The sequence below is a fragment of the Rhea pennata genome, chromosome 1 (genome assembly GCF_028389875.1).
Source record: "Rhea pennata isolate bPtePen1 chromosome 1, bPtePen1.pri, whole genome shotgun sequence".
In the NCBI taxonomy this organism is placed as follows: domain Eukaryota; kingdom Metazoa; phylum Chordata; class Aves; order Rheiformes; family Rheidae; genus Rhea; species Rhea pennata.
Window position 1 is genome coordinate 189,222,121 of NC_084663.1, and position 288,358 is coordinate 189,510,478.

Sequence of the window (288,358 nt, forward strand, 5' to 3'; positions counted from 1 at the left end):
ATCACCAAAAAGATATTTATCATTACAAAGGAGTGTAAATTTTTGCAAGAGCTCTTTTTCCTCCAGAAATTGCTGATTTGTCAAGAGAGAAACGTTTCTGGGAACATGTGTCATTTGACAAATCTTCTTGGGTTGTCTGCCAAGTTTTGTGCTTAGCTCCTTGGCTGATGGCACCAAGCTAGGATGACTCTTGGGCTTCCAGAGGAAGGTACTAGCTGACTGTCCAAGTCCAACAGTCAAGGCAGGCAGCTGGCCCATCAGCCTGGAAGGATCATGTGCTCCAGGCACTGGATTTGAGTCTGGAATTCAGTCTGGCAAGGGATGTCAAGGACAACAGGAAGGGCTTCTTCAAATACATCAGTAGCAAAAGGAGGACTAGGGAAAATGTGGGCCCACTACTGAATGGGGCGGGGGCCCTGGTGACAAGGAATACAGAGAAGGCAGAACTACTGAATGCCTTCTTTGCTTCAACCTTCACTGCTAAGGGCAGCCCCCAGGAATCCTGCAGCCTCCATGTGAGGGAGGAAGTCCAGAAAAGGGAAGACTTTCCTTTGGTTGATGAGGATGGGATTAGAGACCTTCCGGGCAGGCTGGACATCCACAAATCCATGGGCCCAGATGGGATGCACCCATGGGTACTGAGAAAGCTGGTGGATGTTGCTGCCAGGCCACTCTCCATCATCTTGGAACGGTCCTGGAGAACTGGAGAGGTGCCTGAGGACTGGAAGAAAGCCAGTGTCACTCCAGTCTTCAAGAAGGGCAAGAAGGAGGACCCAGGCAACTACAGGCCAGTCAGCCTCCTCTCCATCCCTGCAAAGGTGATGGAACAGCTCATTCTGGATGTCATCTCCAGGCATATGGAGGAGAAGAAGGTGATCGGGAGTATCCAGCATGGATTCACCAAAGGGAAATCCTGCTTAACCAACTTGAGAGCCTTCTGTGATGGAAATAGTGGCTGGGTAGATGAGGGGAGAGCAGTGGATGTTGTGTACCTTGACTTCAGCAAGGCTTTTGACACTGTCTCCCATAACATCCTCCTAGAGAAGCTCAGGCAGTGTGGGTTAGACGGGTGGATGGTGAGGTGGATTGAGAAGTGGCTGAAAGGCAGAGCTCAGAGGGTCGTCATCAGTGGTGTGGAGTCCAGTTGGAGGCCTGTGGCTAGTGGCTTCTGCCAGGGCTCAGTCCTGGGTCCCATCCTGTTCAACTTGTTCATCAGTGACCTGGATGAGGGGACAGAGTGCCTCCTCAGCAAGTTTGCTGATGGTACCAAGCTGGGAGGAGTGGCTGATACTCCTGAGGGCTGTGCTGCCATTCAGGGAGACCTGGAGAGGCTGGAGAGTTGGGCAGAGAGGAACCTCCTGAGGTTCAACAAGGGCAAGTGCGGAGTCCTGCACCTAGGGAGAAATAACCCTGGGCACCAGTACGAGCTGGGGGCCGACCTGGTGGAGAGCAGCTCTGCAGAGAAGGACCTGGGAGTGCTGGTGCATGACAGGTTGACCATGATCCAGCAATGTGTCCTTGTGGCCAAGAAGGCCAATGGTCTCCTGGTGTGCATCGGGAAGAGTGTTGCCAGGAGGTGGAGGGAGGTGATCCTGCCCTTCTCCACAGCCCTCGTGAGGCCTCATCTCGAGTACTCTGTCCAGTTCTGTGCTCCCCAGGAAAGAAGAGACATGGAGCTCCTGGAGAGAGTCCAGTGTAGGGCTACAAAGATGATCAGAGGGCTGGAGCACCTGCCCTATGAGGAACGGCTGTGAGAGCTGGGCCTCTTCAGCCTGGGGAAGAGAAGCCTGAGGGGGGATCTTATCAATGTGGACAAGTACCTGAAGGGGGGGTGTCAAGGGGGTGGGTTCAAACTCTTTTCAGTTGTCACGTGTGACAGGACAAGAAGCAATGGGCATAAATTGAAGCACAGGAAGTTCCGCCTGAGCGTGAGGGGGAATTTCTTCCCTGTGAGAGTGACGGAGCACTGGACCAGGTTGCCCAGAGAGGTTGTGAAGCCTCCTTCTCTGGAGATCTTCAAGGCCGACCTGGATGCAACCCTATCTACCATGCTCTAGGTGACCCTGCTGAGCAGGGGTGTTGGACTAGATGACCTCCGGAGGTCCCTTCCAACCTTAACAATTCTATGATTCTATGATTGGTGCTAGATCCTCATATTGGATCTTCTCCAAGACCTGGATGGCCCTCCTTCATTTTATAGCTATTCTGCAGCAGTGTGACAGTATCATTTGGCAGCTTGTCATCCCATAAAACATACTTCATTTTGCCCACATTTGGCATGCCAGTGAAGACTGATCCTCCAGACACAATAATATATGTGGTGATGATCAAATCTGGGGACATGTTTTCAAGTCTTTTCCTCATTTGGGATCTTCTATAGAGGTTTCCAAGCCTTTATTGAGAGGCCTAAGAGGGAAGCCTCATTCCCTGCTGCTTTTTAAGGTCTGTGATTTGCAGGCTGTTTCCCATTGTGTTTTCTAAGTAAATACAGGTAGATTTCCAAAATAATGTGCCATTTTGAAATGAGACTCTGAAACTCTTTAACTATAAAAAATATTATCTTAGCTAAAACAAATTGAAAAACTAGCACATATTTATAAATGTCTTTAATCCCAATTCAGATTAGTTATCTATTGGTAAAACGTTCAAACTTTCTCTCCAAATTTTAGCCCATTTTAGTAGTCAGCATTCACATGGATCATAATGAAAGATATGCTGTGCTTGAAACTTCACTACTCAGCTGTTAAAGACTACCAGACAACCTAAATAAAGAAAAAATATGAAGAATTTGAATTTTTGAAAATGAAATCCACATTTTGTGTGAAGCTGTGCTACACTTTCCAGAAACATTCTGGTTTGTTACTTTCAAGATATCATTTTTAAATTAAACTTGAAGAAAATAAATTTTGAAAGGCTACATAATTTTGTGTTCAGAGTTGAGAAGGTATGAGAATCATAGAGCTATTTATAATGGAATTTCGGAATAAATTATTAAATAAAAAGCACATTCCTGTAAACTCAAATATCTGCTTAGACTGGAATACAGATCTTTTGTAATTATTCTTCCTTTGTTGCCTTTAAATGTTTCAAACTAAAAACCCATGAACGTAATACTATATAAATCCTGAAATAAGGAGTGAGTGTCAGAAAAAACAATAGCTAACAGATTTCTTAGTGTGTTGAAAAATAAAGATACTTCCTGAACAAAAGACTTACTTTTTCGAGGTTTGATGGGTTTTTTTTGTTTTGACCAATATAAGTTGAGCTTTTGGGAGAAATTGGAGAGAACTGGATTCCTGGTTTTGTGAGAGATTCTTCAGCTGGATTTCTTTTTTTTTTTTCTGTTCTAAACTGGAACAAGATCAAAGAAGGTATAGTTTCTTATTAAACTAAATTCTAAGGGAAAAACAAAAGTTCTCACTCCGGACTAATTAGCATTATTTTTTTATTCATTTAATCTTTTAAAAATTTGGTCCAAGTCTGGATCTTTCACAGCACTTACCTCTTGTCAGCCAGTGATTCAAGGTAAAAGTTACCTTAATTAGATTTCTGACAGAGAAGAAAGATCCATTGGGGGTCGAGGAGTGAAAAGAAAACAAAGAAAAGAAGAACGAAAGGGAAGGATAAACAACAAATGGAATTTTCCAGAAGTTATACCCAGTGCATATTTTTGCCGCTATAGCTGGTGCAAATCAAAGTTCTTCACTCTTCTTGAAACTGCTTTAATTTATACAGAATGATCTGAAATAAAGAAAAAAGCATTTTCAAAATCCCAAAGTATACTGATTCACAACAAACTGCCAAAATCAAATTGATGCTTTTCCTGGCAATCTGTCACCGCTACTTAATTACCTTTAACACATCCTAACAAAGTGTTTCTTTGCCCAAGGACATTGAATGTTTGTGTGATGCTGTCTTCTGATTTTTATTCTTTGAAATAAAAGTACTTCATGACAAAAATCAGGTTCACAAGTTTATCAGCCACTTACATACAGTATGTTGTATCCTCTGTACAGTTAAATAACTGGCATTATGATTTCTTTCAGAAAAAAATACATCTTTTTATATCTTGGCACTCTGTGGTATCTTCTTTCATCTCTGTTGGCATCTCAATGAATAAAGTATGTAAACCCAATAATCTTTAGAATTTTGGTCAATTCTTTACTTTCTGGAATGTTTTCTGTTGAATTGCAGGGTCCAGAAACAGCAAAATCCAGATCCAAGACACTGTACACTTTCTGTACAGGCCTATTTCATGATTACCGCTCTCCCAGTTGATCAGATCTAGTCCTCAGCTCCTGTCTCTGGTTATCCCTGTCCACCTGGATGTCACCTAGCTCAGGATACCAGCACATGCTGTTGAAGAAGATGCAGGAGTCACACTCCCTATAATTTTGATTTCCAGTGACAGGATATCCATAGCCTGTGTTCAGAAGGGAGGTGTCAGTTGTGCGGACTGAGCAGGAATCCTTGAAAACTGTAGGAGCTGGGAAGATGGGAGGTAAGGACTGCTGACAAGCTGGGATTTTTCAAGGATCACTTTGTGTCAACGAGAGAACATTTGCAGGCAGATTGATCTGGAAAGCAAAGAGAAGCAGAAGGTTGATGCAGAAATATTTAGGATTTCAACTCCTCCCTATCTTTTTCCTTTAACGCAAGGGAACTCTTGTGGGTGTGTAAGTTTTGCGGTCTTACTGCTGCTTCCTTTTGTCACCATGCAATAGCATCATTTCAGAGTTGTTCCAAGGTGGATGTTTTATTGAGAGGATGAAACCCTGCAATATGCCAGAAGTGATAGACATTTGGGTTTTTTCCACATCTTCTGCAGACCAGGGCTTTCATCTATCTCTCCATTCAATCTCAGTGCCTGGAGAGTGGAGGAGGGACAGTTCTTACTTGACAACCTTACACAAGAACAGAGATGGGTCACTTATCAACAGGGTAAATTTCTGGCTATCCTAGCACCTACCACAAATTCCCAGTGCTAGAGCTTGTGCTGGATTTGCAATGTTCTTGTAGCAATTAACTAGTCTTTAGGAAGCCACTTGCTGATACACTCCTATCTCTTGAGCTATCTCCTGAGAGTCTTCAGGGATCCAGATCTTTGAGGAAAGCAGGAGCTAGGGAAGGATGATTTCTTAAATATTTCCATGATAATGTCTGTTGTACTTGTCAAGAGCTAACATTGCATCTTTTTGTCACTTTAGCCAGTACTCTAAAAGAGTAATGTGAGGATAATTCTCTTCTATGACTTCAGAGAACAGCTGTTTATTAGATGTGTCAAATTAGGCAAATTTTTACCTCAAATGGTGCTTTGTAAGCAAGTTTACCCGTGCTGCTTTAAACAAATTAATAAATGATATTAATTTGCCAGCTAATACGAATTGATAGGTTATTACCTAGTGAAATATTAGTACATGCAGGAGATTAGAAACCAGTTACTGGACTCATGCCAGGCAGACATGGAAAGATAATGCAGTTCTCAGTGGCAGTCTGCTCTCTTGCATCCACAGAGGTATGAATTGTTAATCAGCAGCATAATCATGTAGCTCTATGTTATGGTATTGCCACCACCAGTAACAGGCCATAAGTTTTGTATTGAGTTTGCAAAGCCTCAGGGCTGAGCCTCAAAAGGTATTAAAAATCAAACAAGAATGTCTCTTAGCCAACAGGATCTTTAAGCAATAGACTAAACTCATCCCTGGATTTCCTTACTCTCCTGGACATAGTAATGTTTATTATCTTTTCATAAAAAAGACTGGAAGGTGATATTGGATCTTATGTCCTCAGTTTTGTTAACCTTGAAGTGTTCAGATTTTAAAGCTCACAACAAGTCCATAAAACGCTTGCTTTTCTCAAGTTTATGTAGACTCAAATAAAATGAGTAAATACATCAAAATAATTGACTTTGCAGGCTATAATCTATTACCCTTACAAGTCATCATCTATCACAAGCAAAGGTAATTTATCAACGTCAGAGAAAAACTGGCATTACTCCAGTCAGGATAAATTCTGCACAGACCGTCATAAAACCATCTTACTCCCTTTAATCAGCACATAATAGTAAATGAAGATAGAAAACAATGATGTTTCTTTCTTTAGCTGCAAATTAAGGAGAAAGAAAAAGACTACAGAATGTTAATACTGGAGTGCAAGGGACACAGCTCAGTTGTGAATGTCAAATGTAGTATGCAGCATTTATTCTAAAGGCCTATGAACTAAAAAAAAAAAAAAAGGCTGTCAAAAATGAAGGACAGCTCATCTATTTGGAAATGCTAACTGCATTAGATTTTCGGTTACTGGAAACAGGCAAGATAGTCAAAAGCAATTGGACATATAAATGAAAGGAGAAAATTAAATCCATTAGCTACACTTTGAGCTTGGTCTGCCTTCTAATGATAGTGCTTGTACTTTAGCAGCGTGACTCTTAGTTCAGTGGAGTGACTCTAGAATAAGTAATGGCAATAAGAGACTATTCAAGATTTTTATATGTAGACCAGAGGAGGTTCCAATTACTATGACCAACTTATTCTGCTGTAGCATTTTTCCCTTCATTAAAAGCAACAACAATTTCTCTACTTTTTCTGGATAAAAATAAGCAGTCATAATTTGCACAGTATATTTATCAGTATAGGGTAGTGACAGCCAGCCTGCTGGATATTGGTCATGATGCTTAGTAGAAATTTTTGTCAAGCAGAAACTCTCTGAGCCTTCACGTTTCTAAAAAGTTTGTCTTGCACAAGGACCAAGTGCCATTTTGACACTCATACTTCATATTGCTGAAATATTCACTGTGGTAGCTGTTTAAAGATATACCTTTAATGGATTATTTTATTTTCCTCTTTCCTTTTTATCTGTTCTGACTCCAGTTAAAACTAAATTCTACAGACAACAGAGGATTGACAGCTTTTGGGTGAGAAAAAAAGAAAGAATCTCAGAAGATATGATTTTAACACTGGACTGAAATCAATAATCTCAGTAAGTTTTATGAGCTGCTATGAATAGATGCAACACATTCATTGTAACAGAAAACTACCAAATAAATCAAGTCTTTAATTTTGAAGTACAACTTACTCATTTAAGTAAATTGAGAGGGAACTTTTGACATTATGGCAACCTGCCTATTAGAAGACAAGTTATGTAAAGGTATGTAAGTGAAAATAATCATATGTTCTGCTTTCTGTATTCTATCACCTGTGTTGGGGAGGAAAGGCCCTCTGAACAAAGCAAGTGAGTGAGGGAGCCTCCTCTACAAGATAGAAATTATTAGTATTTGGCAGTAGGAAGAATGTTACAGCTATAGTTCCTCAAAATAAACCTTAGTCCTGGTCATCTTCCCTTTTTTCCTCTCTCTCTTTTTTTTTTTTTTTTTTAATAAAATCAGATTTTCATTTTCATTCTATTTTGCTTAAATAGCTAATCTACCTTTTTTCACATCCACCGCTGTTTGTGTTTCACTTCTGCCAGCTGTTTAATGATCATTAACCCAGGTGACTGATTTCAAGGCTCGTTATAGCACTGACTTTGCATGCAATTCCACAGGACACGTCTCTCCCTCTGTTCTCCCCACACCCATGTGTGAACATTTCCATGAACATTTCTGTTCTTTACCTGGTAGTAATGTTGGTCACTAGACTCTTCTATGAGCTGATTAAATTCACTAAAATATCAGAAAGAAATTTTTTAGTCATAAAAAAGTAGAATGTTTTTATAAATATAGTGAGTTGCCTTTCATCCAAATTCATTCTCTTAACTAGTTGAATATTCAGGAAGGGGCTAAAAAGGGGGTAGAATCAGAGATTAAAATGCATTTGAGCTAGTTATGGAGTCATGGACTAGCTGTGTTTTTTTATATCAAATGTGAATAACTTCTGATTTTCTTCTTTTCTCTTTCAAAAGTAATATTAATGACTGACAGAGAAGGTAGAGTAAGAGCTGGATCAAAATCTTAGTATATCAGTATAAGTGCTTTTGCTTTTGAAAATATGTGGTGAGAAATTGTTTAACACTGTGAAAACTCTGTAGCTAATTGTAATCCACAACAATCTAGTTTGCAAATATTTTACACAAATCTGCCCAAAAAATAGCTTGTAGTGCATGTAACAGATCCAAAGACATGGACTTTTCCAATGGCTTCCTCTAAAAATCAATAAATTCTACCTCTCATATAAACCCTCTCCAGAATATGCCTACATCAGCGTAAACCTTCCACATAAGAAAGATAACTATAATTTACCGTATGAAAAAGGTCCACAGAACAACATGCCTACCTTCAAAGAGTAAGCTACTTTCGAAAGCACGTCACAGAAAGTTGTGGTAGACATGAAGGCCTTCTGATCCCAGTGCATTTTTCTAAATGAGACAATATTTTATCAATTTTAGAACAACTTTCCCTCAATAAGAAAACTCTTAAAGTAGATAGATTCTGTCTTTGAATAAACCAACCAAAAGCATATTAAAAGTCACTCATTCTCAGAAAGGGTACTGCCATTAATAGCACTTCCCTGCCTATCACATGCTCTCCTAACCCAAAACTTACATGTAAAGCTATTAGTCAGTTGCAATCTATCATGAGAAAAGATTGCATCTTAAACATCCCCTGACATGGTTTACTTCGTGATCAGAAGCAAATTTCTGTGGGCCAATATATGCCAGATTTGACTATCTCAACTTCACAACCATATAATAAACTTTCCTTTCCCAGTAATCATACTTTCAGGATTTATTGAGCCTGAACAGTCATATCTGAGAAGATAATAAATTTTATTCAGACATCAAAAGCCCCCAGGAAAACTACATGGATGAACAAGCAATATGAAAGCTTCAGAATGAAATCACTAAGACTACTAATGAAATGCAGAATACCCATACCTATGGGAGAACATTCTGACATGACTACTCAGAATATGATCTCTTGATTCCGATCCTCCAAAAACTTTCAAAAGATATGTCTTGGAACTAAAATTCACAATTCAAAATGGGCAATATAACCAGGAACAGCAGTTCCATCTCATGTAATAACTTTCCTTATATCCCCACCTTTCTGAATGTGTCACTTACCAAAAGTGTTAATTACACGGTCTTCTCTGTCATCCAGACAGCATAATAATCTTCCCAGTTCTGAGCTTGTTGTTGTTGCTCCAGCCAGTTACTAATCGCCCCTTGTCTTTAAGCTATTTTAATTGAGTAACCAATTTTGGTTGGAATCTCCATCCCTGCAAAGGTGATGGAACAGCTCATTCTGGATGTCATCTCCAGGCATATGGAGGAGAAGAAGGTGATCGGGAGTAGCCAGCATGGATTCACCAAGGGGAAATCCTGCTTAACCAATCCGATAGCCTTCCATGATGGAATGAGTGGCTGGGTAGATGAGGGCAGAGCAGTGGACATTGTGTACCTTGACTTCAGCAAGGCTTTTGACACTGTCTCCCATAACATCCTCCTAGAGAAGCTCAGGCAGTGTGGGTTAGACAGGTGGGCAGTGAGGTGGATTGAGAAGTGGCTGAAAGGCAGAGCTCCGAGGGTCGTCATCAGTGGTGTGGAGTCCAGTTGGAGGCCTGTGGCTAGTGGCTTCTGCCAGGGCTCAGTCCTGGGTCCCATCCTGTTCAACTTGTTCATCAGTGACCTGGATGAGGGGACAGAGTGCCTCCTCAGCAAGTCTGCTGATGATCCCAAGCTGGGAGGAGTGGCTGATACTCCTGAGGGCTGTGCTGCCATTCAGGGAGACCTGGAGAGGCTGGAGAGTTGGGCAGAGAGGAACCTCCTGAGGTTCAGCAAGGGCAAGTGCAGAGTCCTGCACCTAGGGAGAAATAACCCTGGGCACCAGTACGAGCTGGGGGCTGACCTGGTGGAGAGCAGCTCTGCAGAGAAGGACCTGGGAGTGCTGGTGGATGACAAGTTGACCATGAGGCAGCAATGTGCCCTTGTGGCCAAGAAGGCCAATGGTGTCCTGGGGTGCCTTAGGAAGAGTGTTGCCAGCAGGCAGAGGGAGGTGATCCTGCCCCTCTCCTCATCCCTGGTGAGGCCTCATCTCAAGTCCTGTGTCCAGTTCTGGGCTCCCCAGGACAACAGAGACATGGAGCTCCTGGAGAGAGTCCAGCGTAGGGCTACAAAGATGATCAGAGGGCTGGAGCACCTGCCCTATGAGGAACGGCTGTGAGAGCTGGGCCTCTTCAGCCTGGGGAAGAGAAGCCTGAGGGGGGATCTTATCAATGTGGACAAGTACCTGAAGGGGGGGTGTCAAGGGGACAGGGACAAACTCTTTTCAGTTGTCCCATGTGACAGGACAAGAGGCAATGGGCAGAAATTGAAGCACAGGAAGTTCCGCCTGAGCGTGAGGGGGAATTTCTTCCCTGTGAGAGTGACCGAGCACTGGGACAGGTTGCCCAGAGAGGTTGTGGAGTCTCCTTCTCTGGAGATCTTCAACGCCCGCCTGGATGCAACCCTGTTTAACATGCTCTAGGTGACCCTGCTTGAGCATGGAGGTTGGACTGGATGATCTCTGGGGGTCCCTTCCAACCTTAACAATTCTATAATTCTAATCAGACAGTGGTTTTCAACCTGTACTTAGCTTTGAATTTTATTTCTTCCATTTCAAACCCAAAGAAGGGGCTCTGTGTCTAAAAACTTGTCTGAATTTCCAACTGTATAAATTGATCTAATAAAAAAAGAACTCTTCCTTCTAAGCCTATTTCACTGGTATGAGAACTGAAGTCTGATGGTACATGCACCACAACTAAGTTTGTACAAGTCAATGACCAATAACACACTGACTGAACTATACTGTTATAGTATTATCTTTTAAATTTTTACTTCTAATTTTAGATAATCAATGCTATATTATGTTCATAACAATGTCTAATATAAATAATCATTCTTAAGAAAAAATGTTGTCACATTCATCTTTGTCAGACATGAAGACTATTGTTACATATCTAAATTATTGTCTTTGATTTTATGCTGATGTTTAAGAATAAATTGTATTCTTAATCACTCATTTTTAATCCTCCACATATAACTGAAACTCAAACAATCTGATCCTAAATCTTCTGATGTTATATTTTACTCACAATGATAAATCACTGTTCTTGCTCTTAGTCTGCTGTTCCAGGATGTGAAAAAAACAAATCTGATAAAACCATGAATAAATTGCACTATTTCTATGTTTGGAAAGACTATTAAACTTAGAGAAAATGATTTATTTACATAATTTAAAGAAACCCACATTTGTATTCTTTAAAAAGTATGGCTCATCTTTATTCTAGTCTATAGGAATTTACAGCTAAAAACAGCTCTAAAAACTTATCAGCAAGACTCATTTTGACTGAAAAAGTATTTCTGAAGTTACTGTATCAGAAAATGTAAGCATAATCATATTTTAATTAGATTGAAATGTAACTGTGGTACAAAAATAGGTCAACCTCTAAAATTAGATTGTATGAAGTTATAGATGCGTGAAAATCAGTTTTGTGTTTTAATAATTACATTTGAAACAATATAGTGATATGTTGTAATTATAGTTTAAAGTACTAACTTCCTTCAAAGGTACACGAGGAGAAAGAAGGCACACATATTCAAAAGGTTTTTCAAACATTATTAAGTTTCATGTTGTCTAATTTGATCATGGGCTCCACTCTGCTAGACTTCTGCATGTTAAACCATTTATTATAAGAGGCTCTTCCAAGACTAAACCTCTCAGCCTGACTAAAAGCATTAATATCAGTCCTCATTTAGAACATAATTACCTAATTGTGATTTGTTTCCATACTTGCTATTTAATATGAAAACAATATATTTTTCTATTCATATTTTCATTTTTGACATTTTCAATTCCGTAATACATTTTTTTCCAGCATTTTAGCGCCTCATTTTAGCATTTAAAATAAGAACTTTGTACTCATCTGAAAAGTAAATTAATTGCAAAGGTAAATACAGACATATCGAGTAAGAAACTAGGTTCAAGGTATGAAGGAGCTTGAAAAACTGGGTTTTATAATCATATTGGTATTACAGAACTGAGAACCTTTCCTAGTTTCAGTGTCTGCAGGCATGCCCTGATAACATCTTGCATCACAGCCTCCATGGAGGAGACATCATATTTGTTACTATAATTGAGGACTGATTCCACAGTCTGTCACGGTACGCATTAGTCAGTAAGTCTAAATGCAACCTATGTGACTGCTGGAAGCTATTACAAACTTAACGTTCAAAAACACAACTAGTTTTCAAGACAAATTCAGCATGAAATCTAGATCACATTAACTTCCCACAGATCATAATAAAGCCTATAGAGGTAAATATGAATCCATGACATTTAAAGTGAAGGGTATTGAATTCATTGAATGACATGACATTTAAAGTGAATACTACTGAATACTGTGTATTCAGAACTACAATATATACTATCATGGTACATATTATCATTCATACTATATAACATAGTATTACAGTATTATTATACTGTATTATTATACTGTAATATAATATAATTATATTCTATAGCGTTTGGAGAGTGGATCAACTCCTTTCAGCCACTGAAAAAAAATCCAAACCACTGACTTTTCTCCCCGAGTTAAAAGATAAAAGCATACACTTTTTGCACACAGATGAGTTGTGCCTCACATTGCCTCACACATGCTTTTTCTCCTCATACAAAAAATTTCCCTCTCACACCGTTTGACCTTCACTACTAACATCTTAGCTTTGCCTACTACTGATGGTGATGATGACACAGCCTTCCACATGTGACAGAAAGTTCATGTCTTCTAAAGAATTGAGGAAAACCTAAAAGTCTTTAGCCGACATCACAGCTCTTCTTTTAGAGGCACCTTTCCAGCATACAAACTAGCTGTTGAGCTCAGCTTTTGCTCTTCTGAGATCTAACTAAACTCTTCCTCCTGCTCCTGTAGAGAGCAACTGCCCTGCCCTAGAAGATGATGACAGAAATGAGGAGGAGTGGCAGGTGGACAGATGAAGGAAGAGCAAGGCCTACCTTCAACCCCTTTTGGGAAACCATCAGTAATGGCTATATCTGATATTATGCCCATTTCATCCTCAAATCACCTTCAGCTGAATTTTCTTCATTAAGTTAAATTCCGTACTTTTCAAACCAAAGGCTTCCTTCTATCCTGGTAATGAAATGAGACCTCACTTTACTACCATACTCACAGCTCTCAATTGCCTCATATGAGAGTAATTTTTTTAATGTGTTGTCCTTGAGACAGATAGATATCAATACTCATGCTCTGGGACAGAGAGTCTCTAAGTCTTTCTTCTCCAAATCACATCTCTTTGTGTTTGATGTTAACAGAGAGGTAGGTGACCAGGAAACTGGGCAAAACTTAAATCTTCCCATTTGGTCATGCTAATACAATTCACTACTTTTTACATCTGGCTAGTGCTTCAGAAGATAAGCCTATACATTGTGAAAAAGCTAGGACAAATTCTATAACCTAAATTAATCTCTTTAGATGTAAGAGTGTACCCCTGTGGAAAAGTCATGCAAGGTTACAACACTTCCTCCCCAGATTTGTTTTATTTTATTTTGGGTTTTTTTTTATTTGTTTGACTTTTAGCCTGGGTGAGATGTGGGAATGTTTTTGAAATTTTTGAAAATTTTAGTAGAATAAGAAATATGACTCTGTGCTCAGTACTTTGCCCATCACTGAGTCATTGACATATGAGTATTGCCTCAGAAGATATCATCCTGAAACATTTTAAAGTATTCATTTTACTTTAAGGTTGTGGAATCCCTTGGTCCCATCTCGGCTGTAAACAGCATTTTTAATATCAAAACTGAGCCAGTTTGAAACATTTTGTTCTCACTGTCAGGAGGGACTGAATTTAAAAGTGCTAGCAAGCCAACACCTGCTAGGAGTAAAAGATAGGCTGAATTTATAGGCCAGATTTGTTCTTCAATGCATCTGGGAGATGTGGTAAATCTATGATAGGCTGCTCTACAGTTCCTGGGAGAAAATACACATAATGCAATAGTATTAGAAGAGGGAAATACCCGCAATGTGGACAGAGTAATTCTTTCAGTGGGGTTATGGTTAAGGGATAAGCTAAGTCCTTGGACATTTTGAGATGGAATTTCTTTATACTTAGACTGGTTAAAATGTAGAAGTGAGCTGCATAAATCAGTTTTAGAAGAAATGGAGTACATTTACAGGGAAAAAAAAACAGAGGCTTCAGTAACATGTTTGATTCAGAGGTGTGGTTGATGAGATCAGATTTATATTTGTATTTCTCAGACAGGATGAGGGCCAGTGAATCATGACATTTCTCTAATGTCAATGAAACATATATTTTAAAGGTGTTAAAGTGGTTGTTTTCTTCTGACTCTCCATGAGATAGAAAACTTCATGCTGAGAGAATTGACTTCCCATAATATGTCTGCCAAATAAGCAAAGTATTTTTCTTTAGATATGATTTGAGATTTCACTATTATGAATATTATATTTTCCACACTCAAATACTGAAGCTCTTAAAAATCTTTCTCTTTTATATGTAGTTATACATAGCCCCCCCATGTGAGGGTCACAGTCCAAAAAAAAAATTTTTTATCTGAATAGCAAATCCAGCTGCATGCAGTCTCATTGCTTCATTATCTTTCCTAAGTCCCTCCCTTAAATACTCTTCTGCCAAGTTGTCCATTGAAAGAAAACAAAATATAGATAACAGGTTTTCTATGATCACATTCATCATGCTGATGAGTTAATATTTATCCTTGTGTTCTCCCTATTCATTTCATTAATCCACCTGTAGAGAGGTAGGCATACCCTAGATAACTTTAAATACAGAATGGATGGTGCAGGCTTCAGTGAAATCTCCAGAAGCGTTGTGAGGATCCTGGATATGTGCCCAGGTTGCTGATATATGCTGAAATCAATGGTGAATGTCATTATTGCTGTTATTTTCCATATTACTTATATTAAATCTGGCATTGTAGAAAATGCAATATAATCATATGTCTTCCTGCACTGTACATAAAACCCCAGAGCCATCAATACAGAGATAATCTCTTTATTAGATATTGGCAGAGTATCTATCTTTAACCTCTTGGGATTGGCATACTTCTTCAATTGCTGCTAAGAAGTACAGGATGAAGTTATTTTAAATCCTAGAAACACAATCTAAGAAGAAGACAATATTAGAAAATATAAACCCACTATGGGGGCACAGAGACACCACTGTCAGACTAGGTGGAAATAATCAGTACAGCTATTCATTTTATTGGATAGGTCACAGGCTCCTGTGAGCATTTCAGAAACCCGTGGGGTCATCTCTGACAGGCAAATTGCTGGATGGCATCTGTTTAAGTAGTGTTGGAAATAAAATATGGTATTTGTTTTCCTGTTATTCTAATTAATAGCCTTGATAGCATGCTAATTATATAATATTCAGATTCATTAAAAAAAGCAAAGCAAATACAGACATGTCTGCCCTTTTCTGCCTGTTGCTACTTAAATTCTGCAGAGAGACATACAGTTAATGATTCTGTTTCATAAATTTTAAATTATAATGTTCTTCCATTTTTGGAGACATATTCTTCTCATTCACTGTTCCTCTTCATTATTATCCTCTTCTCTGGAGGTCAGCAGAGAAAACAACTAAATGATTTATAATTGAGGTGTTGAAGTGATACTTAATGTAGTAAAAATTCAGGGTATTTCTCATCAAAGTAGAGAAGGGTAGAACTGGTATAAGATACACAAAACTTCTGTTTCACATTCTGAGTCCAAGAGAGTCTTTGTATTTAGCAATCTTTTCCCAATCAGAAATTTTACTGCTATCTGTCTTTCATCAGGTCCATAAATTCAGGCTCAGAGCCAGGTTCTCAGCTAGAGTATCTGTAGAGCTCCTTTGACTGAATTTAGCATGTATGTTGACAACCGTTGTACAACATTGTCTGGCAAGTTAAACATCGTTTTTTTGGCTCCTGACTTCTAAATCTCATAATTATCAATATGAAGAGCTAATTAAAATGGCAAAATCAGCTGTCACAGCTACCTATGAAACTGTACACAATCCTCTGACATGGCAATGGCTAGATTTCAGCTTGGATGACAATAACACACTTTCTAAAAAGCATCATTATTGGTGACTTAGAATAGCTGGTATAGGTGCAGGCTACATTCATTCCAGTATGAATGAAACATTCCATCACAGGTAGTTTGTTTAAACAGATATGGCTGATGATAGATTTTTGTCCCTCATAACAGCTGTTTATTTTTCATTGGAAAACCAAGTGTTGAAAATATTTGAAATATTTGAAAACAGGTATTTTCATACGGAAAAGCTATGACAGCCTTTACCTCAATAGTAAAAGAAGTTTACATGCTTTCTGTTATTGCTATCCTCCATATGACAGTCACTGACTAGGATGCACTTTGCTATAACGCACTAGTGCATGCCTTTTCTGGGACTTCTATCTTTAGCGACTCATTTAAGACTGAGTCTGACTGGAGAATGTAACCAGAAGAGGAAAGTGGGGACATCAAGAAATCACACTGCATCTGCTGTGACAGAAGCATTCCTAAACTAAAATATTTAAGTTTTCAGTTAATGACATGAGATTTAAATGTGCATTTCTTCTATATTCTTTTTAGTTTAAAATTTCCATGTAAGCCAGTCTGTTTTGAATAAAAATGCAAATGCATCAAAAACTTATTTTCCACTAGGAAAATACTGGTGGTGGTGGTGGGTTATTATTTTTTTTTTTACTACAAAGTGTAGACACGTCTTTCTGGAAAAGAACATGGGAGAATTGCCTTGGAAGATGCAGTTCTATGGACTATTTTTACAATGGCAGAACCAAAAAAATGTTCCTTTGCACACTCCTATGAATCTCACTTTAATGACAACTTATTCCCAACATATTCTGCATTTTTAAGAGATTCTAAAGGACATGACATGACTTCTTTAGCTTCTCCGCCATTCTGAGACAGAAAGGACGTTATAGTTATATCTAGTCATAATTCTTTTTTATGTAATACAAGTTACATTAACAAAAAAACTCTATAAAAAGCCTTAGAAAAGACTCTGTAACAACAGTTGCCATTTTCACAAAATTGTTAAGATGTTCTTTAAGAACATTTAAGTCAATTTAACTTTAATAACTTAATAAAACCATACTGAGCAATTCTCATTGTTTTACTGACTTGTAGGTATAAGAACAATTAAAGATATTTTCAAACTATTTTGTTAATCCCTTTGATAGATATGATCAGATTTTCAACTTGTGAAAGACATTTATTTTTTGAAGTAACTAATTATAATATGACATTATAATGTGACACTTATTTAACTGATGACTAAAAAATACCCGAACAGGTTCTACTAATCTCAGTGGCCTTAGGACCGGGCTCTACATAAAGTGTGGTATTGTAAATTTCTTTAGCACATAAGTAATATATAAAAGATTATTGTAATAAAATTCCTGTCATCAAAATCTTCATAAATATTTTATTCCATATGTTTCAGGATATGTAGCTTGTTGATAATATGTGGAAGTGTAAAATCTTTCAGAAATATTTTCTTATGTAGACTGGAAACCCAAAGATTTCAAATTTTTCCCCTACTTTTTCTATGACTGTTTTTGTAGCTCCACTGAATGTATTTTCTAAATTCAGTATTACTTCTAAAACATTCCAGTCTTGGATCTCTATAAATTCTCTCCTACGCAATCCATGTCAGACATGTCTGTCTTTTTTTCAATCATATTGCAAAAAGGAATTTTTACATGTATGTTTTCAAATGCTTTTTGCAAGCTTTTTGAAGCCTACAGATTTCAAAACGTTTTTCTCAACATCTGGAACTACCTGTTTTAATCCATATTTAGTCAGGCAGAGGTGGTATACCCCCTTACGTATTAACTTCTAGAGTTAAAATACTGGTGCTTAAGAAGTGTTCCATCCATACTGTCTTTAAATGATTTCATCTATCACTTTCTTGCCAATTTATTATGTACGGAATGATAAGGAAGCTAAAACACTCATGATCAGTCCTTCCTGTGACAGAATGATCCCAGACCTCCCAGACCTTCAGGAATGGTTCCAGTAGCTGGAGGAAGGAATCAGGCTTTTGCTGGTTTAGATCTGACTCTGAGGAAGTGATTGAGAATGTGGAGATGGAAAGCAGCAATTTCAACACAAAGAGTCATGACTGTAAAAAAAAAAAAAAAAAAAAAAAGAAAAAGAAAAAAAAAGAAAGATAAAAAACAAAAAGAGGAAGCAGCTTCAGAAAGTCAGATTTCCACGTACTTGGGAACAAGGTGAGAGCTGCCAGGATGTCATTGCAAGGGATAGCACAGTTCAGATGAGCAAGTAGTTGTTAAGGAGAAGCAGTATTTAGTGTTCAGTGGAAAATTACCATTTTTGTTACACACTACTGTTGCAGTTCCAAAAGACATTAACTAACACTCATAAAAAAAAGGGGGCTCAAAAGACACAGTACTGAGGATGCTTACAAAAGGTTAGTGCAAGCTTGCTGCAACAAAATCAAGAAAACAGAGATGCAGAATGAAATATATAAAGAAGCATAAAAATTAGAAAGAGCACAATAAATGCATTAGAAAAGGCATGGAAGTATAGATATTTTACTTTTTAACAAAGACAAACAATGGACTGTTGACATGGAGAAGAATTAATGTCCTTTTTTGTCTTTTTGATTGTCTTTGTTGATTAAAACCTCTATAAAAAATAATGATAACTGTACATTCAACACAGTTAAAATTAACAACATGATGTCAAAACAGAAAAATAATGTTTTAAAAAATTTAGAGGCGTCTACAGAAGTACACTAGTTATTTTTGAGAAAGAGTAAAATGGAGGATCTAGAGATTTATAGATCATGCAGACGAGTTTCCATATGCAGATGGAAACTGCAGCAAATCATGCAATGTTAAATTCGTAAGTATTCACACATACTTGGTGATAAGTGAAGATAAGAATGAGTGAGAATGTGAATTCACAATAATTTATTATACCAGTTACATACAATTTTCTTTTTAATACAACTCACAGAGCTCTGGATGGGAGAAAAGTAGATGATGTGACAGATGTTGACTTGAGTAAGACTTTAATCTTTTTCAAATTATGTTTGAAGACAAAAGAAAAGACTATGAAGTGATCATTAAAGTTATCAATTAAGTTATGGTGCAGTTATCATTAAAATTTGGAATTATGCTGTTGTCATTAGAAAACAGCTGTCAGCTTGGTGTATTCTATATAGCAAGCATGTTGCAGTATGACTCAGAACAAGTTATACTTTAATGGGAGAACTTATGCCCAGATTTTGGACCCACGCCTTAAGAAATTGTAGACAAGATAGAAGGAGTATGAAAAAGAGAAAAACAAAATGATAAGAAAACAAGATATCTGAGCAGAGCATGGATGGGTTTGGTTGTGACCTAGACAAACAACCAGAAGTGACGTGACCATGTCACTGAAAAGAAGTCACTCTTATTTCATCTCCTTGTTCCTAAAGGGCAGGATGAACTGCACTCAACTTATTTTGCAGAAAATCTGATTTAGGAGAAATATTAGTAAAAATAATAAGGTTAGTTAAAGCACTAAAGCAAATTGCATCAGGAGATCATCAAATACCTATCAAAAAGGATTTTCAAGAACTAATTAAGCAAACATATGGAAGGGTGTCATCTACAGGGTACACCTGATCCTGTCTTAGAATACAGGATGAACTTCAGGGCTTCTTGCAGTTCTCTTTAGCTCTACATTTTTATGATTCTACTTATAATGAGCTTCAACATCAAATTGCTTTCACAGAGTAAGAAAAAATGACCCAAGTGTCAAATTTCCTACACTGATTTATGCTAATGTAATCAGTTTAGTAACTGGTATTGCTCCCGAGAAGACAAAACATGGACAGGAAAAGGAATATAATTTTGACCTAAAGTCTATCCTAGTTAAATGTTTTTCCCAGTATTATGATTATTTATTCTGACTTTAACCTTATAAGTAAACATTCAGCTTTATGGAGATCTGAGAAATATTCATAGTCCTTATTCACAGCATCCAGAGTGAAAAGAGGAAAGGACTACACCTGATTTCCTGGTAAGAAATAAAATAACTATTACAATGTTTCAGGCTTTTGTTGTTGTTGCCCCCCCACCACATTAACTAACAAATATTTACTGTATAATACTGGATCACACAATTTTATTCTTGTTCTTGAAATATGATCTTTTCTTTCTTTCCTACGTGTAAGATCTAACTTGCTATGTGATACCTTTTAGCGATAAAATAAGAAGGACATCAGTTAAATATTGGCTTGTAAGAAGTAGCTGGATTTTCCATTCTAGTGAACAGTAAGGAATTTGGCAAAGCTGTTCACAAAAGCTGTTTGGCCAACGATGCAGAGGAACACAGGAGCAGTGGAGAGTCTGACACTCTCCTCTCTCCTACCTTCCATGCAGTGGGGGGCAGGGGAAAAAAAAAAAAAAGAAGAAGAAGAAGAAGAAAAGAAAAAGACTGAATGACAATCTTCTGTTGATATGTCAAGTAATTTGTGTCTGATTGTTTCTAATACACTTACTATAATCACCTCCCTCTTTTGTAACATCTTCTAAGGTGTGTTTCATGGCTACCATCATCATCATGTCCCTCCTCAGACCCAGAAGTTTCCTATCCAGCTGTTTCTGGACATGATGCGCCAGCAGGCTCATATTCCTCTCGCGTTCTGTGTAAATTCATTCCTACATGGGTCTTTCTCCTCTGTGTGGTTAGTGGAAACTTGCAGGTGCTGTTCCCATGAGATAATAGGTTGTTAACAGGTATGTGGCAGCAGGAGTCTACGCTTGGGGCCCTGGTTTTGTATAACTCTTATATATGAATATTTTTTAATTGTCTTAGACTCTGATTTACAGTTAGTATTTTCAAATGTCTGGCAGTTTTTTCAGTATCACAGACTTATCCATAGAAAAGTCCTGAATTAAATTCTTTTGTAAAACAATAATATTTAGAAAAGCATTAGATTTCTAAAGCATTGCTTCTAATATCAGGATATACTTTCATCACCAACTCTAAGACAAGTTACTGTCATTTCACTGTAAAGATAGAAATAGAATATTTAATATATATTTTCCAACACAGTCAGTAAGATGAAGTCATCGTAATTATTACAGCATAGCAAGAATGCTTCTGTTAAGTGATGGGATATAACAATGTGTGCTTTGGTGATCTATATTAATCTCATCGACTTGTCTGTAGTATATATCTCACACAGTTATTGAGACACTGTTGAGACACTGGACTTTTTTTTTTATTTGTCTATAAATTGAAATAGCAGTTTTAAGCAAGTTGCTGAAACTCTTCTGTTCCCTTTCTCCATCCTCATGCTGGCTCCTAAGTATAACCTTCTAATGTGCTTTAAATAATTCACAGAACATGACCCCTGCTGATGCCAGAGGAGGATATGCTGAGAGGCATTATAGTTTCCATTGGAAACTATACAAAGGTCTGTAGTTTTGCATGGGAACATGCAAATTTTACATGGAGTTCAGCAAATCTGACCGTCACACAGACCTGATAACAACTAGTGAAGTTTTTAAAACCCTAGGTCAGAATAATTTATGCCAATTCACTTATATATTCCATTGGCTCCATCAATGCTGGAAAGAGGAGGGTGGAGTTCTTGTTAGCATATTTTGGTTGCCAGTATTGCCTGTGTTTTTATCCCTTGAGCTTGTCCTGTTTATCCTTCAGAAACTCATCCAAGCAAATTGGAAATGTTTTATATTTGTTGTCGTGATTCATCAGATTTTGCTTTTCCCCCCAATAGCAAAGAACATATATTGTGTAAGATTCGCATATCTTCACCTCCAACCATCGTAAGTGTCCTTTTTATCCTTAGGACTGTGGATAGCAAAAATCATAGCAAAAATCATGAAAATTTTACACTGTGGTTGATAAAGCAGTCCCTGCCTTCACCATCATCCTGGCTGAGCACCATTATCAATAGTTCCTGGATCATGACAGCTTTTCTGAACAATTCAAAAATTGTTCCTTATTGCCTTCAAAATTTCAGATTTATTTTTTTTACCGTGATGAAACAATTATCTTCCATCATCCAACAGTCCCCTCCAAAAACTCACTCAACTTGACAGTATCAGTGAAAGAGGAAGAACCCTCACATTCATAAATGATCACTCAGTCATGTGAAGACTGATTCCTGTTACTGTATAGAAGGAAGTGACTATTGCCTGAAGAAAATATGCAAGCACGAGAAGGACAGTTTTGACTTACTGTATATGTATGTCACATACATTGCAGAGGTGTCAAATCATGCTAAATGACCACAGTTCAAAAGTAGGTCTAGCTAGGTTTGGAGGTAAGTGTTGTTTGGTTGATCATCCTTTGGCTAAGGGATGGTCTCAGAGGAAAGAAGTGACTAGTTTTATTCCCTTATCACTTTAATTCCTCACTTTCATATCGTTGTTACTGTCTTATCCTCTAAACAAATCTGCTCCTTTCCCACATTTCTTGTGAAATCTCTGCTACCCTACATACTCTGGCTGATCAAATAGTGATTTTAATAAAAACTGGGCTTTTATGGGTTTTGGATTTTTGCCAGAATCCATCCACTGATGCCTAGAATTTCTCTGCCCACTATTGCCTAGAATTTTTCCTGGAATTGATCAAAAATATTTTGAAAGTTGATTGCCTTAAACAAAAATGTCCCTTGCTTAGACGGCCAAATAAGTTATAGCGAGAGCTTTGAGAAATTAGCTTGTCTATGCACGTATGCACTGAACTAACATTCTTGAGGCACTGTTAAAAATACACTCATCGGTGGAATTGTTCCTAGCAATGGGATCCTTGGAGGGAAATCCTGATGGATAATTGCATTTTGCATGTCACAAATATCTTTGAGGTTCGGTTGAATGTGAGATTCCTCCTGCCTTACTCAGTTGTGTATAGTTGCTGTGTTATTTTTAATGACTACCTCTGTCTCCTGTTTTTAATACAGACATCTGTATTTTGTTGATGAGAAAAGTCATGTCTCTGTGGATTCTTTTCGAGAAGCATGACTCTCATTAACATGCAAAAGCAGTAAATTTTTTATGAAAGGTGAAATAAAATATTTTTTTCTTTTTCTTGTGAATGAAGGAGCTCTTATTTGTTAGTTATAACTGTATTATTCTGATCAGGATTTTTCCACTAAATATAAAATAGAACAGTAATGTCCGTGTTCAGTAATGTTTACAACTTAAACAAGTAAAAAGAACTCAGATAAGCAAGTTCTCTAAAAAGGAAAGATACAAGTAAAACTTAATAAATTGATGTGTTTTTGTTAGCTTATTATTCCATATTTCTTTCAGGCATAAAGAGGCAGAAGGCCAAAAAAGAGCAAGAGGCATGTGGTAAGAAGTTCTTCTACATACCTTCCTTCAAAGATACATTGAACAGAGTCTTGCCATCAGCAACAACAAAACATGTAATCCCAATATTTTGCAAGATACAACATATTTCCAAAATTCTTTAGTAAAATGGCTATGGAGACTATTTAAAAGTGATCTTCATCAGCAGTATTTGAAGTTATACTATTTGTCAGTGGAACGGTCCCTGAACTGTAGAGCATTTCGTTTCATCAAACAATCAATAGCCTAGAAACAGAGTTAAAATGCTGGCATAACCCATGCCTTGTGTCAATGTTACAAGCACATCCCTTAGAAAACAACCCAATCCTCACAGGACAGATCAGTCAAACATTTAGCGTTGCACAAGGGACTGTGGAAGAATATTAAAAATTTGGGCACAAGTTATCTAGAGAAAAGCCATATTCATCCCAGTGCTCCCTTCACGTTTGCTTCATTCCCTTCAGAAGTTTGATTATAAACATGTATATGGTATTGGGGGGGGGGGGGATCATCCTCAGCATTTTGTATCCCACTATGATATGATAGTAATGGATGCTGTCTCACATCTGCAAGTTCATCATTCATATTTCTGGGTAACCATTTGCATGTACAAATCCTTCTTTAACAAGACAATCCCTGTCTGTGAATTGGGCCCTAAAAATCACTACGATAAACTTACCACAGCTCTGGTACTTAACGATGCTCTAGGTCTAGACTTCTCTATCATTTTGGTCATCATTACCCCATCAGTCATCACTTTTATCTTTTGAATTTTTGAAAATTTGATATTAGAAGGAAACAGAGATATCATTTGTAGTTCTACAAAACTACAAATAAATTAACTAACTACAAAAAATAATTGAAGTTTAACTTCTGAGGTCATCAGAGGTGTCATTTAGTGTGCATTTCTCATGGTGCTTGCTGACTATTTTGTTCTTGACCAGGCTGTGTGGCTCTCCAGCTGAAACAGATTTGCTTTCATTTCGTAGGAATATATATTCTTTTAAAAAATGATAAAATGTTTCAATATTTTTGTTTAATATTCTATTTAACCAAATATTGACTAGGTAAACTAGTAATGCTATCACTGATATAAGCTATTCTTTTTCTTTCTTGATATTTTATTTGCTATAGTTTATATTATTTCCCTGAGACAGTCTAGGGATTGATATTGCCTTCCAGGCAGCCCTATTTTTTTCCATACATTTTGCTTGCGGCCAGCTGATAATCACTGATTCTTTCCAAATTTCTATCATGTTTTTTTCTTCTGACTGTGCCAAACTAGATGAATTATTAAGAGCTATTCAGTTATGTTATTCATAACATCTGAGTGAAAGGGCTTCACTCACCTTTATACAGGGCAAAGGATATGGCAGATAAGTATATTTTCTCAGTAATGTATTTTTAAGTATTAGTTGGCTTTACAATGGGCAGTATTCCAAAAAATTATGAAGTGTGCTTTTCATAATTAAATATATTTTCCTTAAACTTTCTCACCAGCCACAGTAAGACTAGTATTTCAACCAATTGCTGACACACTGCATTCCCTACACAGTCTTTTTGTTTCGTTTTGCTTTCTTGTCTTTCACTGCTATTTTTAAACTGCCATTACTTCCCTAAATTCACAGATTATGAGGCCAAAAGGGATTTTCATAATCACCTCACCTCAGTTAAATCTTTCTAATCAAAAGAATGTCTACAAAAAAATAATTTCAATTCCTAACTTCATGGAATAAGTGTTTGAAAGCAGAATTTCTGAATGAAGACTAAACATTTCAGAATTCACCCAAAAGACAAAAAGAATGAGTTATGCCACTGTAAAATAGTGCAAGCATTCCATGACAGATGTCTAAAAATGGCTTTACCACAGTGTCGATACCCTCAGCTGCCCCCTCAGGTCCTCCTGCCTTGAGTCTTAAAGCACGGAGAGGTGCTGGATCCAGGCTGGAGCCTTGAGCCCATGGGAGATGCGTTGTGGGGTCTGGCTGAGTCCCTGGCTTCCCAGGCTCCTGGGGCAGACAGCACCTGAACTGCAGTTTCAGGGGCTGCCTGTTTTCTCCATGGTGGGGGCAGTCAGCATAACCCACCAGACAATCTGCAGGAAAACAGGGCAGACCAACCCCCAAATTTTCATCAGAAGTTCCTTGAAAGTTGCAGTAAACTTCAACATTTTAATGACTAAGCAACTTCCAACACCAATATTTCCCATTACAAAAGACTTCCAAACAGCTCTGCACCAGAAAAGATGGACAATAATTGCTAGAAGCGTGAGAAGTCCTTAGGTATCAGGTTTAAAGTCTTAAGCATCCTTAGGCAAATATTTGTTCTATTCATGAAAGGCGGAGGTGGTCATAGGGGTATCATTGTAACTAACAAGTGGCACCTGGTCATCACTTGACACCAGATACGCTCAGGGGGATTCTTTTAATACAAAGCATATGCTCCATAGATCTGGGAAATATGGGCATACAATACTGGTTTTTCTCCATCCATTCTGATGTTTGCATGTACACACACACAAACACACACATGGTTCTACATATATGCTTACACAATAGATTTACTCATGCTTGGTTAAAAACTAGTTTATGATTTTTCAGAGAGAGAGAGAGAGAGAGAAGAATTCTTGTCCTTTAAATTGGAATATTGAGTTAATTTATATTTAAATAAAGCAACACAATGATTGGTATTTTGTATATATATATGTGTGTGTGCTTATTGCCTATCAAACCAGAAGTGTCTAAGGGAAAAAGTAAGAATAGGAAAAATAGTGAAAAAAAAATATGCAACAATGGAAAAGAATTAGAAGAATAAGTATTTTCTTCTCTTACACAGCTAAAATTTTGACAGTTTTATAATGCATTAATGATTTAACATAATTCTGTGTAAATACGTGCAATCATCCATTTAATAATGTATGAACAAAACATAAATATTCTGACCCTGAAACATTTTTATGTTAAAATATTTTAAAATGAAATCAAAGATTTTAAATATATAAAATTTGAAGTAATCACTAAACTATATAAAATACAAAATAAAATCAATTAGACCAAAATGTGCTCTTTAATATTTGCAATTACTTCATGTAAATAAAGGCTACTTACGCAGAAATAAATCTACACAAATATCTTGTGATGGGTATTGGTGTCTTCAACATGAAAGAAATAAAATGAACTATTAGATCTCTAACATATTGTAACATTCATTCTTAGGATAATGAGGCATTTCTATGGCTTTATTTATCAGAGTATTTGCCAAGTAAGTAACAGAAATATCCCCTCTGAAATAAAAAAAAATCTATGAAGAAATAAACAACAAATATTGTTGCTCTGAATTGCAATAAATGAGCATGACAGACACCTCAAATATACTCTGTTTCAAATAATCTCAACCATATCTAGGTCACAGAATCACACAATCGGTAAGACTGGGATGAACCTCTGGAGATCATCCAGTCCAATACCCCTGCTCAGCAGAGCCACCTACAGCATGTTAGACAGGGTTGCATCCAGGCGGGCCTTGAAGATCTCCAGAGAAGGAGACTCCACAACCTCTCTGGGCAACCTGTCCCAGTGCTCGGTCACTCTCACAGGGAAGAAATTCCCCCTCACGCTCAGGCGGAACTTCCTGTGCTTCAATTTCTGCCCATTGCCTCTTGTCCTGTCACATGGGACAACTGAAAAGAGTTTGAACCCATCCCCTTGACACCCTCCCTTCAGGTACTTGTCCACATTGATAAGATCCCCCCTCAGGCTTCTCTTCCCCAGGCTAAACAGACCCAGCTCTCGCAGCCGTTCCTCATAGGGCAGGTGCTCCAGCACTCTGATCATCTTTGTAGCCCTACGCTGGACTCTCTCCAGGAGCTCCATGTCTCTTCTTTCCTGGGGAGCACAGAACTGAACACAGCACTCAAGATGAGGCCTCACCAGGGCTGAGGAGAGGGGCAGGATCACCTCCCTCCACCTCCTGGCAACACTCTTCCCAATGCACCCCAGGACATCATTGGCCTTCTTGGCCACAAGGGCACATGGCTGCCTCATGGTCAACCTGTCATGCACCAGCACTCCCAGGTCCTTCTCTGCAGAGCTGCTCTCCACAAGGTCAGTCCCCAGCATAGGGTTATTTCTCCCTAGGTGCAGGACTCTGTACTTGCCCTTGTTGAACCTCAGGAGGTTCCTCTCTGCCCAGCTCTCCAGCCTCTCCAGGTCTCCCTGAATGGCAGCACAGCCCTCAGGTGTGTCAGCCACTCCTCCCAGCTTGGGATCATCAGCAAACTTGCTGAGGAGGCACTCTGTCCCCTCATCCAGGTCACTGATGAACAAGTTGAACAGGATGGGACCCAGGACTGAGCCCTGGCAGAAGCCACTAGCCACAGGCCTCCAACTAGACTCCACGCCACTGATGACGACCCTCGGAGCTCTGCCTTTCAGCCACTTCTCAATCCACCTCACCATCCACTCGTCTAACCCACACTGCCTGAGCTTCTCTAGGAGGATGTTATGGGAGACAGTGTCAAAAGCCTTGCTGAAGTCAAGGTACACAATGTCCACTGCTCTCCCTTCGTCTACCCAGACACTCATTCCATCATGGAAGGTTATCAGGTGGGTTAAGCAGGATTTCCCCTTGGTGAATCCATGCTGGATACTCCTGATCACCTTCTTCTCCTCCATATGCCTGAAGATGACATCCAGAAGGAGCTGTTCCATCACCTTTGCAGGGATGGAGGGGAGGCTGACCGGCCTGTAGTTACCTGGGTCCTCCTTCTTGCTCTTCTTGAAGACTGGAGTGACTCTGGCTTTCTTCCAGTCCTCAGGCACCTCTCCAGTTCTCCAGGACCTTTCCAAGATGATGGAGAGTGGCCTGGCAGCAACATCCGCCAGCTCCCTCAGTACCCGTGGGTGCATCCCACCCGGCACATGGATTTGTGGATGTCTAGCCTGCCCAGAAGGTCTCTAATCCTATCCTCCTTGACCAAGGGAAAGTCTTCCTTTCTCTGGACTTTCTCCCTCATGTCCAGGCTCTGGGATTCTTGAGGGCTGCCCTTAGCAGTGAAGGCTGAAGCAAAGAAGGCTTTGAGTAACTCTGCCGTATCCGTATCCTTCATCACCAGGGCCCCCACCCCATTCAGTGGTGGGCCCACATTTTCCCCAGTCTTTCTCTTGCTACTAATGTATTTGAATAAGGTCCAGGAGTGAACAGTGGAAATGCATTTGAGGAAATGAGTATAACCAGATAGAAGAAGTAGAGCATAGAACCATTATTATTATAACGGAACTATGATCATTCATGCCTGGTAGGTTCAGTTATTCATCACAGATCAATTTAACAGACCAACATATACATATAATGTCCTTAGAGTAGGCATTTTGCTACAAATAGATGACAAAATTAAAATAGGTGAGAAAAAGGGCAGAGAGAGAGGGTGAGTAAACACTGGGTACAGTTTTGCGTAGTTTGATGAAGCTAGTTAGAGTTGTCCAAAACAGAGCCAAAAAAATGAGCTGGAAACTAAACCACATGCACGATTGGAGTCCAGCGTCTAAGCTGTGACTCCCTGACTCTTTCATTTAGCACATTTTCTATTATAGTTATATTCATGTGCCAGTATATACGACTGTCTTAAAAACAATAAAGAAAAACACACGTTAGTTGTTATCTGTGGTTTTCTGCATTTGTTTAGAGAGCGAAAAAAGCTCGCTCTTTGTTGCACTCCTGGGCCTTGCTTAGGAGATCATCCATGTAACATAAACGTTGACTTATGATGGATTTTCTTCTTTGAGTGAACCAAAGAGTTCCTCTCACAACAAAATTCTGCCGTGACTGTTGACATGGACAAGGACATGGACTGCGTCATCCAGTCTGGCACCCTGAGGAGGATGCCTTTATTGGTAAATGTGTAACTTCCGTGGTTATATCTTTCTTTAAACATCTACATGTACCTTGTGTGTTTCTATGTATCATTAATGACATAAGATGAAATCTTATAAAAAAATCCCTTGTCAGTATACGGTTAATTTTTGAACAGAGCATTTTAAATAGTTTGATACTGTCTTCACACAGATTGAGAAGCAGACTGGGAAACATGTTCATTAATGATCTGGCTCCTCCTAGATCACGGGTTGGAGGTTGACTAAGGAAGATTAATGAAGAAAAACAGAAAAGAATAAAGCAATAAACACTTTCATTTGTATCTTTAACTAGAATATTTCAGGTGAGACAGCAAGGCATCAGACAGAATGCTAGAACTGAAACGTATTTTTATTATGTAAAGAGATTTTAATCTCAGGAAGCCCCCCCCCCTTTTTTTTCTTCAGCTCCTCTGTCATTTTCCAAGATGGATTTATTTTTCATTGCTGACATGCTTTTACAAGTGACAGAAAATGGCCAACTCTCAGAATATAGATCATATTCTGTTATCACAGAAGATTTATTTCTCAGCTTAAACTGGCAAGGCGCAGCAGGTGGTGACTGAGGCCGTTTCCATGAAAGGCAGTTGTGGATTTAGCTTCCTCCAAACTGTCCCGTGAGCTTCAGTAGCTCTCAAAAACATTTCTGAAAATACACCTGAAAATAATACTTCAAAGCAATGTGTCAAACAAAGTAGCAAAATTAAAGCATATATTTGAAGCATACGTACTAAGATCAACGAAGTGTGAATTTCAAAATTACTTGATCTGCTCTTGGTGAAAAAAATTCTTGTCTAAACAGTGTTTGATCATTTGGTAGAAGACAAGTTAAGCTGTGAGAGAGAATACCACTGGGGTGGAAATTTTCTGTTTCCTTAAATAAAATCATTCTCTATATAATGTTTGATCCCAGACTTAAAGAGCCAGGAAAGTTCAGACATGTGTGTGTGATTTATATTACCTTGCAGGGCTATTAATAATACATTTGGCCTTTAAAATGCCATAGTATTCTCTATCTTCCTGTGACAAAGAATCGACAACAATATGGTATATACTATCCACGGTGAATGTTTTTTTGGAATAAGAAGAAAGTTGAATGGGGAAACTTGGATGAAATCTATACAAAGAAAAGATTTACCTTATCTTAAATTGTAGGAAAGTGTAATTGGAGATGTGGTCTATGTGTGAGCCAGGTGCTGCACAGGCAGTCAGTAGCTGGTTGTGGGTGATCAGGAGGGAGGCAGCAACCAGAGCTACAGACCCAAATGCTTGTCCTTGACATCCGGGTTTCTGAGAGGAAAAACAGTTGCAGTCAGTAATTCTCTGCTGGTTGGAGATGGAGAAGCTCATCTTATTTTGCTGGCATGATGTCTGTGGATGTACTGTCTAACAGGAATCCAACAAGTTGCAAAAAATGTTTCAGATCCACCCAGCCCTCCGACTGTTACTGCCTGATGCTTGTCTGAATGATCATTAAATACTTTAGCAAGATTAATAAGACAGTAGAGATACTATTTTTGTCAATGGGCAGATACAGAGTCACTCTGAACAAGGGGCAAAAAGAGATAAAAGAAGAGTCTCTTGAACATCTCAGATGCCTCTATATTGATACAAGAAGCACAGAGGGGGAAAATAAGCAGAAGATACAAGTCGTAGTACTTTAATTAGCTTATCAGACACTTGATGGCATAATTTTCTGACAAGATGATTAACACAGATGTTTACAGCTTGCCTGGATAGGAGAGGAGAATATTTATTTGTATATAACTGCTCAACAATATAGATATGTAACTGAAGGAATTGGGTAATCCAGAGAAGATAAAACTTAGATTAAATATGAAAACATTTTTTAAGTATGCATATGAAGTCTACAGAAATTAATCAGATAAGCTGTTTCCATGGAACCTGAATGAAGCGGTTTAGATTGCAATAGAAGGAATTCTTATAGATTTGAGGAAAATCTTTCTACTAATAATGATAGTTGAGCACTAGTATAGTTTAGCTGGTAGGACTGTGATATTTCCATCTCAAAAACAGTTTAGAGTTTCACGAGAATCTGTCATGAATAGTTTGGGGATGGTCATTTCTGCTTTAGGTTGCTTTAGGTTCAGGAGAATGCAATAAATAACTTCTCTGGATCTTAATTTCTCCAAGGACTCAGCTTGTATAAATGCCATTAGAGAGAAGCGGATGAGGCCAATTTTTTTGTCCTTGCTGGTAACCAACCAGTCACCCCCTAAATCTGTTTGGTGCTTAGTAGAGCAACCAACACAGCACTCCTGCTCCTCGCAGCCCCAGAAGGCTCCTCCCTGGGAAGAGGCTGCAGCTATGAGCCCTGGCACGTACTCCATGACTTACAGAGGCATTTGAGGTGCCAGCACAGAGTTCAGATCTAGGTTTTCCTGCCATCTGAGTACTCTTTACCTCTGTTAATATAACTGTCTAGTTACTGCATCTTTATTTTTAAAATTCTGCCAGCTGAAGTTGGAAATCGACCCGAGTGCAACTCTGAGCCCCTCCTGCCTCACTGTGCCTCTCACGGCTGCTGCTGCTGCTCCTGGCTCCAGTAGCCTTCTCCAGGGGCTGATAAACCAGTACCAAAGTGAGTAATGTCACCCAAGGCAGGAAAATAATTAAGGACACTTTTTCACCATGACCGTAGGCCTGTCTTCTGTCTAATAGCACAAATCAAAACCAAGTGCTATCTGGCACCAATGTCTCCTGGGTCAGACAGACAGGCAGAATTAACAACCTCCATCTGTGGGAAAATGTAACCTAACTATACCTTCTTCACAACATCTTCTTTGTTTATTGCAAGGAAATTATGTTTTTCTTTTTTCTCTCCATGGGCCATTTCTTTCCACTGGCAGCAGCCTATTAAGAGTAATCAGGTAGAGGTTTGATTTAGTTTAGAGATTTATTGCCTCTATATTAAATATATGAATTTCATAACCAATCAGACCTCAATGGTCTTCCAAGATACAAATAAGACATGAGATCATCAGATAAATATTTCTTTAAAAGCAGCTTTCTAATTATCATTTTATGTTGTTTCTATTGATTATTTTGGAAAACATTGCTTAGGAGAGAAAGAAGGAAAGATCTTTCTTCATCCATGTGTGGCATCTGAAAGCAGCTTGTGAATGAGAATTTTTCTAGGGTGACAGAAGATATAGTTCTTACACTCTAAAATGATTCAACATTAAAACTAAATGATGACAAACACAATTATTTTAGCAGAGGAAAAGGTCTCTATAGACATAAAATTATTATAAAAATCACTACAAAGAAATAAAATCATCTAAGAGTCACAGGATCTCACTAATTAGAAAATTTGATTTTTCCATACTTCAGGTAATCTCTCATACTTTGAGTAAATTTCTCTTTTTTTGAAAAACTATTCATAATTTTTAACATGAATAATAAAACCTGGGAATTCTTGAAATTCATTACAATCACTTGAACAAATGATACAATTATATAGAAAAGTATTCCCACCCATAAAATTATCTTAGAGGAAAAAAAAAGAAAAAAAAAAGGAAAGATCTCTAGTAATTCATGACATGCTACATTATGCATTTAAGATAAAGTCTTTGGGTGGCAGTGGAGAAAAGCATCTCAGTGTAAATGCTAGTATTATACTTTATGGAAACAGTATCTACAAAGCTTCAGAATGTAGTCATTGATATTGCTTTTGGATCTCCATATTCTGATCTTTTTTTTTTTTTTCATATTTCCAAGTCCTTTTTCCATGCCTAGTCTTAGTGGATAAAATCAAGGGTTAGCTGTTGCAAATCATAATTAATATCACCAGTGCTCCACTGGTTTACACAAGAAGAGACTATTCTAATGCACTGAAGAGTCCTTTGCGTAATGAGTGAACTTATTTACTGTTCTTCTGCAACACCAAAATGTATGACTTTAGTAGCCTCCAAATATTGCCTTTAGTGTCTACTCAAATTATTTGAACAGCTGGTAAAAATATTTCTCAGCCTTAGAGAATCATCATGAGTAAAGTTGGGTAATTATTATAAATATATTCCCATAATTATTATAGATATATTCCCATTATCTCTCAATCTGATATTAAAGTATATTTACATTAATTGCATTTTCTCCTTTTGTTTGCTTATCTACTTGATTATTCTAGTTATCATAGTCAAAGTCAGGAATTTTCAGAAATTTAGAATATTTTAAAAGAATAAAACAGGATGTTTTATTGAGAAAAAATGTACTCAAGGACTGATCTGGGATGAACAAGAGTTATTCCTGAAATGCATTAAAAAACTAATTTTGAATAAAGAATTTCAAACAGTTGGAATAGTCAGGTAGCTTGTTCACCATGAAACATTTTCTCAGTTCTAGCTCTGATGTCTAATTAATATTGATTGTAGTGTATTTATAGTCCCTCAGAAAGGCGATCCAGTAAGTCCTCTGAAATCCACAGGAGGTATACAGAATAAGACAGCACAATCCAAATTATATTCACACCATATTCTCCTGCTTCACATAAATCCTCAGTTGAAAAATGGTGTCATGAAATGCAATTACTCCCTTACTGTAGCTCTCTAAATTGCTGATCCCATCTCAAAATCTGATAGGACTAACTTTTCTTAGCGGAAGACGTGATCCTTCTTAATCATCATACTATGTTCAGGTTATGGTACCCAGAGACATAAACCATAGCTGCCTGTCCAAGCCACATGACCCTAATCCCGGTCATGACAGTTTTGTGGGCGAATGAAGAATGAACTGACCCCCCTCACACATTCTCCATAAACTATATGACTCCTACTCATAGAATCATAGAATCAGTAAGGTTGGAAGGGACCTCTGGAGATCATCTAGTCCAACACCCCTGCTCAGCAGGGTCACCTAGAGCATGGTAGATAGGGTTGCATCCAGGCGGGCCTTGAAGATCTCCAGAGAAGGAGACTCCACAACCTCTCTGGGCAACCTGTGCCAGTGCTCCGTCACTCTCACAGGGAAGAAATTCCCCCTCACACTCAGGCGGAACTTCCTGTGCTTCAATTTCTGCCCATTGCCTCTTGTCCTGTCACATGGGACAACTGAAAAGAGTTTGAACCCATCCCCTTGACACCCTCCCTTCAGGTACTTGTCCACATTGATAAGATCCCCCCTCAGGCTTCTCTTCCCCAGGCTGAAGAGGCCCAGCTCTCACAGCCGTTCCTCATAGGGCAGGTGCTCCAGCACTCTGATCATCTTTGTAGCCCTACGCTGGACTCTCTCCAGGAGCTCCATGTCTCTCTTGTCCTGGGGAGCACAGAACTGGACACAGCACTTGAGATGAGGCCTCCCCAGGGCTGAGGAGAGGGGCAGGATCACCTCCCTCCACCTCCTGGCAACACTCTTCCTAAGGCACCCCAGGACACCATTGGCCTTCTTGGCCACAAGGGCACATTGCTGCCTCATGGTCAACTTGTCATCCACCAGCACTCCCAGGTCCTTCTCTGCAGAGCTGCTCTCCACAAGGTCTGTCCCCAGCATAGGTGCAGGACTCTGTACTTGCCCTTGTTGAACCTCAGGAGGTTCCTCTCTGCCCAGCTCTCCAGCCTCTCCAGGTCTCCCTGAATGGCAGCACAGCCCTCAGGTGTATCAGCCACTCCTCCCAGCTTGGGATCATCAGCAAACTTGCTGAGGAGGCACTCTGTCCCCTCATCCAGGTCACTGATGAACAAGTTGAACAGGATGGGACCCAGGACTGAGCCCTGGCAGAAGCCACTAGCCACAGGCCTCCAACTAGACTCCACGCCACTGATGACGACCCTTGGAGCTCTGCCTTTCAGCCACTTCTCAATCCACCTCACCATCCACTCGTCTAACCCACACTGCCTGAGCTTCTCTACGAGGATGTTATGGGAGACAGTGTCAAAAGCCTTGCTGAAGTCAAGGTACACAATGTCCACTGCTCTCCCTTCGTCTACCCAGACACTCATTCCATCATGGAAGGTTATCAGGTGGGTTAAGCAGGATTTCCCCTTGGTGAATCCATGCTGGATACTCCTGATCACCTTCTTCTCCTCCATATGCCTGAAGATGACATCCAGAAGGAGCTGTTCCATCACCTTTGCAGGGATGGAGGGGAGGCTGACCGGCCTGTAGTTACCTGGGTCCTCCTTCTTGCTCTTCTTGAAGACTGGAGTGACTCTGGCTTTCTTCCAGTCCTCAGGCACCTCTCCAGTTCTCCAGGACCTTTCCAAGATGATGGAGAGTGGCCTGGCAGCAACATCTGCCAGCTCCCTCAGTACCCGTGGGTGCATCCCACCCGGCACATGGATTTGTGGATGTCTAGCCTGCCCAGAAGGTCTCTAATCCTATCCTCCTTGACCAAGGGAAAGTCTTCCTTTCTCTGGACTTTCTCCCTCATGTCCAGGCTCTGGGATTCTTGAGGGCTGCCCTTAGCAGTGAAGGCTGAAGCAAAGAAGGCATTCAGTAATTCTGCCTTCTCTGTATCCCTTGTCAACAGGGCCCCTGCTCCATTCAGTAGCGGGCTCACATTTTCCCTGTTCCTCCTCTTGCTGCTGATGTATTTGAAGAAGCCCTTCCTGTTGTCCTTGACATCCCTTGCCAGAGTCAATTCCAGCTGGGCTTTAGCCTTCCTTGACACATCTCTACATACTCTGACTGCATTCCTGTAATTCTCCCAAGTAGCCTGTCCCCTCTTCCACATTCTGTGTACTTTCTTCTTCTGTCTGAATTTGGCCAAGAGCTCCTTGCTCACCCATGCAGGCCTCCTGCCACTTTTGCTGCACTTCTTCCTCATAGGGATGCAGTGCTCTTGAGCCTGGAGGAAGTGATGTTTGAATACTAGCCATCTCTCCTGGACCCCCCTTCCTTCTAGGGTCTTATCCCATGGGATTCTTCCAATTAGGTCTCTGAAAGAAATGAAAGAATAAAATGAAAGAATGAAATGAAAGAATGAAATGAAAGAATGAAATGAAAGAAATCATTGCTTGCAAAGAAAAATGGATCTTGAGTTAAAGGAAGCAGCAGAGATGACGTAACTGCAGCTAGTGTATGGAAAAGAAAGAAGTTTTATGGAGAAATACACAGAGGTCCTAGTGGACAACAAGTTGACCATTTGCCAACAATGTGCCCTTGTGGCCAAGACGGCCAATGGGATCCTGGGGTTCATTAGGAAGAGTGTTGCCAGCAGGTTGAAGGAGGTGATCCTGCCTCTCTCCTCAGCCCTGGTGAGGCCTCATCTTGAGTGCTGTGTTCAGTTCTGTGCTCCCCAGTACAAGAGAGATATGGAGCTCCTGGAGATTCTCACCTATACATGAAGGCTGGGACTGTTCAGCCTGGAGAAGAGAAGGCTCGGGGGGATCTTATAAATGTATAAAGTATCTGAAGGAAGGGTGTAGATAGAATGGGGACAGACTCTTTTCAGTGGTGCTAAGCAACAGAACAAGAAGCAATGGGCACAAACTGAAACACAGAACATCAGGAAAACTGAACACGTGGAAAAACTTTTTTACAGTGAGGGTAACAGAGCACTGGAACAGGTTACCCAGACAGGTTATGGAGTCTCCTTCCTTGGAGACATTCAAAAGCCATCTGGATGCAGTCCTGGGTAATGTGCTATAGGCAAACCTGCTTGAGCAGCGGGGTGGACTTGATGATCTCCAGAGGTTCCTTCCAACCTCAACCATTCTGTGATTCTGTGAAGGCCACATCTATTCTTTCTCTCTTTGAGCTACAAGGATGGAATTCATTGCAGATGTTTATACAAAAGCTACGTGCCATGTCCTATCTTTATAGTCATTGAAGAAAAACAGGCACTCCTATGGAAAGATTCATCTCATTTATGAAAATATATTGTTTAAACATTTTCTGTACATTAATTACTGTGCAGCTCATATGGAAGGAAGATCTCTCATATGTAGAGAACTGTACTGTATATTTTTAACATCTAGTGATGTGGATCTCACAACAGGTCTTAGGAACTAAATGGAAACTGGGTACCTACGAAAGCAGGATCTAAGCACCATAATAAGGGCCAAACTCTCTAGAGGCTCCAGGATCAGAAGGAGATGACAGTTTGACTGTGATAGACCGCTACTTTCTTGATCCTTAGTAGTAATTCTATCATAGTATTGTTTTTCCAGGGTATTCATCTGTGCATCATAAGTAGAGGAAAAGATTCAACCTCATTTTAACAGAAGAACAAGGCACATATGCTATGTGATCTACCTTTGGTGGGTGGTGGGACTTTGTAGCATTCAAAACGACACTATCTGATTCATCGAACAAACTAAGAAGTCTCTCACTGACCTCTGAGCTACCTCCAGACATCCATCAATCAGTCAACTTTATGTATTTGCTATCCAGTTCCTCACACCTTGCATACTGGCCCTGGTCCCTCACAAATCTAAGCCACTTGCTGCTCTTTCTCAGGGGCTCCTGGCAATCACATATTATATTATAAACTATTCTTGCCTGAACTAGTCTGCCTTGTCTGCAGCACAAACAGCAGTGACCAGAGGCAGAGAACAGTGAGCAAAGCTATAGTTCCTTGCTGTCATGCTGTTGGTGATTCAAGTATCAAGAGACTAAAGGTCTGTGTACTAAATAAGACACACCAAGCCCAAAATACCCAGAAAGATGACATCTTCTACAATAGACTTTCACCAAACCTATCAAATCAACAACTCTATCACTATTTTATGGTCAGCACAGTGTCAGAGAAGGCAACAAATAGAAATAAAATATTGATAAACTTTTCTCCATCCGCAAAAAAATACTTTGTTACAGAGACACACACATATCCATACCTATATATATGACACACATTTTTTCCCAAAAGATTGTACATGATTTTTGTTCTTTTACTTAACATTGAGTCTGAGACTCCACAAAGTACAGGTACATTTGAGAGTAGGACAAAAAGAAAGAAATGGGTAAAATGAATTCTTGCCATGAGCCTGTTTCACGCCTCTTGCAGATGTGTAGGAGTGGAATGGTGTGCACCTTACACATCTGTGCAAAGATCGCAAGTTGTCTCCACAGCACCATCTATCGGTCTTTCATTGACTATAAATCATGCTACGGAAAACACACCTAGAAACTATATAACTCAGAGCTGAGGCAATATAGCCATTCTCTGTACACTTTCTCTTTTCCCCACCCCAGTTTCTATCACTTCTTTTCAGATAATACAAGTTAATATTTATGTGCACAACTTACCGAAGTGACAGGGGAATATAATGGCATGCATTTATCTTCAGATAAATAGAAGTTATCTCTGCCAGAATTTCTCATTAAGCAACGTCCTGAAAATCTATGCAACAAATTATCCTGCCTTTTGGTTGCACATAACCAAATGCTATCTAAATTTCTTTCCAAGATTAACATCACTTGAGGAATACAATACCAAAAATGTAGTTCAGTACTTCATTAAGTAATTTAAAATTGAGTAAGCCCATTTGATATTATTCTGTCAAAAAAGGGGAAAAAGAAAGAAAGCTCCTGTGACACTCTAAAATAACAATAAAAGCATGAACCAATTCTATTTTGGTTTGTTTTTGCTCAGCTGTATACAAGGATAAGGGACCTGGCAAAGGATATTGTTTCCGATGTGAAATAAAAACAATTTAAATCTTTAAATATTCTTTAATTTCTTTCTGATACACTCCTCCTCTCCTAATGGCATGATTATGACCTACTATAAATATATATATATATAATAATTAAGCTTAAATGTTAGTGACTCTCAGTATGCAAAGCAAGACTGATGATTTGCAATCCTTTACACAGAGAGATACCAGCTTTCAGTGCTTTATGTTCATGAAGAAGTCTAAAACAAGGATAACTATTGTTATCTAAAATGCAGAATCAGTGCTGCACCCATTCTAGGCAAATCTTGCTACGTTGTTTTTATTAACTAGGGATTTAATGGTTTTCCAGACTTCTATGGCTTCTTCCTAGGTACAGAGTGCACATTCAGAATAGTATGATAAATAAATAGAATTTCCACATCACAAGAAAACAGAATCTCAGAAACATCACAAAGGAAGTACTTACAAGGTAGGGACAGAACCTGTATCTCAGGCCTGAATATCTTCCATACTCTACTTGGTCTAATGTCCTTCTGCAAATGAGTGGATTTAATACACTTTCTAAGGCTAATACACCTTCAACACACCCCACCAACAAACTGAACTGTTGCTATTTTGCAGACTATAAGAAACAGATCACTACTGTACTGTAAAAGCTATATATTTTAAAATGTATTGTACATATTCCCCACATATTAAAAGCCTTACTGATTAATTTGTTCTTCTGAAAGAGAGGAAAGAAGTGAGAAGGGATATATTTTTAAAAGCTTGAGAAATTTGTCTGTGATTGCCATTTAAATCAGTTTTGCATCAATATTTGTTCTAAACACAGATCATGAAAAAAGTACGTCTGTTTTATCCATATATTAATTGAAAAAGGAAGTAATAAAACTGCCTTTAGGAAGGTTTTCTCTTGCCTAGTACTGCTTTAGGCACTGTGTATTATCTGGTCTGAGATGTATTTAACTCACTCTTTCAAACTGATGCAGATGTAAGACCTGGTCACACTTGGCAGGCCTGCGTGGGGTCTGCACGAATCCTAGGGAATCTGAAGTGGTGCCAATGGTCAGGCAACTGAATTCCACATTTAAAGTTCTTGTACTAAAGCAGAATGGCTACAAGCTGAATTCCTGTGCTCACACAGTGCTCTACCAGCTTTTATGGGTCTCTATCCAAAGGGAGGAATCCACCATACCCAGTCATAAAGATAAGGATAGAAATTTAGAACACCCCTTGCTAAGACAAAAGCTGATTAATTCTCCAACTTCTGATGAATAAATGTTAGCTATCTCTTTACAATTATCTTTATATAGCTATAAAATACGGAACTATAGGTCTATAACTCAAATGCCTCTTGCTTAGTCAAAACAAGCCCAATACAACCAAATACTTCTGAAAAGTTACATTACCTTACTATCCTGATGTCTAGGTTCCCTCCAGTTTGTTTACACCACTTAGCTAGAGCAAAACAATTTTTTCTTATAAGTTACATTCCTATCAATACATTGTGGAAAGTCTATGCCCTTTTTTTGAACCATTTTTTTTGCAACAGCTTTGCATGCCTCACTCTCTCTGAGTGTGTGTTCCATTATAATCTCCAAACTTTTCCTACCTAGTTGTCTGAGTTTGTAGGAACATTCTTTTTTGAAGTGCTTTGCAATTACTCTGCTGTCCTCACATGTTATTTCAAAGTAATTTTAATATGATTTATTTGAGAGGCATTCCCCTTCATGTTTTCAGCTGTTCCTCTTCATTAAGACAAAATCAAATTGATTGGTGATTGATGGTTTGAGATAGACCTCTCTTTTGAAACCCTGTTTTATCTCCTGCTAGAGACTTTTGACATGTCTGTCACCTCCTTTAGGTGGTCATAAACACACTCTTGGCAATATAACGTTGCCTTCTTTCTTTTTTCTTTCCTGAACATCCTGTACCCTTCTATATCAACACTCCAATCCTTTGATTTATCTTACAAAGTCTCTGTCTTGCCAATTAAGTTATAGCTTTGCTTGTGTAGCAAGACATCTAGTTCTTTCTGTTTATTCCACATACTCCTAGAGATAGCTAAAATGTTTGGCTAGTTGCCCTGAAATTCTGCCTCTTGTTTCCCTTTATCTCTCAACTGAAATATCCTATCCATTTCCTGGATTTCAAATGCTTTATCCAGTTACCTTTCTTACAAACACAAGTAAAGGTTTCTACTCTTTCAGAAAAGGAGAAAGGGATCATCGTTTAGGGTTATGTTCTCTTCTTTGTCTTCAATAAGCTTTGCTTTGCCATCACTGATTTAATATCTTTGTCATGTAATTGTAAGGGTTCAAAAACCTAATTTCATGCATCTACAATGCTGACGTTTATGTGTGAACTAGGGGTCTGACCTCCCATTAAAGTCAGCCTATGCATAGGTGTCCAGCACCATGTCAGATGATACAGAGTACCTGATCTAACCTCCAGAAAGATACAGGTCACCTGTAGGACAAGTGTTTGTCAAGGTAAGCCAAGACAAATCCTATCTGTCAGCCTTTTGTAGGCACCTTGGATAACTCTGGATACTCCAAGGGGGCACGAGGCATCTCTCTTCAGGTGTTTTACCCCTCCTCAGTACAGTGCCTAAAGACTAGCTCATCCTGAAGTTAAACCCCACACTCAATCAGCTGAACTTTTCTCTAAGGTCCTGTGAGACTGTACTAAATAGATTTCCGTTATCTCTAAAGAAGCTTAGACACTTAGCAGCTCAAGTGTGGGCACCTAAATTTAGATGTCTACAGTCTGGAGCCGAATTCCACTCTCTATGACTCTAGCTTTGGGTCTGATTCGTTAAACCTGTACTTTCCTAAAACTACTGCTACACTGAAAGACTGTGCCAGAAAAATCTCAAAAATGTAACAGTTGGGTGTTCTGAAAGAATTTAAGTGCTCACTGGGAAGCATAGACATCTGAGAGTAATCATGGAGGACTAAAATTAAATGGCTCTGAAAAATACCAGAAATTTAAAGGATGTTATTCTACAATTTATTAGAAAATTGCAAAAGAAAGCAGGAAAACTTTAGTGTACCAACATCCACCCTATGATGGCAGAATAATAATTTTAAATCATCCAAAAACTCTGGGAAGAGGCAGAAAGAAGGAGTTTGCAGCATGTCAGTAAAATTAACAGATGTGAATTCTGGAGAACTGACAAATGTAGGTAGAGAAAGGAAATTTAATTGGTTGTTTTACATTAAAAATATAAACTGTTGGGATTTAAACAGTAATAAAATAGGATATTTACCTAAAATTCTGCATATCCCTACTGTAATCAGTAAAAAAAAAAGAAAAAAAAAGAAAAAGAAAGAAAGAAAAAAAGAAAAAAAGAAAAAAAAAAGAAAAAAAGAAAAAAAGAAAAAAAGAAAAAAAGAAAAAAAGAAAAAAAGAAAGAAAAAAAAGTCCCCCCCCCCCCCCAAACAGTTTAACTGCAAATAAAGTTAGGGATCCACTTTATTTCACTGAAATACAAAAAGTAAATATCCTCTCAGCTGAATATCTTGAAGCCTTGAGAAAATCAGGTGAGGACCTGGATTATGCTGCCTGTGACCTGAAACTAAGATTGACCAAATACCAAAATTCTGTATTGGAAATCTTTTTCAATAATGCACTTGTGTTTGGCCTCGTCCCCCCCCCCCCTTTTTTTTTTTTTTTTTAATTAAAAACAAAAATAAACAGGAAATGTAGTTCAAGATGTTGGTCACTTGGCTTAGAATGTGAGCCTGAGGCTAAGGGTCCCACAGCCGAGGTCACTACTTGCCTGCTTTAAGTACAGAGCGACTAGTTATTTGTGCCTCTGGATCAATCTCTCTTCGTCTACTTCTCCCTCCTTTCACACATGCCTCTCTCCTTCTCTTTTCTCTTTTCTCACCCTTTCCCCCTGCTAAACCTTCATAAGAACAATTTTTTCCTCAAAACCTTCATAATATGTTTCATTAAAAATGAAATATTTCTGCTTTTTTCCCCTCTTTCATAAATTCTACATGTTCCTCATTAAAAAAAAAAATGATTTTTTTTTTTTTTTAGTCTGTAGCCTCGGAAACTTTGGCTTTGACTAATGGTATTTAAGTACATAAATGGCAATACACTGACTTGTGTGGAAGGAAAGACTTAATATTATGGAATGCCTGTTGTGGGATGGCAAGAAAAATTTACCCCTTGCAGAAAGTTCTGGCAGGGGAAAATGCATGGCCTGTAACAATAGAATTAATGGGATTAATTTGCTAAAGATTTCACAAATTAGAGTAATAAAGAGAAAAAAATGATAATCTTTAATTTTTGTAACAATATAGTAGAAATAAATGTACAAAAAATTCTGAAGTGCAGTGAGAGATACTATTGTACCGTGTGATTTCTCATTTTATATTATTTTATTAATAATTATAAAAATCAATAAAATTTTGTTTTAAATTATATGAAAACTATATGTACCTAAGGAAGTCTTCTGCCATTATCCTTTATTAACAACAATAACAACAAAGTTTTAATGAAATTATTAAATTGCTTATTTCAAATAATTGCTCTAAATTCCCTTCTAATACATGTAAATATCCTAGTGACAATTTCACAGTCTTTCATGCTATGAACTTTCATGTCACTAGTAGAAAAAAGCTTTCCTTAATAATAATAATAAAAAAAAAAAAAAAAAAAAAAAGATGCTGTGGTACTAAGGCACCTATTATTTGGCATTATGCAAATCTGGTTAACATTCCTGCATTGCTTTTTCTTCCATCTCTAAAATAAAGATAATCTTTTCAGGTAAACTGATTCGATTCCATTGATTTTCATAAAGTTGTGCTGATTTACACATGCTGCAGATGTTCTTACTTGTACCCTAGAAGTATTAGAAGGCTAAGTCAATTAGTATTTGCTAAATGCTTCAGAGTTTTCATATTTGTCAAGCTGCCTTTAATCTTTGTTTTTCTCTGTTTAGTGGTTCATGAAATAAAACAAGACATACACCCTAGTGATATTTGCACAAACTGCAGAGAAAAGAAAGAGAGAGAAAAAAAACACAGTATGCTTGATATTTCAGATTTATAATATTAAACTGAACTACAAATGGCCAGGTAGTGGGAATGCATCAGTTTATGTTCTGAGGAGAGCAGTGCAAGATGAGAGTGGAAATAGAGAAGGTCCCAAGGGAACCTAATTTGGTGTGACACTGCAAGCAGATTAAGTGAAGGCCCAGTCATGCTCTTGTCATACAACCTCTAAAACCTCAGAATGTGATACAGGATTCACAGACTGTTTAATTTTCCCCCTATCTCTCTCTCTCTCCCTGGCACAGTATTTATTCCTGAGAAACATTTGGCATCTAGCTACATGCTAGGAATATCAGCATACACTCAGAACATTACAAAGATACAGACCCCACTATCCAGAATCAGAGATAAAATTCTGTTTGCTTCATTCTCATCTGAGTTAGACCACAGAGATTTTATCTGAACATTAGTTTAACTAGGAATTATCATCATTGGCAAGATCCACAGGAAACTGCTAAAGGGTTATCATATGTGAGATGTCAGAAAGTGTAAAGTACATTCATAGTACCATGTTCCATTTGCCCCGAAAAAAAAAGAAATCTCACAGTGATATACATAAGAAGATGTAAGAATACTGTTAGCTATAGAAATATTTGCCTGTGATAAATTAAACACAGTACACTCAAAATAGAACTCGGCTGCTCAAGATTTACCAGGGAGAGGCATAGAGGAAAAAAACCACTTTCTGCCCTGCAAGTGAACAGCCACTACCTCTGAAAGTAAGTCTGGTCTACACTCGCAGTCTGTAGTCTCAGTAGCGCTGAGAGCTGAATGCACAGTGAGTACAAATACTACAGTAACACCCAGATCTTCTCTCCCTAGCAATTCCAGTGCAAGGTAATGGGTAGCCTCCTCCATACTTCATGACAGGCTGTCTTTGCAGCAAGGTATCCCTCCTTACCTAAATCTCTCTCCTCACCTTTGTGTATATATGGGTATATGATTATGTATATATATACGTACATACCACCTATGTGTACATGTGCGTTGCGTTAAGGTGTGGATCAGCCTTCCAAAACAGCTGTTTTCATCTGGCATTTGATCTGCCTTTGAATCAGTGTGTGATGATCTCATGAGTTCAGCTTACATCTTTTAGGAAGGGCCAGGCACAGACCTGTTACTGTGCTTCTGCAGTGCCACCGGGCAGTTGCAATAGGCAGTTTTCTGAACAGCTCCCCAAAGGAGCCCAGATCTTAATGGTAACTAATTTTGGCCAATTCTAAAATATGAATTCCAGAGATTCACACAGAAGTAGTCTAATGCAGAAGGCTAACCCTGGCAATAGTGGAAGTCCTAGGAGAAAATCCAGGAGGCATTTTCACCGCTCAGCTCCTACTGCACATGATGCAGAACAGCTGCATCATTGCTCCCTTTTCCTCTGCTGCCTGTTGAGGTCTGGTGCTTGTACAGATAGCCAGCTGCCTTTGAGAGTGGTGTGGTCGGCACCCCCTTAGCACTGGTTGCAATGGCATTTTCAGGGCTGTGTGCTTGGCTGGTTCTCGAAGTGTTTTGCTCCTCAGTGCACCAGAGTCGCTTCTAGAGATACAGTGAGGCTCAGCGCGAGGGATACTTCCACATTTTGCATTTTTTTTTTTTTTTTTTTTTTGCATCACCCTGCATCCTCCGCCCACCCTTGGACTGGCTTGCTACCTGCGCCCTTCTACGTGCCCCAGGCAGTAGCAGGGGCATGGGCACAGCAGGTGGCTCCTGGCCTCTGCTGCCCTTTTCTTGTGCCTCCCTCCTCCACCTTTGCAGGAACCAAACACCCCAGAGACGCTTAGAAACCCCAAAGTGGTGCTTTGGGGTTTCAGGCAGGTGGGGAGCATCTCTGCAGGGTGGTCCGTGCTCGGCGGGGAAGGCAAGCTAAGGCGAGGGCAGCGAGGCAGAGCTGCAGCCCCACAGTCAGCTCAGTCACAGTTACTGCAGGGGACCCAGTGTCCCCTAGCACCTGCCGTGTCCACACGTGAGCACAGTGTCCAAGACCAAACAGGTTGTAAAAAAAAGGACTTAGATTTCTTGTGGTGTCTTCTCAGCATCTCTGTCTCTACACGTTGTGTCTTTTTTTCTCTACAGTTTTCAAGCTCGTGCTTGTAAGTTCTGTCTGAATTTTAAGGAAAGGTAAAATAAAGTGGGGAAACGATCTCTAGCCTCGTTTCCTCTGGTCTGGCGAGGACGGCAGAGCGCAGAGCTGCGGTCCGAGTCCGGTGCGCAGCGCGCACGCCTCCGAGGACAGACCCAAGCTGTTTGCGCCGAGCGCTGCCGGTCTTTTTGCCGGCTGCAAAGGTGTCTCGGCAAAGTTTCTTTGGAGCCGACGGCGGTATGTTTCTATTTAACGGGGTGCCCAGCGGTACACCTGGGAGAGAAAGCCTCACTCCATCGCTAGACGGCTGTTCGCTCCCCGCGGGGCCGATATTCCGGCGGACGCTCCGCAGCGGAGGCGCCGCGAAGAGGCAGAGCGGGCGGAGGCGAAAGGTGCCGCCGGGCGGCGGGGAAGGCGCCCGCAGGGCGCGGAGCCCTGCGCGGAGGCGCCCGCGGTGCGCGGCGCGGCCGCAGGGGGGCGCTGCTGGGCGGCGCAGGCGGCGTCCTGCGCGGGAGCGGCGCGGCCGCGCAGCGGCGGGGCGGCGAGGGCAGCGCGCGCTGCTGCGGAGACGGCGCGGCCGCGCAGCCCCGAGCACCGGCGGCGAGACGCGGCTCCTCCGAGGCGGACATTCCCGCTGGCCCGAGGGGGAGAGGGTCGCCTGGGAGGGAGCCCCCGGGTTTAGCCCTTTTGCACTCTTTCTTTTTCCCTTTTTTTATTTTTTATTTTTTTATTATTATTATTTCCCTCATGCCCTGCAGCCTGTGCTCCAGCGGGAAACATCGCATCGGAAGGAACTGTTACTTTTTACAGCCAGCATGAGATTCCCCGATGGAATAAGGAGATGCCACACTAAGCAGCCCGGGGAGAATTTGCCTCTCATCTGTTGCACCGGGGCAAGGTGGCCGGCGCGGCTCCCGCGGCTGGAGGCGATGGAGACCCTCTGACTCCTGGGGGGGGTGTGTGTGTGTGTGTGTGTGTGTCCGACAGCGTGTCCGCGTCTGTGGCAAAGATGAAGAAAATAAAGTAAAAAAGGGGAAAAGTGGCTGAGATAGACGACCGCCAGTGAAATAAAGCAAACATCTTTTAAAGGGATTTATTTTACAAGAGGAATTGAAAGGGGTACTTCCAAGGGAAAATGTGACCTGTTACTAGCGTTGAAGGAAGATGCCGGCTGTCAACGCATGCACCTAAACCAAGTAAGTTCTCATCAACTCTGATATATTTTCCTTCCGACTCCTTGGTTCCCTTCCCGTCCCTCTGCAAAGAAGTCCCTAGGACGGTATGAGCTAACTTTTGCGCCGCCACAAGCATGGAGCGACTAAGACGCTGGGTACCTTCTTGGTTATAGCTCAGGGGAACGCTAACACCCCGTCCTTTCCCTTCGGCGTGATAAACGCGTGTTGTTGTTGCTGCTGCCGCCGCTTTTCCCTCGTGGGAAGCAACATCCCTCGGTGACGGCGGGTGAAGCGTGACACCTGCAGGGCAGCGCAGCGCCGGGGCCGCGGGCCGGGGGGAGCGCTGCGCGGGCGGCCCCGCTCCGCCGGCGGCCGGGAGACTTCCCGCGTCGAGATTTGCCCCCGGGGCAAAGGGAGATTTGCCCCGGGCGATGGTGGGGGGCCGCCCTGTGACGCTCGGATCCTGCGTGGGAACCTTGGCGCTGCCGAGGTCCCCGGAGGGAGGAGGAATGCCAGGTCGCTGTGAGAAAAGCGTGATGAAAAGAGCTGTAAAATGACTCCTAGGGGCAATCAGACTGGCTGGCGGGATTTCACCTGTGCACAGGATTTGCATTTGCAAGATCCGGAGTGTTTTGGTGATGGGACGGTTGCCACAATCTTGTTAAAAGAAGCAGTTGATGTTCAGGAACCTTAAACGCTGACAGAAAATTATACATTGCAAAAAGACAGAATTGTAATAAAATTTCCTGCAATTGGCAAGACCTACAGTTTTGTTAACTTAATATTCCCCCCTCCCCTTTTTAAAAAAAACAAGGAAATGTAATTTACATACTTTTGTTTTACTGGAATCAAATGAGTGATTCCCTGTTAGCATGGCAACCAAAATCTATAGTTTTCTAAGCATGCCTCATAAATGAGATGATACTTTCAATACTAAAACACCTTTCAGGTGGAAGTAAATAAAATCATGTTTCCATTCTATGCCTTCCTTCCAGAGAATGAATATGCCTCAAAAATGAATGAAAAGATGATAAAACAGAGATTATACAACATTTTCAGAGAAAGTAATACAGAATGGGAAATAGTTTATTGTAAGTCTACACACTAAACTAAGTGACTGCAGAGCACATTTAAATCCGGACTACTTCAAATGCAGTCTATGCTGCAGTGGTATAGGGTATTTCAGTTTTCATATGAATTTCTCCAAAGCCCAGACCTGGATGGACTAACAAAGTTATCTGTCCAAAATATCCAGATTTTCCATAACTTAACTTAATTCAAATTAGGAAAACTTTTATTTACAGATAGAGAAGCCAAACACCAGGGTAGGACTGCTTTAGAACTGTCTTAGAATGGCAGTCTTTGAATTTACAGAAGATCTCACTTTACACCTCTTCTTCAGGCAAGGCTCAGGATTAGACTTTCTCCTTTCAATACAAAAACAGCCAAAACTTTCACAGCACAGTTTGTTTTTCCTTTCCTTCTGCACTGGAAAAACTTATTTCTGCTTGCAGAAGGATTAGGTTCCTTACTATAGTTTTTTGTGTTTTTCTTCTGCTGTTCAGACTTCAGAACAGATGAAACTGCCTTTGGAAAAAAGCAAAACATAAATATGTCTGTCTTTTAAATTTAACTTCAGTCACTTATTCTGACACTATATATAGTAGTCATTGCCTTAAAATAACTCCATAAAGAAATTCCATTTCTTCTTATCTCATCTTATTTTTAGCCAAATGCTGCTAGCTGAAATTGAAAGTCAGCTGAGGTCACTCCAAATCTGGTACAATTTTACTTATCTTCTTGAATATGCCTGCTGAAAATATTATGTCCTAAGCAATATGATTCCACTCTTGATGAAAGCGAATTTGCATTACTTCAGTATGAACAACCCAACAACTATTTATTGGAAGATGAGCATAGAGAAAGCTGTCAAGGAATTAGATTCTCACCTTTGGATACGTGTGTGTAGTGCCTCACTTAGATGACAAATAAAAATGAGCATGACCGTTCCTCCCAGCACCTGGGATCTGTCTCCATTCCAGGACACTCCGTAATCTGTCACCTTCTTTCTGGGACCTGAATCACTGGCACGAGGTGGCAAAACGAACAGGGAAAACCTTGTGAAGCATCTCTGTCTGCTCTGTTGAATTGGCTGTACTGGTAATCAGTCCTAAAAAGGACCAAATTCATTTTGAAAATGGTAACTAAGCCAGCATGAGTTGTAGACATGGATAAGCAACATATAGCAGGAAGAAAAATCTCTGTTATAATCTATTTCAAGAAAAAGCAGGCAAGAACAGAGGAAGCAGTGACTGCGTTGTTCTATTCAGAGTCAAACACTTAGTGACTTTATGAGTGTCAGATTTACCATTACCTTTTCTGTTCAGATATAAGTTGTATTGGTTTGTAGGCTGGCTACTTTTTCTAGCATAATTTTTTAAATTACTGAAAGCAGGTTGAAGGTAAAACTTTGTCTGTAAAACAGCTTGCTGTAACCATATTTTGTGTAAACAAACAATATTCCGGAAATGATCTGTTTTTGAAGCCCTGAGTCCACTGAGGCAGATAAAAGAAAAGAGACTTGCCCTTCCTCTGATTTTAAGTATAGTGTAGCTTTTGTATAATATCAGAATCAATGGTGCCAGAATCCTCATGTCCACTGCGGTTTGTTGCAGAACAAATTGTCCTGTTTAAACATATTTTATTTTTTAAGGTGTTATATAATGAAAACAGATACAGGATGAGCAAATTTTAAGCTTCTTTTTTTGTAATTCTGTGATTCTGTGATTCTGTAACAGATATGCTGGCAGAAATCATTCATAGGTACATTAGCTTTCTGTCAGACTGACATTTGAAACGGGTAAAATACGAACATCTGGAAATAAGAGGCAATTGCTTTGCATAGTGATGTTTAGAAGGTATTTAAAGGTTTTTAGTGTGCTGCACAGAAAGCAACAAATACACCTGCTATACTAAATCATTTTCATTTGTCACAGAGCTGGTCTTTTCAAACTTCTGTCTGGGTTTGAGTTCTGAATGTACTCTTTGACTTTTTACAGACATTTATTCCTAATTTAGGTAGCAACTGGTGTGAGACAAGAACTGCAAAGAACGTTGGATAAAACTTATCTTTTTTTCAGCTAAGCTATTTTCAGTGGATTGTGGGTGGAAGGGGAGAGAGGAAAAGCTCCTTAAATTTTGGTGAATTTTACAAATGTCTAAGAGTTTGATCCAGTTAAATTTCACCTTTAAAGTCTATAGCAGCTTCTGCAATTTCTTGGACATTGAACCAGTGCAGGATACACTCCCTAGAAAAGCTTCTCTTGTGCCTGTGAATGTCAGATGAATGATTTGAATATTATGATAATACTAAATCTGAAATGTTATGTAATGAGTAGAGGGGAACAATAGAAGGATTTTTTTTTTTTATTAGGATTTCCTAGGCCAGAGGAAAGGGATAATTAAGGGATAAGGAATGTTTAAGGGATAATTTGCACATACTGTGGAAAGCTGAGCCTGCAGTGTATGAGGATCAAGCAGCCGTTCCACAGAAAGACAAAGGCCCCATCCTACCGTGGCTGCTTGGGTGGTTGATGGGTGGCCAAGCCCTGTGGTAGTGCCCACTCTGCTCTCTTCGAATCCTGCTTCAGCACATACAGACCAAGAAAACCAATACTAAGGGCCCTGTGTGTTGGTCAGTCATGCAAAGTGCAGTTGAGTTGTCCATAGAAAAGTGCATTATGTCATTTTAGTAGACTTAAGGCATCTTACTATCTTAAGCCCTGATTGCTAACTGCAGCTATAGAAGGGCACCAATCTCTTACAGATCTTGTTTCATGTAGGCCAGCCTTCTGGGGCTACCTCTGGTACCCTGAACTGGTGGCTTGAATTGACATGAGATACGTATGTGTTGGCTACAGTGAGCCTGTAGTCTCTCCCCCCACCTTTGCCAAAGACAGGAAGGTGCAAGCAGAGAGTGAAGCATTCTCCCCATTTTTTAGAGTAGAACACACATCCTCTAGAAATGTCAATCTCTTTCTGCTAATTATGCAGCAAGACTTGGTCATCTGAGATGAGAGACCTAATGTAAGCTAGGTTAGCTGAATCCCAACTGTGCAGAACGGGCTTTGGTAGTACAGCATAAAGGTCAGTAGTAACATCAAGGACTAATGGTTGCTATAATCAGGCTAAAATGCAGATTAAAAAAAGAAAAATGCACATAAATAATGCACGTGCACTAAACCATTATGCCATCTTAAAAACAATCCATAAATAACATAATCTTCCAATTGACTGTTTGACATACACTTCTGGGAGGTTGCCAGCAGCCACCTCTACAATCTGGTTTCCTTACCCAGGATTCTTCAAAACACATAGTCTCATGCCAAGTGGCAATAAATACTTAAAACATTTGTCTCTTTCCAGCTCAGGTGTCCAGGCTTATGTCCATTACAGATAGGGAGCAGCTATCAGAAGCCCAACAGCTTCCTCTGTGCCATGGAGGTAGCAGGGATGCTTCTAACCTGGGCCATAAAGCATGAGAGGAGCAGCAGTTCAATACTACATCCAGCCACAATGTACTGTGGGAAGTTGGCCTGGCCTGACAGCTTTATCATTCATTATAGACACAAGCATTTGGCCAGTAAGGCCTTTTCTGACAGTAGTTTCTGTACTAGATGGACTGAGAATTGAAATTTCTGACTTTAGCCACCATTTAATCCAAGTGTTCACTCACATCACAGGATGTTAGGAAATCTTGAAAAACCAATGCAATTCCATTCTTCTTCATCAGATTAATCAACAGACTTTTGTCTGTCTCACCTCTGTGTTGCTCTAAATTAGGAGAAGGTGCATGCTAGAGGGTAGTCTTGTGAAGATGAAAACTGAAATATAGCATACAGATTGTCTTTAGCAGATTAGCAGTTTGGTATCAGATCTGAGTGTACTGGACTTGAAGAGAGAGTGCCAAATCATTATCATCTGTATTTAAGCATTAAATCTTTTCTAAAGAAAGAAATACTTTAAATTTAATTTCCCGTTGTTAATAAATATTTTATTTTGTGCATTGATTTGTTATTACCATTTTCATTTTAAAAATGGAACAGACCATCATGTTTTTTGAGTACAGGAACTGACAATAGGACTGTAGCAGAAGATACTTGGCTATATTGAGTCTCATTCAACATTCCTCTCAGTAAATATGCATAGAGCGATTTCTGTCAAAAACATTTTTACTGACAAATCTTGAAAAGATTTAAAAAGAGATTTTTGCGCCAAAGATCGGATTCGTTTTACCTAACCACCATAAATTTGATTGCCTATTCTAACCCAACCCTTCGTGTTCCCTGTCTAGTCACTACAGGGATACACGTACCCCTAGTGGGCAAATTAGTCCATCTAATTCATACACCTAACACAGAATGGGAAGAATCACTTCCTGCAGGTGTTTATTTTTGCCGATTGCTGTTGGACTAAATGCCTAAATTTCACACAACTAAAATTAGGTGAGATTAATCTTACCCGAACTATGTCAAAAGAAAATAAAACTGCATTCATCGGGAACAGAAAGCAGAAGTCTGTTTTCTTCTGAACTATTTCAAGGTCCTACTGACCTTCATGGTACCAGTGGTACCTATATTATAATCATAACTATATGAGAAGAATGTGCTAAATTAATTTAAATAGCCCATTGCCTGTTCTCAGATCTCTCTCTCTCTTTTTTTTTTTTTTTTTTTTAAGTCTGTAGTTGGACCGGGTAGCTGGAATATACCTTGTAATGGTGCTAAGGTAAATGGGAGAGTCGACTAGCCCCTTTGTAGACAAAGCACCCACTGACCTGGTGCCCAGGTCCTGCTGCCTGTCTGTGTAAGACTCTCTTCCTGCATGATGGAGCAAAAGCAAGCGAATGAATGGTCTCCACCTTGCCATTCCTACAATTTACCTTTGTCTACCAAATACATAATTACAAAGGAAATTGTCTTTCACAAATGATATCATTGCTTTAATCTCTGTTCATACAGAAATGTTTGTTATCAAAACACTTCAAAATAAATCCTCCTGCTAAGCTTCAGTGCTGACTGCTGCATACATCCTGCTTATCTTCCACTGGAAAAGAACTAAAATATCCCATTTGCATTTTACTTATTCTGACACTATTTTATTTTAAATTGGGAGAGATGTTTACCATTTGTTTTTGATGATAATCACTTAAAGTGATTAGAGCTGCAATCAGCTAACAAAAGTCAATCCCTTTAACTTGTTTATGCTGGCATAGTGAGTTTGTTTTTCAAATGTGATTTGTTTTATAGTACAGTTGCACCTGCAAAGTACTAGTGTCTGTTTTAAAAACATGCTTTTTTTCTTATGGTAACTTTAATTATCTAGTAGATACCATACAGAGGAATTCTTTGGCTATGCATAAGACCAAAACCAAGGTACTTGTAGAATAGTTTTTCTGATTTGCATTTGCATTAGCTAACTACAACATTGCCATTCAAAAGCCAATCAATAATTGCTAATCTTTGGATTCATTTAGATACTTTAATTAGATGTCTGAGTCAAAGTTAGTCTTTATAGTCAGTAGAAAGAACCTGGTAACTTTGTAGGTTGACTCATCCGGCCTATCTTAAATGAGGTTAATGCCCTCTGCAGGCTGTGCATTTTTTCCCATTTGCAGTAAAGGAAGACTTGGGTGTCAAACCAGCCTCTGATGACCATTTTTTGTCTTGTTAGGTCAGTGAAGATGAATATCACCTTTTATTTTTAAAATTTCCTTAATCAAAGTACTACATAGTGCCACAGAATGATTAATAAAGCTTCATAATGCTGATATGAAGAGTATGTTACACACATTGTTTTCAGTCGGATTAGGAAGCTATACCCAATGCCATTGAGGTCACATGTTGCAAATTAATAGCCTAGATAGGTATATGTACTAAGTCCTGTGCTCTAGCTACTCAATGATTTTTCCTGTAAAAGACATCAGGCTTAGTACAGAGTAAGTGCAAAATTATATTTTGGTCTACACGATTACATAAAAATGTTTTATTCATGGTTGTTTAACATAGCGATCTTAACTTTGAGCATATTTGTTTATGCACTCAAGCCAATTATACCAAATATTGAAATGATTTGAGATGATAAAGTGTGTTTATTGCTGCAGTATCTTAATGTATAACTAAACTTCCATATAACTGTTTTTTTTTTTTTGTTGTTGTTTTTTGTTTTTCTTGAGGATGTACTTCTTCCACAATGCTCAATACAAGAATGCTGACCAGGGGTTCAAATCTCCCCTCTTTCTCTGTTCAACTTTGTTCAGGCAAGAGAGGCAGGGGACGTTCAGTGAGCTGGGTGCATTTCAGCGGTCGGGCACTGGTCCAGCCCTAGAGCTCACACTGACTTACTGAACTGGCTGACAGCACACACACGCATTTGTGGGGAATGGTTAGGATGAGAGGATTTCTCACTCGGCCCCAGAGTGCTTCCTCTTCACCCACTTCTTCAAAACAACCATCATTTAGGAACTGACTTTGCTGGCTTTAGGCCAGTCAGGAACTTTCTTCCATCTGAAGAATTCCTTTGGGTTAACTGCAGATGGATCTGGCTTTTTAGATCTTTATAATTCAAAAAATAACCAGTAGAATTTGGACATATGCCTTCCGTCCATTCTGTCATTATATTGTGTTAAAGGAACCTTACTCTCTTAAGAGGCCATTTATTTCCTTGCTCAATCCTCCAGTGAAGCACCACGTTGTTTTACCAGTGTTGACTTACTGATGGGCCTTTGTGCTTTTGCCCCTTGTTAATGTCAGATTTCCCACCCACTTGCTCAGTATGTTAAGTCCAGAAATTGTGAGTTCTTGGCTGACTGTTCGAAAGGTAAGGAGGGCATGAATGAGACTCCAAGGAGGTGACAAATATATTCCATTTCAAAACAAATGGATTAAATAATAGCATTTTAATTTCAAGTAAGTCACATAAATGAAGTACAGCAAAGACCATGACTTTGGTAAGAAACACAAGCTCATTCAAATAGGTCAGTTGTACTTTGTCTGTGATGTCCCTATTGACATTTAGCTAATAGACATCTTTGATGGCTTCATTTCCTCTAGAAGCAGTTTGGTAGACAGTGAGCTGGGGTAAAATTAACACTTTCATTATTTTAATCATTCTATTGGTGTTCTCTTGCCTAACGACCCTTATTCTTGTTTTACACTTTCATCAAATCCTTTATTCATAAACAAATACTAAAATTAAAAGTTACTTAAAACAATCAACAGCCCATAGTGTCAAAGCATTATAATCAACATGATTTTGTAGAGAAAAATACTACCTATACTTTGTTATTAAAGCCTTGATTCAAGAAAGTATTTAAACTTAAGTAAGTTTTGGTGTTCTGCTGAAAGCAGTGCTTCATATGATGCTTCTTGATAGGACATTCACCTTACTCCTTTCCTAAGTATGAACATTTGCCTGATCCAGGCTTAAGGGCTATCATTGGGAAGTTCAGATGAAAATTTTGTATGTGATAACAAACTACACAAGTGCATATACAGAATCCAACATCACTTTAGGAATTTCATATGGGATGGAATTATGTTAAGAATTTTTTCCACCACGCATATTTGCATTCTTCTTTGGGTGTGATACTTTGATTAACAGAGATACGGCTCTACATTTGATTTTTTTTCCATTCCTTTATCATAGAAGACTAAAAAACTCCTTTTACTTTCTGCTTTTATTATACAGTTAGCTGTCATTTAACAAGCCCATTTTTTATAGCCAAAGATGCCAAATTCAAACACACTTTCAGCAGCTAATGGTTCTAAAATCTCACAGGCTCTCTGCTTTTTAATTTGTTTCACTATTTATTTATTTAATTTTGGTGTACAAATAAAGGCTTAGGGAAATGTGAAAATCACAGGTGAATTAAAAATGATGATGATGAATAGTCAAAGTCTTTTGAAATTCTAGTATCCTAATGTGAAATTTCATAAAATACAAAATGAAATAATTGTTTCTTCTTTTATCATATCCCATTCACACATGCATTCATTCAGGTGGAAGATATCCTTTTGTAGATTTGCCCCCTTTGATGCAGAAGAGTAATGCTTTGGTAGCTTCTTGTTTCTTTTCAATAATTTAACAGTTTATGAAAAACATACTGGGCTTCATTCCCCACTCCAATGCAATTACAAATTGTGGAAAATTCAGTTCAAAATCTTGTTTTTATTTACTATTTTAGAAAAATATGTAGGCCTAAGACCTTAGTTTGTTTATTTCCATTGCAACTGCGCATGGTTGCCACCTACCCCTGCCCTGTGTAATGTTGGGAGGGCTCTATACATCACTTTTCTGTTGCTGCTCATATACTTTATTATACTGAATCTTTAGATAGAGAGAAGCAATGAATTTTTCACTGTTTTAAGTGTATTGATACAGTTGACAAGGGCTACAATCCCACTGCATCTGCGAATAAGAATCCCTGTATCCTTTTGTTGCTGGGAAATGAATTGTAAGAATGAAAATGAAGCAGGCTATCATACCTAGAATTTTAAATCAAATCTCTTTTAAAAAAATTAAAACATTCAGGAACCATTCTGAACAGGTTTTGATAGCATTGGCACAAAACTGATCACTGATTCAAGACAAGCTCATCAGAGGAAAAAAAATCAGTCTTCAAAATCACTCTTTGGATGATTATTATCAGAAGTTTAGTGTTCTTCAATATGTTCTTATTCACATTTCCATTAAATCACATATATTTATTTAAATTTAAATGTTTTTCCTCATATTCAGGTGGAACTTCCTGTGTTTAAGTTTGTGCCCATTGCCTCGTGTCCTATCATTTGACACCACTGAAAAGAATCTGTCCCCATCGTATTGCCACCCTCCCTTCAGGTACTTGTACACATCGATAAGATCCCCCCTCAGTCTTCTCTTCCCCAGGTTAAACAGGCCCAGCTTGCACAGCCTTTCCTCACAGGGGAGATGCTCCAGCCCTCTGATCACATTCATCTAAATCTAACAATAACATCTTTAAGCATTTGATCCTCAAATGAACTGTACACGGCAGCTGTCAGGGAAAGCTTCTGAAAAGAGGCAAGATACCCTACTGCTATGCAGCTTCCTCCAGAAAACCTGCTTCTGACAGACACCCTAACATGCAGCACAGGAAAACAAAAGGCAGCTGCCCCTGCCTGTTTTTGCCTGGGCCTGTAATGTAGTTGCACAGAATGACTGTATAAGGGACAAAGGACAGAGGAGACAAAGACAGCTAATCCCTCTTACTCCGTATAACCATGTTTGAGTTGATCACATACTGATACTCAGCAATTATTTTTCAGATCTTGAGCTTATGTGCTTAGAAAGTAGTTTCAAAGTTTTGGAAACTATCACACAGAAAAGTTAGATGACCCTAATTCATTAATGTCTGGCATTAATAGATCAAGTTCCTTTGAGTACTAGCTAATAACTCATGCACTGGAATTGGTAACTTCCCAAATCAAAAAGGGGAAAATGCTAATACCAAGAAAAAAAGAATAAAACACACGGATTTGACCTGGGCTGCCAGGTTATAAACAGAGATGGTAGCCAAAAGGTATAGATAAAGTAGACCTGCTAGTTCAAGTGAAGTCAAAAGCAGCTTTTCCGAATAAGATATCTATCTTGCAGATCCATTTTACCTGAGGTCCATAATGTGGGCTGTTTTCTTCATTAGGTAGTTGGTGTTCACAGACATGTCTTTACAGAGTATTGTCCTCTTTTATTATTCTTCAGCTTATCTCCTTATTACTTAAAATTGTATATTCCATTTTTAATCACTATGATTATTTTGCTGTGTCATATTGAAGAAAAGATGTGAGCTCCGTTCCAGTGTTGGAATACAGATAGACCATGAGGAAATGGGACTCACTCACTGTCCTTCAGCTGTCTAAACATTTACTGCCAATAGGAAGAAGCAGACTAGCCCTCTTCAAGGGCAGATCATATCCCAGAGGTTGAAACAACTTCTGAAAGGTTTGTGATGTGTGAAAAAGACTAAATAACCCTAGCTTAGTATCTCTAGACTCCTGCTGTTGAATTCTGCTCCTCATCAGAGGGCAAGAGTTGCATAAAAGAGAGACAAGTGCAATCTCTCCCCTTTCCCTCCTTTGTCCTTCTGGGATTCATTATCTGTAACAAACGTGACTGAACTAAAAGAAATAGATACAACACCCCCAAGTGCCCTATGCTACTATAAAACCAGAAGAGGACATTTCCAAAATGCTTTTATAATTTTTTATTATCTACACAAAAGAGAAATAGAGTTGCTACAAGATTAAATGTGTAAAATGGATTAGAGAAGAGAACAGAAAGCAGTAGTCATTAAGACCAGTTTAAAAGAAGGTTTAGCAGCTGTACAATTCCAAAAGATTAAGAGATTGTTTAAATACAAACCATGGTATAGGAGGAAACACACCAGGGAAAAGAGAAAAACAGAAGAGATTCTGAAGAGGTTTTGAGAGTAGAAAACACCATGGTTTGCTGAAGAGGGAAGAGGTGACTTGAAGTAGAGGATTAAAGATTAAGTAGTGCAGTAAAGGCAGAGTGCAGTGAGCCAAAAACACTACGAAAAGAAGTCTCTCTTTCAGTGACTAATGTAGATGACAGTGCAATGAGTAGCAGGAATTTGAGAAATAGTAGTTTTCAGGATGTACAGTAACGAGCTAATGAATTGCATTCATAATGTAGCAAAAATGTTGTTTCGCTTACACTTGTGTGTCTTCATAGCTCTCTGAACTATGGTATCTGGTATATTTAAACAGAAATCCTAGGTTCATGAACTAATTTATAGTTCCTTTAACTCCAGACTTGCAAAGATTTATTCCATGCACTGTGAGTGACCTCCTACCCATCTAAGTCAAAGTTTGTTTTGCCACTGACTTCAGCTGTGACATTACCTCTTCCACTGAGAAGTCCTAATGCCTTCAGTATTTTAGGAGGTGTCAAGATTGAAAGAGACTACAAATGATAGTCTGTGTTATTGGAGTGTTGGCAGTTGAGGATGGAACATTTTACCATAGATCATTTTTGAGATTTTGCATGAAAAAAATCAAAGGGTACATGAGAATGTATTTAAAGTTGCCTGGGAAAGCACAGAGAAAAACAAATTGTGATGATATCACTAGAGCCTTAAATAACATTATCTGAGTGACACCAGTTTCCAAAAGTCAGCTATATAGTATCATGGAGATAATTGCTGAAATGCAGCAGTCTTGGCAGTTGTTGAGAACTAAATGAATTATACATTTGAGTGATACAAAAATCCAAATGGCCTTTAATTCTTAAAATAGTCTCTAGTTGTTGAGTAAGAAGCAGCACAAACTAAGATCTATCCAGAGTCTTGGCAATCAAGCATGAGCAAGTCCAAACAAAAAAAGGAGCTAAAGGTCTCTTAAAATAAACGTGTTTCTCTTCAACAGATAGATGAAGATGGACAAAGGAAATAAATATTTTTAAAATAAAATCAATTCATAGAATCATAGAATGTTGGAGGTTGGGAGGGACCTTTGGAGATTATATAGGCCCACCCTCTGCTCAAGAAGGATCACCTAGAACAGGGAGCCCGGGATCTTGTCCAGATGACTTTTAGATACCTCCAAAGTTGGAATTTCCACAACCTCTCTGGGCAACCTGAGGGTGACTGTGCTCAGTCACCCTCACTATAAAAAAGTTCTTTGTTAGATTTAGATGGAGCTTCCTGTGATTCATTTTGTGCCTGTTGCCTTTTGTCCTGTCACTGGGACAGGACAAAAGAAGAATCTGGCTCTGTCTGCTTTACTCCCTCCCTTCAGATATTGAAACACGTTGATAAGATCTCCCTCAGTTTCCCCTTCTCCATGCTGAACAGTCCCAGCTTTCAGCCTATCCTCTGACAGATGTTCCAGTTCCTTAATCATCTTAGTAGCCCTTTGCTGGACTTGTCCCAGTAGCTCCATGTCTCTCTTGTACTGAGGGGCCCAGAATTGAACTCAGCACTCCAGATGTGGCCTCACTGGGTGTGAGTAGAGGGGAAGGATCACCTCTGTCAAGGTGCTGGGAATGCTCTGCCTAATGTGGCCCAAGAGCGACTTCTTCTTTGCCACCAGGGCACATTGTTGGTTCATGGTCAACTTGTTGTCCACTAGGACCCCCATATCATTCTCTGCAGTGTTGATTTCCAGCAGATCAGGCTCCAGGCTGTACTGCTGCATGAGGTTACTCCTCCCTATGTGCAGAATCACACTTCCCTTTGTTAAACTTTATGAGACTCCTTTCTGCCCATGTCTCCAGTCTGTCAAGGCCCCTCTGAATGGCAACACAGTCCTCTGGTGCATCAGCAACTCCTCCCAGTTCTGTATAATCAGCAAAACTGGTGATTATACAGAACCTAGTATTAGAAGAACTCAGTATTATAACACAGTATTAGAAGATCCAGTAGCGGGTACACCACAAGTTCCTGGCCTCCAGCTAGACTTTGTGCCACTGAGCACAACCCTCTGAGCTCTGCCATTTAGCCAGTTCTCAATCCACCTCACTGTCTGCTCGTCTAGCCCGCGTTTCCTGAGCTTGCCTATAAACATGTTATGGGAGATAGTGTTAAAAGCCTTACTGAAGTCAAGGCAGACAACATCCACTGCTCTTCTCTCATCTACACAGCCAGTTATTCCATTGTAGAAGGCTATATCAGGTTGGTTAAGCATGATTTTCCCTTTGTGAATCCATGCTGATTATTTCTGATGACCTTCCTGTCCTTCATGGGCCTGGAAATAGTGTCCAGAATAAGCTGCTTCATCACCTTTCTGGGGATCAAGATTAGGATGACTGAGTTGTAGTTCCCTGGTTCCTCCTTCTTGCCCTTTTTGAAGACAGGAGTGACACACACACACCTTACACACCTCTCCTGATTGCCATGACCTCTCAAAGATGATTGAGTGGAATAGCAATGAATAACATCGATCAACTCACTTAGCATTCATGGGTGCATCCCATCAAGGCTCATGGACTTGTGGATGTCCAGTTTGCTTCAGTGATCCCTAACCAAATCCTCCTCCACCCAGCGAAAGCCTTCCTTTATCCAAATTTCTCTCTGGTCTCTGAGGCCTAGGATTTCTGAAGGACAATCTTACCAGTAAAGACTGATGCAAAGGTGGTATTCAGTATCTCTGCCTTCTCTGTATCATTTGTCATCAGGGCCCCTGCTCCATTCAGTAGCAGGCCCACATTTCCTTACTTTCCTTTTGCTTTCACTTTCAAAATGAAACTCCTATTTTATGTGTTAACTGTTCTTGATATTTTGCGTTTTTTAAAGTTCTGTAAAAATATTGTTGATATTTCTTGTAGGGAAGTATTGATTTTTCAGGTTAATGGTATGTAAAGCTCAATATTTTGGTAACAGTTCAAACTTACACAGTGAATAATAAGCTATGGTGGGTTAAAACTTGGAAGATAATAATTAATTTCCTGAAATCAAGAAAATTACCTCTGTTGAAGGTAATATGTTTTTCTGCTAACTTTACTGTAGCCACAGCCTTACTATATCTGATTAAATCCATTCAGACCTATTAGTTTGTGTTTGAAAGTGACCAAAAGCATATTTCTAGATTGGAGTACAGTAACGGAGGAGGTATATACTTTCTCGTAGTACTCTTCCATATTCCAACTGCTTCAAACTCAAGATCTTCCTTGACCAGATATGGTTTCTGTGTGCTTGGTAATCCTCAGCCGATTTTTCTTTCACGAGCTTATCTAGTCTTCAGTGCAACCCATTTGCACTTTCAGCATCTACCGAATCCTTCAGCAATGAATTCCAAAAGTCACCGAATGAAGACTCACCAGTTCCTGTTTGTCTTGAATCTGGTTCCTGCTGCCTTCATTTGATAGCTCATAGACCTAGCACCTGTTTTACACTCTAATTACATGCATCACAAAGTTACACTCCTTCTTTTTCCTCAAACTTGAAGTGTAATTTCAGTATACATTACACAGACCTATATTACATCTTCCATTTGTCACTTTTTTACAGACTGAAGATTTCTGGCTTACTTAGTCATTCCAGCTTTGGAAGCTTTTCTGTAAGTTAAAGCATCCTGTTGCCATTCTCTGAATGTTTTCCAGTACCACTAGCTCCCTTTTGAGATGAAGAGACCAGAAATGTATGTTCAATCCTTTGTCACTCTGAACCCAAAGACACACATACATTGCCATTTGTATGAGTGAAGCAAATTCTGTTTGACAGAAAATGGGTACATTAAATAGAGAAAAATCTTTTTTTCTTTTAAAAACTGTGACTCCGAATTCTTTGCTTTGCCACTATAACTTTTATAGTATTATAGTATACATAACATATATATATATACACTATATATATACACACACTATATATATACACAGTATTATAACTTTTTCAATAATAAAGTGAGAGTTACAGAATATTATATTTTTCTTTTTCCTGTAGCCAACTTGGTAGCTGAGACATGTGGGAATGTAACTGGTCATGACTCATTTAAGCTTAGACAAGAAAAGAAGATTCATAAAATAACTGCTATTTTGTTTATGGAAGACTATGTCAACGCTGGGACCGTAACTTTCATTCTTCTATTTGAAATGAAGATCGAACAGCTCTGTAAAACCAGAAACCATTATCTTCTGGAAATGCTTGCTAATAGTAGTAATCAGTTGTTTTAATTCCTATACAAGTATTAAAATTCTGCTTATTACTCACAGCAGCGTATGTGTCTAAGGTAAATTGTACAAAGACTTTCATTATTCACTTGGGCTTTCACTGTTTTTTCACTCTAATAATTTACTACCCTGTTGAACTTGTCATTTTGAGTTTGTTAAAAACACATCTCAGTCGGGCTTGAGCAATTATAAATTTAAGAGAATAGGAATTTACTGACTCATTTAATACTGAGAATAAGAACAAGGAGCCTACCCGCTGAGCCATTCAGAATCCACAGTTCTTTTCTCTGTTTTACACTCTAATTACATGTATCACGAAGTTACAATCCCTCTTTTTCCTCAAACTTGAAGTGTAATTTCAGTACACATTTTTTTTTCCTTTCAAGTCATCCAAGGAAAATGGGTAACTTACTTCTCTTTTGACATTGACAAAAACATCATCCAGTCACATGCTAGAGAGGTTCTGATTTTCATCGGACCAGCGTTTGACAACTTTGCACATGCAAAAGGGTTGACAGTTCTGTAACACTGTCTTTGTATTACATATGAACAGCCAAAGTACAGGGAAGGCTAGGAGGGCCAAAGCCACACAGGGAGCCTGTGGATGAGCTATTTTCAAACTTTCAGGAATACTATTAACCTGGGAAATATTTCTCTGTCTACCTTTACCACCCAGTTCTATAATCTAGTTTTTAATTACATGCAGTACAAAAATTATATGATTCTGTTATGCATATCTGTGGCATAACATTAAGGATGATAATCTTGTAACCACATATTCCATGAAATCAGTAACTCTGGTAACTGCTGTATGATTTGAAAATAGCCTTTGTGCTTTTCATTTTGTGTTGTGTTGCAGGGTTCTTTTCTTATCATCGCCTGCATTGCAAAATTCATTATAGTAAGAGCTAATACTGTGCTCTTCAGCTTCCTGGGCAGAAGATAACATGTGGGCCGTTCATACCCTGGATTAACTTCTTATAACTTAATGTGATGTCTTCCCTGATCCAGTCAGGCAATTCAAAGTGTCTGTTTAGTGCAAATGATGCATCCAAGGTTATTTTATAAAGTCTTGGTTACCCTGGATAAATCTTAATCCCTAGTTGCTTTCTCCTTTGGTGAATCCAGGTTCCTTGGAAAGGCTGCTGCTACCTCATTGTTTAAAATCCTCTTGATCATTTATTAAAATTCATCATTCCTTTTGTGATGACAGCTACAGACTCTGGCTAGAGCTCTGGTGAGCCTCAGGCTAATCTAATGCTTGACCCACCGAACTGATGATATTAGTTCACAAATAGCTCTCCTCACATTAGCTCTTAGTGTTTCTGCAAACAAGAGCTCTCATTTCTGATTAACTAATTTCTCACTTTTCTTCTTGATGTCATTGTATTTCTCTGCCATGGTCCAAAGCAGATGTTGTTTACCTTGAAGAATCACTTTTCCTTATGGCATGGCTATTATTAACAGTAATGACAGTATGACAGGGATCAGTCACAACATTGCCTAGATTTTATTTAGTCCTACAAAGATGAAGAGCAAAATAGACATCCAAATTTTTAATTATTCATCAGAGTAAAATACTAAATGTATTGCCATTTGAAGTACAATCATGAAAAGTATTTATACATACATTTTAGAAGTAATTGCAACAACACTGATTATCTTGTATAAGAGAGTTAATATACATATATTATATTGACAATAGAGGTTGAGTCATAGACTAGCAGCATCCAGGAGAAGACAGCAATCCTATCAGCTGGCCCAGATACACTTTGTGCTCCATCAGCAGAGCCAGAAGTGCAGCTAATGGAGGAACAAACCCCAAAGATAGGCAGCGCTATTGGAAATATATTCCCAAGCATGGCATCTGGATGTTGCAGCTGCCAAATATTGCCTGTTTATATTCATCACAAATGTTAATTCTGTCACTGGAAAGGAAGACAGCAGTCTTAGGAGAACATGGTGGTGATGCAGCCTTCTGAAGTGCAGTGCATACATTAAGGGAGATGAGGCTGTGCTTCATTCTCATTATCAGGCTGTGCACTTATGAGGTGTAGCTAATAATTATTGTCTTGGAGAAAACTGATCATACCATAAAGGGACATACAAACTGCAAGTGAGTATGGTTGCACTGTGCATTTCACTTAGCTGATTATAATAAGAAAAATACCCAAAAGAAGAGTAATGTTATGGTTTTGTCATAGCGCTTTTAGGGTATTATAATAGAAAGAGTTAAGAACTAAGAGACGATGTAGATCAAAAATATTGCCAAACATTCCTTCCAAATCAAAGACTGTACTAGACTTACAGCAGTGAACTGTGTAATAAAAACACAGTAGTATGTAGGTGGTATCAGTTCTGCAATTCATATCCAGTAAATTTTATTTCACTTTTATTTAAGAAAGAAGAATACTTTCAATGGCAAATAAATGTCATAGTATAACCTAGGGATGAGCTTCTAGAAATGGTGCTATATTGCTTATTATTTATAGCCAAGGAAACTAACATTAAAAAAAATATATACATAGCTTATTTGAAAATAATCACATCCATATTGTTCATATGGGTGATGGTAAGTCCCTGCACACCTGCAAACTTCAATGAACTTTTTCCTAAATAATTGCTTAAGAAAGATGCTGTCCTCTGCATTTGATAAAATTACCCAAGTAATTTTAGAGAAGAGATTCATTTTTGAATGAAAAAACGTCCTTTTATTAACAGCTGTTATTAAAAAAAGCATTTTTCTTGCATCAACAGCTGCAGCTTTCAGTAACTGACTTTCAGCCTATCTCTGGACATTTTAACTTAAGCTTTAGAAGTTGTTTAAATGTTTCATAAGACAAGAGCAATTGGTCTGTAATTTTGAAAAGCTCTGCGCACTGGGCAGGGTGAAGATGAAGTAACCACATAACATTTTAAAATTCTTTTTGTTTAATTACCTCAGCACACTGCAGCATGTATAAATACAATGAAATACGCATACATGTACACTGTAGCGCAGCAGTTCAGTCACTTAAGAATAAAATCCTGTTCTGCAAAATGGGCTCCCCACTCATTCTTTTCTCTGTCGCAGTGAGTGTGCTCATATGAGCGTGAACAGTCATATCAAACTATCCGCAGAAGTTTCCGGCTTTGATGACTTCAATTAGAATTAGTCTAATTAGTCAGTTATTGCTGCTGGTAAAGCAGTAGAGAACATCAACTGCTGTACAAAACGAATGGGGAAAAAGTAGCTACCTGCATTGTAGGGAACAGAACAAACGAACGAACAAACATTTAAACACTTGCAGTTGTGTCAACCTCTACTTACGCATTTCTGATTACAGCACAGTGAGTGCTAGCTAGCCTCCAAAAAGTCTTCCCATGGAATTTCTCCAAAGGTTCCTTTTTTTTTTTTTTTTTTTTTTTTAACTAGGAGTCTCTGAGCCATATGGAATTTCTTTGGCACTGCAATTATCTAGCAAAAAATCGATGGCTCCAAATGTGAACACATAAAAAGTAGTCTATGATGCAAAGGAAAAAAATGTATATGTTTAAATTCCTGCTTTCCTATTTCTCCACCAAGACTGCTAACGTTATTTTGGCTGCACTTAATAAAAGGAAATTGTTGTAATCTGGTGAAAAATCATTTTCTCAAAAGCAAGCGTTTCCTCACTATTATTTGTTCAAAAGTTAATTTGAATTTTGTTTGAGCTTATGTTATGACCTCAATTCAACTTTATTTCTGTGAAAATTTTGTGCAGCTGAGCTTTCTTGTCCTGAATACTCAGGCAGTAGACTTAAAACCAGTTCTTCATGGACTTTCCTGACTGTAGGAGCTATGTTCGTTTTGTCAAGGAAGAGAGACAATACCCTCTGACCACAAGAAGTACATTTACAAAAATCATGCCTACAACTCTGTCTGGTTACTAATGACAGATGTTGATCTAAATCATTCTTAAAATACATTCAATGATGGTGACTCCTCACCTTTTCCTTCATTATAATTACAATTAGAGAGTTTTTCTTTACTATCAGAAGTTGAAATGAATAATTCAAAGAAGAGAATAAATAATGAATGAAATATATGAATGTACATTTCAAAGAATTGATACATTTAAGATAATTAATACTATGTGCATAGATATTCTGCAGTCAGGCTGAAAGGTCAGTGGAGACTCTTAGAAACTTTCTACTGTGCTCTAATGATAATACTGCGTCTCTCATTGTGGGGGCATCCTTTATGTGAGTCTAAAAGGAATTTTAAAATATCTCAGTTTTAGTATATATTATTTCTTGAGTCTTTAAAATATTTTTAATTAGATAAAAGCAGAGCTGTTGTGCTGGTTCAGTATGCCTATGTGCAGAGGTGACATATGTACAAGTAGGTCCAATGGCTTCATCCTAAAACCACTCTAACCTGTGAATGTCTGTGAATGTTGGCTTCGCTTTGAGTTTTGAATGAGGTCACTCCACAATTTCTTCATTAAATTACGTAACATCAATATTGGACATCATTCTTCCAAAAGGAATTAGAATAATACCTTTTTTTGTCTGCAGTCGTTGTCCTCTGGTAAATCAGTTTCACAATCCTTATTCTCCAAGTGAGTCACTGGATGAGGTGACTCACCCAGTCTTGCCAAACAGCAGCTTGAATTCCAGCCCAATATGTTACTCAGCAGGTAACTGAACAGAGGTATAGCTATTCTGATGTCTTTTGTTCCCCTTCTTAAAAGCCTCTCCTAAGCACATATTACATAATCACAATCAGACTTCACACTGATGCAATAAGAATTGTGACTATATATATGTATATATATAGTTCTCTAATGTGGGTCTGCATTCATGAGTTGTCTTAATCAGCCTTATAATATCTATAAATATCTGTATCTTTTTGTCCTTTTGCATGGACATGAGGGGGAAATGAGCCATTCCTCTGGAACTATGAATTTGTCTTTCTGAAAAAAGAGCTTGCAGTTTATTCATGGTGAACTCAAAGGTCCTTCAACTTTGATAATGTAGGAAGAAATAAGTGAAAAAAAGTGTTAAAAATTCCCTAAAATTGTTAATAGAGAGGTAAGTTACATGTGCCAAATACAGATTTAATTCCTCTTAATAGGCTACATTGTTTACATTTCAGATGGAATTTGCTTTTCAGTTACATTAAAAGTTATCTTTATACTGTGGTCTTGTAATAAAATAAACCTCATCTTATGCAGGAAGAAATTCTCCTTGGATTACTTTACATTTAAGGTGTTGCTGTTTGCATTTAAGGATCTGAAAATGTGGCACAATTTTCTTGATATCCAGTACATGATTTTGGGCTAAATTCTGGCATGTAGCATGTTGATCATTTTTGTTTTGTTTGAGCTTTTTTTTAGCTTTTCAGGATGTGGTGACCAGGGAGTGGTGTAAAGGCAAACCAGTAAAACGGATAGCTAATAAGTAAATTTAGGCAAGAAAATGTCCTGAAATAACAGTCACAGAATCACAGAATGGCTGAGGTTGTAGCTGGAAAGGACCTCTAGAGATCATCTGGTCCAACCTCCCTGATCGAGCTACAACAGGTTGCCCAGGAGCAACTTAGTTCTGAGTATCTCCAAGGATGGCAACACCACAACCTCTCAGGGCAACCTTTTCCAGTGTTCAACCACCCTTACAATAAAAAAGTGTCTGCTTATGGCTCTGTAGAGCATCACTTCATGTAAAGTGGTGCAACTTGACAGAAGATGAGATTGCTTTAATAAGCCAAGCACATTCAGTTTTTTATGTTACTACACTGTGCATTCACAGCATTACTCCTAATGGTTGTGTAGGGTAAATCCCTGAGAGTGTATTTAAATCCCGTTGAAGTCATTCACTGCTGCTGGTTGTGCTTGCAGGGTCAGGCAGTGGTGTATGTCCCAGAGGCACTCACATGTGCACACAGAGGACACTAACATGACTGGACACACAGACTGCCACAGACGGAGAGCTGCCTTTAACAGCTCTCACATAAGCATACACACACATTGCCCAGGCCCCTCACCTTCGGGATTGAAGCTCAGTGGTGAAACACACCCATCCTCACTCTAGATTCACAAACATGCCCACAATCATGGATCTCTTGAATATCAGCATGGGCTCTCAGCCCATCCAATATCCATGCCAGGACGCTTGGCTACCTTACACATTTTGTATGGCTCATCCTACTCACCAACTAGTCCAGCTTGATTTTGCTAGCAAAATATATGCATGCACTTACACATTTTTCTCACAAGCACCCCCACAATCACAGATCCTTTGAATATCAGAACAGGCTCTCAGCCTGCCTCATATCCATGCCCAGACCCCAGACTTCTTTTCCACTTCTAGCTCAGGCCTTGAGATCCTACTCCCCTAGTCCATCTTGAAGTTTGCTAGTGAATTACACGTATACATCCAAGGAAATTTTGTTAAATTCACTATAATATAAACACACTGAAGAAAATATAAACATGCTGAGTTCCTCCAGTCAGTGGCCCTTCCACCTCTCACACATGCACAGCTGTGCTGGTCTTGCACACCCATCCCTCCAGCTGCTGGCACTTCAAACACATGGGCCCGATGGCCCCTGATCCCTCTCCAGTTTCTGACACTCAGACCCTCACTTGCTCTGGTTGCTGGCATCACAGACGCATGGGACACTGTGACTCATGGTCCAGCACCAGTGGCTGGCACTTGATTTCACTCACTTTGGTCTCTCCTGTTGCTGGCACTCAGACCTTGAAGTACTCACACATGGGATAGAGAGTAAGTTACACAGAAAGATGATTAAGAAAGGATTTAATGAGAAGACAGGATAGATTGTGGTGATCAGATACAGGGCTCAGTCAGACAAACGTATGGTCCCACAGTCTGCCTAAATGTGAGTGGCCCTGTGGCTTCCCCCTCTTCTCTCTTTTCCCATAGTTGTTCCTCCTCAATTCCCCTAATGCCCCTTTTCCCCATCTTTGGTCTTTCCCCTAAGCATATCGTAAGAAGTTCCACATAGTTCCATAGGCCTCCTGCCCCAATATCCCATAACATTCGTGTTAGCATTGTTTCCTCCTTCTTATCACTTACAAAGTTGGGGTTGACCCTCTTCAAGGCTGTGCCTGCATAATTTCTTAATGGTTCATCAGTGAGTGGCTGAAGAGCTCTTCATCAAGAGGTCTTCATCACTGCCTCTGTTATCACCTGCTGGTCGGGTATGTTTATCCGTGTGTTTTATTTATCCCTTTCCTTGTTTGTTATTTCTTTTATACTGAATAGTCCTTAACCAAATGGTGTCACATTCCACATACCCTTCCAGGAGGTAGCATGCTGTTTGTTCAGACATTCAGGTGAACAAACCTAGTTGGTAAAGTGCATGTCTCCCTGCCTGGAGTGACAGCAGTTGCAGATGTAGATAGGATCTGGGGGAGCAGTAGTGAAGGCTAAATGGCCAGCAAAAAGGTTAGATCCAGTTGAGATCCCCTTCTCCTCCGGAGGGAGCTCAGCTTGGGGTTCCCTCACTGGAGCAGTTCCCAAGGGACAGGCCACCACAGAAACAGTGAAGATTCTTAAAAGCATGTTCAGTCTAAAATATCAGAGAGCTGGAGTTTTATTTCAAGTAAAGCTGTTAAATATGCAGTTTTAAATTCTTCCAGAAACTGATGCATCTGGAGAACTAGCATTTTACACTTTCATATTCTCCCTTCTTCCTTTCTGAGGCTTCTTTAGCTTTGTCCAGACTGCATTGCATTGTTTAGTGATAGCAATTGAGTTGTTGGCTCTCGTAAGATGATGAAGTACTTGGAAAATTTCATCTAGTGTGGCTGGTCCACTCTTGCAATAAAATATAATTTCATTTTCCTGGCTAATTTACAATTGGAGAAACAGATCTGCTTGGGTAATAGCTATTTTCCTTTGCTGCTGCTACAACTAGATTGTTTTTTCTCAGTATAGCGTGTTCAAATGTGTCTGGCGATTTTAAATTCAACCAAATGCAACAATATACTCTCATAAATATCTTGTAGGTTTTGCATGTGAAATAAGCTGAAAGTGCTGTACTTCCCTGATGGGGGATGCAGATACTAAGGTTCAGAAGGGGTAGAGGAGGAAGGAAATAAGGGAATAGGGCTTCTCTTGCATGGAATAGTAAGAAGCACATGGCACAGACAGTGTTCTTAATGTCTGCTTGTCCTTCCCTTTTCCATGCAGTAAATCCATGATTGACTTTTCATCCAAAGGACAGTAAACAATTTAAGTAAAATGAAACATAGTCTTGTCTTTCACATTTGGACTAAGATTTTAGAGAGAGAAGTTCACCTCCCACTGGGCTGTCAGCTGCCTTTGTGCCCCTGGGCAAGTTAATACAGATTCTGCCTCAGACTTCATCTGTAAAACAGAGATAATCCCTTCTTCAAGGAAGAATTTCATCTGGGATTTGTTGGTTTATGAATACCAGAATACAACAAAACCATTAGCTGGAAATAAGAACATCAGCATCATGTCCTTTTGAGAGGATCTGCTGTCAGCACTGCTATAGGCAGGGATACGCTTAAGTTAGCAAGCACTTAAAGACAAAGCTGAAATGAGTTGCATTTTTGTTGCTTGTATTTCCAACTGTTTTTGAAGTTAGACTTCTCATAGTGACTGTGAAACCTAGAATCATATTTTCTAGATAAAAAGTGATATAATTCCTTTATTGTTTATTATGTTTTCCTGAGTAATAACAGCATGAACTGCAGAAGGTCCCTAAACATACATTTTATAGCAACTACACTTTGAAGACATCACTGCTGTGTTATTTCATTTTTCTGTATTTGAATGCGCATGATATGTAAGGAAAGGTTATTTCCTTTAAAAATAATTAAAAGAACAGAAAGGGAATGAAAATGAATGCTACAAGCTTTCCTTCTCAAGGATCTAACTTCTACTGCTTCTAATACCTTCAGTTAAAGTGTTCCAATAACTTCCATTAGGAGGCTAAAATAATACAGCATCTTACCTTTATTTGAGCTGCAATTTCACTCCACATTATAGTAAATTATGGAAAATGTAGAGGTTTTTGTTCAACATTTATTTGTTTTCTCTGTGACTGTTCCTCAATATGTAACCTAAAAATGTCATTTCTAATCAGATTTTACAGTTAGATACTGTGTTTAATTTTTACATTATTTACAATAATTAGTAGAGAAGACCTCTATCTTCTACTAATGTTTTCCTTGTCAAAATACTTTTGACTAGACTGAGACTATTTATTATTGCTACTTATGCTTGGTTGATTTGCAATTCACATAATCCTGCAGCCTATATTCTTCAGGCAATGAAAACCAAGGCACATCTGAGACAATTTTTAACCAAATAAACCAAAAAATAAACAAACAAACACAATTCCCATTTTTTGAAGTAATCTTCACAGCCAGGTTGTCAGCAAACACAGTGTGAAGTATTAGACACAATCCTTGGCTCAAGCTGTTTGGTGCTTTGCAGATAGGAAAACTAATTTGTAAATTAATTTCCAGCATGAGGCATCTGAGCATTCCCTAGCCTTGCAGAGAAAAGTCTCTTGCAGAGCAGCAAGACACATTTCACCTCTGATGAAGAATGGCTTTTGTGAAGAGCAGGTTAGCCTGAGCAATGGGTCTCTGTGCCTTGTAATCAGAACTGCTTAATTATTTGTCATAGGACTTAAGTCATTAAAAAAAAATAATAATAAAATATCTGTTAGTTGAAGTTGCTGGCAACTTTGGTAGAATCCCACATCAGCTCTAAAACATTTTGGACCAGTGTTGAGCCTGGAGAAATGAGCAGTGTGAAGCCTCATAAAGTTCCACATGAGGAAGTGCAGAGTCCTTCACCTAGGGAGAAATAACTCTATGCACCAGTACAGACTGGGGGCTGACCTGCTGGAAAGCAGCTCTGCAGAGCAGGTTGTGGGGTCCTGGTGGACAACAAGTTGACCATAAGCCAGCAATGTGCCTTGTTGAGAAATGAGGCTAACGGTATCCTGGACTTCAGAAGAGTGTTGCCAGCAGGTCAAAGGAGGTGATCCTTCCCCTCTACTCTGCCCTAGTAAGGCCATGTCTGGAGTACAGTGTTCAGTTCTGGGCTCCCCAGTACAAGAGAGACATGGAGCTACTGGAGAGAATCCAGCTCAGGGCTACAAAGATGATTAGGGCACTGGAACATTTCTCCTATGAGGAAAGGCTGAGAGAGCTCGACCTGTGTAGCCTGGAAAAGAGAAGACTGAGAGGGGATCTTATCAATGTGTACAAGATGAGATGGGGACAGACTATTTTTAGTGGTGTCCAGTGAAAGGATCAACAGCAACAGGCACAAACTGAAATACAAGAAGTTCCATATGAATATGAGGAAAAACTTCTTTATGGTGCGGATGATAGAGCACTGGAACAGAGAGGTTGTGGAGTCTCCGTTCTGGGAGGTATTCAAAGCCTGACCAGACAGGTTTGATCTAGCTGCTCAAGGTGACCCTTCTTAAGCAGACAGGTGGGTCTAAATAATCTCCAGAGGTCCCTTCCAATCTCAACCATTCTGTGATTCTGTATATTCATTTATCCACCTCTCTAGACAAGGTACAAAACATCAAAACAATCAAGGGCTTATTTATATTAATTGCAGAGATTATGATGCCTAGGGAGGAAAATCTATGGAATTCCTCTGCATAGAAGTATCCGGCAGGGAGAAACTCAAGTGGTGCTTGGCCCAAGGAGTGAAGTGAGGTCCTCAACAGAGTCCTTGTCCTTCTGTCCCTGTCCTCAGAGCTCAGAACTCAGAAGGAGGGTTGCAATTATGTTGCCCATGTGAGTGTGACCATCAGGCAGAAGCTGATGTTTCAGCTAAGCTCCACCAATAAGCAGAGCCAGGAAGAAGGCTATTCCTCCAAAACTAGAGGGCATCCTCCCCTCTAGCCTCAGCAATTCAGAGGTTACTGCTTTTTTTAACAGCACTTTATAGAGAGTTTATAGAGTTCCTTTAACGATACTGCTGTGGTGCTTTTTGCAGTGTATCACAGGCTTTTTGTTAATTCTGTCTTCTTTATGAAGGTCTCTGCCTGAACAAAACACCTACTGAGGAAATGAATCAGCATTGCACGACTTGGCTCTTGGTTTATTTCAGACAGTTAAACATGGCCCCATGGGATTTTATTTTTTGAATTTCTAGTTCCATAAAGTGTAATGAACCTTACCTGAGGGCACTTTATGCAGATCGTCTGAATCTTTTATAGCTGCTATTTACATATTTTATATGAAAAACCTTGAATATGAAGTTCTTGTAACTCCATTGGTCCAAGAAATGTGAAGATTATAAAAGAAAGACATCGACTTCCTTGCAAAAACTAGCAAATCCCTGCCATGCAAACATACACATGTGCACACACAAGTAGAAGCTTTTATTAATTAGTTGTCATTTATAATAGAATATTTCCGCAGCAAGAGGTACCCAACTTACACTCCTATTGCATGAAAGACAGAAATTTCTTTTAATATGATATTGTATGTACATGGCTTAATATATTCTCTTGAAGAACTAGCACAAAATGTTATGTACACCATATATAAGACTAAAGTCATATATAAGCCTTAAAGACATATATGTTACTAAAATCTTATGTTTCATTCACAAGTCTTTTTAGTGTCACAGAGATGTGGATTTATTTCAGCCTTTTATAATACAATTGAGATAGGTTTTTCTCTAAATCTGTAGTCCATAATGGATTGGTCATAATTTCTGTTACTATATATATATGTATATGTATGTATACATATATATGTACGTATATATGTCTCCCAATAGGAATGTAGACCTGTTATGTGATAGGAGAATTTCTAGTACTGATATTTTTCAGATTGTACATATTACATTTTGTTCTGTGTCCAAAGATTGTGGTGGCGTGTACTTAACAAGTGAAAAGTTAAAAGAATATACATGATTGCATCTGAAATAAATTATGAAACAGAAAGTAATGAATAATTCATTCTGATGATGAGACTCATGAATTTCTCTTCAATGTAAATCAAAGTGAGTAAAATTTAAGTACAGTAAAAATGAGAAGTCAGGTGAGAATTGTTTCCAACATTTAATGGAATGATCTATATCAGAATTGTGTCTGAATGGTATCTTGAATAAAACCTACAGAGGGAGGTTAATACTTTCACAGTATTTAAATAATCAAATTTGAGATTTTTTGAACAATAGTTAAAAAAACTATTTTATTTCTGAATTTCATTTTAAAATTATGCAAATACATCGTTAAGGTCGTGAAGGATTGTAACAGCTTTTTTTCCCCCTTGATTAATCAACATGTTCTCTCTCCCCACACTTCTATTTCACAGCATTTCGTCTTCTTGGAGAATATTAAGTAATCTCATTTGGAATGAAGTCCAGTTTTGAAATTTTAAAATCCACTGCAAAATGGCATTTCAATCCTTAGCAGAGTCTTAGTCTGTCATTAAGTAATGACCCTGAACTAGCAGACCTTGTCAACATCTAAAGCTTGCAGTTTTCATCCTACTTTTTGGCAGTACACTGTAGAATAATCTGTAAACTGCAAGAGTTGATTAGCACATTCATTAGCTGTTTGGAATATTGACACATTAATGACAAAGTTTTAATGTAATTTTAATTATGAATTATTGACATAAAACATTGTCAGAATGGAAGCCCACAAAGAAAAGAAGGCCTAAATAATATATTTGCACCGACTTACTATTACAGGTATGATGCATTTCAAGTAGACTTTCTGGGTAGAGGGTGAAGCTACCATCTCTAGCATGGATTTTTCATGTTATTATATTTTTTCTGCAAAATTACTTAGTGCTAAGTAGTAGAAAGCAGATAAGCAGAGTAATGAGGGATAAATTGGATGCACATTCATGTAAATTAGCATATATTTCATAAGAAGTGCAATGCCAGAGGCTCTGTGGCTCTGAGTTGAAGGTTTTCTCTACTGAGAGAGCAAAGGAAAGGCAAAAGTAAATACATAGACAGTTTGTTCACATTAGCATTATTTTCCTGAATGTCTCCTTGGGTTGTTTCTGCCCTGGGGAAGAGAGCAGAGATTAACTAGTATCATTTAAATGTTATAGCCTCTCCCTCTGCCCTGAGCAGGGTTGAATTAAATGGTGCTTGGAGCTCTGTGTGCAGCAATAGTTCCTGCTTGGAGCTAAACCAAACTGTAGCAAGTGGCTACACTGGAAAATTCAAGAACAAAATGTCTAATGAAAATTTAACTTTTGAATACACTGAAGAAGGAGAAGGAGAGGAAGAAATACCATAGCACCAGGAAGAAAGTTTATATTTATTGGCAGATCTGGCCACATGGTGCCACAAGCTGGAGCTACATTCATAACCACACTTCTCACCATGTCTGTTGAAACTCAACAGGTTTCAATACCACTCTGTAAGAAACTTCATACTCACATCACAGGTTAGGGGTCCATTTTTAATACACAGATATTAAATAAATTCAGAAGTAAATATATATTTTTACATATATTAACATAGCATACTGTTTTCATTCAGAGAGGGAATAGTGAGTGTAATTTATTGTAGATGATAATGGCTGGATTTATCTTCTCCCACACAAAGGAAATCAGCAAAGCTGAAATTGTTACTGAAACTTTAATGATGTATTTCCTCAGCCTCCAATTTTCAGGTGTTTTTTCCCCAGTAACTTTCTCAACTTCTATTGTTCATCCGTGAAATAGGTATGGTATGGAAGAACTACTACAACAACGCTTTAAAAAAAGCTTATCTAAGCTAGTAGTACCTGCTACTAGTAATTTATACCCTTAAGCCTATGTGAACAATATAGAAGTATTTCTTTGCTCAAAACTTTTTGTCATGTTTTCTAGCAAGCAGAAACATGTACAAAACCACTTCTGTGGAAGCTGATGAAATATCTCGAGTACCAGTAAAGCTGCTGATCTCAAATCTAATTTCGATCAAGACAGAAGAATAAACATGTCTTAGAGGTCATCTTGAAAAACTCCTGAGGTCAGAAAATGTAGTATAATCTAGCTTACACTTGCTGACACACAGCTTTGATCAAGTAGAAGTTATCTTATCTTCCACTAGGAAGAAATACTATAAAAAGTGGTTCTACAGTTTACTACAGTAATTTCAACTACACACATTGTTTATTTTGGACAATTTTAATGGAACTTAAAACCCACTGTGGCGATCCTTTCCCAGGCCTGACTTGATCTTAAAAATTAGAGCTGAAAAGACACTTATTTCCAACACTAATGTGTTCCGCTTTCACATCACTTCCTGAATCAACACCATCTACATCTTATTTAAAAGATATTCCAACAAAAAAAGAAATGTCAGTTGATTCCCACCTGGTGAGACAAAATTTTACAGTCATTAATTGGAAGCAAAAATTGATCTGTTTTTCTTGTGATTTAAGAACTGTGCCAAATGCCATACATAAAGAACCATAGGTAAAAAATGTCATACTTGATGTTCTGTGTTATATTGCAGCTATTTATAAATACCCTTAGCAATCATGCAGTTATTTAGCTTTGTTCCATATTACATTAAGTAATTAAGGTGTACCAATAAGAGTCAGTCAGAGTTTCTAGTTTAAGATCCTATTTTCAGGATTGCATTCAGTAATGCTCATTTTGAGAGGACATAATGTATCCACTCAGCAAGTAAATATCACTGATCCAATTTTTTAAAAAATAATGTCAATTTTGGAGAAGTTTATTAAGTACAGAGTCTCTAACACACAAAGAAGAAAAGTTTGAATTTTGACAAGATCCACAAAGAAGGATGAAAAGATTTAATTATTAGAATTGGATAGCGACATGGAAGACATAGATAGCTATCTTCAGTCATTACAAAGACATTTTGCTTAACTTTGGAAAGTTGTCTATTAAAGCATTTTACTCACATATTTATGTCATTGAGGTGGGTGAAAAAGGCTATACCCAGCAGTAAACACAGCTATTCTTGCAACATGTTATGGCAGCAGATGAGTGCTTTTGTTGGCAGAGATTATGTCATTGAGGGGGAACTGGAATTGTTTGGGATGAAGAGTCGCCTGCAACATGAGACGAATTCCACATTCCAGTCTTCAGTAATGATACATCCATCCAGAATACAGTTTTTAAATGGAAAATAGTGATTGTTCTGGGGCTTTCCTCCTAAATTGTCTTGTTCCTGCATGATACTGAAGATTTTATTTCTCCACACTTTCTCTAGTCTTCCATGAATTGCACTATTCTGTCACTATTCTGCAGCTGGTTATCCCAACTGCTGGTTGGGATCCAAACTCCCTGACCCATCATACTGGATCACCTGCTTCCCTCTCTGAAGGTCTCCTGGATTGTTCTCCAGCCCCTTGCAGACCTGAATGAGTTGCAGCTTCCAGCATGAACTCATTTCCTTTGTATCAGTTCACACTCATCATGAACATTGTCTGATTCCAGTTCATTACTGAATATATTTTAATTTGAAATAGTGATTGAGTAGAAGTTCATTAGAAAAACAAAGCTGTTGTTCCACCCTGATTTAAAAGAGGTTGATGATTCTCACAACAAAATGACTGTCTTCGTGGAAGAATCTTCTGTGCTTAAAAACAAACAGGTAACTTGCAATGGAATAAATAAGAAGCAAGGATTTTTTTTTTTTTTTAATTTGTTGTCAGAGTGTGTCATCTGGTTAACCAGGAGCTTTTTATGGTACTACAAGGAAGAAACTGTGATATATTAGAGATCTTGAGATTTTGTTACATAGTAGCTGCACATTGTGTAGAAGTTATAAGGGCAGAACTGTTTCTAAACAAAATGTTTTTTTGTAATCTTCCATGTGGCCTTAGCTGCTCTTTAGGGCAGTTGTGTGGGAATGAAAAGGCTTAGTGCTGAAGGATCGGATCCAAAAATAGAAGAGGAATACTTCTGTACATAAGCAACCATCTGAAGGACAAAGCCTAATGATGAATGTCATTATTAAAACTAGAAAATGATGATAGAAATGACACTGAAGTATTCCTTTCTGGAAACACCTTATGTCTTCAGTAAGACAGGGTCCTGGGGAAACTCTGTGGAAAGCAGTGAAATTGAAGGTAGTAAGTTGAAGTTTCGCTCCACCGGATTTCAAAGCTTCAATGCACATTCCATTACAGCAGAAACTCTGATAATCCATCCTACTAGCTACTCGTATGACCACATTATTTGCAAAGACAAAACTTAAACCTGCAGAAGATGAGATCTGAAATTTGCTCTTTCAAAATTATATCAGTTAAAAATCTTAAGTAACAAAGGTATATTTTTAACTCCAAATAATTATTCACAATCGCTCTCCTATCTCGAGGACTGTTCTTTTTAAATGATACGAAAGAATACTCTGATGACGTCTCAGCCTCCAAGGCTTCTTTCTGTAGTCGTGCTATGTGGGCAGATGTTGATGTTTCAGTTTATAAGGCGAAGGGTCATGGAATGTTTTGAGTCTTAATTTAGGCCCAGGAACGAGCCCTGCAGCCGCTTGGGAAGAATATTCTCAGCTGAGAACCAAAACATTCCACGGTCCTTAACAAAACGAAAGATCAACATCTGACCTTCACACAGTGGCATGAATGAAAGATTTAAAATCCGAGAACAGTTTTAGAACCGAGTTCTCTAATGTGCCCGAGGCTGTCGTTTAGTTAAGCTGCTTCGTACAGTGACTCAATAATTTTAAGTCACATGCTGTTCCAGGGACATTATGTTTATCTAAGTATGTTTTCTGAGTGGTCGTCATTCTCCTTGTATAGCAATTAATTGCTCCTTCTAGATAATCTGTCTCAAACATAGAAAGTTTTCACTCAGTAACTTAGAGAAGCCATCATTTTCGATTGAACAGAGGCCTTGCAGGCAAGGTCAGATAAGGGCCAAAGCAGTCAGTGCATACTTATTTCACAAGAAATGAAAATTAAAGCAAAGTTTTCTAAAATATACTGTAGTATTATCTCCCAAAACTGGTAATAGAATGCAATGCTTTTATGCATGAATAAAACTGGATGCCATTTTATGTTAAGATTCAAGCTGAAAATAATTTATAAATTATTAATATTAGGTGTGTCACAAAATTTTTTATAAATGTAACTGTTGAAGTTGTTACAGATGGTAATATTAATTCTAGTGAGCTAATCAACTCAAGATCTATAAAACTGCATACTATAGATTTAAGTGATCATCTATCTAAACCACATTTTAACATATTAATAATAATTCTTCTACTGCCATTCATCACTTTTTACGACCCACATGGAAAGAGTTTGTGGATTAAATCCATCTTCTGGATAACAAAGATGGATCCTACTCCACTTAAGCACATCTAAACCTAATCAATTTGGCTTCAGCCTTGTTTTGTAGCCACCAAGATTTCTAGAAAGAATTCGTCTATTGCCAAGGCAAGTATCTGAGATATGTAGGAGGAATCTCCCTCTGCAGTGGCCTGTTTCACTACACTGACTAGAAGACTAGAAGTTAACTGCTTAGTCAACTAAATTTGACTAGGTCTAGTTCAGACAATTAAATTTAGACAACTAAACTTAGGTGGGAGGAATCTCTCCACGACAGTTTTCGTGCTGGTTAGAAATGATCTCACTGTTGTGGGCAAAGACGAAACTGGCTCTTTATCTCAACGAGACAGAAAACAGTTTCAGGACCTCATGGGGAAGCTTGCACAGTTCCTCTGTTCAGTGATTGCTTTGAGCAGCTGCCAGAGGCTGGGATTCATCATTCCAGTACGTTCTTCAAGCAATTCGCTTTAAAACTGATAGTCATTTCACTGACATCCTGTCATGATTAGATGCTTTTCCTTGCCTGCATCTTCTTGTTCAGGGTGAAATAGCGTAAACTGCACTGCTCTGTATATACTTACAATGTGAATTAATAATCTAGAATCGGGAAGAGTACATAAAAAAATCTCAGTTCTTTTTTCTAAGTATGATTCTTGCATGGTATGTGATATTGAGCATTGTGGCTCTATTTCATTTTTCTTACATCATCTATTGCAGTATAGAGTAAATTTTGCAATAATTGGTGTGACAGCTTTGCATTTCCGATATTAACTTATAGGTATCACAATAACACAAATTTTATTTGTTATAAGTAATTAGGAATTTTTTATTTGCCAACTAGCCCTATGGAAGGTGCAGTTCAGAACAGCTCATTTTAGTTAAGTTTCTTCTTCAGTTATGAACTCAGGATGGAGAAGTTAAAAATACCTACCAGCTGTCTAAGAAAAGCTTAGAATTTTGCACTTGACACCTGACCAGTGTGAGATGGAGAGTAATAGTCTTTCAGGAGTATTACTTACTTGTAATGCATTATCTTGATCCAAGGAGACAGCCCCTTCCCTTCTTTATTAGAAGTTTGATGGAATAGACCTTGGAGGTTCATTATTCTGGAAATGTCTAGCTTTTTTTTTTAGGACATAACTGCATCCACTTTAAAGGTTATTTAAGCATCAGGAAACACCTCCCATCCCTTTTTCATGGCAATATACTATACTACTTGACATCTTTACTGTCATCTTCCAATTGCATTTTGCAAGCTATGGAAGTAGAAGATTCAAATCATTTGAACTTTACAGAGGTTTGTATTTTCGTCCATGCTGAGGATGTGCTTGATTCATTTGATCCCTGTACTTTAGAATACATCCATGTCTAATGAAGCAAACATTAAAAGAACAAGGTTACATGATGTGAGGAGCTATTTTTAGAGTTCTTTTAGTAATAATCAGGAATAGTATCACAATACAGTGCAGCTTCATTTAGGAATTTTGTAGGTGGTTGTGTGGAGAACATTATCTTAAGAAAAAGAACATATGAGGCCTCTTTATTCAGACTCAGAGTAGTGGTAACAGCTAAGGAGATTTACTTCTGGATTTAAAAGGCCATGTGGTAATTAATTCCGCAACCTCTATGGTTTTCTAGATAATAGAGGTGGTTCTGACTTGCAAATGAATGTAAGTGATTGAAAATAGTCCTTAATTATTGTTCTTAAGAGACTTCTCTGGAGATACTTTGAGCATAAATAGTTTTGCCTTGTTTTACCATTTGAAGCAATATTTCACTACCAAATCTGATTTGCAGAATTTCGGAAGAACAGTTATAAAGGCCAATGTATAATATGTTATTGCCTATGTCGTTCTGTTTTATATCATGGTTTAACAAAATTCAAGAAACAGTTGCAGAAGTTTGTTTTCAATAAAGAAAGGAGAAAAAGAGAGCTAGCTGTAGATGAGGCTCTCTTGACTTGTTCTGGAGGTCAGTAAAAATCAGCATAGAGATTAACAACTATAATTCAAAAAATCTGTATTGCCATCCAAAATAGAAAGATTTTTACTTTATTAACTCGGATATCTTGTTTATTCAACCTGTATTGTACAATGCATAGCAAGCACAAATCTTATTTCTTTTTAATGAATTTTCAGAATCAGTAATACAAACTGTCAGAGAAAGACTCTGTTAAGCCTAATTATAATGGAAGAAGAGTTTTTAGGGCAAAGCATACTATTCTATAATTATCAGTTAATTTTCTCTATTTATAGATAATGTTATAAATACGGACATATTCAGATTAAAATGTTCTTGTAATTTTAACACTGTAGGTGGTAAAAGGCACGTCTAGAAATGCTCTTCTCACAGGAAGGTTTCTATTTTATTTATTTTCTATACTGACCCAACTGGTCCCGAAGTCAGAACCAGAGATTTACTTTTCCAGCTGAGTGAGGTAAGCAGTACCCTATGGCATCATACCCTTATCTATTCTCTCCAGTCTAGGCAATTTTGAATCTCTTCTTCACTGGCACAATCCAGAAGGAACTATTGCAGCTACAATGAATTGTTTCATGTAAGGAGCATACCCTCAAAGTGAATCTCCTCTTCCTGCTCTGCTTAGACTGACGTTGCGGAGTAGCCTGGGAACACATGGATGAGAGCCCTTCCAGAGAACACTAAACCAAAACACAGTCTCTAGGAGCACACCTAACACACTCCAGCTGCTAGCACTCAGCTCAGAGGACCATAATAGAGCATGCCTGCAGTAAAACCCCTAAAATACAGAGTTCTCAGCACAGCAGGATTTTCTGTTTTATTCCAGAGGTCTAGTCCTGTTGTGCTTCATTGTTTGCTAAGGCAGACACAATCTTAACATATCTCTTCCTCTAGTCCTCACAGCAAGAAAAAATAACACTTCTTAAGCCCTAGTGGGTTGTCCTGACTCCCTGGAGGTAGTTTGCTTCCAGGCTCTTGAAAGGAGCACAAAGTAGGTCTCAGTGAGCAAACTGGTGACATCCTTATGCCTTGGTTCTGTCACACATGGTTCTGCCCTAGGAAGTGTTTTTCTTAATATATCCTAGACAGTAGGGCTCTTGTTTTGGAAGGCACAGGTACACCTGCACCTACTTCCTCTTTGGTGTTTGTTCTTTATCAGATTGGCTTTACAGAGTGAAAAGCAATGTTGAAGTGTTTATTTTAGCAGTTACTCAGCTGCTCTCATCGAATCCAAATGGACTTGTTTGCTAAAGTAGAGCTGGTCACCGGCCAGTTTGATTTCTTATTTCTGCCTTCTCACCTCACACAAAGTGAAGTTTGGCAGATAGGCTACTAAGCGTCTAACAGTTTTCTCAAGATGACTGACTTGATTTCTTATATTCTCTTTCTTTCTTTCTTTCTTTTTGGGGGGAGGAGGAGAGATGCATGAAATGAAAAGTTAATTGAAGAAGTTTGGAGCTAAAGATAAGGATAAAGATTCATGCTTAAGAAGTGGCAGATGAACTAGAAGTCTTCTTGTGCTGTCACCAACTGAAAATATGACAGCAACAAGTTGTGAATGCAGTGGAAAGCATTGTTCTTTGTTCCCTTGCAAAAGGTACATATGTAACCTGTATATCTCAAATCTTTCTAGTTAATAGATGTAATAGATGAAAATCGCTAGACTGCACAGCTGTGAATAAGCAGGCGGCTAGTGAAATTTGCTTAAGTAGGTCATGGTGGGTATAATTAGAAATACTGAGATGAAATTAAGCCATGGAAAATATCAGCTGAATATCAGGGAAGTATTTTGAATAGGAGAGTGTTTTGGACTGTGAAACTTCTTCCCTGTGTTGAAATACTTGCATTTTATTCATGTTTTATATTTTATACTGTTGGAAGATGGACAAGAGACAACTTTTTTTGCCTTTCTAATGTGATATGATAATTATGTATCTATGATAATTATTGGGAAATCTTGATGCCCTTGATTCAATCCTAGCAGTATTCATCTCACGTGGGGCAAACAATGAGCCAAATATTGTAGATCAGAAATAGCCAGATGGCAGCCCAGAAGGCCTCTGACGTCTGCTCAAATGAGGAGTAACAAGGTACCAAACTGTAGGATAATGACACCCTGTCACCTGCTAGCACTTAGTGTCGAAACAAAAACTTTCATTGCCCCAAAAGTGGAGCAATGCCGGCAACAGCCTTGTACGTGCCAAGTGATGACTGCTAGTGCATCATCTATTCATTTTCTGATCAGACATAGATTTAATTCGGGACAGTCTTGATGGTTAGCATTGACAAGTGCATGCTACACTCCAGCTCATGTCAGGAGAGGCACAGGCCTCTCCCACATACATCAACGTAGTGCCAGCATCTTCTTTGAGGTCTCAATCTCTACTGACCTAAGGGAGATCAGACCTACTCCTTTCAGCCCTCTAACCCTGTGTGAAGCTTTTTATAAAAACTGCATAGTCAAGGAGTGGTTTGACAGTAACACCCTCAGTGCTGCAGCTGCCTTGCTGCACACTGTATGCATTCCTTCTTCCCCAGTGGACATCCAAGCCCAGTATGCTCCTTGGCTCTTCCTAATGACTAACCTGGCAGAGGACACCTGCTGCTGATGTAGTCTGTATCCTGCTTGTCATGACTGTCACTTGACCCTGTTCAGGGACCTATTTTTCCCCTCTTCTGGCATTTTACATCCACTTACCACAGGTTTGAGGAGACTCTGAGTGGCCACAGGGAGAATCTGTGAGGTGGAATTTGCACTACCACTCTGAGACACAGGATTGCTTACTGTTACTGTGGAGATCACTGCAGTTCAGAATAAATATTTCTGAAGAGAAGGAGAGGGCTTTATTACTGGTTGTTTTTTCTGCCTTGCAGTTGACCTTACATTTTCAGGCAATTACCTTGATTAGGTTCTTTCTGACATGCCACTGTGCAATAACCAATGAAACTACTCAGCATAGGAGGAGATTCTAAATTATACTACACTTGAATTAGTCTCACTTGTCTCACTATCTAAGCAGCTTTGAATGTGATTAGTCTAGAAACAGATCCACCTCTGGAAAAAAAAAAGGTTTTTTGTCATCTGCATAGTTACTGTGACATTAAAACTCTTCCAGTCATTCCTTGCATTGGGCACTCAGTCAGAATACTTACAAACTGCAGTTTTGTTTTCCGCCCTTTTTGAGGTAGTAAGTGTACAGAAGGATGTGCCCTTCATGAACATACTGTCCCAGGTTATCTGATAGCCTTTATTTTTTGCTTCTGTAAAAATCACGTCAAATTTTCCAATTTTTGCTCTTTCTCAAACGAAATGTTCTTTCCATTCATAAGCATTCATTCTAAATGGGATGGTTTAAAGTTTTTTGTCTGCGTCCCCTCTCACAGCTCTAGCAAAAGATTATCAACTGTTTTTATGATGGATAATGATACATTAACAGTTACTGATAAATTGACAATTCCAGTACATCTGGAATTGTAGCCCTCAATGGAAAGAGTGACATTATGTACTTTTCACGGAATCACAGAGCAGCTGAAGTTGGAAGTGAACTTTGGAGATCATCCAGTACAGTGCCCTGCTGAAAGCAGGGTCAACTACAGCAGGTTGTCTAGTTGGGTTTTGAATATCTCCAAGGATAGAAACTCCACAAGCTCTCTGGGAAACCTGTTCCAGTGCTCAGTCACCCTCAGAGAAAAAAAGTGCTTTCTTATGTTTAAATGGAGTTTCCTGTGTTTCAGTTTGTGCCTGCTGCATCTCATCCCATCACTGGGCACTCCTGAGAAGAGTCTAGACTCATCCTCTTTATTTGCTCCCATTAGTCATTTATACACATTAATAAGATCCCCTCTGAGCCTTTTCTTCTCCAGGCTGAATTGGCCTAGCTCTCTCAGCCTTCCCTCATACGAGAGATGTTCCAGTTCTGTAATCATCTCTGTGGTCCTTTACTGGACTCACTGCAGTAGCTTCATGTCTCTCTTGTACTGGGGAGCCCAGAACTTCACATAGCTCTCCAGATGTGGCCTCATCAAAGCTGAGTAGAGGGACAGGATCATCTCTCTCAGTCTCCTAACAATGCTTTCCTTCTAACAATGCTTCCAAAATGCTGTTGGCCTCCTTTCCCACAAGAGCATGTTGATGGCTCATGTTCTGCTTGTTGTCCGCCAGAACCCCTACATACTTTGCTGCAGAGCTCCTTTCCAGCAGGTCAGCCCCCAGCCTGTCCTGGTGCATGAAGTTATTCCTCCCTAGGTGCAGGACTCTGCACTTCCCTTTATTGGACTTCATGAGGTTCCTCTGTGTCCACCTCTCCAGCTTGTGAAGGTCCCTCTGGCAGCACAGCCCTCTGGTGTATCAGCCATTCTTCCCGAGTTTGTATCATGTGCATTTTACATTTCCAGAAGAAGAAATCCTTCATGTTAATCATAATATCAGTGCACTAACCAATTTCAGTGGTGTGTAGTGTTCAGTGTAGCTGGCTGTGGCTGATTTCATAGCGATTTGAGCCTTGTGTGAGAACTCAGCCCAGCAATGACTGATGGAGATCCCTGGTGAGGACACCAGGTGACAGTTCAGATGTAGGGAGATGATGGTTATAGTGCATGTTACTGAGACCAAGTGGGCTAGCTGTAATTTCAAGGATGATATTACTGTCAGGTGAGAATAATCTGTTCTTTATTTTGTTAACACACCCAGTGGAAATGGGATTTATAATGGATTAATTAATTTTTCATTAATTTTTCAGCAATTTCTTTGCAGTTTCTTTTGGGCCTTTACCGTTCTTCTTATATACCTACTCCAGATACCTATTTTCTTTAATCAGGACCTGATATGTCCACTCTTAGGGAGCTGGAGGACAATTTTCTCTGTTGCTTTGCTTTTCTCTTTTGCTCTAGCATGTTTTCCTGGCAACTCAGATGCACCTTGTCATGTGGCTTTGTCTTCTGTCTTGCATTGACTTGGAACCTGAAGTCAAGTTATTTGATGTTGATCCTCTAATGTTCCAAAATCTACATGTAAACATTTTCAGATGGGTTCTGATTTTAGAAAATATGATCTTCCAAGAAACCTTCATCAGCTTATATGGAACCTGGTGAATGCTAGCTTTTAAAATCATGTTAAAAGGTACTTAACTAAGTGCTTATATTCGTGATATTTTAGAACAGTAGTGTTGATTTTTTTAAGCATTCAACCTGATATCATGTTAGCATAACAGTCTAATAATCTACTAGTTAAAGTATAAAATGCTGTAGCTACCCCATATTATTTAAACATATATTGTCTTTACATACTCAGTGTTTTGTTTTTTTAATATATATAAAATGAAGTAGCCTACTCCCTAATTCCAAGCATAAATCTGAATGATTGCTTTTTAAATAAGAGAAGTGTAAACTTGGCGTAAGTGAGAGCAAAATTAATCCCCTGTTAATTGAAAATCAGGACAAGTTGTATTTTCCATAGTAAAAGTTTACTACATTAATGATTTATTTCCTATTTCCATTCTTTGTCAAATATAGTTTCCCTGTGAATACCATACAACAATAATTATGTGCTTGGGAGAAGAGCCATTATTTAGGATAAAGGACATTAAAACTGATTGAAATATAAAATTAGAAGTATTAGGTAATCTTAAGAATAAGTTCCATATTTTTCATTGTGGATTCCAGAAGACTGTGCATTCAACTTCTAGTCTATTAAAAATAAATTCATTATTATACTTGTCTAATGACAAAACTGAATACAAATTTGGACTTAGGTCAGAAATATGCTGCTAAGTGACTACTGAGTAACTAGATTTATTGTTAAGATTTTCTGGTTATCTGCTTTGCAGGATTTTTATAGAAAACTTCCTGTAATATGTATGGTGACATACCATTTTATAACCTTTCTACCCAAGGAAGACTGTACAAAATCTCTGAAAGGTACTCAGTCTGAGGAATAAGAAGCAATACAGATGGATCAGTGAAATGCTGGGTCTGGCATACTTAACTCTGTCATAATTATGCCACTTCCAAGACCCTGGGTCTGGGGTCATATGTTCCAGTTCACCTACTGCTGGGTCAGAAATCTGTGGAGCACTGCATAGACATGCCTGTGTTAAATCAGTGAAACTACAGGAGAGTTGAGTTTTCTGGTTTCACCACCTTCTTGTAATGAGAATTCTCTCTTTTTACTATTTATATTTTTAACTCCTATTTATTGGGAAACTCTTCAGGGTCTTCTAATTCTGAACTGTGATTTGTGTACATGAGTACAAAAGTAATGCAGGCAGATTTCTGAAAATAAATGTTCGCATGTATTTAGCTGCCTTATACAATGCCTCATTAAAATATTCATTAGGGCATGTTCTGTGCTATACATTTAAATGTCCTGAGTGACATGAAACTATCATTTATGACTTCTGATCAAACTTGTGGCTTTCTATTCTAGTCTTTGAAGTCTTTATTGCTACAAGGGCAAGAAGCGGTTAGTCATCATATATGAATAGAATTTATATAGAACAAACTTTATAATTATTTTTGTCAGGCTTTGATCTAGTTCATTATTTGGTTTTGATATTAAGCTAGTTAACTAAATTAAAGTTTTGATTTATTTCAATCAAATACTTTTGTTGGGATTTATAACCAACAGGCAACCATCCTTTTAGAGATTGCATAACTGTTTTTTGTATTGTGTCTAAATAATCTGATGGTGGAACATTGTCTGATATTGAGTCTAATTGATTTGCATTGATCTGAATTTGATTTTGATTTGATCATTATAATTCTTTATGCTAGAGTTAGCACAATATTATTAGTAACTGAGCTTAAATGCTAAGTTTTTCTGCTTTTATTTTTTTATATAGCCTTTTAGTAAAGTATATTAAAAGGCACTGACTGACGTTTCTCTGAATAAATAGTGTGAGGGTAGAACCCTTAAGGTTCTGAGTGGATACAGGCCAATGCATACAAGACTGATAATTTCTCTCTAGTTGGTCTTTATTTCTTAAAAACTTTTGCTTTTCTTTAATTCAGTGTCTTTCAGGGCTCCCCTCAAGATACACATGCTGTTCTGACTGCAGCAGCCAGTAATAAAAAGTTTACATGAGCGTATGTGGTTGTACACAGATATCTTCACAGATGGCTCTTTATCAGCTATAAACACTAGAAAGTGTTTTAAGTTGTCTTTGGGGTGGCTTAGCTTGTGCATCTGGAAATGGACCCACATTTGAGTGTTTTCCTTAGCATGTCTTCACTAAATGTGTTTGGGCAATCTGCCCACAACCTCCCTTTTGTGGCCAAACTGCATGCTGCTTGAAGCGTCACCATGTAAAGCATGGGAGGACATGTCGATCGGCACATAAACACATCCTGAAGTCGCTGCCACTTGTAGCATAACTCCCTCAAGCAATACTTCAGAAAGAGCCTTGTCCTGTATTTACCAAGCTACTCTGCTTCTCCTCCCCTTTCCTTTTGTACCCTTTCTCTCATCTGCCCAACCACACTTTGATATCTCCGCAAAAAATATGTACTTATTTCTTCTCTCATGCTTTCCTTGTTTGGAGGAGCTCTGCTTGCCTTCTCCCTAAGAAGAGGGGACAGCATGCTCCTGCCTCATTTGGGAAATGTCATGCTGTGCAAGTGCTGCAGGAATATATCCACAGAGCAGAAGGACAGTGCTACTGTAGGAAATGCTGCAAAAATTCTGTGTAGCCAGATGACACTGAAAGGCTTTCTCTTGGAAATGATTTTGGAGAGCTCCTCAGATTTACTCAGGAGAATAACACCAGCCAAGGAGACAGGGAGGTCAGCTGAATTGGATGGTGCATTCACTCGTTAAGAACATTATCTGTGTTATGGCCTTCTCTGTCCTTCCCATCCCAAACTGGCTACTTGCTACTGTAGGCTGAGCTGACATCATTCATACTCCATGTTTTCAAAGAGCAAGTTCAGATCAATCAGTGGAAAGCAGTCCGTCTCTCCTTCACTCCAGCAGTATGCATATGGTTCAGTGCTTCAGTTCTCCCTTCTGGCAGCAGCAAATACTCCAGCTTTCAGCCTCATTTGCTGACTTTCTTGAGGATGTTAGCATACTGCTGCTTATCAGCAAGAGGTAAACATACACCTTTTTTTTTTTTTTTCCAAGGAGTGCATCTTTCTAGTTTGAATAAAACTAGGAAGATGAGCTAATTTCACAAGTACTAGAAAGCAGTTACCATCTCATGATGCTTCCATGAGCTTGAGTTACTCATTTTTTTTCATTCACATAGCCACTTGAGTTTACTCTAAGTTAAGGGAGAGTGGACTTCACATTAACTGTGTTTGAAGAAGCAAGTTCTTGAACACCTCTGCTGATTTTAACAATTATGCAGTTTTGCAACACCGAGTGCCTATCCTCAAATCGTCTTACTCCTATATGATCCCTTGATCTCTACATCTCATTTCTAATCCCTCTCTGGAATATTTTTCCCCTAACCTAGTAAAGCTGATCTTCTGGCATTTCTTAAGCCTCAGTCAGATAACAATCCTGGACATAAAGGTTGCTGTTTTAAGAAGAACCTGTTGTTCCCAGCCAAGATCTGATGTGATGTCAACCCTAGGAGATGAAAGTTTCTTATCATTTGGTGCAGTCCGTGTGAATTTCCAGAAAATGCTTACACGCTATAGAAAAAACTATGTTTTAGAAGCAAAATATTGCTATAAAATTGCACCCTGTCTTCAAATTGACACAAAACCATCTAAGCAAGTAATCCATGTCACTATGTTAAAAGTTTATCGCATTCAGTGTCAGTATTTCATTCTCCTGGGACTTGATCTTTTAAGTTGTTAATGTAAGAAGCTGGTAGAATTTCATCTGTCATATATCCGTTGTGCCTCATACTCTGGGAGTTGTTGGGTCTAACTGATGCTCTACCTTACTGATTGTGAAGCCAGAATATATACGCAGACAGCATGACAGCCTATCTCCCATCATCCACTGACATGTGTATCCTATGTTGTGTTCTTTCCTTTACTGCAGCTTCGATTGCAGGTTATTATAAGCTGGAGCACAAACAAGAGATCTGAGCTGTATTCCAAATTAATTAACAGCCTCATAAGGAGCATACAGCATATTAACCTATCTGGTTTATTTCCTGCATGCACAGCTCCATGTTAAAATCCAAATTGCTACTTTCTCTATCATTAGCTTTCAAGTCTGAACATGATCATAGTGCTAACAATAAAAAATGAATTTCAGGAGACCTTATAGATTGTATTGTCAGCTATAAAAACAGTAAAATAAGAATGTAAAATACCCATGGGCAGTGGAACTTAATTACCTATGCCTGAAATTGTTAGAGTAGACCATGGAATGGTTTTGACTCAGGCCAATTAGCATTTTCCAAGCACTGTTTAGGAGGTAGGAGGGACCACAAATCATTCTCAGTACACGTTTTTCATTCAGGTATTCTATTTTGTGACAGAGAGAGTTTTACCAGTATGGATAGAGCCTGTGCAGTTCACCTCAGTGCTACAGAAGCTGCAGGCATGTTTAATTTTCTAGTCCAGACCAGTATGATGCTGGGTTCAGAAATCAAAGGTTATCTGCATTTCTTCTGTTCTTGTTCAAATCTAACAATATGTTCTGGTGTCTGGAAGTGAAGGAACTCCACACTTCCCTTGAACTGAGATTTATAAGAGAAGTCGTACTTTCAAAAATTCCCTTTGAATGTCTGTTTTACTGTGTCTCAGATAGGATCCTGTGTCAGATTAAAGCTGGCCTGTCACAGATCTATTTTAGAAAGAAAATTTAATACTTTAATGAATAAAATAAATGTCAGAAACTTTCCTTTGTCTTAAAAAGTACATATAAAATAATTTGAGAACATCACAGAAAAATCGTAGTGTTATTCACTTGTCACAAACGTGCTGGTTTCCTGAGCAGGGCACCTCCATAGATACTTCTTACCAAGTTTTACCTTTTTCTCACAAATAGTCTGAAAAGCAAGCTTGGGAACAAAATCAGAGGCCTTTGCTGACATCATAGAGAAAGTTATAGTATAATAATGTTATAGTAAATCTAATTCAGTGAGCAGTGGAAATAGAGTGTCTGTCAAAGAGTAGCATCAGTGAGGCTTTCAGGAGCTGTATATATGGATACTATGGAGCACATCTGTGTTCATCCAGCTTCCTAATTGCAATGTTGCTGATTGTCTGCTGAAGGAGAAATGTTGTCCCTGCCTGTCTTTCCTTTAAGAGGGTTATGACAAGTAAACACAATTACTCCAGCAGAGTGGTTTATCAAAGAGGTGCTTGGTACTGCCCATCGGTCACTGTCTGATTCCCTGGGTGCGCCCCAGTACGATGTTGTTTGAGGATGGGCAACAGCGTGCATGGGAATGCAGGCCAAGGTTCCCCTGGAAAAATACTGAGGATATAATCATGTACTTAGAGACAGCATATAATGCAGAAGTAGAAGTTGAGTAAAACCCAAGGAATGTTGAATGCATTTTTTGGAGCTTTGGCTTTGATCAAGAAACTTCTGACTAGCTCTGGGTATAATGTGTGTGTGTATATATGTACATGATACCACAGCAGAAAGTAATTTCCAGTGATTTATTTTATTATCAATGGAATGAATAACATCAGCTTCTCTTAAAAGTATTACACCACAAACAGTGATAAACAGAATAGAAAGGGTAAAGTTCTAAAAACAAGACAAAATGTTGCTATACCTCTTGAATAACAATGTACAAAAAATACAGTCCTGTATCACTTGAAATGGTGGGCTGCAGCTGGAGTGAATGAAATTATTTCTGCTGTGAAAGAAATCTATTTTCATAATAGTGGCATCCCCCAGGGCTCAGCATTGGGTCCCATCCTGTTCAACTTTCTCATCAATGATCTGGATGAGGGGTCTGAGTGCCTCCTCAGCAAGTTTGCCAATGATCCCAAGCTGGGAGGAGTGACTGACACACCTGAGGGCTGTGCTGCCATTCAGAGAGACCTGGAGAGGCTGGAGAGTTGGGCAGAGAGAAACCTCATGAGGTTCAACAAGGGCAAGAGCAGAGTCCTGCACCTAGGGAGAAATAACCCTAGGCACCAGTACAAGCTGAGGGCTGACCTGGTGGAGAGCAGCTCTGCAGAGAAGGACCTGGGAGTGCTGGTGGATGACAGGTTGACCATGAGCCAGCAATGTGCCCTTGTGGCCAGGAAGGCGAATGGTGTCCTGGGGTGCATTGGGAAGAGTGTTGCCAGGAGGTGGAGGGAGGTGATCCTGCCCCTCTCCTCAGCCCTGGGGAGGACTCATCTCAAGTGCTGTGTCCAGTTCTGGGCTCCCCAGGACAAGAGAGACATGGAGCTCCTGGAGAGAGTCCAGCGTAGGGCTACAAAGATGATCAGAGGGCTGGAGCATCTGCCCTATGAGGAATGGCTGCGAGAGCTGGGCCTCTTCATCCTGGGGAAGAGAAGCCTGAGGGGGGATCTTATCAATGTGTACAAGTACCTGAAGGGAGGGTGTCAAGGGGATGGGGACAAACTCTTTTCAGTTGTCCCATGTGACAGGACAAGAGGCAATGGGCAGAAATTGAAGCACAGGAAGTTCCACCTGACCGTGAGGGGGAATTTCTTCCCTGTGAGAGTGACAGAGCACTGGGACAGGTTGCCCAGAGAGGTTGTGGAGTCTCCTTCTCTGGAGCTCTTCAAGAGATGCAACCCTGGATGCAACCCTGTCTACCATGCTCTAAGTGACCCTGCTGAGCAAGAGTGTTGGACTAGATGACCTCCAGAGGTCCCTTCCAACCTTACTGATTCTATGATTCTCTAAGACTGAGTTCACTATCAAAGTATTATGTTTTTATTTATCTATTTATCTATCTATTTATTTATTCTTCTGAGATGCTGGTGATATTTCCCTCACAGCTCCAGAAGGCAAGAAGCACTGTATAAATAGTGTATTACTACGCTTTGGTAGGCACAATTGCTGTAGGTCAATGACAGCTGACTAACTTGATCAATACCTTTTCTTCCAATATCATAGTCATTTTTTTTTCCTTTAATACTAGATTCTGAAAGAAAGAGAGCCACTTGAAAAGTCAATAGCTCAGTAGTTACCAGGCCCTTCTCATATAAGAGTTAAATAAGGTTCTCCTTCTTTTCAAGGGACTACATATTCCAGGTCTTTGAAAAGTTTCTGACAAATAAAAACTTTCTACTGGAAATAATACTTAAATGCTGAAAAAGTGGCTGTATTGATAAGCCTCTTCACTATTTATGATCACTAGTGTATACAAAACTCTCAGCTTTCTGAAACCCAGTTTACCCTCTGACATTAGTTTGCTTCCTTTCATCTAAAGCAATCCACCAAGTTTCTTTTAAAATAAAGGTTAACCCAAAGGTGCCCTGGACTTTTTTTTAAGTTACAAGCTCAAAATGTAGCTGCAATTTTTACTTCCAAACAAAAAACAAAAAAAAAAAAAAAAAAAAAGATTTAAAAATGATGTGTAGAAAATCATTCTGAACCTAATTTACTTAATCATCAGTTCAAAAAGGAAATATAGTAACCGGGAGCCTATGAACAAGGCAGAAAGGATTGATCCACACAGCTAAGTAGGTTTTAGAGGTCACAAAGTGCAATAACACGAGAGTAGTCATCAATCAAGCTGAGGAAGCATTTGAAAGGGAAATTAAAGTTAAATTAGTTTTAACCATGTTAATAGAGGGTATGACTTTTCCCATCCTAGTGTAGCTGTCTTAAGTCAGAAGAATCACATTCAAGAGGTGCCTTACCCTCAGCTGTAAACTCTGAGAACAGAAATCAGCTGCCTAAGCAGACTCTAGGGGTTAGGGCTGTTCGAGATGCCCAGGACATCAGCCCAGGCCTGGGAGTGGTGACAGGATCTCCAGGAGCCCGGTGCCCTTTGGAGAAACAGTGGAAGATGGAATAAGATATCCTATACAATATAAAAATATGACAACAGATGTCAATGTTTAATTATTTAAAATGTTTAAATAGATGAACTGTGTACCTAAAATAGAGATGACTCTTCCATAGGAGGTTGCCTCTGTCAGAAACATCCCCTACCATTGGAGATATCCTAAAATATTCTGCCTGGCCTTCTATCATCGGCAATGACCTGACTCTATAACTCAATAGATCCATTCTATTTCTTGTTTTATAATTGCTTGGGTTATAGGTAAACCTTTTACTAATTGTGAGCTGCAATATTTTGTACATATAATACTGTATTTTTAAAAGTTATGCCTTTAATGGATCTTAAGATATGGATATGCAACACACAACATAGTCAAAATAATAGGATGAAAGTCATTGAGTAATTTGTTAAATGATTAATGTAACATTAAACAATATTTTTAATGTTATTTGTTCAATCATTTTTACAGATAATTTGGTAATTTATAATAGTATTTTCAGTACTACTAAAGTTATAAAAATAGCATAAACTATCTGACCCTCTGATCCTGATATGTTTTTTTGTTGTTGTTGTTGTTATGGGAAAATTAGGCTCAGTGCTCTATTACTTTGTATTGTTGAACTTTCAAAACATGTATATTTTCAGCAGTGACATAATAATCTGGAAGAGATTATTTTGAAAGGAATACCTTTTCTTTTTCCATGCAGTAAGACCTTTTTTTTTTGTATAAATTACAATCCTAAAACATGTAGCAGCTGAGTTTACAGTTAGTCACCACAAATTTCAAAATATTCTGTGCATGTTTTACAAATAGGCAGAAATTATCCTAGTTATTCAGGTATTCCAAAGGTGTAATATTTTATATAATCTTTTCATATGAAGCATGTTAGAAACTAAGTATCATCATTGCACAGCATGATGTTATTATTTTTTAATCCTTTAATTGTTATAATTAACTGCCTTCTCTGGATTAGTAGATAATTTGCATCTCGAAGGAACCCTATGTATCTTGCCACTGTGGAAAAGCTTTGTGGTAGGATAGTTGACTCTTGAATGCCAATAGCTCAATAATGTTAGGCATCCTTTATCAAATAAGGTTTGTACTTCTGGATATTTTACTTGTGCTTTTTCTGTTCTATATTATATATCTATATTATATCTGTATTATATGACAGTTCAAAAAAAGGAAAGTGTTGGTCAATCTTTTGAAATAAACTTTTGAAATAAGTACTGATATTTCTTCAAACTGATCAAAGGAACCTATGTTGTTCTTACTCATCTCAGACTAGATTCATCTAAATTCTGAATAAATTTTGTTAGATGTGGTGCATGTCTTCACTCTGCCTACTCAGGATTAGGGGGATGGCAGGAAACAAAAACATTGAAGATTATTATTATTATTTTTTTTTGTCATAAGCTTGTTTCCCAGTCCCTTATTCCTCTCATCAAGTTCTATAAGGAGACACAGGACCATAAAAATTCCTCCAGGATTTGAAATTGAGCCCCATGAATCTGAATATTCAGATGGCTCAGGTACAATCTGTTACACCAGGCATTTATGGGCTTCTGGTTGTAATGAGTTTCTTATGGGGGATTATATTCCTATTTTCAAGGCAAGTTATTTTGCTTTTATCCCTTGTCCAAAATATTTGTATTAGATATATAGATTCTATGGAAATTATAATTCCACTTTTACTTAGTTTTGCACCTTAAGTTGTCAATTTTCTTTTATCTCACTCCTACTGATCTAGTGTGCCAGATTACTTGTTTCTTCAAACTCCCGGTCCTGCAGAGCAACTCAAAGCAAATAGATACATTCCTTACCTCTGCTTGCTACCTCTAGCTCTTAGTGAAGCTCTCACATAATGATGCTATAAATCTGTCATACAGATATTTACATGTGATAGCATGGTATCCTCTGTCATGCAACACTCTCTACCCATAGATAAAGTAAGTATTTACATTCTTTTGTAAACACCCAATGAACCATTACCTTTTATATATGTATCATCATCCAGAAGTATATTGTATCAAGAATTAATCTGTGCATTCTAATTTCATATAAACATATTTTTAATTAAGATTAAATCTTATTTAAGGCTGATTGCTTCCAGGAAGTGGGAAGGACAAGAGAGAAAGACTAAAAGAGGACAGCTATTTAGAAGGATGAACATGTCTGTCTAATGTATCTCATGTGAGAGAGACAAACTAAGCTTAGATCTAATTTTCCCCATTCAAGAATCATGAAGAAGTAAATACAAGAGATTCCAGAAAGTGTTCTCCTTAGGGCTTGTTATGAAGCAATAACAGAGTTCTTCCTCTGACTTATCATAAGAACAAAGACAACAAAAAAATCACCTAAATATAATCATAATGGATACCATCTGTAAATCACTGTGCTCTTCTTCTACCATAAGAATCTTCATTATGCCTAATTTCACTGATTCAAATTAAATAGTACTTTAACTCCCAAGAAACTGGGAGGCATCTATCCATTCATTTTTTATTGTGCTTTCAAGAGAGAAGACCTTTTAGCAATAATCTCCCAGTTTCAGCCACTCAATTTCCTCCAGCAGTCTTAAGGAACTCTTTGTAGATAATAGGAAATTGAATAATGTTTGTACGTTAATGCAGTCAGTAGAATTTAGCTACTCAGCTATTCAGCTATTCAGCTGACCAAATGTAAGTGTCTATTTTAGGGTAGTATGAATAGATACCTCGGCTGCATTGACTTAACTGACCAGAACAACATTCAATTATCCTCTTACAAGCACTGAACATGCCATAGGGTTATCCAAAACATATCTCTGTGGAACTGATAGATATGAAATAGACCTTATAGAGACCTAAGTCGTTCTGAAGTGGCAGCTGGAGGCCAGGCAGGATGCCCTTCAGCATCTCAGACGAGACGTCTGTAGGTGGGAAATGCCTGAATTCTGATGATTGCAAAGGGATTGTAGAAACCTACCTTTCATCTAAATATCTACATATAAACACACCTATGTTTAGGATTGCTAATCTAGAAATGAATAACTTTCGATTACCCACATCCTTTTATTTCTTCTTTAACTGAACTTGTAATTTCGAAAAGCAAGAGAATAAAATGAAAACTGATAAAATATAGTGCATTGAAAATGAATATGTGGTATCTTTGTTTCAGGGACACATAATGGTACAATAGATATGTACTTTATTTTATTTAGAGTTAGAATAACACAACATAATCCATCTATTGGGCAAACTCTAGTGGCCCAGAGTACAGACCAATACCAACCACCTTGGAGGGGGAACTGGGAAACATTTTGTTTGCAAAGGATTGCAATTGCTCAGTTGTTATATATGAGTGCAGAGGGGCATTCTTTCTAATGCTTCTCCTTTTCTGTTACTTTTGTACCTCAAATCCTGTTGATCTGCTCTGGAAAACAAAGAAAATACTTCAGTAATAGCCTTGATGCTTACCTCTCACTGCACTGCATAAGCAGAATGGAACAGACTTCTAGGCTTCTCACAATGTCAAATGACATTTTTGATCGATTAGAACCTCACAATAAAAAAAAAATATATATTTTCCAAATTAGGATTTAAACAGTGAATTTATTTATTTTTGTCTAGAGGCAATGGAGGAAAAGGCATGTTACCCAAACTTGCATTGTCAGCTGAAAAAAATTACAAGAGACTACAATTCTTTGGCTAACAAGCTGTACTACCTGTAATTGAGCTGCAGGAGAATAGGAAAATTAATTTCTTGTGTAACCTGGCCTTTTAAGCCACAGTTTCCTTTCTTCCCCCCCCCTCCCCCTACTTAGGTAGTAGAAATAGCTAGGAGAAAATCATCCTGTTGGACAAAATTAAAGAATTATTTTGCATGTTCTTGGACAAAATACATGGAATAAAAACAGAGGCATGAAATGGTTTATAATCTGTAAGCTTTCAGAGCTATTTTTGTTGTTTCATTGTGTCAATATTCATTCTAGTTTAGATTTAAATAGTTCAGAATCAAACGCATGGTCATTATCTACTAGTCCTCAGGATTTTCAAGTACTTCAAACTTACATGGATTTTATTTTTCCTTTTAGGCTCTGAATTCTAACTTATGTGTAAGCAAGTGTTGCCTGGAAAAGCATTTTGTATTAATACTTTTCTATTAGCATAAGATTGAATCAAAATCATAGTAAGACAATTCACTGCTGACCCGTGCAAGCTGGGACCATCTCAGGTAAGTTGGGAGAAAATAATTTTTGGTAAAAGCGTACTGCAGAAGGAGAGTCCTATGTCTAATAACTATTCCAGTAATTACTCCAGCTCGGTCATGTTCTTTCTGCCCAGCCTAAGGAAACAAATAAGAAGACTCAGCTGTTCAAACACAAGCATCTAGTGTCAAGACTACCAGAGGTATTCACCCATAGCCAAGGTGTACACAGCTCTTGTGAAAGTCCCCTGCCCTGCTGGAGCCCAGAGGGCTTACCTACTGCATCTCAGATAGCACTAGGCACCTTTAGTGGGCAACTGAACTGGTCTCTAAGTGACATAACCACTACCACAACCAAGCTTAAAAAGTTTAAGTGTCCTATCGTCTGCTGAGCAGCAGTAACTATGTGTAAGCATGATATTGAATTGTGGCAAATGTGAGGTAACAGAACTTAATGAAGAAATTAACTGTAGTGGAGCTACTTATTTGGTGCAAGTTACATCATATAATCTCTTGCTTGCCACAGGTTTGAGAAATATGTGCAAGTGAAAGGTCTACTGACAGATATGCTTTCCTTTGGTAATTTGCAACAACATGGTTATATGTTTTCTTTTCCTTTTTTTGCTGGTGATCTCACAAGTTCATTAGATATAGACTATTTGTATGTGTTTCAATAGTGCTTTCAGAATGAGTTTTAAATGGTTTTATGTTGCAGGTATTAATTTGGTATACTGTACCCCAAAAATACATTATTGATTCAATAATTCTTTTCATATTTCAGAGACAAAGTATTATAATGGCATAAAATATGGCCCAGTTCTACTACAAGAGAAGTGTCAATGCTCCCTACAGAGATCGCATCCCTCTTCGTATTGTACGAGCAGAATCGGAACTGTCCCATTCAGAGAAAGCCTATCTGAATGCTGTGGAGAAAGGAGATTATGCCAGTGTGAAGAAAGCTCTTGAGGAAGCAGAAATTTATTTCAAGATCAATATTAACTGCATTGATCCCCTGGGAAGAACTGCACTCCTGATTGCTATTGAAAACGAGAACCTTGAGCTCATTGAGCTGCTCCTAAGCTTTAATGTATACGTGGGAGATGCCCTGTTGCATGCCATAAGAAAGGAGGTAGTTGGCGCCGTGGAGCTGCTGTTGAACCACAAGAAGCCCAGCGGGGAGAAACAGGTATGTGCAGGATTTCCTTTAGATAGGTAGTCTGCTGTAATGAGAAGAGATGAACTCTGCAAAGGGAGTAAGCAAAAGAAGAAGAAGAAAAAAAATCCTCATCCTCAAACACATGCATTTGAAGTCAGCAAATCAATGTTTTTGATGCCGTATGTATCACAGTCATTTGTGTTTAAACATCTGTGCCATTCAGTAAAATCTGCGTAGGTCTCAAGGCTTATTGGTTTAATATGGTTAAGTCACATGAGAGCTATCTCCAACACATAAGGATAAAATTGACCTCCATCTTTTTTGCTCCTCAGTCTGAATGACGAGGTCTTCCATGTACAGTGGAGTGAAATGGTAACTGTAAGGCCAGAATCAGGCTTACGCTTCACTGATTACTCACAAAACTCCTATTTGGAAGACTGTGCAGTAAGAAAGTCAGAGCTTTACATTCGTAATAAACTCACTCAGGAAGATCTGGAAGTTGATAATATAGTTAGGTTTTTGCTTATAAGATTTCTGATGGTTTTAAAAAAGAATGATCTGCTGACTGCCACCTTTTAAGCATAGTTTGCGCTGAGACTGCCACATAAGCTCTCCTTATTTGTTTTACAGCCAAATAAAACAAATTTAGATAAACTTGTTTTACTTTGCACTGAATTAGGCAAATAACATCCATGCAGTCACTTATCACATCTCAGCTAAAGAGGAAGGAAAAGAAGAGAACAGTTAAGTGTTAACTTCCAACCAATCTGACAGTCTTGCCAGGGAATGTCCCTTTTCCAGCCTATCCAGGCAGTCTGTCCTCCCAATATTAGTGGGAAATGCTCATTCATTTGAAAAACACAACTCAATCCGGAGAGACTAGCAGTGGCAAAATATGGGTCCATTTGAATTAATTGTGAAACTCCCATTGAAGTCAGTGAATATTTCAGCCCCTCTATGAGGAGGTTAGCATTTCTCTACTCTGCAAGAGACGCTATGAGACATGATCCAGTTGCTTAGAACTTCAGCCCTGTCTGCGATAGTCTTTCTTCTGGTCAGGTACAGATAAAAACTCCTTTCCCTTTCTTGTCTTCTCTAAAAGGATAAATCACTATATACACACTGTCTCATTCCTAGTAAATATGATACCTACTCTAATTCCCCTTGCAGTGCTCTGAGATGGCTCTAGGAGGTAGACAGCCTCTTGCACATCCTTCTCATTTTGAGAAACTAGTGAGATGGGATAACACAGCCCATAATTTCCAATATTCTTAGGCGTCCTCCAGAATGAAAAGACCTATAAATAGTTTTAAGGTTGTATTATATTTTCATCCATCTCATTTCATATATTATAGCTATTGTATTAATGCATTTCAATGAATAGTATGTTGAAATGGTTAGAGCCCTTTCATATATAATGCATACAATGTACTTTAATTACAGTATCATGTAATTGCTATGGATAGACTTGCAGATGATAGATAAAGAGTGTAATTTTTGATGATAAAATAATATGAATACTATGCTTTTTTGCTATAGGAAGAAAGAAATATTGTGTCTTGTACAAATATGCCTGCCTGCCTTCTCTTCTAGAGACTAAAAGCAGAGCTCTTTTATAGGACAACAGACTTATGCCACAGGAAGGGGAATAAAACTAGATTCACTTTATTTTTGCTCATTTCATTATTTCTCAACCTGCAGTACAGACAGGAATACAATATATGGGAGGAAGGACATTTCAGCATGCAATGCACTAGGATCCAGAAAGCTTGGTGAGAGGCCCTGTGCCAAGTCACTTAAACCAGCACTCTCCATTTTGCATCCTCTATAATAGTTTTTATAATAGAGTAGAGTTCATCTTTTTTAACAGTGGCCATCCAAAGTTATCTATTTACTCTGCTCTGGTAGTCTAGGCTCCCCTTTCAGTCAGTGGAGAAAAACTGAGATCTCCTGAGAGCAATTCATGCTGCCTTTCTTCATGACTTCTCTTAAGATGAGACTATAAAGCGGTTGCTTTCTGGACTGGCTATAGAGAGAGCCTAGCAATTTGCTTTGCATAAGATGCCTAAATTTCAGACTGTTCCTTAGACTTCAAGGACTTCTTTCTGATAGGTGCCACAGCTACTAACTAATTACTAAATTGCTAATTAATAGCTTAAGTAATGTTCTCACTTCAGAGCTGTACTTGCTGAGGCTCTGCCTATTAGCGTAAAGCATACAGATCATGAATTATTTGAACAGAGAAACATCTCTACTTGGGCTAGGCCTGACCATTGCAAAAGCCAATAGCTGCATGCAAGCAAGTGCTTGCAAAGTGACCAGTGAGCTTTAAACAAACTGCTGTTTGCATTCACATGCCATTGTTTGCACTGAGGACTCAAATACCTCTAATTTTATATGAATTTTGTTTATTTTCAGGAACTGGTCATTCTGCATGTAAATTACATTTAAGTATTTTGCTGCAGTGTAGCAGATACAACTGTATCTATTTAGCATAATCAAAAGTACAATGCTGGCTGAGAGTTCATTACAATGATCTAAAGATATAAAATATGGATAAAATATTTATATCTTTAGTATTTGGACTGAAGTCCATCTGAAACTCTCCATTTCAAACTACAGCTTGATGTTCTTACATTACTTTTGTTATTTGTAAATATTTTTCCTACTGTTTAGATGATTCATGTTCAGACTCTGTGTTTTTAATAACATGATAGCTTTGTCTGTTTGGTTTTCCAACTTCTTTGTGTAAAGTTGGTCATGTGTGGTAAAATCCTGGCCCCTTGAAGTTAGTGGGAGTTTTGCCATTGATTTCAGCGAGGTCAAGATTTCACCCTTTTTTTTTTTTTTGTTGTTTTTTGCCCTTGTTGAAAAGCCATTCACAGAGAAGACAGATGAATATAGAATAAAAAAAAAATGTATTTGAAGAACACTGCCAAGCTCAAGAAACAGTTTGGTTTCACAAATATTTTCATCAGTGATGAAAGTTACGAGCATTCAAATAAAGAAAAGACTAATGACTCATGATTTACAGTTATGAACTAGCTATCACTGGGTTTTTTATTCATGATGATAATATAATGAGTATCAGGCATAGCTAACTTCAGCTTCAGCCTCATAAAATAATATGATTATATTTGTAAAACATTTTTTAAACATAGAATTTCATGCATAAGGCAAGAGCTCATTGCAAATGTCAGAAATCTTGAAAAAGTTTCAGCTTATATCAGCAGAAAGCTATAGCTCTTCAGGAGAACTGAAATGTATTCTTTTGAAGTTGTTCTTTTTCCCAAAATTTCATTCTTTGAAAACGTTTAAATAGTTAAAAACATAAGGAAAATTGTGTAAACAAAATGTTAATTTGGAACAAGAATCAATACATTTAATTGAAATAATATATTATTTTTGCGTTTTTGTGAATATTTTCCAACCAACATCTTTATATAGGTACCCCTGAATCTTCTTCTTAAATACTCTCCCCCTCAGAAACATTTTCAGGACATTTTACTCAGATCTTGTTAAAGTTGTATTTAAACTCTCTAGTCTGCTAAATGTTCAGATACTATTCTGTAGCCAATATCCACATGTAATATGCTGTGTATTTCAAAGAACACATGTATTACAGTGGTTTTAAGCTGATTATTGGTATATGGATATATCTGGTGCCATCTGGTGACTACAGATAAGGCATATATATATATCAGTATTGAATTGTGTTCAACTGTTACTCTGTTTGTGAGTGAGGCTTTTGTGGTACACATTAAAATAATTCAGGAAAAGGTCATTTTGTCACTTACATATTTTCTACACTTTTTAGCTCCACCAGCTGCTAGAGAATATGTAAAAGAGAATAACAGAATTTAAGGTGAATGAGTTGAGGAAACTTATCCAGCACTTTCAAATTACCAGTTTTTCAAAGCCATATGTCCCAAATTATCTGCCAAGATACTTATTGCTTATCCTGATGGATAGCTGAATGCCAAATTAAGAGGAAAAAAAGCTGTTCTTTAGAATTTAGATCTGCAGAAGAATTTTCTATCTTGTTAAATTGCACACAACACCCACAAACATGTAATAAGGTAGCTAGGCAGTGTAATTACATGGAATACAGTATCTTTATTCAAGTCGCGACATGCTTTTCTGTTTGAGGAACTCAGGCGTTGATCTCTAGCTATTTGACTGCCTAGATATGCATGTATATTCAAGAAGACCGAAGGAGAGTGGTAGTTGTTTCTTAAGGATGCTACAAAGCGCATAGTAAAGCTGAAATTTCACAATTTAAAACTTGAATCTGTGTAGCACTACATTACCTGACAGTCTAGATTTAGATCTTGGGAACATGACTGCAATGTTTACTGGCATTGCCTGGCTAGCAGAAGCACATGGTAGCACTTTTATGCCTCTCTGTCAACTATTAGATGTTGATCTTGTTGCACTGTGGGTATTTTTATGGGTGGACACCCTGGGGACAGCTTTCTGCAGATGTCTGAAAAACACCGTGCTAATTACTGAACTGCCTTTTGCAAACATAAGAAAATTACTAGCAGAGGGAAAACTTTAGGACCAGGAGCAAAGTGATTATAGTGATTATGTCTGTGGCTCACTTCTTCCTTGGTGTGGAAGTTAATTAACATGAAAATGCTGCTGGGCACTGAGAGAGGGCTGCTGTAAGAAGAGGAAAGCTGAGAAACTCTTGATTCCCGCAGCTCTGTTCTTCTTGGTTTGGAATTGAAAAGCTAATAGCCACCAAGGCAGTGTGGGAGGTAAATCTGCTGTATCAAAGATGCTCAGTCTGTGAAAGGTCTGGACACATGGATCAGACATCATGCTTGCACTGTCTTCCCCATCTATGCTGGTGTCTGCAGTGAGACTTCTATCCCTGTCTCCTGCCCACTGTCCAGACAAGTTTCTTTATTAATAAGAAGATCTTTTCATCTGTCATGCATCTGTCCTTTGTACATCACTGCTTCATTTCTAGGACATCTGGCAGGGTGCATGACGTACACATTTTTCATAGCTCTTGTTTGATCAACATTATGTGAACTGTCAATCCTATCAGTTAGTGTATACTTTCTGGCTTATGAAACCTTTGTCTAAATTGCTTCCATTACTCTATAGCTGCAGGAATGTTGTGAAATGTGTATTTCTTTTTTTATGAAGGAGAGAGAGACGGTTTTTAAGATCAGCTAGCCTGATCTCTACTTTCCTCCTCATCTTCAGCTTCCTTTTGTGTGCTGTGATATCACACTATATGCAGAAAGAAAGGAGAAGCAGCTGACAGAGGGCTAGGATTAGGAAGTGGAAAAGAGGTCATAGGCACTCTCTGCACCTTTTGTAGCCACTCTCCTGGAAAAATTAAGATGGTCATGTCATAAAATACTTTATGCAAAATCTCTGTCTTCTACTTGCTATGCTATGGAATGCTCTTCATGTTGGATTTCTATGTATGTCTCATATTCTGAATCTCCACTTCCACCACTTGCTAATTCTCACAGACTAGGTCATGGCCCCTACCAGTCAGTGACAAGAAAATCAGGACTGAGCCCCCCACAATGTGTATTTCTAACATTTTTGGCCTCTAAAAATGTGGGTCTATAGAATAGATGGTTTTATTTTATTGATTTTCATTGATTTTCCTTTGCACTGTCTCAAAGGCCCAAGAAGTGTTAACTGAAATGTGTCTGTTAAATATTGGGAAGAAATTGAAGGATTTATGAAAACAGACAAAACCCCAACTGCTGAAACAAAAAGTGCAGAAAGGTGTTTCTGTGGGACTGGTAGATATGCAATGTATTCCCTGGAGAGGGGGGTGTGGAATATCAGTACTAGAGATGGGGTAAAAAAGGGTGGGTATAGTCACCATTTTCTCTGCAAATAAACAGATAAGTAACCCTTCATCTTCTTCAGCAGTGTCTCTGCTCATGGCAGGCTTTATGACTGGAGTATTCCTGAGAGGAGAATGAAGGGAGGGTATGTTTTAATCTTAATCTTGAGGGAAACGGGCTAAAAGAGAATTAGAGGTAAAGGTTTGATGAAAGGGGCTAAGGTTAGTAAGCTGTGATTATATGCTTTTTTGTTATGAGGAGGACAACATCTGGTAGGCAAGGGTTAGATGAGAAGAGAGATATTAAGAAGATGGCACCTCTGATACTAGATGCATAACACACATGATGCCATTCAGGTAACCCAGCCAAATACATTCTAATGCTACTGTAAGTGACATGCACAATGCATATCAGGTGGTGCCATGGACATTTTGGCTATGTATGAATGAGAGGATCTGGAGAACTGTGGAGTTCCTGGCCCAGGTGTGTGTGATGGCAGTGTCCTGACCCAGGGAGGTACTGCACCTTAGTGTTCAAAGAACGGGAAAAAAAGAAGGACTGGTTGGAGATGTGAAGTTCTGAGCAGCCTTGGCTGCAGTGATCATAAGATTGTGGAGTTCAGGATCCTGCAAAGAGGAAGCAAGGAAATAAGTAAGATTGCAACCCTGGACTTCAGAAGAGCAAAATTTGGCCTCCTCAGGAACCTACTTGGAGTAGGTTACGGCCTGGGGAAGAGAAGACTGAGAGGGGATCTTATCAGTGTGTATAAGTACCTGGAGGGAGGGTGTCAAGGGGATGGGGCTGAACTCTTTTCAGTGGTGCCCAGCAACAGGACAAGAAGCAATGGGCACAAACTGAAAAACAGAAAGTTCTACCTGAGTATGAGGAAAAACTTCTTTACTGTGAGAGTAACAGAGCACTGGAACAGGTTGCCCAGAGAGGCTGTGGAGTCTCCTCTGGAGATACTTAAAAGCTGTCTGGATGCAATCCTGTGCAACATGCTCTAGGTGTCCCTTCTTGAACAAAGGGGTTGGACTAGATGATCTCTAAAGGTCCCTTCCAACCTCAACCATTCTGTGATTCTGTGAAAGCTACAGAAGGGTCTGGCCAGCTCTCTGCTTGGGATGACAGGTAGACCAGCACCTCAGGGCATGCTGTGGCATTTACAGTAAATTTGTAGCCACTGTGAACTCCTGGACAACAAGAATCATTTAGGCAAGATCAGTGGGAGAGCTTCCTATGCTGGGATTTTTTGGGCAGGGTGTGGGAGGGGACGTTTTGTTGCTGTCACAGGCTAAAGCTATATTTTATAAATTTTGACATATTTAGCTAATTGATAATTATTTGGAATGGAGGAAGGCAGAAGAGAAGAGGAGGTGTTGACAATACAAGTTGTGTCTCACTTGAATCTACTGTATGCAGTTCTGATTAGAAGAAACAATGATTGGTTATATGTCAAAATGTGTCTCAGCTTCTCATTTTTTAATAGTGCTGCCATGTAGTTCTGGTGAGAATGCAAGCATGAGAAGGAACAGTCTAGGGGACGAACTGCTCTTGTGTGTGGGTATGTCAAGGACGTTGTACAGTATAGTTTCTAAGTCCCTGGCACAGGCTGTCACATGGATGTTCAGGTACCCATCTAAACTGTCTGGGAAGGGACACAGACAGCAAGGCTAGACAGCTTTGCTGGAAAAGTGCTTTCAGTCTGGCAGCATTCACAGAAGTAGATTAAAGGCTTAAAGGTGAAAAATTAGGAGACAATGTGAAAGCTGCAAAGGGCCTATGGAGTACCTTTCTATCCCTGAGATTCTGCAATTCTTTAACAGTGACTGGATCTGACAATGCTTTTAGCTACTGAGAACCTCTGCACTGTCCTTATCACCCATTCTGGTCCTTTCATGGCTCTTGGCATCCATAAACTTCCTGAAATTGTCCCTTTAGGAAAGAAGAGTCTCAGGTCCTGAGATAGCCAGTGCTGTTCCCTGGAGTGGTGCTCATAGCCTGACTTCACTCTCAATCAGGTTCCTCTAAGTATATGCAGAGAATTCAGTCAGCTTCAGCCCATTATTTTCCTTTCTCACCCTGTGGGACAACCACAGTCTAGTCAGTGTGGATTGTAATGGAGAGGACTGACAGACTCTTACATCTAGCTAGTTTTGACTGAAGGTCCCATTCAGCTGCAGTGGTCTTAAACTATGAAGATGTTTGGCCAGCTGTCTTAAGAAATTAATACAAATTTTCACCTAGTTATAGATCTTGGATTTACACTGGTGCAGCTGAGGCAGAAAGAGAAAGATTTTAATAGCATCATATGATGTTTTGTTTTTTTCTTACCAATATCTATTTCTCTGTTATCTTTCGAAAATATCAGTCACAATAGCTCATGTAATGTATTTAATCTATTAAGATTAAAGTATTGCTTTTGTTTTGGGAATGTCTCCCACAGAAGCTCATGAACTAAGTGCCATTTTTAATATTCTGATTAATGGCAGTCTAGCTAGTAATGAGTATGGAGGAGGGAATATAAAGCTATTTTGTTGGGCTTGAAGTACAAAGCCTTGAAGTGGAATGTGAGGGCACAAAGTTCATTCTTCCCACTCCTAGATGCCTGAGTAGGTAGCTGAGTATTTTTCTCCCAGTGGCATCTGATTAATTGGAATTCCCTGATAGGTTTTAAAATATTGATAGATAGAGATGAATGTGAGAGGTTGTGTCAGGGATATTTCGGTTTATTAATGGAGTAGATAAAGTAGCATATCCACATGTTCAGTCTTTCATATAATCATTTAGGCACGTGAAAAAAACATATAGCTCTAAGGGAGAGTTGTATCATAAAAGTGAGGCTGTTTTTTACATAGTAGATGAAGATATGGATTTTCAAAATTATTATTCTGTGATTATTTAGAGGCATGCCAACTGATTTTAAGTGGCACATATGTGTCATAACATCTTGGCAATAAACCCAAATTATCTGTTTTTATGCATCAGTGGTAGGGTGGGAAGCTGTATAGAAAAACCTGTGACAATAACTAAAGAAAGATTTTAGAAGTTGATATTGCTAGTGTCATCAAATAGACTTGCTGGCAATATTGAATTCTGAGGGTAAGAAATGTGTTCTACAATATGCATCCATCACCTCATTATGAATGCTAAATCGTACGTTCCAAAGCTAAAGCTGTGGCAAAAGAAGCATGTCAAAATGTGGCGGAATGTGATAGCTTCCCGACCTGTACAAAATGATGGGCCATTTTGTTATCAGCAACATAAAAAATCTGACTCGCAGGATTCTTGCTAGATTCTTGGCAGGTAGCATTACTGATGGTGGTTTAAACCACCTGTGACTCTTATCCTCAGTTCTAATAGTTTTCAGAGCTTCAGAAAAGTTTGGTAATGACAAATATAAGTTTAAGTCATAGACAACTGGTGACAAACCTGTCACCAGATTTGCCAAGAATTATTAATGGCTTTTCTGTTATTATTTGCTGGCTTTTCCACACTTCTAATTTTCAGCTTATGCTGCAGATGAAAACACTTTTCTGCCACAAAGAGATGAGTGTAGACTAACAGTAATCCTTTGAAAACCTCAAATAAAACAAAATCTTTAATAGGTTCTTGCAAAACTGAAGAAAAGTTGGATTTCTCCTTAACACGTTACATTTTGAGTTCTACCTTCCTTTTCCTTTGTTTCACATTTATTATTTTTATTATGACCATCACTTTACAGCACAAACCGAAGTTTACAGTTAGAGTAGTAGGGACAGCATACAAATACAAAGAAAAAATGTCCAAAATGTCAGTATTCCACAACTACTCTTTGGTAATGTGATCTGGAATTCATTTTGCCAAACTTACCTGGTTTTGCTTTCTGACAACTCAACAACAGAGTTGCAGCTATTGATTTTAATACCTTTTCTATTCTTGAATACAGGTTAAGCGTCAGCTCTGACAGCAGTGGTATAAATCTGTGATATTAAGACCAATGAGAGGCTCAAAAATCGAACCTTCCTGACTGAGGTACAGTCTTGTCTTTAGAGGTCTCAGATATCTAAAGTAATTCTAGATGCTTATGTTTAGGCATCTAAGTCACTCCTTAAATGTCCACATGCAAGCAAGATATCTGAGCTCCCATTAAGATCAATGAAGATCTTGTCAACGCAGTCTGCTGACTAAATGTGAGTGTCTACTTCAGGCTGAAAAAGAAATAGTTCTCTGGACTCTATTAACTGTATCAACTAAGGGCTGGATTTGGATGCCTACAAGTAGTTGCCAAGTGATGTGTGAGACATTCTAGGCTATCTCAGAAATGTATGTTGGCCTGGAAGTTATGACACAGGGTCTGGGAGACCTGAGGCATTCTGGAGTTGTAGCTGGAAGGCAGCCAAGACACCCAGAGGTATCTGAAATAGCACTAGACACCTAGAGGTGTGTAGCTGAGCTGAGCCCTAGATTTCCACTGTATAACAGAACCTTAAACACCTAGCTCACATATAGAGCCTATAATCAGGTGTTCGGATCTGAAGATGAATTTGAATGGCACTTCAGAGGTCCATCTATCACATATCCTTGGTCTGACTGTAGCTGGTGAGACTTCTTTGTAGCACAACATCAGAGAGACCTTTCCTTGAAAAAAAAAAAAAAAAAAAAAGACTCTTTTAAAGGTATAGAAATTACAGTATTCCAGATAATACAATATTGTAATCTGGTGCTCTGAAAAATATTTTCCAAGAGCCTTCCTAGATAGTTCTTCCTGATTTCCTAGCCACTGTGCTGAAATACTTTTTTCTGGAATTGCCTGTAGACATACATCTTAAATGAGTTGTGTGTAAGGAAGAGTAAAATTTGAAGGACTTTTTCAGAGTGACAAGTAGTCTTTAAGAGTCAGACATGCAGTCTTCCCTAATAATCTCTAGAATAAATGGCTTTCTAAACCTTCAACCATAGGAAATTCTTGTGGAAATAAATAAAAAAAAAAAAAAAAAAAAAAAGACCTGCTACTGTTAGGGAGCTTGTGTATGCAAGGCCTGCAACACTCCATCACTAACTTTGTTTTTTGTTACAGGGCATTTCTTGTCAAGTTGTTCTGTGAGCAGTGAAATTTATGAAATCTGATTTCTCTGCAGCTATGCACCTCGTGATTGAATTACCCTTGTTTTTAGTAAGTTCATCAAAGCTTTTTAAGAGGCTGATGCATTCATAATATCCTCTTTTGTATGATTTCTCTAGTATCTAGCAATACAGTTGAGCTCACACTCCAGAATTTTCTGCAGGTTTCATTCATTCATCTCTGTAGTATTTTGTAGGAAATCTGCAGGAATTTAATATCTCTGGTACCCCTTCATGCTAAAATTCACCTGAAACAGCCCAATAAATTCAAAAGTCATAATGAGATGACTGGCAGAGTCAATTAACATGATTATAAAGGCTTCCATTTTTTACAAGACTATCAATTTATCCTGGCTATTTACTAACAATTCTCTAGATAGAGGATACACATATGTCACATACTACACTGGCAAAAATGTTTTAATTGCTCTTTCTACCCATGTCAGGATCCATATCTTCCACATCATCACCCCAGACTGACAGAAGGTAAACTTATTTCCACTTCCAGTTCAGCTATTAAAACACTACTGAAAGTTCATCATTAAAGATTATCTAAGACCACGGGTTTGTCACAATGTGCAAAGCCCTCTGGCAGAATAAAAAAGAAGTTAGAAACACCCATCCTCAAAGCCTTGCATTTCATATTACTTACTGCCCAGATGCAGCAGACTATTTGTAGATGTCAAAAATTTTTCCACCATTTTTATTTGCTACTCATCAGCTCTGTGACATCAACCAGAAGTGCAAACAAGCTGGCTGACAAGATGAAATTTCTCTTCCCTGCTCATTTAAGCTCTTCTTATAAAGTCCCTGTTACTACTATGCACTAGACAGATTAAAAATAAATTTTCGTAGGCTCAAGGAAAAAAAAAAAAACTTTTCTGTATCCCAGACCACATTAGGATTTCCTTTTTACCCATTCAGTAGTAAGATGTACTGGGTGTATGAGATCTGTACAGATCAAGGTCTGTATTAAAGAGTAAGCCAAGAGAAGTATCACTGAGAAAAGTCAAACTCTAAATGAGAATGATCACAGTATTAAAGGATTTGACCCAATCCATTCTCCTTGGCAACAGTTTCAACTGAACTCTTTTTCTAAGGAATTACCCTAGACTACCTATGACACACTACCCTGCTGCTGGTCTTCCAGTGTATTAGACAGGACATAATAATGGCAGCCTCCCACATATTCTCCTGTGATCAATTTGTAATGAGAAAAAGGGGGATTTTTGATTTCAAACAGTCTTCTTTTGGTTACTACTCCATCTTCCCAAAATCTCAGTCAGTAGGATTATTCAGTCAGTACTGATTCTTACATGCAGGGAGGATCTCAAAAATGTCTTCATTTAAGGAATTGAATACAGTTGAAAGTATCATCAAACCTTTAAAAAAATTCAGCTGTCAAGCTTTGTCTCTTGAAGCAAGTTCCATTTTTCACTGAGAGCATAGTTGCAAGACCTTTCGTTTCCTCTAATTACTGCACGAACAAGTTCTGGTTTTATTCTGCCAAAGTCTGAAAACTTACGATTCAAAAACTAGAGCTGTAGCTAACTAGCTGAATTATTGAATAACATACTAGGAATAACATACTAATGGAACAGTGCACTATGATGTTCCTCTGCCTCTTCTGCAGGTTTATAGTTTGAGTATCCCTGCCATATCCTTTTGCATTCATTCCACATAATATTTTGTAAATAAATTAAAAAAAATTCCTTAAATGTCTTTCAAATTTCCCTAATTCCCACTTTGTTCTTTAAGAGAATAGCTTTTTTAATTTTCTCAGACAAGAAGGTGTACTTCCCAGGCATGCAGATATCTCAAATAATTTTGCAATGCTAAAGAATTGTAATTAGCTGCAAAGAAGTTCAGCCAATTGCCACCTCTCCCTTTGAGATGCTTGTATCTCCTGAACAGATGGTTGATCCCTAGAGAAGCCACTAATCCATTATTGGTTTTTTTCCAGAAATGTTTTCAAAAAACTCTTATTCTTAACTTAGCCAGTGGATCACCATTTTTGTTTCTAGATCCCTGAAGCCTGAGAAAAAGGATCCAGCTTAGATTCTAAAAAGTTTTTTTTTAACATTTATCTCAAGATCTCACTGGAGAAGCAAAATTTCCTCTTGTCTCCCCAGTTAGCCCTTTAAGCCATCTTAGGAAAAGGCAAAAACAAAGGAAAATCAAGAGCTTTCCTTCCCTTCTGTAACTGAACCAGAAAACCCGGGACCTCAGAAAATGGAATGTCAGACATAAAGTTTACTAAAATGATTTTGTCTTTATGAATGATTTTACCTTTGAGAAAAAAATCTGTGCTTCCATTTAAAAACATTCAGTTGAAAAGGACCTACGTGTACTCTGAACATTCAGGAAGTTTTGATATTTACTTCTCAGGTCATACTTTGAAAGAGGCTTGTATGAGCTATGTTATGAAGTGACAGAAACAATCTGAGTTTTCCTTTAATCATTTCCATAATGCAATCTTATATTACCTGATGTATTTTTCCAAACCATTTTCATTTTCCTCTTTCACTGATCCCGAGTGAAAAGAATACTGTTCGCTTGTCATTTTTCATTTTGAGCACTCCAGCAATGCTCAGAATTCCTATCTTAGAAACTCTGCTTTAGCTAGTTTCAAAAAAGTATATGGTGAGAGAGCACCATGACAGTTAGCAGCAGCTGGAAAAAAAAATGCAAAATATGCTAATGGTCGCTTACAGAGTATCTGCTTCTAAGTCATTCCCAGTCCTTGCTCAAGCTATTGACATTGACTGAAGGAAGGACACAGGCATCCATTAATAACATTCACAGGAAAACATTAATTTAAAATGACCATTTTTTACATACAGGCTATATCTTGGATCAGCTCCCAGAGCTATAAAGAGAAAAAGAAGGAGAAATAAAGTGCTGAGGGATTCTTCCAGAGCTATAAGAAGAAAAGGGAGAAGGGAAAGAAAAGTGCTGAAGGCTTCTTCTGTCATCAGTCACACCCAAGAAATGCATGTCCCAAATATATCAAGTCAAGTCTTTCTCTAGTTATTAAACATAATAACTGGAAACTATTATCAATTAATTTTACAATATTTTCTTTCATTTTCTATTCCTCTTTTTCAAATAAATGGAAAACTACATTTTTTCATCTCAGATAGGTTCCTGAAACAAATTATCAGATTATCATCCTACTTGTAAACACCTAGAAGAACACTAGGGGATGAATAGCAGCCTACTTGATTTTTTCAAGAACAAATCTCATGATATCAATATAATTTTCGTTCATGAACAGGTAAAAACTCTCTGTATTTCAAGGAAAAAGAAATGTATGTCATATAGCTGTAGTTTTGTTCCCATTAGGAACTGACATACAAAATATCTAAGAAAGAAGACTGAAGCAATACTTACTGGAAAACCATACTCAGGGTACTTGTCAGCAGTTCTCTGTAAAGCAGGAAGAATTAATCAAGCAGAAGGATGAAATGAGCAATTCTGCAGGGATCCATCCTAGTCAGTGCACTCATTCACAACCTTTAGGATGAAATAGAGTGGGCATGTTAAATTTGTAGACAACAGAAAGCTGAAGTGGGAATCAGAAAGCTGTTGCAGGACAGAATTAGAATTCACGATGACCTTTGCAAACAGAGTAAATGTCTTTTATAAAAAACATAAAAATTGAATAAGGATAAATGTAAGGTTTTAAGTAAGCCTAAATAATCAACCAAATATAACCTGAGAAAGAAAATTATTAAGATAGTTTTGCAGGAAACAATTAGGAGATTAAAATAAGACTAACCGAAAATGACTGGACAATACCATACTACTTTCAAAAAGGCAAAAATATTTGGTGACATCAGAAAGAGTATTATCTATAAGATCCTCTGTTATACTCAGAAGTAGAAAGGAATGTGTAGAAAGAAAAAAGAAAGCTCAGAAAAATAGAAAACACATCCCATAAGGAAAGTCTGAAGGGACTGAGGTTGAGAAGAGCAAATTGAAGGCAGAGTAAAGAAATTGTGTATCTTCTGTGTTCACGTTTTACAGAACAAGACATTATGGGCGTAAATAGCACATAGGTAAAAAGTAGTTACATATCAGGAAAAGTTCTCAAATAACTGGGAAATGAGTTGCCTGGAAAGTGTGCAAAAAATGTATCTAGCCATCACTGCAGGTCTTTGAAGAACAGATTGGTCACATATCTTCCAGGAATGATCTAGGCATAGTTATCATGTTTTGGGCTGAGGAAGGTGAGTAAGACCTTTTCAGAGTTCCTTCCTCCCATTTTCTATTGTATAGTGGTTCAATCACTGAAGTCTTTTACACTGTTTGGTTTCAATGTTCTACTGTTGTATTAAGCATATATTGCTATTTGTATCATGGTGTGATACAAATCATCCTCATTGCTTAGAAAAGCAATGTTGGTTTCACTGAATTACTAAATGTTATTGCAATTCTTCTTCTTAGTATATGGCATAAGTGCTTTTTGTGCAATGTGGCTGGCACAGAAATTGGAAGTCATCAGTCCGTGCTGTGACTATTAAGAAATACAAATTGATTCAGCTGTAATAGTATGACCATGAAAAAGCAATAGAAAACCATTGGCTCAAATCTTACAGTAGGTTAAGTGTAACTGATACAAAAAAGAAAAACTCTGAGTTTTTGAAAACTCAGCTTGTACTTGGATAAAACAGAATGAAAGCAATTCAGACCTGTACAGTGAACTTTGCAAAATTTCTATAAACATGAAAAGGCAAGCACTAAATTCTCTTTAAATGTGAGAGGGATTTATTACCAGCAACAGTAGACTGACATCCCTGTTCCCAGTTGTGTCCCAACCAAGCTGAAAGTAAATTTGGGGCAAAATAAATGGGCTAGATATTTCATAAGCCACTAGTCTAACTAACTGGGGAGAAGTTAGTTGTTAACCTTTGCTAATGATAATGTATATTAGCAGCAAGTAGGGACATTTAAGCCTGGTCCTCAGAAATATTTACAGTGCTTGTGGTGCATATGAAGAATGGCTTGTGGGACAGGCAAAAAAAGATTGCTCTCTGCCCTTGCAAAAGGGCAGAATAGACAAAAAGCAAACTTCTAGAGGTAACACATTTTGTATTAACTGTTAACACATTTTTCTCATAAACTCTGGAAAACTGACCAGAATGCTGAATCCCAATATTCTAAGTCATGCCAGTCTTGCATCTCACAGGCACGGGTTAGGAGACATGAGATATAGCTAAATTCAAGATAGGTATTAATATGAGATTGCACAGAAACCAAGTTTTGAGCTAGTTCAGAGCAAGGGTAGACATGGCTTGTGTCTGATAGGTAAAATAAGTTGGGCCATATGCTAAGGCGGGTATTTACACTTACCTTTCCTAACTTCAGCAATCTGAAGTTACCTTTTCTGAGTTGCTTATTGAAGGTCATCTCTTTTAGAAACCTTTCTTGGCTGACTTGAAAAATAATATTATTTAATAATAAAATATTAAATATACTTCATAAAATTAAAACTTAGAATTTTAATAATCAAATTATATAATTATAATAATTTGATCTGAAACAAAAAAGCAGTGGACATTGTGTACCTTGATTTCAGCAAGGCTTTTGACACTCTCTCCCAAAACATCCTTCTAGATAAGCTCAGGCAGTGTGGGTTAGATGAGTGGACAGTGAGGTGGATTGAGAAGTGGCTGAAAGGCAGAGCTCCGAGGGTCGTCATCAGTGGTGTGGAGTCCAGTTGGAGGCCTGTGGCTAGTGGTGTCCCCCAGGACTCAGTACTGGGTCCCATCCTGTTCAACTTGTTCATCAATGACCTGGATGAGGGGACAGAGTGCCTCCTCAGCAAGTTTGCTGATGATCCCAAGCTGGGGGGAGTGGCTGACACACCTGAGGGCTGTGCTGCCATTCAGAGAGACCTGGACAGGCTGGAGAGTTGGGCAGGGAGGAACCTCATGAGGTTCAACAAGGGCAAGTGCAGAGACCTACACCTCAGAAAAAATAACCCCAGGCACCAGTACAAGCTGTGGGCTGACCTTGTGGAGAGTAGCTCTGCAGAGAAAGACCGGGAGTGCTGGTGGATGACAGGTTGACCATGAGCTAGCCATGTGCCGTTGTGGCCAAGAAGGCCAATGGTCTCCTGGGGTGCATTAGGAAGAGTATTGCCAGGAGGTGGAGGGAGGTGATCCTGCCCCTCTCCTCAGCCCTGGGGAGGCCTCATCTCGAGTCCTGTGTCCAGTTCTGGGCTCCCCAGGACAAGAGAGACATGGAGCTACTGGAGAGAGTCCAGCGTAGGGCTACGAAGATGATCAGAGGGCTGGAGCACCTGCCCTATGAGGAACGGCTGCGAGAGCTGGGCCTCTTCAGCCTGGGGAAGAGAAGCCTGAGGGGGGATCTTATCAATGTGTACAAGTACCTGAAGGGAGGGTGTCAAGGGGATGGGGACAAACTCTTTTCAGTTGTCCCGTGTGACAGGACAAGAAGCAGTGGGCAGAAATTGAAGCACAGGAAGTTCCTCCTGAACGTGAGGGGGAATTTCTTCCCTATGAGAGTGACAGAGCACTGGCACAGGTTGCCCAGAGAGGTTGTGGAGTCTCCTTCTCTGGAGATCTTCAAGGCCCGCCTGGATGCAACCCTGTCTACCATGCATGACGGTGCTTGAGCAGGGGTGTTGGACTAGATGATCTCCAGATCCAGGTCCAGTAAGGCTGGTCTCTTCCAGCCTTACTGATTCTGTGATTTTGTGATTCTGTGAAAATGTTGGAGAATTGGTCCTTTCTATTGTTAAATTGTAGGCAAATTTTTATGTGAAGTAAGGTTTCAAAATGCAGAGAAAGCCTACAGTCTTTTGCTGAAATATGTCCACATAGAAATATTTGATATTTTAAATTATTACTATATTTGACTAAATCATCTTGCAAAATTCAATTTGAGTCCATAACTGGAATTACATCCTGGGTAAATAAAGCATTTACTTAAAAACATGTACCCAACTGGAAAAAGAAAAGAAAGAGATGCTCTGCCAATGCAACCTATAAGATAGTGGCAGAACTGGGAATAAAACTAAAGTGTCATGAGATCCAGGTGAGTTTTCAAGGTCCTATTGGCTTAAGTAAGATTTGTTTGGTTTGATCCCCTGAAGAAATTTGCCACTTTTTCTGTTCATGACATAGTTTGATTTCTGACAAAAGATGCTTCCACCTCAAAGGTGTAATCCAGACAAGCTTTCCCACCAGAAAGCCTGAGCTTGTTGTTGGGATATCGTTTGGACTAATCAATTCATCTATTTTGCTATTATACACATCCTGTAATTTAGCACAGGTGGGGGTTTTTATGGCCTTAGATGCCTAGCATTTAGAATTTCAATTTGAGGCCCAAGTATATTTTATTTAAGAAACAATATTTTAATATTTTAAACATACTTTAATGAAGAATCTGTATTTTATTTAAGATTCAAGAAGGTATGCATTACTTACCTGGAAATATGTACTGTCACATTTTCATCATCTCTGTTCCTTTTAAGCATAGTCCAGTAAAAAGAAAACTGAAAGATGAGCGTTAAACATCTTGACTGTATTGACCATACCTGGGGTTTTGAATATGTTGAAGGACATTGTTTACAATGAAATCTTAAGTGCTGGACCCATATAGGCTGCATTTCAGATGTTTAATTAGTATTCAAAGTGTGCATTCTTAACAAGTTGCAATAACTCTAACAAATTTCATTTGATGTTTTAAGTTACTGCACACTTACATTTAGTACCCTGACTGTTGTCAGTTGACTTACAACTACTTAGAGCAAAGATTAGGGTTTTTGTATATGTCCATTTCCTGGAAAAAACTCTTAAACATGGAGGAAGAATTCTGTAAAAGAAAAGAAAATACCTCAGTGGCACAGGAAGTGTGTGGCACTTCTCTCGTCTAATAATTTAGAAAATGTAATGAGTCAGAGGACAATAAACAAGTTGAGCCCTTCTCAAGGAGGCCAGAGAAGCTGCCTATGGAAAGCAGAGAATGAAAGTAAGCCAGATGGATTTTATATGGCTTGTACTACACACACTACTCTGAAATGATGCTTTCTCTGAGCTGGACTTGGCAACTTCCAGCCACTTGGCTGCCTGACATGCTTGGTAGCAGAACAACATGCCAGCTGTGCAAGAGCACAGTGAGTACCAGGGACAGGGAGCAGGACCTGCTGCCAGATCTGAGGCCACCACTTTAAGTCTGCTGTTTGTACAGATTTGTGAGGATAGGTTCAGCATGGCTTTCAGGATACACTACATGCAGACCGTTTCAGTTATTTGGCCACAAAGTTCAAGTTATAATCTGAGAGTTTATCAGTGATTTTAGTGCATATGAAATGTATTGGGGCAGGGGATATTTTGAACACTGCCACGTGGAACTACTCCCATAATTGTAATCAAGGAGTATTTTAGCTGATTAATAATAATGTGAGCCCAAATAAGGGACACAGTAAAGTAAAAACAAGAACCAGAAAACTGTATCTGCATAGAGATAACCTGCATGTTGTGTACTCTACTGAAATTTATGGAGTTCAGCATTTTCAAGGTGCTTGGCTGATGACAGCAGCAGTAGAACAATGGTGCTCAAACAACAGATGAGCTTGATGACACACCTTTTTACATGAGAAAAGACAAATTTCTGCATCTTGATATCTGACATATATCCTGTTTTTCTTTGCTTTGTTTTTTTTTTCTTCTTTTTTGACAACATGATGACATGACTTGGTCATTTAATCTCCTTGCAGCTATTGCAAGACCTAGTCTCCTAAAAAAAAAAAAAAAAAAAAAAAAAAAAAAAAGAGAGAGAGAGAGAGAAAGAAGAAGAAGAAGAAGAAAAAAAGTACCTCCCCCCTCCTCTCTTCCCCCTTTCTCCTCCCAGGTAATTCTAAGTATATAAGCAAAGACAACAACTAGGCAAGCTAAGTAGGAATGAAACTGTTCAGGTGAAAAGGGAAAAATTTGCTTTACCTGGATTCTGAACTTTCATACATAAAAATCAGGTAAACACACACTGCAGTTTTCAGTCTTTCTATTAAGATATGGCAATAATGAGGGCCATATGAGAATTTAGCTGGAGACATGGATGTACCTGGGGTTTCATTTCCTTCTCTTCCAAACTGTCATCTTTTTTTCTATTTCTTGAATATCTAACAGATCTTCACAAATGCATCTCTCTACCTTGATGTTATATTACTAGGGAAAGAAAATATCTCAGTCCTTACTGATATTAATTTAGAACAGATTTCTCCTTCTGGGGAAGCAAAGGGACTTCCCTTTCCACAGATTATACTTGGAACATAAACACATATTTTGGAGGGCTGCTCTACTTGGTATCTAAAAAATTGTTAGTCATCTAAGTCAAGCTGACTCACTCCCACTTACAGTAAGCACAGGGGAAAGGAATGCAACAAAAAATATGTCCTTGAGCATTGAAATGTACAGACTTTGAGATGTTCTTTCTTTTTTCTATTTCTTTCTTTTTTTTAATTTTTGGTGCACTCATCCTCATACAGTCATGTATGCAAGAATGCAGTGCCCAAGCTTCTTTGCTTAGCCCTATAAATAATGTTGAAGTAGGAAAACTTTAATAAAGTGTGAGAAGGAAAAAAATAATTTGACCTTTCTAAGTTTAAGCAGCCTCACATTTGACGTATTAACTCCAAAGTGTATCATGTATTCGAACTCTTGCTAAGCCTTCCAGAGTTGCAGTGACAGTCGGTGACTGTAAGACCTGCTAGCTTCCCTTCTCCTAGGATTTGCGACGAGTGGTGGTAGTGGATGACTCCATGCTGCGGGGGACAGAGGGGCCTATCTGCCGACCTGACCCCTCCTCTAGAGAGGTTTGCTGCCTGCCGGGGGCGAGGATACGGGATGTGACTGAAAGGCTACCAAGGCTTGTCCGCTCATCAGATTGCTACCTTCTGCTGCCCTTTCATGTGGGTGCTAACGATACAGAGAACAAACTAGAGACAATCAGGGAAGACTTCAAGGCCTTGGGCATGGTGGTCAAGAGTCTGGGAGCCCAGGTGGTCTTCTCATCGGTCCTGCCGATTAGGGGGAGACGTAGGAAGAGGAACAGGAAGATTTCCCAAATTAACAACTGTCTATGCCATTGGTGTTGGCAACAGGGTTTTGGATTCTGTGACCATGGAGCACTATTTGAAGATCAACAACTGGTGGGAAGAGATGGGATTCACCTAACCAAGCGGGGCACATTTGCCTTTGCAAACAGGTTGGCCAGCCTAGTAAAGAGGGCTTTAAACTAGATAGGAGGGGAGAGGGAGGTGTCATATGGATAGGGAAAACAACAAAACACAAGTTGGGTTGGGGGGCCTTGTGCCCTTGTGGCCAAGAAGGCCAATGGTCTCCTGGGGTGCATTAGGAAGAGTGTTGCCAGCAGGTGGAGGGAAGTGATCCTGCCCCTCTCCTCAGCCCTGGGGAGGCCTCATCTCGAATCCTGTGTCCAGTTCTGGGCTCCCCAGGACAAGAGAGACATGGAGCTACTGGAGAGAGTCCAGCATAGGGCTACAAAGATGATCAGAAGGCTGGAGCATCTGCCCTATGAGGAACAGCTGCGAGAGCTGGGCCTGTTTAGCCTGGGGAAGAGAAGACTGAGGGGGGATCTTATCAATGTGGACAAGTACCTGAAGGGAGGGTGTCAAGGGGACGGGGGCAAACTCTTTTCAGTTTTCCCATGTGACAGGAGAAGAGGCAATGGGCAGAAACTGAAGCACAGGAAGTTCACCGTGAGGGGGGATTTCTTCCCTGTGAGAGTGACATAGCACTGGCACAGGTTGCCCAGAGAGGTTGCAGAGTTTCCTTCTCTGGAGATCTTCAAGGCCCGCCTGGATGCAACCCTGTCTACCATGCTCTAAGTGACCCTGCTGAACAGGAGGATTGGACTAGTTTATCTCCAGAGGTCCCTTCCAACCTTACTGATTCTATGATTCTATGATTTTATGATTCTATGATTTAAAGAAGATTCATATGTTTTCTGTGAGTGTTCTGTCAAGGCTTTAGAATGTGTAACTGATTTCAGTAAGTGCTGGTTATTTATTTTGGCTTGTTTCTCAGTAATTATAAAGTAAAATTCATTGCAAGTCTGATGACTTCAGAGCAAGTACTTTGGGTCAACAGTTAAATACTGAAATGTTCTGAGTGCCATGAGAGCAGGCAGAACTTCAGAAGTTAAGTACTATGTTATGCTCTAGATGAGGGAATAATTTGACCTTGTTGTTTCAGCATGCTATATATCTGCAGGTAGAATGAGCGGAAAATCTTAAAATAGGAGGTGGAGGATCAGGGGTTAAAGTCATGTGTAATAAAAGTCATGGTCTTAGGGTTTGCCATTTAAGTTTAAATGTTTCTGTAAGTTAAGGCTGAAATGATCCAATATACACTTCTATATTTGGGTAAATTGTGATGGTATGAATTCCAAAATGTGTGCATCAGCATTATAGCTGAGTTACTTCAGGATGAAAGATTCTGATAAGCTGTGAGAAATCCAAACAGCTTTTGAGATAATGGACCCCATATACAAGTCAATCATTTTAATGCTATGTTGTTTGAAGCTGTGTCTCTGCTAACATTTCAGAGAAGATTGAAGTTAATGATGTTTAAAGATAGCGTTAGGTTCTGGCAGGACTGGAAGCAAATATTACAGTCAGAAAGAACAAAACTAATAACATGCCAAGTGACACAGGAATACCCTAAGCAGTCCACTGACTGAATTTGGAGTTATTTGTTTGTATCCTCGAGTTTTCTACCCTTCTGGTACTTTAGTCTCTGGCTCTCTGAATTTAGGGCCAAGAGGTAGTTTCATTAGTTGTGGCAAATGCTCTCAAACAGCTAAAGTCTTCTTCCCAGTAAATCCTTGTTCAGATACCAAAAAGTATTGGTCTCTGTAAGCATTTTCATCTCTTTCCAGCATTGCCTAAAAAGCATTGACTATAATTGCAATTTAGACTGCAGGAAAAGTGCATAAATGTATTTGCATGTGTGTATGGATACACACTCTCTTCTCTACATAATATATAAGTAAAAGAGAAGATAAGTCTAAGGCTAAAACAAGTAATGAGGCTCAAGGGTTGGAAATGGGTCTCATTTACCCCACCGACATCACATGTAGGTTAGAAAGCAGATGTGGGTTTTATGCCCCAGGCCATGTTGGACCGGAATAATGAAGTGATCTAGACATGTGGGATTCCCCAGGGCACTCCACACTGTTCAGCCTGGAGGTGACAGATGACTCAGAGATGCTCTGAAAGCTTCCAGCATTATAAGAAACTTAACAGAGTAGCGTAGACATAGCCAGAGAGTTTTCTGAGAAGGCACGTGCTAAGGTTTTTATTGTCCTAATACCAGGCATAGTGCACAGATCTTCTGCTTCTTCCCCTATCTGAATGTTTTCCCAGCTGTACCTTCAGTATATTTTCAGCTGAGTTCCTTACTTCCTGAGTAATTTTAAACCCATGTTTCTCTGTATGCCTGCACACTACATGAAGGCATTACTTTTCATCTGTATTTGTGTAAGAAAGAGAAAATCAAAAGAGAACTTGCTCAGCAGCTGCTTAGGTAGACACCATTGGTTGTAAACATCTCTCATTAGTCTATAGGGAGGATGGTGAAGAATGCTAATAATGTCCGGTAGCTGTATCTGCGTGCAGCTGTGATGGTGGGTGGGCTAGCTCAGACGTTCCTGCACTAAAATAGACTCTATGCCAGCCTTCACCATTGCTGCACAGCCAAGTGTGCATGTTTGTGTGCGTGGGAAGGCAGAAATGAATTTTTTCCTATTGACTCCACCCACATACCTTCCCAGAATCTGGTACACATATTCCAGGTCAGCCATGTGCTATGGCCAGTCAGAGAATATTTTCCCTAGAGATGTGTGATTACACACCTGAAGGCTGTTTCTGCAGTCTTTCCACCACATTTTGCATGAATAAGTGCCATCTCCCAAAGTAATTCTCTCATTCAGCTAATTAGTGCTTTAGGCCTCTGTTTTACAGCCCACACACATAGCAGCTCTTATACATGGAAGCAGTCCCATTGAAGGAACATGAGTTGTTTTACATGTAGAAGAGCTAAAAAAATGTACAAAATACACAAAGTGTCTCCATTAGAGGAAGAAAAAATAGATTTACAAACTACCATTTCTTTTTGGCTTAATATGTTCTGTTTCTCTTTTCCCCTGAGTTTATGCTTGATTCTGTGCATTTCATTTTGTCTCCCACTTCTTTTCCTCCAAGACTAAACATTGTTCCAACTCTTTCTAACACTGTTCTTCTCACATCATTTGCCTGTTTCTTATTAACTTCTCTTCTTTGCTATTTGTGATTTTTTCCAGCTGGCAAAGAGGCCATTCTGTTGCCGTAAGACTTCTTTCAGATATCTTTTTGTCCCTCCAGTGGTCATGTATTTCCTTAGAGTTAAGACAACATTTTAGCCAAACATTTTCTCTTTTCTCCTCTTCAAAGAGCATCACTCAAACATCTAGCTGGTTTCTTGTAACATGATAAAAAAGTTACACTGTGCAGCCACTTCCAGAATGGTTGCAAAGCCAGAATGATAGTACTGTGAAGAGCTGTTCAAATTGTTCAGCAATGTGCTATTCAAATTGTTGTGCCGAATTTACTGATAAAAATACCGCATCTTTTCCTAACAGCCGTGCAAGTCTGTAAATACCAAGCAGTCCTGTGCTGTCATTACTCCAATCTGTACGGTAGAATTGCTAAATAGGCTCTGATGTGTGAATCTTGCTAGTGAGCAGAGATTCACAAAGAAATCACTTCATTTTCAGCATCAGCTGGTAATGCTAGCAAGTGTTTTTTTGTGTACTTTGCATATTGTGTTGAAAAATTATTGTTGCAATCCTGTGCAATGTGCTTGAGGTGACCTTACTTGAGCCTACTTGGATTAGGTGATCTCCAGAGGTCCCTTCCAACCTCAGCCATTCTGTGATTCTGTGAAAATAATGACTTTCAGATTGAAAAAGCTAGAAATGGAATAAAGAGATGTTGTGCTTGTTGGCTTACTCAACTAATTGACACAGTAGTGAATAGATTGAAAAAGCAAATAAGTCCTGAAATTAAGCTAAAATTGAGAAATAAAAGAGAAATGGTTTAGGATGTAGGATAATGGAATAATAAAGAAGGAAAAGTGTTACAGACTGAAGAATCAAATGAGTGTAAGAGACTTAAGAGAGAAATTATTTCACTGTATAGAGTTGTATCAGACTCATTAACTTGGATTAATACTGATGTCTTTTTATAGCTGATTTAGATTGAGTTTGCAGGTTATCAAGCTATGGATCAAAGGTGATTATATGTGGTGCTGCCAGTACCACTTCACTGATTGACATTGGCAAATTACACTTGTATGACTTCATCATACTAGTTTAATCAGCTGTCTTGATCAGGGAAAGAATTTAGACTCTGATATTGTAAAATATTGAAACAAACTTTAAGTGAAAGAACTTACAGTCCTTTGTTATAGAATACAGAAACACGTCAGAGGATTGAAAATACAGAAATACACACCAGAAGAGGACCTAAACGTTCTCTTCTGCTTTTTCCTCCCTGGGAGCTCCATGCTACTAACTCTCCCATTTTCTTGAAAAATGAGTTTGCATGAGTGCATATGTGAATGTACAACTGAGCCTTAGGATTTTAGGTTCCTTGCTGTAGGTCTCTATGCAATCATGTTTCAGACCATCTCCTTAAGAAAATGTATCTTTTCTTTCTCATTTACTTTACCATTTTATTTTATAATTTTGCCATTTTTTTTACTTTGTCATTTTATTCTATAACTCTAGCTAGTCTGCATCTCTTTGAGAGAATCCTGTTTCTTTGAGAGAATCATGATTATTTCTCCATGATTCTCTCTTCTTTTTAAAACTACAGAAAACAATTCTGTCTGCTTGCAGCTGGCAATTCAAGGGACTTGATAGGAATGTTTGTGTCTGACTATTCGTTGCATAGCTAATCCTTTGCTCTAACAAACTGTTGCCCATGGGCTGTTTATGTACAAACAGGTTTTATGAAAAATCTCACTCTGTTTGCAATAATTTATTAATTGCAAAGAGGTAATATTAACTAATCAAATTGTTACATTTAAAGTGTTTCCATCAACTCTGGCCAGAAGCAAAGCTCTATCCATAGAGGTAATAACTGGTAAGCTTGCAGCTTAATTTTTTGTAGCTGTTGTTCAATTAAGAGGCCTGTGAGTGTTTCTACCTTGTCTTACAGGTGCCACCAATACTTCTGGACAAGCAGTTCTCAGAATTTACACCAGATATCACACCCATTATTCTGGCTGCCCACACAAACAACTATGAAATCATCAAGCTCCTTGTGCAGAAAGGGGTCTCAGTGCCCCGGCCCCATGAGGTCCGCTGCAACTGCGTTGAATGTGTCTCAAGTTCAGACGTGGACAGCCTTCGCCATTCTCGATCCAGGCTTAATATCTACAAGGCTCTGGCAAGCCCGTCCTTGATTGCTTTGTCCAGTGAGGATCCTTTCCTTACTGCTTTCCAGTTGAGTTGGGAGCTGCAGGAACTGAGTAAAGTAGAAAACGAATTTAAGTCAGAGTATGAGGAACTGTCACGGCAATGCAAGCAATTTGCAAAAGATCTTCTGGATCAGACACGGAGTTCCAGGGAATTGGAAATTATTCTTAATTATAGAGATGATAATAGCTTGATAGAAGAACAAAGTGGTAACGATCTTGCAAGATTGAAACTGGCAATTAAGTACCGTCAAAAAGAGGTGAGTATGTCAGAGAATATTTAAGCGTATTTAGTAGTAGTAATGTGATAGATAATAGCCTGAAAGACATCCTTTTAACTGAGACAAATTACTGCTTATCTTTTTTGTTCTACAGGGTCTCTTCTTTTTTTTATATTTTTAATTAGACAAATTTGAGAAGCTGTTATGGTTTAATAATATCAGAATTTGAAATGTTCTATTATAGCTCAGATCCAAAGAGACTTTTTTTTTCCTTTGCACCTGAACAGACACTGTCTCCAGTAGTTCTGCACTGAGCTCCTTTTCAATAATAGGATCAGAAATATGCACAACACTCTTCAAAATAGTTTTTCTATAATTGTGTCTGACAGAAAAAGGAGGCTCTGTGTTTACACACTTATAAAATAATGTAGCTACCTCCACAGAGATGTTTCTTCAGAAAGTAGCTATTATTATGAAGAAATACTGAAATATAAGAATAATAGCAATGTGTGACTCTCCAGAATTTTGATATTCAGGTTGATTTTGCATAAATATTTCAAATGGAGATGCTTGTCTATTGGTTTTCAAGATAGTTAAAAATTCTTGAGTTAGCTAAACTCGTGCAGATATTTAATGAGAATCAGGGGATATCTGCCTATATTTTAAAAAATATTAAAGTTCTTATGTGCATGAAGAAGTGAAGGAATCTAGACAGAAAGATGTGTAAGGAAAACAGTTCTCATGAGATTTCCAAAAATTCTTCACATGATCCCTGATAGAAATTATATCAGAATGTGCTTTATCATCTCATTTGGCACCTTTACATTCATAATCAGCTGAAATTAAATAAGTGTTATTTGCTTATTTTAAAACATAGCAAATGCTTCTGTTTCTTAGTTTATCTAGCACTATTAAGTCTCTATTCTGCAATATGTAATAGTTAATGTATTCATACCTTAAGTACGTAAGAAGGGTTTTCAGAAACAATAATTAAATGAGTAACAATTGTGTTGTACATTTGAAATACCATTTAGTAATGCTAAGATAATGCTAAGAAGTTATCATTAAGGTAAGGACCTGCTGATACCCTACTTGAAAAATATCTGAATTCGTCACTGATTCCATATGTCTTCTAATAAAGGGTGTTTTTCCTTGAGGAAATGTATTATATTATTTTATATTTAATAGTGTATATTAAGCAATATATTCTCTGCCTTTGTAAATTACTTTTATATGGTGCAGTTGCAGACCCTTCTAACAACTATCATTTATGTACCTTGAGACACAAATCCTGCATTATAACATATAGTCCTATAGTCATTTAATAAATGCTAGCTTTTTTGGAGACTTCTTCAGAAAATCTCCATTTTCCAAAATATTCCTTCATTAAAATTAAGTTCTGACTTCTCATGGGTTTTTTTTGAAAAGCAGGATACATAACTTCACTTTCTTAATTTGAGACACAGACAGTGAGAGTCATCTCTAAGGAGAAATGGTTTTTATAGTGCTATCTGATTCCCAGGCCTAATTAAATTATAGTAATACAGATGATTACACTATATTGACTCTTTGTAATAGCAAACATTAAAGCAATACTGATTTTCAGTGCAACAGTTCCAAATGAGTGAATCTTTTATATTTTACATATATTTTTCATTTCTATAAATATTTCCCCCTATCTCTGCCCTTTTCCGTCTCCTTGAAGTAAAGTGAGATTTTATTAGATTTCTTTGTTCTGTTCCTAAATGTATTTGCCTACTGGATGCTGGCTTAATCAGTAGCCACCTCAAGTGATCAAACAGTTTATTTCTGATCTTTATAATAATATTTGGGTAAGTCCAGCTCAGAAGACCAAGAAACTTGCATTAGGTGACAGCAAGACACATGCATGTGCTCTCACACACATCTCACAAGCACCCCCACAGCCCCAGCAGGCTCTCAGCTCACCTCCTATCCATGCCTGGACCCGTGGCTGCCTTATCTATCCCTGGCTCAGGTGTTGAGTCTTCCCAGGGGTGGATCTCCTTCTCATCAGCTAGTCCCCCTTGACTTTTGCAAGTGAATTACACACACACACACACACACACTCAGGATTACATTCCCTGGAGGGAATACAAGCCTAGTCAGCTGCTTGTAGATCTGGAGACACTGTGACCCATGGCCCCTGCTTCAGTTGCTGGCACTCAGACCTCACAGAACTCACATATGGGAGAGAGAGTAAGATTACAAGGAAAATAGTTAAGAAAAGGGTTTAATAGGAAGACAGGATAAACTGTGTTGACCCTCTTCAAGGCTGTGCCTGAGCCGTCCCTTAGAGGCCCGTGAGTCAAGGGGCTGAAGAGTTCTGCTCTTCGTTATTGTCTCCCTTGTCACTGACTTGTTAATGTTTGTGTGTCTGTGTGTTTATCACTTCTCTTGTTACTTGTTTTTTCTTTTACGTTGAATATTCCTTCACCTGATAATTAATGAACTAGATGCTCTCACATTCCACATTCACTTACTCTATGACCATCTAAGGTAAGCTTCATGGCAAGCAGCAGAGGTAACACATAAATTTTCTTTAAAAGAGAATGAGAGCAAAAAGAAAAACATGGGCTGGATTTTAACTAGCCTATTAATATATTCTGTTGAATTTAACCTGCTTAAAAATACTGGGTTTGGGTATTCAGCCTGCTCCTGCCTGTGTGTCTCAAGCACCAGGAGTCAGTTCTCCACCACATACCTTTCTATTCTAACAGAAGCAAACACAGATTTGGGGGGTTGATACTATCAGTTCTAAAATTTTTTCTTCTTTCTTTTAACTTACCTGCTGTCTCATAAAGCAGAACAAAACAGATGAGAATGCATATGCTTCTCTTTTTAACTTACCAACCATCCCTAATATCGCAATTTTCAATCACATTATTATCAAAGGATGTTGTAATGCTATGTTAAGATTGAGGTGAAAACTATGTGAGTAACTGCAGTAATGAAGCCACAACTCAAAGTAACAAAATAATGAGGAGTAAGGATAAGTGTAATAGGAACATATAGTTTCTTAGGTTACTTACACAATTGCTCAAGAGTTAAAGATTTTTTTTTTTTCAATTTGAAAATAAACCCAAAAAGTATTAGCAGTAATTCCTAAGTAGTTCCTAAGCATTACTAAGCAAGCAAGTATGAAACATATATTATAACTAAATTGTGTAAAGGATTGAAGTAGACTTTGGATAATATAACTCAGTTTAATCTCAAAGACACAAGATTTGGAAGGAAAGGAGGACAAATGAATGATGAAGAATTTTGGTAATGTAAAGAAGAAAAGCTTGACAAATGCAGGAAAGATAATGCCAAGGAGCTTACAAAATGGCAAGGTATTTGATCAAATATAGATTTAAAAGTACCTTGTCATGAATAAGAAAAGACCCTTTAAAAGCAAGTTATTAAGTAGTGTTCACTGTACTAGTCTGCAAGCCGCTGGTACCACCAGTATATCTATGAATATCGAGAGTGTCCACATTCTCAGAGCTGTCTGCATTATTTTCGGTGAGCAGTTTCCATTCCTTTCACATCTGGCACCAGACTGTGATCATCTCATTCAGATGCTGTCAAAAGGCCTCTCAGCAGTATCTCTTCTCAGCTCGTGGAGTCATGTCAGAGGGAGCCTGCCATGTATTACTAAGGGAGCAATCTCACTGATGAAACCCAGCTCTCTTCTTTCATTAATAAATAACAAACTTGAGAGACACTTGCAGTTTCAAGTCTACACTGCAGAATGAGGTCTGGCAAGACTATGGAGAATACCTGTTTTGAGTTAGCTGACAGACCCAGAGAGTATGTGTCAGTGTGCATTTCTTGTGTGCTTATCTGCAACTTTGCTTTAGCAGAGCATATGGGTTAGAACACCCAAGGAACTTTTTTTTTTTTTTTTTTTCCTGTTTGTTTTGCACCACTGGTGCTATTCGACTGTAACCGAAGACACATTGCTGATGCTTAGGGTGCCTGTTTCTGACACCTCCTGTTGCTAGGTTACAATTAGCAGCAGGCAGGAGATGCTCTCCGAAGCCATACAACACTCTGCTTTGTGCAGAAACATTTCATTGTCTAATCCTCTGCTGTATCGTATTCTCACAGCTAAGGGAGAGTTTCATTTAAAAAGGCTTAGAGGTTGTTTGTCATTTACACTTCCATTCTGCTGGATTCTTGGCACACAATGGACAATGACAAATAGTTTTCTATTTTCCCGAATCAAGTAAAAATGTTATCTGATTCAAGTACAGTTTAATTCAAGGATGTAGAAGGCAATCCCCAATTCTGTATATGATTTACAAGCAAAAGTTATGCTGCATTTAATAATCCTCATACATCATTCTGAGTTCAAGTAAATTGGAAAACCTTGGGATAACAATGCACTTAAGTAGCAGAGAACGGTAGCAGTCTTTAACAAGTAGCAGGTAGTCCTCTTTCTTTGCCACTGACTGCAAAATGCATGTTTGGTCTCATATATTTTGAAAGCTTGTAGTAAAGAAATGGCAAAAGGACCAGAGTGTCTCTCGCTCTTCAATTAGGTTTGTTGTAGATTTGTTTTACCACTGTGCTTCTGTTTAGGGATTACACATGCATCTGCACACATGGGGAAAAATGCCTGCTAAACTGTATGTTTACAGTTTTCCCACAAATGTGAAACAAAGAATGAGGAGGTTAATAGAGTTACAGTAACTTTGTTAGTACTATTTAAAGACTTATACTGCTAATTTTTATCACTGTCATGTTTTGCCCTATGCTAAATGATTTAAGCTATAGTGGTATGACTTCACACACTATCTGCTATACTGCAGGGTATGGTTGTGTATCATTATCAGTAGGACTATCTTATTTTGCTTTGTTCTTAGATGTTCTGATATCAGCACTGCAGAAATATGAAATTTTGAATACAGCTGAGACCCTTTTTTCACTTCACTTTTCAAATGAATAGACTTTTTTCTTTTTTTTTTCTTTTCCATTCTTGTTTTACTCTAACCATCTTCCCCTTCCTCAGTATGTACAAAATTAAATTACTTTCCTTGATCTTGTTTCATATAGCAGCAATGTTTGGAGGAAAAAAAAAAAATTCTACACTACTCACTATGAGTGAGAAAACCTCAGCTTTCCAGAGAAGGTCAAGTGAGAAATCAAAAGCAACAGCCTAACCTGAAGGCAGAGCTAGCATCTGTGAGGCTAGAAAACAATAACAAGAAACAGCAATGGACTTTTTGAAGATTAGGAAGATAAATACAGTTCATATTTTAAAAGCTGGAAGAAGTAAATGGCCTTTAAGGCAAGCTTTCAAGCCCATTAACAACATAAAAAGGGAGAATCCTAAACAAAGTCCTCAGAGCTTTCCTGACGACTTTACAGTAAATATTAAGTCTTACAGAAAATCCTTTTTTCAAGGAACGTTTCAAGAGAAACACTAATTTATGCTGATGTTAGTAAAACTGTTTACGAAGTGACTGGATGATGAGGTCTGTATTGATACAAGTAGGTCAGAAGTGCTGGGGTCCTAGCCTCCACCTTGGCTCATAGAAAAGGGTTTATTTTGAAAAAAAAGCAGGTTTCAGAACCCCTAAAAAGGAAGGCAAAACAACATGTTGTTGTTTAATAAGCAGTTTTTATTTTGATGATACAATGTTTTGGAGGACTGCCCTCTATTTTGCAAAGATTTATCATCAAGTTTGCTGGGGATAGAAGAGACCTACTGCTTGACTGAATAGTGCGCAGTTGTGTGTATTACAGTGCATTTCTGGGATAATTCAGTTAAAATCGTTTTTGCCAATCTACCTAAGGTGAATTCTCACAGTTTTTCTCTAACTAGCATTTGAATTGGATTCAGAGTAACTGTTTATGAGATATGCAGGTCATTTCTGTTTCTTTCTGTCAATCATTTCATTCAGAGAGTTCAGCCATTTTGAGGTAACTGCTTCCACCTAAAAAGTAGTGCCGAAACACTTGATATCAACAGAATTTAAAGTATGTTACAATCTGCACGTTTCAGTTTGACATTCTTGATTCATTTTAATAAGTATTATTCTGCCATCTTTAAAAACTCGTGTAAACACATGGATTGTTTAGCACCCCTGCGTGGTTATGTTTCATGTTTAGGTGTGAATAAGGAAACCATCACTAAATTTGCTACACATTACGTTTAGTAGGGAAGCTTTTGCTGGTCGTGAATTGAATTTTTTTTTTTAAGGCTTAGCTTAAAATATCAAATAATGTTAAATCTTTGCATCTCTTTCCAGTTGATTTCTCTAGAGCTGAAATGTCAATATTTAACAAAAATTCAGCTGCCTAAAAACTAAGAAAACTCTCCAAAATGACTCTTGCTCTCTTCTAAAAATTAATAGCAGGCCCTGATGCCGCTTTTATTTTTTTCCTTATTTGTTAGTACTGCAGAACTGGCATAGAGACAAAGAGAGAGAGAGAGAAAGAGAGGGTTTTGACAATTGAAAAGGGGTAAAGATATTCAGATTTAACAAGAGATCTGTCTTTATTAATGAGAGAGACTTCAAGGAAAAGAGTGTCCAACTAATTTGCTCACTTATTCTCAGGCAGACAAGAAGTAAAATAGGAAGAATCCCCCACAAAAGTTCCCCCATTGAATAATAAAACAAATTTCATGGATCAGCTACCAGCTACTCTGGTGTGCTTCCATCAAACACACACTGAGGATTACTGATGCAAACAAAATCACTGAATTATTAATTGGTTAATTAAATCTTAAATACAATAATACTAAATTCATACTTTATAAATCATTTTTTGTTATCAAAATAAATGGGGATGCAGAATAAAAAGATTTGTCGCTAATTATTAAGACATTTGTCTGTTTGTTCTTGTTCAGAAGATCATTCATAAAAATCAAATCATTAGTTCCTCAATAGTTTTCCATGAAAATACAGTGTCATTGGAATGGAAATGTTTCACAATAATGTCACATATTCAGGGAAAATTTCAGTGAAAACATGTCAAATCATTTCAATTTTGTCATTTCATTTAGATGTCTGAACACTGCATTTCACAAAGTAGAGGTTTTTTTGACTGTAGTTTCTTCGTACTTTACTTGCGCTTTAATATTTTGACAGTGTCATGTTTATATTTAATATCATCCATATGATATTCTTTTATAAAGCCATATAAATATGAACAAAATCAAACATTATTTTTTATCAAAATTAAATATTTCAGCAATGGCTAGAGAAGATAATTTGAAACTACTGAAATAAAAAGTTGTCATGTTCTCAGTAATGTGGCTTAATGTTTAAATGGTCATTCTGTTGGAAATGACTTCTCATTCTGATTGGGGATGTAAAATCCATCTGGAAATACTGGAAATTTCCACAAATCTCTTCTGGTAATGATAAAACATAAGGCAAGCTTTGCAAGTGACTCAGAGATGAGAATTTCCCTTTCACACCACAGATTGATTTTGAGTAGTTTTAGTAGCCATTATAATGAATTTCTCATTAAAATTCTTTCAGATGCAAAAGTCTGAATTATTGACTATGCAGTTAGGAATGACTTGAGGAACAGCATCTAAGGATTATCCTTTGTTTAAAAAAGATCTGAACAATAAGCAGAAACACTGCAGCCATGTGTTAGGCAGTCACTATAGCTATGCAAGCATTTGTCAAAAGAATGGAAAGATGCAGTGAGAAGGCTCCATGTAAAGAAAAAAGAAAACACAAAAATCTCATTTGGATAGTATTTGGACATTTTTAACACTGGAGGAAGATGTGTTTAGTCTATCAATCCCATAACTGCGAGAAATGAAGTATGCAAGTTTGGGTCCATGTCTCCAAAATGCCCATTTCTGCAGACTCTCAGACATAGTATTCAAAAAGTTTGATAAACATTTTGCCAGGCAAGAACAAGGTACTCTAAAACAGGTCATATATTTGCTTTGTAAATCATGTAAAATCTCTGTGTTTATAGATAAAGACTCCACAGATTGTTAAATAGCATAAATTATGTAAGTAGCTTATCTGCTGCATAGCCTTAAAGTCTTGCTATAATTGGCTATCTATTACCTCAGGACTGAAAAAAGTTTAGGTGCCTCAGTGGAAGCTGTCATTGTTACTAGAAAAAAATAGTTTTTAATCACAGGGTGGGAGTCCATCTGCTTAACACAGGCATTTAATTGTGCCTAAATTTTAAATGCATGGCAAACAGTCCTCCTTATGCATGTGAGCAAATTCCTTATAAGGTCAAAAGAGAGAAGTACGCCCGGAGGGAGATCCTGTCTCTTAAGATAAGACATCCAAGTTTATTCCAAAGATGTCTCTCTCTCCTCCCTTAGGTGGGTAAAGAGCTTGAACACTTGAATAACTACTTCACTAAGCACTGAAAATTTAGATGAGAGTTAGACACCTTGTTGCATCAACCACAATTTCTACCCTGTGGCAACACAGAGTTCAGCTTCTGAGGGCTAAGAGCCCACATAACGGGAAATGAATCTCAGCATTAACTTCTTAATGATGTCTCAGAAGGCATCTATAACCTCTGAATGCTCTACACCACATACAAACTACAGCCATCTCATCACAGTTCTAGTTAAACTGTTAATGAACTGATACCAGTGTCTTTTCCTTTCAGACACTTGGTGGAAATAAGTATGTTAGAGAGACTAAGACCTGCTGTTAATAAAGTACAGCAGCATTCTCCCATTTCAGTTCCTTCTCTGTATCTTCCTTAGAAGAAAATTTGCTGTGATATCTGCCTCGAGCAGAAATAACCAGTAGTGCATAGCCATAACCAACAGTGCACAGCCCTTATGTTGGGATGTGTTGGCAGCAATACAATTTGGATTTTAAGTTTGAGGCTGTCACTGCTAATGAACCTATAAACTCCCTTGTATACCTGGGATAGATTTTGCCCAGTGAGGTAATTTTTCCTCTGCACAATCCTGAATTACTGGCTTAATGAACAAAATTTTGGAGAGGGGAACAAAAACTTTAACAAGGTGGAAAAATAACACATAAGCTTTCATTTTAAGTGTACAACTAAAATGACAGGAACTTTACAGCCCTCTTTCTTCTCACCACATGCTTACTGGGGGTTTGACTCTTCCTCCCTGACCCCAGCAGGAACATTTAACCCGCTGTTCAGACCAGTTAGTTTTGGTGGGTGATGAGGCCCAGTCTAAGCTGAGCAGAGTCACGGTGGTATTTGCTTGGGGTAACTGGCCCCATGCCTCCCATGGCCTCCATTAGCCACTCCTGACTCCTGCAACCTCCTTCCCAGCACAGCACCTCACTTTGTACACCTGCCAGCCGTGCTTCACTCCACCCCTAACTGCCAGGCACTCATGCGAAGCCCAAGAGCTTCAAATAACTTTTGTTATTTCAGCTCCTAGAAACTCACTTCTAGCATTTGGAGCTCATATAGTCATCTAACTCACTCTAACTTGAATTTTCAACTTCTTTGTTTCTCACCTCCTGGAACAATCTTAAGCAACCTGTCTGCTCTCACATATCTTGGAGGCTCCTAAAGAAAGTCTTCTGTCCTCCTTTTCAAGATCTAACCTTTCTATGCCTGTACTGGGAGCTGTTGGCTTAAGATAGAGTAACTACTCAACACAGTTAACATAGACACATTTAAATAGTCAGATGGCTGAAACTTCCTCACATAGTTTCAGTGGAAATTTTTTCCTCACTTGGCAGAGCTCCCTCCTTTAAGAGAACTGATGATTAAAAAATAGAACAAGACAGGCAAAGCAAATGTTTTAGGCTTGTCTGTTGGTTCTTTCCATTTACCTCCCCCTTGTTCCATCAGATATTCATAGACCATTCTTCTTTTCCCTCTCTACCCTTTGTTTTTACTGTAGGCCTTAGTAATATAAACATAAAATAGTAAAGACTTTCTTCATCCATTGCTTCTGTGAATATGTACATCCATTATCAAATATAAGATTTATGAGAAGAAGAAACTCCAGTTATATGAACTCACTCTTATGCCTCTCAAGAGCTCAGGTCTTTATTCAAACTTGCAAGTAGAGAATAAAGCTTTCTAAACTTGGCAGCTCCAGGAGTTAAAGTAGAGCATGTCAGAGAGGTGGTGTGTATGGCACTGGTATTGCAATCAGGAGTTTACGTTTGTGAAAGTCATATAGCTTTCAAGCTTGACTGCAGTAATATGAACTTCTAGAGGATCTTTCATACTGAAAAGAAAATGTTCACACAAAATATTAACAAGTCCTTTCTTCAGAAGCACTTGGCTTTCTTCTGCAAAGAACAGGGTGACATTCCCCCCACAACTTCAGTCCCTGTTCACCAGATCATCTTCAATCCATCTCCTTTGGCATGGTCCAGCAATGTCTACCATTCTCCTGTGATCCACTTCCTTCTAACCTAAGACATAATAAATTCTAATGAGCAAGGGAAGGAGAAGGAAGAGGAAATTGCCAGCACTCTGATAATGCTTGTTTGAACTTTGAGCTTGCACAATCCATTATTTCATCAATAACTCTGAATGCTGGAAATAGCTTTCAGATAATAGTTTGGATCGATGGAGACATCTGATAAAATAAAAAAAGCCAGGATACTCTAATTACATTCTTTTGATATTGTCTCAACAGTTTTTCCTTGTGATGCATTTAAACATCTTTTTTATGAGTACACTCCAGGAATCCTAACATCCATATCTATTTCCTCTTCACCTTTTGTCCCCCTATTTTTTTTGGTAACATTCCCTGCTCTACTTTCTGAATTGCAGTGGCTTCTGCCTTCTTTGCCCTATCCACAAAGACAAAATTTCCTGCAAATATTCCTGGGTCTCATCCACTGCTTTGCCTCCCAAGAAGAGAGGGCACAGATTTGTGGCAGCAGGAGGCAGAAGGAGCTTGAGACAGGAACAATCTTTCCTTATGATGACCCTGAGGAATACAGTGTCTCAGGCCACTGCAGTCTCAGGCACTTCTGTTGAATGTTGCATCTTGTTTTCCCTGATTTAGTGACTCCGTCTTGGGAGACAAAGCACAGGAAACAGGATTCCTACACACAAAAATCCTTATAAAGAAGCACCAATCATAAAAGGAAACTTGTCTCATTTCCCAGGCTCAGTTACAGAACAGACAGTATGGCTAAGCAGACTTGGCAGTGGGTTTCATTCCTCCTTCTGTTGCTAACTTCCTCCCTGGTTTTGGAAAAATTATTGAATATTAGATTCACAAATGGTATTTAACTATCTGAAGCTTTCATCTAAAATTATAAATATGTAAACTCCCTAACTACTTAAAAATTTAGTGGAATAATTATTTGAATAGCTATCTGCATCTTCTGGCTATTCATGCAGTCCCTGATCCCCAAAAGGACTCCCAAAGGGGACCCTGAAAGCCCTCCTCTGTCCAAGGAGGTGCGATGCCAACACCCCTACTCCAAGAGTGTCTCAATTCATCCTGACCTGGGATAGTCTCAGTCCTTTCTGATGAAGCTGAAACATGTGCTTCCGATCAGACTGCAAGGTGGACTTTGGGGTATACTTAACCTACCGTCTGTACGTAGCTTCAGGGCTCTGACATCTGTTCCCACTTCATTTCTCTAGGTGGATTTTAGGCCACGGTCTTTTCCAGAGGACCTAGTACTCTGATGTGTATGCAGCAGTGCTTCTTCAGCCGCTTGTTCCCCTTTATTACTGGGACTATAAGATCTTTGGGATAAAGAATTCCTATTACAGGTTTTCTGCTATGACCAGCACAATCAGGCATAGGCATACCATGCCTGGGCTTGTACATGCTGTTGCAACATCATGATAGTAATAATTACACTGTAATGCTGATTGCAGCTCATAATGCTTCTGTGCTTCTGTGCGCCTTCCCTTTTGTGAATAATAGTTCTTAATTTTCCATTAAAATTTTGCAAAACATGTACATGTGATTATGGCTTTTGAGGGCAAAATTCCAGAAAACTTTGCTGTTGTTTATTACAAACAGCTTCAGTTGTCTGGAAATCAACCCATCAAAATCTGTTAAGTACTGCTGGGGAGACAGAAGGAAGGGTTAAAAAAGAACAGGCAGCATGCTGAGTTTTACTGAAAGGTTGTGAAAAGCTTGATAGTGTTGCTGCTTTATGAAATTAGTTTTATTTCATTAGTATGATTCACAGATATGGAATACAAACATTTTTTTCTGCTTCTGTGTTGCTTAACTTTCCAGATATTTTCAATTGCATTTATATAGAACTTGTTTTATAGGACCTGACACAAGGTATGTTGAAACAGAATAAGGAGAGGAGAGCGCTGAACACGTTTCTTTTTAATTAACTTTTACGTTATACAGTAAATTCATCCTCACAATAATGAAAGTAGAACAATTAACAAGGTATGTATGCTGCAAGGCTTCTGCTGTCACATGCAAGAACAGATCTGCTCATCAGATATGCAACTACTTTAAATTTGCTTTATTTTTTCTACATAAGCAAAAGCTCAGCAAATCTGGGAAAGGAATTGAGTTTGTAAACTCACCTTGGCTTTTACACTCAGCATTAGAGGTATTCTTTTTCAACAGATTTCCCTTCTACAGTAACCCATATTTTCTGTGCCCTGCATTCCTGTGCAGATGTCTCAGATATTCTAAAAGGGCATCTAAAAGGTGTAGGACGTATATGAATCGAGACCTCTTTAGAGTCTATTTGTTGTTGTTTACATGTAAGGCAGGTGTTTGAGCTCCTGTAACAATCAATAATACAGTCAGCAGGTCCTAGAGCATGATTCAGCTAAACAGCCTCTGGAGAGCAACTTAAGTTCCCAAAGACAGGTGCGTAGTGCTATTTGAGATGTTCTAAGCTATCTGAGATGTAAACAGATCTAGCAGATATGACTCAAGAGCTACAGTGAATATATGCCCTTCTGGACAAGAAACTGGAGGCCAAAACATTTGGTGTCTGCATGTGGGTAACTGAATTATATCTCCAGTTATATACTTCAGAGTGAACTGAATTTGTTCCTAGGAGCCATTGACTATATTAACTAGATAATCACTGAAAATGGGAGTAGGACACATCTACCTATAGATATCTAAATTTAGGTATTTCAGCCTCAAACCTACCCCATGGTAGTCATCCATGGAGGGGAATGGCTACTTCTAGAATATAATTCTCTTCACTTAGTTGTAAATGAGATTATTTGCACCTTGGAGCTGCCTTTTTCTCCCTATTGATAGGTGGAGAGAAAACCAGGTGAGTATCTTATACCACTTTTTCTATAGCTAAAGTTATAATGGAAGTAAATCCCCTTTGAGTGTCTAATTTTGCAGAATTTGGAGTTTCTCTGGGATGTTGCCGGCATGGAGGAAAATGCCTTTTGACACCTTCATTGTATACTGTCACTTGCCCCTGTATACTATATACAACATCATACTGAGAATTTTTCTAAGAGAACATGGTCATGCAGTTGTGTAATTCTGTAAGGACCTTGACTATCCAGTCAAGCTTTGTCACTTACCAGTATTCTTGACCAGTTCCATGCAGCTACATATCCATTCTGGAGGGGTTTATTTCCACATCCTCTACACAAATGATTGAGCAGCATCTCAATGGTGCCAGTTACCTAAGCTGATGTGTTTCTTTGACTCATCTCCATTTCTCCTGACACAATGGAGCTACTAGTATTTCCACCTAAGTTTTTCTTTTTTTCTTTTCTTTTTTTTTCATTTTTGGCTTGACTTCTGTAATCTGCAGGATCTTCAAATAGGTTGATTTATTCTTCTTTTCTGGCTTTAGTTCATATTCTGCCATTCTAATTTTATATTTACTGTTTGCATTATTTTATCAATTTCAGATACTTCACTAGAGAAAAATGCAAACTTTCAGCAGGGGAAAAGGTTAGAGAGATGACCGTTGAGCCACTTTGCAAAAATAAGATGTTCTGAGGAAGGATTTTAAGAAAGTGAAAGATCTTTTGCCATGAACAGGCTCAATGGTGGTGAGCTCTTGTAAACAAGAAGCAAGGAGACGAGGAAGGGAGGATGTCACAGAAAGCTCTGAAGAGCAAGGGAAAGCCAAAGGTGAATGTGTATAAATAAGAGTAGAAATGAATCCTGAGAAGAACATTCTCTGGAATGTTCTTACTATAGGGTCCTGGGCAACATGCTTTAGGTCACTCTGCCTGAGCAGAGGGATTGGACTAGATAATCTCCAGAGGTCCCTTCCAACCTCAGTCGTTCTGTGATTCTGTGATTACGTTATGTCTTTTTTACTTTGAGTGTGTTTCATTCCTGAAGGATATTGTAATATGTGTGCAGGCCCTTAACATACTTAGGATAGAAATGATCAATACAGACTATCAGCAAGTAGAAATTGCTGAAGTTTTAGAAGCTGCAACATGTCTGTGCTCTATTGCCCAAGCACAAAATCTGGCTCATTATGTTTTTACATGGCTGAAGAGGAAAAAGGAGCTTTTTACTTTGCCTGTTGTGTAGAAAAGATAATAATATTTAATTACTAGGGTAATATATTCATTTAAATTAGAGGCTGTTCTAAATAGGTAACCTGAAGGGCTTATTTAGCAGCTCTGCTATGGCTCACAAAAAGACATGACTCAGTAACACAGCATTTGGCACTGAGCCAAGTTGAAAGTGTAACAGAAGTTAAAAAAGGTTTGATTCCATACTAATATAATTATTTTGGGATTTTGATTTTTTTTCTGTCCTAAAAAGATGTAGAAAGAAACTAGAAATAACCATTTCTGCAGAATTTTTGTGCTATGAGGCCCTGTGTCATTCCATCTAGCCTCAAGTATTTAACTAAGGTAGCCATCTGAGGAGCCTAGCCTATGTCTCTTCATGGTTGATAGGAAGAGACAGACATCTCCAGACAGCAATTCAGACCATGTCAGGATAATATCTTTTTTTGTACCACCTGTAATAATTCCGCTGATTTTAGAGGGGCAGAGGTTAAGCAAATTTGTTTTTTAAAGAATTGGTAAAATTCCTTAAGAAGAATAGCACATCATACCACATACGAGGTAGGTAACAATGGTTTTAAGCTGATTTTTGGTGGCCTGGATATTCTGTTGTTCTGAGAATTGGAAAGGCCTCTGAAGCTGAAACAGATGAATCTTGAGGGCCTGTTTACTGGAATCTGTTTGGCAGTTTAAGATACACTCTCCCTTCTGACACACCACTTGCTCTTCAGGGATCTGCCTTAGTAGATGAGTTCAAAGCAAAACTATGTTTCCACTGGAGACTTATCTATACTATTTATACAGTCACATACTCAGACACGGGCTTAGACCAAGCTTTAGGGCTTTTTGGAGGGAAAAATCTTGAACATTTTATTACTTTAATTATCTTGTATTAGGTACAAGATCTCATCTGTGCACTCTGGACAGGTTGTATTTGGCTTACAGAATTGGTCTCAGATCAGCACCTCCTAAACAGTATTAGTGCTCCAGAATCCAAGATACTTACAGCTTTTCCACCAACAATTTAAATAGAAAATATGCATGCATCAAAGTTCTCTGGACTACTGTCCATTCTCAGACCCGCTCTTTACTTTTGCCTGAAACTTCCCTTTCACCACCATAACCCGTGCACCTACCTATCATTATTTCTAAAGCTGGGAACATGTAGTGAGCTTATTCAAAATCAAAGTAAAAATCCTGAAATAAAAGCAAAAGCTCTTAAGGATACTGAAAATTCTTTTCTTTCATTCCATGTGGCCCTATTCTCAATGAAAATATGTTAGTCAAATAACATCAGAGGTAAGTAGCATAATCACACTTGAAAAGAGAGAGGTCATCACCATTTCTGTTAGCCAGTTAAGTTTGGGTCTTCCTAACCTGGCTGTGAAAGTATCTTTTTATGCTGTACTGAGCCTTGGCAAAAGTGGTCTAGGAGTGGGAGCGCATTTTGTTCCCTGTGACAGGTCTTTCCAGATATAATCAGTTCAAATTAATGTATGCAAAAAATGATTAAATAAGACCTTGTTGATACTTAATTGAAGTATATTCAGTTGAAGAAAATTAAATGTTGTATTGTGACTTTTCCAGATAGAATATACATACTCAACCATATATTTTTCCCCAGGAGTGAAATACAATTATTTAGTGACAGAAGTAATAGTAGTGATAGTAACTGATAATTAACACAACGTATCATTTAGAAAATGTGAATTATTCTTTGTCTTCCAACATGTTACTTGTTATCATGCTATCACCTCAAAACCGTTAGGTAAAAATGATTATGCTATAATTTTCAAGTGGAAAAATAAGGCAAAGAAGTTACTCCTTTCTGCTTTCCTTCTTTCACAAATGCAACTAGTACAAATTGACTATAGTCCTTACACAGTAGTTCTGCCAAAATAAATATAAATATTACTCTCTCTGACTTGGGTCCTTTGGCTTGTATCCTCACCAAATTTCCCTGAAAAAGCTGGGTTTTGTAACAAGGCCAGAAAGTTCAGTACTTCAGAGAAAGAATAATGTTTTCCTGAAACAGCAGTGAGATATATCTGTCATCAGGTCTTCTTTTCAAAACAGGAGGTGAGTTTTTGCCATCATAAGCATCATAGTTTGAGAATTAAGGATTCTATGTCAGTTCAATGCATGATGGGATTTTACAAAAAACCTGACGTTAGATTATCATTGAAATTCTAAAATGCAGTACTAAGGGAGCTTGTAGTTAAAAGTTACAGTTATACTGTCTCTGGTTCCCTGTGCATTTACGATATGGTTTAGTTAACACTGTAGTTTAGGTACCCTAGTACAGATTGTTTTGGCTGCCATCCTTTCTGCCTTTCACTGAAGTGTTTGAATACTGAATAAATCAGTTTTGTGGTGACAATGGAGACTGGAATCAAAAGCGCTTCAGCCTATTTCAGGATTGAACCTTACTGGTGTAGAATAGGCAAAAATAAGGAATAAGAGGAGCAGAGATCTCACCATCGTTACCAAAGTGCTATTTAGGGAGTAAATTTAAGAGGAGTGTTTGGTAAATAAGAGATCTTGTTTTCCCGATTATTTCATTTGATGGGATTAGTATCAGGCCTTTACAGCTGCCGGCTGAATGCTGTGGAGAAGGATAGACACTGAGCAGTGGTCTAACTCGCAAGGTATAACCAAGAATCACAGAATCACAGAATCATAGAATCAGTAAGGTTGGAAGGGACCTCTGGAGATAAACTAGTCCAACCCCCCTGCTCAGCAGGGTCACCTAGAGCATGTTAGACAGGGTTGCATCCAGGCGGGCCTTGAAGATCTCCAGAGAAGGAGACTCCACAACCTCTCTGGGCAACCTGTGCCAGTGCTCCGTCACTCTCACAGGGAAGAAATTCTTCCTTATATTCAGGTCAATATATAAGGCCAAGCCTGCCTGTGGATCAAGGCAGGAGTCTTGCTGGCTTGTTTCTTTATAGCCTGTATGTTTTGCTCAAGTGCAAGGGATGGGAAGGGTATATGCACAATCTAAATTTAAATTGCACTTCATATTGCATCTTCGATGTTTCTGTTGGTTTGCTTGGAACATTTTATCAGTCTGTTGCTATTATCTTTTACTATACAATAAGTTCCTTTATCATTTATTATAATAACTGCCTTAGTTCAGAATAAATTTCCGTATAAGGAACCATGATTTCATGCATATGATCAGGATACATTTGTTCTAATACAAAAGGCAAGTGCAAAGAAAATGAAAGTGAATATTCCTTCAGAGTACCAGTGACCTATATTTCAGAAGGGTTAAATATCAGCTGTTTCTTAGAAGCGTACCCTTTCTTACTTGCTGGGGCATTCATGCAGGCAGTGGCAACAGCCTGTGGTGTACATTTCTCTTCTGCTGAGCAATCTGTTATGGTTTCTCGAGGAAGAATGTGTCCTCAAATTCTCAGGGGCCAAAATGCAGCATTTGCTTATGCCATTCCATATACACGATATACCTCTTCCACTGCTATTGCTTTTTGTAAATTGTCAGTTTCTTCCGCATTTTTAAATAAAATACATTTATTTGCCTGGAACTATAATCCAGTGAGGTCTTTTTCATCTCCATAAGAAATGTCTGTGGAAGCTTGGCAGACAAACATATCTGGGCCTTCTGAGTTGTGAGGTTCCTAGGGGTCTGCAATCAATTTTAGAAAAGCCAGTCTAACACAGAAATATATCACATAAGAAAGTAAAACCTTGTAAAGAGAATTGGTCTTTGAGACTTTGTACTACTAAATAAAAGCAGAACAAGGTCCATACCCTGGCCCTGAGACCAAGTGACACAAAGGGATTCAAATCGAAACTAGCTAGGGTAAGCTGCAGATTTGTTTTGTGTAGGGTCAGCTAGAGATGTCAGAACTGGAGATTTTATTACATAGGTAGTGTGGATGGCTGGGGCCCAGTGATCAAACTCGGTCACTATTTCATTTCTCAGTGTGGATACAGCCTGAAAATAGCCCTAAAAATAGTAGCCCTAAAAGTGATACATATGCAAAAGCTGTAATAAAGCAGATTTTTTATTGATTCTTTCATTTTTTCTTATCTTATACCATGAAAGAAACCAGCCGTGTTCAGGTGTCTCTCAGTACTGAGAACACTGAAAGTAGCTCCAGCATTTCATTGTTCCTACTCACCTTCCTACTGTTAACTACAAAGCTTTGAAAGGAAAAAAGCTACCCAAGGACTATTGTTTTTTCTCCAGGCTGGCAGGTGCCCGGTACACATAATTTTATTACCAGCTATAGTAGATATCTTCCAGTTATGGGAAAGCATAAAAGGGATGGTAGAATTTCTTAGATCTGTTCTCAGTGGGATATTTTCTTGAGCCACAACCTGTCCCAAGTGTGAAAAAGCTTTCAGAGAGCAGGGCTTTCAGCTGAGCAATTATACTCCCTTTAATCCTTTCCAAGATTGATATTCTGTGTTTAAACACAGAAGCTGTACAGTGGCAGCTGTCAGTTGGCCATCCAAGAACAGTCCCTCTGAACTTACGTAAGGCAAAACTAGGAAGAAAGGTGAATTGCACAGATAATGAACTGATTGAAAACCATCATCTCAGAAGACCAGAAGGAAGGTTTCATGAAGGCAACACTTGTAATAGTGACAGATATAATTTATGCATCTGCTATAGAATCATTATGAAACATATTTCTCTCCTGCAAATTATCTCAGAATAATGCTCATTGCCAAAGACCTATCATTTCAGCTTAGTCTTTATGCAGTAACTAGGTGATTAATTTGATTTCTCAACATTTAACATTCTCAGATAAACACATGGCCAAGTTAAACAAGAGGAACAAGTAAAAGATGAAAAGTATCTGAAGAGAAAGAAAAGCAGACTGAGTAACTATATGCAGTCTGTTTATGTATATTAACGGAACTACAAAGCCAGACCTCCCTGCAACATGGTAATAGATAACTTTCAAAAGGAAGTATGCAGTTTATCACTTTAATTAAAATATCTTTGAAATCAGTCTGTTTTTTATTTTCCCCTGATGCCTGTATTCAGTCAGCCTTCAGATGAGTATTATGCTTTTCCAAGAGCTGGATTCACACTGATTTCAGGGAACTTTGGCATCTTCAGTTCCACACAAGCTTGACATAATAAACAGCCAGTTTTAAAGAAAGTGGGAAACCTTGGACTTCAACATGACTCATTTGCTGGATCTCTTACCACTTGACTAGAACAGTATAAGCTTGGAGTCAGTTATAGGAGCTGTGCCAATCCATTTTTCACATCAGGATGCAAGATAGTACTTTATGAGCTGAGCTAGCAGACTGAAACCCAAATTTGCATCATGGTAATGGAGGGTGATTATTATTGTTTTTACAGGAAAAAAAAATACAGCTGATTTAAAAATCAAATAACTTGACAAAATATCACTGCTCCAAGAAGAGTGTCTCCACATGGACAGGTAAATAGCCTAACAATGGAGAAAAGGAGATAATAAAAAACATAGAATAAAAAAAATACTGTCATCCTGTTTCTTCCAATTATCTCAATACCCTGCTCAGGTCTGAAAGGATGTCAAAAAGTGGAAAATGAAGCTAGCAGTGTCTCCTTACCTGCTTTTGGTCCCTGCAACAAACTAGATAAATAAAGAGTGATACCTATAGAAATTTTCAGATAAACAAGTATTACCTAGAAGAGGAACATAGCTTTTTCAGTCGCTTTCCTACCTTTCCCTCACTGAAAGCTATTCCCAGCTACACTTTTTCCCCCGTGAAACTCACACTGCTTTCTGTGCTTCAGTTGCTTTCAAGATATTTGAAACTTCATGAACTTTGAGAAGTTGGTTGACTGATTTGTAGTTTTTCCTTCTGGCAATACGTCAGCTGTGAAAAGTTGACAAAATGGTACAACAAGCTGCATATGAGAGTGCTCCTTGATTCCATCATCGAGTGGGACTGTAATTAACTCAGATTCTTACTCCTTCTGGCTGGCTGGTTAATGCTTAGACGTCTTTCTAGTATAGGACATAAAAACAGCTTAGATGTAGGAAACGTTACTGGTAATTGCCAATTGGTTCAGAGTTTGTTTCTTTGAACAATCCCTGGCTGACAGTGGCTGTTTATTCCAAAAGTGGTTTGAGGGGATAGCATGATTTACATGAACTATATGCTATGAACAATGTAGTTATTTCTATCTGTTTTAATAATATAAAGTCATATAGAATATGTACTACTTTCAGTCTATAAACAGGAACATATACTTAATAAATTATAAACGTTCTATTTTCTCATTGAAAATAAGAAATAATGTCTGTTCTTTTATTGGTTAATTTATTTTGTAGAAAATATTAGTGCAGACAGCAATTTTTTATTGTCGGGTGTATCTGAAGACCTCTTTTTTCCCTCACATGATGCATAGATTACTACAGTACAAATGTGTGGAATAGCTGAAGCAGTTTTGTTTATTTGGCAATATATCTCAATGATACGAAGTAGACAGGCTCTACCTCTGTTCAAAGGGAATAACCAGTTGTGAAAAAGATCCATGTAACAACTAATATTCCTGGGAAAGTGATTCAATCCTAAATAAATAAATTCAAACCCATAAATTCTATTACCCTAGCATTACTAAGAATTTTGTTTCCACAAAAGATGCTGCATAGCTTAATGCAATAGTATATATAGGATCATATTAAAATATTTGGTTGGAAGATACATATCAAGATCATCTGGTCCAACTTCCTGCCAAACAAAACTTTGATTTAACATCAAAGTTAAATCAGGTTGCTCAGGAATTTGTCTAGTCAAGTTTTGAATATTTCCAAAGCTGGAGATTCTGCATCTCTCTGGCAGCATGTGCCAGTCTTTAACTGCTCTCATCAGGAAGAATATTTTCCATAAATTAAACCAGAACTTTCCTTGCTGCAACTTGCAAGCATCCTCTTCTTTTCATTGTGCTCTCCTGAGAAAAGCATTCTTCTGCCTATAACCTCCTTTTCATTAGTGGAAGACAGCATTTAGCCCTTCCTCACCTCCCCATTATTCTTCTCTTTTTCAGGCTGAACACAGTCAGCACCTTTTTGTCTTCTTGCATATTATGTGATCCTTCCCTATAACCCCTTGAAGGGTCCTATTGGACTCACTCCACTTTGCCAATGTCTCTCTTGTGGTGGGGGGGACCCAAAACTGGACATAATAGGGTCTCCTCTGCAAAGACCGCTCCCCAGAGAGTCAGTCCCAGCCTGTACTATTGTGAAGAGTTATTCTGTCCCATATGCAGGACTTTACATATAAATATCAGTCTCATTTCCTAATTTGCTATGTAGAGAAATACACCAGCTAGATATGACAAAACGGTGACCTAATGTAATTGACAGAAAAAAAATCATATTATGTTATCTCTGCAGATACTTTTTAATTGTCTTTCTCTACAAAATATTATGAATTGTGATAAGTCTAATACTTACACAGAATGAAACTAGATGTACTTCACTAGCTTTGAAGTTTTATATACTCATCCCAAAACCAACAGCGATTCACTGTACAACTGGGAAGTCTATCAAAGCTATTCATGCATAACTGGTTCCTAAGAACTACATCCCATTTTCAGTGTCCAGTGCCTTTTTTAAGCAATTAATCAGAATCACTCCAATTATAGATAAGTCTTGACTTATTTAATAATTGTTTATTAATTTTCTGTGTGCTGAATCATTTTACTGGCAATAGCAATGAATCAAATGAAGAGCCCATGCTTGGGTTGATATGGCAGAAAGGAAAATCAAAATGTTCAAATTAAAAACTCCAGTCTCTTTATATAATAATGTTCATTAATCCTTTCAAGGAAGCATTTTAGAGTCTTCACTTTTTTCCTTTGTTTTCTTTCTCCTCATACTCTGTGATCAGCAGTAGGATAATTATAATAAGAAAACTCCAGCATCATATTCTGATCTTAGTGACAGCAGTGTGAACTCCAAACTTTATGATGAAGGTGCCTGTGTTGTGAATATGTTTTGTTATAGGGAGCTGATCTGAATTTAATTGTCCCAACAATACATGAGCTGATTTGCTCTAGTGCTCTAATCTCCAGTTAGGTGGCTAGTTCCCTTACTGAGGAAGCCACAGGCAGAACAGAAGGAAGATGACCTGGTGGTCTGCTTCCTACTAAAATCATGATCATGATGCTGGTCTGCTCCAGATGGCATTAGACTTGAACAGGATGGATATGAGAAGATTCACAATAATTGGTACAGAAATTGGGGATTCTGGCCTGAGGCAAAAAACAGACAGTATAAATATACCCAAAGGAGTCCAGAACATGGTCACTAGCTTTTAGAAGGGAAAATGTAATGCTGATCCAGTCAACCAAGTTAAAGCATTTAAACTGCAATTAAATGTCATTTGCCTTAATGAGCTAGTCCTCCTAGAGTTAGTACCTAAGTCTACAAATATAATCTGTAGATATAGAGAAAATAGTGCACTGAAGATATAATGACATCTCTAGAGGGTAAAACAGTCTAACAAAATCAGGAGTTTATTTAATGAGACTGGACTTCAAACTATCATTACTGCCAAGCAAATATACTTTTCACTACTAGTAGACAGAGAATTTTGACATCTAAGTTTGAAGTTAAAATAACTAGAAAAGCTTGAGTTTTCATAAAATATCTGGGAAATATGTAAAATATGAAAAATAAAAATGTTCTATAGAGAGAAAAAGTCAATGGATATGATTCATGCTGAACTGCAGTGCAACCATTGAAAAATGTGTATGACAAAATAGCAGACCTCAGTACTAATTTTCCTACTGGTTTTGACTGGCATGGGAGTGCAAACAGCACAGTGGAGAATCTGGTCTGTGGTTTTAAAAAAAATGCCATTAAGAAACTTGATGATAATCATTAACTTTTGCCTCCTCTCCCTCAAAAGATCCTCTTTAAAATTCACTCATTAGAGAATGATATCAGGGATAGATGTTTGTGTTGTACTGTACAGTTACACCCAGCATATATAAAGAAGTCAAAAAGGAAATTATTTTCCTTTGACACCTTTCAATTTCTAGATGAGATATCACTTTCTTTTTACATATTATATACACTAAACCATCTTCTGAGCTCAAAATGGGAATTTAATCTGGATCTTGCATTTTGTTAGATTGCATCATAGGTGTAAAAATGAATGCTCCATTATATATGCTTTTATGATATCTTTGTGTAGTTCATAATGCAATGAAATAGGTACTTCAAGGTGCTAGCATGTTACAAAGAAGGAAAATGTTATAACTGATGGAAAATATATTATTTGTAAAAATACAATCTATACTTAATAGGATTGCTTACATTTTTTCTTTATGATTTCTATTGACTGTGGGACATGCTACAGTACTATAGAAGATTATAGATCACATTTAATCAGCAGTAAAAATGAAACTTGGGATGTGGGTGTGCTTGACTATCACTCAAATTAGACTCTGCTATTACTTATACCAGATTGTTGATACAGTAAATAATTTCTGATTTTTACCAGTCTCAGGGAGGAGCCAATTCCCAGATCACAACTGAGAGAATGAATATAAAAACATTTTCAGAAGGGCAGGCTCTGTGAAGGATCTAAGATGTGCAACCAGGAATAATCATTACAGAAGAATCCCTCACATAATTACAAACTGCTGGAAGCTAGTAGAAGCCATTGTAATGTGAAAATAAAAACATGCTAATTGCTAATTATACAGAGACAATGTCAAAGTCAAATAACATACAGCACAGTTCCAACAATACAAAAGATACTTCAAATACCTCAACTGTAAAATCTCCAGTTAAGGAAGAAAAAATATACCACAGTGAAAATATTTTGGCATAGGCAAAGCAGAAATGGCAAAATAATGTCACAGTGTATTTCTATTTCTATTAGTTATAAAATACTTGTGTAAAATATTTTTTAAAATATTTTTTAAGCCCCAGTTCACCAGATGACTCATATGTGTACTTAGCTTTAGCATATGATTATCGTAGATGGGGTTCTGTAGGGATTTCTTGTAGTGTATGTATATGGCTAACAGAACTCAGGACTGTAAAGAAAAGGCTACAATGAAGAGACAGACTTTTTGTTGCTTCAGAAAAATTTCCACTAACCATGCCAATAGTGTTATTAGATTTTTTAAAAATAGCTTGAAACTGGGTATCTGGATCTCTGAGAAATGCAGCATATCATCTGCATATACTGTTTTATGGTTTCTTTTATAGACCCCTGCCTGCTCTACTAGGACAGCTTCCATAATGAGAATTAGGGTGAGAATTATCTTTATAGTCAGAGAATCCTGCTAGTGATAAATCTGTCCTGCCATACTGTAACAGCCACAATTTGAGGAAAAGTATGAGAACTAATTTCTTTTAAAAATCTAATATGAAAAGCTTACTCGTTTATAATTACACTTTCACAATTTTCTGAATGTACAGAAAAACTTTTGTATTCAGAAAGTCATCTTTGTGGAAACAAACATGGATTTGTTGGATGCTGAGAAGAAAGAGTAAAATACTTCATCTGGGGGCTAGTCCATGAATTAAACTTCTACAGTAGTCAACCTAGACACTAGTTTGTGTCTAACCAAGCCAACTGAGGTGAAAAATTTTGTAAGGAAGACTCCCTTTAAAAAGTTGGCAACAGATAAGTTAGAAACCATCTGCTCTAATCAAGTGCAGTATTATTCTAGATATTTGTATCTTGAAATAAACATCCTGAAACCTTACAAATGCATTTTTCCTAATGGAAGAGAACATTATGTTACTCTTCTGTAAAGCTATTTTCAGGATTCTTAGAGTATGAGTAGATTTTCTTTTCTTTCACAACAGTTGGAGTCAGCTTTAGTGCTAGTATCTGGTAAGCAAATACATCTCTGCTAAGGACACTGGCATTTCATGAAGATACAACAGGTATGAATTTGGCTTAGGTTAAGATTTTCTGACAAGATCCAGACATGTATAGAAAGATGCATGCTGACTTTCATTTAGTTCCAGACTAAATAACATTTTCTCCTGCTAGGCATCCCAGCCTGTTCAAGAACTCTTTCATAAGTTACCTATTATTCATCTCAAATAAGAACTTGATCCCTGTGGTTATAAATGTTATCAAAAACATCAAATTCAAAACTTAAAGTGTGTGTGATTAGAATTCAAATCAAATTTTTGGTGAAATGGACTATTTTATTATTTAGTAAGTCAAACAAGTTTCGGCATAGCTGCATTAAGTCTTCAACTATTGATTTAATCTAATGTATTCATGTGTGTAATATGAGAAGAAAAATATGTTTCTTTTTCTTCTGTTCTCTAAAAAAAAAAAAAAAAAAAAGTCTGTCTTTGATGTGTATGTTGCTTCTTTTTTATCACTCTTATCGCAAGTCTAGCACGCTGCTATTCTCTGTCCTCTTTGTAAATGAAAGCATATAGGAAAAACAGTAACTAGTGATCAAAGAAAATGTGACAAAAAAGCTTGGAATATACCTAAAGCTCTTTCAAAAGCTAGATGAAAAATATGAAATATTTATTGACTTTTCATTTTTTCAAAAGAATCTTTTAAGGATCACGCTTTAAAAATGGGAACTAGATCATGGAAAACAGACAGACCATAAAAGATTATACAGGATAAAAATATAACCTGACAAAGATTAGTGAAGCAAAACAGCACTGGGAATTTTTAGTGCTTAGTTCATATTGTGCAAACATTATGTAATATTCTGTAAAAGTTCTGTTTTGTGTTCAGGTATGTAAACCTGTTTTGTGGAGAATTAACAGGGAACATACTGAGGATAGTTCAATTTTGGCCATGAAACTTAGTTTCACTGTTTACAGATTTCAGTTATGCTTTTGTAATGAACAGCATGCTTTTCATTTTTGTAATGACTTTCACTTGATGTTCTGCAAATTCTGTACAAGTGTTGCTGTATTCTTTGCAAATTTCAATTTGAATTTGAAACGGTTTTGAGGTATCTGTTTTTTACAGTCCCTTCTCTCCTTGTGTACTTTAATGATGGGGAAGCCAAGCTTTATTGTGAAAAGTGAATTTCAGGGGCTTCATACTATGCTTTTCACATTGAAGGAAGGGCAGTCTGATGCAGTCCTGTTTTACTGGTAATACCAGTATGAGTGGATTTGCACAGGCTATGGATTTTTTTTATATCTACCCAAAAGCTATTTATTATAAGTCCCTGCAAGCAATGTAGCATGGAAATAACTTAATAGCAGTAGTATAGAAATAACTATCTTCCTTTCCTCTTCTCTCCATAGTTTGTTGCCCAGCCCAACTGCCAGCAGCTGCTTGCATCCCGCTGGTATGACGAGTTCCCTGGATGGAGGAGGCGACACTGGGCTGTGAAGATGTTGACATGTGTTGTGATAGGACTCCTTTTTCCAGTCTTTTCCGTTTGCTACCTGATAGCTCCCAAAAGCCCATTAGGGCTGTTCATCAGAAAGCCATTTATCAAATTTATCTGCCATACTGCATCCTACTTGACTTTCCTATTCCTGCTGTTGCTTGCCTCCCAGCATATTGACAGGTCTGACCTGAACATGCAGGGACCACCACCAACCATCGTCGAGTGGATGATATTACCGTGGGTCCTGGGTAAATGTATTACTAAAGAAAATACAATGAAAAGTGTTTTGACCCTTGCAATTCTACCAAGCATTCCTGAGGCAGGAAGATTAATACTGGAGTATTGTATCGTACAGTATTGTCCTACTCTCCAATACTTAGGGAGAGTAATAGACTACTCAGGCAGAGTTTAAAAATTCAGAGTTTAACCATTCAGTAGTACTGCTGACATATTACACTGAGAGAAACAAAAAGACATCAGGGGTTCCTTCCTGGTGATTGATCTGAACCATGAAACATAAATATTTTTCAGCTTTTTAATATCTGTAGAGAAATTGTTCAGATTCTTTTAAATGTCCTTTATTATTTTTTAAAAGGGCTTATTTACTTCTATGCTTTGGCAATTATTTTCATGTAATAGGAAGGAACAGTGTCATCTGCAGAGTGTTATCACTAACCTTGGTTATTTATGAAGGTAAAGCATGTTTCTAATATCAAAAACCCACTTATTGCAAATAGTGTTGATCCAGTGTGTTTTTTTTTTCATTAAAATATGCATGCAGAGCCATTTACTTTGCAAAATCATTGATGAGAACTGGTCAAGCAATTTCAAACAATATCTTCTCATCAGAAGGAATAAGAGAATCCCCTAGCATTTTTAAAAGGGAAAAAAATACCCCTCTGTACTGCTAGTTTAAAATAAACATTTCAATTTGGATTTACTGAAATCCTTTTTTGTTTGGATCATGTAAACCTTGAATGTCTGACTGTACATTTACTCTGTCCTACTGGACTATACTATCCTAGGTCCTCTCTGTTCTTGCATGTCCTCCCTGCTAGATGGTATCCCTCTTGGCATGCTTCCCTGTTCCTCATTTCATTCAGTGTAAGTTGATTTCCAACTACAACCAAGCTAGGCCAAATATACCCTGTGTGGACCAAGATGAAATTGTACAAAGAAGGACACGATAGGTTTAATCACAGGAATTTAAATCTGATATCTTTATTCAAATTGTCATCACATAGACAAGTTCATGTACACACTTTTTCAAAATATTCTAATTGGTTTTTAACACTGTTAGCTTCCCGTTAAGATGCTCCTTCTCTACACTTTCATGACTTTTCCTAGACATCTGGCTTTTTTAGAACAAACAAGCTGACAAGGCTCTTGGCACCATCAATGATATAATTTATGGTGTTGAATTTATAATACGCTAATTGGCAGTGCCTGATATTTCAGAGGAGAGTGAGTCAGTGGCTTTTCTGCTATATGTTCCTCAGTAGAGCACTTTCCCACTGAGGGGAAGCAGGAGGTAGGACTACATCTGTCTTTCATTTAAGCAAACAAATCTGCATGACCTATAACCCTGTGTCTGTATTCCTACTTATTGGGAAGCTCTCAAAAGGACTTGGCTGCCATAAATGAGCTGCCTTCTGGGATTTTTCTCCATGATAGCGCAGCATAACCCATGTTCCCAACACCATCCTTCACTGCTGTGAGGTGTGTTGTCCTTTGCTAGGTAAACATTGCTACTAACATTAAATATATATATATATATATATAGTGTTATTATTGAAAAGGAATTATTCTGGCAGGCTGATCAGAGCACCATTTTATACTGACATGCCAACCCAACGTCAGTGCTTGAGATTCACTTTTAAATAACAAAAATATCTCACCACCATATTTGCTCATTTTTGTACCATATAAGGAATTTTTGTACCAAATATTTGTACAAAATAAGGAACCAATACAAAGCTCATTAGTCTGATACATTGTTTCCTTAGAAATAAATGCTCCAACACTGGAGCAAAGCAAGGGTCTGCTCTGCAGGAGTCTGTCCTATACCTAGAGGTGAAAGTAGAAGCTTTGCTGTCTGGTGTTCCAAAATACCAGGTAGTGAATATTCACCCAGCTTTCACAGTATCCTGAGATTAAAGGATAATAGGAACAAATGCATAGCTGACACACAGACCCCTGCCACTCCAAAGTGAGTCAAACAGCTTATGGTTAATCTATACTGGGATGTTCAAAGAAATGTGTGTTTTCCAAAATCTTTTGCATCTAAAATGATATATTTATGATCTTTAACCTTTGGCTCAAAGGCAGCATGTTGTGTCAAAGACATTTGCTCACAGCCTACCAAACGCGGCAGAAAAAACAAATTACGATGTTGCCTGTGGACCTGCTGGTCCACTTCAGAGATCTCTGACAAAGACCGCAAATGTTGGACAACTGAGTGTATCTTTTCATAATGCCTTTAATGGTTCTTTGTTGCTTCCAGTTTCAAACTTGTTGAATTCAGCTTTGCAGTGTCTTTGCCCACACAGATAATAAGGCTCTGGATTCATCCATTGTAATTTCAGGAAATTCGTTAGGTACCAACGTTCCTTGTATGATCAAAGGAGGCAGACAGGCATCCCTACAGGACACTTCAGATCACAGATGAGCCCCTGAATGTGTCCATTTCTCTTCACCAGCTGCAGAGAGAGCTGAGAAGGAGGCCCTAAATGTAGTCAAAACCTCTACTACTAAATGCTATTTGCATTTTCACATACAAATATAAAATATTTGTATAAAATTATACAAATATAAATGTTATCTATGGCTCCTGTTAATAAAGGAAAAAGTTTTATCAAGTCATAATCAATAAGCTAAGAGTAGTTTCCTGGCTACAGTTTAACCTGTCATCTCACCTCTCTATACTATATAGTTAAGCAGTATCCTTAAAAACAATAAACGTAGCACTTGAATTACATGAGGGAGCCTAAGACAGAAAGGTGCAGAGATATATATGTGCATTTTCTAGATGTAGATGAAAAGTGTTGAAGTGTGAGACAAAACTAGTGCAGCTCTAGGGTAGTAGTTTCGCTCAGAAATCGGGAATGTAACCAAGCAAACACTTTTCCCAAAGCAAAGGTTATCTTGGAGCAGCTACCACACCTCAAAGCTATTAACATATTGAACAATAGAATTATTTTTTTTCCTTTCATTAAAATAGCTCCGCATGTAATTTGCATTTTAATTGCTACTTCTCTTAACCTGAATAGAGCAAGAAGAGTTATAGCTTCCAATCTTCTCTTTAACATGAATTTCAGCATAATATACCTCATAGAACTTAAGAAGTTTCAAGACTGTCCATAACTATCTAAGCTCTCCAAAAATCAAACAGTAATTACCATTTGCCTACTACTATGCAAAAGAAAGGTGAATGTGCGTAATTATCACATATGAAAAGTGTCATTAGAGTAGGAAGTTCAGAGGAAAAACCTGTATTGGGCTACATTTCCATGGAGATTATCAATTTTATATTTTTAAAAAGCCACTTAAGGAAACTTTCAAATGATTTTTTTTTTATTATTTTATGCAATTAGATGATTACACAGGTGGTATTATATGTAGTGATTATCTGTGGAATAAGTCAGTATAATAAGGTTAATACTATAGCTTAAAGAAACAATTGTGGAAATGTTTCCAGGTGAGAGCAGGAATCTGCTGTCCTGGAACTTAAACACATGTGAAAAAAAACCCCAAGATTTTGCTGGTGAGGAGAATAAAATTGGTTCTTCTTAATAGCTTTTAATTCAGGTCTCCCAAGTGTGTCAGATGCTTCATAATATGGAAACATTGGCCTGTTTCTTGTACTGAAGAACCTATTACCTTTGAAGAAAGTAATGAAAAGAGCAAACTCATGGGTGAAAGAGTGAGGAAGAACAATATTTTCCATCAACCAGTTCCTGAGTGGCCTTTTTGCATGATAACAGTGATGCAAAGGGGAAGTGAAAAAAGGCCCATCCTCACCCTGTAGGAGCCTTGACTGCAGCTCACATAAGGATCACATTGATCCTTATAGACTTGCCACAACTGCTTCAGTCTGCCCTAAGTCCTCACCTTGGATGTAGCAGTGTCCATATTAAAATTTCTCTGAGTGGACAGTCAGCTCACCAGGGTCAGCTGAGAAAGCTGACAACCAGCTGTATGGACTCGGTGCTTAGCAGATATGGTTGAAAAGCTCTTTTGCCAGTTGTTCAGGGTAGCTGTAGCAATGGACATTTGGGGGCAATTTTGTTTTGATAAGATTTATGCTCTTTTATGAGCATGTTTAAATTAAATGTCCATCATAATTATGTTGTTCAGAATATTGCCTGGGAAAGGAATGCAGCCTTACTAGATCTTTTTAACAATGTGTTCCCTATCTGTTCTTTCTGTCAGTGTTTCATATAGATTATTAGAGTATGTGAATCTATAGAGAATGTAGATGTCTGCTAACAGTGAATACTGCACATATTTTTGGTCAAAAAACTTCTAAGTGGACCATATGAGATCATATACTCTTGTTCGTACTGAGCAAAAAGTACTCTAAAATGATAGCACGGCATGCCACTTCAGAATGAACTGTGTGTAGATGTGGCAAACAAACCGCACAACATAAGTTAAATTTGGTCAAGAAAGTCTTGTGTAAAAAAATTGAACAGTTAGTACTAATTGAATTGAATTGTACTCTGCTCAGGGAGCAGAGATAACGGATAATATGGCCAACATGATGAAATGGTATATAACCAGTATTAACAAATCCGTTCAGTGGAGGAAAATAAACCCAGACAAAGCTGGAACACAGGTTCAGACATAAAGAATAATAATGCACATAATGACCACTCAAAGCTACGTGGTCCAACCTACCACTCAGCAAAAGCTAACTTCAAAGATGGATCTGGTTGCTCAGGCCTTGGTCCAGTCCAGCCTTGTAAATCTCCAAGGTTGGAGGTTGCACTGCCTCTTTCAGCAACTTGTGCTGGTGATTAACCACTGGTGAACTGTTTTTCTGGTATTCAGTTGGAATTTCTCATGCTGTAACGCGTGACCATTACCTTTTGTCCTTCCACTCTGCATGCACTTCTGGGACAATTCTGGCTTGACCTACCTGCAACTGTAGAAGACAACAGTTAGCAGATACTTATTAGTCTTCTCTTCTCTAGACTGAACAAGCCAAGCTCCCTCTTCTTGTACATCATATGCTGCAGCCCTCTCATCAGCTTGATGGTTTTCCACTAAATTCACTCCAATTGATTAATATCTCTTTTTTTATTGAGGGTCCCAAAACTGGACTCACATGTTGTTTATTTAATCAATGGGAGAGCCACTTGTCAGGACTGCCTAAGCTTGCCATAACAGAATTTTCACTCAGTTGCTTGTAGCTTTACCAAATTTTAAATATTTGATATGAGTATTTTCTATGTAGATGAGTTTATTCCTTTGTTGTCATTGCTGTTGGCTAATATGTGTACATTTGTGTGTGTAAAATTTACATAGAATGATCTTGCCATTTCCAAAAATACTTTGATTATTACAAAAAATTCAGAATTTTCCTTTGGGAAAACTCTTTCCGTGACCTCCAATTCAAAATGAGTGGCCTTACTGTGCTGTTGCTATTGCAGTAAAAAATCTACCCAAAATTTGAAAAGCCTTTGGAAATGTGTCTTTCATCTAAAACGGAACTGCAGACTGTGCTTTAGCAACTGAATGCCATCCACAGGGTCATAATCAGCCATAATCAGTGGCTCTTAATCACAGTGACAGAAGTGCGATTTCTGGTTTAGGCAATTCCTAAACTTAGCAAACCTGGAAGTTGGAAGAGCCTTTTTTTTTTTTTTTTTTTTTTTTTTTTTTCCCTATCCTCAAATCCTTTCCCTAAGCATTTACTGCATCTACTACAATTGAGTCAGGGCTTAGGCTAGGTTGATTATTGCTCTGGCCTGATCTTTACTGGCCTTTTACAGTGTATAAATAGAGTATAGAAAATAAAGGGAATTCCCTTCCTTATTAGTTATGGCAAACTTCCCTCACACAGACAAAATCTTAGAACTGCAAACAAGCACTCTGTTTTTACAGTACGATATAAAAAGATCATATATAGGCAAGTATTCAACTGAACAAGATGTTTTAACGCAGCCAGAATATTATACGGTTGGAATCAGGTTTTGGCAAGATCTTGATAAATTTTTTGAATCTCAGGCCTGTTTTCAGTTGAGTAATATTGAGCTTGCTCTGCTAATATTGAAGTGTTTCACATTTTAGCATTACAATCACATAGCTTAACAGATAAGAAGGATACAGTGTCTGCTGCAAAGCCTAACTTTGATGCCTTTGTTTCTTAATAGGCGCCCCAGCAAAGAGGCTAAAGACACTTGGTGGGTTTTGCAGCTTCTTTAATTATCTTGCTTTCAGTTTGCCTCTCTCCCATTTTTTTAGCAGGAGTAATGAATGTTTCTCCCCACCACCATTATGCATTTCCTAGCTCTCTCCCATCATGGAGGTTCAGTCTTCCCTCAGACAGAGAAAAGACTCAAATGCAAATGTCCTATCTCCTTTCAAAGTATTTTAATCATAAAGCTGTTGTGCCAAAGGTTGACACTTCTCTTGGGGAAAACATTTTAAGTGCTTCAGGAAAGGAAGGCATTTTAAACTCTGAAATTCAGTCTCACAGAGACGACTGATGTTCTGAGAGAGGCTCCTAAGTGATGGTGAAACCTACTGTTTGAGACTCATTCCTCTTTCCAGTTCCTGCTGACCCTCTTGGCCAAGCTGTCCTCACACTCAGCATTCATAGTTGTGGAACTCAGCCAGGCACTTGAAACTCAGATTTTGCAATTTAGGGGAATTTAAGTGTCTTGATCTGTGAATTCTGCTTTCAGTACTGTGCACTTAATTAAAGCTGTTGAACCACAGAGTATTTCCATCACTAAACTCCTTCATGGAACTGGGGTCCCAGGCATGAAGTTTAGATCCTCAGTGTTAAGACCTACAAATCCTTACACGCCTATTAATAAGGGAGAAGGGGAAGGGCATAGCTTCCTACATCCCTCAGTGTCGCTTCTGGGTTTGCACAGAGCTGCCTCTGTGAGAAAGCCCGAGCTGAGCTCTGTCTTAGTGCATGGGCCTAGCATATGAATTAGAACCTTAAATTAAAGCAAATATAAAGAAAGCAATTCAGATGCCTATAGCAAGGCACCTGGTCCCAGTTTTGAACTCTTTGAGCATCTGAGATACTCACAGAGAGCTTGCGGTTATGATAAAAAACGTACAGGAAACCTGTGTCTTTTCTGTCAATGTATGGAGTGGCCAGCTTGTAGATCCTAGAACATCTTAAATGGCACTTGACACCATTCGATCTGTTCCGAAAGTACAGCCTCTTTCATGTCTTCTCAAAATGATGATAATTACATGTACATACGTGTCCACTGGCACAGAAAGCTTAGATGTGTGGTGTGAACCTGAAGCAGTTTGTACAATCATCCTGGATGAATTTGAATTTTACTAACATCTCTGGCCAAGTCATATTGAACATAAAAATTTATCCAGCGTTATAATTTATTTTCAGATAAAATCCAGGAAATATCATCTTAGATATTCTTTCTTGGTTTATATTTCCAGTATTTACCAAAACCTGTTTTATAGAAAGATAAAATGTGAAGACAAAGGGTTGATAAAATTAAGATAGCTATAATAGATTGCATCTTCTTTAATCTTCCCCCGTGATAATGAACTACAGTTCTTTTTCATTCGAGAACTTGCAAAGAATTTCAAAAGACTGTTTAAAAAATGCTAATTACACATCTTGCTTTGGGCATTTATAAGAGTACTGCAAAGTTCAGACTTCTTGTTATTTAAATTCTGAAGGAAAGCATCTCTTCCAAAGATACTGGCAAATGGTTAAGTGAACAACTATCCCACTCAGATAAGCACCTTACTGCATAAGTAATCAAGCAAGTGAACAAACTGATGCTGTGGGATTGGGTGGTAAAATGGAACCATAAATATTTGAGGGGCTATTCAATGCTGATTGTCCAAACTGTGTGACCTTGCTAGTACTTGCCTTGTGTTCAATACATATATATACAGTAATTCATAATACCATGCCTAGACCAGTCTCATTTGCATCTGAACAGTGTTTCTTAAAAACATGACTTTCCATGAACACAAGAATAAACACATCACAGCTAAAAATTCTCAGCTCAGACAAAGTATAGTCCATCTAAGAAAATCTAATGCTCCATAATCTTTTTATTGTTCTTTACCCTTCCACTATGCTGCAGAGGCATTAATAAAACTCATCTTCACTGCCCCTGTGAGGAAAAGAATCAAGTTGAATTTTACAGATAAGAAAGTGAAGTCAAAGAGTGAATTGAGTATTCTCAGTGATGAGCTGTATGCACAGATTATTTAAACAATGAATTCTCAGACTTAGCTCACTTGGATATCACAATCCTGCAAAGGCAGCTGGGACATATATGGTGTCTCTGGCAGCGTTACTCTCAGATTTTTGCCTGACATGACAGAGGACCCAGATACCATGTATATGTGTTATTGTTCCTCTCTCAAAAACCTGTTTCATTATTCCCAGGGAAAAAGTAGGTGGTCTGCTTTTTTGATTTTGGGTATGTTACTTTGAAATATCTGTCTTCTGTTGACAAAATACATCCTAGAGACTGGGAACCCCTGGATTACACCAGGATGCCTCTTGAGGTTACCTCTTATCATCTTCATATCCCTTCAGCAAAGATCTGTTTGTCAGACCAGATATTAAATAGAAGAGATATTTCAAGGCTTATCAAGCGCCCATTGAATTCCCTGGGATGACTTCCCTTCGCTTCAGAGAGCTCTACATCATTAGCAGCTTCTCTCACTTTTTGTTGTTGGGGGTGTGTTGTACCTGTGAAAACTTCTAGGTCCCATTGTAGAGCAAAGTTGAGTTTGCCAGTTAAATGATTTTACAGTCCAGTGAAAATATATTTTCCAAAAAACATAGTGAAAGGTTGTTGTTGAAGTTGATGTGCAGATATTCACCCTGAGGAGCCTCTTGCTTCCCATCACGTACTGGCAAAGAATAAAAATAGCACAGAGAAACCAACCTTTTGTGAGAAAGGTGAGGCCAAAACTAGCTAGGGATCCACAAATCTTTTTTTTTTTTTAAAAAAAAAAAAAAAAAAAAAAAAAAGAAGGATAGTTCAAAATACTGCTTTTGTGTTCCTGCCTTTGACAAATCTTGGCATTATTATTTACAAGGACACATTAATCATCATTAGATTTATAAAGAATGGAAGGCAGTTTTCCAAATGTTTGTGTTGTGGATGGGATAACATTTTTGTGAATTTCCACAGTTGCCTGAAAACTTGTTTAATTTTTGAGTTGCTCAAGATTTAGTACCAGATAGGAAGTTAGCCAAGGTGTATCTAGGATTTTGTCTTACAACTTAATGCCACCTTTCAATGGATTTGGGAAGGGAATTCTTTGTTTGTTGTTTGTTCATTTTGCATGAGAATGAGAGAGGTGTTTCATAAGAGTAAAACCATAGGTAGCTCCGTGAACTGATTATGAATTCAATCAGGACAGATTCAGACTTTTTGCCATTTGAAAGTTATCTGTCAGCCTGCATAAGGAGATTTTTTTGTCTAACCTCAGGCTTTATTCAAAAGGGCAGAGAATATTTCTAAGAGTATTGAGCTGTTCCCCTGCTCAGAGTTGCAAAATATGAATTTGCAAATAGAATCTTGCTTTATGAATAGAAAAATACGTCCATATTTTTAAAAAGATATTTCAATGTTTAATGTCCAAAGATTTCAGGATTGGAATTGTAGTTTTGAAATCTAAGTGCATTGATAAGTGCACTGCTCTATTTAGTTTCTTAATTAACTAATATTTTTAATACAAATACTTACATGTGCATACACACACACACATAATATAGCTATAGATAAAAATATAAAATAAAAGCTAGTGTTATCAGTACATATATATTGATGTATACATACAAAACTACACATTGCTCATTGTAGTATAAAATATATACTATTCAGTTCTTAAGATTGACTTTTTGAAAGTATGAACTAATCTGAATGAAAAATTGATCTTTAAAAATAATATTTTTCTAAGAAATTTATTATTTTAATATCTTGTTCTTCAATAAGACAGTATTTTAACTTTACACATCTTGTTGGCTTGGGCAAAACATTTTTTACAATGTGCAGGGTTTGTTTTAGTAAAAGGAACATTTTCATTTTAGTTCAGAAATGTTCACTGCAAAATGAAAATATATGTAACTCATAGGTTCCATTTTTTTCTCAAAAATTATTTTATCAGATTTATTTTAGTTCCTTTTTTTTATACCAGATAAACTAGACTTATATCAAATAGTTGTACTGATCAACTTGCTAATGTAATCCCTCCCAGTGCTGTAAAAAACTTTCCAGTGGTGTCTGTCATTCATAGAGACTTATGCGGTCTGTGGGATTACTGCCCTGACTTTAGATCTATTTTATCCCATTAAAACTATGAGATGTTCAAGCAAATTTATTTCTATCATCTCAACCTGCTTCACAATGTCCATGTTATTATTTCTTTCTTACTACTTCTACATCTAGTTATAAACAATGGCAACAAATGTTTAAAAGTCTCACTTTCAATTTATGTAATTTAAGTCCCTATTCCACAAGAGTAGAAGAGTATGTTGATTCTTTCATATTAAAAGGAAATAAATCATAAAAGCAGCATGATGAGGCAGTGGAGAGGTGGGGGTTTTCTTCACCTTTTCATTTTCCTGCCCTTTCCTGATTTTCCCAGTGAATGTAACAGGAAAAACTTGGCATTTTATGTCAGAATTTGTGGAAAGAAGAGCTGATTTCTCTCCTTCCTCCCAACCCTTCATTCTTGTATAAAGTTCTTTGTTATAGTTATGATTTACAACAGAATTTCAAGACCTCTGGCTGTGTAAATGTAAGCTTCAAAATGGCAAATTAATCCCAAACAAGGTAACTTGGAATCTCTGAGGCTGCTTGTTCAGAGTAGCTCCATCAATTGGGCCTTCAAGAAGTCTTCAACTTTGCAGAAAAACTCTGGGATTTCAGAGTACAATTTTGTACGATGACTCTCCAGACAGACTTGGGAGGACCTACAGGGCTCCAGAAATCCCAATTCTTTGAGCATTCATTGCTTCAGTGAAACATCATTCGGGGTACCTAGCAATAGAGACCTGACAACTCCAAAAACTGACCTCAGCTTTCAGCATGGGCTTCCCCTGAAGTTGTGGATTTTGGTAATCTGTCTTGGACTTCTTACTTTCCAAGATTTCCCTTTTAAAAAAGTATTAGGTACCTGACATATCTGAGAATTTCTACTATGCATGCATGAATTGTGTGTCTGTCACGAATATAACATCCATTTGTCTGGAATGTGAGTCTCAAACCTAGTCACTTGACACCCAGAGCAGTAGCATCACCAAAGCCATCTCCTGGCTCCAAATCCTGTCTCAGTAGCAGGGGCCCTGACACTTTTGAAAGCCAAGGTTAGAGCCCCCCAGACTCTCATCTCTAAAGCAATGAAAGTGCTCAAAAACAGCGTACCTATGGATTTTCTGTGGAGGGCTGAAGCCTTGGATCTCCCAAAGCTTGAGGAGGACACCTGACAGGGTTGTCTAGGAACAATGGAATCTCCAGAGGTCTGCCACAAGTTTTGGATTCATCACTGAATCAGAGATGCGACATTTGGAGTTCTGTGAACCAACATTTTTTAAATGAATTTCTGCTTCACTAAAGAGTTTCCATTCACTCTTTCACTAACCTATATGAGCAGCAGACATCAAGGCTGAGATTCATCTGACCATACGTAGACATCTGTAGTGTGGAGTCTACCTATGAGCCAGCCTCTAGAATTGATTTTCTCTCTCCATTGACTATAAGAGCAATCTAGGGTGACTAGCTCAGATGGAGCTGTTAGCACAGCAAATAACTAAAAGTAGGTAAGAGAAATCTCGTCATTAACTTCCTTGCTCCATGACCTCTATACTGAAGGTCAGCTGCTAAAGAGAAAAGAACAATTAGGACTTAATGGAAAAAGTCTTCTCCACTACAGTCAGTGAAAGATTCAGGCCAGCTTCAGGTCTCTGGAGTACCATAAGATCTCAGTAACTATGTTTATCTACAGAGTTTTCATTTAGATGGTTTGACTGGAAAGAAAAACTAAACTATCATATCTCTAGTATGATCAACAAAAATGTTGGATTTCCAGTTTTCCATAATTGATTGGTTAAAAAGAAAAAGGTCTGCAACAGAATGAACTCCCAAAATGCCTTGTACTAGAAAAAAATAATTAGAACCATCAATATTAATATGTCAAAGTGTACTCTGAGAACTTCAAGCTGATACATGACTTTGGTAGTGCTGATAGTTTGGTTTAGTAGTTTCTCATTTATGATTATCAGTTTTACAACAGCCATATAGTCTCTTCCACAAGAATCCTTTAACAGGTCAATATTTCTCTGTTAATGTCAACTTTTGCAATTATATTTTCATATTTTCTTAAATCCAAGAAGTGCTGGGAACAACAGTCTGGCTTTTGACTTACAAAACAAATCAAACGTAGAAGCATTAGTCAGCATTTATTTTTTTGGCTGTACATAATTCTATTATATTTTAATCAGTGCTGTCAAAGCATATGATGCTGAGCAACACTCTTACAGAGAATAGCCCGGCTGTATTTGTGTCAGTTCCCCTCTTTTGCTGTTCGTGAATCATGGGATTATCTCAGCAGAAGACTTTCCTGAAATTACTGTTTTCCTTTAATTGTTTGTCTTATTAGTCATCCCACTCTATTTTTGCTCTGTTTTTAAAGCATATTTTTGATGAAATACTTAACTGTGATGAATGAGAAAAGAGTTTATTTAGTTCTATTAATATGTTTATGGATCTCTGAAAAGTCTTCTTATTTGGGAATTTTTCTGTCAGTGTAACTCTCTGCTTTCTGAGCCTGAGTCGTCTTCCAGGTATCAAGATCCTGAGGAACTGTATTCTAACACTGAGGCTTTGGGATCATAATCCTCATTAAACGGTCTTTGGTCCTGGGCCTCCTCTAAGCCACATCTCAGGGTCCTGTGGTGTAATGGTTATTTTTATATGCCATTCTGTGGTTTGAGTAGAGGTAGTTCAAGGTAGTGTCTGAAACGTGAGCAGTATATTGCAGCCCACAAAATGGGTATTTTTATGATCTGGTGCTGAAGAGTCATGTCTATGGTGCATCAAATGAGCAAGCAGGGATATTTGCAGCTCCATGGCCTGCTCGTTGAAGGCTGACAGGGACTGTGGAGGGAAGGGGAAACCAGATCTGCTCTAGTCTTGTCATATGGTGTGTTGGGAATGATCAGCTCCTTGAAGAGTAGATGATTACATGCAAGGCTAAAACTGACAGACATTTAACAGCCTGCCAAGTGGCCCTGCAAAGGGTCATTCCCTTCATGATGGCACTCAGGCAGTTTAACAACAACTGTGTTACTGGATATTGACTCCTCTCATGCAATAATATCCCACTCTTTCCCAGTTTTGAATCATCGCACTTGACTGAAAACAAACATTTTTTTCTTAAAAGTGCTATATTTTGTGCATCAGTTTGATCTGATCATCTAAAGGTAGATCTACAGTCAGCCTAATATGTGGACAGGAGGATGGGCTTGTCCCACTTTCTGCTCGATGAGTTCCCACCACGCTCCTTTCCAAAACGTGTTTCTGCAGTTTTATAGACAGCTAAAATTACATGACAATGTAGCTGAAAGTGAACCTTACTAAAATAAACTATGTTGGAGTAGTTGGATGATTTGGATACTCCCAGTGTATGATTACTCATGATGCTAACACATAGGAGCAAGGTAGAAGTGTGGCTGAGATCTGCAGGGGTAAGCTAGTGAGGAAGGGAAGCTTTCCTTTCTAAAGCCAGGACTGAAGTCAAAACACTACAAAATGAAACTGTACTACTTCCATCTTCCTTATCCCTCTTTCTCACCAAAACACTACCTGGCACAAATAAAAATACACAACAGATTTCCTCCTAGAGATCATCTGAGATAACACACAAGTTTTCTATGCGGTCAACTAAAAGATGATTAAGTAAAAATGGTAAAGTTTAAAGTCAAGCCCAGAACAGAGCAATGTAGGACTCTATATGCTCCTATATGAAATGTTAAACATTTTCTAAAGCAACATGTGATAACCAGGTGATGAAAAGACGTGTTGAATTGTGTCTCAGCATCTACAGGAGCAGTCTCTTTTGTCATAAATGTTGCATCCTTATTGATTACAAAGAAAGAAAGAAATTACTTTAAAAAAGAATTGTGAAAAATGTGAAAGTGCCATTGGCATTATTAACTAAAAAACTCTGTAGATATACACACAAAATGCATCTAAATGTTCCATGGTTGTTTGTGTGCTTTAACATTTCATATTATACAATAATGTGATGTATCCTTCTCAGAGAGGGTTTAATGTTTATAACATTAAAGAATCTCCGCACTGTTGTCTCAGGAGCTGAGACCATTTCAGACAACTTGCAGTATTTTCAACTGGGGTTGAATATTTCTGTACCACTTTGTGTCCAGAACAATGTATGCTCTGCACACCTGAAAACAGTTTCCATTCCTTCAGGTCCCAAAGGAAAGAACTAACTTAAAATATTCTACTGATGACACTGGTCTTTCCTATGAAAAGGAAGGCTTTATTTTGACATCGGCAACGACAATAGAAATTCTCTTCCTGACAGTGTTAGTTCCAGTTGAAATAAACTGATGAATTGGCTTGGTTCCTGCAATCATGAAGATTCTAGCTTGAATTGCATTGCAGCAGAAATCCAAAGGCAGAGGTGGCAGTGGTGAATGGTTTTGAGACCCTTTTTATACTTACTAGGATGTAAAAGAAAAACAGATCGAAGGAAGCCAAAGAAATTGTCCTGTACCTGCATAAGATTTTTTGTCTTGATTAACAAGTTAGTTTGAAAACATTAATTAGAAAATAAATTTTCACCTAAGTGCATTCAGGCAATTAATCCATGTTCATTTTATAGTTGATGTAAGGAAACTAAATCCATTGTGAGATAAGTGTCTAGAATAGTTATAGCCTTTTTTGGTTAATATTCATGCTTAATGAATTATGTTCTATTCACAGGTTTTATCTGGGGTGAAATTAAACAGATGTGGGATGGTGGACTACAGGACTACATTCATGACTGGTGGAACCTCATGGATTTTGTAATGAACTCCTTATACTTAGCAACAATCTCTTTGAAAATTGTTGCATTTTCAAAGGTAATTTTTTCAGATAAATATTAAAAATAACTGAGATTATGCTTCTTTAAACTTTCTTCTATATTTGATGATTTCTTAGGCTTAACAATGCATATATAGATATATGATGTGGTTATTGAATCTTCTTCATCTACAATGAGAAGATAAACCAGGATAAGTGTAAGCTACAGAGTGGGGTTATATCTTTTTCTTTCTAGGTCCAGGCAATCTTTTGTTATCTGATTCTGAGTAATCATCATATTACCATGTTCTTACTAGTATTCAGTGTGGGCAGTATTTAGTGTTTGCAGAAAATTATGTTTTGTGTTGGTCTTTTCCTATTTTTCAGTGAGAAGTTATTACTATGAAGGCAATTTAACTCGCCATGTGTAACTTCAGGATATGGATATGTTCCTTTCTCACCATTTTAATAGACTTTTTATGAATATCTTTATATTTCCACTGTTTGAAATTTCTTCCAGCAAAATAACTCTTCTTTCCAAAACTGGGGAATGAGTTGTTTTGTATGTATTCAAAATGAATCCATAATATCAAGGAAACCTCTTGCAAAAATGAAATATTTGTGTCACAAAGTGGTTCCAAATGTAGGGAAAGCACATCTGAAAGGAATAAAACCATTTCTTGGCATCTGTCATGAAGGTCTCATCACATTCAGTAAAAATAACAAGCCCATTTTTACTGGCCATTTCTATCAGTGTTATATTTCAGTTGTTTCAAGATGACTGCCACAAGCTACCCCACATGCATGGAACAAGAATCTTCTCTGCCAAGGTCCTTTTGGCTCAGAAGAGAAGAGGAGGCAGCCGTTAAGTAGCTGGTTACAGCTCTCTCTTCTCAAAACCACAGCTGCTCTGGGTGCAGCATAAGCTTATGGCAATATAGGAGCTTTTATCTCACCATTTGGTGACTATCCATAAGGGTCTGCGTGTCAGCTCCCGGACTGCATACCTTTGGAAACTTTCTCGGCATGGAAAGTATGGGGAGATCTGCCATTTAAAGCTGATGAAACAGCTTTTTACACACAAGGATGCCTTAGTCTGCAGTGGATGGAAAATAAATAGTGTAGCCATGTAACAAAACATTTGAAAATGCATCTCTCCAAAGCATTGTAAATTGCTAATTATTCACTTTAGAATAATATTGATTAGAAGTCATTATAATCCTTTCATCTCCCAGACAGTTTCTGTTTGCAGTAATCAGATTCCAAGGTGACAGTATCTGGGATATACATGCTTCCATTACTCTCCAAATTAGTGCTTGCATGACAGTCATAATCAACATGATTCATAAAGCATTATATTTGGCTTTGAAGCTATTATTGTTTTACTACCTGTGAAATGGTGCACCTAAATACCTTTTTGCTTTTTTTAAAATAGCCTCAATTCTAGTAAACAGTTGAAACACTGCATATAAAAGAAAGATGTATTAAGACAATAATGCAAGCATAACTTATTAACTAGGCACATTGGTTTTGAATACCTACAACAGAGCTCCCTGTGTGTACGCTAGATAAGGTTGGTTGAGAGGATTCCAAATGTAATCAGTACTTTTTGATACATAGCTTTTATCTTCATTTGCTAAGATTTGCACAACAGGTTTTTCTAAAATACAAGTTTTCTTTACTTACTGAATCACACTTATAAATCCAGATCTTAATCATCATCCAAGAAATCATTTTAACTAACTCCCTTCAGAGTCCCCTCATACAATCCACTTGTGTGGTAGATGTTCCCAGGGGAAAAAAATGGTTTTTGTTCATTCAAAGCTCTCTGATGGACAGCAGTTAAGCAGGTAAATATTATTTACAGCAGCTGGTGGGCCAATATAAATTACACCAAAAAGTGTGATTTCAGGATGAGGGAACTATGACAATAACTCAGTTACCTGCTACAAATAGGATGAGTACATCTCATATATTTCAAAGGCCTGTACTTTTTGTCTGATTTTACATCAAAATGCAGAGTCTTTTTAAATTATCTGGTGTATCCACTGAAAATGTTCTCTCTATGATAAATAGCGTGATTATAAACAGTGTTTTATGTGAGTACAAGGTAAGTAATTTTAAGCAACATATCTGTTTTGGTGGAGGGTTATAAATATAAATAATTGTACTCTAAAACAAATAGCTCTTTTTTATGTTTTTGAAGGATAGTCTATTTTGTACTGATGTGTCAAGTTAGTGCAATGTCAACTCACATGCAGACCCTGCTGGCTTTATTTATTTGTTAAACCTGAGCATAGGACCCAGCGCTGTTTGTTTCCAGCTCTGCTAGAGACTGCAGACAGTTCACTTTACTGATCATGTGAGTCTTGGGCATTGACATGAAATGCTGTCTCATTCTATCATGTAGTATGGAAACAGGTTCCTACTCAAGGCAGGAACTCTGAAAAGTAACTAAAAATACATATCTGGCTCCATAATTATTGTCTTAATGGCAATAAATGTCAGATCTGCTCTGCCTAGTAGTAAATAAGATAAAATTTCTCTTCTGTTTCCAGTTCTGCAGAAGCTGACATATTCTTATCCCTTTACAATGTAAGTTGATTTTGACTGTTGTTTTATCAGCTTCACAGATCCAATGTTCATTTACACATAAAGATTAACTCTCATAAGAAAAATTCTAGATTCCACTCCTCAATCTAATTACTATTTTAAAGGTCTGTGCTAACCCCCTGCCTTTCCTACTGCTGCTCTGAAATGCAGCATAATGAAAAAATTGGGGCATACATTTTAAAATAGGAAGAATTCACATTCACATATGACCTTTCAGAAAAGGCTTTAAAGGTATTTTCCTAAAGTGGATAAAATTATTTAACCTTTTTTCATTATCAGAAACAAGAGGCTTACATTTGGTCAAGGTCAGACAGTCTGATAAACATTCAGGAAGCCTAATTTATATTTCTCTTTGATCTCTCTTGGTCATCTACAATTCATGACTGTTATCCTAATGAGACAACAATGATCACCTATTTTCTCACAAATGGCTCAGATAAAAGATTTGCATTTGAATTCCTTTGAATACAAATCAGGAATTGTTATCTTTTATTCCCTGGGTGACATATATTCATCATATATTTGCTTTGAAGCTCTACTGTTTGATGCTCAGTTCACTTTTTGCTCTTTTTAAATTTTCCACTGGTGTGCCACATTCATTTTTCTTCAACCAACCAGTTGACTATAGATATATTATTTGCTGTCTTCTTTCCACTGGAATATTTCACAGATCATTTCTGAATCTACTTTGCAGGTCTTCACCTTTTTCACTGCTTTTCATCCTACTATTTCCAGTCTCTTAACATCTCTCTTCAAAACTGAAAAATAGCCCTCACCATCATGAAACTTTCTTTCCCTATATCTGCATGTAGAAAGGACTTAGATCCAAGAAGGGTAGAATCAATTAAGCCAAAATAACAGAAATATGCTTCTCTTTGACACAGAAGAGATCATTTGATCTTTTCTTGTTTGGATAATAATAACGGAGGGGTATTTTGTTTAGTCAGAGTGGGTTGTGTTGACTGTTTTTGACAGTGTGTTGAAATAGGAGATTGTGAGGTAAGGTTAGGTTGACATTGAAGATTTTGATGAGAATGTTTGAAGGCCGCTATGACCCTGAAATCTAAGGACTTTATACTGAAATGAGCTGATTTTTAGCCATGGAAGATAATACAACCTCAATGAATATATGATAACATCAAAAGCATTATGGGACATAAACTACACATTGTGTTGAATGAATATATTAAGTTAGACAAAAGAAAACAGAAAAAAGCATGTTTTGCAGGTTAATTATTTTGTGCTTAGTTATAACAACTGTTGGCCATACTGTACCACCAGACAAAGAAGATGTGAGTTTTAAAATTATAAAGGACTGATAAGAAAGATTGGTTTTGCCAAAGCTCTTCTTCTAATATTAACAAAAAGAATGCCGATTTCTTATCATAAGTTCAGCTGAAATAAATTCATGCATTTTGCAATAACTAGAATGTCTTTATTAAGATTAAGAACCCTTTAGAACTTGAGAGAGTATGAGACCCTGTTCTAGCATGGAGCAATGAAAAGGTAGGGGGAATCAATCCATGGGTCTTATTTTTCTTCTTTCTCTGATATTCACATTTCTAATCAAATAACAGTTTCATTCTTATTTTATCATTTCTAGATTTCACCATCTTATTCATTATTTTTTGATCTCAAAATAATCTGTGCTTTTTTTTTTAACCTCTGTCATCTTGTCCCTGTACCAATCATCTCATCACAATTAGCTTGCTACCCAATACACATTCACTTGCATTTCAGTCCATATCAAAAATACAATCTTTTCTTCTCCCCTTCGTTGACCTCCTTAACCTTGTCATTTTTTTTCTTTTTTTTTTTAGAAAATGTTAGATAGCGTTTATCTTGCCAAACTACTTTCTAGATATCTGAATAGCCTCTACTCTACCCCAATTCGTTATATAATAAAGGAAGATAACGTTAAGGGGCATCTCATATGACTTACTTCAGATATTTGCTTTCCTTTTACTCTAGAAATGCCCGTTTCTCTCTGCTGACTATGAAAGGAGTTGACAGAGAGTCAGATGCAGCTGTCTACATCTGATCAGTTGAATCTTTTCCTTGCTCCCTTACAGTGTCATAGCTATCCTTGTTCATTGTAGTTTCATGACTTCCTCATGAAAGTACTTATTTAGATTTTTTTCTTAGCTTCTACTCTTTTTTCCCAGTCATTTAATTTCCTTGAAATCTGCTACTATACACCTGCACCTAAAATATGCCTGCATTTTGAAGCTTTTTGATTCTCTACAAAGAACTCCATCTCCTCCTATTTTCAGATGTCTTCCTAAAACCTTGCTTCATCAGTACATTTTCCCTTATTCAGCCCTACCACGTGTTCTTTGGTTTAATCTGAACATATAGTGCACTGTGCAGTACCTAATCTTTGCACTGTTACTTAATTGTAACATTAGTGTTAACTGTGCCCAGTTACTTAATAGATGCAAGTTTTTATATACCAGGGTTGTAAAGCACTATCAGAATTCACAGTAATATACTGTATAGCATTGTTCAAACAAAGACACAGAAAAGCTGCTGAGGAGTTTGCACCTCTCTTTTCTCAATAGATCTTGTAAATGTTTCCCTCTTCATTTTCTTCTTGCCTTTATCTTTTAACTATCTCTGGAAAATCAGTTTTGTTTTCTCTTAGCTATTACTTCATCACCAGTCTTGAATAAATCAGAACAGAGCTGAAGGGCAATAGCAGGTGACGCAGAATAGCATTTCTCTTGGACCTACAATGTCAAATGCAATAAAATGTGGTTTTACAACATGGTCAGTATCAGAAAGGATACACTAATAGGCAAAGTGTTGACCTGTGACTCCAGCAGGACCAGGTTTAATTCCTTGCTCTATAGAGAATGCCTGAAACACAAGGCAAACTGATTCTTAATGCTATAATGGGCTATAATTTTCCAGTTTTACAGTTCTCATCTTAAAATCCACAAAATTGTCAAATGTTGTGGCTGCTTGTGTATAAGTAAAGAAAACTACCAGAGATTGATCCAGGGCACTGGGACTCTGATCTATGCCACCAGACAGAGTAAGCCAGGCATGGGGCAGTCTGGTGCCACCTGCCACTGTCCCAGACCATCCCCAGTCCTAGCCAGAAATTTGAAAGCACTTACCCTTCTTTGAAGGATAAGTGTGGCGTGGAAATACTGTGATGGCTGGCTATGCTGTTTCATCTAGCCTCAGTGACAGGGAAAGGTCCCTCTGCTTACTTCTACTAAGGGCACAGAGTGTGATGGCTCTGAAGGCTGCATCTGGGTGGCCCAGACTCAGCAAAGATGCACTCTTTTAACTGTGCTTCACGTTATATTATCCCATGGGTTTAGAGTGCTTCCTAGCATAGATTGAAAGCATACCTCTCTCCTCTGATATGTTCTATAAAACATGTTCTATTAATTAGACCCAATAAATAATAATGAGCCTGCAACAGTAGTTAAGTTAGTTCAAAGCAATATCTTTCATCTTCAAAAAAATTGTTGGTAGAACTGGAACAATAAAGAGCCACAGTTCCAAGGATCAGTCTGTTTTATAATGAGATGAATAAGCAGTTTGCCATGGTTCATTAATAAACAGCTTTTTCATCATTAGTCCAGTGCTAACAATTAAGAAATATATATTTATTCCTCGATAAAATATTTTCTTTCTCTTGCCAAACTTTTTGCAGGTTTCTATCCCTCATTGGCTTGTCTGCACTCTTCTTCTCCAAAGAAGTAATTTAGCAGATTTTGCAGCTAAAAATTTCTATAATTCTAAAATCTAGATGTTCAAAACAGATTTCTTTTGTTTTCTGCCAGAATGTTTAGACATTCTGACGTTTATTTTAGTAAAAATCATAACCAAATGAAAAACACAGGCAACAAAGGAGAAAGCATAGGCCATCCTGCAGACAAAAAGGAAGGATAAGTGCAAAGATATCAGTCATTTTTGGCTTTCTTAACATAAAAAAAAAATCTCCTGAAGACATTTTACTTCTCCAAAGAAAGAGCTTTATTTTTTATTGTGCAAATGAATTAAATGGCTCCTAGGGAAACTAACACACTCGTTTGTGCATAAAAATGGAGGAGTAATTTTTCTCCCTTCTGTTTGTTTTCAGTATAGTGGGTTAGTTCCACGAGAGAGCTGGGACATGTGGCATCCAACACTGGTGGCTGAGGCACTGTTTGCAATTGCAAACATCTTCAGTTCCCTACGCTTGATCTCACTGTTCACTGCAAATTCTCACCTGGGACCTCTGCAAATATCTCTAGGAAGAATGTTGCTGGACATTTTGAAGTTTCTCTTCATATACTGCCTCGTGCTGCTAGCTTTTGCAAATGGCTTGAACCAGCTGTACTTCTACTATGAGACAAATGAACCTGACAGCTGCAAAGGAATACGATGTGATAAGCAGAATAATGCATTTTCAACGTAAGTGACTGATCTCTTTCTTTATCACCCCCCCCCAATTTTACTCACTTAGATGCTGTCTTTAGGAAAGAGGCTGTCTTTTTTTTTTCTCTCTCTCTCTCTATTTGCATTAAAGTGACATCCTGACAGGCAGTCCCAAGAGTCACCATAATACAAGAAATATATATTAATATTACATCAGTCTTTGATAATGTTCATTCTATACCACAATGAAGTCTGTACTACTGAAAATATTTCAAAAGATAAAAAATAAAATGGAGAGGAGGGGAAGACTATATGAGATTAGAGAATACATACTTAGAACTAAAAAAGAAAAAAAAGTCAGCAACTTAAAGTTCCCTTGTCCAGGCAACTGTTGTTATCTATTTCTTCTGTGTCTCCTTGTGGGCATTAAATGAGGCTGATGTTCTAAAACATGAAGATTTCTTGCACACCTGACAAATTGAGGCAGGAAAAAGAAATCAGTCCAGGCTTTTGTTGACCCTTATTCTCTTCCAAATGCTCAAATGATGTATTATTTCTGTTTAAAACTTTTTCTTTCATTTCAAAAAAAAAAAAAAAAAAAAAAAAAAAACTTGATTGAGTCTGTTCTATAATACATTTTAGTAACAAAACATTATCAAGTTAATACTAGTTTTCTAACTGATCATTCAACTTCCAATCTGAATTGAACTCTTAAAGTAAATACTTACACGTTCTCTATTACCTTTGATGAACCCTGTCTAGACTGCTTTTAAAAGGTACTTGTTATCCATGGCATCCTTCTCAAAGCAAACAATTCAGTAAAAATAACATTTACCTTTTATATCATCTTTGTCATCAAGTTAGTTGACAAAGTAACTTTGCTCAGACGCAGCATATTTATCATTTTGCTTATTAACAACATCTTACCCAGGTCTGAGATCTAACATTTGAGTGGATGTAGCTATGTGATCTGAACAGAGCAGCACAAGACAGGAACCTTTCAGAACTGACCGTTGAGGGAAGCAATACTATTCACCTGGGAAATGAAAGATATTGAGGACACTCTACTGGGTTGCTTGGTAGTTACTTTTTGTAGATTATATCACGTAGTGGGGAGAGGGCCAAAGTGTTACGTTTTGCCTGATTCTGGGTGGTGGGTTCTCCACGTGCCGGACTGCACAGGGAGGTACAAGTCCCAGTCGTCCAGGAGCCTCCCCTGCTGCTGTCCCCTGTGCCACGGGGCAACGACGCCGGCCCACACATGCTCCCCAAGGTAACCTCCTGCTGCTGGTGTCCACGGTGAAGGAGCAGGACAGAGGCCATGGAGAAAGCCTCTTCCAGTGAATGTGAGATGTGAGATCAGACAAATAGAAAACCTTGCCCAGCACTTCTCAGGAGCAAAGGGGCTAACCAGGGCCCAAACCTATCACTCTGTGGCACAGCTGTACATTGTACAAAAGTGAAATTATGTCAAGCAGAGGATATTTTAAAGTTGCATGTTGTTATTTAGCTTCCTAGTTGCTGTCCCAAACATCCCTAAGAGGAAATTATATCATTTAGTTGTAAAAGCACAATGCCTTTTGAGAGTGGCATATTTATCTTTTTAACGTCTTCAGTCTTCACAGGACCAAACATATGCTAATGATATTAATGTCCTTGTAATTCCAGAACTCCTTTTATCTCAATGGTCCTCAACACACAGCATAAATTGCAGAAGCTGTCAATATCAAATATTTATGAAGATACCCCAAACATTTTAACCCCCTGCTGAAAGAGTCATTGAGCTGCTTTAGGGGCCTTGTTCTACCCCCTAAAGTCCAAGCAAAGGGTTAAAATGCAAAGGTATCCAAAATAAGATATCTAAAACTGTATTTTTCCTTCAGAAACTTTGATACAATCATCCTTTCACTCACACACTCAGATATAGATTCAGTCATTGTAAATATAGAGGCTTAGATCTGAAACATTTAGTCAGTGTTTCCTCAGAAAGCTATGTCCATAGATATTGTCTATATTGTGACAAATATCATCCATCTCAATCAAATGAAGGACTTTGTGAGTATGAGGAAAAACTGAGGAGTCTGGAAAGTATATGTTTTTTTATTACATGTCTATACCTTCTGGGTTTTATTTTTCAGATTGTTTGAAACGCTGCAGTCTTTATTCTGGTCTATATTTGGACTCATCAATCTGTATGTGACCAATGTGAAAGCGAGGCATGAATTTACTGAATTTGTTGGGGCTACTATGTTTGGTACATATAATGTAATCTCTCTGGTTGTTCTACTCAACATGCTAATAGCCATGATGAATAATTCGTACCAGCTTATTGCTGTAAGTTATTCCTTATCCTTTGATCATTTTCAGTATATACCTGTTCCTACTCCTTGTTTTTTTTTTTTTTTTTAATTTTATTTTTATTTTTTTATTTTTTATTTTTTCCTGTTAGTAAAACTTTTAGGTACAGAACATAGGGACAAATTCTCTGATTTGTTCTGATTCTTTCACATTATTCTGGAAAGGCAGAGAAACCAAACCACAGCTGGATTTGTCCAGATATGAATTTTCCCAGAATTCTGAATAATGAAGAGGAAGCTGTAATGCAGAAGCCATCTTCTGCGTGCAGAAGTCTTGGAGCTGTTGGCAGGTGACATAGATGGTATCAGTCCCCACTCTGCATAGTGCAGGGCCGGGCCTGAGAAACAGAATCTGCCACAAATGGTCCTCTCCCTACTTTAATTTTAATACTTTATATCAATTAAACTTTAAAAGGCTGTTATTTTTGCAGACTACACCTCAAATCCAGTTTAATGTTCTGTTGGAATTCTTACCTTGCCTGAAAATACATTGAACAGAAATTGGATGCCAAACAGGGCAGTTTTGGAACTCCCTGCCATCTCAGACTAACGTAACTGAGTCTTCTTAATGCTTAAAGCATTTTAATTTTAAAGGAAAATTTAATAAAATATTCATAACAGGTTGAGATACTCAAATTAATATCATCTATAAAGTATTAAATTACTCTCTTTGCCATCTCCTCTTTTTTAAAAATACAATTTGTTTTAGAAATGGTAAACTCCTGATTTGGAGAATACAATTGCTGAAGCTCCTATGTAAATACTAGCTGTATGAATTTCATATAATCTCCTGCTAACTGAGTTTGCAAAAGAGCACTGATTTCAGATTTGATGATGACCCATCCACAAGCCAAAAAAAAAAAAAAAAAAAAAGCCATCTTGTTTAATGAAAACTATTTTTATTCTTGTCAGAGCTATTGCCTTACTTTTATTTCTCAACTGTCTATTAATGAGATTAATGACATTAAACACTGATTCTTCATATGATAACTCAAATATGATCATGCTTAAAACAAGAAAATAAAAGAAAGATTCACATTCCTAAGATTTTAAAATGTATTTTTTTCTAATCTTCAAAGAAATTATGAAATTTTCCACAAAAGAAATTTAACCACACATGTATATGCAATGATAGTTGGCAAGGTATAGTAGACTAAATTATGACAGATTAGTATTCATCAAAACCCACACTGCAGGCTGAATAGTTTTCGTACTAGAGCTTCTAAATTACTGATTACTGTATATTGACATAAATATTAAAATCTAGCACTAGATCTGTAGTTTTGCCCAAATCTAGTATTAGTACTTTAAACGTTGTATTCAGTTGCTAGGATTTAGCAATCTTTTTTAGCCATGATCTTATTTTTCATTTTATACTTGTCCAAAATTATACAATATTATATAGAATCCAAAAGAAAGATAATTTCAATTGAAAAAAAGCTATTCAAAATACATAGCTCTGATATAGGAAAAGAATGAAGATACTCAATTTATCATTTTTAAGTAGCCTCCTGACTTATTGGATAACCAATCTTTGAATTTATGGGGCTAACAATTACTGAGATAATACATGAGACTTACAGACTTGTTGAAGTTGCTGCACAGAAGACTAATTAAACTGTTCTATGTAGGATAATGGTGAGTTGGTTTTATAACAAAGCAGCTCAGAAATGTAGCATTTTTCTGCTTGTAATTATCCTTGTTGTCTGAGAGACTTAATTATTTAAAAGCCTCTAGCTAGAAAAAGAGGTTGAAAGTGGTATATACTGTACACATACAATATCCAAAGACTCTCTCTAGTGGAGTAAAGTAACTTAAGCTTTTAAATCTTGTTAAAGATTTTTCTGTCACAGTAAAGAATGTATTTTAACAAGAAAATTCATTAGTATTTCAAGTAACTTCTAGTTTTAGAACCTTTGTAAAGGTTTGTTTCACTGCCATAATCACAGCAATATGTGAGTTGTTTTCTTGTATGCAGGATCATGCAGACATTGAGTGGAAGTTTGCTCGAACAAAACTCTGGATGAGTTACTTTGAAGAAGGAGGGACTCTGCCTACTCCTTTCAATGTCATACCAAGCCCAAAGTCCCTCTGGTATCTGATCAAATGGTTATGGAGGCATCTGTGCAAGAAAAAAATTCGAAGAAAACCTGAAAGTTTTGGAACAATAGGGGTAAGTAAGTCCTGTGTTTTATATGAGTTAATAATAATTATGGCAGGAAATTATAGGTTTTATTATGTATATATATATATATAAAAATATATATATTATATATGTATATATATATTCATGTCAATGTATTTGACTGATGAAAAAGCATCATTAGATTTCAGTGGGGCAATATGATTGTGCCCCGTCTACAGATAATGACAGAAAGATTAAAAGTAATACAAATATCAGAGATCAAAGATTTGGGTTCTCATCAGTGGCATAGAGTCTCGTTGGAGGTTTATGGGTAGTGGAGTCCCCCAGGGCTCAGTACTGGTCCCATCCTGTTCAACTTCTTCATCAGTGACCTGGGTGAGGGGACAGAGTGCCTCCTCAGCAAGTTTGCTGGTGATACCAAGCTGGGGGGAGTGGCTGACACACCTGAGGGCTGTGCTGCCATTCAGAGAGACCTGGACAGGCTGGAGAGTTGGGCAGAGAGGAACCTCCTGAGGTTCAACAAGGGCAAGTGCAGAGTCCTGCACCTAGGGAGAAATAACCCCAGGCACCAGTACAAGCTGGGGGCAGACCTTGTGGAGAGCAGCTCTGCAGAGAAGGATCTGGGAGTGCTGGTGGATGACAAGTTGACCATGAGCCAGCAATGTGCACTTATGGCCAGGAAGGCGAATGGTCTCCTGGGGTGCCTTAGGAAGAGTGTTGGCAGCAGGTGGAGGGAGGTGATCCTGCCCCTCTCCTCAGCCCTGTGGAGGCCTCATCTCAAGTCCTGTGTCCAGTTCTGGGCTCCCCAGGACAAGAGAGACATGGAGCTACTGGAGAGAGTCCAGCGTAGGGCTACAAAGATGATCAGAGGGCTGGAGCACCTGCCCTATGAGGAACGGCTGCGAGAGTTGGGCCTCTTCAGCCTGGGGAAGAGAAGCCTGAGGGGGGATCTTATCAATGTGTACAAGTACCTGAAGGGAGGGAGTCAAGGGGACAGGGACAAACTCTTTTCAGTTGTCCCATGTGACAGGACAAGAGGCAATGGTCAGAAACTGAAGCACAGGAAGTTCTGCCTGAGCGTGAGGGGGAATTTCTTCCCTGTGAGAGTGACGGAGCACTGGGACAGGTTGCCCAGAGAGGTTGTGGAGTCTCCTTCTCTGGAGATCTTCAAGGCCCACCTGGATGCAACCTTGTCTAATATGTTCTAGGTGACCCTGCTTGAGCAGAGAGGTTGGATTAGATGATTTCCAGAGGCCCCTTCCAACCTTAACCATTCTATGATTCTGTGATTTATGTCTGCCTACCAATCCCAGAGGTCCTTGATGATCTCCAGGTTAAGTATTATACTTCAAGTATCATTGAAATATTACAAACCCTCAGAGAGAAATATAGAGAATTTACCATGTTTTTTTTTTCTCTCTCTCTCTTTCACTTTTTCTCTCTTTCTCTCTCTCTGTATAATGAAATGGGTTTACCATTAAAATATTTTTAATAAAAGCTATTCCAATTAAAGAAAGAACATTTTGAAAATTAACAGCACTTCCCTAGATTTACTTACTTGAATTTGGAGGTAGAGTTTTCCTCTTTAGCTGTTTGTCTCAGAATCACATTAGTGCCGTATTCTAAATGTACTGATTAGTTGGAGATTTCTAGGGAAGGAAAGGGGTGGAGAAAGGCACACAACAAGAGCAGGATTAGTTCATTAGGAGCAGGATTCAGGATTCATTTTGGATTCAGCAGATATCTGTGTAATATCTTAGCCACAGGCTTTCTCTGTTAGCTGGAGCAGGTGAAATAGATCTGGACTTGTTCCCCTTGCTTTATCCAGTTGAGAAACCTGTTATCAGCACAGTTTTTCAATACTGCCAGTGGAAATACTCAGGCAATAACCTAACCTGCAGACAAATAAATCTCTAGAAGTGTTTTATTCATTGCCCGTAAAGTGCACTCTCCACTCACTCACCTGCATTTAGGCAAGTCCAGCATAAAGAAACTCATCGTGGATAAAATGTTGATAATGGCACTTCCCCCACCCACACCACAGGGATTTATAAGAATAAATGTTTTAAAGTGTGTTAAGAGCTCAGATAGAATAACATTAAGTGAGAGTGTGAGAGTCTCGCATGAGGGTAAAAGGGAGGAGAAAGATCTTTATGCTGTTTAGTCCTTATGCAGTTTAACCTAGTACCAACTCATTTCAGAAAACCGGAAGAGAAGATACGATTCTTTTCTGGGCCATTACTCTAGAGATCTTTCTTTCTTCCCTGTATTTTCTTCCCAGTATCTTGAGAACTGAACTGAAATAAAGACTCTCCCTACTTTTTCTCCTTTCATATCCTGTCATTTAGTTTAATCACGAGATGTATCTAGAGGAACAAGTTCACAGAGGTAAACAGACTTACGATAAGGAGGAAGTGTGACCTATACAACGAATTCACATTTCCCAAGCTGATGAATGAATTTTGCCCTTACAGAGAGCTCCTGACCAGGCTTATGCCAGAATCCTGATCTTGTTGGGCAATATCTACACTGAGAAAGAAAAATATACTTGACTTAGCTGTCATACTTGTAGGTAGGAAAGAAAGAGCTAGAAGATGAATCTTAAAAGCATAAGCATTAAAAAAACTAGCAATAGAATGCAAAAAAGAAAATTGTGAAAAAATGTGAAAATTGATATTAGAAAAGAAATCAAGATAGAAAAATACTGATCTAGGCAGAAATAAAAATAAAAGACCTGAATTGAGAGTAAATGATGAAAAGTTTCAAGAATAAAATGTCACAGTGTAACACAGGAGGGGAAAAAAGCAAGTGCAGAAAGCAGCTAGAGGAAAAATGGTGAGATTTTGCTTAAAGGAGAAACAAGCGAGGAGAGTGATATACTTGCATGTGTGGGAGAATGGCAATGCTTCTAGACATTTGTTAAGCATTTGGTAGGGATGATTAGTGAGTATAGACTGATAGAATGGCATTAAAATTAATGGAGTGCTGCCAGTTTATAGGAGCTGAGGATCTAGAGTGGGTTAACACAATGCCCCTGTTTGACTGGGACAGATCAAAAATACCTTTGCATATGCCAACAAAACCTTCAGAACAATGTTGTCTTTTAGACTTTTTATCTAGGATAAGGGGTTTTTTTTTGTTTGTTTGTTTGTTTTTCCCCCATTGTTTCCCTCTCAAACCACAGTTCTGGGAATGAACTCATTCCTAAATCTGCAGAAGGAGAAAGAGAGGGTCCTGTGTACTGAATTATTTGGCAAGGAAAGGGGTTCAGAAAGATCATCCACTTTTTCCTGAGGCTACCTCCTTTCTGAGGTATACAAATACCAGCTGCTAGTAATCAGCAGCTTGGGTTTTAGAAAACTGCTGCAACAAAGGGTCAAAAGGCAGTGGGTATATACATAGAACAGGTTGGGAATTCTACATATAATTTTCCTTTTCTAATTAAAAAAAAATACAAATTCCTCAAAACAAAAGTTTTTCATACAGGTATACCACTTTCAAACAAGCTTTTGTTGGAAAAGATTTTTTAGCTTCAGGATGGAATTTGTGATCACAGAGAAAAGGAGAACATTCTAAGAATAGCAAATAGCTTGGGAGACCCAGGTTTACTTCCATTCTCCAGTGAATATTTAATTATTTATAACAACCATAACAGCTTTGACAGGAGAGATTTCCCATCTCAAAATAGCTAAGACCTGGGGAGAAAGGTGCTCTCTTGGGAGAACAGAAGAGAAGGAGCTGAACCTGGATTCACTATAAAGAAGCTGGACTGATGAATCAGGGCTGCTAACTGTTGAACTGTTTGAGAGCAGAGGACATGGGGGGAAGTACAGATTTAGGATATTTCTTAATATGTGTACAGTAAACTTAAAAAGATTTTGATCTAGAGAAAAAAGTGGCAATCCCAAAGTTCTGTGAGACGATACAACCATATTCCTCCCTCAGTTTCACTACAGAATAACTATTTAGCTATAAGTATAGCTGAAATTATTCTTAAGTCTGCTCATCAGCTGAGCCTCCATAGCAACAACAATTCCAGCTACCTTGAAAGTAAGCGGCCACGGTTGACCAGCCAGATTTAGTCTATCCATCTGGGCATCTCATAAAACTAATAAGGTCTTCAGCTAGTTCCTCATACATAACAGAAACCCTATTAGAGCTTCCAGAATTGGGAACATCTTACGATTTCTAGGCCCAGTTTCCAGGTTCCAAAATGGGATATGATGTGGGTATGCTCTATGCATCCTACTTTCCACATATGAAAAATCTGTCCATAGCTGCCATTTGAGAGCCATGACTCACTCCAGCAGTCCTGTCTATGCATGGTTTGTATAGACGTAAATCAGATGCTGCTAACAGATTTTTTCCCAACAAAGAGCTTAAGTCATTGAAGAAACAATGGTCATACCGTAGTGATCTTGGAGTTTGTCCCAGAGGAACATCCTGCTCTCTGGATTTGAAAAAGTTATTTCCATCACCCACAGCTGAATCTCAGGTTCCTGGAACTTTGTCAATTATCCATACAAACTATGTCAGAAATTAGGTTTAAAAATCTTTATATCCTTGCAACTGTTTTCAGTTGTCCCATGCGACAGGACAAGAGGCACTGGGAAAGAGAGATTGAAGCACAGGAAGTTCCGCCTGAACGTGAGGGGGAATTTCTTCACTGTGAGAGTGATGGAGCACTGGCACAGGTTGCCCAGAGAGGTGGTGGAGTCTCCTTCTCAGGAGATCTTCAAAGCCCGATCTGGATGCAACCTGTATAACATGCTGTAGGTGACCCTGCTTGAGCAGTGGGGTTGGACTAGATGATCTAGAGAGGTCCCTTCCAACCTTACTGATTATATGATGCTATGAAATGAATGCCTTTTGTTCAAAAGATCTTAGTTGACACTCTCTGACTCTGGGTCACTGGACTCTCACCAGTAATAACTCTGGCCTCAGAGCTACAAAATGAGATTTGCTTGAACCTGCTTCTTTTCAGTGAGTCCTGCAGTATGAGGTCCAATACCTTCCCTATGGCCCATGTTGGGAATAAAAGCTTTAGATTTCATTTCAGGCTCACTTTCTCACATTGGCTAAATGGATGTATGGATATCATATTGCCTGTGAGGTGCAACTGAGATTTCAAAACATTTTGCTCTGAAGCATCTACATGCTTAGAGAGGAAACTCTAATCAACAGTGATGTACTATAGTGATTTCCAGTATAAAGAACAATAATGGTTTTCCAAGGGCTGAGTCAGTGCTAAAGGATAGAAAACAGATGATAGACAGAATATATCTCGCCAGCATTTTTAGGGAATCAGGCATGATGTTTGGGTAAAATAAATTAGCGTCAAAAAGCCAAAAAAACATGAGCTAGAAATGAATCAAGAGTGTATAAATATGTTACCCAACAATCCACTATAAAACAAAAGGAAATTAAAAGAAAAAAAGAAAGATAACAACATCAACAAGAACAGAAAACCTTGAAAAAACTTGAAAGGGCATTATTTGCATGTAGAACTGGTAAAGAAAGTATTCAGTGCCAGGATCATTTACAACAGACATGCCAGTGGAAGGATTTATGTGTCTCATACAAAGAAGAAAAATGTCAGTAGAGATAACTATAGCAGGATTGCTTGGGAGGACCATCTACTGTGCTGTCGCAGGAAAGAACAGTGTCTGCAGGGAAGTGAGGTGCCTCTGAAGAAAGCTGACTAATTGCATTCTCCTTGAATGTCAGTCCTCCGTTCCTGGCATCATTTGGTGTGCTGGGACAGGCAAAGCAGTGGGGTGGTGGAATCAAAGGTGGCTTTCTCAACTGATGAGACCTTTCTCTATGGGATTAGGCTGCCCAGCCATGCTGATCGAAGCTCCTCTAGCCGCAGGTTGCTGACAGCACAGGAAGGCCAAGATGTTCACATGTAATTTACTAGCACTTCAGCTCTGTTAATAATCAAGGAGAGATCTTTTACCTTTTCTGATTTCAGCACCTTCTTATTTTCTGTCATTTTGACACATCCCAAGTACGCAGCATTTTCTTTAGCTATTATCACAAAGTATCTCCTACACTTAAAACTCTGAAATAACAGCGTGTGCTGCTCTTTGAGCTATATATAGTAGCTCTGTTAACTTTGTCAGCTCACCTTTGCAAAAGCCAGATAATTAATGCAATTTCTATTGGCTGAAGTTTTCTTCACTAACCGATGTCTTTGGGTGTCTCAAGGCTACTCCTCTTGGTGATCTGAAATCTATTCCTGTTTCTAAAAGGAAGAGAAATGAGAAAAGAATCTCAAATCCCAAATGGAATAAATTGTACTATTTTCCTCAATTATATTCAATTTTGTGTCTAAAGAGTCACCAAAAAGTGGTGACAGTGATGATAAGTGGTTCTTTTACCCATAATTTTTAATATTTCAGGGGAGACGATGGAAAAGATTTGCTGGGCATATCTTAAGTATTTTCTTGTGTGGCTGACATTTATATAAACAATTACCTCTTTTATAGCTATCCATTTTTTTATGCCAGTTCTCCAAACATCCTACATGATGATTATGATTTGTCATAGAAAATCTTCCTTTCTCTTGTCTTAGCCTTTTTTCTCCATGTGGAAAAGGCTGCAACTAAATTAATACAATTATTTTACATTTTCTCTGTAATATATTATTATAATGCATTATTGAAAATTAAGGGAAAAAATAGTTTCTTCTACATGGAATGGAAAGCAGTAATGTGGAGCCTGCTTATTGCCAAGGACTGACTGTCGGGAAGACCTTATTGATAACACAGATGAGCTCTTACCTTTTTCCTAAGATGCTTCCATTTAAATTGAGGAACATATCCCCTGACTTCAAACAATCTTTACATTCTCTAGACCTTTATCACAAAGTTCTTTGAGGTCAAAGACAGACATTAAATTTGAGTGCCTGATTTATAAAAGATATTTTTGATAAAACATACAAGAAAAGGAATTTAACACTGTTTTAGTTAGTTTTTTCAAAACTAAACAGATTTTTTTTTCCAAACAGTAGAAATTACTAGCAACACAGGAAGACTAAAGTAATTATCATTGCTAGTAAAAATATTATTAAAGCTTCCTAAATTAAATTAGTATCCCCTTTTTATAAGTGATAAAAGATAAGTACCTCCCTTTAATTTCATGATCTCATAGATATTATCACCATGAGACTGTGTCTTCCTTCCATTATTATTTTATGTGCAGATTTAAATTTTACTCCTTTGTCAGTCACAGTTTTCCACACTTCTTCATACACATAGCATAGTGGTTGCCTGAAACAAATTGGGAACATCCACAAGTTAGACTATGAGCAGGTAGAGAAAAACAGTGAAACAGTGTAACTGAGAGCTAAATAAGGATGATATGAGTGTTAATTCTATTTGCTTTACAATAAGTGGCTTAATTTTCATATATGCTTAAGCAAGGTTTCATTCTGCTTTGAGAGGGAAGCCAAAGGAGGTTATGAACTGGAGATTGAATCTGAACATTTAAATAGGAGCTAGAGTAATGATGGGAACAAGTTTGATGGGTTATTTTATGCATATTTGCCTGTGTAGTGTGTATATGTCTGTGTATGCACATACACTATTAAACACATTCTTTTTCATCTTCTCAGTGTTCTGAGTTGAAAACAAACGTAAGAGCAGTGCAACTGTCCTGGACACTCTGCTATACAGATAAATTTGTTCGCATAGCCATCCAAAATCTGAGTTTTTAACATTTAACCTTAAAAGATTAGCCTTCTTTTTCTGGGAGTTTCACAATTGGTTTTAAAAAATGGTAAGTCAGATCTTCTTGCTATGGGCCCAGAATTTAATCCTCTGCATTTGCTTTGCATTTCACTATAAAGTAAAGCAGAGCAGACAGCTACTGCAGAAAGTATCCTGCAAGGTAAGAGTCAGCATTTGTTTTATTTATTGGAATTATTAGCTCTACCTGAACTGAAGTGTATTTCAAATACATTTTAGAGTGTTTTTCTCTTTATCTGTGAGTCAGATCTGTTACAGCATGCACTAGTATTCCTCAGACGCTCCTGGTGTTCTCTCAGCAGGAATGAAACACCTCCATCGTGTGGCCAGCTGTGAAATATCAGAAAATTAAAACTGGTTAAGGACTGTTGAAGGGAGGGTCTTGGTCTTGCCAGTGCTAACTTGCCCTCCCTAGACACGTGGGGGTGGATAGGCACTCCCTGCCGTCCCCCTGTAAAACATGATGAATTTCCATCGTCTCTTTGGGTGGGTGACATAAAATGCAAAAAACATGATCCAGAAAAACACTGAAAATCAGATGCCTAGTCAGATGAAGCCATTCTACACCATGTCTGTTCAAAGCAATTAGGAAGCACTGATGTTTCTGTTCACTTTTTCCAAGCCCAACCATACAGCTACCTCATTTCTGAAATTAATTGCAAACAAGAAATCAACCATAAAGTGGAAACCAACTCCAAGTATAGGAAAATTGTTAATTGTAAGTAACTTGCCAATGGATTGCAAGCAAAAGAAGATGACAGAACACCTTATTGAACCTGGCTCATTATGTAACTGAGGTCAATTTTATTGAGTCCCTCAGATTTAATTAATTCTCTTTTAAGGTGTCTTAAGTGTTCTGCTTTGTGGAAGTGCAGCCAATAGTTAGACACACACTTCTCTTGCTAGCAGTGTGGATAGTAGATATAAGAAGCCAATAAAAATAGTAAGTCTCTCTGTCACCAATCAGGAATAACTGAGGTAGAGAATAAAGAGAGATATCATTCAATGTGTTATTGAGAACAGCAGTAGTTCATGCACTAAGTAATTCAGAGCTTTTTTCCCCCATCTTCTTTTGGAGACCGCTTAGATCTGGCAGATCGGGCACTTTGTTGTAGACTATACTGTGCTTTCATCTTGCCAAGCTTCTTTTTGCTGTTCTTCTTCAGTTACTACTCCTCTGGTCTCTCCCTCCTTAATTACACCAATCTCTGCAATGCGTAGCTAAGGTTCTCTCTCCCATACTCGTCTGTGTGAGTAATTGTTTTATTTTTTTATGTTTTTAGCAGGGAACTAAGCAGGAAATTTTCTCTTTTATATAGTTTTACACCTCGGGTATGGAATAGCTCTATCTTAAATGAGACATTAGGAAACATTCCAACTGTTTTGCACAAACTACCTTTTTTTTTGAGTTCTTCTAAGTTCTTCTAATATCCTTTAATCTGTGCAGATGAGTGACATGGTCAGTGTTCCCCTTTATCGCAGATCAGTGACTTTAGGCTCTGTAAGCATACACCTGCCCTCCCCACCAGCCCTTGTCAATGCTGGAATAGCAGCACATTGATGAAAACGTAGAAAATTCACTTTTTCTTTCCAATGACAACAGTATCTCTTCTGCATAACTTTTGACAGGCTTTGCTCCAACACTGCTACTTTTCAACAGACTTTGAAGCATCCTTCTCAGCCTGCTAGATACCACAGACTGCACAGACCGGCTGTTTTACCATGCTTTATGTATTTTACTACCACTGTAACCAGACAAGGATTCATGCTTTGTTTTTTTTCTCTTTTTTTTTTTTTTTCCCCTAGAGGCGTGCGGCTGACAATCTGAGAAGACATCATCAATATCAGGTAAAGGCCTGTGTTAATATTTTAGGCAATTAATTTTCTATGTCTCCAAAAAGATATTTGAGATGGGGGGCAGGAGGAAGGAAGAAGGAAATTCACCAGAAAGAAACAAACAAAACAAACAAACAAACAAACAAATAAAAAATTAATTCATCCCCAGCAAAAGGAGTGCAAACTTTTGGTGAGGAAACAATAGCATTTGGGAAGTAGGGTTGTCTATTTAGAGTAATAGTATTTTTCCTGCTGTAAAATAGATTATTCCCCCCCCCCCCCAAAAAAAAAAAAAGTCCTGCTTCTCTGCCTGAGATTCAACAGCACCATATGTTCAGCTAACTGGCACACTCCATCAGAATCTGATCTTGATCTCTTCCTCTCTAGCTCTAGTCTCCCGGAGACTACTGCCCCTTAATAATCCCTCTGCCCAGCTCTGTTCTTCCTCTGATTCCTTCTTGCTTCAGCCTCTTAGCCTCTCTCTCTCTCTTTTTTTTTTTTTTTTTTTTTTGGGGGGGGGGATTATTTAGTTTAGGGATTACTTTCAGATTTATGTTCTATTACTGTTGTGTTAAAAAAAGTTCGGAGGCTAACCAAGATGTGGGTCGTATGCTTGAAACTTTGGCAATAAATAAATTCCATATGAGAAATGACTATATAAACAGAGACTTTCCAACCTGAAAAAGAGACAGCTGTGGAGAGTATAATAGGAGGTCTATAAAATCATGGAGAATGTGAACACAGAGCAGCTGTTTAGCATCTCTCTTCAAACCAACTACCAATGTATGGCTGCATTAGTAAGAACATAGGCAGCATTTTGAGGGAAGTGATTATTCTCCTCTGTCCAGCAACTGTTAGACTTCATCTGAAGCATACTGTCCTGTTTTGGGCCCCTCACTACAAGAAAGATGTTGACAAATTGGAACAAGTCCAGTGGAGGGCCACCAAGATGGTGAGAGGTCTGACATAAAAGGAGAAGTAGAGATCTGTGTTTGTTCAGCCTGGAGTAGGTTAAGCAGAGATCTAATTACTGTCTTGAGCTACGTAGCTGGCGGTTACAGGGAAAATGAAGCCAGATTTCTCTTGGAGGTGCACAGCAAAAGAAAAAGAGGCAACGGACAAAAGTGGCAGCAAGGGAAATTCTGATTAGATGCAAGAAAAATTGTCATCATAATGAGGGTGGTTAAGCGCTAGAAAAAGTTCCTCGGAAAGCCTGTGGCTTCTCCACCCTTGGAAATATTCAGCACTTGACTGGACTCAACCCTGAGCAATCTGACACAATTTCAGAGGCAGCCCAGCTTGGGGTGAGGGGCCAACTATATTAGACATCCCTTCAACTTAAATAATAATTCTTAGAATTCATAGATAATTCTTAGAAGCAGGAGGCATCAGAGGAAACAATTAGAACAGGTTAAAAATAAGCAAAAGCCCAAAAGGAGTCTTCCGTCTGTACCATGGAATTCATTGGCAGAGGACTTGTGGATGTGTAGAGTTTACACAAGTCCAAAATAGACAGGGAAAACCTGTCACAGATCGTTAAACCAAGAGCTGTCATTTTTGATTCAGGAAGTCCCCAAATCTCAGCTCACAGGAGAGTTGGGAGAATATAGCAGGAAATAACATCATTCAACTGCACTAGGCTTATCCTCCTCATGAGGCATCAGCAACTGATCACTGTCAGAAGACAAGATATTGGCTTGTGATATACCTTTACTCTAACCCAATACAATCATTCTTAGGATAACGAATATCACCATTCTCTTTCAAAAAGCATACCAATTTTTTAACCAGATCAAAGATTTGTACATTTTTTGTCATGTTTTAAAAAAAGCAAAGTCAGAGGTCAGTGAATGCAGGTTTAGTAACTATTACAAAGGAAACTAATGTAATATTTTATATTTTTAGGAAGTTATGAGAAATCTGGTTAAGCGATATGTAGCAGCAATGATAAGAGATGCCAAAACTGAAGAAGGACTGACAGAAGAAAATTTTAAGGTACATATTTATTTACATGTTAATTTGTGCTTTAATAAGATATTAGATGCGTCTGTGAAGCACATTTCTCACACTATCCAGCTGTACAAGTAGCATTAAACTTTTTTTTTAGAACAGTGTATATGTCCTGATCAACCGCACACAGATACTATTGTTCGTGGACTGCAGCAAGTCTCCTTATTTCTTTAGCTGGAGAGAAAATCAATTTTATTTGCTAGTTCAAATTGTGTCCATGTAAAGGGATGCCAAAGGGGGCTAAGTGTGTGCAACAATATAGTTGTTAAAGCAAGATGCAAGTACTTTCAGCAACTTAGGAAATATGCATTATCTTCTATAGAGTGCTGCTGTGCATTTACATATAGAACACTTTTTCTGTGGCTTAATAAATGGAAACCTTAAACAAGCTAAACAAACCTGAACAAATATTAAAATCTATTGACACAGATAAAATTATCAGGGTCATATGAACCACAGCTTTTACATCTGTCACTGCATATTTCAAGCATCAAAGAGTTTTCATACTATTGTTTCCGCAAACACCAAATATCATCCAAAATGATATTCACCTGCCACAGCTTAGGCACTCTGAAAACGAAGTCAGAGTCTGGGCTAGTTGTTCCATTATCCCTTTGCAGAAAATGAAGAGAAACTGGCATCTCCTGAAGGCGATGTGTCTTCTCCTGAGGCAGGCATTTATGAGACAGGTTCCACTGGCATAAAGGCATAAAGATAATTAGTTCTTAGATGTCCAGCTATCAAGCATCTAGGGTAAATGAAATAAGTTCTACCTGCAGTTCCTGTGTGCTACTCACAGGGAAGTATGTATGTGTGTAGATACATGCAAGTGTGTGTTTGTGTGTAGGAGGCTATTAACAGCTGGTCAAAATACTGTACTTACAATGGGATAACACTGTCCAGTAGATGGCTGTAAGTCTTCAAGTTATCCAGACTCCTTTCTCTACCACTGTCTGATTTCTGCAAGTAGTCAAGGGCAACCCACATTTCCTCTCAAGTTTCACCCTAATGAAATTGTTGATCACACTTCTACCTCTCTTGAAAGTAGTGAGGATGCACTAGACAGAGTTTGCAAAGTACCATGAAGACGTTGGGCATCACCCATATGTTAAAGTTTATTACTGATGCCTACCATAACCCCCTTTCATCTTTTTTTTTTTTTTTTTGTTGTTATTACAAGAGTAAAAGTCATATTAGATTTCATTTTCTACTGTTATCTATTTCTTCCTAAATTTTAGGAGTTAAAACAAGATATTTCCAGCTTTCGTTTTGAAGTCTTGGGTTTGTTAAAAGGAAGCAAGCTATCTAATTTGCAGAATCCAAAGATGAACAAAGAAACCGACTCCCTGTCAGAAACCGAAGAGAAGAGCGAGAATGAGGGGAACAAGAAAGGAAAGAAAAAGGCCTTCAGTCTTTTTGACATAACAACGATGATTCACCCAAGATCAGCCACTATTGCCTCTGAAGCACATAATGTAAGCAATGGCTCAGCAATGATGGTGTCAGAGTCCACTAAGGAGAAACAAAAGCGGGTGAATTTTGTAACAGACATAAAAAATTTTGGATTATTTCACAGACGATCAAAAACAAACTCAGTGGAGCAGAGTACAAATAAAATATATACTGTTTCTGAAGAAGTTTCTCGTCAACAGGCTGAAGAACAATGTGAGAAAACTGCTGAACTGGAAGAAGAAGAACTGACCATGAACTGTGAATTAAGCATCCAAAGTCCTGATGGAAAGGGCATGTTATCCAAGTCACAAAATCATAACAACTCTTCAGATTCACAGGATGAGGGAAGTATTTGTGCTTCAGAAACTGAGAAAATGAAGTTAGAAAACTCAGAACCGGCAACACCACAGGATCAGCTGGACAAGGAGCTGGACATTTATGTTGACTGTGATGAGAAACATGAAACAATCGATCAGGGTGACTATGTGATAACAAGGTTGTGATGCATATAGGAGGAAGCATTTACAAATATATATATTTTGCATAGTGCTTTTGGGGAGAAATGTTTTAAGAATTATATTAGCAAATGCAGAATTACACTTTAAAGTACTCAACTGTGGCACATGATCTTGTAACATAGTAGTCAAGGGAAAGATAACAAGGGGACCTTCTGTTTTGTAGCCTGCTTTAGCTTTCACAATTTGTTTTACATTTTTTAATAAATGGAAGCATCTTGTATTCTTGTACTGTTGCAATAACCCACAGAAACTTTTTAGCTATCTTTTTCAATTACAACAAATGCAATTTCTCTCATATGATAGTTAACTCCTATGATAAATATTTTTCTATGCAAATAAAAAGTAGCTTAAGAGACTTGTAAGCCTTTATTTAACTTTATAGATTCTTAAAGATTCTGGGTAATGTAATACTCATAAGCGGTTCCTGTCAACACAATACATGTTAATGTATTAGAACCATTTATTTAAATTGCTAGAAGCTTGGTTTGCTTCAAAAGCTATAAAAAAATAAAAACATAAAATATATTATTTTATTTATTGAAAGAACATGAATACTTGTAAATTATGAATGATTGCTCTATTTGGTTATTTAATTACAGCCTCCCCTTGCAGCAATAGGATTATGACCCTTCCTGATACTGTTGTTAGAAATGCCTTTGCAGGATTTGAAGATTGTATAAAAGTGTTTCTTTCCTTATAGCAAAAGAAATATTTGTGGCTTGCTAAAAATTGATGACGGATTATTCCCCAGGAATCCGTAATCAGAACAGCTACTGCTTCTTTAACCATTTATTTTTCTAAATGTAGACAACCTATGCACTTTAATGTTCAACTGCTTATTAGCTTCTGCCTTCACAATACACTTGTATTTGCTAAGAGCAAGATGTTTCAGGACTAAACAGACAATGATCCCCAGAGTACTTGGAAAAATATGGTTATTTGCTGAGAAGTTTTTAAAGGTAAACCTTAAAAAAGTTTCTTGGACAGTTTCAGAGCTTGGGGAACCTGATTGGAGGTTTTATAACAAATACTTAGACATTTAAATGTATAAAGAAAACCTAACAGTATTTTTCATAACTGATGAGTGACTTATTGTCTTAGTCAAAAACAGTATTTTTAAAATTAAACAGTCTGTTTCTTTTTAATCTGTGACTGGTGTTCTACATTATTAAAACGTAAGTTCACAACTGACCTAAGAAAGATCACCCTCCAACTCCCACCACCATTCAGTCCCTTTCTCCTCCCATGGAAACATGAATACATTGCACCAGTGTGGTCATTTCATTCTTAACTTCCATAGCCTTGTTACAATATATCTTATAATTCATATTAGCCTATAGGAAAGGTCCTCCAGATGCATAGAGTACACTTAGATCTTATAACCCTAGCACTACAAAACAAGCATGACATGAGGACAAAGCAGGTGCAATACCTGACAAGTAACTCCCACTTCATAACAGTTGATCTGTAGCCATAGTATTCTGGATCTAAACTATCCTGGAACTGAACTGAGTTTTGAAAACACATACAATCCCCTTCCATCTCTATACTTTGGGGTGAGTTTCCCTGTTCTACTTTACACACACTGCATTCCTTCTGAGCTCACATACCAAGAGCTTCTTTCCTTTACATCTACCTGTGCTATGGCACATAGGAGTAAATTAGTTGAATCACAATGAAAAGTGTGAGAGGTAACTGGGAAATAGTTTGTATAGCTTTGCAACAATGCGTTCACACTGCATCTGATTACTAAGATATTGTTGATTTCCACCTTAATTTCTTAACATCTCTGTGGACCTCCTCCCCCTCACTCCTCTCTACTTGTCCATCCTTAGATTGTGAGCTCCTTGGGGCAGGGACTATGGCTTTTCTGTTTGGGAAGCACCTGGCTTATTATAAGCGTCATGAGAAATAAATAATAATAATAATGGTGGAATACATTCATATCATTTTTACTAGGTCAGCTCTTTCAAAGAGTAAAAGGGGATCATTCTCTTTTATATAGTAACATTTGTGCTAAGAATGACATAAAGTCAATGTGCCACATACAAATTTTGCCACAAAGCTCTCCATATTCCAATTAATCGTCCTTCTCCATTACTGATTTCATGAAACATTCACATCACATTTTATAAACTACCCAAAAGACAGTCTTATGAAATACAACTTCCAATTGTTCAGCATTTCAAGGCATTAGAATTTTGTCCAAATTCCAAGTGGTTTACTGTCAATATTAGGCTTTTCAGAATGTTCAAAAAAATTTTTAAAATGATAACTTTTGACTTGCTAGTACAGAAAAAAAAATGTCTGCCCTTTGCATTCTCATCAGCTGCTGGGGAAACAAGCAGAGTGCAGACAGCACAGAAGGACTGTTCTACCCTGGCATCGCTGGCTTGAATTCTGGCACCTTTGTCCTCCCAAGCACGGTGGGTCTAAGCCAAAACCCATGGAAATAAGTGTTTCTATCTAAACTGGTTTGGCTTCTACTCTCTCCAAATCAAATATTGCGTTGCAGTCAGAGATCAGTGATGCAAGGACTATGTGCTATGTCTTCAAAAGGAAACTGCAAGAGCTGCTTCTGACTCTGCTTCACCCCAGGAAGTGTTTCACGTGCTTCACTGTGCCATCAGGGTGGTCCTCAATGACACCGCAGTGGTGGGACTCCTGTACATGCATGAGTGGAACTTGAATTGCAGGGTTCTGGGAGTGGGCAGCAGCCCACTATGCAATTTGTGTGGTAGGATACCACCAGCGAGCGAGTTAGGTGTCTCTCAAAAAGAAGCCATGGCTCTGCAGCTGGGGTTAATCTTTTTTTTTTTTTTTTTTTTTTTTCTTTCTTTCTTTCTTTCTTTCTTTTTGGTCCACAAAGCACAAAGTGAGGCTTTTACCTTTGGACATACGTTTGGTATGTGCCAAATGTCTCACACATCCTGTTTATATGAAGCATTTGGCACACAACATCCATTTATTTTCTTTGTTTTGGATCCTCAAAACATGAAAAGGAATTGAACTCATGTCTCCTGCATCAAATTAAGCTCACTAGCCACTAGATTTAATATTTAAGAAGTCACCTTGTTTAGATAAGTGTAAAAAAAAAATGGAAAATGGAACAGAGGTGGCTCCTCCTCACATTAAAAAAAAAAAAAAAAAAAAAAAAAAAAGCTTTTTACCTTCATGAGCATAGGACTGTAAGAGACTTCAGTCATACAAGATACTTCTGTTTTATCACTAGCAATTCCATCACATACTTCTCCTTGTAAATCAATCAAATCCTCCTTTTGGAAAGAATTTCAATCCACTGCTGTTTTTAAATACAGTTATAAAATGTTTATACTCATAAATCACGTTTACTACTTATAGTCATACTCTTAGGGGCCACCATTGCCTTTTAACTTTATAGTTTTTCTCTGACTAATATTTATTCCTCTAGTTGTACTCTCCTCCCTCAGCCTGGGGATTCTTTGGGTTTAGTCTAAGCAAAATAGGCTATTTTAATTTTCTCTGATACTTTCAGCTCTCTTTAGTTACACATTTCAGTTACAATCAAGTGCTGCACGTTAGGTGTTGCGGTGCTCAGTACTGCTGTCGCCCTGCTGATGATGCCTTTAGCCCTTCGTCCTCTAGCAGCCTTTCACTGTGGGAAAAGGTTGGTACATTCAGAGGCCAGCACGTCTCACCGTTTCAAACTCCTGCCTTAGGACTGTCTTTGGGAAAAGTCCTTGCCCCTTCCACACAACTCCCCAATAGCCGATGTTAGGTGAAGAGAATAATAATTCCACAATGCCCTTCTTAACTATCTTTTCTCTCTCTCCTGTTTTTTCTAGCTTGTTGGTAATACTACTGTATTTTATACCAGAGTTGTGCTTGCAAATAGGAACAGATGAGCGTTCAAGATGCAGTATTTCAGCTTCCAGAAAGGCGGTGTCACTAAAGAGGTCACCATTACTAATATCCTCTAGTCTGGAAATTCGTAATACAATCTCACACCAGCAGAACTCGTGGGATATTACTGCATGAGTGCAAGAGTTAATTTATAATATCTTGCATACCTTTCATTAAATAAAATAGAAAAAGAATAGCACCATCTATATTCGTTTCATGTGCTCAAATTTTAACAAAAAATGGGAATTACAATAAAATTATTTCATTAATGTTTAAACAAGTTATAAAAGTCTGTGGTTATTGATGAAGATAAAATAACCTAGAAATCCAAGTGTTCAATTTTAGCAGCTTGGTGAAAAGACTTTTTCCCCTCACAGACCTGTAAGAGAAAATCTTTACAGACTGAGCTTTACGATTTTTTTTTATCAATGTAATTAATACTCTTAGCACATCTGAAAACATTCAACTAATCTTTCATGAATTTAACAGACAGCATAAATTGCTCCTTCAATGTGGTCAAGTGAGAAGAGTAACTGCAAAATAACTTATTCTAGTTAATGACTAATGGTTTTAGTATGCAAAATGGGACAAGAAGGGAGAGGCATACATCATTTTTTTTTTTGAAAGTGTCAAATGTGAATTTAAATAAATATCGTAAGTATTCACACACATTCAAAGAGATTCACAAAGTCTTACACAAATGCTCTCTTCCACAATAACTTTCATTCCTTTTCCTTCCTCTCACCCCCCCCCTTTTTTTTTTTTTTTTTTTTTTTTTTAGGAGAGAACCTGTCACTACACCAATAAAGGTATACACCTTACATTTTTCCACTACGTTTTTGAAAGTAGATAATAAGGCCCAATAGTACAATGTTTTATGTTGCATCATCTGTGGTATAACCTGGGACCTTATGTCCACATGATTATAGAACAGTTTACTGTGAAATACCTTAAGTAGTTTTTTTTTTTTTTTTTTTAGATGAAGTATGTATGATACTGAGATATAACATCCAGCCATAATATAAACATGAATACCCACAGCCAGATACCAGACCATGGAAATCAGCTTCCTCTGTGACTAATTTAACTGAACACATCAGAAGATGTATCTGAATATATCAAGAAAAAGAAGTAAGCAGAAAGGAAAAATTGAGATACTTTTTATAAAATTAGAGTTAGTAGTCTCAATTCAAAAGTATCCTCAATTCCTTCTTATTAGAGTAAAATTAAGATTTCTCATTATTCAGCACCCATTTCTTCAATTTTATAGTTATTTTGATTGCTTTGAGGGACAGTGAAACATTGTATTTGATTGAGAGGCGGTAAATCAAGAGACTATTTGGGGAAACCTCATCTGAGGGGCGATTCTACGGTTTTTATAAAATTGTAACTCCACAAGATATAAAAGCTCCCTGTCAGCTTTCCAAATGAATTTACAGTTCTTGAATTATTTGGCTCAGATCGGAAATCAGATCCACATGGGGCAGCCATCAGGATTTCAGCCCCAGAGAAATGTGCTCTTCTCATTGTAAGAGTCTGCACTAATGATGTGCTTTCAGGAGAGAGGCCCAGTTAGGATAACTTGTAATTTAATAGTAGCAGCTAAATAATAGCAACAATGCAAAAAAAGGACAAACATAGTAAGTTGAGGGGAAAAAAAAAAAAAAAAAAAAAAAAGAGGAAAAAGAAAACGTTTCAGTACAGAAACAATAGACTTCTACCTTAAATAGACTAATCCAAAACATCGGTCCAGACATTTAGACTTTTAGAAGGTCACATTCAAACCTCAAAGTTGGCTCAAATCTCCATAGAGAAAAGAGTAATGAAAAAGTTTATTCATTAAGGACTATGAATAGTGGGGAATGAGCTCCTTACTTTGGTACCTATTGCTTTGTTTTTTTGTCTTCTGTTTCTGCTGAACACAAATAACCTCTGAAACCTGAAGTATTCCAACACACACGCCCTGAAACTGATAAAGAGAGAACCAGATGTATAATACTCAGCCAAGATTTATTCAGTGTGGTCGGAATAAGTAAGCGATGAAATAAGATTGAGTGAAGGCAAATTAATAACCTGAAACTAGCTATTAAGACTGTAAAAGACAAAAGTTTTTATAAGAACCTGGGGAAAAAAATTACAATTTCCCTGGGAAATTAATTTTCTACCTTAAGGTAGTATTAAAATCTCATTTGACATAAACTCATAAGTCATACACTCATCTTGGATTTTCTTACTGATTTTCTGCGACGCTGTCAACAGTGTCAAAGAAAACATAATACTATTGACTTATATTATTTCTGGACCATGTCAAAATGACTCAGTTTATTTTCTTCCCTGGCCCATGTTTCTTTCCAAATGTGAAGAACAGGGAAGGAATACAATCAGAGGAAATACTTTATTTGCTTCAAGTCCTAATGTTACAGACTAGAGTAACTCATCCTACCCTTCCAACCTTTTGGTTAAGTCTATTAAAATATAGGTATTTTAATTAGTCTATTAAAAATGAGGTAACTCATCCTAGGAGTAGGAACATTTCCAGAGCAAGATAAAGTAACTCATCTTGGTATATTTGTTTAAATAGGTGTGCTGAAAGCTTTGGAAGTAAATCACAATGTTATTACTATGTATTATTGCTATATCTACAGGCCCAGTCTGCTGCCTATTGGAAATATTTATATTTTCAGCTAATGCAGTTTGATGCAAGGCTACATGCTGAACTGCATGATATGAATAGGAAAGCTATACAACAGTACCCATATTATGTGAGTGGTAATATATCACAATGAGCAGAACTTACGGGAAAAATACTAGGTTACTAAGTCTCTTCCCCGCACCTGTTTTGGGAACCAAATGAAGTCATTTAGCAGAAGTTCTTTGAAATTAATTCAATCATTAAATGACATAGATGAATATCATACATACCTCTGTGTTCATTTGGTTCTTTCTTTTTTAGACTTCTCCCTGCTATTCCACTTTTTCTTTCCTTGTACTTTATACACCTATTTATTAATGATTCTTTCTCTCCTTCTATACTCAGTCCTTCCGTAGCTCTTCTTCTTCTTCTATCACTTCTTCTCCTGTTTCACATCTCTGTCTCTTTTCATACTTTCTTTTCTTCCTGTCTTCCATATTCACTCAGTCAAGTCATTCCTCCACACAGTAGTAGATCACAGAATGGTAAGGTTGGAAGGGACCTCTGGAGATCATCTAGTCCAACCCTCAGCGTAGCCTATACAGGGATTGAACCTGCAACCTTGGCATTAGCAGCACCATACTCTAACCAACTGAGCTAAACCTGTAGTCTATTCCCTCTTCATTTATCACCAAAAATGCAACAATTCTTTCAGACTGATTAATCTGCTTTTCATCTCACATGTTATGTGGCCAAAAGAGGTAATTTTTAAATTACCCACAGCCTTTTTGAATGCCCACAGCCTTCTTTGAATCAGCACAAGATAACGGGATTTTCTGCATCTTGAACTGGTGCAAAGAATCATTTCTTCCACCTTAAATCTACTTTTTTCCACATGTCAGAGAGTCACAATATTATGTGACCCTGTTGTCAACCAAATTTGGGTATTTTTTTAAATAGACACTCCAAATATTGAAGAGTACTGGAAAACCTTAAGCTGAAAATGAACAAAATCATATCCAGCTGAAACTGCAGCTGGAATTTACCTCCAATGCAGTTTGGTTAAGACAGTCAATTTAATACACCTACTCACACAATAGGGCCAACTGTTTTTTAATGAGGACAAACAATCAGGATTTGGAATTATATTTCATCATTATAATTTATGGCCTGGGATCTATTTTGTGTTTCACATTTTTCTATCTTAACTTCATGCTGATGCCTTGAGAATCAATTCAGCTAATGGAAAGAGGAAGTGAGCATGAAAATGCATAACACATTTCCACATTTTTAGGATAATCTGTTAATTGATCTTTGTTTCTTTGTAAGCCCTTTAAGATACAATTGAGTCTTAAAAACTAAATTGAAATAACCTTTTATTTTATTATTTTTTTTTTTTTAGTTTTATACTTTATACTTTCCCACAAATACTTTATCCTCCCACTCCATGGGAATAGAGGTTATACATGGGAACAGAAATATCTTGTATTTTGATAGTGTATTTTCTGCTGTTCTTCATGTTTTATTTGTTAATCATGACCTTGTGATCTTTGTATTTTTCCAGTAAATGACTTGGGCTTGTTTAGCATGTGCTTTTTGATTGGGAATCAAGGCAGTGAACAAGCATATATTCTTAACATCTAAACACACCACCTAATATCTCTACCATCTTTTTATGTAGTTTCTTGAAGTGATCACAAAAGAGAAATTAATGCTTGCTTTACTGCACTGTCTGTGACTGTTAACTAAATAAAATACTGAAAATTAAAAATTTCATCATTGTATCTTCAAGCTGATTTAGGCATTTCCATTAAAAACATGAAGATAATCTTTTACCTTTTTGTTTAGCGCTTAAGCTTCCTTCACAGCATATGGGGAGAAAGAAATTAAATCTCAAGCATTCCTCTATCAACTCCCCTCGATTACTCTGGGGCAAGCCTCTCACTCTCAGATATACTGTAAGAGAAGCTTAGCTGTCCCAAGTCCCACGTAAGCACCCTTAACAATTTGTCCATTTCTTCTTATACAAAAAAAGATATTTTACAATGCAGACAACCTCTAATAGGAGAACTTGAGAAAGATATTCATTAATATCAAATAGTTTGGTTGTTTTACCTTTTTTCTCAGATAAGATTAAGAGAAGACTTCACATACTAGGGACTACAATGGGATCTTATCATGGTAGCAGCAGCAAGCAACTATTTCTCCCCAGATTACCAAAGTTTTCTCAACATTAACCTATTCTGGTATGAAAGACAAAAGTATAACCCAGATGTACTGGAAAAACACATAGATGGGCAAGAGATTCTGTCCCTCTGGCATAATAGACTTGAACAGTGCCTTAGCCCAGGCATGAAGTCAATACCTATTGATGGGTTCTTCACCTGCAAAGAGCTAACTTAGGAACAGCTGTGAAAGCAGCATCTCCACTGTGAACTTGAGCACATAAATATTTATTGTAGCCTCCCAATCCTAATCATTAAATCACTGGAAATATAAATATATCAGATGTTGAGCATTCATTCAAATAATGTAGCAAAAAACTAAGAGGCAGCTTGAATTTATCTGTCCCTGTCCTTGCTTTTGCTTTGAACAAAGATTTGGGGTGTTTATGTATGTGTAATGTCCCGTGATAGCAGAAGGAGTTGGACACAGGACATGGTGTTCCAAACACATGACATGGTGTTTGCCGCATTATATGAGAAATAGCTATTTGGCTTAGCGTTGACTATAAAAAAAATGAATTTATGAAGAGTGTTTGGTGATTAATTTTTGCCGCCTCTCCATTTTTAAATTCCTATTAGTTTTTGATAGAAATGTGTAAAGTTTTGATGCTCACCAAGAATGACTTCTTACCTATTTTTATCACTTCAGTGTTATAAAATCTCAAATGGAATTTTCATACCTTTATACACAGACCCCAGGTCTAACGTTATGTATAAGAAGTATAGAACATCTAACAGTCTTGAATACTTTCACAAAACAGTATATTTAAAAAACAGATAAAAAAGATTATAGGTCAAAATAAGTGTTTTATACACACCTACAGCATGTAGATCCAGAAAAATAAATGAGGCATTTGAGTAACTTTATAGGTCTGAGCCCAAGGCACTTGGAAGTCTAAGCCCTATTTACAAAACAGTTTTGGGCAGAAACAGAAAAGTCAGTTTGACTTTTTATTCTAAGTCTTGGAATAAATTAGCCTGAAAAACATGACTTCTATTTATTCCAATAATTTAATATTTTGTAAATTCTGCTCTCACTGACTCTTATTCAAGTTTCAGAAAACAAACACCACAGTGCTCAGCTTTGCATGTATTAGTACTCACAGTGAACATGTAACTGGATTGAACTATGGAACTGGATTGAATGTACATATGCAGTTTCTCCTTGTAAGAGGACCAAGCTTATTTCATTTTTATATTGCTAAATTGATGCTAATTGCTCAATGAAGCAACAGAAGTCTCTCTGAACTCTAATGCAGGACCCTAACAACTACTCAGCTGTCTGAATTTAAAAATACTGGAATCTTCAGGAAAAAGGCAGTGAGCTGCTATTAGTTTCTCATGTCAAAAGATCAGTATGACTTAGCCTCATATAATCAAATACAGAATATTTTAAATCTCAAGTGTGCTTTGCTTTATCAAACTCAGAGGAAATATTCCCTCCCAAAAATTATCTAGAATTTTAATAGAAAGCTAGAGGTTTCTGCTGTGATGGTCAGAGGCTGTTGAGGATTTGTGCTAAATAGTTTGTTCTGATGTTTCCGAGATTTTTTTTACCCTTAGTGTAGACAGCCTCTGAGAAACACCATGAATGTGAAGTATAATTCTCCTTTATAGAAAAGGTTCCAGAAATTCTTGAATATTGTTCATTATCTACCTTCTGAGGTAAGTACACACTACCAGCAAGACTCATTTCTGCCTTTATAATGAAATTCTGCAAAAATTATTTGGTCTCACATCCCCAGGGTCATACAGGAGTCTAGCTTGACAGTGATCATGGCTCATTTTTCTTTTTATGTCGTGTCATACAGAATTCTCCTTCTTCTTTCAGGGCCTCTTTTTACGCAGTTGTTATGGTAAAGCAGAATTTATGCACAGGCCTTGCTGGGAATCCATCTTTAGATACAAAATGTCGTATTTCCTAAATATCAACAGTGTGAATACCCTGTATTTTGCCAGTACAGAGATACATTATTTCAGCTTGTAACAATACGTTTCTTATCCATCTCTTCCTTCTCTATCTTCTGGACAAGTATTTTTGATTAATTCTCAGATGCTGTGATAACATTTAAAGCTTTGATTACCTGTGGGACAATCAAGTTCGTTAAATTTCTCAGTCACATTCATTTTCAGAGTTTCTTGTTGTCCCTAACTCAGTTTTGCATCATTGATTCCGGAGGTAGCCATATGGTGCTATGCAGATCAGAAAATCACTCTTGCACAATTTAATTTTGTCTGCTTCCTGCTCTAAGTCAAAACAAGAGCACAACAATGTAAGTAGCAAATTTGGGGCATTCCACAATCTGATCCTACTGTTAACACTGAGAGTAGAGCAAAAAGGGACAATGTAACTTTACTTATAGGACTTACATTTAAATTAACCAAAGACATTGCTGCCATAAAGTCTTCATGCCACTCATTACATCACATAGGTGTGGAAAAAATCTTTCACTTTACAGCTAGAAAAAGGAATTCAGGACATTTTAAAAGAAATTTATTAAATTCTCAATTCCTCCGTATAACTGAGGTAAAGGGGAAAAGGAGTGAAATAATTAAAGCTTTTAAGGAGCTACATAATTAAAATGTTATTCTTCTTTCAGGCTGTGTCTGAAATGATATGAGAAAAATATTTAAGATATTAGTGCCCTAGAAAGTCAGAGCAGGGGGGATCTTAGTTTAAATAAATAGCCTTTAAATACACCGAGTTGAGAAGAAAGACAGTATTAGGGTTTGAAGGGTTTTTTTAAAACACTACAGTAATTTTGAATTAAACTTTTACCACTTCACATGCAGTTTTTAAATATGAGTGTAATAATTTACTTTGTAATTGTAATTTATAATACATAATTATATGGCTATTTCTCTTATTGCTCAGGTCATGCATCTTCTGTGAGTTGACTGTGACTGGTTCATTATTCAAAATTATCCAAGTGAATAAATCATTGGATACACTTTGGTCTGCAGACTGTGTATGTGCACTTTCTTTTGCATAATCAATATCAAAAATTGAGCTATCATCTGGTGTATAGCAATTCTTTACAGTAGAAGGAAAGCGTCTGGCTGCTAATATGATTGTATTTGATTGTATTTTATTCTTAATTTGTGCATTGTTTTACAGATGTAAAACTATATAAAACTAGGCTTATTTTCTCTACAGAATTTCCTCAATTTATTAACAAAATTGGAGAATAAGGAGGAAGTTTAATCCCGAGAGCAGTGTCAAAAGGTCCCATCAAAGTCAGGCTGCCATCACAGCCCTTCTCTCACTCACTTCCCTGTGGATGATCTCAGGATCACCTGCTTGAGATTTTCTGTTTATGGGAAGCAGTATGTCTAGTTTCTCCACAGGTTGAAACCATCCATCCCTGAGAGGGATCTCCGTCCAGCATGATCAGTTCCTCTTCCATGAAGAAGACAAGCGAAGCACCTGATTGTTCCTGCCTGTGCAATTCTCTCTTAGATTGGCATGTGCTTTCCCTTATTAATAAGTGAGCACAAGAAGAGTTTTGTGCATCTGCAGAAATTAAGCAACTTGTAAATGCCTTGAACTCTGTGCTATTTCTATTGCAATAGATTTTATTTTCCAGGTAATCTGTAATTGTTGCTATGGACAATGATATAATAGCAGGCTTTTTTAAAACAACCATTATTAACAGGATAGACTGTAATGGCTCATTTAAAGCTCTTTCCATTCATTATGTCAGAGGATACTTAGTTACATCCTACAGGACCCCTGCCATAGATAACTATAAGTTTTCTTTGAGACATTACTATTATTCCAGCATCTAGCCGTAGAGAAATGTTTACTTCACCAATCAGTAACCTGAGAAGGCTATAATGGGCAAAACAAATGAGGGTACACGCTCTGTCCTCAAACATAACATGCTTTAATAGAGTAGGTGCCTTTGAATTCCTTTTTCTTGTTTATGTGTGGTCGCTTATTTTTAATCTGAACCAACTACAGGTCAGCTATAAAGCTGAAGAATAAAAAAGTTTAGCTTATTTTTTTTTTTAAAAAAAATCCTGCTAAATTTAGGGTGCTTCTCGGAAAACAATTTTAAAATATTCAACTATAAAATGTTTAATCATTTTTCCATTTATCTTACATTAAACTGCTACTAAACTTTTTGTTAACTGCACACGGAACTCCTCTCACTTCTATCTGGTTTGTGTAATAAGTTTAGTCTTCAGATTTTTATGACCTTGTCTGTGACACTTAGAAGCACTTATGAAATATAGTAGTTAGAGAAAGGGCAAATGCAAGACATCCGATCGAAATAAACTGTTGCATTCAGTTTCCATTTATAATTTGCTGATCCCAAGCCACAGCACTGGCCCAGACTCAAGAAAGGGCAGCTCTGATGATTCATAGTAATCCCAAGGGCTGTCTGAGTAACTTCGTAAGAATACAGCACTCTAGAGCCATACATACCTCCTCAGCCACAGCTTTTGCTCTGAGGGCAGCAAGAGTAGTGGCAACAGATCTTCTTCCCCGCTGCTTTTGACGAGCCCTTGATGGTTTATAGGAAGGGAATGTTCAGCCCTTCCTAAAAGAACTGACTTTGAACTTAGATAGTGAGCTCCAGTTAGCAGATAAAATCCCACATCTCATATAGGCAAAGCAGGTTTTAATCACACAAGGAGATGAACAGATGAATCTGTTGTTACAACCACACCCACATTTCTTATTGACTAGAAAAACTAATTCACTTTCTTTTAGAGTCAGACAGACTGTGGTTACTCACGAATAATAAGAATATTGCAAATGACTTTAAATTTCCTATTTATTTTATTGCCAAATGTCTTCACATTTTAAGGATTGTTTAGCGTACGCATAGGCTTTCTCAGCTGAAGAGTCTAACAGTTTCTTAAGAATGGTATTGACAGGCATGACATGCAAATCTTCATGTGTACAGGTTTGGTCACCAGTCCAGCAATGACATCCATGCAGTCATGATCTTCCCACCTCACAATCTCTGATTTGATGACTGACAGCTGACAGAAAGGAGGAATTCCAAAACTGGGAGCTTGAATCATGCATCAGGAGTTAAAAAGCTTCACTCTGCAGCTGAAACTAGAGCAAACATCTCTGTGGTCTGCACACAAACCTAACACACATAACACACACCTCTGTAAAAGGTGCCAACAATGTCATTACAATCCAAGAAAAGAACAAAGTTCATCGCCATAACTGTACTAATTTACTTTCAATAATCTTTCTATGAAAACCATCTAATTAGTATCAGCTGTTTCCAGAATCTGTTTCTGCAAGAAATCTTGCCTGTAGAAATAATCACATAGTCATTACCAGCTGGCATAAAATCTTATATCCAATAATGATTGACAAGCTTTAGCCTTGAATTTAATAGGAAAATATATAAAACAATGCTTGGGAACTAAATATAAGCCATAGCTTGCCTGATTTCTTTGATAATATATATATATGAATTTAATTTTTCATTTCATAAACCATACAGCTCCAGAGTAACTAGCTGCTGAAAAGAGATACCTAGAAAGAAACTCTGTGCTCAGACAGTTGCATGAATTAAGATCTCGTGGAGAAGAAAATCCCTCAGGACATCCTGGAATTTAAATTCAAACAAATGCACTTTTGGCTTCAAACATAGATAATTTAAAAAAAAAATAAAGACTAAAAATATTATCAGGAGAATCAAATTCTATTCATAACATAAACCATCATTTCTAGTGACAAGTAATACTATGCATATCTTGGATGGGAGCAATAGACATTTCTCCATGATGGAAAAAAGATGTTGAGTGAAACTTGAGGGCACCAAAATTAAAACTATTAGAATCACATTGTTTTGGCTCAGCACAATTTACATCTCTCATTGTCACAATGTATCACAGAAACTGGGATTTAATATAATTAAAGACACATACTCATGTCCATCTCTGAGGTTTTCTAGGTTATGAAATTCTCTACACTGCTATTGTACAAAGAGTAATAACGCTGGCAATTAGCTGCATTTTTCTTTTAAATCTTGGAATATTTTGACAGTACTGCATGTATTTTCTTTGTTTTCTCTATTTTGTACCACCATATGTTGGACATATTAAAACTTTTCTATGAAATGTACAATCAGAATTTAAAAATAATCTAGAGAATTTGGAGGGGTGTTTAAATTTCTGTTATTAATGAAGAAACTTCAATGCTGTATGCACTCATAAGCAAGGTCATGCTAAACAAAATTAAGAAAGAAAACAAAAAAGGAAAGCTGATGAAGCAACTAACCCTGGATACTACTTCCAGACACGTGAAGAACAACAGGGTGACTCAGGGTAGTCAGCATGGAGGATTTATGAAGGGGAAACCACATTTAATCAATCTGATAGCTTTCTGTAATGAGACGACCAACTCACTATAGATATCTGTAGATTATAGATAGAGGGAACAACAGTGGATGAGGAACAACAGTGGAGATTGTTTATCTTGACTTCAGCAAGGCTTTTGATGCTGTCTCCAATAACAACCTCATAGATAAACCGATGAAGTGAGAGCTATGTAAGTGGATAGTGAGGTGGACTGAAAACTAGCTGAACTGCTGGGCTCAGAGGACTGTGATCAGTAGCATGGGGTCAGCAGTGGTGTAACCTGGTGGTCGATAATGGGGCTAATGCTGTTAATAACCTCATTAATGATGTGGATAATGGGACTAAATGCACCTGCAGCAAGTTTTCAAATTATACAAAACAGGAAGGAAGGGCTGATAAACTAGATGGTTGCACTACTACTCAGAGAGATCTCAACTGGCTGGAGAAATGGGCCAACAGGCATCCCATGGAGTTCAACAAATGGAAGTGTCGAGTCCCGCACCTGGGGAAGAATAACCCCAAGCGCCAGTACAGACTGGGGGCTGATAGCTCAACAGCAGCTTGCAGAGAAAGACTTGGAATTCCTCATGGACAAGTTGGCCACAAGGCAGAAATCTGCCCTTGTGGCAAAGTGAAAAAGTGTCCTGGGCTGCATCCTGGAAGAGCAGGATGTCAAGCTAGCATGTCAAGAGAGAAGATACTTCCCTTCTATTCAGCCCTGGTGAGGCCACATCTTGAGTGCACTGCTGGGCTCCTCAGTTCATGTTTAACTGACCTAATAGCCTTCTATGATGAGATGACAAGCTCAGTGGATGAGGAGACAACAGTGGAGATTATTTATCTTGACTTCAGTAAGACTTTCAACACTATCTCCCAAAACATCCTCATAGACAAGCTGATGAAGTTTGAGCAGAATTTACTAGAGTGAGTCCAGCAAAGGGCTATGAAGATGATTAAGGAACTAGAGCATCTATTATATGAGGAAAGCTTCAGAGAGCTCAGGCTGTTGAGCCTGGAGAAGAGATGGTTTACAGGGGTGCTTATCAATGGGCATAAATATCTGATGGGAGAGTGTAAAGAGGATGAAGTCAGATTCTTCTCAGTGGTGCCCAGTGACAGGATGAGAGACAACAGGCACAAACCGAAACCCAGGAAATTCCATTTAAACATACAGAAGCACATTTTTTACAATGAGTGTGGTCGAACACTGGAACAGATTTTGAGAATTTTTTTGGAGATATTCAGCTGGACAACCCGACTATTCAACCCAACTGGACATGATCCTTGGTAACCGAGAAAACAAATAAAAAAATAAAACAAAAAAACAAAAAAAACAACTCATGACCTGGTTTAATGTTCTCTGAGACCTCTTTGTTCTTCAAGTGAAGGGATCTGAAAGAAAAAGTAAAATACTCCACTCAGCTGAAGTGACTCAGAGAGGTACTCAGATATCTAAGTAACAGAGATCATCTAACCTGCAGATCCTACGTTTTCTGTAGATACTCCTTCCCTGGCTTTGAACTAGCTAACTTGTGTCCAGATAGTAAGTGCAACTGCATGGAGTTCCATGTAAGACGTGGAGCAACTCCGCACTGTTTAAGGAAATGACAACTGCTAGACTCTTGGACAAACCAACACTGTTGTCGTTTCCCTAAAAAGCACAGTTAGACAAATATTCTAGCCTGCTACTGACGGTACATAATACTGCAGAACGACATGTTTGTCCCTATGTTGTCATTTAATGACATCTGTTTGGGATGCTCTGTGGTTTTCCTATGGGAGATAAAGAGTAGCCATGTATGGCATCAGAGGCCAGTTTTCTGTCTTCCCTCTCTCCTAAATCTTTGTCTGAGTCCTTAACGGTAGAGTGGAGGTACTGCAGACAGAAATTAGACATTTCAAAAGCTTCTATTTTTTGAACTTCTGAATATCAGATGAAAAATCTAGTTCTGTTTATTATGGTATTGTAAGTAAAGGTATTGTAAGTTTACTAAACTCTGTATGCACTTAGCTTCCCAGATAACAGGGCTTCAGAAGCTGGATAATGCCCACTGATGCATATCTCATATCTATACTCACGTCGAAGGTCCAAGAGTTCAAGGTTCTTTTCTTCAGTTTTGCCAATAGCAGTGTGAGCTTTAAGGAAAGTCTGAGTAAGGCATCAGCATAAATTTGCAGTTCCTCTGTAATGACAGAAAACCCACACACAGACACATTTCTCATTAAATGTCAGCAGTGTGTATAAAATTATGGTGTGAACTTTATACAAAATTTGGATTGACTATAATTTCTTTTGACAGACTGATTCTCATTTATACTTCTTTCATTTTAAATTACTCTGGAAGTCTTATGGGTGGGCTTACTTAAAATGTGTAGAGGTTTATTTCATTTCCACTTTAGCCATCTTGATACTGCCAGAGAGAGCTGTGTGAATTAGGAGGAGGCCTTAAGTGTTTTTAAGTAGTGGTGTGGCAAGGGCAAAGCATTTGGAAGTACTGCTAAAAATGACACAGCAAAGCATTATTAATTCTTATGCTTATACCTTTTTTTTAGAAACACAGACCAATCGTAGTATCTTCACTCTTCTGGTTTTGCTCTCTATCCTATTTGACTCCAGGTTTTAATTACAAATGGGAGGGTTATCATATCCAAATTAAGGCCTGCATGAGAAGAATATAGGGTGAAACTCCAAATAACCTCATATTAAAAAGACTTGTAATTGATCATTACTCATACTAGAATTATCTGGTATTATTCAAACTAGAATTAGAGAACATTTCTCAGTTAGAAGTAATACAAGACAAAATATTGATCAAGTATTGTTCCATACAACTTTGATGGTATGTTCACATCAAAAACAGTATATCTCAAAGAGGAGCCTGAAACAAAGCATCCAGACTCACTCCCAGGAGCACTGGGTAAGTACTTAAATCAGGAGAAACTTTTACTAAGGTACTGAATACCATGTTATTCTTATCTAGTCAGCTTTCTGTAATATAAAGTCTACATTGCAAGGACTGTCTTGATAAACATCTACCAGCTGCAGCACACTTTTTGTGTGATGCATATCATAGAAAATAGTATTATACCTTGGAGGATGGAAGCATGTGCTTTGTAACCTGTAGTGTCACTGTGAAAGTAGTGTCTTAGTGGCTTAAATTTTGCATCTCTTATCTTTCTTCCATCTATTTGCATGTATTTTTTTTGTATAGGCTATGCAAGTGGCAACATTTGTCACAGCAGAATTTGACGATTACTTCTATTTTAACTTTTTATGACAGTCACACCTAGGTAACAGATACATCTGACTTCTGAAAAGTGGCAAAGTTAAAAACCAGTTGCAAATGAAAAGCCATCAGGCATTTATGTTCTTCCTCTTTCTCTTCTCTCAGTCCAATGGAAGAATTTTTGCTATAAATCTTAAAATCTAGGCAAGCTGCATTGTTAACCTAATGTTTAAGAGAGCAATTTAGAATTTACTGGAAGATCAGACATTGTCACTATTTTGAGTTAGAATTGGATCAGATGTTAACTATGTAAGCCCTATTGTCTGCTACTTTTTTTTAAAAAAAGTGTTTTCCTGAAGTTTTACAACTGACATGACGTAATCATCAGAGTACATTTTGCACTATATACCTTGTATTGGAAACTTTGTTGGCTGATAGTTCAAAAGGACCTGAATTTTTACTGGGGTGTAAAATTAGCTGGCTGATAAAGAGCAGCAGCATGGTAGCACTTATTGTTCCTTATTTCAAAAAAGAGCCCAAAATGCCAAAAACATTCAAGTTCTCTTTCCAAGGTATTTCATTATTCTTAATTCCAAAATCTCAGTTTTGGATTTCCTATTATCACATGCTTTACAATATTTGTTTTCCTGTATTCTCCATGCAAGGTTCTCATCATTGTTTATTTTATTGTGGAATATTTGAAGTATATACTCATCAGCCCTAACTTAAGTGATTAAAAGTTAAATGTCACCTTAGGCTTCTTTTGTGCTTAGTGGAAAAAAGAAAGGTACTGTCAGGGAGTGATCCTTCTCAAGCTAGATTAGACTCTCTGGAAGCACTTGTTTCCATTAGAGGAAAAAAGAACAGAGAACGTAGGTATCTAACTCTTAAATGTCCAAAGCTAGATGAAATTAATGATGCACTTTTTTCTAAAAATAACCAAGAGTATCATCTTTTCATACCAGACCTTTAAGTCACCAAATTTGTCTAAGGTTTCATGCTTTGAAAACAATATGTTTTCTTGTTTCATATGTATTTCCCCACACTTGTTTCAATAGTCCATCAACACTGCTCTGATAACAATTTTATGTTCTTGTCTTACTTATTCATCATTTTCATCTCTTTGCTGATAAAGTGGTTTTCTATCTCAAATTTGGTATACATTCATGACAGAAAAAATCAAATCAAATTTTGACCTTTTATCTGTTAATTCAGAAGTAACAGACTTCAAAATCCTTATTGAATTTTCATATTTCTTTTTGAAGATGAAATCCCAAGGCTATTTTAAGTGTAGGATAATTATTCAACTATACCATTTCCACAATTAGGAAACTAAATCCTTTGTACCATTGCTTCTGGAGTGTTATTTGCATCTTCTCAGAGAAACTGTGGGCATCTTCAAACCCAGAGCATTTTTCCCTGCTGCTAATACACCCAACCTGCTAAAAATCAAAACACATACACATATAAAAGAGACAGAATCAATCAGCAGAACAAAACATGCATGCATACACAAAGGAGTCAAAATCAATCAGTAGCAAGGAACACTTATCTTCACAATCACAGAATCATGGAATGGTTGAGGTTGGAAGGGACCTCTGGAGATCACCTAGTCTAACTCCTTTTCAAGCAGGGTCACATAGAGCATGTTGCATAGGATCATGTTCAGGTGGATTTTGAATCTAATCTATAAATTTACTATACATACTATAGTTAATATGTCAATTAATATTTTCCTTCACTGTTTCTGCATACAAAGACAGCTATGATCTCAGTTACCTGCTGAGTCAATGCAAAAAGTACAGTGGCTCACTAAGTTGAAAAAGCCACAACATTAGTATCAGGCATTATTAGTAATTGCCTAGACAAGCAAATGTTTATCAGTTATCTTTGATCTCTGCTTTGGAACATAATTAACATGAAAAAATATTTTTAAGTAGATCGTTTACTCAAATCTGCAAAATAGATTGTTCTAGCTGATATCTCTGTTCTTAAGCTTTCTTCTAGGCTGTAAGGATACAAGAGATGTACTAGGGACTTACAAAATTATATGGAACACATTTTAACTATTTATTTATTTTACATTTTTGTGAATAGTAGCATCTGGAACTGGATGTGAAGCCAGGGCTGTTATGGAAGACAACAGTCCTCACCAATACAAAGGCCTGAAGAGGTTATTCTTCAGTGATTTAATCTGTCATTGAAGGCTTACATTATTTCACATTTATCAGCAGATTTTCACAAACATTCTAGTGGTTCTGAAGCAACTTTCCAAATTTTAGTGGTCTGATGAGAAAGTATTTGAATAATTTCCTTTTCCTTTTATTAAATATTTTTCTGCAATTGTTACTAACAGAATATAAAACTGAAAATGTAAATCTTGTATGGTTTTTGAAGTTACCTTTCAGTGTTTAGCATTTGATGAAACATGGTGTGATGGAATCAAGTGTAGAAAATAAGCTTCTTCTTAGCAGTATAAACTGAAAAATGTCTACCTGATTCTTGCACAGCTAAGTTTTCCTCTGAACATCCTGACTTCACCATAAGAGGCATTTGCAGAACTGAACTTCATATTAACTATCCGGCATTGGTCACTATGCTGTTTATCTCAGGAGAGAGACAGCTGTTGCTCCAAACTATAAATTCTGCAAATAGAACTTTGTCAAACTGACATCTTTATTTTAACTAATACAGTTCTGACCAGCCAGTGAGGTGTCCCTTGATTAACGTGTAACAGGACACTCTGTGAAAGAACAGTATGACAGTGCAGAGAAAGAGTATTTAGAATATTATTTAAAAGTGAAAGAATACTTTTTTTTCTGTTACTCGGCAGATTTCTTTCTCTCTTTCTCCTATCAATGACAAGAGTTTTTTCCTCTTCCTCTGAAACTTGTTTCTTGTTTGTCTTGGATAAAAGGAGATAAAGAGTGAATAGTAGAGAATGAAAAAGTGGGAAGGCACACCATAAAGCTTCTCTTGCTGCCTTGTATGAGCTGCATGTGTCCTGGTTTGTAAGTCAGCTTGCTACTTAGCATCTATTCTGACTGGCAATGCACTTTTTGGCATCTTCAAAAGGGGTGTTTATACTCCCCAAACCTCTCACCTCCACAGGAGTATTTATGCCAGAAACTTAACAGGGAGTGAGGGGTGTTGATTGCTGGTTAGGGTTCTCCTTCCTTTCCCCCCTTTTTCCTCAAATGCCTTCCCTTCTGCACCCTGAATCAAAGTGGTAGACCTTGGTATTTGAGGTGACAGGGCTTCCTGCCCTGATGCCCTTCCAGCAAAAATAGGCAGTCACAGAGCAGCACAAAAAGAATGTGGGTTAATGATATTGACAGCTCCATGTCATAAAACAGGGGCTGAACCTGTGCAGGTTGTGGGGACGGACTCCCTGCTCTGGTGTGCTTCTGCAGACACTGACCAGGGTGGTTGCTCCTGATAGATCAAGGAGGACATGTGATGGCTAGGTGAGGCTTCCACCAGATGTTGGAAGCATGGCACCTATCATGTCTTTTACTTGGGTAAGAGTTGTCAGTAGGCTACATTAAGATCTTCTATCTCCTCAGAGCTTTTTTCCCCAAACTGAGAAAAACAAGGCAGAAATTGAATCTAATAGAACTTTATTCTGAAGGAGACTTTCTTAAAAGAGCTAGTTCCATGGATTTTACTTGGCTTCTTGTTATATTCGGACAAAATTTGAGTCGGTTTCAGGGTATCTCACATTCCAAAAGTTTTCTTCAGATCTCTGAAAGTGTTAAGTTCATCAGGCATAAGATCAGGAGCTCAAATGATGTCTCAGAAACAGGCTAGATTTTCAAAAGTGCCTTAGAGACAGACTTTTAAAAGAATTTAAAGTTACCTGAAACTGTAAGTGGATTTTTTTATATATATATGGACATACAGCTTTTAAGTTGCTAAATAACTTTTAAAAGTTTTTTATTCAGTGACTTACAAGCCTTCCATCCACTGAATGTCAGCAGGAAATACTCAGTTTTACTTTCTGTCTTATCAGGTATAACTGGGTTCATAAACATTTCTGTTTATATTGGTAGTTTCTAAGAAGCTTTTCCTTTTTACACTGTTAACACTAATCAATCAGGCTGCTGAATTTTATATGATCTGCAGCTGCCAATTATTTACTTGGATAGTCTGAGAGACAGTCACATAGTATCAACTTTCTGACATCAGTGCTCCACAGCAGCCAGAGAAGCATTGAACTGAGAAAGTCACAGTCTGGTTATTTAAAGAGGTGGCTGCCATGTGTCTAATCATAGCTTATTAGCTGTCATTTCATTAAAATTCAACATATGCAGTGGAATTTAAATTTATGTAATGATCAGTCAGATCTGCGCCATCTGTAATATATTTTCAGCACTATAATGGTATCAGCTGTACTGCAAAATGTATAAATGTACACAGTCTCTCAAACAATCTGGTATAAACTTTTATGCATTGTTGAAAAGGAAAAACTATCCCTCACCAAAAGGGCATCCCCTTTTGCAACAGTTATCTCTAAGGAAGATATCTTTGGCATCTAAGATACATACTACAATGTTCAGACTTGCACTTTATTATCCTGGAAAGCAGCATTAGAAGAAATAAGAAATTATAAAATTTTCCTTTTCAGAGCCAGAAGAATCAAACCACAATTGTATTCATCAGCATAATAACTCTGTGCTTTTATACATAGATCTTTCCATGACCTTTCAAGAATCTTAGTTTTAGTTACCTACATATATGATCTTCTGTGAATGTGGAAGCTTATTTTGTTTCATAGCCTTTACCCTCCAAACCAAATATTATAGTTTAATTACAATTAATTCAGCTTTCCTGGAACCAGGGATTATCAGATTATTGAAAATGCTTGCTTGCAGAAAATGCTGCCTGCTTTAAGCTGTGGCACCTAAAGATACATTACACAGACTCTAACTTCATCTATGGCAAAATACCTTTCATGAGGGCACTGTTTTGAACCAGTGTCCATGTCAATCCACAGCTGTGAGCTGGGTCACATAACCATACCTCTTGGTCTTCTGCAAGCACCACAAAATAGCTGGGAATCACACAAAATGACAGATAAGGTTATTATAAAACGAAAACTGACCATCCGAGCAATTTACTCTGGACTCTTCCCAATATATCGATACATTAAATCCAGTAAGGGAGGATGAAGCCAGAATGTTGGTGAATCTAAAAAGAAGCAAAGCTATGGGCTGTTTACTGTAGCTATGGGAAGAAATGATTCTGTCATTTTCATTAAACTTGATTCTGAATACAATAAAAGCTCCTTGCAATGATTAAGCTAAATAAAGTGTTTCAGAAGCCACCGGATTGTATTGCTATGGTAACCCAGTGAACCACTGAAACAATAATTGTGTGCCTGACATTATACATAAAGATTTCGTTTTCCCTCCAAAATGCAATACCGATATACTTACTCTTTTTCTTCATTCTTTCCCCATGTCAAGGAAAAAATCAGTTTTCTTTAACCTTGCAACATTGTATCTACTTATTAGTCAAAGTAGATTATATTATGGTTTTGACTGTGTGATTTTGCCTTAAAAGTCACAATCTGAAAACAGAACATAGCAAAAGTTACAGTAGATATCATCTGTGAGAATCACACATTCTCAAGAGGACCAAAAATAAAACTGTTAACGGTGAGCTACATCTGGACACATGTAGTGTGGATCAAATCTAACTGTGCATGCTTCACAAATTTTGAAATGCAATAAATGTACGAGCTCATATGATTTACTGAACTGAAATCTAAATATATATCTCATATTCTACCAAGAACAAAACAATTTGCTGTCTGTAAATGTTTTCGACTAAATCAATATAGAACTCAATTAAAAACAGAAGTTTGATTTCCTTGAAGCCAGTTTATATGATTTGCTTTAGAAAAATGTCATGCTAACTTAGCTCCTCGGAAGTCACCTTGTGTATTTAAGACATTCAGAAGGAAAACAATCTAATGATTTTTGTAAAAAAGAGTATTTATACTTTTATTAAGTTTATCATATTGTTTAAAGAAATTGCAGTTAGGCCACAGAAAGAGAGAGACTGGAAACAGATTTTTGCTGTCTTTCGATTGTGCTTTGTTTTGACACAAACACGATCCCAGTGAAGGGTCTCACTGCTGAGACAATGCTGCGTACTGAGTTCTTACTAGCAAAATTCTTTATTGGGTTTATTTGGAAAACCCACAACTGTTACAAGTTAAAAAACCTAAATTCTTACTGCAATTATGAAAAAGGTATTTTGTTTCTTAGAAAAACTTACACATCTTAAGCTTCTGCAAGGCTCAAACAAACGACTTCTTGAAATGAATGTGGTAGGAATAAACCGGATTCAGAAAAGTCAAATTCTTATAATATCAGCAGTGATGGTAATAGAAGGGTCTCCAGCGGAAAAGAGATGCTATATGTTACTAAAAACTAATAATTAATAACCACTAGACATAAAGAAATAAAAAAGAAGATGTCTTTAAATTAAAATTACATAGGTTCAACTGAATAGTATTCTCCTACCTATATGCCTTTCCTACAGCCAAATACCAGGGAAGCCTTGAAATACTAGTGGGAGAGAACACAAGCGTCCTCGATGCAGGCTTTTGCCACCTCTAAAGGATCATGTACTACATTCCACTGCTGCCTGCCTGAATTGCCCATTAACTCCCATGGATTGGTTCACTCAGCTCTTATCTCAGTGTTAGAATAATGCTTACCTTGTACCGTATAAGCACAAGACTTGGTAATATTGTAGATCTTATCTGAAGCTGCATTACCAAATGATGTGCTCATTCTTTGAAGAAATCCGTTTGCCTATGGCAAGAGCATCACCTGCTGTTGGATGAGGAATAAACATTCCCACTTCCTGAAGTTTACTAAATGCTTATTTTATTTTTCAGAGTAACTCAGCTGAATATGCAGATCAAGACTGGGAAAAAGACCAGATATCTCATGCTGATTTGTTTTTCTACTTTTTAAATAAAAGATTACTATATATTGGCATATAAACATTAGAAAGATAGCCGTTTTCCTGTCTCATATATGACTGAAGCATGCACAATCATATGCTGGGATCTCTGATACCATTTTTGCACAGAGTGAACTGAATATTTTGATGTTTGGGACTGTAGATTTTTCCAAAATACAGATGAAAAATCATTCCCTACCACAAAAATCTTATAGGTTTCTTATTAGAATTAATCATTCTTTGGGCTTATAACTCAACATTACTGATGATTTATAAAAATATTTTTTTTGGCATATCAAATGCTGTAAGTCTTCACTTAGAATCACATCTAAGAACACTCTCTAAATTTAATGATCACGCATAAACACCATAGAGAAGTTTTTAATGAACAAAAACTCTAATATGTACATAGTATTTTAAAATTTAGGAATATCTCTTCTTCCATCAGAATAAGACTATAACATTTTCTAAAGGATCAGACTAATTTTGCAAGTCCTTTCTCTTTGCATGGAAATTAGATACCTATAGCTTCCAAGGGTATTTCCTTAGATATTGCAAGAGCCAAGATATTGGTATCTCCAACTCTGAGTCAGAATATCTACAACTCTGAGTCTTCCTTTCTCCTTCCCTTCCCCTCTAAATGCAAATAGCTTGTAGCTGTCTACATGTTTCTCCATTAAACAGTGCTTTCTGCAGGGTAATCCCCATATATGTACACAAACCATGTCACATCATCATTGAAATAGCTGAATAAGAAATGACTGTGCTAAACACCTTACGTAATATCTTAATTAAGCTCTTGAAGACAGAGTAACATATAGAATAAGCTTTAAATATTAATGCAAACAGAAAAAACATGGCAAAAAAAGCCATTTGCAGAGACATACCAAATGGAATTTAAACGTAAAAAACAAAAATATTCAATAATTATGAGCACAGCCATTTATCTAATTCTTGTGGTAGATAAATAAAGAGAGATGGATCCAGAATTAATACCGGTTTCTTTTAAACCATTGTATAATCATGTTAAGAATTTGTTTTCACTTCTGTATATCTTATTGGCTGAAGGATGTTGACAAGGGAGACTAAGTTCAGACAAGTGCAACAGAAATGGTTAGAAGAATTGGATAATGGGGAAAGATTAGAACATTCAAATTGTATAACTTGGCAGTGAAAAATCTAATGAGATTTATGAGAACAATCTAAAACTATTTAACTAAATAAACCCAATAGTAGGAGGGAAGTTAATTAAGCTCCTGCCAGTGTGGTGTAGCTATGATTAATAGGAATACCTTAATAAAAGGGAAAATTTAGGCAGAATAACAGAAAAAAGGCCCTTTCGGGCTAGTCATTAGGTTGAGGAATACCCAGCAGAAGGAAAAGGTAATATCCCAGCTCACCACTAGAAAACATGTGCTCACATAAAGTAATCTTATTCAACAGAGTACATGTCTAAGTCTTTAACCTCTGAAAATTAAACCTCTCAAAAGAGGATGCAAAGGCTTGGATTCTTCTGGCGTGACATTGGGCTATCTAAACATTAGGAATCCAGCCTAAACTTCTCATCCTAATCTCTTTACTGTTAATGGTGAGAGGTGCTTACAGAAGATGAATCATCCATACCTAAAATCTGAATTGCCCTCTCTCCATCTAGAATATAAGGAGACCTGAGATGACTAACTTTGACTTTGGAATCACTGAATTTAGATGATATGGTATGAATCTTGCCCAAAATGTGGCTCAGTACTACTTTGAAAATCGATCACATGAAAAATTATCAATGAAACAGGATCATCATGTTTCAGAAGTGAGTCAGGATACCTTAAAGTAAAACTCTGCTGTGACAGAAATTAGGCAAGCAAGATTTAATAGTGTCTAAATACTTGTGACGATGGAAGAAAATAATCAGAAGCCTTCCTCATCTATTTTATTTTAGAATGTCTGGCATTTCATTTCATAGGAAGTCTGACCATGAGTATCGGCCCATGCCCTCATGATTATTCTCTGCAAGGACCTACCATAAAGTCTTTCCCAATTACTTCCTTGAGGTTTATTTCTGTTTTAGTGATTGTGGTGATAGCTATATATGCATTCCTCTTGACTAAAAGGGATATAGAAAAGAAAGAGATAACTGTCAGTAGCAAACCTCTGCCTGGCTCTTACATCAGCAATGCTTCACGTTTTTGGATGATATATCCCCTTGGAAACACATTTAACACACTGACCTGCAGTGGACTGAATCTTGGCTTCCGTCAGACCAAGCTTGACTTTATTCCTTTCCAAACTTTCCTTTGAAGTCTTTTTTAGTATTTACTTTATAGCTTTGGCCTGCTGTGTTTCCATGCGGATATCAGCCCCCTCAATCCCCCTTTGTTTTTCCGAAACCCAGAAGACTCTAAAACTTTACGTGGAAACCAAGCTGCACCTAATTCAAGCATTGCTGGACCTTTCACTAGATGTGGGGATCCCCTTCCCCTGGTAGTTTGTTTCTTAGAGCCTGGCTCACCATGCTCGGTGAGCTCATTTTTGAGCTGCCTGATGAAATCTCCAGAAGGTACAAATTCTTACTGAATACTGAACATCTTTATCACTAGTGATTCTCTGCTAGATATTCGTTCTTAAGGAAACAGGAAGCTTTTTCTTTTAACATAAACTTTCTCTTGCTTTATTTGACTAGATTTCTAAATGGTGCTGCACTTAACCACCAGATATTAAATAAATTATTTCCTGACTGCAGCTCCCTTACAACATTCATCTAAGGCAGAGAGGTGTAGAAGTCCCGTACCCCAGCTGCGACTAGTTCAGAACTCTTTTACTTCTAAACCCTTTGAAAGTACAGTTTATATCACTTTGCATTTGCAAGCATTTAATTTCTTATGTATCTGCACTCAACATCTTAGTTTTGTTTTTTATTTGGTTGTTTGCTTGTTTTTGACTAAAGGACATAGGATTCTTCCAGTATATGTCATTGGCATCCCTGTAAGCAAACTTTTTTTGTCTCTCATATACTAAATTTACGTGGAAGTCATCAGTAGAATTAGCCACAAGTGGTTAATACATGTATGCATACTCCTGTTACTTCAACCTAACAAAAATATATTCATTCAAACACCTAAGTATCTGAATGCAGGAATTCTTGCACCATATAATAAAATTAAACCTCTTTAGGAATAATAAATTGCTTTATCATACGATGAAGTCTTACTGTAACATTTAACATGGCTTTTAAAAAATACCATTTACAGGAATTTCTCCACTAGAGGTCTCTAGAGAAATACAAGTAGCACCACTCAAAAGTTAGTACAGATATGTTAGGCTTTTCTTATTGACACTATTCAGATTTTGTAGATTTTCAATATCATCTCCTTTAGGAAATACAATATTGCACAAAGTAATTAGCTAAAGAAAGAAAAAAATGGTGGGGTAAACACCTTGTGACCACAGGCCAAATTAAAATAAATCAAGTGGTAATGATCACAGATAAATCAAGTATTGGTTCACTGTTCAGAACAGTATTTTGGCTTGCAAATTAGAAAATGATTATTCTGATATGGTATTCATCAAACCATTATATCACAGTCAAAACAGAGCCTGGTGTCATTGTTTATGTTTATATTTGGGCTGACATAAACTTAAATGAGGAGTGGAATTCATGTAGTTGGAGTGTTTTTTCTTCTTAATGTTTTTTTTTATTTTTTATTTTTAAATGATAAGGTTATACAATTTCCATTTGGTTGATGAGTTTCAGAATAGTCATTTCCAATTAAAGATTGTCTTTATCCATATTAGGATCTGTGTGCTTTATTACACTGCTTAGTGAAGCAACTCATCAAGTGGTTTAGAAAATTTACAGAGAGTCAAGTTCATGGTTATTATTTTTTTTCTTCGAAAGATTTTATTTCCATGAACTTTTGTTTCTGAATTGACTCATTTTTTACTGACATTTCTTTCACTAAATATAATCATGTCACCAAGGATTCAACAAATTAATGTTGGTTTTCTTTTAATTTAGTCAATTAGTGACTCAATATTTAGATATTTCTTCATCGCCATTTTCTGTACTGTCTTAACATATCTGCCACCAGGTCAGATATTAGATTTAATATATACAGCTCCTGTAAGAATCAAAGACAAGTGGAACAGAGAAGAGAATGGTATTAATAAGAACTACCAGTTTAAAAGTTGAGACTTCTTGTACCTCTTTGACCATCCCAAGCACTCAGACAGACTTACATTAACAACCAGGATTCTCTGCAATTAGGGAGGGGGTCTCTAACGAGAAAGTTGGAAAAAATTTGGAATATTTGCTCTAACCAGGTTGTTCCTTCTGGAACTGTTGTGGCTAACTCTTTAAATGACATGATCTCAGTGCGTGGGGGAGCACTAATTTCTGCTCATTTTTTGATGCCACCTGGTAAGTGCGGAGGAGAAGAACGTGAGCTGTACTGAGAGATGAGAGGACCGTGAAGGAAGCAGCTCTGAAAATACAGGTTACTGGGTTGGAGCTAGATTTGCCCAATATTTTCTACACTTTGAACCTTTCATACTGTTTAATGCTTCTTTTGCCATACAGTATATTCTTTAAAGAATGGATCCCCCAAGCATCTAAGTGCATTTCTGTCCACCTTCTGTCATGGGAGGGATGCCTAACCCAGAATTACTATTTTAATCTCATTCTATATTCCCAGATGTTCTTTAGACAGAGCATGAATGAAATGAATGAACTTTCCCATGAATGAAGGCTCTTATATCATTGCTTCTTCAAAAAATATCCATGTATGTTATCACTGATTTTTCACCTTGTTTTAGCTTTTAGTTCAACTGACACAGGAAAAATACACAGTAGTATTATGACAACATGTATTACAGTTTCAAAATTACCATATCATTGTAGAATAGATGCTGAACAACAGGTTAAAAAGCAAATTCATGTGTATTTAATACAGCACTGAACAAAAGGCTTTCCAGTCCACAGATGTTAAGTGGATACAGTTATTTTAATACCCACTGGACAGATAGCTATACCATAATATTTACAAACATTATCTGTAGTCCTAAATAACCTAAACCAACAGATTTGGGAATTGATTCAAATGACGCAGAATGGGCGTAAAGAAGCCAAGAAGTCCTGAATCTTAATTCTTGTTAGATAGTCACTTGGAAATTTAGTACTGAAACACATTTGAAATTCTGAGATTTAACTGGTAAATTACTTTAATGGATTATCTTCCAGTTTTCCCATCTATAAAATGGGAACAGAAAAACAAGATCAACTAACTGAGGCCAACTAACAGCTCTAAAGCTCTAAAATATCAAAATGGTGATATTTTTCAGAGACTCTCTTGCTCAAAGATCAGAGAGAGATAAAAGCTCTGAGAGGAACAGAAGGCGCACAGCAGTGACATTCTCTTAAAACTTGTGTATGTGCTGGTTGACCCATCAGCCCCATGAGCTGACCTGACGGGGGCGATTCCAGACATAGAGTTTGTCTGAATTCATACACAGTCTAGAGATGCTGATACTGCTGGGAGCTCTCCCCAGTCATACGCAAGTAGGCTGAGTATAGGATGCAGAAAAAGGTCCCTCTACCATTTAACCAAATATCTCTGTTTTTAACCTTAGTAACCATAAAGTGCTACAGTTATGTAATGTATGACTATAATTATTAAATGTCTCTCTCTCTCTCTGTATACATATATATAGTTGTAATCTTTACCTATAATGATATCTGGGAAATTCCCACTGTCTCTGAAAACTGTTCTTTGTCCCGTTTGTCTCTGTCCTAAAATAAGAGAGGTCAGTCCTACATGTGTCAGTCCAATACTGCATCCGTTTCCACTTATTCACATAATTATTCTCACTGGTTTGGAGGCAGCAACTACAGTGTATTGCCGTTACAGACTGACCTATTTTCATAAAGATCTGAAATGAACTATAGCATATACATTTAAATGGTATACATATACAGACATGTCTATATGAGTGGCAGAAATTTTTCCTTGACTTGAAAATTACAGACTCCTGCATTGCAGTCCACACACCAGCTGTCCCTGCAGCTTTGTGCCTGTAACTTCACCTTTCTGCTTCAATTTTCTCATTTACAGCTCAGAATTACATTTTCTATCTGCTTCACAAGAGGACTACGTTCTGTACATAACAGGCACATTATTCAAACTTTCATATAGTCAGTGATTTGCATATGTCTACATAAAGTTCTGAATAAAAGTATTCTGTAGCAGCAAGTATTATTTTAAGAATTAATATGAATATTAAGCAGATGCTGCAGCTGATGAAGTTACTAATTCATAAGTAGAATATGTGCTCATAAAGTTTGGGTTTTTTTTTTTTTTTCCTCCAGACGCAAATGCTATTCCAGTTTATTGACAACAACACTGTTCGGAACTTTTATCAACTTCTCTAAGTAAGCAACTCAACTGATAACCAAGAAGGCATGGGAAAGCAAAGCTTAGCAGAACAATTCCTATGGGAAGAGACAACATCTTCCTCTGGGTTTAAACAAAACCACACAAAATGATCCCAACTTCACAATGCTTCTGTGCTATAAATACCAAATCATAAATCAGAGTCTACACTTCTCAAACTTTTTCTGCTGTTGTGTCAGCAAAATAAAATGCTAAGCCTTCTGTAATGAGGAAGAAATTAGTCAAAACGGGATGGAAAAAAAGCATCATTTGTATGCTTAATGTATGGTATTAATTTAGCTCATTGAAGCTGGCAGCTAATGCTGCTGTTCTAGGGAGGGTGGTACAAAGTTCCAGGTCGATCCTGCGGTTCCCTCCCACCACCTTCCAGCATGTATATAAATTGTCAGCTCTCCAGACCCTTTTCCAGTTCTCTCTTCTACTGTTGCCAGAAGCAATAGAGGACTAAAGATGAAGATCCTTTACTTATTCATGTTTTCCACTTTTTTATTTTCTGCTTTTGAACAAGCAAATGCTTCTGCTCACTATGACAAGATTTTAACCCATAGTCGAATAAGGGCACGTGACCAAGGGTAAGTACATAGTTTTTATCTATCTATCTACCTACCTATCTATCTATATATATATATATTTTTTTTTTTTTTAAAAAAGGGACTTCTTAACCTTTTTTCTCCCTGTATTGTGTTATACGTGATTTGTGCGCTAGGAATTCTTACTGAGTGTGATTCAATAGAGCTTTCTCTCTAGATCAATTAACTATTTCACAAGAACAATTCCTAAATAAAAAACTTTCTGGAGAGTTTCAAAGAGAAACAGGATACTACTGAACTTCATAAAATCTGGAAAAATCTGAAAAAAACTCACTTAGGAATAAATAAAACACATGCATATCACTATCACTGAAGTTAATTAGGGTTAATATAATGGAACATCAGAGATATTTAATAATTATTATCAAATGTTTTAATAGAATTGACACTTAATCCACGACATTTGTTCTCCTCATCCTGTCCTGATGAAAACCATGAACTCTACTCTAACACGGGATTATGCACTGGGACCCCTTTGTAAAACGTCTGTTCCCACCAGGGCAACGGGGTAAACTTTTTGGCAAGGTACTCAAGAGGCAGTGCTCACTGGGCAGTCTGCTCAGGGAAACAGAACTAATTTGAACAAGTGGTGTCAGGGAAACAAATGTGTCTAAATGCATTTTCTTTCGATAGTAAAAGATATTCTGTAGGAGAGGATAATTTACTGTCCTGTCTTCCTTTGCTGTGTTCCCCCTCTCTCTCTCACACACACACACACACACACATTTTTTTAAATAAATAGTTGACTTTTCCCTGCCGTAGTGAAGCACATGTTCTAACTTTTGAACTGCTGAACTTTTGTACTGTAAAAGTATACTAATTAGTGACAAAATGCTTTTGCTTTTTTTGGATTTGCTCTTAAGTAATTCCTCTTCTGTACATTACCATGCTAAGGAAAAGTTCTCCTCATTTGAAATCTCTTAACTCCTTTTATTTACATGGCATTTTACCCTTTGGTTCCCAGTAATTCCCAGAATGTTTACTTAGGTGCCTGTGGTATGCCAAACGGTTGGTAATCAAAATAGCTGATTGACTTACAGAAGACAGGGTTTCCTTCTACATAAAGAAGTCACTTTTCTTCCCCAATTCCCCGTGAGCCTCAGCAGCACAGACGTGCGCAAAACGAAACCTTCAGCGAAAAGAGCCTGATGGCATTCACAGCTGAGACCCTGGCGCCTGGTAATTCAGTTTTGGGGGGGGAGCAGGGGGTGAAACGTAGAGCGTACTGAAGCTTGACCCAGCTGGCAGTCGCTGTCCGGCAGAGGCAGAGGGCCAAGCCGGAGCGGAGCGGAGGGAGGAATGTCCGAGGAACCCAGCTAGTCCCAGTCCCAGCAGCTTGCACCGTGCCGGCTCGAAATCACACTTGCCCCGGGCAATGAAGTCCGATGTCCGTTTCTCACCCTTGCCCACCAGAGTTGGTATTTGCCGCTATTTTACATGGAAGTTTTCCAGAGGTATACAAAAGCTCTTTTTAAAAATATTTACCCTTCTCCCCATAGCCCAAACGTCTGTGCCCTTCAGCAAGTTATGGGAACGAAAAAGAAATATTTTAGCACCTGCAGAAACTGGTACCAGGGAGCCATCTGCGGAAAGAAAGCGTGAGTATCCCCTGTTTGAAAACTATTCCCCATTCACAGAGATAATGCAATGTACTATTAGAAAACCCCCCTTTAGTCAGGGGCAAACTACCTTTTTGATTCAAATGAAGAGGCAGGAAAATTTTGCTTCATAAGTTTACAGCATTTCAGCTTCTCTTTAGCAGCTCTAAAACTAGCTGGATAACTGACTCAGTAACCGTGGCCAAAAATAATTACAAAAGGAGTGGAAAGTCTGAAAATGACAGCACAGTGCAGAGTGCTTTCCTAAGTTCAAAGGGCTTTAAAACATTAGTTTCAGCAACACTTGGTGAAGTATTTAGTAGTTCTATTTTTAACACAAGATACAAGGATAAGTGACCTGCCCCTAAATACAGAGGGACCTAATAGGTAAGCTGTAAAAAGAGCTCAGCACTACACGGCACAGCTGTGTGCTCAAACCATACCTTTCCACAAATACAAAAATTGGAGTATGCTTGTGGATGTGGAATAGGCATCTTCAATCTGCATCGACTGGGTGTGTCTGGCATTCTGCTGAAATTTGTGTTCTATTTTGATTGAATATTTTTATTGAATTAACTCTTCTCACAATGCAAGTCTTGTTTTCTCTGTGATGAAGAGTCAGTAGTACCAGAATCACTACTTCCACTTCACCTATAAAGTAGCTTCCTCTGAACCCTAAACCTGTGGTGGGTTTAGAAAAACCTAGCCCAGAACTCTGCCCCATCTCTCCCACTTAGAGTCAGTAATTTATCAGAGGCATATTTTTTACTCCATAGAATAAACTATTACTTTTTTAGTACACCACATTTTCTCTTACTGCAGTGCAATTGCTGGACAACTTTCTCAGCAGTTGTCACCAGAAATCTTTACATTCATTTTCCCATTAGCCTTTCACAGCATCCAGATGGCTCTAGAGTGACATTTTCAGAAATGTTTAAGTGAATAGGGAATTCAGACTACAGTGACTCAGTGCATTAGGAGTCTTTTAGTAACAGTTAATTACACTCTTCCAAATGCCCACATAACTTTTAAATACACTATTCAAAAAGTCACTTAGGGCTTGCCTACCCTGAGACATGAAAGTGTTAACACAAGGTGTTAATTATATGCATGATGAAATTAATTCAAATTAAATTTTGAATTAAAAAAAATCTTAATTAACATCAGCTGCTGGTTTGATGTTAATACAATGTGAAATAGAGATTTCTCTTTCCATGCTAAAGTCTTCCTTACAGGAAATTAATTTGGAATACTCTTAGTGTCCACAGAAAGTATTAACCATATAAGCCAGTCAAGAATGACTGCTTTTGTAAACAAGCTCTTCAATTCTCTTGACAATGTTTTTCTGATCAATAATAAATTCCTAAATAAATGTGAATGGAGACCTTGAACAAGAAGTGGCTGACATTTTGCAATGAATTAGACTCATATTATTAATTTCCTAATTGTTAAAATCAAGAATAAATAGGATGCACATTTTCTAGCCTATCCTTCAAGTTTTCTAAGTATATCTTAGGCAGAGATTCTAGAAGACGAAAAAAGTAGAATAGATCTATTTGACTTCAAACAATTACACATAGCTCACACTGAATCCAGGTGAACTTTTTCAGACAAAATACCTGTCAACTGAAAATGTGAGATTTTGTGAATTTATGTGCAATTCATTGAATGTTTTTTTATAGAACGTTAAAGAATTTTATTTCTACAGAGAAGTAAGTACAGCCACAATCTGGTTTGTGCTGGGGCATAGAGGGCACAGGCATGATGTAATGTAACCCAGAGCATGCATGCCTCAGTAATGGTGCTAACATGGGAAATGCACTACATTCCCTCCTGCTCTCTTCAGTGCATCTACATCTAAAACAATTTTTAATGATAAAAAAGTCATTTCCCATCTAAAATTGTCATTTTGCTTCAAAGTCAACTTTCCTTTTTATTTCATTTCTCACTTGATTCAGCTGTCCTGGCTAAAAAAAATATTTTTTAGTTCTTGGGCATGCTCCCTACACTCGCCGAAGTAAAATTGGTTAAAGCTCCCAAATCATGATTATGCGCATGAGAGATGCCTGTGGTAATGATTTTTGCACTGTTAAAGTCATACATGTGAATTTGCGGACAGCACTCAGCCAAAGATCTGAAGAGGGCTCGCACTGTGTTTTCTACTACTCCTGGCGGGTTTTCTGAGATTCACGAAAGATGCTACATGTCATGACACAATGTTGGAAAGGATCCTTAGGGAAAAGACTGAGGAAATATGTAGCAGGAGGAAGTTGTTTCCTATTTTCTTTCTGAGAAAATGTTTTTGCTACTCTGCCAGCGCACCAGAAATTGATGGAGTTGAGCTATACTTCTAATACAATGAGGCACAGATTCCAACACACTGTCTGGCCTTTCAAGTGCTGGCCATGGCTTTGAAGTCTAAATCCTAAATTCAGTCTAGACATGAGGAATGATATCACGGTCCCATCACAGCCCAAAAAAACACTTGACTTCCATCAGCCAAATTTTCACCCTAGGCTTTCTGCTATTATAAACTTTATTGGATTACTCATTACTTACTTCCTTAAGGAGGTGGAAGAAAGTAATTGAGTCATGCTAAAGCACAAGTAGCCTAAGTAATACTGAACTTCCTAAGCTAACAAGTGAAGTGATTATTCTAAATCCCTGGAGATGTCTTCAGAATGTAATTTACTATCTGGAATTCTAACCACTTAGTCACTCCCATTTTGATTTTGGCTATTTTTTTATAAGCAATTCCAGCCAGGTTAGAACCTTTTTTTTTTTTTTTTTTCTTTCATACAAATCTTGCATAAGGTTTGACGGTTTGGGGATTTGAGGATGATAGTAGAGATCAATCTCTAGTCAAACTAGACTTTGACTGGTCATTTGTCCCACCTCTCAGTTTTATAGTCTTTATCAGAATCTTTCCTTCCCCTCCAGGGGGCATTACAGTACCAACTTCCCTTTTTCATCAGTGCGTGTATTGTAAACAATCCAAAATATTTCACCTTTCAGTAAAGTCTGCCATACCACTGACTTCTTTGGCATAGCATTTTATTCCACTACAGACACATTAGGAAGAAGGACATTTCCTGAAAATGATTTAGACTGAAATTTGGATATTCTTAAAGCTGATTTTAGAAAACAACTTACTCCTGTGGTTTTATTCCTAGATAGATGTCATGTCTTCCCATTTGCAAAAGTCATTACCTTACTGAGCTACAATAGTAACATGGGTTATGCAATGAGAGATACCTTGATATGTCAGAAAAAGTAGTTTGAAGCAGTAGACAGTTTGGACACAATGAACCTTCATTAGATAGTGAGTTTGTTCACCTCATTGGTGAGAATTTAGAGGAAGGTAGGCTGAAAAATATTTTCCAGAGCCTACATAAGGCCTTAAGGAGTAAATCTGCTAGCCAACCAGTGGAAGACACTGAGCTGTGGGACTCGGATAGAATTTGAACATGTGAGGTGCTACAAAAATATCACCTATGTTCTCCCTCCTCTTTTTACACTCTTTTAGTTGTGCAAGCACTAAAAGAGAGGCTAGAGAGGAAAAAAACAATATTTATGAGACTAAGTTAAATTATAGAACTTCTGTTATTTCTATGGCTGTAATAGAGCATCTGGTATAACAGTCTTCCTAGCTGTTAAAGAAAATTTTTCTATTTTGTGTAATGCAAAAAAAAAAAAAAAAAAAAAAAAAAAAAGACATTATTAAAGATACAATTTTTAACGAGAAGAATATTAATCCAAAGGCAGTATTTCTCCTCAGTGTTAATATCAATGTTAACTATTCCTTTCTAATTTGCATATATGATCTGTACAATGTAAATTTAAGATTGTTTTATCATTTATATTTCCCATCCACTGCTGTAAATTTCCAAGTGAGAATATAGATCTAAAGATTTACTAAAATAGAAGACTGTTGGGCTAGAAAGCTGTCCACCGTGTCGTAGAGAATGTTTTAACACCGTGTCAGCAAGAAGAAGAAACAGATGAGTCCCAGAGCCGATCTGAATAAACTGCCAACTGCTCTGTTAATCAAGGGCAAAGAGGACATAAGATAGTTTAACTCTGCCTCCTTTTCCTATAGAATATACTTTATGCATGAGGATAAGGTAGGAATAGCTTAAGTGCTTAAAAAAAAAGCTTAAGAATGCAGTATTATGCGTTATCTGAATAATTGCTCTCTTCACTTGGACATCATCTTTTACTGAACAAACAGTGTGATACAGATGAAGATAAATTACAGTATGAGATGGTATTTCCTCTGTGTATTATGTCTGTACATGAATAGTGCTGAGGAACTGCATCTTGTATTGCCTTTTAAGTGGTTCTAAGTTTACCTTATGATGTGCTTAACAGACCCCACTTCTCTCATTTCATCTTCCTTACTACATTTCGAGCACAGCTGATACATGGACTTTTTTAACTGTAATCAAATGTGAGGGACCATGAATACTATAAGTAGGAAGTTATGGTAATTCAAATTTTTTAGATAACTTAAAAATATTGCACTTTATGTTGGAAGTAATAGGATAAAAAGGCACTGATCTTGTAATGCTTGACTGGATGATCATTATCTTGGTTAACTATGTTCTTCAGCCAATTTTCTGCATTTCATTAATTGTGTCATTGTTGGATATTCTAAAAAAAGCAAATTTGCCATATGTTATGCTACACTTATAACTCAACTTCCTCTTTCCTTTCTCCAAAAGCTAATTAAGACTGCAATCTTCCATCGTTGGCTGGGGGGTGGGAGGCAGGGTCCTGGCAAGGGGAGGAAAAAAATATTTTCTCATGAAAAAAACAGTTCATACAGTTGGGAGAACATTCTAACTGCTATTCTACTGTACAGTTTCCTTTAGTCAGATTTCTTTTTTTATTAGCTTCTGGCAGGAGCACCGCTAGGAGGAAGGGTGCAAGAATCTATAGCCCAAACTGTATACTCATCTTGCCTTCCCATGAGATAGCCATTCAGTAAATAGACATACAGAAAGACATGTTTTTAAAAAAGCTATACAAGCATTTTTGATAAGTTTTGTCACCTGAAATGATACACGTGCCGGAAAGGTGAATATGTCATGTGTGTATGTGAATATGAGAAAACAGAGACAAGAGACAACATATTTTCATAGCACAGAGAAACTGAGTGTTTTTTGTTAATTTTATTCTTCACCAGTTCTGTGAATTTGATGTATATTATGGAATTATGATCCTCACTTTTAAAGGCACACTTTGTAATTCTGTCGCTGTTCCAGTCTACTTTCATCTTTTAGTCTCTTCAAATAGTTTAGGTAGTGCAGTCAAAGTCCAGCTTTTCCTGTGAGTAAGCTTTTCAGTCTAATGTGTTTGCAGCTAATGTTTTGTCAGCTTTAGCTCATAAAAAGTGAGAGAACCTCACACAGCTGCCACTGAGAGTCTCCAGTTTAAAAGCTGGAAGGCAGTGGTAAAGACTCAGCAAAAATCTTCAAGAAATTAACTGTTTAGAACTCTAGTACTGCTGACATCAGCCACATATATAAAAATAAATTGAATAAAACCAAGATTGTAAATTATCCTTGTAATTCCCAGTGTACCATAATTGAAAAGAAATAACTGAAGTCTAAGGTCTGAAGGTGTAAATTTTTTGGCATTATTTTCTCCTGAAGAGGCCAAAATCATCTCTGCAATAATTCTGTGGGCTTTAGTGAAACTTTCTTATAGTCAAGCAGAATTTGTCAATCATGTCTATTTTAAAGCTTTTATTTCTGTAATGTAATCTTCATTAATGAGACTTTATGCCTTATAAGACATTCAATGTTAAGTTGAATGTTACAGTATGAAATTATGACTATTAGCCCTAGTTTATGCATACTCAAAAATGGAGATATCTTATTAATATCATCGCATAACAGTTCCTGGTTCCCTATATTGTTAAATTCTCATACATGTATGATGACATACTCTTCCAACTCTCTTCTTGAATTGTCACAGTCTGGTTTTCATCCTCACAAAACTTGCCAGAGAACTTCCCCTTGTCTCCAGACATCCTGTCTTTATTGATTTTCTGCTTCCTTCTTCGTGGACTGCTTTATGTCTGTTTGTAATTAGTTTTCTCCTTTATTCTTGAGCTTCTTCAAAGTCTTCCTTAGTACCCTAAGGCTCTGCCATCCCACTTGCTGTCAGCATCTAGCTGTAGGACCTTTTCCTAAATACCTGTTCTGTTCCTATATACAGGACGTAGATGACCTCAGACAGTTCTGTCATTTCAACTTCTGTTCGGTCTATTTAAGCTTTTATTTCCCTTCACAGTCCTGCTGCCATGACTCATTATCCCCACCATCTTCTGCCTTTCCTCAATCCCAACTAATCTTTTCAGAATAGACCCATCAAATTAATTTTCTCCAACTGTTCTTCTTTTAATAGCTCTACATGAGTTCCACATCACCACTCATGATTAACATTTCATCTAAACTTAATGACTGCAGTCATATTGTAAATTCAAAAGTCCTGCATTTAGTACACAGTACTACAACCAATTGGTAGTCTATATCAAAAAAGATTGAATGGAAAAGAAGACCTGGAAAGTGTTTACATAAAAAATCAGTAATAAAAAATAAAAATGAGAATATGGGCTAAATTTGATATATTTTTTTCCCGGATATTATTTAACTGAGCCTTTATCTGTTTTCCACAGAACCGTCTTATATGAATGTTGTCCTGGCTATATGAAGATGGATGGTATGAGAGGATGTCCTGCAGGTACAAGTTTATTTTCATACGGATGAGTCAATCTTTGAGAAGCATTGCAACACAGGAGAATCTAAAAGGTGGCAGTTTGAGATACGAGGCCTCTTTTTAGGAAGAGTTGCTAGAGAATATACAACTGTGTTTCCATAGTCAACACAATTAAAAATCAACCTGCGTTGAATTTGATCATGGTGGAAGGAGTGGAAAGAAAGACAGGAGTTTTTAATTTCTCTTACTTGTGCTATCATATTTTGCACAAATAAACTTAACTACAAGACGAAAGAGTCATCTGAACGGGGATATATTTCCTAACTTTAGATCCCTGTATCTGAACCATCCCTTTATAGTTAATATGATAGAATCAGGCATATCTAGAGCTGAGTTAATCTTGTTTAGATGAATTCATATAACTTCAGATGTTTACTTTAGGATGAGGTTAGTCACACTCTAAAATTGCCTATTCCTCTCCATGACCGTAAAAAGAGCCAAGGGTAACTAGCTCATGTGCAGTTGTCTGACTTAAAGATACCTAGAATTAAGAGACTTCACTCCTTGCATAGCAGTGGTTTAATGATGAGATTACAGCCATTCTTACGTTCTAGCTGAATTAATATCTACACAAGTCACACACTGGAGATTAGCAAGAGTAGCAAGAGGAAGAATTCTAGTCCACCATGCCCAAATGCCTGCCACTCCTTTGCAGTTTTTATGATTATGGATGGCATTTACTCTGCTTTTCCTCCAAAGGTCCCAAAAGGATAAACTCCCGCTTCAGTTTGGGTTTGGCACAAAACAAAAGATTTTTCTAAGGAAATTATTACAATATTTGTTTTGTTCAATCCAACTAATTTTTTGGCTCATTAAACAAACAAAAAAATAGCAAACAGATGTGTTTGAATGGATTCAGAATACATTGACAATGCAATTTTAATCTGAGTGCACTGTTTTAATATTGATTTAAACAGTTTCATAAAGCCAATTCTACTGTCCAACTCAAACAATCAAATTAGATTTGATTGTGAGAAACTGAATGAAGAATTTATAGTTCTCTTGTCTTGTGTCTGTTTTAGTTGCTCCTATTGATCACGTATATGGTACCCTTGGTATTGTGGGAGCTACCTCCACTCAGCAGTACTCTGACATGTCAAAGCTGAGAGAAGAGATTGAGGGGCGAGGATCATTCACGTTCTTTGCACCAAGCAACGAAGCCTGGGAGCAATTAAATTCAGTAAGAGAGAGAGAGCGCGTGTGCGTGCGTGTGTGTACGTGTGTGCAAACGTATTTCTCTTCTAGCTAATATTGTTCTGTTAGCTGCAACAGCTAGACTATTATAAATTAGTCTAGAAACAATAGTGAGATTTTAGTTATAAATGGACATTTCAAAAGTTATAAGAAATGAACATACATGCTTAGCAGATACCTTACTGAAGCTAGAGAGAGCCTGAATTTATTTCAGTAGTATTAAGCAGCTGTAAATGATTCTTATTTAAGCACTAGTATGACAAACATGAAAATTGTTCATGTTACTAACATAGTTTGGGGAAAATTGTCAGGAAAATCAGCAATGTCAGGAAGTAAAGTACAATTGTTCTACTTTGTCAGTGACTGTGGGATCCTCCTTTTGTTACTACTTTTACTTAAAATCAATATTGAATCAAAGCACTTTCAGTGACTTGTCTGTGATGAGATCATCACAGTCTTCCATTCGTAAGCAAAATCAGAGTAAAGCACCATTTAAGAGCTGCCAAGTCAATAGGTACTGGAAACCATGTGACTACTAACAGGAAGTATCTATTATCAAATACACTGTAAGCAGATGTTAAGGTAAAACAGTACATACAGCTGTCTGACTGGAAGAATGTCCCTGAAGCTTCTAGTTAATTAAACTCCTTTCTTCTTTAGGAAATTCACAGGAATTTGGTTGACAATGTAAATATTGAACTATATAACGCTCTCCATCACCACATGGTAAACAAGCGCATGTTGACAAAAGACCTTAAGAATGGCATGACACTGGTGTCAATGTACAATGACCAGAAGCTGCTTATTAACCACTATCCTAATGGGGTAAGTCCATTCTCATCATTTTTTTTCCTTCTATTTGAATTAGAATGCATGGTAGAAGCACTTAGGGTTGTAGGGGACACACATTGACAATTTACCTGGGCTGAATTTTACTTCTGAAACATTAGAAATTTTCCAGTTAAGTCATTCATCTTTTTTGCCTTAAATGCATGGAAATGTCTATGTCAGACTACAGATTACACCAGTAGAAAACAATGCTGTATGATGCTAACCACATATGGAAAACAAATTTGAAGAACTGCAATAGCAAAATATGAATATAAAATCAATGCAGCTTGCAAAATCCATTGATAGTTGAATGCTTTCCAGAAGAGTTTATTCAGCCTTTTAAATCTTATGAGGCTCAGAGTTTATGCAGTCTTTCAAGTCTGACAAGGTTTTGCTTAAATTTTAAAACAAAATTTGAAATAATAAACACAAGAGGAACGGTATATACATTGCCAACCTAAAAGAATGAGATTTCAAGTGAATGATCAAATGAACGCTTATTCCTCTACTGCTCAATTCTTCAAATGTAGGTCGTTACTGTTAACTGTGCCAGGATCATCCATGGCAATCAAATTGCTACCAATGGTGTTGTTCATGTCATTGACCGTGTCCTGACCCCTGTTGGAACCACCATTCAAGACTTCATCGAAGCCGAGGATGACCTTTCTTCTCTCAGAGTAAGTGGATAAAAATAAAAAATGCTTCTCTGATCTTGTAGTTTTTCCTTCTTTTTTTCTATTTTTATATGATACCTATCATATCTCTTGGGGAAGAGAAGCCTGAGGGGGGATCTTATCAATGTGGACAAGTACCTGAAGGGAGGGTGTCAAGGGGACAGGGACAAACTCTTTTCAGTTGTCCCGTGTGACAGGACAAGAGGCAATGGGCAGAAATTGAAGCACAGGAAGTTCCACCTGAAGGTGAGGGGGAATTTCTTCCCTGTGAGGGTGACAGAGCCCTGGCACAGGTTGCCCTGAGAGGTTGTGGAGTCTCCTTCTCTAGAGATCTTCAAGGCCTGCCTGGATGCAACCCTGTCTACCATGCTCTAAGTGACCCTGCCTGAGCATAGAGGCTGGATTAGATGATCCCCAGAGGTCCCTTCCAACCTTACTGATTCTGTGATTCTATGAAATGTAGGACGGGACAGAAATTAAATAAACTAAGGACTCTGCCAGCTAATACTGCAAAGTCAACTGTATAAAAAGACAATGTATATATTACATAAGGAGTCTAGTTCTGCTCTTTTGTGAAGGTTGCACTTCATATCAACAGGACAGAATGTGCTCCTTCTCATAACAAGTTGTGCCTTTTCTTAAAGTGTTGAGATAATGTAATTCGTGAACATAAGCTACAGTATCTTGCATTAGATAAATATTATTTCAAAATGGACAGTATAAAATGTTATCTTTTTTCTAGAACCTGATTCACAGCAGGTCTCAGTCCCAGTAGAGAAATTAATTTCCCCTTCTTCCAGAAGTGAAAGATTATTTTGTAAATCTTCCTTTTCCATCACCTTCTCCTTCACAATAAAAATTAGGAAATGCAGGCTTCTCTTGTATGATGGTGAGGAAGAAGGAAATGAAGAAGATAAGAAGGCCTTTTTAAACACATTTCTGATATTGGAATTTCTGGTTTTTTTACCTCAATTTCTTTATTAGGCAGATTCAGGTTTCTGCTTAGCCTAATAGGATTTCATACTTCACGTGGCAAAATATGCCACGGTTTTGTAAATAGTTGTTTTCCTCTTCCTTTCTCTGTCTTCTTGATAAATACAAAAAAAAATCAAATACAAAGACATAGAGCTGAAAGAGACCCTCTGAATCCCCAAATCCAGTCCCTTGCTCTTACAGACAACTCCATCATTTAACTCTTTATAGAATTGAAGGTACAAGCCAACCCTTTCTTGTTTCCGCTTGAAAAATAGGCTCTCTATTCATTCCTATATAAGGTCTCACCTATTCCTTTTATATTAACTTACATAACTCCCTAATTCTTCTGGAAAAATTTACTGCGTTTTCAGATACATACTAGCATCATATTTGTTTTCCTTTCAGGTGCATCACTTTGCACTCTTCTGACTTTTTGAAAGTTGAGCTCCCAGTTTGTATAACACACATACCTGCTAATTCTTACGTGCATGCCTCTGTACTTCACACTGCTACATTTCACAGAGCTCCTTTCAGTTCTTCTTGCACTGAAGCCAAGGTCTTTCTGTGCATTTACTATAGCTAACAACTATGTGTCCACAGCCAATGTCACTATTGGCTTTTGCTCCAAAAGCAAGAATACTAATGCAAACATTAAACAAAATCAATCCTGAGACTGCTTGAAAAAATCTAGTGGTAGAAACCACTAGTTTCTCCCACTAGTAGTTTCACTAGGGAGGTAGAAACTCTCTGGTGGAGAGTGGAGTCTCTCTCCAGCATATTTACTTTTTTAAGATAGTTAGACCCATCTTCTGGTTGGCCAGTTTCTTAACCACTTTATCTTTCCATCTTAGGTTGAGCTAATAGTATTTCATATTGAACTGAGCAAATGCTTTACTGAAGTCCAGATACTTTCAGTTTTACATATGATCTTTTTCTAGAAAATCTAGAAAATCTGTTCTCAGTTTATGCAGGCATAATCATAACATTACATTTTAATCCATCATATATTCTCGCAATATTTTTGACTATTTTTCCTGCATTTTTCTTTCCTTTTTCTGTCTTTTATTCTAGTGAGGACAGGCTACAGCCACCAGACAAATGAATATTGTTCCAGTGTTCTGATTTAAGATTTATTCAATGATGGAAACTCATGAATTGCAAGGTTGTGCAGAGGAGCTTTATAGATAAATTAAGAGGATTTATTTAAATAATAGGAGGGAAATTATAATTTTTGGAAAAATATTTAAGTTTGATTTTATTTCATTCAGACTACTTTCCTCTGCTTTATTACCAGAAAGTACAAGTTGGCTTTTATCAAAATTGTTTATTCTTATGTTTTTGTTTCCAAATCTAAATAACATTTTGGAGATTAAAATCCTGGAGATAACTTTTCGTGGCCTCAAAGCTTGAGATGTATTTAATAAAATTAGTTATACAACTGCATAGCAAACCTTCTATTATTCCAGGGGCAAATTAGAGGCTTTGATAAATCTTTGCTTTGATCTTTAGCAGAACTTGCCATTGCATATGGCAAAATCTATATCCACATTTTCCAGCTAAAATTTCAGGCAATTATTACAATTTCTGCCCTGTTGTCAGCTTTTCCACTATGTTATGATTAGTATTAGCTAAATTAAGGAGGAAACTCAGCATACTAAGACATATTTTTCCCATAAAAATCTATTTTATATTAATTTTTGTCATTTTGCTTTTTAAGACATCTTTCTACTTAGCCCTGATTTAAATCTGTCACTGAAATGCCTGTGGGCATTTGGTGAAAGCACAGGAAAAAAAATTGTGATAAATGTTGCCTTCATAGTAATTGTCCTGCTATGGTCAGCCCACATAGCTTTTAGCATGAATTTAACATTAGTGCTCAAGAACAAGATTCAACTTTTTCAGGATTCTAAATTAGGGCACAAAAGATATGAGGAGTTTTTTGTCTGTGTTTTGTTTTCCTGTGCCTAAAAGGCTAAGGTATTTCAGTAATATCTTAATAACCAAATTTATTTTCTAGGCTGCTGCCATCACATCAGATGTCTTGGATACCCTTGGAAAGCCTGGTCATTACACACTCTTTGCTCCTACTAATGAAGCTTTTGAGAGACTTCCAAGGGGCGTCTTAGAAAGGATCATGGGTGACAAGGTGGCATCTGAAGGTATGTTGAAAGTTTTTTGCAAACGACAAATACAGGTGAGTAGATCAGGATGTAGAAACTCTATTATCCCTGTATGTCTGAAATTAAGCAACTGAACTGTCATAACTCAGGTGTCATTTGTTGTGTCTCTTATTTTCTTGCAGTTACCTAAGGATTCAAATTAACTTAAAACTTAGTTTCTAGAACTTTTTAAAATAAACTTTATGTGAAAATATAGGAATTAACACCTGGATGTTTTAAATAGTTTGGCTGCATAGATCAGATACAGATTCCTACCTCTAGTAATGGAGGGATATCTGAATTCAGGGTTTCCCTCATAAGATAGTAGCACATATAAACTATTTCTCCATATGAAAAGAACATGTTCTTGTAAAAGTCAAAATCTGCCATGTAAATGAAGATGACATTATACAATGTACTCTGACAAACTACAACACACAGCTCACCTGTCCTTCTGGGAGCTACAATACAAATAAATAATAACTGAAACAATCTATTATATAAACAATAATGAAATGAATCACTAATAAATGTGAGACTATGCTACTGGTAATATGAAGTGAATCTTAGATAATCTCATTTTAACCTCCTTAACAAAAATGCAGACTACTCCTGCTTCCAGTGTTCCACCTTGCTGTTCATCATTAAGTATTTTAAAAATCCAAATTACTTCTACCAGGAATCAGGTTCTCTTGACTTGAATACTTTGGATACTTACAGCATTACTGGAGCAGTGATTTGTTGACTTCCTCAGAAGCAATGCCTGTATGAGAACTGTAGTATTAAGCCTTTTACTAAGGATGCCAGAGAAATCCCAAAATAATCCCAAGAACTTCACTAACTAGATCAGACTTACACTCATTTGAAGCAATTCCTTATGAAGTGCTGTGTGACAATGGACGAGCGGCTCATTTCATCATGCAGTTTTGCCATTAGAAAAGATAGCAGTTTTCCACTTATCCAGGCTGAAGAAGTTTACAGAAAAGGTCAAGAAAAGAGGTGATATTGACTCCATATTTGAGCAGAGAGATTGAAGATTAGAATATATTCTTAAAAATACTATTGAGCAATAAAGTTCAGATTTGTCCAAACAGATTTAAGATAGCTCACTTGACCATCCAGAGTTAACAGACAAAAAAAGTGCATCTCCAAGGGATAATTTAGACCTTTGGGATATATCACTTTCTGTAACCCTTCTTTCTTTCTACACAACAAGCTTTGCTTTCTGACTGAAGTGCTCCAATTAACTGCCTAGAGTTAGATGGCATACGTTTTACTCCTTTAGAAAGCCGAATAACAACTAATTAACAATTATCTTTAATGCATTATTACAATTCTCCTTAATACATTTAACTGTAATTTTGTGCCTTTTAGAGCTAAGAATACAATAAACAAATCAACAAATGAAAAATAAGCATCTACGTTTAATCAACATTCACTAACTGCATTTGTACTTCAAGAAATTTACTTTCCATAAAACAAGAAAGGAAGTCCCATTAGAATCATTACAACTGGAATTATAACAAGCATCTGTCCCTCTTATTAAGGAAGGGTTACTGTGCAACATAGGATTGCATTTTCTTCTTGCTTTAAATTACACATAAAGAGGCCAATTGATTCAAGATGCACACACAAGCAGGATGCCTGGAAACATTATGTGGAAACAGTGGAACGAAGTCTGAAACTGTAGTGTACAATCATGTCGCAGTAACTATGCAAAGTATTTGGAGACACCATTAGAGAATCCTCTTAGAGGTGGGTTAGATATGCAAAGGATGCTTTCTCTGACTTATCCTGTTCAGTCCTCCTTCACATGGGCTGAAGAGTTCCAAGATTTTCCCCCCTCCCAAATCAAGAGGTGAAGGACTGAAATCAATGGTCTGTTCTCATCCGTATATTGAAAGAGAAAAGTGAAAGCAGAGCTGCTACTGATTTTTTCACAAAGACGTATTTTCTTGGTATTACTTGCACTGCCTTCAGATAAATTCTCCAGGTAGAACAGAAAGTAGCTGGAACTTCATAGGCAATTTTTGAACTAACTACTTAATTCTGTGGTTAATTCTGGAGCCCGTCATCTTCACTGGAGCTGAATGTTCTCTGAAAACAATGTTATCTCAATGTTATATGCTAACACATAACAAGAAATAAATCCTGAGCTTGACTCTGAATAGCCAATAGAGTTTTTCACTCTGAGGTTCATTTTAAGCAAAACATCTGCATCCACTGGAATGTATTCTCTCGTATGCACAGGTCTCAATATAATAACCCTAGTTTTCATAATATAACTTGTGCTAAAAATTTCTAACCATAGATGTTATTTAGAGATCTATACTATGAGTTTCCTTACAAGCAACTTTCAGTAAAGATGTAAGTAAATAAGCAAGTGATATGTCAAATTAACTAGTAAACTGTTAGAAACTGAAATTAGATATTAGAAATTGAAGTGTTAATTGAAAGTTATTTAAACAATGTATTAATTTTTTCTGATTGTATCCAAACACCTAGACATGGACTTTCTGCTCTTTTCCTTGCAGCTCTCATGAAGTTCCATATTTTAAACACTCTCCAGTGCTCTGAAGCTATCATGGGTGGAGCAGTCTATGAAACCTTGGAAGGAAACACAGTTCAAGTTGGTTGTGACGGCGAAAGCCTGACAGTGAATGGAGTGAAGATGGTGAAACGCAAAGATATTGTGACTAGCAATGGTGTTATCCATCTCATTGATCAAGTGCTAATCCCTGATTCTGGTGAGTGATGTGCTTTCTACAATCTTACCTAGATTCCCTCACTTATATTGTCATGAAAAAGAATATGTGAGCATAGAAATTTCAAATCAAGGGAACAAATCAATTATAAGTTAAAAGATCATTTCTTATCTCCTTATTTAATTGCAGCCAAGCAAGTCATTGAGCTTGGGGGTGCCCAGCAAACTACCTTTACAGACCTGGTGGCACAGCTAGGACTGGCATCTTCCCTAAGACCAGAAGGCCAATATACTCTCCTGGCTCCACTGAATGGTGCTTTTTCAGGTTAGTAGCCTTAAAAAATTATGCTTTGTACATCAGATTAAATAAAAAGAATATATACCAGCCTGACAGTTTTTCAAAATAATCACTAGTCTTTGTTCCAAGGCTCAAGGAAAGAAATCAGCTGAGAATAAGGGACATTTTATCCCTTTAGAATGCACACTGTGCAGAGAGACAAGACAAGCCCAAGCACCAGTTTGAACAGATTATTTACAGTACTATCTTTTGCTAATGGAAATGTAATCACTAAAATAAGATACCAAACAGGGACTGTCAGGTTGTGAGGAAGGAAAAAATATGTTCTTGAACTGCCAGTTCACTCAGTCTTTGTGACACTTATATTGGATTCATTGCTGCATTATTTATTCTCAGCTTTGTGCAATGAGACTGACGTTTGCCAGGCCATTGAAGCAGAGAGAGATTGGTACAAACACTTTATAAAATATGTGTTTACATAAAATATGTGTTTGCATATCTGCAGAAGAAGTGACTGCATGGGAATCCTATTCTCCCCCAAAGGATTTGCATATTAACTCACCATCACAGATCTGGAAGGGATTTCAGATGCAAACACAGAAAACAATAGTAATAAGAAATTCAGGTATAATTTAGAAGATGGTCCTAGTAATTAATCAGAGTTGTGTCAGCTGATCATTTCTAAATGTAAGAAAGGACAATTTACAAAAGTTACTTAACAATTCATACAGTTTACTGCATAAATTGCTATATATTAATAACTAAATGGTTTTGTAGATGATACCTTAAGGATGGACCAACGTCTTCTAAGAACAATCCTGCAGAATCATATTATAAAATTCAAAATTGGGCTGAATGAACTGTACAATGGACAGGAACTGGAGACACTTGGAGGAAAACTACTCAGAGTTTTTGTGTACCGCACAGTAAGTGAATGAGACTTTCTAAATCTTATGTCAGACAATACAACTAAGAAAATGGAACAGCATGAAGGAATAAAGACAAAGCTGAATTAAACCTCAAACATGTACCATTTGTTACTAGTATTTAGCAAAAATCTATTCTGAAGTTTTTAAGCAAGAAAAAAAATGAAAATTTGTTCTTTTTCTATAGGACCTTTGTATGGAAGACTCTCTGGAAAAACTAAACAGGAGAAAATAATCTAATTTGGAAATATTTATACCATACTAATACACTCTAGATTTTTCTACTTTTACTTTCTCAAGTGAGATCAGATTTCCTAGAAAGAATACATAATTTTACTGTAAGAAATCCACATTAGTAGTATTTTTAATCCTAGGAGTCTGATGGTTAATGGTTAATGTGATATATATTCATTTCATTTTCTCAAATATGTTTAAATGCATAACACTCTGTAAATGGCTGTACTTGGGTGTCTTGTCTTTCTCTTAATTAGGCTGTATGCATTGAAAATTCATGTATGGTAAGAGGAAGTAAAGAAGGAAGGAATGGTTTTATTCATGTCTTCAGACAGATCATCAAGCCAGCAGAAAAGACACTACATGAAATGCTGAAAAATGATAAGCGTTTTAGGTGAGTAGTAAGTCTGAAAACACTAAGATTTTCCCAGAGAGTTAGTATCTATATATAGTACAGCTGACCAGAGAAATAGTTGTGGACTGTGGGTTTTTTCAGGGAGAGTGAAGGCATTCATTCCTGGGGAAAAAAAAAAAAAAAAAAAAAAGAAGAAGAAGAAGAAAAAGGAGAGAAAAAAGAGGAGAAAATATATTTTTCTCCAACTATATGCTGAAAGAGCTCCCAGGCTTTATGCAAGAACAGTTGTTTATGACACTCAAGTGTCAACACGATGCCAGGATCTTGACCTACTTGCCTTTATTAGGAAAGCTTTTCTGAGCAATTTAGCAATGATTTTTCATCTGATACTGTTCCTCTCTGCTAAGCAGGTAAGAGAGCAAGAGTCCAAAAGGATTAGATGACATATCCAGAGCTATAAAGGCAGCAGAGTCTGAAGGTTTAATTAACCAAAAGTACAATCCCTTAACAGTGCAGAGTAATAGCAAGCCTGTGCCCCACAGTGTGTATTTTTGCTCATTTGCCTGTAAGCATCTCGGTCCTCATCAAGAGTTTAATCACTCTTGGAGTCCTCCCTTCATCTCTGTGACCTGTGGGATTTTTTTTCAATGAACTCAGTTGTGATCAAGGTTGCCAATATTTTTTTTCTCAAATCCTTTCTTCTTCAGTCTACTACTTTTAAGACAATCTTTTCCCCTCTCATTTTCCTCCTCCACTGTCTTTATTTCTGGGAAACAGTGAGAGTGTTTGAAGATCAATGCACTGCCAGAACAAATGAGATGGCTAAGTAATTGGACCAAAGAATAGGTACTAGACTTCAACAAAATGCATTTTTGGTTTGTTTGTTTCATTTAAACAGCATTTTCCTCAGTCTGGTGAAAGCTGCTGATTTAGATGATGTTCTGTCACGGCCTGGAGAATGGACTCTGTTTGTTCCAACTAATGATGCCTTTAAAGGTTTAACTGATGATGACAAGGATGTATTGATAAGTAAGTAGCATAAGAAAATTAGAAATGTAACCAAGAAGGGTAAAATCTTGCCTTATTGGAATCAATGGGAAAACTATCTACTGTAATTTTTACAAAAAGGATATCTGATAACCTAGTTTACCTTTTACATGCAGCAGGGCATATAACTTACCAAAATTAATCCCTAGCTGTCAGAGAAAATATATTTTTGGAAAAAAAGTATCCAACCTTAATTTAAATCTGCCCATGAGTCTCATTTCTTGATACATTATTCCAAAGAATAACTACCTTCCAAGTTAAAATCTGTATTTCATTTTAGCATCAACTTTTAGTCATTCAGCCTTGTTATAGACTTATTAAGCTGTAGAGTCTCCTATTATATCCAATTTCTATTCTTAATATAGTTACTATTTGTGAGGATTAAAGGATATGCAGTGTGGCTTTCCTGCCTTTCCTGCCTTTTCCCCTTCTTTTCCTTTTCCTCCTGTCCCTATCCAGCAATCTCTGACATCTGACATTCCAGTGCTATAAGTTGTATATCAAATTTTTATTTCCAGTTTACACTTTTAAATTCTGGATTATATAGATTATCACAGCATTTGAAGCAAGTTCTTTATTGTCATGCTTCATCTGAGTAAGAAAAGGAATGCACATTCGTTCAAACTCTCTTGCAGTATTTCCCACTAGAGGGACAGACTGTGGCCACAGCATTACAAACGTTTTTAGATTATTTTTGGTTAATGTGAATCTGGCCCGTGCCACAGTGTGAGAAGAGTTGTTGCTTTGAATTCCACATGCAGGTCAGTCACAGTTTCCACTCCTGCACTTTTCAGATCACAGTTCATAGCACATGAGGCCAAATCTCATGAATCCTTAATGACTTCAAAGGGTCCGGCTCACAGAACTGATGAGCAGCTGCCCTAGCATAACCCAGATCTGTACAGCTTTTAACTCACTAATGAAGGATATTGAATGTAAACCATCTCTTCAGACACTTAAAGTTGTATCTCTGGTCTAAATTAGCTTCTAATCTCTCTGCTGGCTAACAGTAAATTAGCAGATAGCCTAACTGATTAACAGTAGACAGCTGTAAAGTGGGATGAAGCTTTCTCAAGGTTGTGAACAGAAGTAACTGGAAAGACATACCATAGTTCACTTTTTATCTTTAAGATTAGATTTTTTTAAGAAATGAAAGAAATTGAGTTTGTCTTATTTGTTATGCTCTATTTTCAATTTACAATTTGACTTTGTATCCAAAGTTTGTGTCACTTTGAATTACTTCTACATTTGAGAATACAAACATATTTCTCATTCTGGTTTTCAAGGGTTTTATATAGCTTTTCTTATCACTGTAACTTAGTTTCTACTTATTATTCTTTGGCAGTTGTCTGAGACCTTAACCTGCCTCATTGACTTTTGCAGTTGAAAGTCCATTTTTGAGTCAGATTACTTTCTGTAACTCTATCCTGGCTTTCTCTCAAGACATTATGTTGCTTTCTCTGAATAAACTTAACTCTAAAATATATAATTTTTGAAGAAGTATAGAAAAATATTCTCTCTTTCAGATCCAAAAATGAGTTTATTTATAATGGAGTAAGCAATATTGCATAGAACAAAGGAAATTTGACAGAGACAAAAGAATATTTAATTACATTTCAGTAGTGAAGCCAATTGCAGGATCAGTGATCAAAAAAGACATCAGAAAAAGGAAAATAATCACTGAAAGAAACACCAGGAAAAAAATACAAGCAGATAGTATTTCCATTGCAATTTTGTCAAGGTTGAAACTCCTAGTAAGAAGAATAAGTATCAGCAGGTAATGTTAATATGCAAGATGTAATAGAAAGGATCAATATTCCATGTAATGGAAAGCAGATGTGTTTTGAAATTGCTTTGCTTGAACCCTGTCTCCTGGGCAGGTTGTGTGTAATGCTGCAGTTCTGGCCAGTCCTGCGACTCTGAACCTCTGCAGACCCTGAGCTTCGGCGAGCCCTGCCATGACACTAATCTGGGCTCTGCTTCCATTTTATTTCTTACACAATCTTTCAAATGATGGCTGGTTTTTTTTTTTTTTTTTTTTTTTTTATTGTTTCTTACCAAGTAGGAACGAAATCAAACTTTGAAATGTGGAAAGTTTCCACAAAATAAGGTTGTTTCCCCTTCCTCATTTTTTCTTCTACATTACCTCTGTTCTCTATAGGAACAAGCAAAACCAAAACTTCAGATGACTTCCTTCTGCTGCCCCTGAATGAAATAGTAACTTTATCCTGCCCTAGATGGGAAAATATGAGTGCATTTACAAAGCTGTCAATTATCTCCAGCCATTTCAGAAGACTGTTGCTGGAAAAGGATAATTACATTCATTTAAATACCAACTCTATCAGCTATATTTCCCCTTAATTCCAAGAGAATTAAGCCTAGAGTTTATCTAGTAGCTTTGTGAAATTACATAGTGCAGTATGCTTAGTGGTCCTTAAAACTTACTGTGTTTGTGAATGTTTTATGGAGGTTAATTAGGAACAGATTGAAAAAAAATCTGAGCAGAGTAGCAAGCAAATAAGAGAAAATAACAAGTCCTTTCAGTCATATGATGTTTTTTTTCCCTTTATTTTACGAGGCTAGTTAAAATTATATGTTTGTGGTAGCTTCTTTCATCCTGTGCTTACGTATAGCTCAAGCCTGTGTGAATTCTCAATATTTCCCAACAGGAACTAGCTAGTACAGTTTTTTTTTCTTCTTTCTTTTTTTCTTTTTTCATAGGGGACAAAAATGCTCTCAGGAACATTATCCTTTACCACCTGACACAAGGAGTTTTCATTGGAAGTGGCTTTGAACCTGGTGTGACAAACATTCTTAAAACTATCCAAGGAGGCAAACTGTACTTGAAAACAGTTAAGTGTTGGAAAAGAAGTCTTCCTGATACGGCCTTGTAACAGGGATTTGATGCTCCTTGTCTATGCACATTAGAGAATGCAACACATTTCTTTGAAAGTGACATTAAAGGGTTTGTTTCATTTGATAACTTGCATTCTCTTTTCATCCTTTCCCAGGTGAATGATACACTTCTGGTTAATGAGCTGAAATCCAGAGAATCTGATCTCATGGCAACAAATGGCGTCATTCATGTTATTGATAAACTCCTGTATCCAGCAGGTAGGTATTAGTTTATTTTAGAGGAAAATGTATAGAATTCATTCACAGAGCTTCTGAATCTGTCCACACCTTGCATAGGTGCAGTAACTTTTAAAAGTTAATTCATTTAAAAAGGCAATTCCTATGTGGGATAGGAACCAGAAAACTTAACTTTACTACTCATTTTATGGAAGACCCTTGCCTGAAACTATTGCAACTCCTTGAAATTTTATAAAGTCTAGTATATGGACTAGTATAGCCAAGATGGTTTTGGATATATTTCCCACTGATAGAGAAGAATGTGCAAGTTCTAGTATATTGTGCGAGCGAGGGTGATTACCTTTCCTGATCACTGTAAATGGAAGAAAAATGATTAGTTACAGATGCATGTATGTCCTCTTACATACCTATTTCTTTCGTCAGATCTGCCTGTTGGAAATGATCAGCTGCTCACAATTCTGAAGAAGTTGATTAAGTACATTCAAATTAAGGTACTCTTAAATAAATTACTCTTAAACAGCTTGTACTTTGTCAGGATCTGTAAAGGCATATATACACTGTCATCCAAAAATGATTCTCTGGTCCCTCTGTTTCTTCAGTGGGCAACTCCTTAACAACTTCTAGTTACCCAAGAGTAATGGTGACTGATACACTGCATTCTACAGTTAGAAATTACAGTTGTCAACAGCAAATGATCATAGAATATTTGCACGCAGATAACTCCAGAACTGGCCCAGACCTGCTCTTTGCTCAAGGTACATCACATCAGCAACGTATATCACTTCTCAGTGCTTGAGTGCCGAGAGCAGAGAGTGCTTCCCTCTCTGAAAGGAATACTGAGCAGCTAAATTCTTAAGCCATTAGACCCATCAGTCTCAAGAGCCAGTGGAGAAAATTAGCTATGCTCCTCTATCCCAGGCACCCTCTTGAGATTACTTTCTCTCTCAATGATAGGACCTCAGCAAATAACATAACCCAGCTTTTAGATCAGTGAAGCTACGAATTGTACCAATACTGCTTAGAAAACTAAAAGGCGAGTGCTCTTTTTTAATTTTAAAATGGCTTTTCTTTATTATAGTTTGTTCGTGACAGTACCTTCAAAGAGATTCCACTGACATTTTACAGTAAGTTCATTTTGAATATTTCCACATGGGTTTGATATTTCTTTTTAAATGTTGCCAATTCAAATTTTGAATTATAAATCTTTTTTTTTTTCAATTAAAAAGACAGCGATTTCCACTAATACTGGCCAGTGAAGCATGGGTAGAGAAAGACACTGAGCAGAATGTTTCTGATTATTGTGTTACTGTATGTATTTTTTCCCTTTCCAGATGTGTGACAGGGAAGTGTCCCTGAAGTAAGCTGTTCTATTCCATTGGGATAGGCAAGATACACAAGGAAAATATATTTTTTTTCAGATTTTACCGCAGTTCAGTGCACAGTGCACAGCTGAGTTGTACTGCCTCACAGATTCCTCAAGTTGTACCATTGACCAAACCCTATGCTGATGAGCTTTCCTCTTCACAAATCCTTCTAGAGGGACAGAGAGTTTATCTGTTCCACCTTTTTCCCATACATGCAAGTGTAAGTCTTGTGTGAGAGACAGTTGCCCTGACCATTTCCTCTGACAGGAAGCAGATGTAAAAGAGGAACCTTTCTTGCTCTCTTGCAAACTTTCTGAGGAATTGCATTTAATCGCTAATATAAAGTACAGTCTGTTGAACTGAATTATTATAAGGCACAGATGCTGCTGAGTCTTGGGCCTGTGTCAGAAAGTGAAGTTAGGCAGATCATTACTTTTCCTTGGGATTCCACCACATTTCTCAACAGAAATGGAGAATATTGCATTAGGCTGTTTAAAATTCAGAATAGATTTCCTGAAGTCAAGTCTTTTGGAATAAAGAAGGGAATAAATTATCTTCCACAGACAGTGAGGGCAGCACAAGAGGAAATGTGCATAAATTGAAGCAGGAGAGAGCAATTATCTTAATGTTTGACTGATGTAATGTGATTTAGTCAAACATTGCAGCAGGGAAGGCTGGAAGCTCTGCCAGTTAAAGCTTCTAGGAATGAATAAGAGTTGGATAAGGATCTGTCAGAAACATTTTCAGAATAATTGAACCTAATAATTGAACTTGATTCCCAGGGCCACCATAGAGACACTGTCTGTAATAGTCTATTAAATGTAGAAATATTTCTGAATAGTTTTTTTCTGTTTACCAGCTGAGCTCCCTAACAAAAAGAATAGGACAAGATTCTAATTTAAAATACACTGGGGAATTGTACATGCTTTTATTATTCTGTATCTTACATTGTCATGAAAGCAGTGGTTTCATTAGGCACAGTTAAAGTCAAAATAGCATGCAAGTAGACACCATCTGCAGATAAATTGTATACGATACTATTTAGTAACTAGGATTGAGACCCACACTGTAAATCCTTTTAAATTACTTTCCATCCATTAATCATTGTGATTTTACCTAAATCTTTACAACCAGACCAAATCTAACTGATCACTACTATAAAGAAACTGTAAGAATGGAATGTGCTTTATATTCCAATTTCTATACTTTCAGAGATTAACATAATTGAAAGCAACGTCCAGCCCATCATCAGAAAGGAAGGTAAATGGGGCCCATATTAATTCAATATATTTCTGTATCGATGTATATATACATATACATATGCAGAATATATATACTGTTTTATTTATTTCTGTAACAGAATGCATTTTTTACATAATAACTCCAGGATGTTCATCACTTTGCTTGAAAAGCAAAGATACAAATATTGCAATTAGAACTGGCTGAAATATTTTAAATGAAAAAGTGTCCCAGAGGTACTCTTCCCAAATGGATCTTCTTTTCATATTGGCATTTTTTAATGTAACTTATTCAGAAGAATTTATCCTTTTTCAAAGCTTTTCTTTTAAATGCCCCAACTATACTTTCAATAAATGAAAGGCTGAGTATTTCCAATATTTTATATTAAATAAATTATTTTTAAAAATGAAGTAGGCTTGTTCCTTATGCTTTGAATTTTAAAAATTCAGTTCTTTTTTCTATAATTTCCAACCAGTTCTAAATACCAATATCTGTCACATGCCTGGAAAGGGCAGTTAGCCAAACTTTATTCTCTTTTTATTTTCTCAAGAAAAAGCATGACCTTAAGATTGGTGGTGGGACTACAGAGAAGAAAAAGTGGGGCTGGGACTGTCAAAAGTACTTGTGGTTAATGGCTTAAGTAAAACACCCTTTCGTTTCACTAGACCAGTGCCACTGGAATGAGCTCATGTTTCCCACTGAAACAACACTGCTCAAAGGGAATCTGATGGGCTCAACCCATCAGAAAGGGAGTTAAAAACATCTTGCAAAGTTTTTGTGCAGATCTATTAATCACTGTTTCTGAGAGGACTTCCTACCAGTAGAAGTGACATGAGGTTTCTTGTTCTGAAGCTTGTCTTTGCTTCATTATTAAATTAGAGAGAGTGACAGAGCAATATAAATGGATTCTTCCATATGGCAATTCAACCAAGATATTTTAGAAACTTTGATTGGGGTGAAATCAGTCTTTGTGATTTCATTGTGAAAGAGTGACTCACTCTTTGGAGGTATCTATTTTTATCCATTAATTCCAGAGGCAGGGTAGATAGTTCAGGCTGTTTATATAACATTTAGAAGTTGAAAGTTAGGTGAGACAAAAACCTCCCTTAAAGAAAAAACAAAATGTCTGATCACTGCTATAACCAAATGTACTAATAAGTGCTATTCATCAAAGAGAGAATAAATAATTGTATAAGTAATTGTATAAATTAGTGAACATTGAAGAGTCATTCTGTCCCACTGCCAGCCCAGTATTTCTGTTTGGGCTATGCTCCAGGCAAGCATAGCTTTCCTGCTGATGACTCAGAAACAGTCCTAATAAAGCCAATTTAGGCCATTCTGAGCTTCTTAATAGCAACCACACATTGCTGAACACAATTGTGCTGAGCACAATTGTTGAAGCTCCCCTCAAAACCACACATGCACATGACTGTCTGTATAATAATCTAGTAAAGCTGCATGTTAACTTTCGCAAAGTATAACAGGAAGCTCCATCAGATCATGATGCAAGAGAGATTTCAGTTAAAAAAAAAAAAAAAAAAAAAACAGAGAGATGTAAAGAGTTAAATCGGATTGAAGCTGAACTCTTAATGGATTACATGTTCAAAGGGTTGATCCCAGTCTAGACAGCAAACTATGGTTTTACCTTCAGCTCCATGTACATCTGCTATATTGATCATGTAGGACTGTAAAGTAACTTAGAAGCTAAAATGAGAATTTACAAATATAAATGGTAAACAATATACCTTTGATATGTTTTCACTAATATTGATCAGGTATATCAGTGTATATTATTCAATGGACTCTCAAAATACAAAATTACCTGTAAGTATAGAACAGAAACAAGTGAGTGCAACTTGTCAGATTCCTTCTTTACAATATTTATCAGTTTATCAGATAGACCCGTTAGAAAATATTTTTTTAAAAAAAATACTGAGATGTTCAGCTATTCAAAGTCTGAGTAGATCAACAGAGCTGTGTAATACTGAATATCATTATAATCCCATCATATGTTCTCATCTGCAACAAATAAGTGAATTATTTGGCTCTAAGATCTAACCTATAAAATCACCTTCTACTAGAAAAGCAAATATATATATATATATATATATTCTTGAATTTGTTACTATTGAAGGACAATAGCAAGCCTTAATTGCACTGTTTTCATCAAGTCAACACCAAGCACACATGTTCAAACACTAACGTTAAATCCTGATTGGTAATTTAGTAAAATCTTTATGGAGAACCAACTTCTATGGGGAGTCAGTTAAAGAAAGATTTTTAAGAAATGACAATAAAATAATAGAAATAGTGTCATGCTTCTACTCTGAGCAGGGAATAAGGCAAGGTTTGTAGAAACATCTTAAGTAGAGCATCATGCTATTCTTTTTAAGTAACTGCATCTATAGTATGTTCCTAATTTATTCAGTATTCACTGCAACAGACTGTCAGCCAGAGATGTGTTTGGATAAGCATGGTCTATGGGTAGTGCACAAGATTAAGAGGTTTTGGAATGATTTACTTTGGCCACAGAAATCAAGGTGACTTTCCACGTGCAAATGAAGGATAACTGTTGCTAACGCCGGTATATGTCCTTACGGACATCTGGTGGACATCTGGATTTTTTTTTTCTTTTAAGCTGAGTGACCACTGGCTGAGTATTGATAACTTAAAAAGAAATCTGAAGGGAATTCTAGTTAAAAGACCTAATTTCATCATGGATATCTGTACAGTTAGTAGAAAAAATATGACAAACATTTCTCTCTCCAGCTCTCTTCTAAGTTTTCACATAATATTTTACATGCTGATCACTAGCAGAGCAATATCTGTGCCACAGAACAGTCATCTTACCATTGCATATCCAGCAAAGCTTTCTTTAATCTGCTCGGAATCTGGTTTTGCCTCAGACTTGTCAACAGATATCAAAAATAACAGATATACAGTATTCAACCATTTTTAAAATAGTAAGTATTCAGCAGGATGCAAGTTTAAAATACCATGAGAGGAAGCACAAGACTGTACATCCCTTACTGCACATGGATTCTGAGATTTTAAAAATCCAGTGATGTGGTAATGTGGTTTATTTGGGGTAGGAGGGTAATACTAGCTCTTCCTTGGCCCCATAGAATATTTTCATGAATATTTGTAACATTTTTTTTCTTATATTGCAGACCCATCTATTACACAGCTGACAAAATTAATCGAAGGAGAACCTGAGTTCAAAATAGTCAGAGAAGGAGAGACAATTACTAAAGTGATTCACGGAGGTTCGTATGCTTTCAGCAGCTATATTTTCTTGGTTAACATTTGAAACATTCGCTCTTCCCAGTCAGGTTTTTACTCTAATGTAGACGATTTGTGTGATATATTAAATGACTGATCTATTTCTAACAAGTCCCTCTGGAAGTGCTGTAATTTCATTTTATCATTTCAGTCTCACCTCTCATACCTTTCAATGTTTTGTTTTGTTCTGTTTTGTTTTGTTTTGCCTAGGTGTATTCCATAGCTACATTCAAGACAGTATTAGAAATGCTGTGCGTGCAGTCTGTTTCGGTTAAGAATTATTTGCTGGCTGTTGTCCTGCAATCAGAAATGCAGTTGGTGGCTGTGACAGAAAAGCAACAGTATCAGTTAAAGAAATAAGCTTCATCTCCTACTATGCTAAAACCACTGAGGCATTTATGTCTAGGGTGATTAAAAAGAAAAATTGAATTTGGCCCCCCTAAATTGGGGGAAAACTTAGTTTCTGGTCTATTCTGATCATTTTTCATAAAATATGCTGTGGTAGTTCCCGTGTGCTTCATCAAATTTCAGTGTGAAAAGGAGTCTCAAAACAGCACTTGAAATAGTGTTCATCATTTGATTAATGTCTTCAATTTAAAAATCTCTGTAGAACCAGTTATTAAAACATACACCAAAATCATTGATGGACGACCTGTGGAAGTGACAGAGAAAAAAGTAACAGAAGAAAGAATTATTCAAGGTATGTCACATGGAGCTGTTCATACTTAGTAAAGTCCACCATTTACAGAAGTAACACAAATTAAGTCTCATCTCAATGTCTAAACTGACGTTTCCTAAAGAGGTGGATTTTCCTCCAAATCTTTCTCACTTTCTATGTATGGCTCAAATTCTAGCTGTGTGTGACACACACACATATACAGAAATGGAAACAATATTTTAACAGCATGCAGAAACATTAAAATTTATCTTTTTTTCCCCTGTATTTGAAAAATATCTACTTTTGCAAGCTTTTTGCTACCACTTCAATAGCAAATGCTACCATTTCAATTTTAGTCTGACTTGCTATTAAAAAAAAAAAAAAAAAAAAAAAAAAAGACTTTTGCAAATTTTGGGGTTGTTTGTATATCTCTGGGCAGGTTTCATCAGCAGCAAAGATGGACCTACAGTGTGCAGCTACCCAGTTTTGCATGTCATCCCAAGCTCCCTTGGTATTCCTTTCAGGAAGACAAGTTCTCTCTTTTTTTCTGTAAGAGATGCCAAGGCTGCTCTGACATCCACAGGGTAGAAATCCATTTTGAGCTAACATAAAGTAAAATTAAAGTGTATTTATATCCCTCCATCTTCTCCCACCATAACATTTAAAGTCTTTGGCCAATTTCCATTGTGTTTGACCTGTGATAGAGATTTTTATGTTTAAGACACCTAGAAAATTCACAGAAATTGAAGAGCGAAGAGAGGGATATTTGAACATTAACAGATTATCTTCTAATAAATTTTGACCCTCTTGGTTTCATGTCTCAGTCTGAATGCTACAGCTAAAGTACTGTCTTCAAGAATAATTATAAAAGAAAGACAATGTTATAGGAGCATAATGACTTGTCAGAAAGTCTTAATATTCAGTTTATGTGGAAAATATTATAATTCAATTTAAGATGACATTCAAGCAAGAAATGAGTAAGAAACTAGAATTTGTTTTCATAGAAGCATTTACTCCACTGAAAATCACAGGCTGAAAAAGAATGATTATTTCTGAATAAATCAGGGACTAATCTTCAACACAGAAAAGTTGTGTGAGAGAAAGGAAAATACTGTTTTCTCATTGCTGAAATGCAAGTTTTATTAGCATCTCTTTTAAAATGGTCATTATCATGTAGAGTGTTTACAGCGCACATAACACCAGGATTCCAGAGCTGATGGTTCCTTCTCTTACTCCCTCACAGAAACTGATGAAGAATAGGTGTACTAAACTTTCAAATGACTCATGGCACTAATAACAGCAGTAGCATTTATTTATAACAGTAGATCCAAACCCTTTTGCACTGAGGAAATATCTGGTCTATGGCCTAATAAAAAAAAAAAAAAGTGATTAAAAATGTGTCTTAGTTTAAGAATGTATGCAGATATTTACATTTTGTGTTAAATTTTTCTAAACACTTTGGCAAATAGCACTAAATACTGTTTGAAGCCATCTTGCATCTCAGTTTTGAACACAGTGAGAGATAAAACCATCATAAAGCAGATTAAAGTGCATTAAAGATAGAACCATCCTAAGTATTAAATAGAAAAAAAATCAAAAGGCAAAACCATTGTATTTGATTCAGGTCTCTCTCTTAAACCTCTTTGTTCCAGGTCCTGAAATAAAATATACCCGAATTACTGCAGGTAGTTCAGACGATGAAGAACAGTTAAAGAAATTGCTTGAAGAAGGTTAGCATCATTATTTTCTTCCTTTAAAAATAAAAGTTCCTTGCATAAGTGTTTAATTACTGAATGGATGCTCTGTGTTTTCAGCCAAGTTGTTTATCCTACAAAATCTGATCCAGAGATTAAACATCAGAAACTGAGAAATGTTCAGATCCAGGGATCTTTTTTGAATCTCTGAGCCTGGTGTTCAAGTCAGATGACTAGAGCTGAGACTGTTTGGATTTACTATATATTAAGCTATACTTGTCATGCAGTAGAGTGTTTTCAGTGTTTAGGATGGCACTCACTACTATCATAATACGTAGATTTTGTAACTCAACAAAATATTGTAATAGAATTAATTCAGTAATATTCTGTTATAGGATTGTCAAATGTTTTCTATAAGTCTGTTTTTGCCATAAACCTGTATCCTATCAGAGGTTACCAAGGTGACCAAATTCATTGAAGGTGATGGTCATTTACTTGAAGATGAAGAAATCAAAAGACTTCTGCAGGGAGGTAATTCGGTGTATTAAAACTAACCTTTTTTGCAACAGGTTATGGTAACTGGAACCTATCTCAGATATGCTGATCTCAACATTTTAAAGACTGATCTAACTGAAGTGTAATTTTAATGTAAAAAAAATAGAATGTCATGGATAATGTGCCAGATGTCTGTGGAATAGATTTAAATGTCAAAATTTGATTAATCCAATTTATTATGATATTGATCAGAATAAATACAAGTTTATTTGTTTTTTTCAGTCTTTAAAAAGTTATCTAATTATAACCCAGGGGAGCAATGAAGATTTATTCCATTAGCTGTGAACCATTTTTTCCCAATAAATTTAAATCAGTGGAAAACACTTATGAAGTGGAAAGTATTGTACTAGGCTAAATTCAACTTACTTTTCAGTTCTCCAGAAATGAATATTCATTGCCCTCAAGTTAATAATGAAAGGCATGTTAAGCATCTCTCTTTAAATGCTACAGGTGATGGATATCAAGGCATAAACTTTAATTCTATTTTAGCATACCGAGGAATGGTTTTTCTTCCTTCTCGCTCTCTTAATTCTAACAGTTTTGGCAATGTATAACCAGTAGTTGTAGAAAACTGGTAAAAGAACTTGTGCTTATGAAATTAATCTTTATCTATAAATCTGGAATGTTCTCTGCTTAATGCATAGTTTAGAACAACTATCTATAATAGCAATGGAACACCAAAAAGAGAATTCAAGTGTCTTTTTTTAGTAAAAGTTAGGGTAAACTTGAGTCAGAAACTCAGAAAAATGTATTTGGATGTTTCTCTTGGCATACAGTAGACTGATTCTGATTTAGATTAACTGAATTCATTTTACCTTATGTTCACTTTTTAGAAAGTGATCCTATAGGTGTGCAGAATAGAGATAAATAGATTCTCTGTAGTAAATTTGGAAAAGACAACATTGTCTCTTGAATTCTTTTCTTCTCCTTGCTATTATAAGTTAGTTTGTGTAAGCATCTTGCTTTACAGAATGGACCAAATAGGCAGATTTCTGGCTCTTGTTTTCATCCAATTTTCTCTAATCTTTTCCATGATTTATCCAGTCGGCTACCCTTGGCTGCCATGACAAAACTATCCCCTTAGCCAAAAAAAAGCAGATACACACACTGCTTTGTGGCTTTTGGTGATAATAGAGATGTGCTTTATGGCCTCCTTGTCTACTTCAGATCATTTCTGTTTTACTGAAAATTTCCTAAGCCCTTAAACCTGAGACCGGTCACGAATGGATGTATTCCCATTGCCTAAAGAAAAAGAATGATTTCACATGGGCTGTAATTCACCTCATATAACATCCAGCAGTGATTATTACAATTGGAACTCTTTACCGAAACAAAACTTCAAGCCAAGCTTGCAATGAATGACTCTCAGTCCTAGAGAAGCTGATACCTCATATGTCAAGGCCAAGGAAATCCGCAGGACTTTACAGCACGTATAACATGGTGGCCTGCATACACCTATACCCCCAAATTACATTGTTTCCACTGAAGGTTTCTTACATATGGAAAAATGCTATCCCAGATTTAACTCATTTGTTTTTAATGCTTATCATAGCTGGAACTGAGTACACCAAGGTTACTAAAGTAATTGAGGGAGAGCCACAGATTTTCGAGAGAGAAATCAAGAAAGTCCATCTGGAAGGTTAGTTTGCCTGAAAATCTAATAGCACCAAGACCTCCTTTGTCTGATGGGATCGTTCCAGGTGGGGTTTGTAGCATCTATGAATGACAATTTCTTAGGTCTAAACTCACAGTTTCAGCAAGAAGAATTTTATAATTGCTTTGGAAAGGAATTATTTTACTGACATTGCAGAGAAAAATGTTGAGGCTTATCTTGCGGCTCAAAGTAAATAAAAGGTGTGGCAGGCATAGTAGACAAGAGGAAATGTCTACCCACAAAGCTTAGGAAAAGTATTTGAAAGAACACACGCCATAAGAATTGCCTTTTCTGTAAGCAACACATTCAGGAGAAGACCACGTGAGTTGTTTTTAACTTGAGTGTACTTTTTTTGTCCGTGTTAATGCGATCTGTTGATGCGGGAGGTTCGCAATTTGGGGGAAAAAGGGGAAAGAAGTATAACCTCTGGGAATAAGTAAACATCTCACAGGCCTTGGATTTTCTCTACCATTCTATTATTATTAAACAAGGGAAACTCCTAGGATAAAAAAAGTTTAACAGTACTGAGGTTCAAAATGAAATTCTTAAAGGAGGCAAATAAAATTCAGCCCAGGTATATCCTAGGAACTTTTTTTTCCAAGTTCAACTTTTTTTAAAACAATCTTCACTAGAAGTCAGAGTGGTTTGATTTGGATTTCTTCTGTATTTGAATGTATTTCCATTTCCAGTTCTAATTCTAGTAAGGCAGAATAAGAAGTTATTCATTCCTTCAGTCTTTGAACTACAGATTCCCAGAAAGAAATGTCCCATGGGGAATTAAGTTACAGAGATGAATTAGTTTCTAGTGTATAAGTAAGTAAGCTTTACAAATATGAAAAATTCACAAGGGCCATTGGTAAAATATATGAGTTGATTTTTTTCCCTACAATCATAATTTCATGTAGGCCATTTAATATAATATGCCAGCTATTTGTATATATAAAACAATACGGTGTAGAAGTGTGCGTGTATATATATGTATATACATATACATACATAAACATATATATAATATGCATATACACACACACACACAGAGTAAGCTACAAAGAACCAACCAAATTTTGAAGCTGATGCTACATTCTGAAGCTATATCATACTATTTGCATAACTTCAGTGTTGACTAGTGTAAAACATCCAGAAAAATCAAATATTTCTTGAATATGAAGGACAGATATTTAACAGCAGAGATGATCTTCTACAATGGGGCTATATCCAAAAGTGTACTCATTCAGATGGACCATATTCTGCCCTCATCAGGGCAGTGCAGAGCTTGAAATTTGCTTTCCCCTCAGTGCAGATACCCAGGTGCACAGATTAAGCGCACCTATGATGACGTGCAGCCTATGTCTCAGGGCAACGCCTTATACCTTATACCTCAAGATGAAAAGACTGTTAGGAGCAGTCAGTTAAGTGAAAGTACAAACATGTCTGATTGCTTGTCTTTGTAAGCACAACTCTTATTTCACAAAGTTTCATAAAGGAGAATTAGAAAAATGCATTCTTGTGTCCTACAGCAATCACTGTTCCACATTAGTACTAGGGTGCTCCATGGTTATGAAAAAAAGAAGTTACTTCAGACTTATTTCTATTGGCATCACATTTCTATGATAATGACAGAAAAAGTTTCTCTTAAGTCTACGGAATATTTTTCCTCCTGATTAAGGGATACCATATTTAGAAAATGTCTCAAGGTTGAAGAGAAAGAGGAAAAAGTATCTGTTGCTTTTCACAAAGTGAGTATTCTGGAAAATAGATGTGTTTGCTAATGAGGGTACTATCTATTCAATGGCTCTTGCATCACTCTATACTTTATTAAAAATGTATCTGAGCAAATGAACTGACCTATAAATGCAGAATGATCCTGTGAGGTCGCATTGCAGTTATACATCAAGCAAACTGGAAATCACATCAAGGTCAGCTAGAAATTCAGCTTGCATCTTGTGATGATGGAGTTCCGAGTGTATTACTTATCTATAATTTCTGAAGAAATATGTACACAGCATAGCACGAGCAGACCTGAACTTCCTCTGCCAAAAGCTGAAAGACTGAATCCTGGGCAATACATTAGCCTGGGCTTACACGTCAGACGATTTTTGCTGAGTGAAGAGCCTGGGAAAAATGCCTGGGTACCTGCTTAGAATGTATCATGTAATCATCTCGAGTTTGAATAATGGGTTAATTCAAACTATTTAAAAAGTAAAGATATAATTGATATGTTGACAGAATTTGATGAATGCACATGATGGAAATCTGTGGACTGTATTTATTATTCATGTTCATGTTTCAGGTTATTGAGTCAACAAGGTAACAGGAGGAAACATTTAATTTACTAATAACCTTAAAAAAAATGCAGACTTTTTCAAGTCAGCTATGAGGTCCAACATTTCTCATTATTTTAACTAAAATGCTCTTAAAAATAACTTCTGACTGCAACATTTCTATTTTGTAGAAGCACCAGTACGGAAAGTACAAGCAACCAGAAGGACACAAGGTAAAAGAAATAATATATTAAAATGCTTTAACAGACATCAGATATTTTTTTCTCCAAGCATGATGACTGTCAAAAAACCCCCAACCCTACAACAGTAAGAAAAAAGAATTCCAAATGAAAGAATTGTATTTATACGTTGAAGAGTCTTTAACAAAGTAATTGCTATTACAGGGTGTTAATTACAATTTAGATTATTTATTTTATATTTTGCTATCTGAAAACCACTTAGATTATGTGTTTTGATCAAACACTGCTTCAGATTAGAATAAAAGCATTGAAGTGAGGTCTGACTCTGGATCTAGCTATTGAAAAGGCATTGTGTGATTCCACATTTGTAACTCACTATGATTCCACATAATTTTGATCAATTGAAAAGCTGAGAGATTATTATAATTTCCTTGATGTCAACACAGCAGTGAAAGATTCATCATCAGGCTGCATTCTTTCCTTCTCACATGTGTGTTTCAATAGTAAATACTGTATATAACAACTGTATTATATATAATTATAGCTAATAATTGATTTTTTTCCCAGGAGGAACAGCAAGACGGAGGACGAGATTAGTTCGTCCCTGAAAGTTTTCCAGGATAGAAGCTACAGAATTACAAATTAATAGCATGGCCTTGGAGAAGAAGAGAAATTCTTTTGAAAAAGAGAAAGTAAGAAAACAACATAGTGTTGATAACATAATATAAACTGAACCATGAGTCCACACAAAAGATGTGAAGATGCAAATGCTCACTCCTGGCATAATGCTCACTAGGAGGAGTTGTCCATTGGAGCTGGTGTGACTACTCTTGTTAGTAAGCACTATGTTGGGTGAGATCCTGGCACTGCTGAAGGCACAAGCAAAACTTCCAAACTTCCATTGATTTCAATAGAACCAGGTTCCCACTCATGCTGGGTAGCGTTTGCAGAATTGGGATCAAAAAGAGCAGGGAACAATGCAGAATGTATTTTTCTATTATTATTATTTCCACTAAATGAGAAATATAAGTGAAATTAGAGCATTTCTAGAAAAAATCACTTCAAGTGACTTTTAGGATGAGTAATCTAAGGAAATATGAGCTGTAAACGTAGCACTTTCAGTTTAGTAATATTGTATGCTTTTTGTACGTCAAACTGTCATGATGACTCCAACAACATTACCTTTTCTAAACAAACAAATATGCCTTAGAGTAAATGTATCTTTTTGTTCTACATGACATATCCAAATGCCTTCTGGTAACATGGCTAGTGGAAGCTCTTACGAAGAAAAAAGGCAAACATTAGAAATGAGCTTCCTGAAATGTATTTGTGATCATGTTGACTTTTTATCTATTTATGTGAAAAATCATTCCCATGATAGGAATCCTTTACCAACACATATAGTAAGATCCTTAAAAATGCTTTCCTACATTTCCCTAAATGTGTCTTTTGATTATTAAAGTGGAAGGGATACATAAAATGCATGCAAACAGTTAACTCTGCATGGAAAAAAGGTGTTACAAAATGAGGCTAGGTCTGATGGCTTTTATATCAAAACATGCTTTGCTAGTGTCTGATACTTATGTGGGTTGTTTGTAAATTATGTCATTTTTATAACTCTAGTTTTGTACTCATAAAAATCATTTGCCTTTCTTAACAAAAGTTGGAAAGCAAATAATAATTTCAAAGTGCCTTAATTCTGCAAACCAAAGTTTAAGAGGAGTTATCTGGTGTGCTTTTGTACTTCTGTTTTGAAACAAATACTCAATAAATAATTTGGCTGAATTGTACTTGCTTTTATTTGTAAATAAGCCTTTACATTTAAGTAAATTCTAAATATTCTTAAACATTTTGGGGTAGTTTTTAGATAAAAATGTGCTTTCATGGAAAGAAGCAGATTTTTACCTTTCTCACTTAGCACCTGAAACTTGTGCTAAAGTTAATGAACCTCAACTGCATTACCCTGTTAAGTAACAAATGACAGATCCATAGCTCATTGAAGATAATTAAAAGTCTCTACTATTTCAATAAACAAACACCATGAACACTGTTCCCTCAGTTTCACGATGAGCGGTAAAGCTACCTGAGCGTTGAACTGATACGTTTCGTGGCTTAGTGGGCCCAGAGAGTACCACAATCATAATGTTTCAGGAAAACACAAATCAGTCCATTTCCTGAGGCTACGATAATATAGGATTCATCAATAGACCACTAGAACACAGCAGTTTTAAATTGTGGAAGTCCGCAAAATAGATATCATAATAACAGCAACTGGGTTGATGGAGAAAGACCTCAGATTTGTCACAGCAACAGACTCTTCTTTCATTAAATCACAAAGACAAAAAACAGGAATGAAGCCAGCCATAAAGAGTAAAAAGTATTGCCAGGATTAATTGTAACGAGTGAAGGTTTCAGCAAAGCAATGTTTTTCAGATAAAGTGAAAAATAAGCTGAAGTCCAATAGATAAGCATCAAAAAAGTTAGGAGAGAAGAAAGTTGAAAACTTAAAAAAATTGACATCTTGTTACAGAATCACAGAATGGGTAAGGTTGGAAGGAACCACTGGAGATCATCTAGTCCAACCCGCATGCTCAAGTAGGGTCACCTAGAGCATGTTAGACAGGGTTGCATCCAGATGGGCTTTGAATGTCTCCACAGAAGGAGACACAACCACAACCTCTTTGGGCAACCTGGTCCAGTGCTCCGTCACCTTCACAGTGAAGAAATTACCCCTCATATTCAGGTGAACCTTCCTGTGCTTCAGTTTCTGCCCATTGCCCTTTGTCCTGTCACATGGGACAACTGAAGAGAGTTCGTCCCTGTCCCCTTGACACCCTTCCTTCAGGTACTTGTCCACATTGATAAGATCCCTCCTCAGGCTTCTCTTCCCCAGGCTAAACAGGCCCAGCTCTCGCAGCCGTTCCTCATAGGGCAGATGCTCCAGCCCTCTGAGGATCTTTGTAGCCCTATGCTGGACTCTCTCCAGTAGCTCCATGTCTCTCTTGTCCTGGGGAGCCCAGAACTGGATGCAGTACTTGAGATGAGGCCTTTCCAGGGCTGAGGAGAGGGGCAGGATCACCTCCCTCCACCTGCTGGCAACAGTCTTCCCAATGCACCCCAGGACACCATTGGCCTTCTTGGCCACGAGGGCACATTGCTGGCTCATGGTCAGTCTGTCATCTACCAGCACTCCCAGGTCCTTCTCGGCAGAGCTGCTCTCCACAAGGTCAGCCCACAGCTTATACTGGTGCCTAGGGTTATTTTTCCCCAGGTGTAGGACTCTGCTCTTGCCCTTGTTGAACCTCAGGAGGTTCCTCTCCACCCAGTTCTCCACCTGTCCAGGTCTCTCTGAATGGCAGCACAGCCCTCTGGTGTATCTGCTAATCCTCCCAGCTTGGGATCATCAGCAAACTTGCTGAGAAGGCACTCTGTCCCCTCATCCAGGTCACTGATGAAGAAGTTGAACAGGATGGGACTCATTTGACAAATGGAACAGTACTACACAAATGATCCTGTTCAGTGGAAGCCCAGTATCTATGTTTCATGCAATTCATCTGGCAAAAGATCTAGAAGAGTAACACTGAATGAATGAATTGCACTTTTGGGCCACAAAACATTTTACTAAAATAGTTGGTGCAGACAGCAGCCCTGAGAGTTGTATGTATGTTATCACTGATATTTTACTGTCTGAAGCTCAGAGTTTGCTAAATGCCAGTCCCAGAGAAAGGGCATGATTTAAGAAACCAACACCCAGGCAAATATCAAACAAAAGAAGACCTAATTCCTTTGAATAGTGTGTTGCCAGCATTCCCATTGGTAGCATCAGCTGCTTAGGGCCTGGTCTTTGTTTTGCTGTACAAAATCTCTTTGAATTTCGTTAGGGCGCAGGGCTTCATTTGTAATAGTCAAGATCTATAACTACTCAGCTCAGGTGGCTCTAATTATTACTTTGGCTTGAACTATTTTCCAGTTTCTCACTGCAAATTATTAAATTACAGTTTGCCTCCCCTTCTCCTCTGTATAAGTCACAAATTACAAAATTTCAGAAGCTTGCCTTCTCTTTTATGTCACCTTTGTCCAAATGAATGTTTTCATAGCATTTCAGGAAAGTGAAGTATGCAAGCCTGAAAGTTTGCCAACATTTATCGAGGACTGTTTTTTCAGTGTAACAAAAGGAATCTATTTTCAGCATATACAAAAAGGTTCACAGCAGTATTTTGCCTTTTTTTTAATCAATATTAATTAGAAATTCACCAATGTAAGTTTTCTATTTAATTGCTAGGGAAAAAAAAGGAAATTTTAGGTACAGATTTTAAATAGTAAGGAGAAAAATTCCTCATGGCATAGGTAATTAGTACAAGAACATCAAGATGGCATTATATCATAAAGAATCCTGTACATTAATGATTGAAAGCTGAAAGTACTTTTTATTTAGTTATTCTGGTCTCCTTTACAGCCATTATAATTTATTCCTGATGTTATGTTAGATGAATATGGTTTCTTTTCTTGTTGCTTTAATGGGCATCCTTTAAATACCACAGAGCTAAAGCATTTTTTATGGTTTCTTCATTATTAAACAAAAGTAACATTTATAATGGAATGTATTTCAAAGGAATGACACCAGCACTAACACTACAGATTATGAAGTCCAATCACCCTCATGAGTTGCATAAATTGATCTTGACAGCTGGAGTCACGAATGGTGCTGTGATGTGATATAAAGTTTACAGAGAACTTGAGTATGATGCCTTTGTTTGAATCACCCATACATCCTTACATAAACAAGACAAATGAATGGATTATAATCATCTTATATTTATGACATCAGTGTTCTTATAAGGAGCAAGAATTGTGCTTTTCTGTAGTATACCAGGATAGCATAAAAAATCATCCAGATCTCAGGGGATTAAATTCTAAAGAGATACGCAGCTATTTTGAAGGAATGATATCGCAATAATATAAGATATTGTCCATCATCTAGGATTTAGTGACTGATTTCATGCATGACTTTAGGCACCTGCATTTGCAGAGTAAAACATGGTGTTTTTACTAAAAAAGGCTGCTTAGATCAAGAGATTTTCAGCTTTCAGCTAATCTTCCTGGTGATGTAATCTTCTACTGAAAAGGCCAAGAGCTGGCCATGCACTGAAGTGCCACGGAAAGGGAGCAACTTGCACGCTTGAAAAGGGTGTCGTGTCACTATACAGGGGACAGTGAAAGGGCCAGGTAGACATGTGAGCCTAAGAGCACATTCATATTGCAATGACAAACAACAGCAAATGAAAAAAATCTCAGGTTTGGAGTTTCTTTTTTTCCCCTTGGCTGAAAGTAAAGGGGAAATACAAAGAGAATTCTGAAGGAAAACACTGAGTAGGTCGGCAAATGTTCCTCTCAGGCATGAACAGAGAAAGACCAAAGATGCCAATTTGAAAATAAAACAAGTAGGTAAAAGATAATGACATTCTGGGTTAAAGGGGAACAGAGTCCAGTGTTTGGGTCCTGAGCTGATAGACAAAGTGAGGAAACTACTGACGTTTGACATGCTAGAAAACAAAGAGCCAGTGGAAGGATATTGGAAAGGTACCATGGTCAAAATAACAGCCTCAGCGACTGACCTTTGCCATTGCATTCAGAGTGGATTTTGAAAAGCAATCATTTTTAATGTGATCATTTTTAATGAATGATCATTTTTAATGATTTTAAGGTCATGTATGCAAACAGGAGACTTGGTAGTAGAAAGGGGAGGCCAAGAACATATCACATAGCACTGAGGGAGTAACACAGTCTAGACTGAGAGAGTAAGTACAGCACAAGGGCTGTGATTCAGATAGGATGAATATTTGTGGTTGTTTTCCACTATTTTTTGACATTTTCTTTTCTAGTAGATTAATCAAATTCTTAGTCTATATGCTAATTAATTTCCATGAAGCAAGGCAACTTAGAAGTTTTCCTTAAGTAGGATGCACATCAACTGAATCACAGCACTGCCCATTACAATGGAGTTGTATGTGGAGTCTATCTGGCCCTTACACTGGACTGAACAAGTAATTTAAGGTCCACCTCCATCAGTTCTGGCATCTTCATACAGTAGGGGCACAAAGCAGATGAAGATCTAGCCCATCGTATTTCACAGCTATGTGACACTTTGTGCTACAGTACCACACAATTTCTCTGCTTTTACAGTACTTTAGATATTTTTTGCATTCTTGTCTTACTTTCTAATCTATCTCTTACTGTCCCTGATTTCCTCTCTTTTGATTATACTTACTACCTTTGTACTGCTGAATAAAAAAAGAACAAGATTTTTCTCTCATTCTAGACGTTGTGGTCCACCTAATCTGTACCCACACTGCACAACATTTTGCCCTCAATTTCTTTTAACAGTGGATGCCTCTGTGGTTTAATTATTCTCCTGGATTTTTTTTTCCTTCCTACTTTAGATCATGTTTTAGCATGATACTAAAGCTTTGTATTGGATGCAGTGTGGTAAAGTACATAGGAGTAACTGCTGGAGGAATAAAGAAAACCAAACTATGCAGTCTTGTCTATATTTTCCTTTGAAACCTTTTCTAGACTATGTTATTCACAGTTTTATGCATGGAATTGGTTCAGAAATTGCAATCTGGCATGGGTCAAAACTCTCTTGTCCTGACACTAGGCACCACTGAGAAGAATCTGTCTCCATCTTCTGTAAACCTTTGCATCAGATATCTATACACACTGACAAGGTCCCCCAAAGGTCCTTCTCTTCTCCAGGCTGAGCAGTCAGCTCTCTCAGCCTCTCCTCATATGACAGGTGCTGCAGTCCCTTAACCATCTTTGTGGTTTTCACTGGACCTCAAGGCTCCAGCATGTCCGTGTCTCTGTTGTACTGGGGACCTCAGCACTGGACCCAGCACTCCAGATGCGGCATTGTCAGTGCTCAACGGAGGGGAAGGATCACCTCCCTTGACGTGGTGGCAATGCTCTTCCTAATGCAGCCAAGCATATCGTTGGTCTTCTTTGCCACAAGGTCACATTGTTGGCCTATGATCAATGGATTCCCAAGTCTTTCTCAGCAAAGCTGCTGTCCAGCTAGTCAACTCACAGCTTGTAACTAGTGCATGTGGTTATTCCTCCCCAGGGGCAGGATTTGGAATTTTCCTTTGTTGGACTTATGATATCCTTTTCGGCCCATTTCTCCAACCGGTGGCAGTCTCTCTGAATGCCCAACCACCTGGTATAAGAACCACTCCTCTTGATTTTGTATCATCTACAATATTCTTAATGGTTCACAATGTCCTGTTGTCCATGTTATTAATGAAGATGTCAAGTAGTATCGGCTTCAGTACTGACCCCTGGGGGACACCACTATGAAATGGAAAATACTGCAGGTCACAGGGCATGGGATGTTTAAGCTACGAGGAACAATGTTTATTGCCTGTCCACTTGATAATCATACATTTCATTAAAACACATTTTGGCTCTTTTTATAGTTATTTTAGTTCTTCCTGGATTGAATCACAGTCAAATAAGGGCAGCACTCAAGAATTCTGGAGCCTGGAGACAAAGAAGAAATTTTGCAGAAAGGAAAACTTTCCTTTGGTTGAGGAGGAAAGGATTAGAGACCTTCTGGGAAAGCCTGACATACTCAAATCCATGGGCCCAGATGGGATGCACCCACGATACTGAGGGAGCTGCCGGATGTTGTTGCCAGGCCACTCTCCATCATCTTGGAAAGGTCGTGGAGAACTGCAGAGGTGCCTGAGGACTGGAAGAAAGCCAATGTCACTCCAGTCTTTAAAAAAGGGCAAGAACGAGGACCCAGGCAACTCTAGTTCGGTCAGCCTCACCTCCATCCCTGCAAAGGTGATGGAACAGCTCATTCTGGATGTCATCTCCAGACATCTGGAGGAAAAGAACGTGATCAGGAGTAGTCAGCATGGATTCACCAAGGGGAAATCCTACTTAACCAATCTGATAGCCTTCTAGGATGAAACGACTGGCTTGGTAGATGAGGGGAGAGCAGTGGACGTTGTGTACCTTGACTTCAGCAAGGCTTTTGACACTGTCTCCCATAACATCCTCCTAGAGAAGCTCTGGAAGTGTGGGTTAGACGAGTGGACAGTGAGGCAGATTGAGAACTGGCTGGAAGGCAGAGCTCAGAAGGTCGTCATCAGTAGCGAGGAGACTAGTTGGAGACCTGTGGCTAGTGGAGGTCCCCAGGGCACAAAACTGGGTCCCATCCTGATCAACTTCTTCATCAATGACCTAGATGAGGGGACAGAGTGCCTCCTCAGCAAGTTTGCTGATGATCCCAAGCTGGGGGCAGTGGCTGACACACCAGAGGGCTGTGCTGCCATTCAGAGAGACCTGGACAGGCTGGGAAGCTGCGCAGAGAGGAACCACCTGAGGTTCAACAAGGGCAAGTGCAGAGTCCTGCACCTAGGGAGAAATAACTCCATGCACTTGTACAAGCTGGTGGCTGACCTTGTGGAGAGCAGCTCTGCCGAGAAGGACCTGGGAGTGCTGATGGACAGCAAGTAGACCCAGAGCCAGCAATGTGCCCGTGTGGCCAAGAAGGCCAATGGTGTCCTGGGGTGCATTGGGAAGAGTGTTGCCAGCAGGTGGAGGGAGGTGATCCTGCCCCTCTCCTCAGCCCTGGAAAGGCCTCATCTCAAGTACTGCATCCAGTTCTGGGCTCCCCAGGACAAGAGGGACATGGAGCTACTGGAGAGAGTCCAGCGTAGGGCTACAAAGATGATCAGAGGGCTGGAGCATCTGCCCTGTGAGGAACGGCTGCGAGAGCTGGGCCTGTTTCGCCTGGGGAAGAGAAGCCTGAGGGGGGGATCTTATCAATGTGGACAAGTTCCTGAAGGGAGGGTGTCAAGGGGATGGGGACAAACTCTTTTCAGTTGTCCCATGTGACAGGACAAGAGGCAATGGGCAGAAATTGAAGCACAGGAAGGTTCACTTGAATATGAGGGGTAATTTCTTCACTGTGAGGGTGACAGAACACTGGACCAGGTTGCCTAAAGAAGTTGTGGAGTCTCCTTCTGTGGAGATATTCAAAGCCCATCTGGATGCAACCCTGTCTAACATGCTCTAGGTGACCCTACTTGAGCATGCGGGTTGGACTAGATGATCTCCAGTGGTTCTTTCCAACCTTACCCATTCTGTGATTCTGTGAAATTTTAATTTAATTGCTAATCTAATTATAGGGTTTTTTTTCTCACTCAAATATTTTATAGATTTTTCAACAACTCTTTTTCCAGCAACAAAAGTAACCCTGATTCAGGGCCACATTGAAGCCATGTTATGTGATGCTGCATGGAATTACAACATATTTATTAAGGAAGAAAAATTTAATAATGCAAACACTGTTGGCAATAGATAGGAACATTTTCAGGGCTACAGACAGAAGGCTTGAGGTGTGGTTTCAAGGAACTTACCCTCAGCCCTTCAGGCTATTGGCTCTGCTGCAAAGGAGGCCTAAGGGTCTCCCTGCAGTCTTCCAGATCTCAGCTCTGCTTGTTGCTGTAAGTCTGACGCCATGATCTATAGAGAAGTACAAAACCCCCGGTTCTACATAGCAGGCAGCAATCTATTTGTCTGCAGACACCTAGATCCATATGTCTGAAGAACTGAGCAGCATTTGTTTCTGTCTTTATAAAGACCAACAGTACAAGGTGCCCATACAGCAGTGAAAAAGGTGGGATCTAACATATGCCTTCAATGTGACTCTGAATCACCTTGCTCCACCTCTGAAGGGAACAGCTACATTTTGACTGGAAATGACTGTTCCTCCCAGGGACTTAGGCAGAGGGATATCTCATTTCTGGATCCCAGTTGGTCAGAAACAGTAAATACAATTGGTATAATTTTTAAACAGGAATTCTATCTAAAAGTATTTGAAAATAAGATCTGTATGTTGTTATATTTTTGTTTCTTTCGCATTTTCATATGAAAACAGATGTGGATGGGGTTGCACTGCCTTTGGGAAAGGCTTATTCTGTATTTTCAGAGCCTTTGCAGAAAGCTGTGGAGTCACTTCAAGGCATACATCTACTGCAAAATCTGCAGAAGCCCCAGGAGTATTTCCAGGATCCTAGATCTTGCTGTATGTCTTAGTCTTGCCCTCTGTTTTGGGGATGACATCAGACTGCATGGTGTCCCTGTCTCCTGGTTTCCTCAGAAAGGACTTCTGAAAATGTGAGCCAAACGTACGTCATGTCACAATCCAAACAGAAGCAAGTCTGGAAGAATACAGCTGTACAAGAAATGAGTTTTTATTATTTCTACAGCTGCAGATCAGAACATCAGAGACATTACAGATGGAAAAGTCTTATTAGATCATGTTGTCAATGTCCTTGCCAAGACAAGATTGTTCCTCACTGTTACAGTCAATAATTCTTTACCCAGACTAGAGGTCATTATCTCATAGTCTCTTCAAACCCACTTTCCCAAAGTTTTCTCCCTTTCTGGCTTAGCTTTTATCACACTAGGCAGAAATATTGTATAAAACACTCCTTCAGCAGAAAAGACAGATGGTTTAGACATAAAAAGGATTAACATCCCTACTAATAACTCAATAATGGGCTTGCTCATACTTTCCTGAAACATCCGTAACTCCAGGCTCCAGTATGATACCTGGAAAAGGTCTTCTTCATACAGCTTTCAGTACGGGAATACGTTTACAATTGGAGAGCAACCACGGTGCTGAACACACTATTGACTTTCATCTAGTTTGTGGATGGCCATATAGGTTTCCACTTATTTTTCTGAACAGTGCTGTAGGAGCTCAGGATCTGTGATTCATGTAAAATTCCCTGAAGACTTGGTTGGATTTATGAAAAAAATCTTATGAGCTAGAAATCTCCCTGTGTATTTCTACTCCTCTCCCCAGACTAAAGTGCACTTAAAAAAAAAAAAAAAAAAAAAAAAAAAAAAGGAATTATTCTGTGTAATCGTTGGCAATCTTGATGAATCAAGCAGAGTTATGGCAGAAGTGTGGCATCTGCTGATTGTAGAATTCAACATCCTTCTCAGCTTCATAATTAAAAAAATTACCAGTCTGAAAGTCCTAGAGTCCTATTTCTCTGGCAGCTGGGATGCCTGGGCAGCCCCCAAGAGGCAGGCAGCAGAAACCCATTTCAAAGTAATTTGGCTTTTGGCATCACAGTACTGAGATTCAAAGTTCAGAAAGCCTCTAACACCATGGCTTCACAGCCAGAATTTCCAGTAAAGGAGAGCAGAATTGACTGAAATAACAAGTGAAAATCTGGATGTGTTAGCTGAAAATAGATAGATGATGAGCCATATGTGCAGTCTTAGCATGTGTCAGGCAAGCAGCCTTCCAATAGAAGGAGGTATTTAACACCATTGCCAAGGACACTGATGGTGCACACTTCATGCAAATGTCATCATCCAAGCGAAAGTAGAATCAGCTCACACTGTCATGCACACAGGAGAAAGCTACAAGAATTATCAAAGGAGTGAAAGCTCTTTTTCAGAGAGCATGAGTAAAAATTTTGTTTGTTCAGCCTTGTAAAATTGAAAGGTAGGAGAAACATGATTGTTCTCTCCTCATATTCAAAGTAGGCTGAAGATCTATTGAAAATAAATAGTATTCCTAGTGGAAGAGTTAGCAAGAATACTTTTGTGAAGAACATTAGATGAAGAGTTTTAATCTCTAAAAAGCAGTGCTTTCCAAAGCAGGAGTCAGACTTAGTTGCCAAGAAGCACCTTTTGTTTCTATGATGCTAAGATTACAAGAGGCAAAGCTTCTGATGTGGATCCTGCTGTCCAGCTGTCTTGAAAGATTTCCTTCTTCTCTTTTAATTCAGTGCTGTTTAGAATAAATGTCAGAAGCAGAATCCAAAATTAAACCTTTCCATATGGCTGCCTCAGCCACAGCCTACAGTATCCCACTGTTCCTGTTCATCTTTCTCTGAATATTGCATGTCTTTAATACTTGGCCCAGCAGTGGCCCTATTCATTAGGAGTGGACACTGCTCAGATCTATACCTGTAGTAAGGACAGCCTCATGACAGAGTAGAGGCTGAAATCCCTCAGTCTAAGGGAAACCTAGAACTCAAGATTTTCCACTTCCAGGACAAGACCTCTAACTGCTAGACAATTAAATCAGCAGCCAGTAATTCTATCACTACCCACTCTGAAAGAAAAGGTTTCTTTTTTGAGGTGCTAGGTCTGTCAGTATTCGCCAGAGGTTCCCTAAGCATTTCTAATTAACTAGGGTATTAGAGGCTGTTCCTTTCAGATTAATGTAGAACATGCAGGAATCTTTCAGAACGATCATGGAAGTCCAAAATACTTTAGTGAAGTGACCTTTGCATGAGGAAAGGGCATAGGTAGAAGCTTCAGTTAAGTCTAACTCCTCTTTGGGATCTAGGCTTTAAAAAGCTGGAGTGGGCTCTCTACCCAAAATTTTACTAGCACCAAAGAGTCTTATTAATCAATAACATGTGCCACTGACACAGAATAATTGCAGAAAAATGTATCCACAGTTTGTTCAATAGGAATCTTTAGAGCCTTATCTATTCATACTAACTATGTACAGTGAGTTTTTCAGATGGATTTTTTTAATGCATTTTGTAACTGTACTCAACTGCAAATGTCAAAATTTACAGCATAGCTAGACAGCATGATTCAAATGAGCTTAGGACAGTCACTCTGCAGTGTTAAATAAAGAAAACTTCTTTAAATTTTATAGAAGCAGTCAGAGTTAGATGCTACTTATGTGCCTGTGGTTTAGAAGTGCTGGAAAATCCAGATAAGTCCCCCACACACACTTCTTTTGATCAAGGACACAGGTTAGTTTTGAAGGGTAGATTTTGTTTTAAAAGTTAAAACATACTACACTGACAAAAATGACACCTTTACTACCAAGATCCTCAAGCCAGTGCTAGACAGCACTTTTTGGATTTTTGGTTTTCTCCCTACCCAAAATTTCATATCAATAAAATGGATCATGGCATGGCTTAGCCGGTGACATTTATGACTCTCCTTCTAGTAGTGCTGACACACTGCCATCCGATCCAGGCGTGAAATTATGATCCCTTTGTGTTTTCTGTGTGAACATTGTTAAAAATACTTCTGCAGTGGAAAATGACCACGTAAGGATCTGAAGATATAAAACAGATTTTTTCGTCTCGCGTCTGTTCCTGGATGTTTTTTCATTCATTCATGGGTGTTGAGGCACTGTAAGAAATCTGACCCGGCTCTCCCCTCACCTCTGGGCACACATGTCCCCTGCACAGCATGCAGTAGGAAATTGATGCATGTCCCAATGTCACCCTAACATAGAGATGACTACACGGCATACTCGTGCCCAGCACCTCAGAAGTACTCTCAGGTCACACAGGAACTCTTTCATCAGGTTGACTAACCTCCTTGCTCGTACAGGGAGGAGATTCCCCAATATTAATTTCTGTGCACTATTAAACTGTGGCAAGCATTTACTTCTGTAATTTTATTATGTGATTTCCCTTTGTGATACAGTTAAAGCTTCGAGTTTTATTTTGTTTTTGTTTTTGTTTTTTTCTTTTTTTGAATGTCACTTTTAAGAATGTCTAAGAATCTACAGAAAAGCAAGACCAGGAGAGAAAATTTTTATTTGAGCAATGGCTACAGCTGGAAGTAACAGACAAGCTTTCAGGTACACAAGCCTGTCTTCGGGGCTGAAATGGAAGCATTCATTAATTAAGTTACACAGAGCTAAAAAGACAGGTTACTTTACACGATTAATTTGAGAGAAACAAGAAGTATGTCTGGGATAAAGATTTTACCAGCTGTTTTGTTAGAGATGGTAAGTGGATATCATATTGAGGGAGAAATCCTATCCCTACAGGCACCAATGGGAGTTTTGTCATTACTTTTAGTGGAGCCAGGGTTACATCATAGTACTTTTCTTTTTTCACTCTGTCTCTGTTAGTGAATCTGAGCCAAACTTTAAAATATATGGTTCCAGTGGGTTGAAATATCCAATATTCATGCTCTAAACACTAGCTGACTACAACAAAGAGAGCTGTGGGAAAGAGATGCTGAAGAGTGGATGGGTGAGATCCATATCACTTTTCTCTTGGATGCAGAAGACATAGTGGATACCTAAGTCTCACCTGCTTAATAGTAAGTAGACCAAATACAGTTCTTAGTCTATACCATACGCAGGAAAAAGTAAAGGCTGCACTTATGATTATCACCTATATGAAGCTGCAGGAGTGAAAGCATCAGCTTTCAAATACCAGTGCAAGAAACAGAACATTTGGGCTACGGACTAAGATAGGCTTAGTCAAAACATAGCTTAATTTTTTTTAATTTTCATTTTTTTCATTTTTTTTCAAGGAACTGACTTACTGAAAGAACAAGGTAACTGGGGATTCTGATTTATTGATTTTGCTATTAATTAAGAAAGACTCTTCTCATGTTTGGGTAACTATATTCCAGAGTTCTTTGAAACAAGCCCAGTTAATTCACTTTTAGGGATTTTTCCCCCCTTAACTGAACTATCCTTTTCATCACACCAGATAACCTTAGCAGCTTGGCAGTACATCACTTACATGTTTCCAAAATACTTTTAGGAGGTTCGTATCAAATTTCAGTCATGTGACAGACATGGAACTGGTCTGCAATGATTTACAAATACTGGGTGCAATCTGGCTATTGGAATTTTTATGGTGGGGTTATGTAGGTTAACTGAATTGTGTTACTGAAAAACAAGTTATAAGGCAAATAGTGCTTCAGGACAGGACATTTTTCAGTAAACACACACGGATCATTACAGGACAGCTGGAGAGCCACTCTTAATCAGACTTTGTCTTGATCACTCACCTTTGTATGTCTACACTGTCCAAAACTTACCTCAGTAGCTTACTCCTTGATCTCACTGTCACACATGTTAGTCTTCTACTGGAGTTTCTTTGAAGCTTCCTCCAAAACAAAAATTGCCTATCTCCAGATGATAGATCAGTCAAGGACCCCAATCCACGAACAGTATGGAGTAGGATGTACAAAGTCTGTTCCCTCACTCCTACATACAGAAGATCTGTGGACTTTCCATCCTTAAAACTTCTTACGTGATCTCATACCATGCCCCAGGACATTTATCATACAGTCTCAGTTTCTGGCTGGATCATTCTGCTGGTTTGCAACACAGACTTCACAGTATCTTAGACACTTTGAACTGAAAGGCACACAGAAATAATTTTAAGGTCAAGAGAAGGCATGAGTTCAAGCACTGTATGGATGAGCCAATCCACCTCAAAGGAACTGCTCTGAACAGCACGGTGCAACGACTGACCATCATGTGGCTGGATGACCAGGCATCACTCCCAGAGGCAGATTTAGTTGTGGCAGTGTAGCTACTAGCAAAGAGCATTGTCAGGAAACCTAGGGCCTGAGAAAACACAGGTACTCAGGCTTGTTAATAAAGCTGCTCAAACATATTCAGGCAATCACACATGGCCACATAGATTTTTTTATGGAGGCCTGCCCAGTTAAACACTACAATTTACTTTAGCTTTCAGCACAGTAAGTGTTTGTCCAGTTAGTTTTTAACAACATCTCTATGTCAGACCTTCTTTCTACTGTTTAAATGAAACAGTGTTTTGCTTTAGTGAGCACCGTGTATCTGCACTGGGGAACCAGGGAGCATTTTCTAGCTCCAGACCGGAGGGCACCTCTTTGTCAGATTGTGACTGCAAGCTGGTCAAAACTGAATGCATACCTCTCACTGGCCCAGGTTTTCCGGCAGAAGAAAACCCAGGTATATGGACACAGAGAGAGTTGCAGTTTGCTATGTCAAGTCCCCCGGGAGGATAAGCAGGAGACCAGGACTGTGAGAACAACTTGGAGCACACCTGCACAGTCATAATTCATCTCTGCTCACAAAGATACAGAAGAAGGGCCTCAGCGGCTGAACCCAGCCGAGGCTGTTAGGTAACCAGTGTTTGATCTAACGATAGGTGAATCCTATGTGTCTTCCCAGGAGAGATGAAGACATGATGTTTGCTCTATTAGAAGTATACTTTCAGACACACCTTAAAATGCTTAGATGTTCACACAGCAAAAAGGCCAAACATCCCAAATCATCCAGTACGATCTTAATGCAGGGACAACATCTTGACAGAAAATGCTGGGCTTGTATTTTGCCCTAGTTTTTCTGTCAGGCCTCTTTTCCAATACTGCAACAAAAAAGAATGAGATGGGGCTCTAACCATGGCTTTGATCCCGTTCTTCAAGCCAGATTATACAATGTGATGAATTTCCCGATTGCATAAATCATGTCTGCTTTCCTCTGCTTCGCTTAAGAAAGATTTATAGGTCCCCTAATCTTGACTAATCTCAAAATTGTTAGGTTGCTTGTATCACTGTGTTTTACTAGTAGCTTGGTGAGTTTCAATGCACAAATTGGTCTCAGCTGGAAATGCATCATACATGGTGCTAGCTGAAAGGACAGCGCTAGACAACTTGCAGGCCAGCACAGATTCGTCCATGTTTGCATTCTCCCACACTTTCTGACTATTTCCCAAACCCAGAAGTACATCTGCTAGTGTAATCACACTGTGTATGTACTCTGCCTGCAGATCCAGGCAGCCTGGCCAAAAAGAAAACCTTTGCCACACTAACTTAGCAAGCAGGCCTGTGCTGCGCGTAAGTCTGCACAAGAGTGGAGCTCCCTATAGTGAATTCAACTTCCTCTTCAGTAAACAAGGATAAATCTTGACTTATTCAGGAGATACATCATGTTTCTAAACTGGGAATTTGATTCATCTCGCTCAGCCTGAGTGAGTGTTCTTCACCCAAAAAAGGAAGAGGCATTTTAGTGAACGTAAGTCTGATGCACAGTGTGTGCAGCGTTCAGCTATTTTCGTTAAATCTTTTAAAGTATCTTGTGTCAGATTTAATCTTTAATATTTAGATTTCATTCCCAACACATTTAAGCAGCCTTGGTTTTTAACTAGCTGCAGTAAAAATGTTTGAAAGAACATTTGTATTTTGAAATTATACACAGAATTAGGAAATGAAAGAAAAAAAAAACACCGATTGTAGTTTTTGTCAGTGTCAGTATTTTGTCAGTATTACTATAGGAACAGCAATATCTATAGTAATAATAATAACAAGTAATGATAATAATAATGTATGCTTACAGCCTTAAAAACCATTCAGAGGCCACAGCTATAACTATGTATGAACATATTATACACCCGAAATATGATGACCCTAGGTATCGTGTCCAGTTCATTCATCATCGGATTTTGTTAGAGAGGAAACCCATAAAAGATACTGCTTACCTTCTTATTAAAATGAAATGCTGAGCAAATTCATCAACTATGTGGTCTTGATCGTAAGAGCATATATGCTGCATATAAAGAGAATGGAAAAAAAAAGAAAGAAATCTGCTTGTTGCTCTGGAGAAAGAGATCAGGAAGTTGCTATTATGCTTTCTAAATGTCAATTATGCCATAGGAAATACTAGTTTCTACAATGTTTCAAAAAAAAATCCAGGGTTGCACACAGAAATTAGGCTAAAGAAGAGATCGCAATGGGTCAGTTTAGGAGATCATGCCATATTGGCACTTTTCATGATATGAATATGCACATCAGAATTTTCCGAAGAAGGAAAACCATTTCATAGCAAAAATTGTCAGACTGTGCCCTTAAATTGTCATCTTGACCACAGAATTACAGTCAATATAAAAGGAAAAGACTGACAGCTAGACATTTCAAAATAGATGTTTTAAAGGAGCCCAGAGGATTTAGGCACTTAGCTCCCACAGAAGTTCAAATGACAGGCAAGCTCAAAGACGAGTAGGTGTCTATCCCAATGAGGATAAATAAAGGAAAAAAAAAGATTTTGAACATAGTTTTAAATTCAGAAAATAGAAGTGTCAGTATCAAATTTTCTTTGGGTAGAAGTCCTAAGTATCAATAGGCAGAAGTAGCAAGAGGGTCCCTTTGACAGAACTTTATTGTAGATTGTAGTGAGCCAGACTATATACCATACACACACCTAGCTATTCGCTCCCTCAGCTCCTACAATCCGTTGGTCTTTATCTCAAGTACCATAACGTCCAGTGGAGCTTGTGAGCTCAGCCTCTGTGAGAGAAAATAAAGGCAAATTTTTCTTGAGCGCTCTCTGACAATTCTCCTTCTTAAAACAGTTTTGATTATAATTAATGGAGAAAATATACTTTCCTAATGGTAGAGTTCTACTACTGCATAGGATTTTGAAAACACTAATTAATCGGATCATACCTATTACATGTTTCAACAAAACATTGCTATAAAAGATGCAATTTAATTTACCTGTCATGTGATTTTGATCTATGTATTTTGCTATATGCTTAAGTTTTTAACCTAAACAGGAATAATGACAAGCTTTAAATAAGTCATCGTGATTTATATTGACTAAGACTGGATAAGGGATTTTCTTACTAGAGCTGATATGTTCGTAGAAAATGGCTGACATTTTATATTGTAATACATTTAAATGTTTTATTTATTTAAATAGATTGTGAGCATTCGTTACACTTTCACCACTAGGCAAATATGGGGCATAAATCACATGTGCTAGACCATGTCAATTAATACGTGTAAAATTTCTCGTGCGCTATAGAAATTCAACGAAATGTGAAGAAGATTAAAGGTGCTGATTCATCAAGGGTGCTGACCAGGGCAGGCAAATGGGACTATTGGTCAGCACAAATGAACAACAAAAAGTCACTTAAACATACTGTATTACATAACCCACTGCACTGAAACTTATAATGTCCTTTTTTCTGAAGAGTACCCTTTATTCCAAGCTGAATTCATTTCCTGAATGACACTCAAGTCGTTTCTCCAAAACACAGAAGTGCTATGTGGAAGAAGTGGTCTGTGTATATTTTAATATAAATCATCTGCTCTTTAGCCTCCTGTGTGCATTTTAGCTTTTATAGTTCTCATTCACAGTCACTCATCTTGTCTGTCCTGAGAGAATATTTCTTTAAGCTTAACTGACATCTCTAAGATTTTGCAATGTATGACACTGAAAACAGAAAAGGATCCGTACAGAATTTCATCCAAGAATTTTTGTTATCATAATTATTTGAAATAATGCTTTTTTTTCCTCTTTTTTTAGATTAGATTCTATAATTTTAGATTGTATTCTTTATACAAGTATTTTAGGATGAAAAGCTGTTACTTACTTTTTTCTTTCATAAACATAATATAAAGATAAAATTAATATTTATTCACCAAATCACATGATAAAAATGAATGTAAATAAAACTCTTAGCAATGATAACAGCCAGCTGAGATCCCAGGATCCTGAGAGGTCATTGTGTAGCTTGGAGTGTTACATTTCTGTATTTTTTCCCCAACTATTCATTACCCTGAACTACTCCTTGTCTCTAAGACATGTGCAAAAAATGATTGATCCCCAGAGCTGTCTCCATGCAGGAGATAGTAAATCCTATAGTAGACTGAACCATTAATTAAAAATCACTGTGCACAGTGAGCCCATGATACTGAATTGCTCAAATGAGACAGTGGGTAGTAGTCAAAAACTGCCAGTGGGAACTGTTGGGTTTTGTTGTGATGTATCCTGGGTGATATAAGTTCCTGACTTGCTGTGGCTAGGGAGGACACTTGTGTGAGGAACCTATAGTAAATTTCCAGGCAAGACCACTGTGGGATTTTTTCAGCCAACGTATTTTGCGTCTGTGCAGAATTATTCTGTTTTCCTCTGGAAAAAAAAAATAAAAAAAAAATTCTTGAGAAAATACCTTTGAACAGTTTTTTTTTTTTTTTTTTTTTGCCCTATGTTTTAGACAAACAATTTGTCAATACATTCATTATATTTTATCCTTCCAGTTCATAGGAGGTTTCTGTGCGATGATTTCCTTTCTCTCTCTTTTTTTTATCCTTTACAATTATAAAGTTTTATAGCGAATCAAAGTCCTCAGATATGAACTGACATGAAGAATTTCTAATGTAAGGTTTCATTTGTACAACCCCTTAAGCACATATTTAGTGTATTCATTTACTTGAGGAAACTTTTTCTATTCATAAAGATCTGAAACTTCTGATTAGTTTCTGAAACCCAGTCTTGACTAAGTGCACTTTCATAAACAAGGGCTTAAGTGTTAATCCCTTTAAGTGTTAATCAGAATGATGAAGGTTTCAAAGAGGAGCCCTAAACTTGTCCATTTTCGTGTTTCAAAGGAGGGTGGTTATTGTGCCCTTCATTCATAGAGAGCATTCACATCACAGAAGGAGTTCACATCATTGACGGTACAGTGATTTCACTAGGATTGTCTAGGAAAGGTGCTACTCGTTGTGAGGAGCACTTTCACAAGTGGATGCCAAAAGTGGATAAAAAGGAGGAATGAAGATTAAAAGATAAATATGTGCTTTCATATATAAATGGTTTCAAGGTATGTCCTTTATACTTTCATTGCTGAAAGATTTTCTGTATCATCAGGTTTGGAGGTTTTTGTGTGTTCATATACAGTTTTTGAGAACTTCTGTGGTAAAAGAAAAAGTAAAAGGAATCTCTAGACATTTAGATATCCTAGACAGAGAATTCAGTCAACGCTCCAGTAACAAACTGATTTAACAAAAGAATCTAATGTTGTGAGATAGTAAACATAGTATGCATCCAACCCAAACATATATAATTTTCCTGCCTAAGAACTGAAGTCCTGTTTAGATGTATATCAGGTTCAAACTTGGAAGTGGCTTCTAATAAGAGGCAGTTGTATGGAAACCTTATGTTGCCTTCTGAGATCAGCATGTTGGATGAAATAATTGCAGTTTATTGTGCTTATGCATATTATACTAAAAAATGCAAAATATGTTATCATTTGTTTAAAAAATCACTGATAAGAAATGGGATATCTATTGATATATTATGCTTTTTTAATTATTTTTATCTCATAAAATATGGAAAGATATCTGAAAGATCTATCCATCTTGTATGCCATGTTTTCGTGGAGTAAAGTCACAAAAGATAGACTATGTGGAGTTCCTGTAGTACTGGTCTTTTAAACAGTGCCCAATTTCATTTCAAATAGTAAGATAACAGTCCAGTCTCTATGCCATCTAGGTTCAGGCTGTGAGTATCTCATCTCTTGTATAACCTACAGTCAAAAGGATTTTGTGAGAAGCTTCATAAAGCCACCTGTGCTTCCGTCGCCTCTCCCAACTACATTCCAGTTTGTGAGTGATACTGACCACAGCAGATTTATGTTCTTGTGTGCTCCCTGCCTTCTCAATTCCTCGCATATGCCATTCCTAACATGCACCTTCTTCCTCCGACACCATGGGGGATATGCATGGCTGGCCCGCAGCATAGTAAAGCTGTTTCTGCTGGAAGGGAAGTTACAATTGATGTTCAAGCTGCAATACCTTCCCCACTGGTCAAGTAGAGAACCTGAATCCTATTAATATCATTAAAAATTATTTATACTGTAGTATCCCCTACATGTCAAGGTTAGAAATTATAAAAATATCAGTATTGCCCATGATACAAAGAGTTTAAATTTAAGATATTTTAAGTCAGCTAACAAATAGCTGGCATGACAGATGAATTCTGAAGCCTAAGCCTGGTCAACATGATAAATAGCAGGCTTAGTTATCTCACCAGACTGGTCCAAAGAGTTTTATAGTGTGTCCTACTTATTTAATAGATGATTTCAGCTCATCATGTAACGAGGGTACTCTGAAGTTCATATTTATACGGTTAACATTTAAATAACCATTTGTTATATCTTTTGTGGAAAATATGTTCCAATGCCACTGTCAGTTTTTCCTCATATATTTCCAAGATGTTTTCTCTTAATTGTTCTCCCAGCTTTATTCATTACTGTAATCAATTACTCTTGCCCATACACTTCTTTCCACAATGCCAGTATGAAAAATATCAGCCATATGTCTAATGTCATCATCTACTCCATACTGCCTTCTGGCAGCTGTGGACAGCAACAAAAACAGTTGAGTTCAAAGGACCACATTTTTTTTTCATGAAATCTGCATCTTATTATATCATTTTGGAAATAGAAGCCTAAAGTCCTGACTTTGAATATCTGTACAAGCCAAGGTCCATTTATTTTTTTAAGATACCTGTCTGAGTCTCATATTTAAGCTTGGAGTAAGCAGACTGCCACATTTTTCCCTAACTCTATAAGCCAACATATTCCATCTCTCTGTTGTCTTCTATCTGTAAAATTTTTCAGGCCATAGACAACAGATCATGCAAACATACTTTATCATGCTATTGCTTTTATCTCTTTGAGGTCTCATATGGCACAAGTTTTCTTTGAGACATGTCTGCTATCGAGTATTCAGATTTACCATACTGAACTCTATATGTCCTTTGCAGCACTAATTATTTTGTGATAATTGTTTTTGATGTTACATTAAGACTAGTTTCACTTACTGCTTGTAATAAAAGCAGTACAGTCTGCAGGGTAGATGGACTAAATCCAGCTGGACATTTTCCCTTCTTTTAGAAATAGGAGCCTCCCAGTTACCATTTGACCGTAGCTTGCTTCTTGCCCAGTCAGCGTTGTTGAAGTTATGCAAAAGGAATGAACCCAATTAACACAGTTCCCTGAGGCTAGAGGAAACTTTCAAGGGTGGACCCATGTTTCTTGCAGACATCCCTGGAAAGGGTTTTAGAGCCATCATTTTAGAAAATTTGTGACCTGCTCCTTATGTAGGCATTACAGTTATTTCTGGAATTTATGAATAGACAATAGATTAAAATAGACATTCTGCTTGTTTTAATCTGTAATATTTTGACTTTGCATCCGAATGAAGCTGCTGGTGGCATCTTTCCATTGATAGCTGGTTATCATGTCATCATACTGTTGTCTCTGAATCACAACCACCTGCAGATCCTGTTGCTTTGACATCTAGGAAAACTGATTCTGCTTTAACTCAGCAAATGAAGGGAGGCACCTATGTAAAATCCCTTCTAATGCTCACCACCAATGCCTTGAACAGGGCGGAAGTGATGTGTGCACTGGCTTGGGTGATTTGGCTCAATAATACCTTTAGCTATTTGAATTCTCTGTTGCTTTTCTAAATACTCATGCATAACTTGCAGAATCCTGTTCCTCCATTCATTGCCAAAACATGGAGACAGTAGAGTTCTTCTTTTTTTTTCTCTCTACTAGCCAGCACAGCATGCTCTGTCTGCTATCCTTTGCCCAGACCACTCAAAAGCCACTTGTTGTTTAAGATCTATTGTAACTTTGAACCATTCTATGTGATCTAATTGCTCAGGAGTCACTGCTTTCTGTTGCTAGCTTAATTTCTGTCTCTCCAGCATGGACAAACAGGATGCAATTTTCTCACCCTCTAATTCAGTTGTTAATGATTGCTAACCATAAAGAACTGTGCAAGAGTATGGACCACACTCCTGGGTACTTTCAAAAGGTACATCTAGTTCTAAATCCAAACAGACAATACTATTCAGTACATATCTAATTTGTTTTTGGCTGAAGATTTGTTCTTACCTGACTATATTCATTTTATAGAAAAAAACAATGAACTGAAGCATTCTCAAATTTCCTATCTATCTCTAGGGACCTTTTGGAACTTTATAATCTTTCTTTTTATTTCATATACCACAAAAATCATTTCTAAGCAATGATTTGTAGTTACTGGAATCACTGTACAAGTCAGTAATATATTTTATAAATCTTTTTGTTCTTCACTGAAGAGCTCTTAGAACACAGAATTATTCATATATTGTCAAAGAATACATCAGAACTAAAAACTACCTGATTACACACATTCCTCCTCAAAAACTGGGGCTCATCAAATCATTATGAGCTGCATGTTTGTTCTGTAATTTCTATGTTTTCAAATTAATGGCAATGATTTACATGAGTCTTCGTGCCTGAACTTCAGTTATACAGTTCCAGGAAATACACAGAAATCTAGTAGTGCTTGAAAAGGTGCTCCATGCTTCAAATGTTTCCTTCATAACTTCTTATTTAGTACTTTTACCTAATTCAATCATTAGTTCTTAGTCAGCCAAACTTCTTGTCAAGGAAGTTCAAGAAGACAGGAAAACATGTCTTAACTATTTTAACCATAAAGCTATATGATTAAAAATACTCAGTTTGCTTCTCCAGACAAGCCTAAGGCTGTGTGATTCCTCTGATGTCAATTGAATTTCGATTCACAGGAGTATAACTAAGAGGGGAATAAGATCTTTAATCCATAGTAAAGGAACACAGCCTCAACCTTAGAAAGATATGCTATTTTCAGCCAATTTTATGCCAGACTAACATCTGGCCACATATCACACACTAAAATCATCATATGTTTGATTATTATGATGATATATAAAAATTAATGCCAATATTTGACATTTCATTTTTAAAATTGTCAGGATCAAGCACTACCTTTAAAATAATTGGACAAGTGGTAAATATCTAAGTGTCTAGGTCAAGAAATTCATCATCAGGTCTATTAAGAACTGGATACGGATTTTCTTTTGTAAAAGAAGATATTTCTCTTTTTATCCTGTTTTTGAAGAAAATTATTATTGTGCTGTCTGCCTACATCTATGTCTATCCATACAGTTAACGGTTAGTCATTTTCTGACCATTTGGTGAATTTCTACCAAACTTCACAGCAATAGCTGTGTCAATGATACGGTTTTGCTAAACTCTTTGCAAAAAAACAGCCAAGTCCTAAAATAATGTTTTTAGCAGTGGATAATCTGTGATGCAGGTTCATCAGCCGTCTATTCAGTTAGGATTAATGCCTACTCAACGAGAACATGTGTGTTAAGAAGTCCATTGGTGAGTGCATCAATCAGAACTGGGTATAGTCCTATAGTTGCTTCTTGTCCAAACAGCAGTTAGGAGACACAGGAAAGAGCTGAAGCTGTTGTGGGTCTGTTGGGGAATACACCTGTGACAGAGGAGGAAAGGGTGGTATTGTAAGAAGAAGGTTTAAGGGAAGGCATGAGAGTATTCTTGTGGAGTGCTGTAAGATACACACACACATACACATATGCACACACAAATCCTCAGGGGAATCAGGACTCATTTCTTGTGTTGCTCAGCAGAACAAGTTACTTTTCCCTGATATTTTTCTCCACAGTAATTCTAGCTGACTAACCCAGTCACAGTTTTCTCTATAAGTAGCTCTTCTTTATAAATGGAGATCTCTGCTTCCCCATAAACAAAGGATTTCCCCTAAGGTCTTCAGTGAAGGTAACAGCGTAGAAATGTCATACATGTATAAGCATTAAACATCGAGATTTCACTGATACATTTTATGAGATGGTGCCTCAGCTGGCTAACCTGGCAGGCAGCTGACAGCACTTCTCACCCCAAAACACCCTCATTGCCTCTCACTGTTACCATTTACAGTGCTCCCTGCTATGAAGTACATTCTTAGGGACAGATTACAAATCCCTTACTCTCATTATCAAGCAATTCAGTTTAAGTAACTAGTACAATTAGTCACAAGGAAATTGCTTCTTAGAGTAGTCATCAAATATGTAAATGATTCTGCAAAGACGAAAGTAATACATTGTTTGCATTTTTTGCAGATGAGATGGTAAGGAGATTTAGGCTACATGATAGGGAAAAATCTTCAGTGGTCAGGACAGCTAAGCACACGTATAGGCCCTCCTAGGACAGTTCTAGAGTCGTCCTCAGTGGAGATTTTGAAGAATAAGTTATTCAAATATCTGTCAATGCATAACCTAGTTATCTGAGATCAGCTGAAGGGAACACAGAGAGTGTAAAATAGCAACACAAGATTCCTCCAAATGTACTTCCCAGTATTCCTCAGATGAAAATGTAGGTTTATAATCTCACTTTTGTGAAAATCTAGCAGTCTAAATTCAGAGAGATGAATGTTAGTGTTCAGTATTAGAGGCTTAAGCTAATGAAGTCTGATAATCAGAATCACAGAATGGTTGAAATTGGAAGGGACCCCTGCAGATTATTTAGTCCTACCCCCCAGCTCAAGCACAGTCACCTAGAGCATGCTGCACAGGATTGCATCCAGGTGGACTTTGAATATCTCCAGAGAAGGAGACTCCACAACCTCTCTGGGCAACCTGCTCCAGTGCTCGGTCACTCTCACAGTAAAGAAGTTTTCTTCATATTCAGG

The 288,358-nt window shown here is 37.6% G+C and overlaps 2 protein-coding genes across 6 annotated transcripts; both read left to right on the plus strand.

The window, feature by feature from the left end:
* The first annotated feature begins 46,592 nt into the window (after positions 1-46,592).
* Positions 46,593-194,475, plus strand: TRPC4 (transient receptor potential cation channel subfamily C member 4). Of its 2 annotated transcripts, none has more exons than XM_062576759.1 (11): positions 46,593-47,212; positions 100,012-100,416; positions 126,568-127,086; positions 153,705-154,041; positions 168,991-169,130; positions 175,784-176,097; positions 178,200-178,395; positions 180,397-180,591; positions 190,122-190,163; positions 192,057-192,146; positions 193,400-194,475. In XM_062576759.1, the coding sequence occupies exons 2-11, from the start codon at positions 100,039-100,041 to the stop codon at positions 194,114-194,116; spliced, it is 2,928 nt and encodes a 975-aa protein (XP_062432743.1). In that variant the 5' UTR covers positions 46,593-47,212; positions 100,012-100,038; the 3' UTR covers positions 194,117-194,475. The 2 variants fall into 2 exon arrangements, with proteins under 2 accessions (XP_062432743.1, XP_062432750.1); XM_062576766.1 differs by lacking the exon at positions 46,593-47,212 and adding an exon at positions 99,176-99,257.
* A 31,544-nt stretch (positions 194,476-226,019) lies between these two features.
* On the plus strand, positions 226,020-264,018 carry POSTN (periostin). Of its 4 annotated transcripts, none has more exons than XM_062567084.1 (24): positions 226,020-226,429; positions 227,947-228,045; positions 234,731-234,795; positions 235,854-236,011; positions 236,686-236,850; positions 237,387-237,533; positions 240,523-240,664; positions 243,199-243,411; positions 243,559-243,693; positions 244,444-244,592; positions 245,084-245,220; positions 246,080-246,210; positions 248,950-249,080; positions 249,240-249,342; positions 249,745-249,812; positions 250,400-250,445; positions 251,898-251,945; positions 255,095-255,190; positions 255,817-255,906; positions 257,517-257,594; positions 258,009-258,089; positions 260,066-260,088; positions 262,220-262,261; positions 262,796-262,825. In XM_062567084.1, the coding sequence occupies exons 1-24, from the start codon at positions 226,308-226,310 to the stop codon at positions 262,823-262,825; spliced, it is 2,499 nt and encodes an 832-aa protein (XP_062423068.1). In that variant the 5' UTR covers positions 226,020-226,307. The 4 variants fall into 4 exon arrangements, with proteins under 4 accessions (XP_062423068.1, XP_062423065.1, XP_062423066.1 ...); XM_062567081.1 differs by lacking the exon at positions 260,066-260,088 and adding an exon at positions 259,666-259,752 and having other exon boundaries at positions 226,021-226,429; positions 262,796-264,018; XM_062567082.1 differs by lacking the exon at positions 260,066-260,088 and having other exon boundaries at positions 226,022-226,429; positions 262,796-264,018.
* Positions 264,019-288,358: the final 24,340 nt, after the last annotated feature.

Excerpts from the sequence above, each read along its gene's own strand:
- POSTN (XM_062567081.1), top strand. The coding sequence starts at position 226,308 with ATGAAGATCCTTTACTTATTCATGTTTTCCACTTTTTTATTTTCTGCT. Across the intron at positions 249,813-250,399 it reads TTAAGTACATTCAAATTAAG|TTTGTTCGTGACAGTACCTT; the intron begins GTACTCTTAAAT and ends TCTTTATTATAG. Across the intron at positions 259,753-262,219 it reads CAAGAAAGTCCATCTGGAAG|AAGCACCAGTACGGAAAGTA; the intron begins GTTAGTTTGCCT and ends TCTATTTTGTAG.
- TRPC4 (XM_062576759.1), top strand. The coding sequence starts at position 100,039 with ATGGCCCAGTTCTACTACAAGAGAAGTGTCAATGCTCCCTACAGAGAT. Across the intron at positions 178,396-180,396 it reads ATTCGTACCAGCTTATTGCT|GATCATGCAGACATTGAGTG; the intron begins GTAAGTTATTCC and ends TCTTGTATGCAG. Across the intron at positions 192,147-193,399 it reads TGACAGAAGAAAATTTTAAG|GAGTTAAAACAAGATATTTC; the intron begins GTACATATTTAT and ends CCTAAATTTTAG.